This window comes from Vicugna pacos, chromosome 19 (assembly GCF_048564905.1).
Source record: "Vicugna pacos chromosome 19, VicPac4, whole genome shotgun sequence".
Taxonomy (NCBI): Eukaryota; Metazoa; Chordata; class Mammalia; order Artiodactyla; family Camelidae; genus Vicugna; species Vicugna pacos.
Window position 1 is genome coordinate 30,823,795 of NC_133005.1, and position 215,967 is coordinate 31,039,761.

Here is a 215,967-nt window from a genome sequence, read left to right on the forward strand (position 1 = left end):
GAAGCTCATTTCCCACTCTTTGTCGCCTAGAAATCTACTTTTGCTGCCCTATCATGAGAGGGGTTCTGGCTCTGATGGGTTGCTGATTGGGACGAGTCACTTCCTGAATCCTTACTCTTTCCAGCCACTGGGAACATCCTGAACTCACTAGTTCATGCAGTCTTCAAGCAACTGTTAGGGATGGGATCATTAGCCTCATTTCTTGGGTGAGTAAAGTGAGGCTCAGAGAGGTTCAGTGATTTGCCTAAGGTCACACAGCAAGTAAGACCCAAACCCAGAGCCCTCAACACCAAACTCAGTGTCATTAACCAAAGTGGTGAACTGCATTCTGAGTGGATTCGTCTGCATTCACTGAGATAAAAATGATGTGCTACTTCTTTAATCTCATCCCTACGAACCTTTCATTTCAGGAACTGTAATGTGTTTTATGGATACTTCAGGAGGATTCAACACTTGCACATAGTTCTAAAGCTCCCAGCTGAGTAGGGCTAGCTGTGCGGGACATCTTCTCTGTTGCTGGGATGACATAAAGAGCATACATCAGAGTGAAATGCTGTAAAAAAAAAAACCCTCTGTCATTAAGAAATAAATTACCCTGGCCGAACAAACTGTGGAATGTGTATACAACGGAACGCTACTCAGCAACGAAAAGGAAAACAGTACTGACTCATGCAGCAACACAGGTGAAGCCCAAAAGCCTTACGCTGGGTAAAATAAGGCAGACACAAAAGAATACAACGTGTATGAGATTCTAGAAAAGGCGAACTTGGTATATTAGTTTGCTAGGGCTGCCATGGGCTGGGGGCTTAAACAACAGAAATTTATTTTCTCACGGTTCTGGAGGCTGGAAGTCCGAGCTCAAGGTGGAGGCAGGGTTGGTTTCTGCTGAGGCCTCTCTCCATGGTTTGGAGATGGCCGTCTTCTCTCTGTGTCCTCACGAGTCTGGCCCCCATGCCTGTGCACACCTGTGTCCTGATCTCTTCCTGAAAGGACACCAGTTATACTGGATTAGGGCCCACGCATATGGGCTCACTTTACCTTCATCACCCCTTTAAAGTTCCTTTCTCCAAATACAGTCCCATTCTGAGGTTCTGGGGTTAGGACTTCAACATATGAATTTTGGGAGAGCACAGTTCAGCCCCTAACACCTAATCTATGGTGAAAATAACCTGAATAGTGGTTGTCTCTGGGAGGAGTGGTGGGTGCAGGCTAAATAGGAAGGGCCATGGTGAATGCTCTGGGGCTGATGGTGAATTGTATCTGGTAACAGGGGTTTGAGTTATACAGGTATTTGGCATTTGTCAAACTTACTAAAATCTTACACTTAAGACTTAACTCATTTCATTGTATCTCAGTTACACCTCAAAAAAAACCAGAAACAAATACTGCCCTCTTGTTCATGACATGCAAGCAAAGTGCTTGGGGGAAAAGTGGTGTTGTCTGCAGACTGCTTTTGAACTGACTGATGAGTGAATAGATGGCCAGCATGTGAACAACTGCATAATCTAGGTGGTGGGTTTACGTGGGTGTTCGTTGTACCATTCTCTCAACTTTTCTGTCTGTTCGACACTTTTCATCACAAAATGTTGGGGGAAAAAAGATTTAAAAAGAAAAATTTCCACTTGAAAATGTTAGCCAGACGTTTCTTATAAAGCTTCCTCGTTGCCAGATCAAGGTCCGCTCATAGAGGGAACCCCACGACCCCATGCCCATCAGTTGTGGGTCAGTGCCCCTCAGTGTTCCAGCCCCGGTCTGCTCGTGTCCAGGGAGAAGGACCATCCAGGGAGAGCCTGAGGGTTCTAGGAAACGGAGGTGCAGAGTGATTTAAGCATGGCTGTTTAGAACCCAGGGCAGTCTGTGATCTGTTTTCTTGAGTTACGACGGAGTAATTAGGCCCAGTAGGGGTGTTGGCGGGGGGCATGTGAATGGTATGGAGTCAGCAGTACATAGTAGGCACACAAGTGCTGAAAAAATACTAGAATGAAATTGGAAAGGGGCCACCCATGGCTGAGGCTTCTGGAGATGGTGAAGTTGCCTGTCCGGTGGAGGGGGTCTGTCCCCGCGTTTGCCCAAGCCCACCTCTGGCCTGGCCTAAGATACCTTGAGAAACAGGCCCAGGGGAGGCTGCCTGGTCTCTAGGTTCCTGGACAGCCAGGGTGAGGGCTCCTTGCCACATTCTTAGGAGAGAGCACATCCAAAACAATTTCTTTTTTTTCTAAAAACTTAGCGCTAACGGGTTCCAGATGTCCGTTTGTTATATAATGGGGTTTGTTTTAATAGCATCAACTTCCAGATGTGCAGCCTGGAATCAAGAAGCCCACTGGCCTCCTGAGGACAGTGTGAGCCAAGCCGAGAGCTGCCTGGGGGAGAGAGGCAGACTTATGTGCGGGACCAGGAGTGGGAGAGGAGCTGGCGATGCCTTCCTGCTGCCCAGTGGGCCACTCACCTGCCCAGAAGCTGTCCCCTACCTGGGGGGCGGGGGGGTGCTCCTACTTCCTACTGGTCAGCCCTAACTTGGAGGAGGGGCAGTCCCAGAAAGACAGCCCGAGGGGTGTGTGCTTGGGAATCCAAGTTGCACCATTGCGGCTGGGTGACCTTGGTTGGATCTCTCGGCCTTGCTGAGCCTCACTGTCCTTGGAGGTGAAATGGGTGAGCACCATCCCATCGCGAAGGGTCACCGTGAAGGGTGAAGTGAGGTGAGGGGCACAGAGGGGGTCCTGGGGAGCCTTGGACTTTTCCGCTTGGTCAGAGTGGAAGGGCTGGGCTCGGGTGACCCAGTGCACCCTGCTGCCCCCACCAAGCTGGGAAGCCCTTGGGCAGTGCAGGCGATGTCTTCCCCGGAACACTGGAAAAGCGCCATCGGTGGAGCTGCCCACCACGCCCGGCAGCTTGTTTCTTGTTCCGTGGCCCCGCTGCCCCAACAGACAGAACATTCTTCTCTGTGCGGAGCCAAAGGCGGCCTCTGAGTGACCCCCAGAGGTCTGAGGTCTGCTCTCTGGGGCTCTGCCGAACACGTCCACTCCCTCTTCTACCTGGTGGCCCTCAGGTGCGGGAGAACAGGGACCAAGTCCCCCAGTCCTCTTACTCTCAGGGGGCAGCAGCTAGAACACTCCATGGACTAAGATTAAGGTGCCCTGAGGAAGGATGTTCTAGATCTTGGACAAGAAAGATCAGGGAATCCCGGTGTAGTCTCAGGAGGGTCACACCCTTCCCCACACGGGAACGTTCAGTACTGCAAAGAAGATAACCAGCCCCAAATTAACCCATAAAAATAATACCATTCCAATGAATTTTCAATCAAGTTGGGGGGTGGTTACAATATAAAATTAACATGGAAAATAAGTGCAGAATAGCTCTTATGGACTGAAGAGATGAATGAGCATGATGTGTTGAGTTTTCATTTTGTATCTTTCAGGATTGTTTGACTTTCTCAACCTTGTATACATATGACTCGTCTTCTTTAATGTCAACGTAATATTATGTCAATATATGTTATGTAGAGATTTTGATCCTTTTTGGGTTTTCTCGTTTGTGCATCTCTGTATTAAAGAGATATGTAATAAATGTTATGAAACTAATTATATATATGTGCATAACTGAATCGCTTTGCTATGCACCCGAAATTAACATTGTAAATCAACTACACTTTAATAAAGAACAAAGTTTTTTAAAATTAAAAAATATTAAGGACAGCCACACACACACAGAACTAACAATAAAATGATATATAACAAATTGTTGAGCCCACGCTGGGGCCTCACCTTCTATGTCATACATTGCCCTCCATGACATTTAGATTACTCTGCCTCCTCCTCCTCTTTTTTTTTAACTTAAAAAAATTTAACACAAATTCTAGATTGCAAGTATGACTTTAAAAATCCAGAATAGGGGAAATGAATTTTGAACAAAATAAACAAACCAGTGCAGAAATGATGGATTACTCACTAAGTGGGATTAAACAACTGGCTAACAATTTGGAAAAAAAAATCAAGTTAGATTCCTACCTTACATAGAAATAAACCTCCAATGGCTTAAAGATGGAAAGGTTAGAAGTTAAACCATAAAACAATCCTAATCTGTATACAATTTTAGGATAGGCAGTAATTTTCTAAGAAAACAGCAAATGAACCGATTGATGGATTTGACAACGTAAAGTTTCTTTCCATCAAAATAGAATAAAATAAAGGTCAAACTACACACAAAAAAAGACCAGATAGCTATGTAATAAAGAATCAAGAATTTCAATATATAAAGAGCTCTTACAAAAATTCCTGGCCACATTTTTTTTTTAACCTACACCAAAAATAGAGGGAATCTGACCGCAGAGAAACCCGAGTTTCGTAGGCTGAAGGTGGGGACAGTGAGGCTGAGCCAGAGGGTTCCAAGTGGTAGTGGGGAGAGCTCAGTGGGGCAGCTCCAGGGCCAGGTTGGGTGCCCTCCATGTGGCAGGGGTTCCCCATTCTCCTGGCATCCACAGTCCGATCTGGTGCCAGCTTCTTCTCTAGCCCAGGCTGACACACACCCGCCCTGCCCGGGACATATAACATTTCCCCCCTCCTTCACACACACACACGTTTCCATGACTTTTGCAAATACTGGTCCCTCTGTCTGGCTCACCTCTCTCTCATCTGTACCGGAAAAACATCCAACTGCTCCTTAAAGGCTCAGCTCAGTGTCTCTGGCTCTGCAAAATTATCTTTGATCCACCCCAGCCTCTCAAGGATCTCCCTTCAGGCTCCTGCAGTGCCTGCACATCATTCTATCCACTGAATTGCACTTTTCTGCTTACCTGTCCTGGTCCCTGTTCTGGACAACGAGCCTCTCTAGACAGGGGTCTCCATGGGCTTCTGCTCCCCTACCCTGGGGCTGCCTGGGGCAGGGGTTCAAACTAATGTTGCAGGAACAGATGAACTGTACAGAGCAGAAAACTTGACTGGACACGTCCCACACTAGGCTAGTTGAGCTTCAGGGTCAGTCCAGTTATTTCCTAAAACAGAACATTAAAAAAAATTCTTTTAAAATTTTTATTATTAAAAAAATTGAAGTATAAAAAATAAAAATAAAAAATTGAAATATAGTCAGTTTATAATGGTGTATCAATTTCTGGTGTACAGTATAATGTCTATCATATACATATATATATTCCTTTTCATATTCTTTTTCATTATAGGTTACTACAAGATATTGAATATAGTTCCCTGTGCTGCACAGAAGAAACCTGTTGTTTGTCTATTTTATATATAGTAGTTAGTATCTGAAAATCTTGAACTCCCAATTTATCTCTTCCCATCTCCTTCTCCCCCTGGTAACCATAGGTTTGTTTTCTATGTCTGTGAGTGTGTTCCTACTTTGTAAATAAATTTATTTGTGTCTTTTTTTTTTTAGATTCCACATATAAGTGAGATCATATGGTATTTTTCTTTCTTTTTCTGGCTTATTTCAATTAGTGTGACTATCTCCAGGTCCGTCCATGTTGCAGCAAATGGCATTATTTTATTCTTTTTTATGGCTGGGTAGTATTCCATTGTGTAAATATACCACAACTTCTTTATCCAGTCGTCTGTCGATGGACATTTGGGTTATTTCCTAAAACAGAACACTTTTATTAACAATCGGGACACATGTGCTTTGACTATTACGTAATTGTACATAATTACATAATACACTAAAAATACATTGAAAAAGAGGTGCCAAGTTACATTTAGAGCAAAAAAGAAACCCACGAAGGGGCTGTGGTAGCTGAATGCACTGAACTACTGAAAACCATTGCTGAGTCAATCATGGCCTCATACCAGCTCTATTGCCCCTGCCCTTGAGCTCCCATGGTCTCCAGGTAGGGAGAAAGAGCTGTGATAGTGACATTCCCAAGCTTTGTGGTGACACAGGAAGGAATTGATGCCTCAGGATGACTGCTGCTCTCAGGGCAGAATGGGGGACCGTGGGATGCTCTAGGCCCCCAACAGTGCTACGGTAACAGTGCTACTGCACGTGTGCCCATGAGGGCAGAGGTTTTTGTCCATTTGTTCATCCCTGAAGGTCCAGCATCTGCAACAGCCTCTGGCACATAGGAGACCTTTAATAAGTATCTGTTGACCAGATGACTAGAGAGAGTCCTGGAACAGTGCCTGGTGATGAGGCTGAAGCCACCGCTGGGAGGTCTCCCAGAACCTAGGGCATCTCCCAGAACCTGGGGCTGTTTTCCCTGGAGGCTCAGCCTGCAGAGGACCCAGCTTGGAGGGAGCAGAGGGCAGGCTGGGCCTAGGGCAGGGGAACAGGGAGGAGGGAGAGGCACTTTCAGAGTGTGATGAGGAGGCTCAGAGGGGCACCAGGCAAGGACCACCAGGGTGGGAGGGCAAAGAGAGGAGGGAGCTTCAGGATAGCAGGTCCAAGGGCTGGGCCTGGGTCCCGCCATCCTCCCTGGGCCAGAGTAGCAGGGGTCGGCAGGGTGCTGGCCCAGCCCATCCAGTCTGGAGCTCTCACACACACACAGAAGGCGCTGGGCTCTGAGGGATCAGCAGAGAGGATTTGCCCCCGGGCTTTGAGTACTGTAACCAGAGCTCAAATTTAGGGCTCAAAAAAATGAGGTGCGTCTCAGAATCACCCTGCAGGTGAGTGACAGAGCCAGGACTCAACCTCACATCTTTCTAATTCAAGAGCCTGATCTCTTCGCTTAAAGAAAAGCCAGGCTGCTGGCACAGGGCAGGCTTGGAGCTCGAGGCCAGAGCCAGGCTTGTCTGGGTCAGGGTAGCCCCAGCCTGGGGGCAGAACCACGGGGTGTCCTGGGGGCGGGGCCAGACCAGGGCAGGAGGCTGGGTCAGAGTGGCTTTCTGGGCTCTGTGCAGCTAGCCAGAGACAGCGTCCCAGGGTTGGTGCAGGGCTTGCTGGAGCCCTGACTTCCGCCCCCTCACCCCCAGCCCCGCCTGACCTTCCTCCCCTGGGCAAGGAACTGGCCTGGCCCTTATCCTAGAGAAGCTGCAGCTGCTCCCACAGCCCTGATTCCAGCACACAAAGGCGCTTTCTTTCCCAGCACAAGGTCTTGATTGCACGTTGCTCTGAATCCGAAAGCTCCTATGAAGGAAGCGGTTCCCTCCCAGGGTGTGTGTATGGGTGGGTGGATGTGTGTGTGTGTGCGCGTGCACATACTGGGTGCGAGGGAGCTGGGTAGTCAGGGGGCTCAGACCCTCTCCCTGCCTCCTGGGTGTGGCCTGGTACTTCTCCATCTGCATCCTTTGTGTGTGTATGCATGTGCATACGTGTCTGCGGGTCTGTACGTGTGAACACTCTTGAGCACGTCTCTGCAGCCGTGGTGTATGTTTCTGTGCATATTTCTGTATACACAGCACACACCCGTCCATGTTTACGTATATCCATATCTGGGTAACCCAGCCTATACCCAAGCACTATAGGGTATATGTGTGTGTTTCCTGTGTGTGTCTACACAAGACACCTGGTAGCAGGCCCCTACCTCTGCTGCTTCTGGCTGTGCCTCCCCACCCCTACCCGACCCTGGCCTCTACTCTGCTGTGGGTGTGCAAGCCTCCTTCCTCCCCGTGCCCGCGTCTCCCCCACTCCTGGCCCTGCTTCTGTATTTGTCTGGGAACAACCTGGCCCCTCTCAGCGCCGGGAGGAAGACAGGTTAGGACAGCTTGGCTTAGTCCACACATACTTTCCCAAAGTTCCCTGGATCCCAGCCGGACTCTTTATACAAAGGCTCATGGGGAATAGCCTAACAGGAAGGTGGGGACCCTGCTGAGGGGGCTGAGGACCCCGGCACCCAGCTCCAAGAGGGAGTGGAAACATGCTCTAGCTGAGTTTCAGCCAGAGGGGGTGCCCGAGTTGTGAGGCTGAGTCTGAGGACCCTCCACCCCCAGGGAGGGAGACACAGCATCGCAGGGTCTCGTGCCCAGGGCAGCAGGGCTGGCAGGGACCCCAGGAACCAGGCAGCTGAACCACACTGAGCACAGGGAAGGAGAGACACAGAGGGGTGCCCCAGGCCATTTGGGAACTGGGTGCCTTCTGGACACTCTGCTGCCCCCGGCCCTGGGGGCCCTTCCGGGGAAACCCCAAGTCCCCTTCAGGAGGTGGGTGCTACTCCTTCTCTCAGCCTTGCAGGGAGGCTCCGAGGCCTGTGCCCTTGGCTCCAGGCCTGCACAGAGCCCAGAGCTGCCGGCTGCCAAGTCAGAAAGTGGGTGTTTGAGCAGCACTGATGTCACAGGGCAGGGCTTAGCACCCACCTGACTGGGGCTGTGGGGCCCTTGGGCTAGTTTCTCCCATCCCCACCAGAGTATAGGGGTGAGGGCTTTCTGCACTGCTCTCCCTCCACTGACATCAGGGCACCACCCTATAATGGCACAGGGATTTTGGGGGCATCCTGGGTGTCGGAAGGAGGGTTGTCCAATGGGGCAAGAAGATCTGACCCTGAGTGAAGCTCAGGGCGCATGTGGTGGCCGCTTTCGCTGCCTGCCCACGGACGTGCCACAGCCGCACGGGAAGGGCAGGCCCACGGGCACCCAGGGAGGAGTCCAGATGTCTGTCTGAGGGTGGACTGGGCTCCAGCAGCTCCTGGGCTGGGATCAGCCGGGTCAGCTTCTTCAGCCCAGTCCCCACCAGCCATCCCCTCCTCATCCCTTCAGGAATCTTTTTCTAAAGGGGAGCAGGAACGGTACCCCAAAGCTTTGCTCTTACCTGTCACATTGTGTCCAGGCCAGGGGCTGCTTTTGAAACTGAAAAGCCAGGCAGAGAATCTTTTCTTTCTCTTCCCTGTTGTCCTGTCTGGTCCCTGAGACATGAGCACAGACCAGCTGACTGGCTCAGCATGAAAGAGAGAGGAACCAAGGGCACAAGGAGACACCGAGAACCAAAAACACAAGGTCAGAGATGAAGAACATTGAGCCCCGACAGTCGACTCGGCAGAGATAGTACCACTTGGGATGGATGTTTAATCTCTCAGCTCCCGCTGGGTGACTGGGCTGAGGGGTCGGGTGGTGGGACGTGGCCGCTGCTCCTGGGGCCTGTTCTGGATGCTGGGTTGTGCGTTGAAAGTAGCTGGAGGAGCTCCAAACCCTCCCAGACCCCCAGGCCAGGGGAGGGGGCTGCCTCTTCTTCCTCTCCCCGAATGCGATGCTGATTATCTCCAACTTGTCTATGGAAAGGAAGGAAGTGGCCCCAGGGGCTTAGCCAGCAAGGGTACCTGCTCCTCCAAGCCCCTGCTCCATCCTCCAACTCTCTCTGCCTCCCTCTCAGATGCACGCCAAGCTGAGGAGTTCAGGGCTCCTGCCTTATGTACACACATCTTGCTTCCTGGTGGGGAGATTTGACAAGGGACTGTGGTAAGAGCAGGAGGGTCTTCCAACTGTGGGCCCCAGGGGCTGGGGTTGGGAGCCTTCCTCAGGCCCCTATAATCCACCTGACAGGCCTGCACATCCCCCTACCCCCACCCCCAGGCATTCACTGGGGCTTTGGCAGCCTCTCTGGCTCTTTGCCAGCCTGGAATGTTTGGGATCTGTGAATGGAAAAGCCTGGATCAGAGCTGGAGTGGGGATGGGGGTGAGGGGCTGGGTGGGAGCGGTGTCTAGCTCTCCTGGTCCGGCCTCCTCTTGGTCAGAGCCAGGAAAGAGGCTTAACACCTCGCAGTTTCGAGTCACTGCCGCCTCCGCCGCCTGGACCCCTCCCCCATCCTGCTCTCCTCCCCGACTCACACCTGCAGGGTGGTCATAGGTGAGATCACTCACTCTCTAAGTCCCCGAGGATTCCCAGGGAACCCACCTGTGCCAGGGACAGAGGAGGGTGAGGGCCAAGTATCAACACAGCAGGCACACACCCCAGCCAGGACCTTCGCTCAAGGGGCCTAGGGATTAGACAGATTTTGCAAAGCTACCAGGACTCCCCCACCTGATACTGGCAAGTGCCCAGCGTCGCCCCCATGTGGGACTGCAGCACCTTCTGGGACATCCCAGGGGGAGAGCTCAACCCTCTAGGAGCTGCCCCCAACCAGCATTGTACCGACCTCCACTGCCAAGCTTTTCCCGATGTCCTGGTTCTGAGAGCCAGCTGAACACCCCCGTGGGGGACAGGATAGTTACCCCCTTAAAATGCATCCTGATTCTGTTTTCTCGCATGTCACCTGCTGGTTGTATTGGAAATGTGCCAATGTCCATGGCTCTGCCATCACTCAAGTAGCCGGCTTGCTCCCTGTGCACTGGATCCAGCCTGCAGACAGGTATTTGTCCTCCCCCTGGAGTTTTCTAAAGCTTGAATTTGTTGCATACATATAAAAATCAGGAGATTTTACATAACACTCTGAATTCTCATCCTCTGTTGGGAAAAAAATCAGGGTGCTGAGCAACACGGAGCCCACATCCCTCCATGGCATCCCCTGGCTGTGGCTGGGAGCAGCTGTCCCTTTTAGTCTGGGCAAGAGGTCTCGTCTTGCCATCTGTCTTAAGTCTTTAATCTTAAATTTATTGCCTTAAATCTGGCCCTTCTCACACATGTATGTCACCTGTCCCAGCCGGTAGATATGGGAGTTTAAAAACACTGCTACATATTGAATAAAGGGCCCATGAGCCACTGAGGTCTCCCCAGAGGGACGCATACCTGTTCCTCAGTTCCCCTTTGGTTATGACCATTCAGGTCGGGACAAATGCCCACTGCTCTCTGTTTTGCCCCTCGCTGTGAAAAATACCCAGAGTTGCTCTCTTCACCCAACAGTCACCCCAAAAGAGGATGGAAGTGAGTGTGGCTTGTGTTCTATTTTTCCCTTTTTTTTCCCCAGTAAAAGTAGATTTACTCAGAGAGGTGTACACTCCGTGGACAGAGTGCGGGCCATCTCAGAAGGCGAGAGAGAGAGCGACCTGACTTGCTCTTGGTAAACTCTTGGCACAGCTTTTCTACAAGTATGCCCACTAGGGTTGAAGTCAAACTTACTAGGCTGTCGGCCGAATCGCCCATCTTTCTTCTCTGAAAACAGCGGAACTTCCTCTCTCTCGGGTCCTACACCCTTGCCGTCACCCATGGCTGCTCGGAGACCATCGGCAGCTTCACCGCAGCTGCTCCCGGCTCCCCGTGCACAATCCACGCCGGCCGGAGACCTGAACGTGCAAGAATGCTCCATTCAGTGTCTCCCGTTCCTCTGCCTGCTGCTGCGTCAGGAGAGGGCAGCGTCCGGCAGATTCAGTAGGTCTGTGGGCCCTTCTGTCCCCCAATAGCAGGATGGTGTCTGATCCGACCTGTGTGCAGAAGCCCAGCCCAGTCTGGGGCACAGCAGGTCAAGTTGGCCAGGGGTGGGGGCCTGATGAGGTGTGACCGCTGCCCTTGGTCACGGTGTGGGAGGGCCTGTGGTGGGAATTCACTCGTCCCTGCATTCACTGGTCCCAGCTGCTCTTTCCTGTTTCCTCTGAACTCTGCTTCCAGGATGTGGCTGCCAGTCAGCCTTGGCGCAGGCGCCCGCTGGGGGCTCCCAGCCACTGCTCCCTTGTACTCAGCTCCCCACATCTGGCCTTTCTGTTCCTGAGCTCCAGGTGGGACCGAGACCCATGCCGGCTCATACACCAGGCCTGCCCCGCCCACCTTGCATGTAGCCAGCCCACGGCCCCAGATGAGGGCTGTCTCATGGGCCCCCACCCAAGGCACGGGTGGTCCTTAAACCCACGCTGTGTGTTTCCCTCTGCCTGTGTCCTCCTGACTCTCCTTTTCCTGCCCTCTTGAGGGTCCTTTTCCTAAAAATTACCTCTTCTCAATCGCTGGCAGCTTCAAATCCGTCCTCTGACCCTCCCCCTCTTTGTCCCAAATAGGACGTGGGTGAAGAGGAGGGGGTGGGACAGAGTGGCTCCAACTTTTCCTCTGAAGTGAAGGGATGCCCTGGGGGTTTGGAGGCGGAAACTCCAGATGCCCAAAGTGCTTCTTTGAAATCTGTTTTATCTTAAAAGTAGATGTCAGTCTTTATGCTAGTGTATCGTTCATGTTTATACAAAACTAAGTTTGAATTAATAAAAAATATTTTCAATGACTTAGGTTTGCCTGAATCTGTGAATACAATGGATACTCTAGGACAGGGGTCTGCAAACTTTTTCAGTAAAGGACCAGATAGCAAATATTTTCAGCGTTGCTGGCCATGTGGTTCTGGAACAACCATTCAGCCCTGCTGTTGTGGGGAGGCAGCCCCAGACGATATGTAAAGAACGTGGCTGTGCTCTAATAAAACTTTGTTCATGGTCCCTGAAATTTGAATTTGGTATGATTTTCATGGGTTGTGAAATATTATTCTTTTGACTTTTCCATTATTAAAAAACGTAACAGCCCATTCCTAGCTTGTGGGCTGTACAAAACCAGGCGATGGAAGACAGTGTGTGGGGTCTGTGGTTTTGGAATCAAACACCCCCCCCCTAAATTCCTGTCCTTCCACTCACTCACAGTGCCACCAAAGGAGGTGACAACCACCTGAGCCTTGTCCTCGTCTGGAGAACACATTTGGGGTGAGATCACTGGTGTTGAGGCCCGGCTGCAGAGCAGGCACCAGGAGGCACTGATGGGGACCGTTAGTGAACACAGGGCTGGGCCGCGCTGGTGGAGGAAGGTCACCAGGGCCCGGTGGGTGAGATGGGTCGCCTCCCCTTCCTGGCAGCTGCTGCATCACCCAGCACGGCAGTGGTGGGCAATCCACGGACACCCTAGGGCGAGAGGTGAGCAGTGTTCACACTACAAAGCTGGACCAAAGCTTTCACATTTGGGTTTCTGTCCTGCTTCCAGGTCCCTATGCAGACCTGGGGTTGAAATTAAGCTCTGGCGTTTGGAGTTGATCGCTGGTTGCAAGTTGTCTCCCTCCCATCAGCCTTGGAGGACACCCCACTTCCAGGCCTTCCAGCTGAGCTATTACACAAGCCCCTGTTGTCCTTGTTTTCCATCTTCTAAGACTGGATGCTTCCCCTGGGACCCAGGCTGGGGAGCCAGAGCACTCAGATGCCAAGACCGCCGTTGGGCTCACAGCAGGATGGGAAGGAAATACCTTCTTCCTTGGGTTACCTGGCTCCTCTGGCCTCAGAGCTGGTCGCTTAGCCCACGGACAGCACTGGCCAGAAGAGCCCCTTCCCCTGGCTCATCACCCGTTTACTGCTATTTTATGAAGCTGCGCCTGAGAGGGGTGGCCTGTCCAGGCCTCAGACCAGATGCCAACCCTGACTCCACTATGGGCCAGTTTATGGCTCTGGGATCAGTCTTTCTGGGTCCCCAAATCCCATCTCTGCCATTTATCAGCTGGGTGATTGGGTGTTATTTAGCCTCCCTGGGCCTCAGTTTTCTCATCTGTAAAATGGGGATAACCTCAGAGTTACTGTAGGGATTGGGAATATGGCCATAAAGCACTTAGAACAAGTCCCACTCAAGGAATTTCCTAGTAAATGTACATTATTACATTAAGGAACCAGAGAAAACAGGATGCCTAAATTTGAAATCTAGATAAACCAAAAAATTTTTAGTATAATTATGTACCAAGTATAAACTTACACAAGAATATTAGTTTATCTGAAATTAACACTTAACTGGGTGTCTTTTTTCCCCGAAATCTGGTAACCTTGCCCTGAGGGAGGCTTCACAGATCTGGGAGCTGCCCTGTCCCCCAGCCCCACAATAGCTTTCATCCCTTTAGTTCATTCTGACCACAGGGCTCACGTGGGAAGGTATTTTCTGCTTGCAGGGTCATGGGGACGGAATAAGCCAGATAACCTGTTTCCTGCAATGGTATGAGTCCAATCCCAGATCCACTCTGGACTTGCCTTGGGGGTTGGAGCAAGCTCTTCCTCACCCTTGATTTCCTTGCTTCATCCCTGATTTGATTACCATATCTTTCCAGCACTGGCCATCCTCACCTCACCAGCTATTTAAAAGAAATAAAAAAGATACACGACTCAAATATAACAAGCAGTTTTAAGCACCTGACACTGATCATTTCAATCAACTCCGTCAACAACCCTACAGGTTCAAGTTATAATTACCCCCATTCTACAGATGAGGCAACTGAGGCTGAGAGAAGGTGGGGCTGCTCCTCCTGCCTCCCCTGCCCCTAGGGAAGCCAAAGTTCTTCCAGGGCCTCCACTCTCCTTCCTGCCCCTCATTTGAGTTCCTCACTTTGTCCTCTTGGCCTTGGGTGACGGCTGAGCCACAGCTCAGACAGCAGAATGGGCCCCACAGCACCAACTTCAGGCATTTTCAAACCCATCTCATGGACCACCTTCCCTGCAGGAGCCAGGACTTAACTCACCCCTTTCCCTTACTTCTTACCTTACCCCACAGACGCCCCAGCTGAGTGTGGATTACAAGGGTGGTCACAATGCCAGCCACTCAGCAGCAAAGCCATGTGTCCTGAAGACCTGCCCTCCTGCTCCTGTCCCTCAGGGACTGGGTTTTGAGAAGCCAGAGTCTAGAACCAAGGTGCTACTCACTGGGCTGGGTGAACCCCATTGCTAACCTAAGAGATCCTTCTGTGGTTTCCAGACCAGGCAAGTGAACAGTAATTCTTGCAAGAAACCATTTTAAGGTATAAATGAATCGAGCATAAAATTTTCCAGAGCGTGTGACACAGCTGTTCTGTTTTTCCCCACTGCCAATTTTTCTAAGTGTTATTTGGTTAGATCTGGTTTCTGAGGTTGAGGGGTCCAAAACTAGCATCACTAAGGCTGGAGTGTCCTGACCTCAGGCGGGTGGGCCGGAGGTGGGGAGGGGAGTTCTGTCCCAGCTCTGTTCTCTTTGACTGATGAGAGCTTTGCAGCCTCTCTGTTGGCTTTCATTAGGCAGACTGGACGCCAGCATCCCTCTACCAGCAACCAAGATGCTCTGAGGACAAGTGAGGTCACTTATGGCAAACACACACAAAACACTAAAACACTAGCCCAATGTATGTGACTAACTGTACTCTCCCGCCCTCATACGAGGAGGTAGAATCTACTGGGAGAGACTTTGAGGTCAAGCGTGAGACCAAGGATGTTTATTACTTATTCTGCATAAATTATTCTTCCCAGAGGGCTCCCCGAGACTAGAGATCTACAAGGCCGGTAATCCATCCTGACTTGAAAAGCTGTAGCAGAGGTTTTAAGGCCTCATAGCACCATGCCCCAACCCTCCTCCAGGCTGTTCCTGCACCATCTATTGGTACCCAGCAGGGATCCAGGAAGGGTGAGGCTGGTGGGTCTCCTGCTCTCAGTCGCAAGGATATTTCAGCACTTCCCTGCCAGCCTCATTGGTAACTTCTGACATAGCCCTTTTGGGGCCTTAGAAGTGATGCCTCCCAAAGCTAAGGACCACAGAGTTCTCAACAAGCCTTAAGAACGTCAGCTACTGAGGCATTCCTGTGTTTTGGGGCTGTTTCAACCTGCAGAGTTTCCCCCTGAAGTCCCAGGTGTGTGATCTGAGGTGGGACTTCTGAAATGGGGCTCAAGAAAGCTGAAGCGCCAGCTGTGAGCATTCAGGCCCCAAGTCTGCGAAGCAGGTACTTGCTGCGCCCCTTTCTACAGCATCTGTTTTAACCAAGTGTTCTGGTAGATCAGGAGATACGTCATGAACAAACATTTAGCAAGCCCCTAATAGGGTGCCTAGCATAAGCTGGGTACCTGGGAAAGACAGTGGATTCCTGTGTGCATACAATGTATTCATAAACTGCCCAGGCAGCAAGAGACATCCGAGTGGCACTGAATTCCTCAAATACAAATTTGACTTTTAAACTGTTTTTTTTTTTTTTTAAATCCAGGATCAAGACCACAGACAATTTATTATGTAAGACATGGGGTGAAGAATGATCAAGGAAAGTTATGGCTGTGAGTGACATGGAATTAGATGGAAAGGCTCAAGTTTGCTGAAGAGAGTTTAAATTTGGCTTTTGCTCTTGGAAACGTCAAAATAAGAAGAAGCACTTATGCCTTACAGAGCAAATAATCCACAGAGTGTCATTTTCATTTTGCAAACAGGGACACAACAGCAGTCAAATAGAAGCCTAAACACCCAGAGAGTTAACATACAGGTTCGGTAAGATATAACAAGGGATTTAGCATGCTGGTGGGTTTTTAAATCAAAGCCATATTGAACCCTGTGACCTACTGGAGGTTCTAAGTGGAACCTGGGGAAAGCAGCTTTTCTATACAAAACGACGACCACAAAGAAGACCCGGGCTCTGCTGGATGTCTATAATACTCATTTGCAGTAAGGCTTTCAAGATACATCAATTTTTATAGCATTTGTATTTTAAGGATTTAGGGCAAATACATTTTTTTCTTCTACTAGATAAAAAGAAAATTAGTACTTAAAAGGTTCAAAAATATATCAATTGAGTGATTTTTTTTACATAAATAAATTATATTGATTTTTAGGATTTAACAGCTGAAAAAACCCTTTCTGCTTCCACTGGAGGCAAAACTGAACAAAATGTTAGTTAAATAGAGAGCAGCATTTCTAAGAAATCTGTTGTCAGCATTAGAGACCACCTATGCTACAGAGATGTCATTAAATAGGACTGATTCAATTACTGGGTTCTTTCTTCTATGATCTGTTTATAGAATTTCTGATTTATATCTCTGATTCATAAAACTGGGACTCCACTTTTTGAAAATACAGCTGATTGATTTTTTTTCTGGCCATGATTTAACAGACTTCTTTGAGATGCTCATTTTAACATTTACATAATTTATAATCCCAAATGTATAAAAGACAATGACAAAAGCATCATAAATAAATAATGCAAACTGAAATAGTTATGTCAAACTTTTGGACCTTCTGATAAATTATAGCAAAACTGTAACAGAAAAAGTAAAAAATACAGTAAATTGTGACAACAAAACGTGGAACTGGTGCTAGTAACACTTGCAACATTCCCGACGGTCCTGCACAGCCCTGTGCCCCCGGAGCACTGAACCGCGAGCTTAGTTCAAGTCTCAGCGTGGGAACTGCCGACGGAGGGTAGGGCCATCAGCAGGGGTGGAACCCGAGTGGGAAGGCGGAGGAAAGCGGGGTGAGTGGGCGGGTTCCTCCCAGCCTGGGCAGCTGGGAAAGGAGGACAGACAATGTTAATTTGCAACATAGTCTCCACTAGCTTGATGATTTGGAATCTGGGTCCAACTGTAAAATATAAACTGAGGACAGAAAAAAATCTGGAGACAAGGAAAAAAACTCTTCACAGTCGCATTCTAAAAGGTGGTACACACATGGTTTGACAACCTCAACTTGGACAAAAGGCCCCTGGCGAGCGTCTAAGAGTGTTGAGTGGCTATTTTCTCACAGGCTCCAGAAAGAGCCTGATTCCTGGTGAAGGAAAACGCAGAGTAAAAACCCACCGGGCCCGGGTAGTGGCTAGAGCAGTTCTTAAGAGAACGCGGTGGGGGCAGAGTGCTAGTCGTGTGCTTGTACGCCGTGTGCAGCTCCTTGGAGGGCGAGCCCCTCGCCCAGCCCCGGCGCAGCAGCAACTCAAGGTGTGTACAGCTTTCCCAGACTGAGAATCCCCTTTCAACCTGGGAGAGGGAGGAGGCGTGCGTATGAAATAACGCCTGGTCGGTATTTCTTCTTGCTGCAGGTGTCTGAAAACCCACAAAGGGGGAAGTCGTGTTACTACCAGTAAGGTTTCTGCTTTAGAAAGAAATGAATATACGCAGTTTCAACCATTAGTTATATACGTCTGCCTATCCTACTCATTTAGTAATCATGATAAAACAGGGAAGTAGTTTTAACTAAAAAGTATGCACCAGCACTTCCTTTTCCTGTGCTTTTTGGTTCCCCCGATACAGTCTTCCCATTAACACTGTTCACGGAAAAAAAGAGCTGCTCCGTGTCTGCTTCGGCCCTTTCCTGGTAAATCCCTAGATGGCTTTCTTTTGCCATTTTTCCTCCTCAAATAAGTGGGAAACTTGGAAGAGAAGGGGTGGGCGTGTCCCCACGTCTGTACTAACTACGACGGCTGGAATGAACGGCTGGAGAACAGAGTGAGGACTCTGGCCTCCTAGACTAGGTCAACGACACTTAGCTGATGACGTGGCAAGACCCTGCGACTATTAACATCTGGTACCATAGTTCTCAGACAGGAAATCAGGTAGGTAATATTACTCATGGAAACACAGGTTCTTATGACGGTGAAGTGAGGGAAGTAACAAACCTTTATGGGATAAGAAACTTACAAGTCACAATAATTTCTCCAACGAAACAGTTCTAATTGGTGTCACCGTGAGAGTCTTGGGTGCCCCCTTCCCTGGCCTGTGCCGCGTGTTCTCTATCTAGGGGCACGGGGGCCCTGGATTCGGGGCAGTTCTGGTCACCGCCCGGCTCCCTCTCCGGCCCGGGTGCAGACTCTGGGTTGGGGTTCGGGTTGTCCCCTTTTGCTTTCTTCCTCTTCCTCTTCTGGCTCTCCAGACCTACTATTTCAGAGTGTCTGGCCTGCTGCATGGCTGGCAGGGTCATGCCCATGCCAGGGGAGAGAAACATGGATGGGTAAATGAGTCCGGGGGACATTCCTGGGATGAGAAATGGGTTAAAAGCCACAGGACTACTCGTAGTTATTGCAGGTTCAGACTGATCGGAAAACGGACTCGGGCCAGGCTTGTCTTCGGCTAAGCTGTCCGTTTTCACATCATGGCCGCCGGGCTTATCTTCTGCAGTCTTTTCGGCCACTGACGTGCCGCTCTTCGTTGTGCCTGACAGCGACGCTGGTGCAGAAGTGCAGCTGGCGGCCATGGGGGCATTGAGGAGCCCCCCGACCCCAAACATCTGGGGCACGGCGGCCATGCCCGGCAGCACCATGGGCAGCATGCTCAACGTGCTCTTGACCTCTTCGCCTGTGGGCATCGCAGCAAAGCCGGCCGGGAACCCCACCAGCCCCGTGAGGGGGATGCCTGGCACGTTTCTCATGTTCTGAAGCCCAACCAGGTCCATCCCGGCGATCAGTCCATTCATGAACAGAGGCCCCATCCCGGAGTGGGAGTCCGCCACGAGGGTGGGAGCCTTCAGGAGCTCGCTCCGGGGCCTCCTGCCCCTGCGGCGGGGGCCCGCATCTCGAAGAACGGGCTCGGGTAGGCTGTGATTGAACTTGTTTTCTGGGAGAAACCCCTATAAAAGGACAAAGAGACACAAGATGCTGGAGGTTACTGGATAGCGGGTGAGCAGCCAGGGGCTCTGCACTGGCCTCTCCTGTCCCTGCCCAGCTGCCAGGAGCTGCACAGCGCTGTGCCCCCAGGGCCTCTCCTCCCTTAGGGCTGAGAGCCTGAAACCTCCAGGCAGCTTCTATGGTGCAAAGCAGCGTCCGCCCTGCAGGGAGGCCGTCGGGGCGCTGGGAGCGGGAACCAGCCACTCAGGTCTTAGTTGAGACTTTGTTACTGAGGGATTACTGCTGTCACATATAAAACTAAAAACACACCAACCAACCCCAAAAGGACCGCTTCACAGACGCACCAGAGATGGCCTCTCACCCTCACACAGGCTGTGCTCATCTCTGCTTCATTTCAATTTTAGCGCATGTGCTGCCATAGCCAGGGGTCAAGACTCATGGTGGGGACCCCTCAGCCAGATCCCCACATTTGCCCCCTCCCTGACACAGGACAGTTTTTAACAGAAGCCACAAGCAGAGCAGGAAGGCCGGAATCTCAGTCCTGACTCTGGAGCCCCCAGCTGCGGGACTCGGGACAACTCAGTTCACCTCTTGAAGTTCTGGTGAGAAGGAACAATGATACCTCCGTCAAATCCTGAGAGGATCCCCCAGGTCTCTGCTTTAGGGGCAGTCACAGAGCCTGGGAGATGCCGGCTCGAGCTCTCCGAGAGCCAAGTACACACATATACACTGGGCTCGGAAGTGAGGACCAGCAGGAAGTGCCACCCTGGTAGTGAGGCTCTCTGCAGCGAGGGGACCTGGCTGTCAGAGGTGCTGACAAAGAGAGTGCTAATCACAGAGGAGCAGCAGGGCTGAGGACAGTGGACGGTACCATTAAATAAACACTGACCCTGCCCCGGGCACTGGGCAGTGGGTTCTATGTGCATCACCTCAACTTGTCATCACAGCAACCCTGCGGAGTCAGTACTGTCAGCACGGCCGTTGTGCGGGGTTCACAGATTCACAGATGTGAAAAATTTACACTTGAATGTTCTCAAGTCCCCAGAAATACCGCTATTTCTGAGGTCCTATACCTGTCCTTCAATTTCTCAAAGAATATTAAAAACCAGGTCATCATGGGCAAAAAGCCTTGTTTCAGAAAAGCAGAAGAAACCTCTGGCACTGTCATGTTCAGTACTCCTTCTTTCTCACAGCTGGTCAGGGACAGAGGCGATGAGAGCCCAGGCCCCGTGGCCCCCAGCCCACCTGCCTTCCTCCCACGTGTGACCAGCCCCCTGCACTCTGCTGGGCTGCTCTGTCCTGAGTGTGCCAGGCAGCGCCGCTCTGGTCTGAGGATGATCACCGGGGTAGCAATTCCCACCTGGTTCTTATTTCTAGAGAGACAGTCGGATGTGATGGATTGGTGCCAAGCTAAAAGCATCATTTCTCACCAGTCTATCTTGAGCCCATTAGTGCAGATGGCCTCATTCTGCAGAGATCCCAGCCTCAGGCCTCTGCTGGGCACCACTCTGCCCAGGGCCCAGGGCAACCACAACTCGACCGCAAGGCTCTCCAAGCCCTCTTCCCTGTAGCCCAGCCACAGCCAAGAGTCAGGGGAAGGTCCTCGGTCTGTCTTTTTCCTTTACATCCTCAAATGTTGTGTCCTAGCTCTCCCTATTACGGTGGGAGGGCATGTTCAATCTTAGAAGTCTTTCCGTTGGGCAGAAAAGAAACCCAGAGCTTGATGAAGAATGCCTCCATCTTCTTGTCACACAATCTGGTATAAAGCAGACATTCTTTAACACACTTATATTTTGAGCTCGTCAGGGCACCTGGAGCTGGAGAGCTCACTCAAGGCAGCCTGCATCCTGCAGGACCTTTGGTCCCTGTGGTTCTGCTCACCAAGTTCAAGTCATACTCCTCAGGCATTAGGATGTCCCCACCCTTGTCAGGAACCACTGATGTAGACAACGCTGGGCCCTTTCAGGACTGGGAGCTTGCCCAGAAGGCCTAGGCTGTCTGCTTTCCCCGCTTCAGAGTGGGAGAGCAGCAGCAGAAAGGCCCCGGGGGAAGAGAACAGCAGAGCAAGGGGAGAGGAAGTCCGCTCCACCGCCTCCCGTGGGAGGGAGAGGCACTCTAGTCAGGCCGCTGCTGCCCACCCCAGGCAGGTGCCCCCCACAGCAACGCGGCGACCACACACGGCGGCCAAGTCGGGCGTTGGCAGCTCTCCCTCCTGGTAATTACACCCTGGGAACAAACCTGCTTCCTCTTCCAGGGGAGGCTGGGGGGAGGGCAAGGAGATGGAGGCCAGGGAGAGGCAGACGCTAAGCAACACTGGAGGCACGTCTGCTCCTCCAGATGACTGCACGGGCACTCAACCCGAGAACACCTTTCTTCACCAACACAAGGGAGCACTTACTCCAAAGCCTGAGTACTTCAGCTCTAAAACTTAACTCCTGTGTGGAGGCGGAGGAGGGGGAGGTGACAAAACCTCCTTCCTCCTCCCAGGAAGGTGAGTAGGTTCAGCCCACAAACATTTCCTGAGTGGACAGAGACCTAACGGCCAAATGCAGTGTATGGATCCTAATTTAAAAATCCTAACAGCAAAACAAAACAAAAACTCGCTCTGAAAGACATTTTTGGGACAATCAGGGAAGTCTGAGTATGGGCTAGTTATGAGATGTTATTAATATTGACATGTGACGATGGTAGTAGTTATGCGGAAAAGCACTCTCAGGAGACACCTGCTGAAGTATTTATTTAAGTATTTACTTGTATAGGTCATCTCTGCAACTTACTGTCAGATGGCTCAGAAAGAAACAAGCAAAAATAAAAACTACAAACATGTGTAAAACAAATACAGTTTCACATATAAAATATATGAGGCATGTGCGTGTGCATACACGTTTAACAATGAGTGATTGTGACATACCGGGCATTCTCCAAGCCGAATCCCCCGTGGCCTGACTGCAGCCTGCGTGATGCTAAGTCTGTGACGCTCACCAGCGGAGCCCCAGCACACACAGCACGAGGGGCTAAAGGCAGGAGGAAGTCCCCTGTGGGATATGAATTGCTTCTAGAAGAAATGGTAGGGTCTCTAAGGGATGGACAAAGAGTGCAGCACACCCCAAAGGGTCCAGCCCCAGGAGGGGCCCTGGGAGACACGGCTGAGGGGACAGTGGAGGGCCGATGAGGCCCAAGGACCAGACTCCTGAGGCAGGGCCTGTGTTTATTTAACAAAGGAGGGAAAGCGCATCTCTCTGAGAGGCTGGCTTGCAAGAACAGCTCAGAAATGAGCTTTCTGGCAAAGGGTCAGCGTCTGCAGGGGAGTGATGAATGTTAATATCCAGAGAACATGAGGGAAATGTTAGGCGTGTACAAAGTGAGAAAGTCAAGGGGGAAACCACGTGGTTTTCCTGACAAGTTCCTAAACCAAGAGCTCAGAGACTCACCCAAGTAAGAACCGGAGGTCTCTCCTGGACAATCAGAGAGCCACTGCGCGCGACGAAAGGAGAGCGCGGGGAGGCCACGTGTGGGGCCGAGAAAGACAAAGGGTGAGAACCGCTGTGGAAATCAGCCTGGACAGTACAAACAGGTCCAAGAAATGGAGGTGGGGGTGGGGAGCTTTCTGAGAATAAAGCAAGAAGGGGGGGAAGGGCAGTGTGACAAATTTTCCATAAAGCAGCCCAGCCCACAAGGCTGCCCTAGGCCTCCCTCCGGAGTGGCATGGAGGTGGGCGAGGGCAGTCGCGTCTGTGGGGCTGCTGGAGGAGTCATCTTCCAGGCGACCACATCAGTAACAAGCTCCTTGACAACATTAAGTAACAACTTCTTTCTGCACCAGGAGGAAATGACCAGGGTGGGTGGTCTCTTGGAGCTAAAAAAAGAAATCGCATCCAGGAAATCCCGCTAAGAAGGGAGTTCATACCCAGGAAAGCCAGTTGCTGGCAGAGCACGGAAGGAAGGCATTCAGGAGAGCCTGTGAGTTTAGAGGACAACCCAGGAAGAGCAGATTCCCCATGAGGATCTTCAGAAGCGCCCTATTTGGGCAGAACCCACACTTGGAGGAGGTTAAAAGCATATTTGTGTATCATTTGCTCAAGCTCAACACGTTTCTTGGGTTGAAATGTTACTACCGCCCCCTAGAGGTTACGAGTTTTCTACTCCAAATTTGTACTCATCTGTAAACTATAATTAACTCAGATTCGTTCTACTACAAGTATCTGCAGATGTCTTTGAAGTCTCTTCCAGGCTCATGATTCTATAATAGGAAAAGGGAAGTGCTTGGAGTCAGCTGTTTTTCATTGCCAAGGAGGACAGACTAGGAGGAAATGTCTTAAATGGTAGCCAGAAAAACTTAGATTAGAAAATGAAAATTTCCAATAGTGATGTTTGTTAAACACTGGAAACAGACTCCTGATAAGAGTTAAGGTATTTTCCCTGAACTCTCTAAAATGGTTTTGTTTTTTCCCCCTGAAAATCAAGGTTTGGGAATGGTTTAAGCACAAACTTAAACCATAAGTTTTGGAAGTAAAGGCTGAAAACAAATGACCACAGAGGTCACACTGCCGGTCAGACACCCCAACACCACTTATCGCTCCTTAGCGACCTCCATGCCGCCCTGTCCTCGCAGTAAGGCCACCCAGCTACCCTCTTCCCAGCTGGATCCTTCTCTCCGAGTATGCACGGCTGGGCTCCACCAGCATGTCCCTGCTCCTTACCCTCAGTCCTGGCTCCTTGGGGACAGCAGGAACCCTCTCTTCCCCACTCAGGGAGTTGACGTCTAATTTTCCAGGTTCCTTACAGCGTGGCCGCCTCTGCTTTGGTTTGTCTGAAAAATTCTAGGAGGTAAATGGAAACCAGTATTACAGAACATTCTGCCTCTGACTCTTCCGATGAGGGTGGTGTTGGTGTTTTCTCACTCGTGGCTCTCTGCACAGGACCAGGCCGGTTAGGCTGAAGGAAACAGCCACCTGGCCCTCACCTGAGCTTTCTCCTTGAAGCTACAGCATTCCCACAGCAAGCTGCAAACAGGCTGTGTGGGCCTCCTGGCCTCCAGACTGTAATGCCTGGCTGACTCCCGTTTCTCAGGGCACCGCTTCGTCCCTCACCCTTTCCCTTGCTCATTTTCTCAGATTCTCTCTTCACTGCTGCCTACTGGGCAGGCTTCGTCTGTCTTTGGAGGGTACACATCTGAGAATGCATTCTCCTCCTTTCCTCCATATCTTGCTAATGAGAGGTACCCAGGACAGAGATGGTGGTAGGGCTGAGGAGCAAATAAGAAAAGAAAACCCAAGAGAAGATTTCAGTGCTCAGGAGCCTCCCCCATAGATTCCTAATCTGAAGAATTTAGGGCCATAGCAGTAAGAGGACTCGAGGAGAAGTCCGAAAGAGTACCTAAAACTAATACATCACCTCAAAGAGGTGATGCAGTGACTTGAAAAGAATACACAGGAACATTTTCATGAAGTGGCAGCATTTATGCAACCTAAAGAATTCTCTGTGAGCTTATGAATGTGGTGCTTTTGGGGGGAAGGGAGGGCTGAGTTTAGGCAAGCTCTGTCCTGGTAAGATGTCACACGTCTACTATCTGGCCCAGTGTTCTGACATGGGCTGGAGTTCCTGTTACTGGAAAACATAACCAGAATTTAAACTTGTTTTTCCCCTTTAAAGGGGTGTTCTCAGACTTTCTGGTCTTCCTGGTCTCCCTCAGAATGCTCCGCATCAGAGACGGCACCAACCGGCAGGAAGTAAATGGCAGTCCCAGGCAGCAGCGGACACACACTTACTGTGCCAAAGCCAGGAGCTTCGAGGGAGTAGTCAGCTTGCTGCCTCAGCCAGTCCAGCAGGCTCTTGCTGGGAAGGGCTTTCTCGGCCTGGCTGCTGGCCGTGGGGGATGGCTCCGGGGTCGACGTGGCAGGCACTGGCCCTTCAGGAGGGTGTGAGGTGCTCAGGGGGGTCTGCCCTGGGTCTTCGTGGACCTCCTGGATGAAGGGAAAATAAGTATGTGCAATTCATCACGACAGAATGAAAACTAGTTTCCCAAAGGAAACATGTACGGTGCTCTTTAACTCTTTCCACCTGAATGTTGCTCTGAATTTCCACCTGAATATTACTCAGTGCTTGAATAGGAGTCCACGCACACCACTGGCACACACATCGGCTCCTGCACATGTGGGATGTTCCCTCCACCTGTCTGTGCCTCTCCCCTTCCTGTCTACATGGCAGACTTTCACCCTGTCTGCTCAGGTTCTGCATTACTGCCCATGTCGCCATCACAGTCCTGGAAACACTGGCCACCCCACTCCTGCTCCCCACAGCACTCTGCACAGGTTTTCACACAGCAGAAAACGCCGCACTGTAGTTTACTTCCCCATCTCTCTCTATACTGTGGATGCCTGGCTCACTTATCTGTGTCCCCAGTTCCTATATCCGGCATACTGACAAAGTTCAATGTCAGCGCTATATAAATGTTTGCATAGTACATTTTAAAAAATACTCTTAGGCCCCCGCTGACCTGGAGCAACGCTGCTGCACACTCAGCCCTGCTGTCTACTTTACCTGTTCCATCATCAGTGGCTCTTCTGAGACACTGGAGGCGGGGCTGTTCTGTCTGAAATGGCGAGACCTCCTGGCTCATGTCTCCAGGCTGCGTGCAGGTTAAGGGACTAATCACTATCTATTTCTAGAAAAGATTGAGAGCAACTGACAAGAGAAAGTAAGTAGGACAACTGAAATAGGGATAAAAGATCCATAAATCAAACGTGCATTTTGAGGAAGAAGGGTTTGTTGCTCAGTGTACAGAGGTCAATGTTTGTACTTACTGGCCTCAGATACCCACCAAGATTCCTGCCTGAAGGGTCTGTTCCTTCAGAAAGATGAGGTCCACCCCTCCGTCAACATGTTTCCGTCTCCCTCTCCGCCTCCTCGTGGCAGCGTCATCTCTCCTGAGGCTTCCGTTGACGATCTGTCCGGTCACTGGATGGATCAGGCCAGCTTGCAAAATCCCAGACAAGTCCATGCCAAGGGCTCCTTGAAGTGAACCGATAGCCCCCATCTTAGGGGTGCTGGCGCTCACTGGGAAAGGGGATGTGGCTCCTGGGGACCCCTCCACCGTGCAGGAGAGGTCAATTGCTGACTCTCCATGCCAGCCATTGAGGACGATGGGGGGGTGCCCATGGGTGGCAGAGAACTGCTCCAGGCTCCGAGTCTTCACATCTCTCTCCACCTCGAACTCGTAAGGACGCCTGTGCTTCTGTTCATCCTTTGTGAATACTGGAGCCAAGAAGCTCTCCTGTGAACACACACACACACGTGGTAAGAGAACGTCTGAACACCTCTGCGGCTGAATGCCAGCTCTTTCTCAGGCCCGATTTCCTTGGGCCAAGTAATCGTTTTCTTAGAAGTTCTTCTAACTCAAGCCTTCTCAAACTTTAGTGCTAAATCACCTGGATCACTTGTTAAAATGTAGATGCTACTTCAGTGGGCCTGAGATTCTGCGCTTCCCAGCCACTGCCAAAGCTGCTAGCCCATGATCCATACTTGGAATTGCATGATTATAATTTAGGGAATCTCAGCCTCAGCTGTACAACAGAATCAATTTGGAATTAAAAAAAAAAGCCAATACTGAGTGTCCACCCTAATTAAATCAGAATCTACAGCTTTTCAAGGTCCCCAGCAGAGTCTCACGTGCAGTTGAGAGTGAGAGCTAGTGTGCTAACCACAGATCTCAAACTTGAGTTTTAGTTTGAGTTTATAAAACTCAGCCCTGCTTTGATTTCCCTAATTTCTATCAGCTGCCATCATTCTCGGCCCTCCAAGTGCTGAACATCCTGGTCCATTCATGCCTCCCTTTCCTTATACACACATCAGTCATCATGCCACGCTTACCAAATCACTGAAGCTCCCCTGTCTTTCTATCTACTCTGCCACTAAGCTGGTCTAGAACTTTCTCTCTTCCTCAGATGCCCACCTGCTTTCCAGCCCCCCGAGGCACGACCCCGTCCTGACCCTCATCTCCCACGAACATGCATACCACTCCAACTGAGCTGTAAAACCGTGCTTTCATCACATGCTTCCCCACTCCTACAGGACAAAATCCAAATTCCTCAATTAACCCCAATGGCTTCCCCTACTCCCAAATCTGATCCTTTCAGTAAGTATTTGCTGAATGAATGACTAAAGGAGTGCAAACTGTCCCTCTCCTTTGTTGCAAGGTCAATAGCATTCTCACGGCCTCACCTTCTGCATCTGGGCCACCAATGCCGCGCCATTGCTGAAGGTGTGTTCTGATGCCTCTGGCTCCGAGAGGCTGCTCCGAGACCCAGCGCTGCGGGTCAACAGGGGGGTGTGCAGCGTGCCTACGGGCTCGTACTGCTGGCTGGAGGGCCACTTCCCCTTCAACACCACGTGGCAGATGTTATCTAGGCGGCTGATTATCACACGATCCTGCGGAACAGGTACCAAGTTACACAAATTCACCAAGTCCTTTAAAATCAAGTTGCTAACCAGAAAGAGCTGATTAGAAAAGGGCACATACAAATGTACTCACTTTACAAGTCTTCAAATACATGTTATCGTCTGGGCAAGGAAGATTAAAGCCCACAGCACTGCAGATGTGAAGATAAGCTGACACTTTTGTCTTATGGTCTAATTAGGTGCATATAATCTTTCATGTTATGTAACTAATACCTTTTAAAGATACTAAACATTTCTCTGAGTCTGTTACTCAGAAGTATTCTAAAAGGTTTAAAGTAAAGAATTCAAAGCTGAGGAGGCTTCTTTGGATGGGGAATGCAAGCTCTGGCAGGTACCTTTGGCCACTCAGAGAAGGAATAGAGGGTTTTCTCCTGGAGCAGCTGAGCAATGGTGGGAGCCCGCACCTCCTGGAGGTCATCCCCAAAGTCTCCTGCGATGCCCGAAGTTGAGCTCTTGCTCTCCTCCTCAGAGTATTTCCCGGGATAATCTGGGAAGAAAGGTTAAAAAAAAATGAATTAGGCATTTGGAAGATAGCAATGATCTGAAAGATCAGGACATCTGACTTTTTTTTTAGAAAATTAGCCCATTCTGTGCTATTTTAAATTGAATATTAATTACCATGCCTCCTATTTCCAGAAGAACTCTATCAGGTAAGCCATAAAGGCAGATCCTGCTCTAGGGATACTCATGCAAGTCACCTGATAGGAGTTTGCAACCACAACCAAACAACAACAGTAAAGATGAGTGACCACAAAGAGGCTTCCCCGTTCTGGGGAGTGGACGAGAGGAAAGTGAACATTATACTCTGATACACCTGAAGGGACAGTCTATGAAACGGGACACAGCAAAAGGCTGATCTTAATGACGAAGGATGAAAAGTCCTGAAACTTACAGCAAAAGTAAAACAGACCTGATCTATGTAAAAACTGATGCAAAGAAACCTAGAACATTTACATTATTTCACTGATGGAAAGAAATAGATATGTGACTCTTCTTTCAATCTTTAATGGTGAACATTTATTATCAATGTGAAACAGATCTTCAAAGAGCCACTTAACAGTGATGACAAGGAATGCACTGAATGTAGTGTAATGTCCAGGAAAAGTTGGGAACCTCTTTCACGGTGAAATGACAAGGGATGTCCATCCTCTGAAATGTGGAGCTCACAATTTTGACTGTGTAGCAAGTCTCCCAGGGGGCAGCAGAGACCCCTTACCAGGAGCAGGGCCGAAGCCAGTGGAAAAACCAAGCCAGATGTGGCCCTAGCCCTCAAGGCTCTAACAGCTTCATGAGGGAAACGAGTCAGGAAAATGCACTAATAACAGATGAAAAACTACAATTATTAACCAGGGTGAGTGCTACAAAGGGAAAGAAACAAGGTGCCATGATAGGGCATAAGGGGGAAAAACCGACAGCAGAAGGGAAGGCTGGCAGAGAGGGCCACTTGAAGAACACCCAAGAAGATAAAGGCACCCTGGACATGTTGAGGGACTGAGACACCCTGGGAAATAGTACACAGATGAGGCTGGAGGGGTAGAATCGACTAGATCATGCTGGGCTCTGTAGGCCATGACAGAAAATTCAAATTTTATTCTAGATTCCCCACTGGGAGCACCTGAAAGGTTTTAAGCAGAGAAGGTGAATTTAAATTTTAAGAGGAAAGCAGAATGATGTATGAGAGAAAACCCTGGAAGAGGAGCTGGGAGATCTGGGGCTGGCCCTGACAGCAGCACCTGTGACTGTGCCTTCTGCTGTGGACGTCTAGCCTCAGAGGCAGGGCCAGGCCCCTCTGCCCCACCGAGCCCACCTCTCAGATACGTGGAGGATCCTTTCTGGGGTCTCTGCGGTGCTCACCAAAGCTTATCAAGTTCCCTGCTGCCTTCCACCCCGATGTGGCCAGCCCGACACTGCCACCAAAGGACATCAGTGCTGGAGCAGTTCTCCTTTAAACCAGGCTGTTCCCTGTCTCCTGTCCACATTTGACTGTCTAGATTTCCTACGATTAATTATTCGGTGATCCTCCCCACCCTCCAACAGAGTTCAAAAAGCAATGTATACGTGTAACTCCAGATGTGGCGGGGAGCCTTTGTGGCCTGGGGTGAGGAGGATGAGCAAGGTCCTAGGCAGACTCCTTCTGGGTTGGCTGGGTCTACAAGCCGCTGAGGCTCCTTTCCGTTCAGTTTCTTTGTCCTCAACCTAGCTAGCATGTGAATTTTAATTTGGGGTGGAACCCTTCCCAAGACAGTCAGCAATCACAAGACTAAAACCAAAGGTGGGAGTCCAGAAATAAAAAGGGAGGACAAACCAGGGAGCTTAGCCGAGCTCCTCTCTCCCTCCTGAGTGGAAGTCACTGTCCCAGGAGGGGGAGCCCGGCCGAGCCTGAGACCCTGAGCACCACATGGTCCCTGGCACCAGGCCAGGCCTGAATAGGGTTTTCTTCTGTATTTTGGATTTTTTTTGACAAGGATAAACAACTATTTTTTGTTCAGCCTAATATGCCCTATTGGGTCTGAAGACGTAAAAAACAAGATGAAAACATTAGAAACCATCTGTTGCTCAGGATCTCTACTCACTGAGGTCACACCCCTGCAAAGCATATACGAAATCTTAGGGCTGTCTAAAGTCTTAACATTTTAAAATTCCTTCCAACTTGAAGTCTTATCTAAGATTTTCCTATTTTAAAAGGTCAAATCTATTTGTATTTTTGTTGAGTTGCCTGTAATTTGGTCATTCTTATTTCTGTTGAGTTACTAAAAGGACCCTCAACCCAATGCACCAACATTACATCACAGGGTTTTGACAGTGACATGAATAAATGGTATACCTTTGCTCGCCTTAATAAGGATCATGTTCATTCACATTTCTGTGGAGTCCTAAAAATTAACTGCACATCCTTTAAACTGCAGGTTCTTGACGCTCCCCGGCTGTTCTACTTTACCCAGTTTGAAGCAACCTTACTAGTGGAAGAACAAATTACTTCCCCTTGACGCCATTCTAGCATCTGTCAAATAACAGCACACAGCCCCTGCCCAAACCACACAGCTGAAACAGCAAAGGTGCCATGATTGTCTACAACCACCCTCAGTATTCTGGAATGATCAGAGTTAAGCTACTCTGTCTCATTTTCAGACCAAGGCCTGTGACCTTTGGTTTTAAACACACAGCGACTCTAAGTAGGTCCATTTCAGAAGCTGTAAAACTCTGAACACCCGCTATGCACTAGCCCTCTATGCAGGGACTGTCTTGTGAGAACTGGCTGATCCAAATTCAAGGTCCCACATACTGTACCTTGACCCTGGCAGTTTCCATCTCTGTCATATTCGTCTCTACTCTCAAAATCCATGTCTTCCGACTTGAGCTCACTTCCTTCGGGACACGCAGGAAAACCCTGTTTCCCTTCTGCGCTGTCTTTCCAGGGCTCTTTTAAAAGTTCACGCTTCACCTGAAACAGCGCTGAAGGAACAGCCGCGGGCTCACCCTCCACTGCGACATTATTGGCTTTGCTTTTGTACAGGTCTGGGTTATACTGCTGGGGCTTCTCCACGTCGAACTCGTCATTCTCGAGGCCGCGTGCCCACCTCTCCATGTGTTTGCAGTGACACTGACAGGCTGTGGGGAGAAAAGCCCCCTGAGGTTCAGGATGCTGGCTTCTGGCCTCCAGGCTTCCTTTCTTGGCTTCGTCTACAAGGAAGCCAAAGCTCTTCTCCCTTGGCATGGCAGCAGTGGGCTCGGTGAGAGGCGAGACCTCTGGCCTTTCCCTCATGCCTGTGGCCAGGTCTAGGTTTTCATCCTCATTTTCTTCCTCCTCCTCCTCTTCATCACTGTAGTTCTGACCCAGAATCAATTTACTTTCTAAACTTTTGTTTTCTAATAAATCAATTAACTGCTGATCTGACGACAGGTTTCTTTTGGAGTCGCAGACACTCAGATTGCACATGTCTACAAACCCACTTTCATTTCCTTGGTCCAAGGAAGGGGAGGCTAAGCATTTGGTGTCCAGCTGCCCAATGCCTTCAGGTCTCTGTCCTGTCTCGCTGCAGCACAGTTCCCCTTCCTTTGAAACAGACATCAACAAATGTTTTTCATTTTTAATGTTCATTTGAGCTACCCCTGCTTCTAAAGTGTCCATAAGAGAGGGGCCTGAGGCTAGTTCTGCCTCATGGCCACCAGACTGGCAGTTCCCATCTCTGCTTGTGGAGACGGCCAGAGCATCAGGTCTAGATTCTGTATTGGTGCCTGGGCTCTCCTGAAAAGAGCCTGGCTCTTGGCTCAGCACCTTCTTACCATACATCATGCTCTCCAAGGAGTCAGGCAGCAGACTTTCATCATGGGTGATGGAAATGACATCCTGAACTTTAGAAATAAAGTTTTCACACGTTATGTCACATAAGCTTCCCCTGGGCGGACCAAGATGGTCATCTCTACCTTCTATTTTCACTAGATTCTCCGGTTCATGTTCAAGGGATTCGGAAGTCCTGCTCATGTGAGCGTAGGTAAGAGAGTCATAGAGTTTGGAGTTGGTCGGGTAAAGGCAACAGAGACTCTCTGGTGCCTGGGGGTCAGTTCTTTTGTGCTGGGCATAGTTTCTGTAGGCGTCCAGGAAGGACAGCTGGGGGTCGGTCATGATGTAATAGTCGGTGCGGTTCAGCCCGTGCTTGGCGGTGCCGATCAGCAGGTCTCGATCGTGCTTCCCACACTCCCACCAGACGGGGAGGTAGAGGCTGGGCCTGCACAGCTGCAGGCGCTCGTGCAGCTGTGGACATCTCAGCACTTGCTCTCGAACCTTCCGTAACAGTTCAATGCGATACAGGGTTCTTGCGGCCCGTTCTTCAGTGATGGGTTCAACGTAGATGCTGGGATCTGTGGGGCCTGGAAAGGTAAACACACAGCCTGTCACTTAAGGTGGCCCTTGGACATTTCCTGCCCACCTGAGCTCCTGCATCTCTGAGCACAGAGTTGAACTCCCTGGGGCCTCAGCAAGGCAGTCTTCGATGTGTGTGTGCACCTGCTGAAGCAAAAAGCTGAAAGACAATGGAAGGTTTTTATGAAACCAGGACAGACCCAGTGAGGGTGAAAGAAGAATGTGAGAACTCCAGTTTCGGAAATACCAGTCAATAAGCATGTACTAGGCGTTCCTCTAACCAGGTACTTTACGTATGTGATTTAATTCTCACAAAAATTCTATGATAAACCATCACCATCCCTGTTTAAGGATGAGGAAGGGGGCTCAGATAAGCTGACTTGCTCAAGGTGGCAGAACCAGTCCGTCCAAGTCTTGTCAGTGTGACTCCAAGGTCCAGATCTTTCCAATCTATGCGGCTCTCTGGTTTTAATGAAAACAGCCTAACCATGCCACATAGGGGCAAAAGGTGGGATGTATGTATATGCTGCTGCCAGCCCAGAACCTACAAAGCAGGCTCAGTGTTTGGGATTTCCTGGAATACAGTCACATAGTCCACAGTGAGTTAATCCGTTAGCATGAAACTGAAGAGGGACCAGGAGGAAGTTGCTGCAAATTCCAGCCAGGATGCAATTTCTCAGAAGGGGTCACTACTGGAGCAGGGGATGTTTAATGACAGCTACTCATTTTCCATAGCTGTAAGTCAGCACATGAGAAAACAGTTAAGATTTAATCCAAGGAAGGTGCAAAGTTCACAGTAGGATAAATCTCTATGAGATTTTTGTTTAAAACATACTTTAGAAAAGGTAAATAACAGTAGCTTTCAATATTTCTGTGACATTTTAATCTGAATTCCAGTTTTTGTTGGCATTACACCATTGTGGGAGAGATTTTGTTTTATGAGGGTGGACCCAACTAGAAGTTCATGGACTTGTGAAAACCCACTTGTCTTTACCTGGATTTTTCAGGTAGGCTCCACTTCTCTAATTATACCTAAAGTAACTCTGTACCCTGAAAATAAGCACGTTCTCTCCTTGTCCCACGTGGGATATACTGACAGAGAGTTTTCTCACCGCCATCCTTCCACGCCGGCAGACGACAGACGTTTCGGCACATGGCCACAAAACTATAAAAATAGTGCTCCAGGCTCTCGTCCGACTTCTTGTCCAAATGCGAAATGATGCGAAACTGAGTCCAGTCAAAGGTTTTCTTTTCTTGATCATAAACGACACCAAAGGAAGATACTGTTCTGTAGAAGTCGGCTTGCTCTCTCCTGGTCCACCTTGAGATTGAATCAGAAAGAGAGCGTGAGCTGTTTTCCTTTTTAAAAAAAAGCCAACAACTACTTATCGAGCATCTGCTTGGAAGACCACGAAGTCAAGAAAGCAGGCAGAGCTGGTTTATCTATTTTATTATTTTTATTTAAGTTAAGTTGGGTGGTGACTTATAATAAAAATGGCCCATTGGCCCACCAACTCTTTCAAGTCTTTCAGCTGGCTTTTACCTCTTTTGGGCTTCCTTGTTGATGAGATCCATCTCTGAGGTTCTCCGGAACATCTCCTCCTGGACCCAGTAGCCTTGGCTTCCTGGTCCCAGGATTTCAGGTCGGCAGAGCTCCTTGCGGTTACAGCGCTGGTAAACAGTGACCAGGCGTCGGAGACGGGCTGTGAGGGCGGACGAAACTGGCCAGGGTGATTTGTCTGGGTCGGAGCCATCCTGGGCTTCAAACATCAGTGAGGATATTAGTATTCACAAACAGAACTAAAACAAAGGTGAATGGTTTTGTTGGTTGTTGTTGTTTCCCTTTGTTTAAGTAAAACTAACGCTGACTCAGTAACTTAACGGACGTAGCCGCTGTCTAACAAGCAGCTCAGGAGCCAGGCGTGGCCGGGAGGGCTGCAGCTCTGCTTTAGAAGCAGCTTTAGGTGTGGTTGGCTCTATTCTCTCTCAAATACAAATGTGCCTGTCTGTGAGGGCAGAGCGGATTCAAGGGCCTTGCTCTGGGCATTGGAATAAAGCGGCCCCTCCATGGCTGTCTCCATACAAAACTATGGGCTTTTGTGTAGCTGGGCCTTCCAAACGCCAAAGCCTCCATTAAGCCTGAATTCAGAAAAACAAACAAAAGAACAAACCAAATACCCCTAACTTTTCTTGGAAAAAAAAAAAAAAGAAAAAAAAATCAATGAAACCACTATTTCTTTTTATCTCTCAGACTCTATCCTGACTTCATTTCACTGCAAAATTTCAATGCCAGGGAGAGGAAGACTGCCAGTCATGTAAAGCTCTATGTGTGACTCTGGCAGAGTTTGATGAAGATCAGCTTAACTGGCTTTTAAAAAGAACCTTCTTAAAAAACAGCATTAAAAAAAAATTACACATGAACTCCAGGATAACTACAAATGGGGACCTTGCTTTTCTTTGCCTTCAGAAGGACACAGTCTCACCTGCCCGGCTGTCATCCTTCTTTTCACCAAAAATGCCATCAGCTCCATCACTGGAATTCTCCTAGGGATAAATGAAGTCATCCCATCAGCAAAATTGCAGCTCAGAAGAAATCAACTCAGATAGCCAGCTTGTATACATCAGGGGTAGAGATGTGCAGGAGACATCTCCTGCCCAGGAACACCTCAAATGTCAAGATGGTCCCTGATAAATAAAGCTTACTTAGGCACAATCTTCTAAGAGCCAGAAAGCAGTCGATTTAAAATAAGCATTTTTCCCCTGAAATTGTGTGGAGTGAGTCTGCCTGTAGAGAATTAGCTTGAAGAATGATGAACTGGCACGCTCCCCCGGCAATTACATTTTACGCGCACTATTTTAGTTGCGAATTTAAATATTTGCTTTACCATCGTCACTTGCAATCTAATACTGTCATTTCACGGAGCATGTGCCTGCATTTTGGTTTTCTGCTGTGTAAAAGTGTCATGCTCATGTTCATTATGCTGAGTTTACTTCACAGCAATAGACGCTATTTTCCTAAAACATGACTGCTCCAGACATGAGACCTGATGGCGCAAAACTCCAGGAATTTAAAATTAAAATCACGATCTGAGGCTCCAGGATCTGGAGTAATATCACAGGCATAAAGCTTATCCAAGTTGGAGTATGTGTCAAGCTGGTTCTAATGGAGTCCTTTATGAACCCTTTCTTGGTCTCAGGAATGGAACTTTAAAAGCTCCTTATACATAAAGCAAGTGGGAGTTTGGGCGTGGGTGAAGAGACTGCTAGTCTTCAACTGAACTCCATTTTTAACACAAAAAACTTATTTTTTGTTGAAGTATAGTTGACTTACAATATTACATTAGTTTCAGGTGTGTAAGATAATGATTCAACATCTGTACACATTATAAAATGATCGCCACCATCAATGTAGTTACTACCTGTCATCATACGAAGTTACTCCAATCTCACTGACTCTGTTCCCCATGTTGTACACCACATCCCCATGACTTACTTTATAACTGGAAGTCTGTACCTCTTAATCCCCCCTTCACATGTTTCACTCATCCCCCACCTAACTTTTCGTTTTTCTGACTAGCACCTTTTGACCTGAGTGATGGGCGAGAACAGCCCCAGGATTCAGGACTTTGGCCACAGTGGAGCTCAGGGTCAGATCAAAGTAAGTGTCAGCAATCCGTAGCCTGTAGGTTGTTTTTTGTGTGGCCCTCAAGCTGAGAACGGTTTTTACATTTTTAAAGGGCAGAGGAAGAGGAGGAGGAGGAGGAGGAGGAGGAGGAAAAGGAGCAGGAGAAGGGGGAGAAGGAGGAGGAGGCAAAGGAGAAGAGGTGACGGAGACTCTGTGGCCTCCAGGACTGAGATATTTACTATCTGGCCCTTCACAGGAAACTGGGACACAGCCCAGGAGAGCAGTAACCTAGCACAGGAAGAACGGACAGACACCCACGACTGGCAATAGTTGGAATGCAAACCACTCTTGGGCCCCTAATACTGTGGAAGGACCTGAAAGAGAAAACCCTGAAAAGGCAGAGAGGCGCAGGTGTGCACTTCTTTCTTACAAGAACAGTAATGATAGCTGATGGTACCGAGAACTATGTGTTACTGAGCAAAACGCTTTCGTGGCTTATCTCCTTTAGTCACCAGAGCTGCTTCACCAGATAGAAAGTATTACTACCTTCATTTTATAGATGCAGAGAACAAGCCCTAGAAATTTCTCTAACTTGCCAGGGTCACATAGCTATCAAGGGGCAAAGCTAGGTTTCAAACACAGTGTCTGATGAGTGCCTACATGTTACCCACTAAGTTACCCAAAAAACAGCAGAGTCCTGGTTGAAAATCTGATTTAGGGAGTGAAACATACTTAGAATCGGAGAATACTAGTTTAACCTCTCTTCTTTGGCCACAATTGTTTCCTGCCACCTAGTATCAGTGAAGCGTGGAAACCTCAGGCTGATCTACTGTACCATTCTGAAGCGGTACTTAAACATGCCATCGCACCCTTCTCCACTATTCAGGTAGTTAAAAAAGCAAGCAAAAAACAACCAACTATGCCTTATATCCTTTCCTGCCATACAGAACATTTTTTGAGTATCCTCACAGTATCCATGAAGATCTTTTGAACGCTGAAAATCATAATTATTGACACTTCAAGGCTGATAAATGTTCTACAGCCTATAGAACGTGGGAGCCAGGCTCCAGAGCTACCGCGCGCCTCAGTATGACGAACAGGTGGCAGACGTGGGGCTGCCATACCCCGAATTCCCAGAGGCAGCTCCCGACTTGGTGTAAGGCACACACATGACCTTCAGGCTTCCTTTCCAGTCCCCCTAACAGTTTCTGTTGGCCTTAGCCAAACTCTCAAGGAGGAAAGATTCTGGTATTGCTAAATGCCTTTTCTGTCTCCTGCTCTCTCCTGGGGGCTCGCCCCTCTCTAGCAATGATAGGAAGGAGAAGTCCTGGCTTAGCAGCAGCCCAAGTGAAAAAGAAGTCATAATCTTATAGTCACATAACCAATTTAACGTGTGTGTGTGACGTGCTATATAGCAGTGGCAGGCTGGGATCACAGGAAGTACACAGAAAGCCCTGCCTCTGAAGCCTGCAGTTGAGCATTTAGTGTCCTAGTTTCTGCCTATGTCAATCAGCCAGAAAGAAATGGTCATCTCAGAAGAGGTACATTTCAGGGTGCAGGGTCCCAGAGAACGCTGACAGTAAGATTGTCAAAGCAAAGGCAATGGATTGGTTCTAACCCGCAATTTCTCCATCTTGAGTATGCCTATATTTTGGAGTCTGACAGTCCACTGCTCCAAATACTTGGAAACTAAGTAACATGTGTCTAACAATTCATGGGCCAAAGAGTAAGTCTCAGGGAAAGTTTTAAAAAATTCATTAAACTGAATGAATATAAAAACACAATAACAACAAATTTTACTATTTATAATAAACAGTAAAAATTATGGGACACAGCTAAAGTAATGCTGAAAGAGAAATTTGTAGCACTGTACGCACACATTAAATAAGCAGAAAAGTCTCAAATCAGGAATCTAAGTTCCCACCACAAATATCTAGAAAAAGGAGAGGAAAATAAAACAAACAGAAGGAAGGGAATAATAAGGAGCTGAATCAATGAAATTTAAAATAGAAAGTAATAGAGAAAATCAAGGAAACAAAGAGCGATTCTTTAAAAAGATAAAGTAGACAAATCCCTAGTAAGAATAGTAAGAAAAAAGAAAGATGTAAATTGCCAATATCAGGAACCAGACAGGGACTAGGAACTACAAATTCTGCAGACGTCAAAAGGATAGTAAGAAAACAGTATGAACAATTTAACACATAAATTTGACAACTTAGAGGAAATAGACCAGTGTCTTGAAAAAACTCCACAACTTATCCAAAATAGATAGATAATTGGATTCATAATGTAAAAACTCTGCCCAAAAGGAATCTCCAGGACCAGATGGTTTCACTGGAGAATTCTATGAAGCGTTTAAAGAACTTAATTTTAGATAATCTCTATCAGAAAACAGGAGAGTAGGGAACATCCAATTCATTTTGTAAAGCAAACACTTCCCCAATATCAGAAGCAGACAAACACAGTAACAAAAGACAACTGCAAACCAGTATCTCTCATGAATATAGATTTAAAAATTCTTAATAAAATATTAGCAAATAGAATTCAACAGTAAGATTCATGCACCACGACCAACCAGAGTTCATCTCAGTTTATCCAGGGATGCAAGCCAGGTTCAATATTTAAAAATCAATGTAATCTACCTTGTTAATGGGCTAAATAAGAAAAATCATATGATCATATCAAAAGGTACAAAAAAGCATGACAAAATTCCACATACATTCATGTCAGAAAACTAGGGATACAGAAGATGTTCTCATCTTCGATAAAGCCCATCTACAAAAAACCTAGTGTTAACATTATACTTAACGATAAAAAACTGCATTTCCTTTTGACTATAGATCTGATAGAAATAAAACTATCCCTATTTGCACATGACATCATTATTGATGTAAAAAATCTCAAGAAACCTAAAAAATTCCTAGAGCTGAGTTCTGCAAGGTTGCAGGATGTAAGATAAACATAAATATAACACCATTTACAATCACTCCAAAGAAAATGAGATACTTAGAGGTAAATCTACAAACACGTAGCAGATATATTTGCTGAAAAACTATAAAACAGTCATAAAAGAAATCAAAGACTGAAACAGATATATATATATCGTAAGCTTTAGTATAGTGAAAAAAATCAATATAGTAAGGATGTCAATTTTCCCCAAAGTGATATATTTAATACAATTCCTATAAAAATCCCAGCAAGAATTTCTGTAGATACAGATAAGACTACTCTAAAATGTTTACAGAAAGGCAAAGGAACAAGAAAAGCTAAAACAATTTTGAAAAAGTAAAAGCAATCAGTCTACCCAATCTTAAGATACAGCTATAGGAACTGATACTAGTATATGCTATTGGCAGAGGAATAGACAAATAGATCAATGGAACAGAACAGAGAATCCAGAAATAGATTCACACAAACATGCTCAACTGATTTTTTGACAAAGGAGCAAAACGATTCAATGGAGTAAAGATAGCTTTTTAAAAGAAATGGTTCTAGAACAACTGGACATTAACAGATTAAAAAAAAAAAAGAACCTCAACATAATTGTATTTAATGAAAGTTAACTTAAAATGGACCACAGACTTAAATGTGTAACTATAAAACTTTCAGGAAAAAAAAAACAGAAGTAAGTCTTCAAGATCTACGATGGGCGAGTTCTTAGACTTGACACCAAAAGTGTGAACCATAAAAGGAAAAACTGATAAATTGCACTTCATCAAAATCTAAAATGTTTGTTCTGTGAAAGACAATGTGAGTAGGATAAAAAGACAAACTACAGGGTGGGAAACAATATTTGCAAACCACTTATCTGACAAAAGACTAGTATCTGGAACGTATAAAGAACTCAAACAATAAAACAAAGAAACAACACAATTAGAAAATGGGCAAAGGACATGAAGAAACATTTCAGTGACAAGGTACCCATGTGGCAATTAAGCATAGAAGATGTTAAACATCATTAGCCATTAGGGAAATGGAATTTAAAACCACAATGAGTTATCACTACATACCAATCAGAATGTCTCAATTAAAACATAGTGACAACTCCAAAAGCCAGTGAAGATGAGGAGAAAGTGAATCACTCACTCATCACTGGTGGGAATGTAAAATGGTACAAGTACGAAACATGTAACTACCATATGACTCAGAAATTGTACTCCTGGAAGTTTATCCCAGAGAAATGGAAATGTATGTTCACACAAAATCTGTACGTAAATGTTTACAGAGGTGTTCACATCAGTAAAAAACTGGAAACAACCCAGATGCCTTTCAATGGATGGATAGCGGAACACTACTCAGTGATAAAGAGGAATGAATATATTGTTACAGACGACAATCTGGATCAATCCACAGGGAATTATGTTGAGTGACAAAAGCCAATCCCCAAAGGTTACATACTGTATGATTCCATTTATGTAATATTCTTAACATGACAAAATTATAGAAATGGAGAATAGATTAGTGGTTGCTAGGAATGAAAAATGAGGTGAAGGGAAGAGGGCAGCAGATGTGGCTATAAAAGGGCAACAAGATGGATCTCTGTGGTCTTGGAAACGTCCTGTGTCTTGATTCTATCACTGTCAGCATCCTGGCTGTGATACTGTACCACAGTTTTGCAAGATGTTCCCATGGTGGGAAACTTTAAGGTACACAGGCTCGCCCTGTATCGTACCTCACAGTTGCAAACAGCCACCTCAAATCAAAAGTTTCATTAGAATAAAAGTGCAAAGCAGTCTGTGTGTTGACAATCTTTATAATAAAATGTTGGGGAAAATGCAATGCAACTGCAGCAATGCAGTCGAGTTCCCCAAGACCACTACACCAAGATGGGGATTTCTCTCCTGATATTAAAAATCGTGTGGATCACCAACACAGCACTTTTCACTCACCATTTGTTTCTGGAGGCCATCTACTTTGTCTTCAGTATTGTCTTCTTTATCTGTGTTGCCTCTAAATAGAAGTTAAAATAAAATAAAATAAAATGAAAAAATAAAAAGCACTGTACACCACGTAGGAGCTATTTTGCGACCAAGATGCTTGCAAGAAAACCACCTAAATCACTGACCAAAGAGAATATTAGCAGATTCCTTACCCCATAGGCCTCAAAATCTTGGTTTTTCCAGTGTCATAACTTCTATGTACAAGGACCTCCACTCAACTGAAACTCTGGCATGAGACTAATGATCTACTCAGGCAAGTTCAGAGGCAGGCTATTCAACAAAAATATTATCTTTAAAAAGGTAATTACTGCCCATCGAGAATTATCTGAATATGTGGCTTTGATAAAAGAACAGACTCTGGAGACTGATGGCCATGCAAACCAAGAGTCCTGCTGTGCCAACCCCCAGATCACACAGTAGGATGTCTTCGCACAGAATCACATTTGGCAGCAGTCACTTCCTTGGAAGGGAGCATTGCTGTGCCTGCTAAGGAAGGACATTTTGGCCTCTTGACCATCAGCTGCTCGTCTTTAGGTTCACTGCCTAATGTCTTCTCTCTTGTGAGCTTAACTACTGCTGATGCCTATCTGTTTTTCACAATTCCTTTAAAATCAAATTCGAAGGATTCCTGTCTCAAATAGTCTTCTCTTTGCTGGTCAGGCCCTGGAGGCAGGAGGAGCCTTCTACCTTTACTGCTTACTCACCGAAAGAAAAGCTACTCCACAAAAATACAAGCACGTTCAGGTACCTCCCCCAAGTAGTGCTTTCTCCGACCCAGTGAATCCAGCACTGGGGACCAGTCCTTTGGGCATTTGTTAACATCTCTTTGAATGCATCTTTATTATCTGTGGGGCAGGAAATGTTGTGGTAGCTGAAGTCTTCATCAGGGGATAAGGACAGATGGAAGATGCATTTCATCATTTTCTCAGCCTTTGCAGGTGCTTAGGGGCTCCTGGTAGTGTGTGCCTTCATGCCGGGCTTGCCCACGGCCCTAGGAAATGCGAACTAGTATCTGCTACTTCTGGGGAGAAGATCAGGCCAAAAACTTACCGAACACAAGCTAAGAGATAGATGCTATGTTTTCCAAATACATACATATTTTGGAGAACCACAGTTCTTGGCTGTTTATTTAGCTTTCCTATGAATTTACACATTTTGGGGAACAAAAGGAAACAAAACTCAGACAAAGGGGATGCTTCCATACTTCTTTGCACATAACCCACTGACAAGACCTGAATGCCACGGTTGTCAAGCAGCGGCTCCTAAGTGCACCTTATTCATGGACCATGGAATCCTTAGATAATGCTGGAATTTCATCTGGGGCATTTCAAGGTCAGGAAGCATGTATTTGCTGTGCCTCTTCTTAACTTTCTGCCAAGTATGAGAGATTATAACAGGTCTGAATTTTTCCCTGAGAATCCTCTGACCAGATGAGCCTAATTAAGGAGTAGGGCAGGACGGTGGGTGGCTTGGGGAACCCACGAAGGATAGGAACTAGTATTTGGTTCAAAGTGCTTAGAAGTCAAAGGAAAGGCCTGAAGCATCATAGGATGTAACCAAAGAAGCAATTATGGAAGGCAGTTCAGGTCTGAGGGAGATGCCAGATTATAAGGGAGAGGCTATGAGAGTGTTGGGTGTATGTGGTGGGAGGGAGATTCATGGCGTGACCAGTCACATTGTGCTTGGTCCACGTAGCTTCACCTTTCCGGGACATCTGAGGCCCCATCTGTAACGCCCTGCTCTGCAGAAAGGGACTTCTCGTCCGGCATCCCAACCTTCTCCAGGAAACAAAGCGCTGGGTCTGCTCGCATGGCGTTGTACCTCTCGTAACCTGACCAGGAGTAATGAGAAGCAACAGAGGTCATGTCAGAACTCACAAAATCTGCCGTGCACCCATGACAGTCATTTTCTTTCCTTTATTATGCAAAAAGCAAAACAAACAAAAATATTTACTTAAGAATAACTGGATCCAATGAGATTTCCTGTCAGGGGAAGATTCTTGAGCTTAAGTGGACACCTGAGTAGAGCTTGACCAGAAATGAAAGCTGATATAAATATCCTGCGTCCACGAAGACACACAAGATACAGATATAATTTCCACTTGTTTGATTCTTTTGAACAGCAAGGAAATCAAGCAAGTTGGTTTTGCAAATTCTTGCTTGCACCACCCCTCAACTCTGGACGCCCTGTTATCTTGTCAACTCCTGAATAGGCCTACTTTTCTTAGAGTCTAATTTTATCCCAGTGCTAGAAAGGGAAGGCAGGTGATGGATCAAAGGATAAAATATAAAGAGGGCCACTGTGATTGTCAATTGGATTAAAACAGATCTGTTGTCTCTATATTCTCACACTCAGTTTGAAATCCTACTCCACTGGCCAGGGTTTTGGGATGGCCCCCGACTCAAAGCCAGAGTCAAAAACAGATGGAGGATTTTTGATCCAGAAGAGAGACCTCAAAAGGGCAAAACAATGAAAAACTAACACTTTTAATTTGGTAACACTGTGCATGAGAATTTGTTATTATTTTACTGAATCTAATGTAATCTTATGAGACAGGAGGATTTGGTCGCGTAAAAGAGCCAAACCTACTGTCGTATCAAACTATTTTGGGGGAAATTCCTTCATGATCATCAAAACCCTTTCCATGTTCCTCCTACAGGGCAAACAGAGTAATTTCCGGCTCTGCAATATGTGCAGAAAGACCCCATCATAGACGACAGAAGATGCTGTGCCTGAAGTGAGAGCTGGCTTGGCTGCTAGTAACAGACTTGATTTTACTTGCTGGGTGTCTTACTTCTACATTGATTTTTGTTTTACTACAAAAATGCTGTTCGATCCTTCATGTGCAGGCAGCACCTGGTACTTTTTCCTGAGGAGCTGCAGGTACTTTATCTTTTAACCCAAAGTGACTCTCCTGCCATCTTCACGACAGGTGCTGCCCGCACAAGGCGTACGGCAGGAGGAACTGTGGGGCCTTACGTTCTTCGTACTCTCTTACTCGTTGGGGCAATCATTTGATTACTGTTAAGTCTCATGAGATTGTGGGCTCCCTGGGAACAGAATCTGTACCTGCTATTACTCATCGTTATGTATTCAGCACCTAGCACAGGGCCTGACGCCACACACACTCAACGAACAGCTGACTGAATATCAGTTTGGCCCAGATTCTCTTCCAATAATCACTGCAGAAGAACTCTTCTCATGTTCTCAAGAACCCTCTCCCCATGTTCTGCCTCAAGTGACATCAAACACCAAAACAGAAATGTCCTCCATGCCCCTGTCTTGAAGAAGTGCCTGCTGCTGTCTCCACTGGCCCCTCCCCATGAGAAGAGGGAGGCTTTATCTGAGAGATGAGAGGGCGAAGGCTTCCTCCACTGACCCTTGACCGCTGGGGGAGGTTAACTGTCCACGACTGTCCGGCCTTCGCACGAGCTGTGCTGGCCAGGGCTTGAAGTGGGCCGGGCTCCTCCAGGTACCTACTACCTGCGTGCGTTTCTATTCTGTAGACTTCTCGTCACGTGTGGGTGTGAAGTCTAGACAGATTCTGCATCTCTATTTCTCAACCAGCTATGAAGCTGGAGGCGGGGGAGTGTGATTGATTCAGTTCCCCAGAAAACCCTAACACTTGTCCTGAACAGAAAGGAGAAGGAGCAGCAACAGCAACATAAAGACATAAATAGCAGAATGACAGGCCTTTGAGGCGGCGTAGGCTGCTTGCCTCTTTCCACTTAGTCTAAAAGTTCCTCTGTAAGTATATGAACAGAAATACTAAAATCCGTATCTTGATGAATATTTCATAAATCCAAGCTGCCCTAGAAGGGATCAAGAGCTGTCAAGAGCATCGTTCAGAACACATTTGCTGCAGGGCCCTTCCTGCTGTAAGCGGAAGCCCCAACTGAAGACTCAGCTAATTCTGGGTGGTCAGCTCAGAGATGGAACTGGGGCAGCAGTCGTCTGATCTAAGCAGGGTGGTAGCAGGCTATGTCTCGGGGGAGGGGGCTAAAAGATCCACAAAACCCCAGACAAGGAACAGCTGGGTGTTTTTTAACAAAGACAATGGCTGCAGCACGACAGCTCATACTTATGTCTCCAGGGCACAGAGTCAAGGCAGGGAAAGTGAGTGATAGCCTTGAAAAATAGACACCAGGCGGCTTGGCTCTTTGAAAATGTCACATCTCCACTGGCTGCTGGGTATCAGGAGTTTGTCACCTGGTGAGACATGCTGTGTGGGTTTGGTTATCTTGCGGAGAGGGCTAAGTTATATGGGGTGATCGGGTGTTATCCAGATGAGGACAGGTCTAAGCCTATGCTCATGGAATGTCTGATGGGCAGCACTCAGCCAGGAGCAGGATCCGATCTGGTCTCTGCAAGACACCAAGGAGGATGGGCCCACGAAGCCAACAGCAGGCACCTGTCCAGCGTAGCCTCGGTTTGACTCCACTATCACTGTCCAACTACGTGAGTCTGATCCTAATCAAGAGTGAGCCAGTCTGCATGTGTGGCTGAAAGCCAGCGCCTCAGCACTGGGTACAGAGGCTAGGTTTTCCCCATCCTTACAATGTGTCTGCTGGGCTCCTCATTCACAACCACCAGCACTTCAGGCACTGCACACGCCACCTTCCTGGCACCTGCCCTCAGCTCTGACTCTCAACTGGAGATCTGGGAGAATGTGGATGGAATGGGTGATGCATCATCTTAAGGTCTCACAGGTGTGCTCAGGAACTACTTAGGAATTATTAACTTGTACCCCTAAAACTGCTTCACTGAGCAGAAGTTTTAGATTTGGAAATAACCTTAGACATCATCTGATTGTCCCTCTCCCATTTCCAGTATGTGACTAAGAGATCAACTGATTATTCCCACTAAACCTTGATGAGGGATTATGAAACCAGTAGGTGTGGTGCCAATATTAACCTGTCTTTCCCGAGGGAGGAGGGGCGTGGGCCTCCGCAGAGTCCTGTCCCCTCGAGCACAATCTGAGGCTACACCGTTAGCCTTAGGATCGTTAGCGATCTCCTCCTGGTGAATGATACCCACCATCGTTGTGCAACGGCCCTCTTTATCCCAAATTAAGCTTTTGGTCGTAAAGACTTTGTATAATACTGTCTCTATCTGCCAGGCTGGTGTTCTGTTTTTGTTTTATTCTGGCTGCTGTGAGGACTTGCCTGGAACAACTTGGCTTCCCCTTTAGGGGTCGATTTCATCCTGTCTTCCATCTCGCTCTCTCCTTCATGCCGCTATTTCTTCCTCAATCAGGGGTCTGTCCGTCCAGCTCTGCTTCCCTGAGCCAGTCAGAGAGCCTTATCTTGCCCTCCTTTCCTGGAGGGGCTGGTTTCCCACTTCTGTGAGGGTGTTAGAAGCCCAGCCCCACTGGTCTGCTGTCACATCAGCCCCTGAGCTTTCAGCTCTGGCTTTAAGTGACCTCTCATTGGGGTTTTCTTTAATTTCTTTCGAGTTCAGCTAGGTGGTTTAACACTGCCGTCACAATTCACCAAGGCTTTCTGTGTCTGTGGGGTGTGTGTTCGGGTAGGGGAGGGAGAGGAAGTGTGTGAATTGTCAGCCATCCTGCTGGGACCTCAGGCTGCATCTTTTCACATCACACTGTCTCCAGGCAGGGATTTGGCAATGTGCCCTAAAATCACCACCGAAGTAAGACACGGGGTCAGCAGGCTTTCCCACACACACCAAGCTCAGGTGCTGTGGAACGTGGCTGTCTCCAGCAGCTTGTCTTCTTCTGGGTTCTTTCCAAAATTAGATTAAACCAAGTTTCGGCTGCACTGTGGTTCACTGTGCTTATTAACAGGGAGGCCCCATGGTTCCTCTTCCCATTTCAGAGCTGAGTTCTCACCCCATGCTGTCCAATGGAGGGGCCACACATGGCTATTTAAATTTGAACTAATTAAAATGATATAAAATAAAAAATACAGTTGCTCTGTTGTATGAGTAACATTTCAAGTGCTCCACAGCCACACGTGGCCATTGGCTTCTGTGGAGGAGAGTGTCAGGCATACCTAGCTCTTCCTACTTTAAACCCTGCTCTCTAGTTCAAAATTATGGCTAATTTACCTAGTAGGGAGGTGCGTATCAGGGGCATTACAGAGACTATAATCTGGCACTTTCATTTTTCATTTTAACAGTTGACTGAAAGCAAGGGCAGGTGCTTAGAAAAGTGCCAGAAATGAAGAAACAGGGCATTTATTTCAGTTTTTCCAAGCTACTCAAAAACCTTCTCGCTCCCCTTTAGTTTCTAGGTACCACATTTAAAACAAAGGATGTCTATGCCATCTTTTATTCTTAAATCTGCATACTAATAGGGCAAAAGATACACACTAGGAATATGCAGATTAGCTTGAATGACCTTAGAATTCTGCATACATATGAAATGCTAAACCTCACATTTTCCCCATTTATTTGTTCCTTCACTCAAGGAACCCTGGGGCCTACCAAGCGACAGTCACTAGGCCAGATGCTGGGGCTCTCGGAGTGAACAGGAGCAGGGCTGTCCCAGGCATGACAGTGAGGAGTGGCTCATGAGGAAGATACACACTGAGCAGACTGTCTGCGGCCCCCTTTCACAAAGTTCCTCACTGATATTGACACTCATTGTATGCCATGACTCACACATTCGTCTGGCCGAATTTCTAGGACAGAGGTGAGGCTCTACTTTTTAAGAGAGACGTGCAATAGGACTACAGAGTTTTTCAGGAAAGAGAACACATTCACTGAAATACACACCATGTTTGAACACGCCAATCAGAAGGGACTTATCGGCCTCAGCGTCCCACCAATCCGCTGGGATCTCCACATAGTCGATGTCGGGCAGAGGCACCTCCAGCTCCCTGTGGAAGGAAGGGCGTGGACTCAGAGTTCCGTCAACACCAACAGAAAGCAACACAAGACTGGCCTGAACCCTGGTGTTAAGCCACATCCCTAGTTCCATGACGAAAAGCTGAAGTAACAACAAATGGGAGGATTCAGGCAGCTGGGGGCCAAGGTTTCTTAACCAGGGTTTCGAACCAGGTTTATACAGGAAGCTATTTCAACATATGGACTTGATTTTCAGGCTCTACTCAGACTGACTCATGCAGAATCTGAAAGCACCTCCCGGAGAACTCATCATGAGTCTGTTATGGGGTCGGGCTGTGGGATCTACATATGTAAGGCAGTTTTTTTTTTTTTTAACATTTTTTATGATTTATAATCATTTTACAATGTTGCATCAAATTCCAGTGTAAAGCACAATTTTTCAGTTATACGTGAACATATATACATTGTCACATTTTTTTCTCTGTGATGTATCATAAGATCTTGTGTATATTTCCCTGTGCTATACAATATAATCTTGTTTATCTATTCTACAGTTTTGAAATCCCGACTATCCCTTCCCACCCTCCGCCCCCTTGTAAGGCAGTTCTAATGTGCACCTTCAACTGACAACCACAGCAAAAGCCAGCAATGTATTGGTTATCTGAAGGCAGAACACTGCTCAAGTGTTTGAATTCGTACGTGATCAAATGCTGAAAAGTGCCCAAATTATCTTGGTTCAATACGTAGAGATATCAAGCACTACTTGAGAACAAGTCAGTCTGCACTGCTACACATGGTGACATGAAAAGAGCCTTTCAGAGGACAGGTGCCAAATAGGAGAGACTTCCTGGCACTGGTCTGCTAATGGTCTGCTGGGTCAAACTGACCATAAGTGGCACTTCTGGCCAGAGGGAGCAACACAGCTCAGCCTACAGAGCAGATGTGCAGGGATTAATTAGCAGGCCGGTGCCATCAGCTGCTCTTGAGTTTCTGTCCATGTTCTGAGAGCTTTGTCTCATTGTCTGAGCATCGTTCTTACCCTTTGAAGGCTTTGGGGTCTGGGGTATTACATCTACCTGCATGGCTCCTCTCTCCCACCTCCTGGCTGCCTGGGATGGTCCCTCTGCAACATCTGAAGTTTCTTCTTCCATTAGGCTCTTCTTACTGTGACACTGGGCTGACTGCACCGGGCCAGGCCTGGCTCTTGCTGCAGGGATGGCGCTCCCTAGCCCCCACCTTCCCAGGTGGCGCTCCTTATCTGTCTACAGGGCTCACTGCTCTGCCCATAAGGTGCCACGGGCTGAACAACTTTTGGGGGATGAACCCCCAGGGGGTTCCTCAATTTCTTCACAATAAGGCATTTAACTTGAACAGGACCAGTAAGAGCTAAGATTGAGGAAAGGAGGGAAGAGGGCGGGCAATGGACTCACTCTCTCCATGTTCTACCTAACTGCCATCCATCTACATGTCTAAGAAAGCACGTGACAAGACGATGAGTAAATTCAGGTAGATTACTTCTGCCAGGTAACACTGGCAGATATAAACAATCAGGTTGAATTCTGCTGCACTTACATGTCTCACTAATTGAAACTTTTTACCAAAATACCCAACCTCCCTATCCCTACTAGAAATGCTCACCAAAACAACCAAAAGCATATCAAGCAGTAACGGTCACTGCGATGACTGCTCCTCATTACAAAAAATGCCTCACAGGCAGGACTGTCCGTGCGCTTCACCTCTCTCCTTAGTGCTCACTAAAGCCATTAGCACTGCCTAACGGACAGCAAGAGAAAGAAGAAACCACAGCCCCAGGGAATCGCAAAGCAAAGTTCAGACACTAACACCGCTGGGGTCCTCTGGGAACGAGCAGCACCGTACCGGGCAGGAGCAGACTGCAGACCTGGGGAAGGTGAAGCAGACTGTGCGGGGATCCCTCCTAAAAACTATCTGACAGCTCAACCAAGTGGCAGCTGGGGGTTTGGCAGCCTCATTTCCCCAAATCTTGGGATATTCCTACAGGATTCTACAGCTTTGGAAACACTAATTTAAAAAACTAAGGCGAAACACATCAAACAGGTGACAAGGTATCAGCAATATAATTAGCAAACAAAGGAGAACCACATAAAGGGAGAAGAGGACTAAGGCCAAGAGTGGGACTCTGAGTGAAGCTTTCAGTCCACACCTGTTGGATCCAGCATCAGAGTCATTAGTATCTAGCCTACAATGGCTGAAGTAGAGAAATGACTGCTTGAAAAGCAATTTTACCACACTATTGGGGGGAAAAACAACTAAGAACTTCATCAAGAGCTGTGCTTTTAAGCAACTGTTTTCTTCTTTATTTCACTTGTAGTTAACCTGACTGAATCATCCTTGCTCCACCTGCCTGCTCGACCAGTAACTGATCCTGGGCGGAAGGAACATGGGCCTCTCGAAACACAGGCGGGTTTGTCCATTTCCATCCACAGGCACTTTATGGCAATTCTTTAACACTGGGAATTAAGGTTGACCTGTTTTACCTGGCAGGAGTTCCTTCAAACGCTTTATCAGCTGCTTCTCCCAGTATTTCGGCTTTCAGGTAGTAAAGCATCCGGACACGCAAAAGTACCCTATGAAAGGTGAACACGGTAATGAAACACGTTATAACCCACAAGTGGCCCATGAACTGCGACCTCCAAGCTGACCCACGGGAATTCTGGGCATTCCCATGTCATCAAGGTTTTGAAGTAATACATGAGAAAGCACCTGAAAAACAAAACACTAGCTATCATTGGCAGAAGTTACTGTGATTATTCTAACAGAGACACTGTACAGTGATGCAAATATCCATGTGCAAACTTGTCATTGTTTTGTGGCTGGGTGCCCTAACTCCCTAAAATGAAACTTCACAAGAACAGTCTCGTTTTCTATCACCTCTTCCTTTGTTACTGTGTGCCCCACCCCAGCTGTTAGCCTACAAGACATAAAGAATACCATCTCAAATGCATGTCCATCAAATGCCTGGAGGTCATGAATGTCAAAGCAAATCGGAGGGGAAAGCGACTGGCATGAGAGGCTGACAGTGCGGCCACAAGGTCAGGCTCCTGCTCTTGCTAATGTGCCCTCGGGGGTGAAGGGAGGGAAAGGAAAAGGCGAACAGCAGTGAAATCACCAGTGTCCTCAGGGGGTCCTGAGAGTGACGTCAGAAAATCCTGTACAAGCTGCACTGGGAAGAGAGGCCAGGTCCCGGGGAGAAGGGAGTTAAAGGAGTTACAGAGGCTTCAATGCGAATGAATCCTGACCCAGCTTAGACCTCACAGCCTGCCTTTCCATACCTCATACGGCAGCACAGGGACACCGAGTGGTCTCCCACAGCCCCACGGGGGTCCCAGGGAGCTGCAGGGTCAGGTGGAGCTGCCACCAAGGTGGGGAGGGGCACACTCACTTGTTGCAGTGCTGTTTCAGGTGCTTCTTGTAGCCGTCATCATGCAAAACCACCTCGGGGTTGCAGGTGGCCAGCCAGTCTGCGTTCTTTAACTCTGGGAGCAGCAGCTGGTTCTTCGTTTTCTTCCCCTTCCTCCCTCTGGGGACTGGAGCAGACAACCCTGAAACAGAAAGGCAGGTAGATGGTCAAGGAGGCTTAAACCTGGGTGTCAGAAGCAGAGCTGGGCTAGAGTCGCAAAGAGGCAGCCAGGCTGCGAACCGTAGCCCTGGACAACAGGCCCCTCCTCAGTTCCCCAAGTACTGACGGCGAGGACACGTGCCTGGTCCCCACACTGAGTGGACCATTCAGTCAGGCGGTAAGAATTTACCGAGTGCCCTGCAGGATCAAGAAAGGTGTACCACCACCTGTACCCTTGGGGACCTCACAACCTAGCTGGGGAAAAAGGAACACTCGATCTGAGACTTGAAGGTGAGCTACAGCCCAGCACAGGGAAGAAGCGGCACAAAACGCACAGACAAGTGCAACTGGGACAGAAGGGTGAGATGCAAAAGACCAACCACAGAGCACACAGTGTGAGCCCCCAGTCAGAGGAGGAGCCCTGTGACACCCAGATCAGTGGGCAGGACTGGCACACGGAGGACTTCAAGAGGGCCCAACAGCACTTAAACAAAACACCACAGGTAACACTGGATGATTCTGAGGGAGAATGGAAAGCATCAGCATCCTTTCCCACAGATAACATTCTGAAATACACCTGAGAAAGAGAAGTCCCCACAGCAAGCAAATGGACCAACCCAGGAAGAGGGAAGGAAGTTCAGGGGGTTCACGCGTTGTAGGCATGGCCCTGCCACCCCTCACCTGAGTGGTTCTGGAGGGTCTGGGCCTGCCCATCTTTGGTAGGTGTGATCAATTCCCAAATGAAACTCTTGATCTTCTCATCTCCCTTGTAGTGCTTGACACAGTACACCAGCAGGGCGCGGCAAATCATCTCCATGTCCTTCTCGTTCAGATGCCACTTGAACCGCCCATGAGTCAGGATGTCCTTCCACCGGCCCCAGCTGACAGTGGAAATATTGAAGGGTGTTACAGGGAGGAAGGGCCACGCATGCCCTCAACATCACCGGACAAACAGGAGCCAGAGTGCTTTTCATGCTCAGTCAGGTTTATCAGTCGCCCTGAACATCGGCAACCGAAAAGCTTCATAGGGCCACCAGAATGTTAAAAAGGGAGGGGCGAAAGTATTTGGAGCACAGAATAAATCTGGAATTAAAACAGACTCCAGCTGCAGTATCGGAAAGCAATGCTGAGCTCCCAGAAGCTAAACCTTCTACTCTACCAGAGCCAGAGCCCTGCACGAATCATGCCTTAACTGTAACATCTGTTGCGCGGATTCCTTATATATCCTTGAGGGGAAAGGCAGGAAATCAGTACCAGGCAGCAAATTAGTAACAGAGATTTGCTGTGACAGGCATATGAGAAAACCATGGCACATCTACAATATGGGCAGCAGAGCGCAGTGACTGAGGGAGGTCATGGGCAGAAGGCACGCTTCTCTCTTACTCTAGCAGAGCCTCCACCAGCCCAGACTCCAGAGGTGATCGGAGAGACACACTGGAAAAATCTCAGGGGCTGGAAACCAGAGGGGATAACGAACACCACCACCACAACAACAGGCAGAGCCAGTACCCACCCAAAGATGAGCAGGTTCTTCTCCACCCGGAAGCACTCGGCTCGGAGGTAGCGCCTGGTTTTGTCATTGAGGCGCCTGGACCTCGTGGGCCTCTCATCAGAGTCACTGTCCAACTCCGAAAACTCCATGAGCTCATCCTCCTCAAAAGAGTTGTAGTGTTTGGTCTGCTTCCTCACGCGCGGGCGGTCGATCACTAAGCTTTCCTACAAACAGACAGGACTGTTGGGGAGAAAGCAAGCCCCTCCTCTCTCTTCCCCCATCACCCCATCACAATGCACAAAGAACCACACCCCCGCCTCATCCGGCAGCAGGAAAGGCTCTTCCCAGCACACCTGCTGTGTCCACGACTGGCAGAGGGGATTCTCTGGGACTTGCTGAAGTTGGCGTGTTCCCCAGCCCCTAGTGTTGGCCGCCACCATCTGCTGGTTTTGCAGTCTTTCTAATAGGGGCCTGGGCAGATAAGGGCCCCCAGTGCCCAGAGTGGCAGCCTGTTCTTGCCAAGAAAGACTGGAGGGGTGCACCCCAGCTGTTCCACCCAGCATGTGGAAGCAGCCTGTGCTCTGGAGACAGGAGAAGTCGCAGAATTCCATCTGCTCAGCAACTTTCTGAAGACAAACATGTATTACTGCTGCTTCATTTTCTATCTTCCACTGGCACCACTAACCTTTTGTCTTTCACGGAAAAGATAATCTCTGTCTCAGGGAACTCACCCATTCTGGGGGCTCCTCTGGTCTCCACCGTTTCCTGCTTCTCACCTCCTCCCCCGTACCTCTTCCCCAAGCTCGGCTAAGCTCCTGAATACTCCTCCATGCAGCCCAGGCGGGTAGAAAGTGACGCGTGCTCAACCCGAAGTGAGGTGAAGGGTCAGAGGGAAGGGAGCTAACACTTAGGGGCGCCTCACAATGGACTGGGCAGCTGTCTCCACAGCATTGTCTCCAGCTCTGCAGTGTGGGCATCACCACTTTCTCTGTTCTCATCTGCTTCACTCTCAGTGAGATCAGGTTCCTTGCCCAAAGGCAGGGAGCTAGTCAGTGGCACAGCCAGTATTCAAGCTCTGCTGTTATTCTAAGGCCATTCTTCTTCTCGTGTTCAGAAATAGAAAAATTCAAGACACAGACAGAATGGAGGTGATCCCAACAAACTTTTCTTCATCATGCTTTTTTCCCCCTCTAATATCTGTCAGAGGTAAAGTTCCTTTCATAGGAAGTGTTGAAACAGAGGTAAAATAGTCACATGCCAAGGGTGGGATGTTGGCTTGGGTCAGAGGGCTGACCTTGACCTGTCTGGCCAGTTCCAGTTCTAACTGTCTTTGTCGAATTTCTCAGGTACCCAGCAGACTATACGCCCCATTAGGTCATTTTAAATTATAACAGTTAACATTTCTCAAGCCCTGTCTACGTGCCAGGCGTGTTTTAAGCGAGTGACATATAGCACCTTCTTTAAGAACTAAGGCTCAGGAGTAAAGAATAATTTGAGCTGGTTCTGTAAGACACCAGAGAAATGCTCAATGAAATGAAGTACTCTCACTGCCGTACCTTTTCATTCTTTGCTTCAGTGTCCAGTTCAGCTATTTTAGCCCATTTCTGCCAAAAGTTCGGGTCATCTAAGGAAATATCCGTTCTGTTTCCTGAAGCCACAAAGCTAGCCTGTGAAGAAGAGTCAATAAACTGCATGAACACAGTAGAAATCAACAAAACACCTGTGTGATCTCAAATGCACCAGAGACTCAAGCATATTATCCATCTGCCTTCAAAACCAAAACCCTTAACAGAGCGTCCAAAATGAAAGGGAAAATCTCAAAGCTATTCCTTTAAAACTGTATTTTAAAGATTGAGTGGGGAAATTACAATTTCAACCTACAGGATCATTTTTTCTAACTTAAACTTGGGAGCAGGAGGACAACCCCTGGAAGACAATGGCAACGTACGTCTAGTTGCCCATGAGAGGTTAATCCTTAAAACTGCCCTGGATAGAATTTTTCTTTCAGTTCACCCCAAAGTGTCTGCTCTGGGAAAGGCACCGGGTTAGGCAGTAGGAGATGCAGAGACCGAGCACAAAATGCCTTACTGGAAAAGCCCTCCCTCCACAAGGCACCACACAGGTGGCTGAACCAGACAGGCCAGGAAGCTCCCAGAGCCCATGGCAAGGGCAGCCTGAGAGTGATCTGGGAAGTGGTCTGATGACTTGAATTCTAAACACAGTGATCCGATGGGCAGAGGAAAGAGGCATCTAAACTAGAAGCTGGGAATCTTTTTTTTTTTTTTTACAGTTTTTTTTAAATTGAGTTACAGTCAGTTTACAACGTTGTGTCAGAAGCTGGGAATCTTGAATAAAATCTCTTTTCTCTTGAAATGAACAAAATACTTGCTTGAGTCTGAGGAATGGAGTGTTCACTGGCATTTCAACTCTCTGACACTCATCAAGGAGTGCGCAAGGGAGTCGAGATGGCCATTCAAGGGTTCTGGAGGAGTCTCTGTGAATAGGGAAGAGTGTAAACTGCAAATCCAAGCGTCCATCCTGCCCCCTGAGGATCAGCTCTGACGATTCAGAGTGTTTTCTTTTATAGCTTCTGACCCATTATTCAGACTCCCTCTAAGAACCTGAATCTTCAGGGTGGCACACAGTACAGACATGCAGCTAGACAATCTCAACGGTTTGCACTTAGAGAAGTAGGAGCCTGGCTAACAAGCATCAGGGATTATAAGAACTTCCTTTTCACTGCCACCCAACAAGGACTCTGCAGAGAAGGGCCAATACCTTGGCAAAAGTGGATCCTTTCCCTTCAGACTGGATGGTGATGGTGTGGGTTCTCCTCTGCAGAATCTGGTCTATGTCTTCTTCACAGAACTTGGAGCCTTCATCTTCCTCATCCATTAAGGCACCATAGGCACCTTTCCGGAGCAAGTCCTCTACCTCCATCTTTGAAAGCTGCTGTACCTGGACAGGTCACCAAAGGCTACTCACAAAGTGGGAAATGCACAGGAGAAAAACAGCCTCAAATCTGACCTTCATGATTCAGCACACAGTTCCTCCACTAAGAGCATATGTCAGAAAAACAAAGACATAGACAACAAGCTTCAGAAAATGAAAACCCAGATAAAGACACTCAAGAGAACTATGAGGAGGGCAGGCAGACAATCCTTTACCAGGAGCTCTGGAATAAAACCCAGCCCATGATCCAGTGGCCCTAACATTCCTCAGGATGTTGGTTATTATCAAATGTCACAAATCGTTAAAACTATGTATCACTGAAGTGAATATATTCAATGTTTACTTTATGTTTTTAGTTGAGTCTGTATCTTTAAAAACCTCCATACGTACCAAATGAGATAAAGAATAATGACTTACTCACTATTGAATAAATACACTAGTACTGGAAATGATGTCACTTCTTAACCAAAGAAAGGATCCCGTGCCAAGTGTGATCTTCTCAATTGCTTGCTGAAAACAGGAAATGGGAGTTCAAAACACCCTTTCCTGGTTTTAATTAAGAATCTGGTTCTCTTTACATCAATCACAGGAGGGAATTCCATGACTCCCAGCACTGCTAACCTCAAGCATACTCAGCAACACGCATAGCTGAGAGGATACAGAACATCTGGACTAAAGACAACTCACGTAGAAGGTCCAGAGATTAAAGAGATAGCTTGCTTTGTGTGCCTCTACTTTAATACAATTTAAGACTCTTAGCAGCAATTTTTATTCCCTCTAGAGGGGGAAAGAAGATTTTATTAACTGCCATATTTCAAGCTGATCATTCATTCATTCATTCATTCATTCACTGACTATCATGCACTGAACATCTTTAATATGCCAAGTACTATCAGGAGCACTGGGCAAGATAAAACAGCTCACCTTCAAGGGCCTCAGAGTCTGGAGTAGGAGATAAAGTATGGTGACAATAGATAACTTAGATTTAAGAGTGTGAGATCTACTGAATTCCAGCAGGCAATGTTGGAAACTCTGTTTACTGAAATGTTACTGTTCAGTAAACTGGGCATGTTGGTCAATCCTCCCACCTAACTGCTCCTCCACATTTCCTTTATCCATCTATAAGATGCAGAGACCTGACACTGGATTATGCTCTACTGCAAGGAATGATCCAGCAAAGATGGGCAGCCCGACTCAATTTGGTGAGAAGGAATCTTAACACAGCAGCAGGAGTGAAGAGGTCAGACAGGCCCTGGGTTGTGTGGTGAACCCTTCCTAAGGCCCTAGAGCAGGTTCCAGCACACTCACTCCGTTGGTGCTGCCCTTGCGGTTGATGTCCTGAAGAACAGCCTTGTCCAGACCCAGCTTTAGGCTGGCCTTGTCAAACATTTCCCGCTCGTAGGAGTTCCGAGTGATGAGGCGATACACCTTCACGGCTTTACTCTGGCCTATCCGGTGACATCGGGCCTGAGCCTGCAAAGGAAGGAGGGTCACGTGCATCATGTCACTGGATAGAATGGCAGCAGCCCAAGCAACAAGGAAATGCCTATATTCCACATGGTGTGAGTGGCTGGCTGTCAGTTATGAGTCATGGATGATTTTGGAACTGAGTTCACTCAAATGCCAGCTGCTCATTCAAGGGCACTCATTTCACTGCCCATTATATATCGAGTGACTGCTGTGTACTGGGATAAAGTGATGAGAAGGACCTGGCTTCCTACCCTCCCCACTTGTGGTCTGAGTGCGGGCACCCATTCCCAGGGTGCCGTCCTGCTCTCTCGGGAAATGTCTCACTCAGAGCAAGCAGCACTACTTTTTAAGTTTTTTCATTTTACTATAGAAATTTTCACACATTGACAAAGAGAGAAAAGTGACCTCTTATGGTCACTCTTGTTTCATCCCTACTCTGCCCCTACCCGCCAAGATTATTATGAAGCAAACCCTAGGCATCACACTGTTTCATCCTCACATATTCTAATATATACTTCTAATACAAGGACTCTTGTAAAACACATTACCATAGCTGCACTTCAAAAAGTTAACACTAAGTACTACCTATCTAGTCAATGTTCCCATTTCCCTGCTTATCTCATATCAACATTTTTAAGCTTGCTTGTTTGGATCAGGATCCAAATAAAGCCCACGCATTATAATTGGTTGGTAAGTCTCAAGTCTCTTTTAACCAAAGATACCCTCTGCCTTTGATCTCTCCTTTTCTCAAATGCATTTTATTTGTTGAAGAGTAGGTATCTGTCCTATAGCTTCTCACAGCCTACATTCAGCCATTTTTTCAAGGAGTCCTAGAGCCTCTTCTAAAGTGGAAAACGGCACTTAGAGACAACAGTCTGGATGCTGCAGGGATGCTCACTGTCACGAGGTTGGTCAGTGTTCCTAGGCCTTTTCAGTGGCAAAAGTAGAAGTGTGTGTGTGTGTGTGTGTGGGCGCGCGCGCGTGTGTGGTGTGTGCGACCATGTGCACGTCTAAGACAAAATACACCATGAGATCATACTGATATTTTTAAGTCAAATTTGGGGCTACAGGATTTTACCTTCACCAACCACACATCTGTATCTCTTTTTAACCATGTTGAAAAGCTCAACTCTCAACCATGCCAATATCATTACTCATTTGATTTATTTCACAGTATATATAATAGTCTCAGAAAAACAGTACCTCTGTGATCTCCCCAAAACATAATTACTGAAAACAATGTGACATTTTTGAACCCCTCCCCAGGGTTATATCCCACTAAGTATGTACGGCCAAATTACAGTGTTTGAAGTACACACTTGCAGATAGGTTTCTTTTTCACGGTGGCAGGATAAGCAATTCCAAAACTACTTTCTGTGTAATCTAGGATTGAGCAAATAAGTAAATATACGGAGGGTAATAGGAATCAGGGTTTTCACCGTTGAAGAAGGAAGTCACAAATATGGAAAGAAGAAAAACTAGAATAACCCTGTGGCATTAGAATGGATTTAGACATATCAATGTTAAATCATGGTTAGGTGTGTACATGAGTGTATACAACCACACATTTACATAGACATAGAAATAGACATCAGTGTGTGTTTATGTTCACACATGTGTATACACACATACACATACGAATGCATGGTATGTACGTATGTGTGTCTGTATTCCCTGCTGTGTATGTATTCTAGCTATGTCCACTGAGAGAGCTTAGAAGCAATGGCATCCCAGTAGCAAAGAACATAACTAGCTCTCAGGCCTTGGTTTCTAAATTCCATTCCCCATAAGACAGAACCAAGGCATGTTAGAGAAACAATTAATTTCAGGGCTATGGTAGACCAAGAAAGCGTAGGATGAGCCTGAAATCTACCACTGTGCCAGAATGTAAGGAAGTACTCAAAGAACGATGCAGACATATCAAAATAACACCTGAAACTTGAAAAGGCTTCCACTGGCTAAGTCCAGGACTATTTGAACATCAAAATAAATAAAGACAGTAATGGATTATACTGTATAGCACAGAGAAATATATACAAGATCTTGTGGTAGCTCACAGTGAAAAAAATGCGACAATGAATATATGTATGCTCATGTATAACTGAAAAATTGTGCTCACATTGACACAATATTGCAAAATGACTATTACTCAATAAAAAAATGTCAAAATAAATAAATAAAGACAGTAATGGAATATAACCCATGGAATAAAAAAAGAACCCATAAGTACACACCATATGTATATTCATGGTGTATACTCATATTTGTGTCAGTGTCTACTGACATAAATAAACTAATGGGAGAAAAGGGGAAACTTTTCCTTATAGTAGAATGTAACAGACAAATGTAGAATGATAGAAAATGAACACTTTAGAACCATCACAGTGATGACTGATCCAGGTAAAAATAATCAATGGAAACTAAAACCAGCAGGTGAATCTTTGATGAGGAAAAGGGTATTTACACAGTCTCAAAGTGTCTCTCCAAAGTTACTTATTAATTTCAAAGAGGAAACTAGCAACTTCACAGTGGAGAAATCTGGCAGACACACTAACTAGGAACTTCAAAGTCCACATTATCAACAAATGGACGTCTTGTATGTCTTGATGTGGCATACTGAGGACACATCAGTCTGTGGCATAACTGAACCTGAATCCAATTCCGAGGAAATACAAACTCAAAATAAGGGACAGTCTATCAAACAACCAGCCTGCACTCTTGAAAGACATCAAGGTTGTGGGAAAAAAAAGATCAAGAACTGATCCATTACAGGAGATTAGAGTTATGAGAACTAAATGTGATGGATGATCCTGGTCTAAATCTTACACTGAGGTAAGAACAACTATAAAGGATGTTAAAAGAAATGATAAAATTTGAATATGGACTGTGGATTGGAGACACTATTCTTATCTCTTGATTCTGAGAACTGAACCGTGGTTATAGAAGAGATTATCCTTGCACTTAGGAAACACACACTAAAGCACTCAGGGGACAACTTACTTTCAAATGCTTCAGACAAGAAGTAGTGTGTGTGTGTGTGTATGTGTGTGTGTACTCAGGGAGACAGGAGAAGTTAAAGAGGGCAGAAATGATAAAGTGAGGCAAAATGTAAACAGTTGGTGAATCTGGATGAAGGATATACTGGAGTTGCAAAATGAAATTTTACCACAATGAAAATATTTAAAAATTAAATACAGACATTTGAAATAATTCTCTCTTCAGGTTACGCCGTCTGCTTCACATGTAGCTAGAGTTAACTGTTTCATTTTGCTTTGGAATCAATCAAGGGATTGACACCCCCTCCCCCAAATTAACTTAACCACAATGAAGGGGGTGGGAAAGAAAAAAACTAAACCAAGTAACTTTGGAAAATGGCATTTTGATAAGACTGACTGCCTAAAAAGTGCGTTAGTCAATAATAAACACTGGTAAATTTATTTTTCATAGACTATGGGTTAGCAATTCTGAAACTATGCATATACTAAGATTGAACAAATGAGTAAATATACTGTACCATGATAATGAGATGCAGGCTTCTCACAGCCAGAGAAAGGAGTTACAAAAAGGAAGGGTGGAGAAGACTAGAATGAATCCTGTAGTGTTAGACTGGAATCAGAAATCTCACTAGGGATGGACAGATAAGAAACGAATACAGACGTGTGGTACGAGGGCTTCTGTCAGTACACATGCATTATTTCCTAGCTTCATCTGCTCAGAGAGTCTAGAAGCAGTAACACTCCAGTAGCAATGGGGACATCTAGTAACCATGTCTTGGTTTCTGAATGCTATTTATTCTCAAATAAAAGACCCAGGGATCCTGGGAGAACTAAGTCAATTCCATGGCTATGGCAAGAAAAATGTAACATGAACCTGAATGTCTTCTGGTGTCAGAGAGTGAGGAAACGCTCACAAACTGACGGAAGCGTGTCAGGAGGAAACAGGAGCCAACCTGAAGGGCCTCCCGATGACCAACGCTGAACATCAAAATAAATAATGAGAGTAACTGATTATAACCCATAACATAAAATAAACATTCATACTGATAAAAATAAACAGACAAATGGAAGACAAAGGACAGCTGTTCCTTATAGTAGGATTCCAACTAACAGATGTAAAAATGACTGAAATAGAAAATCTCCATTAGCCAAACACCACAATAATAATAACTGAAGGCAAGAACTATTGAAGGATGATGCTAAAATTCATAGGCAAAAGTACGATAAGAATCAGAGTATTTATAGCATCTCAAAATACCTCCTCCCAAGATATTGATTATATTTAACAGTAAAAATAGTTATTTTACTGTGGAGAAACCTGGCAGACACCACCTCAACCAAGTAATCAAGGTTAACATCACAAGTAATAAGACATATTGACGTGATGTACCATGAGAAGGACGTTAACATCACTCCTGTGACATTCTTGCCAAAAATGCATAACCTCAAATCTGATTACAAGAAAAACATCAGGCAACCACAAAGTGAGAAACATTCTACAAAATGCTGGTGAGTACCCTTCAAAAGTGTCAAGGTCACGAAAGATAAGGAAAGTTGGGAGCTGTCACAGACTGGAGGAGGCTAAAGAGTTGTAACTTCTAAAGGAAATGTGTGATCCTCCATTGAATCCCAGACCAGAAAAAGAACCTTTGTAGAAAACTGAAGGGTCTGTAGATCAGAGTACTCTACCAGTTATTTCCTGGTTTAAATAATTACACTATGGTCATATAAAACGTTAAGATTAAAGGAAGCTGGACAAAGGATCCTAGAACTCTGCACTATTTTGCAATGTTTTATAAGTTTAAAATGATTTGAGGATAAAAATTTTCAAAGATTTGGCCTTATAATGCTATAAAATACTTAAGACAGTTCCAAAATCAAATACACAAAAAGACATATTCAGAAAAACCAGCTTCTGTCCTTGTCACTTCCCTGCTCCCCTACCCTCCAGCCCCTCATAGGTAATCACTTAAAATGAAGGTTCTGTTTATCTTTCCATGGGGGGAGACATGACACACAAGACATCCAGCCTTTTTAGACAAATGCTAGCATCCTATATATACTTTTTCCACCTTTTTTCACCCAACAATATATTCAGGAGATGACTCTATAGCAGTATGTAGAGATATTCCTCGTTCTTTTATCAAAGCTGAATGTACTATGTTTTAGTCAGTAAGTCTCCTACCGATGGACAACTAAGTTGCTTGGCTCTTGGCTATTACAATTAGTTGCCACATCTTCTTTTACTATGGTAAAAGTGGTAGTAAATCTCTATTACTGGGGGAAAATCTGATGGAGAGCTCTGGTAAATAAAGCAAGGGATCAAAGTAAGTACTATGGTTTGTGGACCTGTAAAGCAGGAATAATAATGTGGTCATTAGGCACTGACACTGACTTTCTTTTTCTGGCTCAACTAACTGGTGTTGAGGGCAAATTACAAGAAGGAGTTTAAGAAATGTTCTGAGCAAAGGTCTGATAGAGGAGAGCTGCAGACTCCACTAATTTACTACCTTCTTGGAACCCACATCCCCGTTTGTCCTCACTGCCAGAACCCTGCTTCTTATACAAAGGCAGCAACATATCCAACTGAAACCCCATTTCCAGCCTCCCAGGGCTGGCGAGGCAACATAGTGCTGGACAGTGAGCTGTAATGGCAGTCTACCAGTGGTATCTGGAAAAGTTCTGCTCTCCTGAAAAAGTATCCCATCTTCCTTCCTTATTTTTCCTACCTGGGGTTTGGAGTATCCATTTAGAACCAACAGTATGTAGACCATACTCACTGAGGATGGTGGAGCAGAAAGACAGAAGGAACCTGGGACTCTGATGACACCAGCAGCCACGTCACTAATCCTGGAATAGCTAACTTCTCCTTAACTGAAAAAACAAACCTCTGCTGGGGCGGGGGGTGAGTACAGGATATTGTCATAAGCAGCCAAGTGGTAGCAAGAGACACACATGCTGCCAAGATGATTTACTTAAGGATAACAGGATGAGTCCTGTCACATTTAAGAGACTTGTCGTTTTAGAGCCAAATCTCAAGTAGTTAATCATTTATTCCTGATTATCCTAATCAGAACACACGCACACACAAATGTAATACAGACGGAAACATTCAGAACAAAGGCAGCAACTGAGATGAAGTCCAAACAAGATGTATCCGCAAAGGTATAAACACAGAGCCTTTGCAGTTAGACCGCAAGTCGGAGGCAGTGGTACCACCCGCCCCCCACCTCACTGACAGGAAGTTCTAGAGCTTCAATGTTCTCCTGAACCACCTGTTCTTTACTTTTTAATACATTTGAGGTAAACAAAAGCCTATGAGAAACAAATAATAATGTTCAGAAATTAAATTAAAAATTAAATTAAAAACAACAAAAATTAAAACAAAAACAAAAACCAGGTACGAATCCCAGTGATTACAATGGGAAGAAAGGGGAGTGTCCGAACAGTGACAGATTTCCAACTGATTCCAGCCCTCAGCTCACTTTTGTCAGGCTCAAGTCCAGAACTTGACAAAAGCTTACACCGTGTCTTCACAATCACGCGAAAATTAAACAGCTGGTAAAAAGAACCAGGTATAATGTTGACTCCTTAGCTCTATTACATTTTAGAGGTACATTTTCTTTAATACTTTAAAATACTTCTTATTCCTCAATGAAAATCCACCCACCAGAGAGGTTAAAAGAAGTCCCTCCAGTTCCCCCTGAACCCAACCACTCCTAGCATGCTGGGATAGTTTCCCAGTTCATTTTCCACGCACAAGTATTTTATTTCAAGCCTAACAATTTTACATTCTCCTTGTACACTACAAGTCTGTGTCCGCAGGCCACCTACTCATGCAGAAGAGGAACCAGGGGCTCTCAATGCCCTGGTATGAATCAGGGAAGCTGCCCTCCCTCAACTATCTCCTTTGCAGGCCTACTTTGGAATCTGAAATTTCCAGCTCCAGATTTATTCCTTGGAGAAAGGTATCATTCCCTCTTACAATGCAAACATCTCTGGGAAAGAGCACAGGTCTCTGCCCACTGTGCTGGATTTCCACTGTGCGATTCAAAAGTCCAGAGCACTTTTGTTTCCCCAGGGCCTGGCCTGGTGTCCAGGGCTCAACAAATGTGTCAGTAAGTCAGTAAGAGCTGGCTGAGAACAGGAAGGAGAGGGGCGTTAACAGCATGGGGAAAGGGAGCTTTGGGGGCAGCAGATAAAAGGAGCAGGGAGTGAGAAAGAGAGGACACTGAGAAGAGGCAGGAGAGCACAGAAAAGAAAACTGAGTCACTTCCTGTGGGACTGATGCTGTACAGGAAGCACCTGTCCCACCGGCTTCAGGTGGGCCACTGATGCTCACTCCCACTTCTAAGCAGTCACACTTTTTGCTCCCTCTGGAACATTCTTCCTACTGATCTTACAACTTAAGACCCTTCCCCATCATTCAGGTCTTGGCTCAGAAGTCACCTTCTTAAAGAAGGCTTCCTAGACAACTCTACATCAGGGCGCCCAATTTCCATCCTCTTATCCTGTTTTATTTCTTCGTAGTAAGTGTCGCTAACTGTCACTATCTTACTGTTTTTCCTTGTTTGTTGCTGCCCTCCCCCACTATGATGGATGCTCCACCAGAGCACACACTATGGGGCTCACTCACTGCTGTGTCTCCAGCACTTTAAACAGTGCCCGGCACATCCCGGGGTTCAATAACATTCATGGAATACCTGGACTACACAATGGAGCAGGAAAAATTCTTTCTTCTAGTAAAGGAAAGCAAACATGACAGAGTTTAGTCCCCCCAGCTCCAGGCATACATGCCATCAGGCAAGGTGCTGATAGCAGCTTGGTGGTGGTAGAGGAAGTGCCAGAGGGAACCAGCACCTCTCCTTTCTCAGAGCAGCACGTCAGCCCCTGGCTCCTCAGGCTGGATTCCCCCCCTCGCTTCCAGAATCCCTCTGGACAGGCGTCAGCTGCATTACCCTCTGGTTGCGCTCTCTGCCAGGTCACCCGCGTCCAGGCTTTCTGAATTCTCCCGTCAGGGAGCTTATCCACAGGAAGAATGGGGAATGCCCCTTCCACTGTTACCTTGATTCCTGTTCAGTCTCAGAACTCCTGCCTCCCAGAGCAAAAAGCTCCCCATGAGATGAGAATCAGAGTCACGGAGCAATGGGAGGGCAAGATGCTGCAGCCGCTGCAAGGGGAGGCTGGTACTTGCTGTTCCCTCAGGGCCACCTGGCCCCCAGAGCTGCAGCAAGCTGGCTTCCTCCAAATGATAAGGAAAGAAACCAGTTTTCTGCTGCTCTTTTCCCTTCCCAGGCTACTGTCAGCACCCTGCACCATTTCCTGACCTCGGGGGTCACAGGTATTATAGGAAACCTGCAGAAAACCAGCTGCAGCTCACGTACCGGGACTGAATCCCAGCTGTGCCTCCTGGATGAAGACACAGCTTGATTTTTTTCACACACATTGATGCCAACACAGACATGTTCAAGGTGTGAGAGAAAATGTGGCATTTACTTGATGCCTCTTGATGAGAACTCCCTGGTAAGGAGACCTAAAAATTGGCTGACCTGTGACAGCTCAGATAAAATGACACATCACTGAGATCCCTCAGTACTGCATTTATTCTCTTGTTGCCCCTAAGTAGTGCCCTGTTCCTGTCCTGGGTCCAAATGAACCTATGCCTCCATTTTCTGGAAAAAGGGGAGGAGGATTTGGGAAGGGCTGATCTGGTAGACACCACAGCAGGAGTCCTAGTTCTCCATCCGCATATTTCCAGAAGGGAATGTCTGCTCCCACGTAGGAACACAACAGAGTCTCTCCCTCCTGTCCCACCCCTTTCCTCTCTACTCCAAAGGAGCAGCTGACCTGGCTAGTGAGACAGGAGACCCGGTCAGAGCTCCTATAGACTCGTGCCCTGCCGCCCCATCTCTTGCGAGGGCAGGACGTTCCCTTTCTGCCACTGGCACGCTAACCAGGCCAGCCTCTGCTCTGCCAGCAGTTCTCAGTGGGTAAGGCTAACCTAGGGATGAGGGGCACACGTGCAGGAGTCCTTGGAAGCCTAATTCTGGCTATTGGTCAAGCTGTATCATCTAACCCACCATCATACTTTATAAAAGCTGATGATGCTCTGACCCTTTGCACTCCTGTGTCTATTTCTTAACTGGTTCAGATTGAAGCATGGGTGAGAAATATAATTTTTTAGACTCCTCAGACTCTAACAAGAGCAATGGAAATAGCATTTGACATTCAATGTCATTTGTTTTATGAAGACCTAGATTTAAAAAATTTTTTAAAATATGCATTTAGAAACATATATATACATTTCTCTAGCAAATCCTACACCTCTAATTCTCTCCCCAAAGCACAGAAAATCCCAGCAAAATGATCAGAAGGCTGAAATAATGAACTTTAAAAATAATAACAAAAAAGCAGCAGAAAAGGTAACACTGCTGTCTAACTTCCAGCTGACTTTTCAGAGAATGGAGCTCTGTTCCGCAGCTATATGGTCTGCAGGCCTGCCTCAGGCACTCGGGCCTACTTTAGCTGAGCCCAGTGTCTCCCAACCAGGCTGGCTTCCCCGTCAAGGCTCCAAGGGGGTTTGCCCAGGGTCAGTCAAGAAACAGCGTCCTGGTACTGTCAGTGCTGCCCGCCCCATGTCGGCCCGCCTCGGGATCAGCATACGCTGCACCGGACCATCCAGGCTGGTGGAGACCACAGTGAACACTCCAATTTTCTACCATCGGAACTTGACCTCTGGAGCTATGCTAAATTCCACTAGGGTAGAGGGTAAGACCATGTTCATTATGGGACTCTCTTCTTGGCCCTGACATTTATACCAGGTAGCATGTGCTTCAATCCACTCACAGATAAATATTCTATGTCAAGCCCATCTTCCAAAGGAAATACGATCGTCTTTTATCAGAGTAGGAGTTGTGGTTTTTCAATAACCATCAAGAACTATAGCTAACTGAAAGCTTTCATTCACTGACAAAAAGTATTAGAAAGTGTGCATACGTGTGAACAACTGTGTGTAAGTTAACACGACCCAACTAACTAGCAAGGATAGTACCAGGTAATTTTACCAGGGATAGTACCGTAGGAATGCACTTCACCGACTTCCACAGCGGATTTAGCTGCAGACCTGTGAACCACATGGTGGTCTCAGGGCATTAGTCTCCAGATTCTATCTTCTCCATCATATCTAGAGCCCGTGGGTGAAGGGCAAACAGCAGGGAGAGTGTGTGCTGAGTGCACATCGTCTGGAGGGTGGGCTCCAGCCCTCGTTCTCTCCTCCCCATGCCAGGCAAGCAGAGAACCTTGCTCCATCAATTGGGCAACTCAGAACAGCCCATCAGTCCCACTCCCCAATAACCACTGACCCAATTCCCTGCTCTAAAATTACTCAACTCTTTCCAATTCTTTTATTTCTACCTAGTATGATGAGACATCTCAAAAACAGAGTTTCCTCTAAGTTACAAAGCTATACATAAAAATAACCAAAACAGTAGCCAGGCTGGAAGACCACTAATTGAGGAATTCTAACTCTGACTTGGACCTGGGGCTGCCATTACCATTGACACGATCGCTCCTCTACTTTCTGCTGCGTTCTTGGTACAAGTGCCCTGAATCACACAAGTGCTGATGGTCTTTGTTTTCCCACCAAGGGAGTGGGTAAAAAACCTCGCACTATCCAACTGCAGTTTGGACTTCACTGCTACTCCTTCATTCATCTCTTGTCAGTCCCCCAGCAGTGGACATTAAAAACAGCCATTCCAAAGCTTTTCTCTTCTCCCCAGACTGGAATTCTGGACAGCCCCACCCACCCCATACGAATCAGTCACCTCAGATGACTTCATCTTCTCCTTCAGGCCTGAACATTCTCATTCTTGCTCTTTCCATTTCTTGGCACTGCACCTATTCAATGTCTAGATTTCATTACGTGAAGCACAATGACTCCAAAATCTTTGCCTCTGGCCGTGACGTGTCTCTAAATGCCAGCCCTATGCTTTCAATTTTCCTCCTAGAAATTCCTTCAGGCATGCCCAGCTAACATGGCCTCCAAACAGCCACCCAATTTTGGTTTCTCATATCATGATTCACCCAGGTACCAAGCTTCACAGTCAGGTGAGTCCTGGCTCACCTGGACAGCTATACAGCTGCCAAGGACTTACAACTTATGAAACCATCTGTATCAGGGTTGGCAGACAACTTCTAAATATTTTAGATGGTGTGGGCTACAAAGTCTTTGTTGCAATACTCAACTCTGCCACTGTAACATGAAAGCAACCAGACATAATACGTGTATGTATTCCAATGAAACTATCTAAAAACCAGGCGGCTACACCACTGGCAGTAGCTTCCTACTCTCTGATCTATATTACTATCCTAATTAGGTTCTTCCTGGTAACCTGATCAAATGTTAGTTTCTACTAATTATTACTTTGGTGTTAATTATGTTAATTCCTTTAAAATTGGTTATTCATTATATCTAGCAATTCATCTTTGACCCAAATAGCCCGTCACCGGCAGAAAGGCCTGATGGTGAGCCAGCCACACCTACTGATTTTTCAAGTTGGATGCTGAACACGGTGCCACACAATTTATTTCACAATGATTTTTTTTCTGAGTTTTAGCCAGTTTTCGCCAATTTAATAATTCAGAGCACTGGTTTTTCAACTAGTAGACTGCTTTCTTCAAATAAAATGTTATTTGGAAACTCATTAAATGAAAAAGACAAAGCAGAATGACTCTATGTGACGTGGTGGGTAGGAAGAGGTCCGGACATCCAACACCCACCACCTTAGCTCCCTTTCCCTGCATCCCTTCCCTGGTGGTATCCTCTAGGGCACCTTCTCAGTTTTGTGAAACAGCAGCCTTCAAACTTCTTTTATCAATCACCTGTATCATGAAAAACGTTTTGAGGCTCCCGCCGCTCTCCCCACCACACACTCATCTTCCAAGCTATTAGCAGATATCCCAAGATACACTTGGGATGTTAATATTAATGGATGTCCATCTATATGCTAAAATAGTTTTTTTGATAAGTTAGATTCTTTTGGGCTGACTTGCGCAATCTGGCTGGAATGTCATTGTTTTTACTTTCAAACAGGGTTGAAGAGGAATTCTGAAGTGTTGGCTCTGTCATTTTCTTGTTTGTTTATGCTTGTTTTTAAAATGTATTAACTCCAATCTTTGCAATTATCTTCCAAAGCCACCATTATTCAGTTTGGTTTGGTTTATTCATTTGGTTAAAACTAGCAAATTTAATCCGCAAGTACACTTAACTGGGTACACATCAACTCTAATATGCTGCACTAAATGGAGAGCAGATGAACTAATGAGGATGCCTCGGTCACCCGGCCACACCAGGGAACCTCCCCGCCCTCTAGGTCATCTCATGCACTGTACGTCTAACAAATAAAGCAAGTGAGAAAGCCAGAAGCAATCTATAAATCAAGAATTAGAGAATTAGTCAAGTTTAGTATCTTTCTTTGTATCTGATAACAATAAATAGTATTTCTAATCTACATTCAGAGGCTACCACTGTGAAATACCATTTGATTTACAGTAAAAGAAAGAACCACTCTGATCAGTGGGAAGGCTCGACATTTACTTTTTATTCAGTTGTACCCCCTGACTGAGGCCCTAAGCCTGCCATCTGGCCGACACCATAGCATGGAGCATGGCAGACACTCTCTACAGCCAGGCCAGGCCCTGTCATGATGTTCTTGGATTCAGGGACAGCTAAGGCAAACAGCAATCATCCTAATGGTTACCTGCAAGTCATTTTGTGGGTTCCAGTCTGAATCAAATATGATGCAGGTATCGGCAGCTGTGAGATTGATCCCCAGGCCTCCCGCTCGGGTGCACAGAAGAAAGACAAAGCGGTCTGAGTCTGGCTTACAGAACCGGTCGATGGCTGCCTGGCGCAGGTTTCCCCGTACTCGCCCATCAATTCGCTCATAGGTGTATCTGAGGGGACCCAAACGAACGAAAGCCCAGGCGTTAATCATGACTTCAGTGGAGAACAGGAAACAACGCAGGAAGCTGTTGACCGATGGCCTTATACCCCTCACTTCTAAATGTGGACCAAGTGTCAGCAGTCTAGGAGGAATGCCCCCTCTACACGTGCAGCAGGGCAGACCCCTAAAACCGCACTGCAAAACGTCCCCCCTCTCAAAACAAACAAAAACCAAATCAAAACAAAAAGCTAGCCTCAAACGAAGGAAGACTAGGGGAATTGTAAACATAAAATATCAATCCCCACTGCCCAGGCAACTTACTCTCAAGTGTTTCCCAGTTTTCTTGCACTGAATCTAACCATGAGACCAGGAAGAGCAAATAAAAGCCTCATCCATCTACTTTCAAGTTGAGCTCACAACACAAAGTCAGAGTTCGAATCAGGCTCTAGCTGCTTTTGAATGAACTGAAAATAGGAAGAAGACTGTACAGACAGGCAGTCTTTATGTCTGGGTTGGTGAGTTCTAGCCTAACAGTTCCTCAAAGCTTTAGAGGTAGACAGCAAAACCTCCAAGTTTATGGCTGAAACCAAGGTCTTCTGGGTAATATGCTGCCAAGTAAGTAGGGAGAAATCACAAGAAGGGTTTCTGAGCTGTGTTGGGTTAGAGAGAAGACAGAAGAATCTTTAGATGAAAACAAAGTGAGGAAGCAAAGCTGAATATCGTTAAGAAGGCATATACCTCTGTGGAAAGTTAAGAAATAAGGATAGAAAGCGTGGTGGAGGAGAGGGTAAAAGGAAAGAGAATAGGAAATGAAACTGCTAAGGGAGCCTATTACTGTCTGTCCATCCAATTAGCAACACAGAAGGTACCTCAGAATGGAGATCATGTAACCAGCACAGAACTAAAACACAGTGCCAATCCAGATGGCTCCTGAGAGTCTTACTGTTTTCTTATTTGCCCTCTGACAATGAACAAATTAATAAGGGGATGTTACCCTGGGTCCAATTTTGATCAACAAGCAAGAACTGGTTGGTAAAGGAGAAGTAATAGGAACCTTGCGAGAAGGACCAAGTCAGTCTAGACCCCACGATAGCCAAGAACACAAATTCCGACAAGAATCTTCTCAGTAGCCCAGAATCTGGAAAGTCAGATCTCCAGAAATTCAGATAAACAACTTGTAAGAGAATGAGGACATATTCTCTAGGTTTAGATGACTCTGGGGGGGTGGCTCCAAATAACTAAATCTGGCAATATAATCCTGACTTCCTTGGGGAGAGTGTAGGGAATGTGCTACGTGCTTAGCATGCATGAGGTCCTGGGTTCAATCCCCAGTACCTCCTCCAAATATAAATAAATAAATAAACCCAATTACCTTCCCCTCATAAAACAAAAGAAAAACAAAACAAAACAAAACCCTGACTTCCTTGAGGAAAAGGAAAATATACATGAAGAAACCACTCAAGGAAATACAGATAGAGAAGCCAGATCATCTAAGGCTCATAAGAGACATACAAAGAACCAAGTCCGAAAAGACTGCCTTCCTTTTACAAAGTTATAGTGCACTCATACCTGAAATTACAGATGCAGACTTTTCCTTTCTTTTTTTTTTAATGCAATAAACTTAAGAATAATATATAAGACTATAGCAGCAAATAAAACCAGTGGTGGTTACAGCACTGCCATGAAGGCAGACTAAAAAGCTCTTGTGCTATAAGCTAAAAGCTAAGGGTCATATGTTGAATTCTATAAAGCTATGAAGCAATCAGATATAACTATCATTATTATTAACAACAGCCACAGCAACACTGTTAGCAGCAAGCTCTGAAGTATCAAGCCCTGTGCCAGGCACTATAATGTGTACTTTATACGCATCATCACGTTCTCTTTTCACAATAATCCTATGAGGTAGTTCTCCATTTTACACTCGAGAAAACATCAAAAACCAAAACCAAAAAAACTTTCACAAGCAAAATAAGCTGCTCAGGCACCTAGCTGGTAAGTGAACTCCATCTAACTCAAAGTCCACACTCTTATTAACCAGTTTGCCGTATGGTCTTCATATTGTACCCCACATTTCAATGCAGCAGAAAGATTTTCCTAAAAACTTGAGAGAAAAGATAAATAAAAGACAGTGGTAAACTTAAGAAACCTGTAACTCAATTAGAAGGTGAGAACAGAAACTACAGATATCAAAATGATTTTAATGAATCAATGCACCGAGGATCTGTACCGAGTTACTCACAGAAGTTTGGCCACGGATGTGATGCAGTGGAAGAAGCACAGGAGTTGGAGTCAGAAGACAGGGTTGAGATTCAATTAAACCATAGCTGCCACCACCCCACCATCACACATGTGAACAATTAATGCTGCAGGCACAGAGGACTCGGTGTTCCTTGACAAGATAACCCTAAACCCCAGAGAGGAGCCAGATGCCCATGGATCTGAGTGAGGCAGGGCACGAGCACAGTGTTAAGGAGAAGAAATCAATAAATAGTGATGATATAGCTTGGCAATCACTTAGGGGAAAAATTCCCATAAAATTAGATAGTGTTTGGCCAGCAATGATAGAGCATAGTTTCAGGAACTGTGCAGGATGATTGGAACATTAATTCTCATTTCTATCACTTACTCAGTTTTAAGGGAAGTGCTCTCAAAGAACACAAAACCAAAATAAAAATCCACTGATCTGAGAGTTCATTTAAATTGTTCCTCACTCCTCTTTCTTTGAGCCAGATCCTTGGGCTATGCCTTCACCCCTGTATGAGTATGGCATGAAATTAAACGGGAACAAAACCAAACTGACAGCTGGTGTGGCAACGAGGCTCAACAACAAAGAAAACCTCGAGGGCTAGTAAGTCTGAAAGAGGAAATCAGACATCATAAAATTTTCCACACCAAACATCAGTGCAGCAATTAACCCTCTGTGTCAACTGTATTCTGAACAAAATCCCGAGTAGTTGATGTGGTTCATCAAACTGTAATTCTGAGTCACTGTCGAATATCAACGAGAAGCAGGTGGCACTCTGGAAAACTTCTATGTGCTTTGATGGGGAGGGAGGGGTGAAATGACACATTTTTGGCACAACAGGAAATGCTGACCTCAGAAGGCCTAAAGGGAAATGAACAACCTTTTCGTCTCCCAGCAATAACCAGCTGGAAAACATAAAGACTGGGGGAAAAAAACCCAACTCACAATTGCCATAAAGATAAAAAATACTTACAAGTAAACTCAATAAGAAATATGCAGGACTTGGCAACATGACACTAGGGGCCATGGTTTGGTCACTACGTCCCTACAACCCACAGAGGTCCCAGCACAAGGCTGTACTTTATAAATATTTACCAAATCAACAGTATATATAAAAGACCTGAGTAACTGCAGTGAATATTGTGTTCTTTAATTTTGCAAAGATATCATTCTTACCCTACTACCCAATCAAAATCCTAACACATGGATATATGTATACATGAATAGATACAGTTATGTAAATGTGTGTACACACATACATATACATATAAATTTTTTCTGTATGGAGTAGTCAGGAAGAGATTAAAAAAGAATAATTCTGAAGAATTCTGAAGTTCATGTGCAACAATATATGAGCAAAGGAATAGAAATCAAAAGAACAGAAAGGTTACATACACACCCAGCATATATCTCAGTAATATTTTATGAATAGTTTTATATGAATAGGGGAAAAAATGGACTATTTAACAAACAGAAAATCAGAAATACTTGGAAATAAATTAAACTAGTAGACCCCCCCATTATATGCCATTTAGCAAAATTATACAATTGAAGACTGAAATGTAAAAAATAAATTTAAAAAATTCAGTTAAACATTATGAAGTAACATGAACATTTAATTCTTTTATCTCCTCAAATGTCTAGTTAAAATGATAGGTAAAACGATTTTTTTTAATGCATAATAAGAAGGTCCTGGGTTCAATCCTCAGTACAATTAAACAAACAAAATGCCTAATAATGCCCTCTCCAAAATAAACCTACAAACAAAAAAGGAGAAGCCATAATAAAATTCTGGGAGTTGGAAAGTAAACCAAGTGGTATATGACTTGAAGAAAGCAGAATCTCAGGTAGGAAATAACCTAATTCAACATGACAGAACAGCCAAAGGGATCAGGCATCGGTGGCACCGGGTACACTGGAAAGTGGAGATACAACGAGTAAAAAAACAAGAGCACTAGTAGGACATGTGATGAAGTATCAGTTAGCCTGTAGACCACACACCCCAGCCTTGAGAGGATAAAAAAGGTCTGTACCCATCTCTACCCTGGGAGACACCACACAGTTAGAGGCAGAGATATTATACTGAAGAAAGAGGAAAGAGGCAGAGATATTGAGACCTCCCTACCTCTCTCCACCCCTTCCCTACAGTCAGCTCCCAGTACAACCCTTCCTCTAGGCAAGAGGGAGGAAGAAAAACATCCCAAAGCACTGACACTGGAGGTTCCCCAATGAAATGGTCCAGCTAGATGGTCAGTGTTCACATATAGCCCACATGCCCAGAGCTTCTGATCTCTAGATAGTGCCCACCATCTGGCAGCCAAAACCAGACATCTTAGGAAAGTCTCTGACCTGAAACACAGAGGATTTGCTTCTGGTGTGGAGGGACAAGGCCCTAACACACCAGTCCTCCAGTAAATAACCACAAAATCTGGGCAAAATACAAAACCAAAGTAAATGAACAGAAAAACCTTATATGTATGTATATGTATGACTGAAACATTATGTTGTGCACCAGAAATTGATACAACATTGTAAACTGACTATAATTCAATAGAAAAAAATGGTTAAAATTAAAAAAAAGAAACGAAAAGAAAAACCTATCTGAGGGCACCAAGGAGTTAAGGAAAGCAGGCAGATTTTGGAGAGCAACAGAAAACTGTGGTTTGGCCAGAGGGGAAGACACAGTTATGGCAAAGACGCCGGGCAGCTACAATTCTTGATAAGGAGCCACTGTCTTTCTGACCAGAAGCATCAAGGGAAGAAGTCTGGTACAATCAGGACTGACAGAGGTAAGAGAGGATCTCCAGAAAGTAGAGACAGATAATGAACCCCAAACCAAGAAGCAAAACACCACACTAAGAAACAAACAGAAATCTTAGAACTAAAACACAATCTCTAAATTAAAGAAAGCAATGGATGGGCTTAATAATTAGCATGATTGAAATGACAGACAAAAGAGTCAGTGAACTTGAAGACAGACAAATCAAAACAAAAGAAAGAAAAAGGATTAAGAAAAAAGAACAGAACCTATGGACCTGTGGGACATTATCAAAAAGGTCAAACATACAGGTAATTGGAATCTCAGAGAGAAACAAGAGAATAGGGCAAAAGGAAAAAAAGAAATCAAAGAAATATTGACCAAAAGCTTCCCAAAATTGATGAAAGAACTACATTTACACATTTAAGAAGGTCAATGAACTCTGCACAGGATGAAGTCTACACATCACAGTCAAACTGCTACAAATCAAAAATTAAGTAAAACAACACATTATATACAGGGGAACAGCCACTTAAACAACTGAGGAATTTCTCACCAGAAACCATGGGAGTGACAACACAGCAGAATAACATTTTAAAGTGCTGAAAGGAGTGGGAAAAAAAAGCTAACCCAGAATTCTAATTTGAAAAAGACATAAACAAACAATAAGAAAAAATTTGCCTTGACAAATTTGCCTTGACACCGTAGAAAGATTAATTTAAAAAAAAATCTATCACAATTCATCTCAGAAAGACAAGAGAAGACACTGCTGAATGCTATAAAAATTGAAAAATCACAAAAGAAAACCAGGAAATTAAAAATATAATATACAATGAAAACTTAGGTGTTAAAGTTGGAAGACAGGGTAAAGGAATTCTACCAGAGGTATAGCAAAATATAATGAGATGGAAAGTAGAGCAAAGAGAAAAACAGGTGAACAGTCCAGAAGGTCTGACATATAAATACAGGAGTTCCACAAAGAGAAAACAAAACAGAAAGAAATAATAAAAGAGAAAATACAAGAAAATTCCCCAGAACTGAAGAAATATAGATTTCAGATGGTAAAGACCTACTCAGCATCCAACTCAACAGATGCCACACAAAACCCAGCTCACTGTAAAACTTCACAGTTCTGGGACAAAGAGGATATATTAAGGGTTCTAAAGAGAAAAAACATGTCATATACACAGACCAGGAATCAGAAAGGCTTTGAAATTCTAAACAATTCTGGAAGCTAGATTTAGTAAATGTTTCAGGTAGGGGAAAGCTGGGAGGGACCTGTTGGTATTAGGAAGTGCTATTTTTCATAAGTCTAATAGAATAATTTGGCTCTTTAAATTATATGTATATATAACTTTGATGAAAATAAAAAACTAAATTAGAAAGAGAAAAGTAATGATGATATTAAGGCCAGAAGACCCTGCTGGACGCAGAGTTGGGGTGAAAAAAACCATAAAAAAAAACTGAAAGAAAATACTTCAGAATATTTATATGATTGCATAGTTGAGAGGTGGGAGGAGCCTTTTTAAGGATGCCAATTTAAGCATAAATAAGCACTTATTTATTTAAAGCCATTTTAAGACTGAGAGATTTGACCACTATAAAATTTAAAATTTCTAAACATAAAATAAACATAAACCCATAGCCACAATCAAAAAGTCAAAAACAACACTGGGAAAGTATTTGCACTGTATTCTTAACTAAATAAGCAATTCTTATAAATTAATAAAGAAAAATGCAAAGAGCAACAGAAAATGGAGAAAGAACATGAATAAGCAATGCACAAAAAAGAAATATAAACAGTTAATAAATATGAAATATATTCACTCTCATTAATAATATGAAATATGAGGGGGAGGGAATAGCTCAGTGGTAGAGTTCATGCTTAGCCTGCACAAGGAGGTCCTGGGTTCAATGCCCAGTATCTCCATTAAAAAAAAAAAAAGGAAGAAGAAAAGAAAAAGAAAAGAAATACAAATTAAAATAAGAGATCATAATTTTGGCTTACTGAATTAGTCAAGACTGAAAGGTAAAAACAGTATTGATTAGAGTATGGAGAAAAAAAGCATTCTCATTAACATTAAAAGGCATAGTAAAAATGTCTTTCTAGGGGGTGTGTTGAAATAAGTATCAAATGCTTTTAAAAATGTACAACAGAATTTATACTAAGGAAATAACTGGAAACATATACAATGAATGCAAAGCAATATTCCCAGAGTTCCTTAAATTGCTGAAAAGTTGGAAACAACCTGTAAGACAGAGTGTCATGCAGATCCCCAAAACTATGTTGTAGAAAAAAAATTAAAGAAAATAAATTCATAATATGTTAAATCAAAAGGTGATTTACAAAGTATAATGTAGAATATGGTCCCAGTTCAAACAAACTAACAACAAAACTAAATATCTGTTGCACAAAGAAAAAAGACTAAAAAGATAGATGCCCAAGTACGAATGGAAGCTTTGAGCAAGTGGTGGTATTATAATGTGTTCCTCTTTTCAAGAGAAACTATAATAATACTTAGATAATTTGAAAACAAAATGAGCAGTAAATGATAAGGAAAAATAGCATATAAGAGAGCTAACTTAAGACATCTGTACTTAGCAAAAGTCTGTTCACTATACTGTTAGTCATTTGGGGGGAATCTTTAAAAAAATTGGAAACTGGTAGTTGTATATATTTCAAAGAGTGAGATGATATATTTATAAAAGAAGCAAGTGTTCTGGAAATTCATCTATAGTGCATTTATAAAATATGAAACTGCTTTCTAGCTTTGATATATCCCTCAAAATAAAAATATAAGTCTCAAGAATTCTTTACCTAAAGATCTCTAATACAGGGTTCTGAGAAATTCTTTTATTGCCTTATCCAATTTTGGAGAATTATTTATGTAATGTTAGATGTCAGCATAATGCATAGTTAAATTTGTCATTTCCTTTCACACTTTTTCTATAAACTACATGTTTTAAGGACAAACAGGATCTTCAAGGATCAGAATATCTAACACAACTGAGATTTGCTATGATGACTATCTAAAAACAAAGATTTCCTTTAAACTTAGCAATGCCTTAGCTAATAGTTTCTATGATCTTGAAAAGTCTTTTCCATTAAGAGTAAATTTTAAAAATCTATTTGCCATCTTCAGATCATTAATGTATCCCGATGACTGAAAATGCAAGGTACGGTGTAAACAAATGCAGTACCCACACAGAATCCACACAACCCCCATAGCATCACAGGCTCCGCCTGCATGAGAAATGGAACTTAGGTCCAAGGAATCACAGAAGTATGAGCAAGAAAATAAATTGGGATGCCATAGCTACTGTATCATAAAACCTTAGAGGGTTTGCTGAAAAAGGACATAAAACATCCCCAAATTCTTTCAGGGGGAGTTGTCAGCTTGTGCTCTTTTAGCAACTTGATATAGTGATGCCTTCCAGGACATATTTCCCTCATCATTAGTAAGGCCGGAAAAAAAGTAAGTATGTTATTTTCCTAGCCTTCTGTAATGTTACTTGAATTTTGTTTCTTCCAATTAAAGAGAATATAAATAAACATGTAAAGTTTATTTTTAAAGCAAAGCCAGGGTTCCATATCAAAGGCTAGGAAATCCACTCTAGACAGTTAAACTTGGGTATACCTGGTCATGAGATTCAACTCTGAATTTTAGGCAATCTTTAAGAGAAGAGTCCTTTTCTCTATTTTTTTTTAATGCTTTGTTGTTAAAACATAATTTCTGAATGAATCAAAAAGGCATCAAAGAAAAGGAACTGCCCGCAGCTCTTGATACATAGCTTTGACACAAGTCTCACCTTCTCTGGATGAGATAATCTTCCAGGATATCGAGACAGCGCACCATCTGGGAGAAGATGAGTACTTTGTGGCCACCAGCAATCAGCTTCGGGAGCAGTTTATCAATCAGCACCAGCTTCCCGGCTGCTTGAATCATGGCCTGTAGCTGAAAGTCAGGGGCATCAGGGCTGTGAGCTTTCCGGAAGTCTTCCAAAATTTTCTCCTCTGCCCCTGAAAAAGAATGAAACAAAACTATTTCATGAACAAACTGTAAGGGTAAGAGCTACTCTCTGCCTGACAGAGCCTAGGACTAAGGAAGTGAATTCTCAGGTCCCGAACCGACAGTCCAGTGAGGCAATGCTGTGTGCACCTCGGCCTGTGCCCTCAGGGGAGGACTCGACAGCCGCAGCAGGGCTGTCCTGCAGTGAACACAGGTGCTTGGCTTTCCGGGGAAGTCTGACCAAGTAGAGAGGATCTGAAATACCAAGCTGACTTACGCAAGGAAAGAAACCTTCACAGAAAGCTGACAAAAAGACATCCCTCTTGATAGGAAAACTAGCTACCAGCAAATCCAAGCCACATTTGGATTTAAAATTTAATCAAAAGTTTTATTGCCAAAAAAAAGGCCTCTGACATGTTCTTTACTTAGTACAGTTAACTGTGAATTTATCTGCAGAGAGTTTTCATCTTTTTACACCACGATCATTTACTCAATGAAGTGGAAAGTGAGGGCGAGACCACAGTAAACAAAGCACAGCGGGTTGATGAGTGGCATCTACCTTCTGATAGGCAGAGAACTGGCTGAGGTAGGTTCAAAATGGGGTTCTGTGTACTCACTGGCTACAGTGCTGAGGCAGATCCATCAACCTCTTGGAAACTCAGTTTAATTCTCTGCAAACAGGTGAGAACACACACCCTAGCACTTCATGGGAACTCAGTACGCAACACCGCCGGCTATTGTGAGGCCCACACCAGGTCTGAGCTGCTCCCACGGCCCCACTCACCGTTGATCAGGTAGGGGTGGTTACAGCATTTTCTCAGCTCCATCATGGTGTTGATGAGGTTGGGCATGTTGTGCTGATTGGCCCCCTTGGTCAGGAAGGAAAAATTCTTCTCCAGGATGGCACGGTAGTACTTTTTCTGGATATTGGTCAGCTCTACCTCAATGATCGTCTCTTGCTTGGGAGCAAGGTTCTTTTCCACGTCATCTTTCAGCCGTCGAAGCATCATTGGTTTTAGGATAGACTGCAGTTTCTTCACCTGTCCAGGAAAACGAGATCTGTTCACCCGTCCCGATTCTGATTCAATACTGGTTATTGAAGTATTCCAACATCCACTACAATCTCTTGAGCATCTCATCATAGTGCTGTGGTAGTAGATGAAATGAAAGATCATGACTGATCCCTGAGTATGACGAGATTATAATAGGACTGAAAGGAAAAAAGGGATCCGGTTTCAATTTGCAAGTACTTACTGAGAACCTATGTGGTGACCTTACAAGATACAAAGGGAGAAAGGTACGAAAGACAGTACCTATTCTCCAGGATGGAGAAAACAAACCTCTCTCTAACATGCACGTAGCATGTGCATGTGCAGCAATTACCTGAGGAATGTTTTAAGCCATGGTAAGAGGTACAAGTGATCTATTACAGAGGAAGGAGATGCTGAAAGAACAAAGTAAGAAACAGAGGGTGTGAAAAATGGATGAAAGTGGTCAAAGGTACACACTTCTGGCTATAAAACAAATTAGTCCTGGGGGTGTAATGTACAGCAAGATGACTATAGTTAACAATACTATATTGTGTATTTGAAAGTTGCTAAGAGAGTAAATCTTTAAAGCTCCATCGCTAGAAAGAAAAAATTAAAGCTACGTGTGGTGATGGATGTTAACGATACACTGTGGTGATCATTTTGTAACACTACGTATATTGAATCATTATGATATATATATGAAACTAATATAATGTTATATGTCATTTATATCAAAAAAAAAAAAAAGCAGAGGCAGACTGGAAACAGGTTCCTCCCACATCTAAATAACGACAGCAGAAAACACATTTGGGGGCAGCGATGTACAGAGTTAAGGTGGTGAGGTGACCCCTCCTGCTCCGTCATGCAAGCTGTCACTTCAGGGGCACTTGACCGTATTCTTTGCTGTGACTTGTCTGTTCTTCTCCTACTCAGGCCTGGACAGCAGATCTCTACGCGCTTGACTGCACCGGCAAGTTGACTTGCCCACTCTCCCAAGAGGGCAGAGAAGGGATCCAAAGTCAAGGCACCTGAGTTAAACTTAGCTAAAACACAATACCAGTAAGATTAATCCTGGTGGGAAAATAAGAGAAAATGCAAGTGCAAAAGGAAAAAGAAAAGAGACAAGTTTCCAGTCATAAAGAGCTGTTCAAAATTTTTAAAAGGGGCAGATTTTGCATAAATAACTTGTGGGCTGTACCAATGCATCCAGATGAAATACATAGTCATTCATAGAGCATGATTTAGAAGAGTTACTTACTGGAACTGGTTTTAAACAATGATGAATATGCTTTACTTTGTAACAAAATGCTTTCTAGAACTTTTATTTACTGTGATTTAAAATGTATAGACATTTAGGGGCGAGGGAATAGCTCAGTGGTCGGGTGCATGCCTAGCATGCCTGAGGTCCTGGGTTCAATCCCCTGTACCTCCATTAAAATGTACAGACATTAAGTGCCATTTTTATGGTTTTCTCCTAACTAACCCCAATCTTAAATCTAACCCATTTAACAAGAGCTTTATTTTACCAACCTTGGTATTTGGGATATAATCCCCCAGATGGATAAGGAATTACTATACAAGAATCCGAAGAGGAAAGACACAGCCAGCTAACTGGTAAAGATAGGGATAAATGCCAGTCTGCCATGTGCTGGGTTCAGCTTTTGCCCTTCATTTGGCTCATACCTTGAATCATTTAGAGTATACTACATGCAAGACACTGTGCTGGTCAATACAACAAACACAGCTCTGGAGAAGATGTGGGCCTTGTCCTCAAGGAGGTCACTGTCTAGGAAGAAGAAAAAATGCATGCCACCAAATAAGTGCAACGGGAAAGGAGGATGCATTTCTAATGGTCCAAAAATGGAGAGAGGGTTGGAGCTAGCTTTTGAAAGATCAACAGACGCTGCAAGCATAAAGAAGTAGAATTAAGTTTGATTATTCACTGCTCTCAAAGTCTGACTCGCCACAGAAGTAGAAACAGACTGGAACCACAGAGTGTACTCTTGACATCTGTTAGAGAAATTCCCAAACCTTCTCAGTTCCCACATTCTCTGCCCCAACCCTCTCTCACCCCACTGCTAGACTAATGTAGCAGAACTAATTATGTCATTCCAGCAAGCAAAGCCTTGCATTCTTCTCGAATACCTACCACATTTGCCAACCTGCCTTTCAAGATCTTCCCACAATTTAATGCTAAACTCCTCTGGCTTCATACTCCACAATTCATCCGTCCTGTTTCCAGCTCAACCCGACGATTCCCTACTACTGAATAAATTCCGTGGCTGATTATGCTGAGATTGTTTTCTCTTATGCAAAGTCATAACCATCTCTTCCCTCTCCCCCTAATGAGAACTTACCCACCCTGAAGTCCATCCCAAGCTGTACTCTCTCTATGAAGCCTCTCCTAATTCCCAAAGAGATGTGACCGCCCTCTCTTTAAAGTCCTCCATTCTATTATTTGTTTCTCTTATGGCATTTAAACTTGCCTGCCTTATTCCTGTAATGTCTAGTTGAGATTTCTACTCATGGTAGATATATATTTATTAGTGTCGGTTTGTTTTGAATCAGCTTTGAGTCCAAGAAGCTAGACTCAGGACTAGATCTTTGAAAATTCAGTCAATTTGGACAAAATTGGTCTTACCAACTACTCTAGTAAACGTTTGTCTTCTTTTCCTTACTACCTGTGTATTTTGCTGTCCTCAAGAAAACGAGCCTGGAAACATGCTGCAGATGATTTATGAGGAGAGACAAAGGCTGAGGGAAGCAGAGGAGGACAGAAGCATGCCTAAGGCCAGAGCGATGAACAAAATACTGAACTTATGTATGAGATCAGTGAAGGCAAGAGTCCGGATATAAGGTATTTTGGATGTTGATTCATTTATCCTTTGGAGTAATAAGAACTGCTAATAATCAGTTTACCCTCTTCAACATAGACAAATAAATTAAGGGCAATGCACATTTTCCCAGGGACATGAGGACTTGCTAACTTCTGTCCCCACAGTGACTATATTCCCTTGATGATGAAGGTAATCCTCAAATCCTTCAGGCCCCTAGTTACCTGCTCCTCTGTTTTCAGATCTCCAAACTCCTCCAAGAAAGCAGTCTCTGAAGGAAACTGTGATGGCTCCAGGAAGTTGAGCAGACTGAAGAGCTCCTCCACCGAGTTCTGCAAGGGGGTCCCCGTGAGCAGCACCTTGTGTTCCTGCACAGATTCACAGCACGTGATCAACAGGGTCTGAGCCGCCAAAAACAGCGGTTTGGGTGGGAAAATGAAGCTCAGTTTGGAGCAATTCTATTTTGCTTTTATGACAAAATAGGGTGACAACACGTCATGGGTATTCAGTTAATAAACACTTCAACCTTCCCTTCATATCCCTGAGCTCTGCAGCAATTTCATGTTAGTTAAAGCAACCATTCATTCTTTCAGTATTACTGAGCGCCTGCCTGCCACATACTAGGCACTATGCCAAGGCAGTAATGTTAAAGGCCATCATCTTTGTACCAGATCATTCAGGGACCTGGAAACAAGCCAAAACATCTTACATTTGTAGGTCACAAATCTCATGGTATTTAAGATTCCCCTGGGTCTCTCTGGGAATCAATCTGTGGCAAAGGTCCAATTGTTGACCCAGTTCTTAACAAAAAAACGTTTGATTCCTGCACTATCATGGCAATAGAGGGCAAAAAGAAAATGTCGGGGAAACAGACTGTGCACAAGTAAGCCGCGTGCAGATGGCTAAAGAATGCTTCCTCTGCCGTGAACAGAAGGAGCCTGTGTTTACGCAGACAGCTTGCCAGTTCTCACCAGGGCCATGAGCTTTAGACCCTCCAGAAGTTTGCAGTTCCTATTCTTCAGTCTGTGGGCTTCATCAATGATCACACAGCTCCAGTGAATCTTCTTCAGCTCGGGGCAGTCTGCCAGGATCATCTCAAATGTTGTAATGACGACATGGAACTTGAAGACTCCTGACAGGGGGTTTCCCTGAGAATGACACAACCAAAGGCAGAGCTTTACACATGGCTAGAGAATCCAGCTAATGGGTTACCAGCTGCATTAGAAGAGGCAGCACTTTAATAAGCACTGTCTTTGTCATTTGAGAAGAGAGAGAATACAAGAATGAGCCAGCTATGCAGATGAGAGAGACCCCACTATAACAGTGGAACAGAAGCAAGAGGGCACGTACCCTCACAAAAGTGAGACAGATGAGCAGTACGGAAGGCCAAGCAAGGAAGCTTTTTGTTTATTACTTGTCCTGATGAGGGAAGCAGGTGGGTGTTGATTCACACATTTCCAGCCAGGAGTTGGTCTAAACCATACACAGCTTGAATGCCCAAGGAAACCCTCTTTGCTACTTTCAGGTATGATTAGTTTCACCTTGTAGCTTGGGTTCTAGCACAGATTCAAAGTCATGATCCTGATTCACCTGGGACAAATGCCATGAGGCAGGACACACTGCTGTCTTTCAGCCTGTCTTAGTGTTGCTGTCACACTGTAAGAGCAGAGCTGTATCACGCTGGAGCACACCTTCCAAGTGTCTTCTCTGTCTCTGAAACCTCTGGGGAGAGCACAGCCTTTCCTCTGCTGGAATTCATTTAATTTTCACCTTACTTAATTATAAAAGCCACTGCTCAGGACAAGCATACGAGCATACTCAGCAAAGTGATTATACTTAACAAAAACTTTTAAAAAATTCTGTTGTGCTAGAACAATAGAATTAACAATCTGAATCCTGTTTTCTCCTTATCTTTCCCTGTCATATCTGTTAACCTCCTCTCTCTTCAGACTCCCTGTCTGAGAACCCTTCCTTCATACATGAATTCTTCTGCTCACTTTCTTCACTGAGCACACAAAAATTCCCCCAAAATCTCCTCCATGTAAAAGCAACTTCATAAGCCAATACAAGAAGCCAAAATTTCAACGTCTTAAAAAGAGTCTCTGGTAAATGGCAAAGAATGGAAAGCATGCCCTCCAATTCTGTTTTATTGTAAGTTAAACTACCAGGGAGGAGTAAGAAGTCTGCCTCGATAAACATGTGACTCTATAGAGTAAGTCAACAGTAACCCAGGACGTGAAACTTTGGAAGACGAGGGACAGAAAGACTGTTCTGAACTATGACATCGGGCTCTCCCTGGGGCACTATGAGATGCAGAAGGCTCACCTGTGCATCTCTGTACACCATCTCATACTGCTGGATCATCTGCCTGCTGATCTGGCTGCCGTGGTACACAATGGCATTCATCTCGGTCCACGTCCGGAACTCCCGCTCCCAGTTAGTGATGGTGGAGAGCGGGGCGATGATGAGGAAGGGGCCGTGGATTCCCCTGAGGAATATTTCTGAAAGGAATGTGATGGACTGGATGGTTTTCCCTAGGCCCATCTCATCAGCCAAAATGCAGTTTTTTCTGCAGACAGTAAGAAATACAGATAATTCATCATCAATACAGGAAAGAGGTAGAGATTGGCTGTAACTAAAAAACATACTTCAGAAGCACACCTTGACCTGTAAGGTCATTGGTGAAGGCTTTATCAGCATTTTCCAGAGATGCAACTGAGGCAAGTTTTTATTATCATTATTCACACCCTGTCTACTTTCAAAAAGGAATTACAGCAACTTGTGAGAAAACACACCAAACAGGCCCACTTAAATATAAACAGAAAGTACTAAAAATTAAAACAACAGTGAGACAAGGAGAAAGAAAAATGCCGCAAACCTAAGCCAGTTTCTGTACCTGACAAACTTCATGGAAGCCAAGGCAAAAATAAAAACAAAAGTTACATGGTTCTCATTGTCTATCACTTGTGTTATCAAAGGACAGACTTTTAACCCTCACACTAAATTCCATATAAGAGTAAAATTGGTCTCTGCAGTGACCCAGAATCACAGACTGCACAGCGCTGTGACCCTTGAAGTGTGTGGCCCCTGTCAGTCTCACTCCTCACTGTTCAGGTGGGCAACCTCAGACCTGGAACGCTTCAGTGAGCTGTGTCCTGAGTCACACTGTGACGAAGCGGCAGGGACAATGCTAGAACACAGGTCTCCACAGTCCCAGCTTGGAGTGTGTTCGCCTACGTGTTGTCTTTAAAATCAGTATTAGGTGGTACCACTCTAGAATGTTAAGAAAATCTTAACCTATCTTTCTTAAATTTCATGTTTCATTCCAGCTTCTCACAGGAACTAAAGCACAAAGAGCTGAAAACAGAGTATGACATTACAAGTCTAGACCACCATGGCTCACCAACAGCAGAGCTGGGGCTACAATCCAGAGCCATTCCCCTTCAGAGACAATTTCTGCTACAGACTTGGAGATTAAAAAAAAACCAAACAAACAAAAAAACCAGCTTTAAAGGATCTTTCAGGTTTTGTTTCATCTAGGTTGAGCCTAACGTTTTGGCTAGACTGGCGAAGGAATAAAAGGGCAAAGTCAGTAATGTCTAAAGACCATTCCTTTTGGCTGAAGAAACACGTGACATAAAGTCCTAGTAACGCCTGATGCACAAAGATCCCCACACTGACCCGACAGCCACGCGGCACTCTCTCACCACTCTGCTGCCGCCACCCTAAGTGGGCTAAGCCACAGTCCCCCTGGAGGCATACACATGTGGGAGAAGAACCATCCGCGAAGACAAGACTGGTTCTGGCTCCGCACCTGTTGTACCAGTTAAAAAGAAGCCAGTTCATCCCCTCCAGCTGGTACTCCCGGAGCTGGTTGCTGTTCTTATACTCTCGAGACTTCTCCAGCTTCTGCCACGAGTCTGAAGCAGGCCGCTCCTTGGGGGAAAGCAGAGAGCACAAGACACAGAGCATGACATTTCAGGAGCGCAGCACGGAGAGGGACTCAGGGTGATGATGGGGAAAGCGGGAAATCTCAAAAAAAAAAACACTGTCCTAAAGCTGGCTATGGACTGCATCACTATCTCTGACTAATGTGTAGGCCCTGTATTTTCTAGATTTTGCCAGATTAAACTAAGAACACCTCTAAGAAATTTCAAGCAATTAATGAAGAAGAGAAACAGGCCCATACTTTTGCAGCTTGGTAGTAATAATCCAGAGTCAGAAAAACAAACCAACTCAACAAACATATACTGAAAACCTATGGCTTCTCTGTGAAGTCCCAGGGATCCATAGATAAAGGATAGCTCTTCCCTTTAAGAACATTCCAATTGAGTAAAAGCAAAGGATAAAACCAAAGAAAAGAGATCACCGATAGAGCAAGAGATAAGAAGTAGGAAACAAGAAAGATGTTTAACAACTTACTAAGCTTCTTTCCCAAGCCAGGCATTTCTTACTCCTTCTATCTTACTGACTCCATCTAACAGCCATATACCAAGAAATCAAAGCTCATGTTCAAGCTTCTTAAATGTCACATATGTTAAAGTAGAGTCCAGACCTAAGCTGACCTGAGTGCTAATAAAGTGTAATTTGGGGAGAAACACACTCTGAACCACAGGTAGTAAGAGACAGAGAAACCACCTGGGAGCTCAGCCGACAGACATCCAGGATTGCCAAGGCCCTAAAATTATACGTTATAAGAGGTGCCAAGAGTGACACGGATACATTACCACGTGCTTAATTTCAGGGAGAACTTGCAGAGATTCAAATTCTTTAACTTTTGCAGGGTCCACGTCTTCCTCCAGCTCCCACGTGCTTTCCTCGTAAGGCAGCGAGCACCACTTCACCAGGTAATGTGTCACTTCCTGGTGGGAAACAGGAGAGAAACTGATGTTCTTTCTACTGGATCCAAGGAGTCCGTCCTACACTGACTGCCCTATGAAAACCTCCTTACAATACAGCACACAAAAGCCATGAAAACAAAGACCACATGTTAACAAAACAAGCAAAACATGAAGCAAGAAGGGAAGACATATTAAGGGAGTCAGAATGGCAAAATACCCACCTCTCCTGTTTCTGCATCCTTGGTGTGGGCCACCTCCAAGATGCGATCAACCTCCACGTAGTCTGGGTTGAACAAGTCTTCGTCAGGCTAAGGCAAACAGAAAAGAAAAGTTAAAACGTGTCCTCTTCTCTCCAATCCAACATCTAGTGTTTTATCTTCAAGTGACCTCCTACTCTGGGCCCTATCAGAAAACACAGAATGAAAATGTTCCCTTGATAATAAACGTCACCTCATCGACATTTCTTCAATGCCCCCAGATCCTGCTCTTCAGGACTAAATTTAAAGAACCACACCTTACAGGTTGCACCATGGCCAGGGTAAGCCATGACTGTTCATACCTGTTGGTCATTACAGCAGTGCACAAAAATCAGCACAAGGAAGGTTTCCAGAGATAACCTTCAAAACCCAGAATTAGGTTCTTTTACTTCTTAATACCAACAACAGTTAACATTGGAAGGAGACACAAGGGGAGCTTTTGGGGTACTGATAATGCTCTATTTCCTGATCTAGGTGGTGGTTACACAGGCGTGTTTATTTTGTAAAAATTCATTGAATGATACCTTTAGGATTTGTTTACTGTTCAGTACACTATGCTTCAAAAAAAAGTGTACTTACAAAAAGAAAAAAGATTCAGAAATATTTAAAGTGTGTCCAGAGTTATTCTAGGTGCTTTCATTTAAGCTTCTAGATGAATTTGTGGAGCAGCAGGCGCTGTAATTACTTTACAGATGAGAAAACTACTCAGAGAGTTAAAATAAGTAGTGACCGTGGTTGCAAAGCTATGTGAATTGGAATGTTTACCGAGGTCTTTCTTGCCCAGAAGCCCTCTTCCTGAACTGCAGGAAGTGTTCTTCTCACCCCTTAGGGCTGGAGGGCTCTTCAGGAGCTGTCTAGTTTCATCTTCCAATCAATGCACGAATACTTTTTTATAGCATCCCTGGCAAGTCCATCCTCAGATTCCTTTATTCCCATGTTCAGGAGTTTACTGCCCTCTAAGACCTGACCCAGAGCCAAGACAGCTCTGCTTCAGCCTGTTCAGTTGGAACACCATGACCTTTATCATTACTACTATTAAATTACGGCCTGATTTTCTCCCTGGAACCATGACTCATTGGTGGGAACTGCTTCCTCTACAGCAGCAGTAACCAAGTTGATTCTCTCCCCTGCATCTGAACACCTCCCTAAACCCAGGTGCTCAGTGGCCCTCGGACGTCGCGTTCCAGATCTCCTGGTGATGTGGAGAGCTGATCTCCAGAGAGCAGTGACCATGGGCCAGGCAGTGTTGAGCACTTCCATCAACACTGTGTCATTTAACCCACCCGGGTATTCTGTGAGGCTGATACTATTAGAGGTTCTGCTTTGCAAAAATGGAGCCTACTGAGTCTGAAGGAGCTACTGCCCAAGGACCCCAGCTGTGTGTGTGTGTGTGAGTGCATGTTGTGGGGGTGGGCTGGGGGGAGGTTGGTGCCAGAGCCCAGGCGCCTAGCACTGTGCATCCACTTTCTGCCCTTGCTCTCAATCACTCAGACGTGCTCCTGACCCTGGACCAGCGGTACAGTCCTCCTGCAGCTGCTCTCGGGTTTTATAAAGCCCCTCACCGAATCCTGGTCCCCAGATCAACACAACACTTAGGAATGAAAAGAGCAGGCACGGCAGGGCTAGTCCACTGGTGCTGTGAGGACTCGTGTTGCTTTTTAAGCAGCCCCACCCGACTCCTGGCTCACAGTAAACTTGAAATTAAGCTGGCAATATCTTTTCTTCCTTAGAACGGCTAGCCAGTCATCTTCCCCACACCAAAGTTGTAAAAATTTAAAAATACCAATGTGTGACATTAATTTATTGCCACCGTCATTCTTTCATTCATGTCATCTTGTCCAGGTAAGCCTGAACTTTGACTTTGTCATTTATTCTCCCAGCGCTGGGTCTGGCGTTTAGGAGGCAGGGTCTGACAGATGGCCTCCACCTGCGGCGCCTGGGAAGTCAGGGCCTTCCGAGTCTGCTTCACCTTCCCATGTGCCCCTGCCTTCGTCATAAAGCAGCTGGAAATAATGGGTATGAAGCTCTATTCAAAACTAAGTTACTTTTGGGAGGGAGGTTATAGTTCAAGCAGTAGAGCGCATGCTCAGCATGCATGAGGTCCTGCGATGAACCCCTAGTACTTCCTCTAAGAATAAACAAACAAATAAACCTAATTATCCCCTGCCCCGCCAACACACAAAAAAACGAAGTTTTAAAAAATTTCCTAAGAATATCATTTCTGCAAGTTATCAATAAAAGTGTTGAATAGGTCAAAACTGAAGATGGTATTATAGGAACTACTCCCCACTCTTACTCCTCCTTCCTTTCATGATTTCCTCTATCTTCTCTAAAGCCGTTCCTTCCCACAGGAGTGTGAACTCCGTTACATTATTTCTACACACCCTAACACAATTTTCTCTCTATTCTCAACCCGAGGAAAAATCGCAATCTTGGAAATGAATCAGAAACTAGGAGTCTGGACTTTATTCCAAAAAAGCAGGAAGTGCTGATGGGTCTGGAGCAGAGGTGGCACAAGGCAACCCTCCTCTCTTGCCCGGGCACAGCCAAGTGATGACTGAGCACTGACCCTGTGCCTAGTACCGCGGATAGAAACATGAGGAAGACATGGCCCTGTCTGTCTCGTAGGGCTCAAAATGGAAGACACAGACATGTAAACAAGTCACTACACTGCAAATGCTTGCTAAAATAGAGGTGTGAAGAAAAGGTTCCAAGAACCGAGGAAGAGTATCCAACAGGGCTTCAAGATGGGTTTCCCAAGTCCAGTCCTTCCTTTCCCTGAGTCTCTATCAGAGAAACAATGCCAGGAAACCGAATTCTCACAGGCTTTCCAACAATCCTGGAAATCATGGAGAGGCCCAGGGCCAAACGTTAATGCTAAAGAGACAGGACCCCACACTGGGACAGGAAGAAGACTTATTCACATTACTCTTTGTCATCTGCAGAAGAGGAGTACAACATGAACAATGAATTGGTTAGCATGGGCATCAACTTGATGGCATCTGAATGCACCCTTAAGGTCTTGTATTTGTGACTACACATAAAAAATAATTTTTATTGCTTTTTTCCTCGTAAGTTATCTGTATAAAATTGAAAAGTTACATGTTAAAGAAAATAGAAATCACCACGATCCCATCTAGTGGAGAAAATTATGTCAACATTTTCATGTATATTCAAACATTTTCTATGCATTATTATGGTGATTCTTTTTCTCCTATACCCCCTAAAATGGAACCATCTCATACACTGTAAGAGCCTGACATTTTCAACTAACAACAGTTTATAACATCAAGCTCTTTTTATCTCATTAGTAGTTGTCCTCCAGTGTCATTTTTACTAGATGCATAGTATTGCATTCTGTGGGATGTAGCATCATTTAACAGGTATCTATTATCTAACATTTTGTTTGTTTTCAGTTTTTCATCAATACAAACAACTGTTCATCATTCCTAAGTCTTTGCACAAAGACTGGATAACTTCCTTAAAATAAATGACGAAATTAGAACTGCTGGGACAAAAGATATGTAAACACTGAGACATCTGATGTCTGCTGTCATACTGCTCTTCTGACAGGTCATCCTAACTTATACTCCCAACCAGTGACAGACAAGAGTGTCTCTTCCCTGTACCTTCACCAGCAACAGATACTTACTTTTAAACCCTTCAAGTATGTGATAAGTAAAAACTAGAAGATTCCCATTTTAATTTGCATTTCTCTGCTAGTGAAATTGACTACATTTTTGTATGGTTAATGACCAATTTTCCCCTTTTCTGAATTCCCCATTAATTTGTTCACTTTTTCTATTTGGGATTTTGTATTTTTCTTTTTGAATTATAAGACCATTTCTTATCATTAAAGCTATTTGTGCTATGTATATATGTGTGTGTAACGTGTGTGTATAAATATAAGATGGTTTCCATATAGGATAAGAATGTATGCTTTGCATGTATGTGTGCATGTATGTAATTGGGAAATATGTACACATACATAATAAATATATACATATTTTCTAATTAAAGATTTGGGGCCATTTTCTAATTTATAGACACTACAGATGTTTTGATATCCAAATCCATCAATCCTTCCTCTTGCTGTAGGTACCTTACTCAGAAATTCCCAAGTTTATATATTGTTTTACTTCTGTTATAATATTTTAACTTTGTTTTCATTTTTAACACTCAAACTTTCTTTTTGGAACTGCCCTTTTGGGGATCAGGGGATGAGGAAATGAAAGAACTATGTGCACATTCCTTTTGCCTAAGCTATTTATAGGTATTCTGACCAAGATGCACATGCTTATGAGTTATCAGTTTATAAGGCTTGATCCTTATTCCTTGGTGGATAATTTGTGTTCTTTGGCTTAAATCTGGACAACTTTTGTCATAAATCAGTGCACACCTAGCAATTTGACTTCAGCAATAGGTCTGTACAAGACTTCAAGAAACTTAAACTCGGAATTTAATACTGCAAGAAAAGCAGTGGTCAAATTAGCTAGTAAATATTTCTTCACCTCAGTAAAAATGTGCTTCATCTGGGCTTGTTTATTCCTAAATCGCTTGATCTTCTGTGCGATGCGAGGATCCTTTTCAAGCTCTTCCATTGTGGCCCATTTACAGTGTAAGTAGGAACTATCCAAAGACACATAAATTGTGAGACAAGTGCAAATCATCAAGCTTTAAAGTGTTTCAATAACCGGGGTGACTATCCAACACAGCAGCAGGGAGTGGCTTGTTGGGAAATTGCTGGAGACTGGGCTTAGAAGGGCCTTGCCCTTTCAAAAACAGAAAACAAAACAATGCAGCAATTACAAGCAACTGGTCACTCTGTGGCTTCTACAGAAACTGGCTCAGAGCAGAGGGAGGGCAGGTGTAAGCAGGCTATCGTTAATACACCTTAGTGAAAGTAGGCACATAGCAGAAAAAGAGAGAAAAATGCAAGAGGGCATAAAAGTATAGGCCTGTCATTCTCCACTCTGCGGGCAAGTGGGAACTTAGAGGGAGTTTTTAAAATACACCAATCCTTGGGAACTACTCCCAGAGTATGAGCCAACTGGTCTTGAGTGGAGCAAGGGCTTCAGCAGTTTTAAAAAGCTCTCCAGGTGACTCTATGTGCAGCCAAAGTTGAGCACGGTCGCCTAAGGTGAACTTGAGTCAATCAAGATCTGTGGGTCATGCCTTAGGGGCCATTCTTGGAAAATATAGAAGATAATGATGTGATGAAAGAAAGAAGTTTTATTCATATAAAGTACAAATAATACATTAAACAGACATACAAATTTCTGTACTTGACATAGAACAGCTCCAAGTCGAACGGGGGTTCTCCTGGGTGAACCTGTAACCAAAAGCAAGCAGTTATCAGCCCAGATCCCCACAGATCACCCTTCTGTGCCAAAAGAAAACAGGGAGATCACACTTCTTCCTGGTTCTAGTACAGATTTCTTGAGGATATTTTCATTTCCTCATGTCTTTTTCTGACAGCTTTTGAGCAAGTTTTCTAAAGGTTGAACACACAGATAGCTATAAGGTAAAAAAAAAAAAGATCCTCCTGGTGTCCTTCCAAGGTCAGGCTGGGACAGCATTCAGCTGATAAAGCCAAACCGGCCCCGGGCTCTTAAAGCTGCTCTGAGAGCTGCGTGCATAAGTGAGAACATGCACCCCTGGTGCCCACCTCCCCCAGCTGTCACCCAAACACCAGCGATGTTCACTCTCAAAGTAAGGAAGTTTACTTTTATAAATACTTGAAGTAAAGACGGAACCACGCTCCCACTGGCACCAACATACTCTTTCACACCAGGAATTTTCTCTAGAGGATTCCTGAGATGTCTAAAGGAAAAGACTGGGAGCCTTTTTCCATCTCTTTTTCTTGGCCCTCTGATGGCTTTGCACGGGCTACAGCAACTAAGGGTTAAGTACCTTTTGCTCGGATTGTAATGAAGAAAAGAAATCGGTTTGGGCCATACGCAAATATTTAAGAACTTTATGTCCTAAAATCTTTCATGGGGGTAAAAGGAAGTGTCGACGAGCCCAGCGGTGTTCCTGCCCAGCTCTCACTCCGGCCAATAACGACCATGCCAGGCTATCCCGCCAGGGATCTCTTCACAGAGGGTGTAATCTGTGCTAGTGATATAAAAGCCAGGAACATCAGCCACCAACCTCCTGGACAGTCTTAGACGCCAGGATCTTCTCAATGATGTTTGCATCATCTTCTGGAGGCTCCTAGAGATGGAGGTTACAGAGAAACAGAATTACTGGCACCACAGAAGCCATGAATTTAGTCTAGAAGAAATACTACACTAGGTATTACTTCATCCAAAAGTTCACCTTTGAGTACTGAGGACTCCCTCCTATCAGCCCACGGAGTGATCAGAAGATCACCACGTTCTCACCTCTGGGCACAATATCACCTTCGCCCTCACAGAAGCAGGGCAGTTATTCTGCTTTTTCAGATTCCTGATTTCAGATGTGCCTTTAGCATCACTAAAATTGGTTTCAGGACTTCCTTTCTCTGCCAAAGCGGCCTATATGTTGCTGCGTAAAATTTTCAGAAAGGCATAACATAAAAGAATTTGAGGGGTTTAGAATCAGAGGGTCCCAATTCTGACACCTACCAGCAACTGATTTTGGGCAAGTCAATTAATACCTCTTAGTTCTAAATCTATTAAAATAGGAGTTAAAAATACACATCTCACTGGGTTACTGAGAGGATAAAACGGCACGGGAAAACATTTTTTGGACAGTAAGCACTATGCAAATACAAGGTGTAATTATTCTCTACTAAATTGTACCATCTTTCTCCTCTGCATCTGGAAATGGTTTTCTGTTTCACTGATCATTTTTCGACAACAAATCTCAATTGGAAATAAATTAATTCCTTACTTTCTACGCTAGATACACATCAAAATTGCTAGGCTCCTTATCTCCATGAAATCTCTTTCTACAGAGTATTTGATTTAACAAAATTCTGCACATTAAAAAACAACAAATTTTAAACAGGAAGCTTTGAATGAGAACACTCATGCTTTAACATTCTTTCTAGGACTTTACTTGAACAGTTTTATTTCGGTGGTCTCAGATGTACTACATGACCTTTCCAGATCTAATCTTTACCACAGTATGAGACTTAGAACAGTATATGAAAAGAACACGCATCACAACAACCCTAACTCTTAAAATAACTATTTGGGTTCCTGATCAGAACTTTCCAAAAGGATGATTGATGCTGCATATCACAGCCTTCGGTCTACCCATTCTAGGGCTCAGCTGTCCCAAAGCCATACCATTACAGAAAACATATTTTCTAAGATCTTAAAGCAAGCTTTTCCCAGAAAAGTGACAGTTAAAAAAAAAAAAAAAGGTAAGTAGGACAGATGGTAGAAAAAAGTATGAAAATCAGCAGGCATTGACAGATGCTCCCCAAGGCTACAAATATTTATTACATCCCCCTAGACACATGGCATTGTGAAGTTAATCCAAAGTGACAAGTCTTTTCCCACTGCTTAACAAGAAGACAAGTGAACTGAGCCTACCAAAAAGGAAGGGGGGAATACAGGCTAAGCTCTTGTTTCCCTGTAAGTGTGTATTTGTTCTGCTTGAATCCTACCCACAAGTAAGAAAAGGAGGCAGTTTACTGTGGCCTGGCCATCTCCCATCACAATATCAGCCTTGTGAGGGAAGGGATCCTTATCTGTTTTACTCACTGATGGAGCCAGATACCTTGAAAAGGCCAGGCAACAGTGGGTGATCAGTGAGTATTTGTCAAATGCTAAATAACAGGGAAGAAAAGAGAGATAGGTGGAAATACACGAGGGTATAAAGCACTGAACTCACCAGGGTCACAGACTGGAGAGTTATTCTTAATCTACACTATGTAATTAAAAAGTCTCCCCCTTCTCCGTACACCCAGACTTGTTTCCTACTGTCCAGATGGCTAACAGCAAAGGGCCTATGCTAGGTGTACTTTCCTGAGCAGTAAAATCACTATTCCAACTTTGCAGCCAACAGAGTTCAGACTATGACAAGCGAGCAGTGAGCAAAGGAACTGGGGCTGGGTTAAAAGAAACTAGACTAGTGAACCAATGAACTAACTTCCTACTTCATTTCATTCCTAAATTCCTTCCACTTTATTTATTGAGTGCTTTTGTGTTTATGCACTGGTCTTACAGCAATAAATGAGCTACAGTCTTCATCATCAAGGAACTGCCAGACATGCTAACGTAACACTTTGGAAGTGACTGAGGTATGGCATACACACAGCACGGAGGGATCTCAGGTGTATGCCTGATGAAGCTTCACATATACACACACAGTTGTTTAAGTACCACTGAGATCAAGTTACATAACATTTCCAACATTCTGGAAGACCCTCAAGCCCCTACTGGAACTTCAGACTCCTACCACCACTGGTTAATTTTGCCTACTATTAAGCTTCACGTAAATGGAATCATATAATGTGTGGTTCATTCCTCTGTATTACTGTGTAGTATTTTACGGTAAAAATACACCATGCTTTATGGATCCATCCTACTGCTGAGGAATATTTGGGTTACTTCCAATGTTCATGTAAACCGTATGTCTTTTAGATGAATGCACTCATTTACCTTGGAGTTACATATATAGGAGGAAGATTACTAGGTTATGAGATTGGTTATATGTTTAGTTTTAATGGAGATTGTTAAAATTTTTTCCAAGGTGGTTGTAACAATTTTTACACCTAGCAGCAATGTATGGGAGCTCCAACTGACTTGAAAATTTTAGCCACTCCAGTGGACGTGTACTGTTATGTCTCTAGTTCACATTCCCCTGATAACTAAAGATGCTCAGCACCTTTTCATATGCTTGCTGGCCATGTGGATATCCTCACAGTGAAGCCCCTATTCAAGTCATTTGCCTATTTTAAAAATTGCCTCTTTTTTCTGACTTGCAAGAGTTCTTTATATTTGCAAGTTTAACATACATTCTTATGTATTTCTGAGTAAGAGTCCTCTGCCATGATGCACACAAACATTTTCCACCAATCTATGGGCTTGGCAGGCCAACACTCACTGCAAGGTGGAAAAAAAAAAAGATAAACTGCAAAGAACATATATTTGAAGACATGAGATAGCTGTGGAAGCAACAAGAATTAGATGAACTACAATTCTGGACAGTGAAGAGCTGTTCCCAGATGAGAGGACAGTTGCTGACCATTTCTTCTCTGGAGGCCTTCTGCAGTTCTAGCTGAGGGCTGAGGATCAGGCTGGGCCAAACGGAGACTATTCTGGGTTGAAGAGAAACCATCTGACCCTGTTGGTTACTGATTATACAGGGCTGGTGAAGTGACTAGAAACTAAAGGAATCCCCAAAGCAAGGCGCTTTCCCTAGGAGAAGTTTGCTGAATTCTGGAATGGCCAAGAAGTTAGTGGCTCTATCAGAAGGCATATTGAAATCTCACAGTCTCACATTGCTTAGGAGGTAAAAGTTCACTAAAAGGATGGGTCTATTGCAAAAAAAAAAAAAAAAAAAAAAACACCTGACAGTCAGAAATCTTGCTGGCTTTACCTTCAAAGTATGCCCAGAACGCAGCCATTTCTCACCACCTCCACTGCTCCTATCCTGGTCTAAGCCAGCTTCCTTTATCACCCAGATTAATCCCAATTGGCTCCAACTAGTCTCCCTGTTTCCACCCCTGTCCTATTAGTCTATTCTCAACACAACATTCAGAGTGGCTGTTTTAACTAAGTCAGTCTTTCGTTTAAACTACTTAAAACTTCTCTCTTTCAACTCAGAGTAAAACTAAAGAAGGTCTAAAGAGCTTGGGGATGTGCTCCCCGCCTCTCATCTCCTCTGTCACCGTTCAAGTTTCCTTGTTTGTTCTTCACATATTATCAGGCATGTTTCTGCTTTGTGGATTTTGCTATGACTTTGACTGAAATGCTCTTCTCCCTACATGACCCCTCACTCCTTTACTTCCTTTAATTCTTTCATCAAGTATTGCCTTTGTGAGGCCAATACTGACTACCCTATTTAAAACTGCAATCCTCATTCCTGAATTCTGTATCTCTCCTATTCTGATTTTTTTTCCGTAGCAGTTACCACCACTGACATGTTACACAATTTTATTATTTTTAGGTTGATTACCAGCCTCTCCCTAATTATTGCTACCCTCTGGAAGTTCTGGGATTGGCCCTTTGGCCTTGCATCCCAAGTAGGTTCAAAATCTGGCAAATATCTGGAGGGAGAGCATGGTTGTGTGTCAGCTGCAGGTCTCCTCTCCATTTGTTGTAGGTTCCCTCCATGAGGGCAGGGACTTCCGTCTCTTTTGTTCCTTGATGTTATCTCCAGCACTCAGAACAGTTGCCGGCAGGTACTAGAAGAGATTTTGCAATGCAACATGGGAACAGCAAGTGCTATGGGAACACAGAAGCCAGAGTACCTGGGCAAATTAGCAGAGGCTTTGGAAATGTAGAGACACCTGAGTTAGGTATCTAGTAGCAATAAACTTTCATAATTGCTGAATGCCTTTCCTACCCACTCCCGAGTCTGTGTAAGCCAGACTGGCAAGCAAGTATTCGTACATGTACACCCATGCTGAAGGAACAACTGTTTCTCCTCACCAGCAGCTTGCTTCAAATAGTCTCTATTCTTACCTACCACAAAGAGCAAAAAGAGATGGTTTCTAATGACAGGATTTTGATTGCTCTGCAGAGTTTTTAGCTAGGACCCAAATCCAAGGAAACGTTAACACATGGATGAAGAAAGCACAGGACTTCAAACACAGGACTTAAAGCGTTCTTCATTATAAAATTTTTTCAAGTAAAAATTAAGCAATTTAAAATGAAATTTCAATTTAGTTTTTGCCACTAATTAAGGAATAAAGGATAACACTAGTATTTAAAAAAAAATCAATGATCATCATCAAAATATTGACAACAGGTTTTTACTCTACCCTAATAAAAGGGGGAAAAAAAGGTAGCGTTTCCAAAATATACATCAACGTAGGAAGAAAACTGGAAAATCAGGATTTTTTTTACATAGAGATTGTGCATAAGCATGATCATGTGTGTATAAACACTCAGTGTATACAGATACACACAGATATAAACTAAATCTGCTTGCCAAACACACTTCCATAACAGCCATCTGTTCTCAACTGCTTGGAATTTTCTCAAATTATCCTTCAAAGAAGACCAGTTTAATTCATTCACTTTCATGTCAGAAACTCATAAAATTAAAATTTTTTTTTCTTGGGGAAAATTTCAAAAATTTTCAACTCATGTCACCCGCAACCTCAACCACCCACCTGATTCACTGCTGTTCAGCTAGCCACAAGGAGAGGCTCTAGCAAGAAGCAACTCACTGTCCAAAACACCATGTATCTACCAAGGGCCATAGAGGGTACAAAAGTAGCATCAAACAAGCATCTCAAGGGCCTGCACTCTGAGAGCAAAATAAAACATTTTTTTCTTAGAAATGTCCCAGTGTAAATTCTAATCAGTGTGACAAAGTCCGACAAAAGTGCAGAAACCAAGAATAGCTTGAATTTCACGGAACAGTGAGGTTTCAGTTGGGCCCGAAAGAATGGTGGCTCAGAAGAGGACAGCAAGCAGGAAATAAAGCCAAAAGTGCTCCCCGAGGGTGACAGGATGGCTACATTGGAAGTAGGGTGCATACTTGGGATACTAAGGAGCCAGTCTTAGTAGAGAAAAGCATTATGCCAAATGTGGAATGGTGATAAATGAGGGTAGGTAGGTACTATGAAGTCACATTCCTTTAAAAATCAGGCAAGAGTTTTGATCTAAAACAGGCATTAAGAGGTAACCACTTTAAATTCTTGAGCAGGACACTGAGAAGAACCAGAATTTTCCCTGGTATCCTGGGAAAGTTAGTCTAGTAATGGATTTGGGAGGACAGAGACCTTGGCAGGGAAGCATGCAAGCGCAAACGGCAGCAATCTGAACGCTGGCCTTAGCACAAAGGGTGGCAGCAGAAAGCAAAGGGGAACAGGCACAGGAGACGTGAGGAAAGACGCAGGGCGGCGAAGGATGGTGAGGCCAACACAGACACAGAAAGAATGAAAACCATCCTCCCAGGCCGAGTGGACAGGAGCCTAAGCACTGAATCACACAGGCTGGTACGGAACTAGAGCAACGCCGGCCAGCAGCAGCTCTGCCAAAGGGCCTGGCTGCGGGCGGCAGCGCTGGGGTGAGAGGCGGATGAACGCCAGGGGGAGAACATGCCAGTGTGAAGAAACGGAGAGAATAAGAGCCCGAGAAAAAAAGAAAAATACCTCATTGTTGTCTTTTGAATCCAGGAGTTAAAAATCCTACCTTTTACATAGTAAGTTTTAAGCATATTTATTCATTATTTACATATTAAATAAATACATGAGTACAACTAAATGTAAGTCTTTATGTTAGTTACTACCTGACATAAAGTATTACCTATAATGAAGTGGAAATTACGATAAATTAAAAAGTGACACTTGTTTTACGAAAGTTTACAGTCTGTGGAGGGACAATCAGGAGTGATACTGAGAACAGTTTCACGGAGGCACTGACAAGTCAGAACAGTCACAGGTGTGTGGTTCGGGGTGACTCCTGACTTTAGGAGTAACAAATATACCACAAAACAGAGGAGGGAAGGTGCCACAAAGGACTTTTCATCTGAATAGTTCCGGGGGTTAATATAAGTTTACTTTATTGAAACTCTTTCACGCCTGAGAGATGCGCACACACACAAACCATTACAAGCCCTGCCCTAACACAGCTCATGGCCTGGAAGAGGGAAACAAAAAACTGGCAGCTGTTTAAAGGACAGTGAGAGGTAAACACATTAGAATGCTTGGGAGACAGAGGAGGGGGACTCGTCCCCAGCTCAGGGGGAGCAGGGAACTTGCTGGGGTATTGGAGGTTACGACTGAGCTCAGTCCTCTAGGCACAGGAAAAGACCAGACCAAGCAGAGGGTACAGTCTGCAAAGACACAGGAGGAGGCACAGGAGAGCACCATGAATGATGCCTCATTCAAATTCAAGTCCTTCTGCCTCAAAGGCAAAATTATACAAACCATACAAATTACATGAGGCAAAAACCGAGACAGCCTTGTAAAAATCTGTACATATAAATGTACCATAACTGTGAAAGTCTGTCTCTGTTCCAGGTACCAACATCAGTTTGACAAAGAATAAGAAAGCAAAGAGTCAGGATGGAAACATATTTCCAACCCCATTCCCACATACCAGGCAGGGGACTGTCCTCTAGACCCCAAAGCAGGGCTGTGCTAATCTGCCAGTCCTGATCTAGAATGAATCATGCGTAAAGATGTTTTTAGCAACTCACCACTAGTTAACCACTGCTGATGTTGCAATCTGGGGCTGGGACGGGGCCAGCAGCCACACAAGTGGGCTGAGCATGCTGATAAGACACTGCACAGAAATGTAGGGAGGTAGCAGCGGGGCCGTTTTGGTGCTGACTGCACATCCTTCTCTGCCTCAAGCTAATGCCAGTAAGCAGGTAGACACCCCTCCAAAGGGCCTTGCGAGAGAAGGATGTAAGAAAAAGCCTCATCTTCTTTCACTGATTCTGTGTCACTGGACACTGTGAGGATTGCCTGTAATCCTAGATGAGACCCATGACTTTCAGGCTTTGAATTAGTGTGGGAAATCTTTGTTCAGACCCCCCAGGAAGCCCACTAAGTAAAACAGATGCAAGTGGAGGGCTCCAGGGAGCCCTGATCATGACATCTGCTCAGCCCCTCGCAGGCTGTCCAGTCTGCCCTGTGGTGTGCAGGCCAGATCCACACAGTTGCCTTTCTGAACATCAATGCCAAAAACCACATAACATTTTTTGCTTAAATTTTTGCCTCTTTCTTGCTTAAATTTAGTAAAAATTTTTGAGGCATAATTAATGCAAATTCAGATTCTACCTTATATTTCACCATATATAAACTCTCTCTTTGCTGTACCCTGAAGAGTATAAAAAGAGCACTGTTAAGATACATAAAAATTTCCCAAATTATTTGTCTGATCAGCTAATGCTGCCCCTCAGGTACCAGGGGAGAAGTCATAACAACAATGGAAATATGGTTAATGACTTGGGCTAAGTGGCTACTAGGAGAAAATAAAGTCCCTTATAGTGTCTTAACTACCAAACCAACCATAAAATCTCCAAGGGAGGAAAATTCACCGTAAAGCAATGTAATTTTCCTCTCGCCTCACAGCAGTCTTGGAAGGGCTATTTCTTAACTGTCTGCTTGAAAAGTATGCTTCTATTAGGTGTTATATTCATTAGCTGAATAACCCTTGGCAGAGAGATGTGACATCAACACTTCATGCTAGTCACTGAGCAGCTGCTGCTATATACCTCTACGACCCGGATCATTCTGTGCTTGTTTCTTGATTGTCAAAATAGGGACAAATGGCCCCTGCTCCTAGCTACTTCCCACGCAGAGTGAAAGGATATGTGAAATTACGTGGAAATGCTTTAGGCTGGAGGCAAGGTGCTTTACACAGATAAAGCATTATCAGCGCCGGTGAGCCATGCCGGTGTCCAGGAGGAAGAACAGGTATTTGCGCTTTTGCTGCACATGCAGAACGTGGATTCTGCCAAGTCAGCGACAGTGATTCCGTAACAACAGGCAGCCTGTGTCCCAGAAGGCGCTGTTGGCAATGAGGCCTCTCCTACACGTACAGCCTGCTTCTTCTTTTGCTTCTAATTTCTCCTCCGTAAGCGGCTTGGCACAGACCTCCTTCTTTTCACACTGACTCCTCTCCCTTTCTAGCATCTGGGGTATCAGGTCCTAGTGTTATCCTTTCCCTCCCTGATACTGCTGCCAATGGAAGTTCCTAAATTGCACAGGCGGGCATCCTGCTTCTCTGCTTGAACCCATCAGTGCTCCTGCCACTTGCTCAGTCTACAGCATGAAAGCCAAATACTTCAGCTGATATCCCAGGCCCTGCATAATGCGACTCCTCCTACCACTCCTGACTCACCTCCTACCACTCCTCAAACAGACTCCAACATCTACTGAGCCCATCAATTTGTCATTGGTACCATTCATGCTGTGGGGCTTTAGTTCATGTCGGAAATGCCTCTCCTAAAACCTTGACCTCCCTTTCCTGTCCACTCCTCCTTCTGTGTAGTCACTGTAGACTGCACTTATCACAGTATCAGCACAGATAAAACTCCTGGGAGGCAGGGACCATGCCTTGATACTCATCCTTGGATCCTAGGACCTGGCCTTGCAGTAGACTCTCAGTACACATTTGTCAACTCCAAGTTCCAACTGTAATTACTAGTTCATGGGATTCCATTCACTGAAAAATACTTTACTACGTATCAGACTTTTACATTCTAATGGGAGAGACCAAGAAATAAAATGAAACCAGAACACAATTATAAGCTGTAATAAGTGCGATGAAAGAAATAAAGTGTGAAATACAGAATCATTAGGATGATGGGCAGGAGTCCATTTAAAGCACGTGGATAAAGAGCATTTCAGGCAAAAGGGACCATACAGGCAAAGGCCAGCAGGTGGGGAAGAACCGCTAATTCAAGGCATTAAAAGAGGCAAGTCTTGTGGCCGGAGAGTAATGAGAGAGATGGTGAAAGGTAGTTTATCTGAAAAATTAATGTGGAGAATTAGGGAGAGGGTATGACGACAGAGGGTCCTGCTGGGCACAGTGAGGAATTTAAGCTTTATTTCAAGTGCAATAGCCACTTAAAGGATTTAACCAGCAGTTAAAGTGATCTAACTTATGCTTTAAACAAGAGCCACAGTACAACTCCATCAAGTAGTCAAGATGACTGTCCAGCCGAGGCCAGCAGCCCACCACGAAGGCCGTACCTCTGCCTGCCAAGCCAGTGTAGAAGCTGAGAGGGCAGACGTCCGGCCGGCTCCCAGAACGGCGATCGTCTCCCCGTCATCATCCACCACTTTGAAGTCCAGGTCTTCGTTGTATTTTCTGCGCTTCACTTGCCGTCCTGAGCGTCGTTTCTGCAGGACAAACACACCCACCAGAGAGACGCTCTATGAGTCAGAGGCAAGAGCTTGTACAGGGATACCCTCACCTGCACGTACTCACATTCAAAGGGGACCCCTGTAACTTCACAAGAAGAATCTTCCTTTAACACAACTCTCTTAAGAACTAAATTCACTCATAATGGGATCCAGCTGAGGGAGGGGCTCCAAATCACCAGGATCCACTGAGAAGAGGCTGCAGTCTTAGAACCCAGTGAGATGTGTTTTATTCTCCAATGGCAGTGCTTTTCCCCCACCTCCTTTCTGGAATCGGTTTCTATTCCAGTAAAACAGGGATGGGGAGTAACTTCATCATCTTTGAGGTCCCTTTCAGCAGAGCTGGAAGCTGAGTTTATGATAATGACATAATAGTTCTTTTGGTTTTGATTTTTTTTTTGACAAATTCACCATACTTACCATGTACTCCTAAACAACTAAATAATATGAATTAGGACTTACTTTGAGAATCTCCTAACACCCCTTGAAATGCAAGTAGACATCTTAAGTGTGACAAAATAAGATTCATGAGTCACAATCTAAGGACTCATCTATAATTAAGTAGCTTGTGACCTTTTAGGGAGGCAACATTCTACAACAAAGCAACCCAGTGGCTTTCCTCAAACAGAAAAACACACGGTTCATCTCTATGTACACATCATGTCCAAGCAGTAGAAACACTTCTGGGAACCATTCCCCTGCTAGCTCACTCTTAAATACTTAAACCTTAAAAAACAAAACCAAAAGCCAAACCTCACCCCCCTTATCGTCTAACAGATACCTCCTCGACCCTCTCTGTGTTCCCATCACTTCTTCACTCAGGATTCCACATAAAGAGGTCTCCCCCGATCCCACGAACAGATCACCATTCTAGAAACACTTAACCCCCTGCTGACTCCCACCAACCTGATGCACCTGCTCCTCTGCCAATCGAATGCTTAAAAGCCACCATCCTAAGTTTATAGGCAGCGAAAAGGTCTCTGCTCTGACACCCCCGACACTACTACTTATTACCACTATGATGTCAGGCGCTGACAGCTTCCTACAATGAAGATCACCTAGAAATCTGAGGGTCTAGATGATTCTTAAGCTGCAGTTAGTTGGTCTCATTCTAAACGGTCCCCTCCTGGCAGTAGCACAGCCTAGTAAACTGCTGTGGATGTCAGAGCTCAAATATTAGAACTCAAGTCCGAGAGTCTGCCTCAACTCAGGGAGAAAATTCCTACCAATGTCCTAGGCACACTATGGCGTGTTTTTAGAAATCTCATTTAGGTGGGCCACATTATTTCTAGGTTTAGCCAAACTTTCCTTCCTATTTTGGCAAAATAAATACATTCCTGACTTTTCCAGCATCTGGAATTGTGAAAATGTTCTTGTGAAGGCTGACCCAGCACTTTGAGCCCTAAATGCATTCCCTAGATGGCAAAAGAGGCCCTCCAAGTCTTAACTAGCTTGGTTCATAATGCCACTTTTCACATTCGCTCCCTCTGTGGCCTAGTATCATGCTGCATTCCAAGAAGGAAGCAAACACCACTAAAAAACTCGGAGACTGAAAGGATCAGGATGCTAGCGAAAATGCCTGTGGTCTTTTGGTGCTCACCCACTGAAACAGTGCAAGCCCAGCCCAGGTCTGTGTGCAAGGGATACAGGCTAGAGATAGGGAGAGAGGAGCAACAGGATCAGTGTCAGCAAGATCCCGCCCGGCAGCCGGAACACCCACCAGGGATCCCGGCACAGCTGTACCTGGCTGTCTGCAGACTCGGTGGATTCCTCAGGACTACGCAGGGATGAGTTCGGCAGGCCCTGATCCAGCTCTAAACTCTCCACTGTGGTTTCACTTTTCCTTTTTCCTTTCTTCTTTTTCTCCACTGGGGTTGGTCCTTGCTCCTTGCTACAAGGAGAAATTCAGGATTAAAACTGTTGGGCAGTTTTTAAAACTAAGATTTCTCGTGATTAAAGTTATGATATAGCACATCCTGGAATTCTTGGACCAAGATAGGCTTTAAAGAAATATCTACGAGAGCTTCTTCCCAAAAATATGCAGAAATATGGGAAGAAATATCTACAAGGACTGAAGCAGAATTCATTTTTTTTAAAACCCCTATCATGACTACTATAGATATGATTGTGATAAGAAATAAAATAGTATGAACATCTTCAAAGAACCTCACTTTCAGTTTCATATAAATGTCTTCTCTAGGAAGCTTAATTGCTTCGCAGATTCTGAGAATCATTCAATTTCAATCTCCCTTTAAGTTATGTGGGAAGAGACATCTCCCTAATCCATCGTTGTCCTCTATTGAGAATGGTCTATGTATAAGACTTGGAGTGAGTACTAGGAACTCAAAAATGAAGACACCACCACCCCAGCCCTTGAGAAAGTTACAATTATGAAATTCTTACAGACCACCTAGAGCCATAGCCCACAGCAGTAGATGGATGCCTCCTGAGAGAGGTGGAAAATGGGCAAAGTCCATCTGTCCTGCAAGGCCCTGCTAAGGTGGCAGCAACTCCTCTAATAAGCCTTTTCTGGCCCTCCCTGCTGATAAAATTTCTCTCCTATACTCCCAAACACCTTAACTGCACTTTGTTTAAGGTACTCAAACTCTGATCTTTCAAAGTTAGCCATCAGATGCAACACCAGGCTCAGGACCATACAGTACCTGGATCCTCTGCAGCTGCTCGATAAACATGTGACAAACAGATGAATATTTTATACTTCTCTGATCTCTCCTATCAGATTCTACATTCCCAGAGAACAGTGTGGGCTTGATTAAGTTTTGTATTCCTCACAGTGGGTAGTCTTATGCCTAAAACATATTAAGTATTCAGTAACTATTTATTGAATAGATAGATGGATGCATCATTGGATGGGTAAGATTACTTGTCATTGGGGAGATTGGGGACAATGCATTTGAGCAGAGATATACGCAGAATTTTCACAGAGGACAGGAGCTAATTCTCATACAACACTTACTACATGCAGGCACAGTTCTCTAATCCTTTACATGGATTATCTCCTTCACTCTTCACAACAACCTTATAAGGCAGATAGCATTATTATCCTAATTTTATCAAGAGGCACAGTGAAGTTAAGATTTCCAGGGTAACATGGCTAGTAAACAATGGAGAAAGTATTTAAACTCAGGTGTGCTCGTAACCACCATGGCATTCTTGGGGAATGGAAGAACATTAAAGACAGTCTGCATGGCCGCATGACAGGGCAAGTGAACAAAGCAATAAGTGACAGAGCTGGCAAGAAATCAGGGGTACACCTGGCTAGAGAGCTTAGATTTCATTCTCATGAAAAGGGCCATGATGGCAAGCCTGGGCAAGAGGGAATGAAGACCAAGGCGAGGAGGGGAGGGTATAGCTCAATGGTAGAGTGCATGCTTAGCATGCACAAGGTCCTGGGTTCAATCTCCAGTACCTCCATTAAAAATAAATAAGTAGATAAACAAACAAACCTAATTACCTCCCCCTTAAAAAAAAAAGACTGAGGCAAGATATAACCAATGCAAACTCAAAGGTGAAAATGATTTGAACGATTCAGCAGAAGTAGAAACAGTAAGTCTTGGCAGAATGTGAAGGATGAGGAGAGTCAAAGTTACTGGCACTTCCCATCAGGCAAGTTACCGGAAGGTGTAGGGGAAGGCAGGGACACCACCAGCCTGACTTAGAGAAGGGAGACCCAGCGTCAAGAGCCCGTGGCAGCATACGGACCAGCGCCGACAGCCAAATCTGCCTGCCTCCGTCTTCACCCTTCACCACTCATGGATCCCCCATCAGGTCAGCACAAATCGAGCCCACCCTCGACTCCCCAGGCTGATGACTGGCTTTCCTACCTACCAGCAAAGTTCTTTACGGAAATTATTTTGGTCCAAGCTAAGGAAATGGAACTCAAGGGATCCTGATCATTTTAGAGGATTATACATTTTAACAAGAGTTCGTACTCTAAAGCTGGGGGTGGGGAGGAGCAGAAATTCTTTCACTTCTGATCAGTTTCAGGATAGGAGACTCAGGTGAAACAGCTTAAAAAGATGCCAAATTTTCACAGGAATATTTATCTCATGTTATATGGCTCCTCACTAAGAAAGTTACATAGCAATTTATACTCTACAAAGTAAGCAGTAGAGCTGAGGCCCGCACTCAGCTCATCTGAACCATGTTTCCTGGTCCCTTGTTTTTAATTTCCAAACCCAGCCTCCCTTTTAATAAAAGCAGAAACTTCAAATCTCTTTCAAATCTAACATTATTTGAAAATAATGACCAAAAGAATTGGTGATGAAACATTTCAGGGACCCAAACATACAAAAAAAATTCACAAATCCATAGTTCTCTTAATACAAGAAGGTTTGTGCTTAATTTTTTGGACCCAAATTTAAAGATAGCTGACTAGTACACCAAAAGCCATCATAAAAATCACATGCTCAGAACCCCATTTAATCTTCTATAAAATCTTAAAGCCTTCCTCCCAACATCTGAAATCAATTTAATCTATCCACTAAATATAGCTTCATATTAGAAAACTTTGTCTATGTATGTTTAATCTTCATTTAAAAATTCACAAATAGATGCACTAGAAATACATGCTTTGTTGTGAAACATCATACTCAAAACTAAACTAAGCTCAAGTCATGATTAAGGAATAGAACCTCCTCAAGATATGAAACTACACAAGACTTGTATCTGAAACTTTACTATAAGAATACATTTGCCTTCCATGTTTTCAGAAACACAATAAACAAGGAAGTACGAAGGAGCTGCAGTGAGGCACTTCCAAAGTCAAGCCTGGGGCACTATTAGATTTCCTAAAGAGAAGCTGAGGGTGGAGTGGGGTAGAGTGAACACTTTGTCAAACACATGTCAGTCAAACAGGAAAATGACACCTGCTTACCTATTTGGGGATAGATAAGAAGATACTCTACCTGGGAAATCTTCAAAGTGATTTTTCTGGAGGTTACCTTTGACAATAGAATCAATTTTGAGTTCCAAAAATTCTTCCTGGAGCTCTTCTGATAAAGACAGATATCAGGAAGAAAAGATTCCTTGTAAGTTTATAAATGGGATTTTCAAATAGGACATCAAGAAAATATCATCTGAATTTATCCTCCAGGAAGACTAGATGAAATGTGTTTTTCCTCTTTTTGAAATAAATTTTGAAAACCTTACGCTTGAGAGTTTTATCAAATGTAAGACATTTTAATCTCCAGATTGCTATCCTTATAGATGGATTTGGTCCATGAATGCTTTGTTTGCTCCTTGAAGTTCCAGGTTCTTCAAAAATAGTGGTCAAATAATATGCAACTAAACTATGTATGTATGTATGTATCCTCTGATCCAACAATTCACTATATAGGAAAATACTCTGGATACACCTCCAACAATATGAAAACACACACGCATGTGGTTAATCCCCGCAGCATTATTCGGTAATTACAAAATAATGAAAATGACCTAAATGTCCAAACATAAGGGACTGAATAAATACGATATGTACAAAGTAGTACTATGCAGATGTAAAACCGATTGAGAAAGAATTCTATAAACTAATATGGAATGATTTCTAAGATATACTGTTAAGTGAAAGTGCAAAGGAGTACAATAATATGCTATTTTTTTCTGAAAAAATAAAGAGAAAATAAGAAAACTTGCATGTATCTATTTATATTACAAAAAGAAACACAAAAAGGGATAAACCAAAAAACAATGATTATCCACATGGGATAAGTGGAGGGAACGGGGTGGAAGGGAAACAAGAAGGCAGTAACACTCCTTTGACTACCTTTTTACATAGATCTGACTTTTGGAAGCATATTAAAGTTCTACATATTAAAAAATTAAAAAATGAAAGATGAAAACAAGCTGAAATAAATGAATCTAAGTGTACATTCATACAAACAAATAACAGAACTACAAAGAACAGACAGAAAAATCTCATTAATTTATAAACATAGTATCTGACTATATACTTCCAGCTTTCGGGGAGAACAGCCAACAAATTCTGAACTTTTTGGTAGGCGTACAGGTGAAGCAGTTCTGAAAACATGTTAGATGTGGTATAGCGTTAAGCAAGCGAGTCAGTGTGTTGCTCTTAGGAGCTATGTTCTCACCAAGGAAGAGGGAAGATGTAAATATGACAATGGTTATATAAGAAAACGGCCATACTCTTAGGAAAGATGCATTGGAGCATTTAGAGGTAAAAAGGTATGATACTTGCAACTAATTCTCAAATAGATGAGGAAAAAACATATAAATATATATAAATATTATTCTGATATGCACCTATTCCACGGCTAAAGTGAACACTGTGTTTCTGTTCAGCATCTTTTTGCTGATAACCAATACTGATTCCCCAAACCACAAGAGTGAGCAGGTGAGGCTAGGCTATGCTATCCTAGTCCTTTTACCACAGCGACTGGTCCAGGGGTGGACACATGACCCAACCAAGGCAACTTAGAACTCCATCCTTAAAAAAAAGAATTAATAATAATAATTTTTGGCCAGAGTGGGTAGGAAAATAAATCTGTTATATAAGCCCACGGTTGCAGGCAGGCACAATTCAACTTTGGGAAGGAAAGCTGCCAAGGATGGAGCTGACACCCGAAGAGGTGGTGGAAGGGTGAGAGACAAAGAACGCTGTGGAATCCTCAACTACAGCTCCTGGTTCTGATTCCTTAAACCAGTGAACCCACTTTTCTTTTTTCTTTTTAAATTTAATTCAAGTTGGGTTTATGTCACTTGTAACCAAGAGTTCTAAGTATACAAAGGCCTAATACTCTCACCATTTAATGGCACTTGAGGCTGGATCAAAGTAATCTTATTTTTATAATCCTTGCTTTTTACAGCTTTCAAAGTTAGAACAAACTAATTTATAAGACAGAAACAAAAATATGGCAGAGAAGATCTTAGAGGCTCAAAGTACTTATTTTTAGTAACAAAACCAGACTTGATTTTATAATAAAACTCATACCCACATGTCCATTTTAAATAAACCATCTATCATTGTATTTATGACGTGGAAGAAACTTCCAACATATAAACCATACCATCCATGCAGGACTGTAAGACACGACTACCAACAGCGTATCAGCAGGCCTCCGCCCCAAGCACTCGCACCCTGCCTTCTACATAACTTCATCAGCCAAGAAGATTTCATACATCTTTATTTTCTGCAGTTTGTATGAGGAAAATAAGTAAACTTTTTGCCTTCCACATAGGAAATTATACTATTAAGGAACTAAATAGACTAACTTCCTCAAACTTTTCTCCCAGCTCTATCTCCAGTTCCCAACCTCCAGTTTTTCTTTGCTAGAACTGAGAGTTAGAAACTGAGTGCTGGATCTAAGTATGAGGGAAAAAGTCTGGGTTTGTGCCTCAACACTGCACTATTGTGAGTCTTCTATTACTTTCCCCCATGGATTCCAGGTATTGAAAAATTTTATCTACCAAACAAACTGCAATATTTCAAAATGACTCATCTTTCCATTTTAAAATTAAACCTTATAAAACGTCCATCAGAGTCTGAGCAGGAAAGAATGAGTTACTGCCACAGTGAGTTGCCATAATCCCCAAATGGAGAATAGCTGAAAACAGCTCACGATGCCAGTAACTGCCTTCACAGACATGTATGCATCTGGGGAGCCTAGCCTGAGAATACCCTATCCTAGAAACAGCTCTTCAGAGAAGCTTCCAATCTACAGGCTTTGATACTCTTCCTGGAGGTACCATACTGAAAATATGGACATTACCCCAAAGAGCTCATCTGCACACTAAATCCAACTCTTACCTTATACCCCTATTAGTTCAGCCTATACACAGAGAACTGAGTTGGGGACAGATTTTTAAAGAAACTGGCTAAAAGCAAAAAAAGAAACACACCCAAAACTAATGGTTTTAGTGCAGATGTAGTCAGCTGTAGACAAAATGTGAACCATATCTCCCTGTCCTCAGTCCCTTTAATCATATCATGAGCACCATACAAAACAAAGATTATACAAATTTGTGACATATATTATCCTAGTAAAAAAAAAAAAAGCAACAAAAACATTATATACTTGTAAGACGAAAAAGCAGTTTTAACAGATGATAGTGATAAAAGTGATAGAAACAAATGAAAAATGATTTTTTTAATGTAGAATGGCTTCAAATGAAACAAACAAGCCATCCCTGCTTGCAAATCCCATTTTCTAGAGACACCTAACAACAAATACGTTCGTGCCTCTAGTTCTTTACTTATCAACATGAAGCAATAGCTATTCAGATCCTGATATGAAAGTTGTTGAATTTAGATCTTATATATCTCTCCTACTCCTTCCTCTGCTCAGTTTTTTAAAATGAATTCTTTTAGTTTAGGCAACTATGTTTTAAATTTTCATTAGTTCTTTCTTGTTTTCTGACTGCTTCTTTTTTGTGATAACCCATTCTTGTTTTGCAGACACGGTATCTATCATTTTGAATCCGAGGAAACTACCTTAAAATCTTTACAAGTCTTTTTTCCTTGAATGGTTTCTTCTGAGGCCAGTTGTCTTGCTCATTCCTCTTTTTCCTGCTTCTTTGCTGCTTTTCACTTAGATTTCATTTAGATCTCTTCCCTACTTAACATAAAGTCCAGTGGGTGCCAGGCAGAGCGTCTCTACTCAGAACTCATTCATGTTCTTATATTTATTTGCCTTCTTTCTTCTAATAAATGATCAGAACATAAAAACAAGTTTCCAACAGAATAATCTTGTCAATGGACACTCCTGAGCTTAAGTCTAGCCTCAGTAAAGATCTGCACTCTAAACAAAGACAGGTGACTGACCTTCAAACAGTGAAGCAGAGCTGAGTTGGTTGAATTTTATTACCATTCCTGCATCACAGTTATCAGCTGACTCACAGTTCAAACAGTTACATAATCAGAAGGTCTAGGGCTTACCTTTCTAGAAGAAACCATCAAAGAAAAAAATCAGAAAAGGTAAAATCCTTCTCTCAGGATGTTATAATACTTATTGGATTTGGGAGAAAAGTCTGGTCCAGGTTGACAAACTCAAGCAAGTGGGGACAAGAAGCTGAGGCACAGAAACTGGGGCTAAACACATCATTCATTTCTTTCTTCTTTTGGGTTTTTTCACTCCTAACAGATGTGAAATATAAAAATGAAAGTATGCTCTATTTTCCCAGTGATCTTTTACCTTTCTCAAAGGATGGTCTAGGAACCAGCTTCACTCTAACTATCTGGTCAACTTCTGGACTGCAGTTTCCTGGGCTCCACCCCAGACCTAATAAATCCTTCTCTCTCTGGGCAGGTGGTCAGGGACTCCGCTTCTCTAACACACTGTCCAGGTAGTTCCTTAGCACAGCCAAGTCTGAGAACCAGAGATCCAGACAGACAGCCCTCCACTTGGGCCAGCATACTGATTAATTTCTTGACTTCTGAGAGAGAACGTAAACCATTCTGACATGTGTAGAAATTCCAAAACTCATGCTCTGCCCTCAACCAACAACATGAACATCAACACTCAAGATCCTGGCTCACAAAAGCTCAGTCAAAATGCGTAGCTCCCGGTTTGAGAGAGGGCAACCTTAAAGGGCGATTAACCTACCCCTCACGTACTCCTTGGATACCGAGTTAGAGCACCTGACGGGCTCATACCCGCTGGCATGGCCTGTCTTTCCTGTCACCAAACCGTGCTTTAATGCCGGGAAGCTGACTTTTACTGAAGGCTATGTCAAGAAAGAAATATGAAATTCACAGGCACATTAGAAGCATTCGATGCAAAAGAATTTGTCAAGGACAGTATCCATTATGTCATGTAATGTTCCCCAGTGAGAAATTTCTTTCTCAACTGGTAAAAATCTGGCACCCCTGAGGAACTGGCACAGTGCTCTTCTAGTGTCAAAGCATTTTCCCAAAGTCTTCATCAACATTACATGACCCCACAAACCTGACACCTGCCTACCTCTCTGAGCCCCTCACTGCAGCTACGCAGGTCTGCGCGTCTGTCTGTATGTGTACATGTACCTCTGTATGTCTTCCTATGCCAGTGGCCCCATCCCCTTCAGGAAAGAGGCAGTATAATTAGAAAACAGTAAAAGCAAATAAACTGCACTAAGCGGATTTAAATTTCAGAGTCAGGGAAATGACAGAAGGCCTAACTTGGCTTCTTGGAGGAGCCTTCTTGCTTGAGTTTGAAACAATGAAGGAGTGAACTAAGCTCACATTGCAAGATAGTTTGGAGGGAAAGGAAGAGAGGATAGTTTTTGTTTTTTTTTAAAGGCTTCTCCTACTTGAATGTTTTGAACTTTTATCCCCTAAGCAGTAAGTCACTATTCATCACTATAAACATCATCCTGGAAAGGGAAGATTTGCTAGCCTCTACCACTTGTTTAGAGCTGTGCTCAGTTATCTACTGCTGACTCAAATGCAAAGAGAAACAGCATAGGAAAAAGTTGGGGCCATCTTAGTCCTTGAGAGGATCTAATGGAGTGTGTAAACTGAACTTCTGTAGAAGACGGGCTGTTTCCTACCAGTGAGAGACCAATTTCTCCAAATCTGGAATCTCCCCACCATTTTCCATTCCTGACCTTCCCTGCAAGGCATAAAGAGGTACGAAGCCATGGAAGAAATAAGGGGGTTTTACAGTCAGGTGAGCCTGGAGTCAAATTCTGACAGTGTTGCTCATTAGCTTGGTGCCTCAGACAAGTTACCTTGATGTTTTCATTTCTAAAGTTATAAAATTTGTAAGAATAAAGTATTTAATTATAACCATCTACTGTTATTTAACAATAGGAGTTACTGTGTGATGTCTTATATGGATCTTGTTTTCAGAGAGAAGAGCTCTATTCACTTGTTCTAGGAAATCTATCTATCTATCTAAAAATATATAAATTACACACACATACCCCTTCTATGTGTCCAACAACCTGACAAACCTCTCTGGTAACTGACCCCAGGACATAAAAGATACAAAGCACACTGGTCCTGACCTCAGGCACTTATTTGTGCTGAGGAGACAGGTCATACATAGATGAAAATACTGGTTTATGATTGAGAAGCAGCCTACTGCAGAGGTTAACGTACAAGACCGGGAGTCAGGAGGTCTGAGTTTATGGCACACCCTTGTAAACAAGTTATTCCCCTGTGGGGCTCTGTTTCCCTTGCTGCAATGTGGCAGGGTTGGACTAGATCTTGCTTACTCTTCAAGGTCTAAAAGTCTTTTGATTTATGATGCGAGTGAGGCGTCAGGTGCTAGGGAAGTTCAGAGGAAACATACTGGCACCTTGAAGGGGAAGCTCTGTGGAGGAACTGAGACTTGCACTCAGAGCTGAAGAATGGGAAGGACGTGGGCTACAGAGAGAAGGACAAGTGGCATAGTGCTGGAGAAACAGCAGGAGCAATCCAAAGGAGGAACGAACGCGGCAGGTACCTTACTTAAGGCCTCATGAGATCAACCTAGCTGGCAAGACCAGGAGGCAGAGAGATGTCAGACCACCAACGGTTTGAACAACAGGCAAAAAAAAAAGGAGCCTAGATTTTGTCCTGGAGGCAGGAGCAACAATCAGACGTTTCTACGCAGGTATAAATTGTTAGAGAGAACCCCATTTCCCTGTCCCCATGTTTTCAAGAGAAAAACCAGGTTTTACTCCCAAGGAGGGAACAATATTGGAAACATATTTTCAGCCCTTCTTCTAATTCCTCTCACTTCTCTGACTGAGGACCTGCGGGACTGGTGAGACTGGGAAAAGGAATGGAGCATACATGGCCCAGAGTCCACTCTTTGCTTCAGGGACATGCTTGCAGTTCTGGGGGATAAACTCAACTGAGGGACTAACTGAAGCTGGATTCGGGGTGCAAGCCAGTGGAAGTTCTTCAATCTAGTTTATCAATAATAAAGCTGATAATTGCATCTCCATCTCTGTTGACTATTTTTTCCCAGCTGGTTTGGAATGGAGAGAGTAGAAGAGGGGGTTTGACTGACCACCAACAACAATCACAAACATAAATAAGATAACAGCAGGGCTTCAAAAAGATTAGCCAGGTGGCAGCTGGCAAGAGGGACTGAAGCAGGAAAAGACGGGAAGCCCCTAAATCAGCTGTGAGGCTCCTCCAACAATCCAAGCATCCAGTGAATCATCTGTAACCACGAGTGTTATCCAGGGGCTAATCGATAAAGGCTCAAATCAAAACATGTACTTGAGCTAATCTGCAAGAGAGTAAATCAGAGAGCACAAAAACAAGACTTAATTACCAACATATTTTTTACCAATTAATGTCCTTTCAGAACTGGAACTGCTTCTGCTGACCAGTGAGATCATAAATTAAAGGAGCCAAAGCAGTATTATAAATATATAAAATACTAGAAACGAAAGGCTCACCAGTCCAGAACCCTATCTGGGCTACACAGAAGAATTCCATTATGTTAACAGGTCAATCCTACACAGCCCTCAAATTGAGGGAGGCTGAAAGCATTTTCAGACAGATAACCAGCCCCATCTGCCAGCATGCTCTCAGAGGGTGTCTCCTGATTTCTAAATCTCAAGAGGGTCTGCTGTCTTCTAAGTTAGCAGACTTAGTTTTTGTTTTCTTTTTTTTGCTGGGTTTATTTATTTATTGTCATTATTTTTTATTTAATGGAGGTACTGAGGATTGAACCCATGACCTCATGCATGCTAAGCATGCCCTCTACCACTGAGCTATAGCCTCCCCTAAGTTAGCAGACTTAGAAGCACTTCTTCAACTCACTTATATTTTGTACAGCCTAATTAGGTCAAAATCAGCTCCCTTATTATTGCTACATATATATCTGACACACAACCTTGTTTTGTGAAATGCCTCCTCACTGCCCTAAAATGGAATCAATGGCAATGTCTGTATACCGATCACCTTATTTCATATTCCACACAAGGTAAAAACAAATTCCTTTAAGAAGCTGATAAAATTGTAAGCACCACAGACCAATGGCTAAAGTGAGCTCAGATACCTATGACTTTCTACTGCCTTCTACACACAGACCAAACTCCTTATCAGAGCTGTCCGACTCTCTACTTATTGCCCTAATTCTAAAACACCTTTCTTGAGGATCTTTGTTTCTTGTAATAACCAAAGTAAGTCACTCCACCAGCTCACGTCTGATTCTCCCTCAAGAACCATTTCAGCTTCTCCAAAGTAATCTGGAGATGAAAGTTATTGGCAGAAGACAGAAACTCAAGTCTGTCACTCCACACATATCAGAGATCAGAGCGTATGCACTGGGTTCACTGAGAAACAGAGCCCACAAGTTGCTCACTGGTCAGACTCCTGAGTTTACCCACTTCTCGGCCTGGTGAAGTATTTTATGGCCATTCTCTGTGAACTATACTTCTGGGATCCCACCCAAGCCTCTATGATAAACAAAGGTAAAATCCCCTGCCAGAAAGAAGGGAGTGAATATTACAAAGCAGTTTTAACTTGGATTAGAAACGTATCCATCTGGTCCCAGCAAACTGTCCTTCTGAAAATGAACTGACCCATCTAGTAAACTCTGAGTAGCGGCACACGCCACCTCAAACACTTTCTCTCTTTAAAACTTACTTCCTCTCTGCCTGACCCCATACAGGTCTGAAGGCCCCGTTACTTTCTATTCTGTTAGCATTCACATCAACCTCTACCTCTTTATGGGTGCTTCTGGTCTACACTCTGCCTCTGTACTTAGATTTCAGAAACTTAAATTCCCCTTAAATGTATTTTTTGTTTTGCATGTCCTCAAATAGCTTAAACATCATGTTCTGCATCAAGAATTTAGAAAGAGACAAAACAAAAAGCATTACAGTTGTGTACAGTTGACAAACACTGAACTCCCTGAATAAGCAGTGTGTTTTGATCTTGATGGGATCTATTGCCAGGACGCCCCACATCACCCCTGCAGCAAACCCATCCCTGTGCCCTGTGCTCTCTGGTCAAGTCACTTCAGTCTATCTCCTCTGGTCTCCTTTACTTACCAATTCCTGAGCACCTGCTGATGCATCAGGCACTATGTTGGACATCAAATGAGAGAAACAGACCAGAAAAGGGCCTGCACTAGAGAGCTCGTAGCCTAGGGAAGCCAGGCAATTCTTTTACGTCTGGAACTCTGCACAGTCATGGCTCGCCCAGACCCCCAGCACTGATCCCCAGGGCTGTGCACCCTCCTGACAGCTGCTCCTCTGCCACTCTACACTGCTGCTGTTCCCCAAATCACTGCCCCCCAATATCACACCTGTGACGGCCCTGCCCTTATACCCTGTGCGTGCTAGCATATTTTAATTATTTTTAATCCAAAGGGAATGTCAAGAAACTACAGGGACAGTATTAACTAAGCCTATCTTTCTCTCATCAGGAGGCGAGAAATGGTTTATTTTGGCTGAAAGTGGGGCAGTCATATGCAGGGGCTGGGGTAAGGCCAAAGACCAAGTGCTCCATGGAGGCAGGGCCCAGGGCACGGGCGGGAAGAAAGGGACACACCTGGCCTTCCTGGACTTGGCCCTGGCTGCAGGGTCGGTGCTGCTCCGTTTCTCTTTGGCCTCCCTGGCGCCCGAGGCCTCCCGGGGCTTCCGTGCCTTCCTGGCCCCGTCCTTCGGCTTGGGCTCCTTGGGCTCCTTGGGCTCCTTGGCCCTCTTGGGCTCCTTGGCCTTCCTGGGCTCCTTTGGCTCTCTAGGTTCTCGCTTCCTCTTTGGCTTGGGCTCCCTGTCCTTGCTTCCCTTTGCTGCCCCCTCTTGCTCTCCTGGATCCTTTTTCTTCCGTTTCTTCTTCACGCCAGTGCCTCCTCCTCCACTGTCCTCCGTCCCATTATGGGATGTTGTTTTCCTGGGCAAAGGGGTCTCGGCGTCCTCTTCAGCAGCGTACAGGTCCTTCTGGGGCAGACAGTGACTGGCAGCATCTTCAATTTTCTCTTCCTGGTCAGTGCTGTGGTCAAATGGGGAGGGGGATTTGTAGTCAAAATTGACAGAAGCATCAGACATTGGGGAGTGATTCAGAACTTTTAAATGTGACAACTGTAAAAGAGAGAGAAAAACAAGCATATTACTCCTCCACCACATGATTCACATACATAGTGATATTAACTCTGAACGCACGGATCTGTCCCACATCTCCTGAGCGCCTACAGTGTGGCAGTTCCTCCTGTGCCAGGCCATGGGCACAGAGTGCCAAACAGGACACACATTATTTGTGTTTGCCTTTGCCCTTGTGGAGCCAGGCCTTTGTGGACCAAGCTGCTATCAGCATATTATCTAAGAAGTTCATATATAAAAACCTGAAGGGTTTCCATGTTAACGTGCAGAAATCTGAAACATCTTTATTTCCCCAAGTCTTCACTCTTGTATATCACCAAGCTGCATCAACGTTCAGCTGTTCTGATTTTCAACAAGAACATCTGGATCATTCAAAACGATGCCTTTTAGGGAACCCTCCTACACTGCAAATGCAGTTTGGTGCAGTCACTGTGGAAAACAGTATGGAGATTCCTCAAAAGACTAGGAACAGACTTACCATATGAGCCAGGAATCCCGCTCCTGGGCATATATCCAGAAGGAACCCTACTTCAAAATGACACCTGCACCCCAGTGTTCACAGCAGCACTATTTACAATAGCCAAGACATGGAAACAGCCTAAATGTCCACCAACAGATGACTGGATAAAGAAGATGTGGTATATTTATACAATGGAATACTACTCAGCCATAAAAACTGACAACATAACACCATTTGCAGCAACATGGATGTTCCTGGAGAATGTCATTTTAAATGAAGTAAGCCAGAAACAGAAAGAAAAATACCATGTGAGATCGCTCATACGCGGAATCTAAAACAAACAAACAAACAAACAAACAAACAAAAAACAGAAACAGACTCATAGACATAGAATACAAACTTGTGGTTGCCAGGGGGACAGGGGGTGGGAAGGGACAGACTGGGATTTCAAAATGTAGAACAGATAAACAAGATTGTACTGTGTAGCACAGGGAAATATATACAGGATCTTGTGGTGGCTCACAGCGAAAGAGACTGTGACAATGAATATATGCATGTTCATGTATAACTGAAAAATTGTGCTCTACACTGGAATTTGACACAACATAGTAAAATGACTATAACTCAATTAAAAAATGTTAAAAATAAATAAATGAATAAATAAAAATAAAATAACACTAAAAAAATGATGCCTTTTATTTTTAACTAAAAATGGTGCTCTTCTGTATGATCATCTAATGCTATCACCGACTCAGCACCAAGTAACCTCTGGCTACTTGCAAAAACCAACCATCATAAGGGAGGACACTTTACTGTGATAGATGTCTTTGGAGAGGAAGTGTCACAGGTGTTCAAGGCAACCCTAAAAAGGATGTTTCAAAGCTGGTTTTGAGTACCATCAAATAAAAGTGCAGCCTCCTAACATGAACACCTTTAAGGAAACATCCCTTTGGAAGCAGAAGTTATATCTCATCCTTTCAGGTCTGGTGTTACAAAGTACATTTGTCATCTCATAACCAAGCTAAGGTTGCCAATAATCTGGTAATAATGTGGTTGCTAGTTACAGGGAACAAAGAAATAACTTAAGGAGAGCCTGGGAGGGACAAGTAGGCTTTCCAGGAAGATGGTTCCAATCATCTTTGGATGATGCCTTGGGATCAGCTCTATTTGTGAGCCTGCTCTCTTAACAAGAGGCCCGGTATGTGCTAAAGGGCACAGACACTTGCCAGGTGGCGTGGTTTCCCTCTGGTGTTCTGGTTTCCAATCTCTGCTCAGAACCCTTGGCCCACCCTGGGAGTAACAGAGAGTGCAAAATTCAGCTGCATATTTCCTTTCTGTTTTTTCCAGTTCCCTTTCCTACTCTGATACTCCCAAACATAACACTGAAAATCCCAGGAGAAAAAGATGAAAGAAAAGGAGGATTCTTTTGGATATTTATCATAAATAAAGTCGTCTTATAAACAAGCCTAAATCCAGAGGGAACTGGTCATTCTGGCAGGATTCACTACTTAAAAAAAAAAAGGAAGACAACTGAGTTTGAATACCTCATTGCTGATTCAGTACTTAAGATGGCTTAGGAAAAGGAGGTACTAAATAAACTTACAAGAAATTTAAATTAATCAAATATAAGAAAATGGTTAAGATGGTAAATTTTATAGTATACATTTTCTACCACAATAAAAAGACAAGAAAAGAAAATACAAGGCAATAAAAAACCCAACGATACAGTAACAGGTACCCAGTTAAAGCCTAAATCCTGTGAGCACATTACCATCCCTGGGATGTCACTTAATTTTGTGCCAGGAACACTTGGCCCTCAGGGGACAAGTTTTTGCTTAGCATGCAATGGTGGACACACTGAAAAGCCAAGAGACACAGGTTTGTTTATTAAAAAGGCTCAAAGATAACACACTGAAGAGCTAATTCCACCAAGGCAGCTCCCAGTGGGTCAATGAGGGACCCTCTCCTCAACTCACATCTCATGTCCAGGCCTCTCTTCTGAGGCTCTTCACCAGCTGAACAGGGAGCCCAGGCAGGTGCTGGTAACTAGATACTCATTCGTTAGGCAGTAACAGCAGCAGCAGCTAACAGTCAATGAATACGTGTCATATCTTTCCAACAATCCTGCAAGCTTAGTAAGATGACACCTATTTTGTACACGGAATAATGGAAGATTATTGATGTTAAGTGATGTGTCCAAGGCCATGCAATCAGGGAGCAGAGGAGCCTGGATCTGACACCTGTGGCCAAAAAGCTAACCCTCATCTCGCTGAGCATTTTATGACATCCCAGGGAGCCGATGACGAATGCTGGGCCACAAGACCAGCATGATTATACTTGGTTAGAAACATTAATGTGATGGCGTATACAACCACTTTGGGAAAAAGTCAGGTAGTTCTTTATAAAAGTAAATACAAACCTACCAGATGTCCCAGCAACTCTACTCTCAGGAACCCTAGAGAGTTGTCTAGTCTACCCCTCATTTTACAGACAAGATAATCGGTGCAGAGATAAAGCAATTTGTCAAATTAATATTCCTAGGGAGTGGCAGAGCTGGGATATCCCAGAGGGAGAAGGGAAACCCAAGAAATGCAGCACAACTGGCCAATGTTGAAAAGGGGGGAAGTACCCCAAAAGGCAGACATTAATAACAAAAATTATAAAGTTATAATCTCGAAAGTCAATAATCCACTAGGAACGTTTTTATTTTTAAGGTACCTTTGTTGAGAGCTTGGAAGAGGCATCTGCTGAGGATTAAAAATGTAAGACAAAAAATATTTCTTCCATGTGTCTCAAGGTCAGTGGGGGAAAAGGTAAAGAGCCTAAATAATGTCTTTGTTTCAGCTTCTACCAAGGAGGACATTAAATTACCACTTTGAAACTGGCCCTAAAAGGAACAGACTGCAGATGATGGACCACGGTTAACGAAAACATTTTACATCACACTGACCATTTAAATAGAGACGAGCATCTAGGAACACAAGGATGAAATTGAGGGAGGCTGACAGATGAAACAGGCAAAAATGCTAACTCATAAACCATACTGTTAATAGTAAAACACAATTCTTTGATTCAAAATTATCAATCTACAATATTCCTGGAAAAGACACAAAGATTTGAATCTAGATAAACAGGCTCCAGGTCAGCTGTAAAGGATTTAAGAACCAACAGACCGGGCCAGGTATAGGTCAGTGGTAGAGTGTGTGTGCACTTAGCATGCACAAGGTCCTGGGTTCAATCCCCAGTACCTCCATTAAAAAAAAAATTTAAAAGAACTAATGGGAAGATTACAGCCTAGGTCAATGGTTCCCAAACAGAGCTCCAAGGACAAACCTGAATTATCCCCCTAAGAGTCACTTAGGTACTTCAAAGTCAAAATAGACTCTAAGAAAATCATCCATGCTACAAAATGCACAGACCTTGAAAAAATTATGCTAGGTGAAAGAAGCCAGGCACAAATGACCACATATTGAATAATTCCATTTATATAAAATGCCCAAAATAGGCAAATCCATAGAGACAAAAAGTAGGGTAGTGGTTGCCAGTGGCTGAGGAAGAAAAAAACAGAGTGTCTGCTGAGGGGCATAAGGTTCTTTTGGGGGTGATGAGAATGGTCTGGAACCAGACAGTGGTGATCTTTACAAAAACTTGTGAATATACTAAAACCACTGAATTGCACACTTTAAGAGTATGGATATTAAGGTATGTGAATTATAGCTCAACTTTAAAAAATTCAATATATGAAAATACTGAAAAGGACCCTCTCATATGTTGCTGGCTGGAGTGTCAACTATTGAGCCTTTTTGCAGGGCAGTATAGCAATAATACCAAAATTTTAATTGTGGATATGCTTTTAAAGTGAGCAATTTCTCTTTTAGAACATAAATGAAAGAGACATTTAGATACTCCAAAGGTTTATGTAGAAGAATATCTGAAACAGAATTGTTTTTTAATACAGAAAAAAACTATAAATATCCGATTTGTCAATCTTTAGGAAATGCTTAAATTAATAGTATATCCATCATATAGAATAATACTACACAGTCATTATTACACAAAGTTTTAGTTGTCATTTTAAAGTGTCCACAACGTGTTGGAAAGTAAAAAAAGAAAACCTATGATCTAATCTCATTTTTGTTTTTTTTAAAAAGTGTTACATTAACATTAGCTTTTTAAAATAAATTTAGGAGACATACCAGATATTAACTATAATTATGCCTAGGAGATAAAACTGTGGGTAACTTTCACTTCTTTTTTTCAAAACTTTCTCAAAGTTATTATTTGTTTTTACCTGTTTCCCATGATTAGAAGGTAAGCTTCATGAGGCAGTGACTCTGTGGTATTCTCCAATAACTCTGTAGTTTATAGTAAAACTCAATAACTCTTATGGTTATTGCATGAAATGAATATTTTCAATTTGAAAAGTCTACAGAACTATACATGTGAATAAAAATGAGAACAAAGACCTGTGTGCGGAAAAAGGAATGGAAGAAAGTAAAAGGTTAATGATCATTTGAGGCTGCGCAAATTTTTTTTTATTAAATAGACATCTAAATTTTCAATAATGGGAATATTACTTTCATGATACTTGTAATAAAAAAATTTTCACATAGATGTAATAGAAAAAATTTTAAAGACTTTAATAATGAACAGGAAAAATTATTTTTTAGACAATTCATGCTCCTTCAAATCATCGGGATTCGGGAATCAAAGGCAGCATATGAGAGGCCATGATCACACCTGACTGAGTGCAGGGCAGAGAGTACACTTCGCACTCGGGCTGGGAGGGCCCCTGCACACCCTTCACCCAGTGCTTCCTCCAACTTCAGCCCAGCGGTGAGTAGCCCAGAGAGCCCCTGCGGCTGGTCTGCCTCAGAGCCTTCCACCTCCTTCAGCAGGGAGAGGAAGGGAGTCTATGTTTAGACTTGCTTAGTATCAAGAAATTAGCTAAACATAAAAGTGAGTCAAAAAGCTCATCTAAGTCTGAGACCTATCTTTTTTTAAAAGTTCAAATAATGATATTGAAAATACAAAGTAAGAAGTAATTGCTACTATGAGTTGGTCTGTGGACGTTTCAGGTGGCAAAGTTATTTTCCAATTAAAATTAGGATTGCTTTATTTTTTCACCTTCTCTTTCTTCTGAAAGAGTATTTCTTACAGTTAGCTGACTGCGGAATATACTGAAGACAGAAAACCCCACATACCCTTGCCCTTATTACACTGCAGCTGCACTGGGACTCTTTCATTTGGCAAACAGATTTGTGCTGAGTGAGCAAGACCCATCTGAGGAGGCACAGGAACAATGTCAGTGTGTGTGTGTCCTTTCTGTGTTCCTTGGGTTTCTCCTGCATTCAGCATATTCAATCCCTCTTCACCCAGGAGTCTTGTGCTTTTGGTGATAAAGCAGGTACTTTGATCCACCTGGTCACAGCTGGTAAGCAGCAGGAGAAGAGGAGTTCAGTTTCAGGTTACCTAACGTCAGGTAGGTACGTTAAGTATCTATGGTAGATTCAAGTACAGGTGTCCAAGAGGCTCTTGGATATACTTTCCAAGGGAAGTATCTACAAGAATAAATTAGACTGCCCAGAAAAAAATAGACAGAGAAGAGGAAACAGGGCCTAACCTGAGGAACACTAATACTTAAGGTCCCCAGAGGGGGGAAGAACCTACAGAGAGGGTGAGAAGGAGCCATCAGGTCAGTGATGCAGGTGGGAAAAGAAAGTGTGGCATCACAAAAGCCTGAGGATGAGAGCATTCTAAGACAGAATGATCACGGGTGTCAAATGCTACTGAGAAGTTAAGGACTACAGAGTGTGATCAACAGACTTGGCAATGTAACATGTAACTTCTGCAAAACGCCTCTTCCCAAAGTCCTTGAATCTTCCATTCCTAGTCCTCACCCTATTTTCATATTTTAGCATTTAAAACAGAGGGTTGGGGTGGTGGTGGGTTTTTCTCTTGTGATTTTTTAAGTCTTAGGAATGTGACTTCTCTAAATCTTTAGGCAAAGTCAACCTAAACCTAAAGTAACGAAACTGGGGCAAGTAGTTTATTAAATTTAGATACTGACAGGAAAGAGTTAAGAGGAGAGAAGGACAGTAATACTTATTAAGTGCTTATTTGTTAACAAGTGCTGCTTCTAGAAACTACAAGTTTTATTTCCAAATAACTATGGCTTTGGGCAAACCAAAAGCTCAAATAGATTCATTTTTCTAATCGGCTAAAGTGGAATGATGTCTGTTCCATCCAACCAACGCTAGGAGACCTAGAGTTTTTTTGTGATATCTTCTAGGCCAAGTAGATCAACAAATACTAACAGAGAGAGTAAGATTATTTTCCTACCTCCTCCTTCCTGGCCCACCTGTAACTTCACTGCAGTCTTGGGTTACCAGAACCCCGAGCTCAGAACTTAACCAAACACAGGCTAATACCACTGCCACACACAAAGGCCCAGCAAGACAGTGGCCTGGAGTCGGGAACACTGTATTCGTGGGTAGGGAATGGTGCTTTTCATATATCTCAACCTTACAGTCACTGCTGCTCTGAGGACTTAGAATTGTTTTGATATTTGAAAACATAAAATAGATTTCTAGCCCATCTGTCTGTCCCCTTCAGTTTGTGTCACAGCACTCTGACTGCAAGGAAGGCCAGTCTAGTTAGAAGGTAGCTACAAGGACAGTGAATGACGGTGGCTTTCACCAAACGGCAGGGGTGGGGGGAGGGTGGATTTGCGGGGGGTGAGTAGAAAGGGAATCAGAGATTTTAAAGATACACAGGAAATGTACACTTCCACTCCTGCTTAAATGTCACCTCTCAATGAAGTCTTTCCTGACCATGTGGTCTAAAATATCCCACCTCTACCCATTACTGCCTAGCTCTTTGCCTCAGCTTCCCTTTATAATAAGTATACCTCTTTTAGGACAGTGGTAAGGATTAAATGTATCATACAGGTCACTGTTTAAAACAGGGGGTGGCACACAGTAAGTATTTAATGTACATTAACTTTTACCAATATTATTATGTATTACTTTTTAATCTAATCACTATTTCATTCTAGCATGTTTAATATTCCAGAAAGCATTATTTTGGTTATCTACTTATTTACAAAGTTGTCATCTGACTTCTTAATCTCTACAAGAAAGGGCCTAGGTTATCTTCCCACTAGAAAAAAATAAATAAAATAGATGTCAGCAATGATAATACTGGATTTTATTAAGGGCTAAGTATTAGGCAACGTACTAGTTTCTTAAATGGATTATGTCTTAAAACATAAAACAAAAACAAGACAAAGTGTATTATGGTTCCAATTATGACTCCATTTTAGAGTAGAAGCTCAGAAAGGTTAAATAATTCACCCAAAGTCTCACAGCTAGTGAGTTATTAGAGTTTAGATGTGAACCCAGGTGTGACTCCTGGTTTCGAGAGCCACTGGTCTAGACCACTTCAAGATACTGCCTCATGTTCTGGATACACCATACTTAGAGCTAAAAATTACCAAGAATCTCTAACGACCTCTACTTTATTTCCATAATCTGTTCCCCAATGCCACTGTATCTCCCTAATCTTTCCCAAGAAAACCTTTAACTCATTAATTTTTCTTCTGTTTCTTTATAAATCCATTTGTTCCCCAGATCAGAGTAAGAGAATACACGGAGAATCAAACAATCTAGAAGAACAAATAAGATTAAATGAGTGATCTCAATGACTTTTCAGTTTTACCCAGAAGGATCCCAAGATGAGGATTAATGAACATCAAATGTAGACGTGGCAGCTACCAGAAGACCTACAACCAACAACCTAAGAACACATTTTAATAGCAGTGGGCACTATATTTCCTTTTTCCTCACAAAGTGAGAACTTTTGATACTTGGTCACTGAGTATTATGTAATTTCCCCAAACTTGCAAAATTTATCCAAAACCAGATCAGTAGTAAAGGGATGGGCTGAGGAACCAGTGAGTTAATAAGACAACTATAAACCATGTCAAAAGTGAAAAGAAGCTCACTGATGTTACTTCTGCTTTTTTCCATAATACTCAGAACACTAGCTTTGGGCTAGTTTTCCCAAGAGTGAATCAAAGTTAGACAGAGGAAGGCAATTTTCCATAGTCACTTGGACACTTGTCAAATGCCACAGATCCCAGACCTTTCATTGCCACTTTAATGTTGCCCCAAAGGCCTTGTCATCAGAGCTTCCCCAAATCCTTTGGTCAGGACAGCAGATGAGGCAATTCTATTTACTGTTCGAAAGTACTCATCTTGTGAATATAACAAAACAGAAACAGACTCACAGATATAGAGAACAAATTAGTGGTTACTGGGGGGAGAGGGAAGCAAGGAGGGGCAATATAGGGTAGGGGCTTCCGAGATACAAACTACTATGTATAAAATTAATCTATTACAAGGATATATTGAACATCACAGGGTATACTGCCAATAATTTATAATAATTATAAATGGAGTATAATCTATAAAATTTTGAATCACTGTTATACACCCAAAACTAATATAATACTGTAAATTAACTGTATCTCAATAAAAAAATTTTTTTAAGGTTAAAAAAGAGTAGTAGGGTAGGGAGGGCTATAGCACAGTGGTAGAGCGGTATGCTTGGCATGCACAAGGTTTTGGGTTCAATTCCTAGTACCTCCATTAAAAAAAAAATCCTCATCTTTATTTCAATGTTTTCTACATATAAACAGACTCAAAGCCACTTCATTCATAGAATTTAAAATTTAGCAGCTTACTTATTTTTTTAAAATATCATTTTGTGTCTCAATCAGCTAGTGATATATTGGATGGTATCAATAACATGAGCTGAAAGAACTACCATGTAATATATAACTACTATGTAATATTTTAGTTAAAAGTTCTATTTACTTATAATATTATTTATTTTAATATTGACTTATAAATCTTACAGATTTTGGCAGGATGGGCCACACAGGCCAAATGTTTTTATCAGTTCCCCCTCCCCTTCAGGAAACCAAATGCCATTTAGTTGATGTTCACATCCTTCCAATTAGTTCACTATCTTCTGCAAATGAAAACTTTTACAGATCATGATAAATAAGAATTCTATAAGAGAATGTTTCTAGTTTAATCAAATATCCAAAATGATAACTATGAAAACTATAAAGAAGTGATCACTTCTCTATAAAAAGTTGGAAGGCTGCTCTGGGGAGGAAACATTTCTCTTCCATATAGCCAATTCTGAGTAATATTCTGATTTAGTCTTCATTATTTATTCCTATATGAAGCTGACCTGTGCATAGTAAAAATCCATGTATTAAGTCATTCAGAACAGAGCTCTCAGTTATCACGTGGAGAATGGGAAATCACCAGAGGCTAAGAGCTAAGTCAAAACTGCCAGCATCTCTTCTTGTTAAAAAAGCACCAGCGTACACTACTATATATAAAATAAACAATAAAGACCTACTGTATAGCACAGGGAACTACATTCAATATCTTGTAATAATCTACAATGGAAAAGAATCTGAGAAAGAATATATATATATGTATATATTTATAACTCAATCACTTTGCCGTACACCTAAAACTAACACAACATTGTAAGTCAATTATATTTCAATTAAAAAAATTTTTAAGACCAAAAAAAAAAGCACCAGTGTATGCTGGATGTATTCACGTAAAAGATATGTGATCACTTACCTGCTTCTCTTTCTTCTGTATTTTCATTATCATCTATTGAAGGCAATTATTTTACTTCTGTAAAATATAAAAACGGCAAAGATTATGGTAAAATCCAAAATACAACATTTTAGCTTATCTCAGGGTTAGCCGTGATACGTGAGGAAAACACGGACTAGAGGACTCCTCTACAGCACGTTCATAATCAGTAGTCTTCAAGCCCAACAACTGCCAGAGCCCTAAGCTCTAGCCCTACCTAGTCCTATCCCAGACCCTGACTTATTGCCCCAGAGAGGGTGAAGTCAGAAAGATACTGTCTTTGTAGATAAAACAAGTTATAAAAGATGCTGGCATATTAAATTACAAGGGAAACAAAAAGAAGAAGCAAAAATAATGACATGACTCTGTTGAGAGGAGTGGAGAAGGGATGGAAATCAGTGAAGCCCTCATTTCTTTTGGAAGAAAATCAATAAATAATGCCTACAATTGATAAATCAAGAAATAGAAATACACACAATAAAAAAAGAGAGAGCTAAAAGACTTCTCTTGAAGGAGAGAGGAGTTGGTATGAGACAGGACAGGGCAGTCTTGCATTTCATCATATACTCTCCTACATTACTTGAATGTTTTAAACCATGTGTATTCCAACTATACAAAATAAATCCCAATCCAATCTCTCATGATTTTTAAAATGATTTTATTGTAACCACAACTTAAGCACCATCCCTACCCCAACCAAAACGCCCGTGACGACATTGAATTCTTTCTTGTAAGTGACTTTTCAGCACCTTAGCAACAAGAGCCCAGCAAGTGGCTTTAGAGGTCTAGAAGTGCACTGGGGCATCCCAGGGAGCAATAAGAACCCTGTTCCAGGAAACCCGAAATTTGGGGCTGCCTGAATCGTTACTCTCACCTTCCTCATATACAAAGAATGGAAGAATCACAGAATCTCAGCTTCCAGCTCTAACCTGAATGTTGATACCACCTCATTTTTATTGTTTACTTTGATTTCCTGGACATCCCACAGAGCTACAGAACACCACCCCTCGGGAAACCATCCTGGAAGGGCACAATTATCCTTAGGCTCATAATTATTTCTCATATCCAAATGAAAGTGATGTGTAGGCATTAAGCAGAACTCCAAGATTAAAGTGAGATGGATCTAAGTGGGATCATGGTGTGTCTGATGCAACTGAGAAAAATGAAGGACTTGTGATTCCAATCATCCCTGGGGACACAATTACAGTGTCCATTTGTCAGTTTAAAGTTTGTCAATTTAGGGTTTTTTATTTTCCCCCTCCAAGAGTCATAAGCATCTTCTATTAAAAGGACCATAAAATGCTACTAGGATATTTCTGCTTGCAAAGAGCATAGCATCCAAGGAAGTAAGAAGCTGCAAAGTGGGCTAAGGCAGGGCCTGGACCAAGGGGGAAGGAGAGGAGGGCAGAGAAGTGGCCAAATCAGGAAAACAGAAAGTCAAGTCAGTAAATGGTGCCTCTGAGGATCACTGTGAGGATTAGCATTTGATGGAACCATTATTCACCTCAAGCAAACCATAAACTTCTGAGAAAACACAAGGTACGGGCTTGGATCAGGGCAGTTCAAAGAATTATACCCTCTAATCTTCATTATAGTGACGTCAGTTCCCAGTGAACTATATCAGCATAAGGTTATCGCCTTTATCTCTCAGCTTCAAATTATTAAACCCCAGAAAACCAACATTCTCAACCATCACAAACTGTCACAAATTTTCAATTGAAGAAAGAAGTTTGGAAAATAAATTCCAGCTAATAAAAAGGGATATTGTCAATAACCAGACATGGGTACTCAAAATTCTACCCAAAAAAGTGAAATAAATCATTTACAAAATACCAAGAAAGTCCAATGCCAATAAAATTATTTTAATATAGAAAAAAATAAGTACAGTGCAGTAAAGACATCAAACACCACAATTTCCAATTAAGTACCACAAACTAGCATGCAAATAAGCAGGGCCCTGCCCTGCTTAGGAATGCGGGGGTAGGTCAAACTGATTCTTGCTGGTGGCACTTTTCTTTGTTTCAAGCTTCCCAGAAGCACCCAGGCAACGGGCCACTAGATCTATAAGCTGCTGCAGTCCTTTAGTCTGCAAGTCGTGCATCCCAAGGAAATAAGCCGGTAGGAAACAAAGCTGAGAGGAAGCACAGGGATAAGGGGGGCTACATGTGAAAATGCCTGCCACAGCAGCGTGTCAGCTCTGGAGCCGGCCACGGAGATCACACAGGTCCACTGTTCCTTGGGCCTGTGTCTTCACAGGACATGGTAAGACCAGAGAAGGCAGATGAGCACAAGCTGGGAAGACTGGAAAGAGATGGGGCTGACCCAGTGCGGCTTGAATTTGATTACTCAGTAAAGAGAAGGCTTGGAGGAAAAGAGCTGGGTGAAGGATTCTAAACCAAATCTCACGCTCCCCCACAACTTGTTCACATGCAAGATATTGCCACTGGCACCTTCAGCAATATTCATGCTGCACAGATAACCCCACCCCATCCTCTGAGAGGAGACAATGTGTGTGTGAAATCCAAGTGAGTTTGCGGGATGTTACAGTAGGAATCACTGCTCCAGTTCACTGAAACAGTCTTTGGCCAACCTCATGTTGTTATTGTGAAATCATTTCCAGCACCCCAGTGGTGCCACACACCATCACGCTGCCACCCCACAAGATGAAAGATGTCACAAACAACATCATTGGGTGTTCAATAAGCATTTGTTGACTTTTAATTCTCCAAACAGTACCTAATAGTTAACAAAGCACTCTCTCTTAAGTTACCTGTACTTTTTTACCTGTTTGATGGTACATGTTTAAAAAATACAAAACTACCTACCCTTTTTGTAAGGCTAAATTTTATGTAGCAAGAATGGTTGAAGAAACACACCCTAAAGCAGGCTCTTCTGCCCAAGACTGGAAAAGGCTTTTCACCCTCTGCTGTTGTGTTACTGTCACTCAAGAGTTGTGATTAGATAGATCTTTTTGGTCAATAAAGTACAAATTAAAACAGACCCCCACAATTTAATCAGAAGCATAATACGTATTCTGAAACTCCTAACTGTGGACAAACCAGGAGATTTGTCAACAGAGGAAAAAAGTGTATGAAAAACAGGAAAAGTGTACAGCTTCTGAACTGCATGAAAACTGGGAGGCCTCCGCTCGCCTCACTGCATTTCAGTGCTTACGTCTGAAAGTAGCATTTAATTTACAAGGTTAGCTGCTAATAATATAAAAATCAAACAATGTAAAAATTTCCATTCCTTCTTACACTCACCCACCTAATGATGCTTCTATTAAGAAAAATGGGTGCCAGGTTTCTGTAAGAGCATTTTGAAATGTGTTATTTCTCCCCAGTTCATAAAGTCGGCCCTGGTGCCTGTGCCTCATTCAAGCTCCTCAGTCTTGCGTTATGGATTCTTAAAAATAATAAAACATTGGGTATACACTATTTCACCATTCATTTACAGAAATTATTTAGATTTACTCTACCTGGAGAATTCTGCTACCTGGGGTCTATTTCATTACAAGAGTGTGTGTTTATGAAAACACGGACAAGTGCACACACAGCAGACTGCTACCACGGTCCTTTATACTCACAGGGACAGCAGAGACACAACTGACAGCAGGAAGGATGGGGACCTCTGCTCTCTTAACAGACTCCCGTCCCTTCCACTCTATCAGGCACCCTGGGACAGAGAGTAAGTGGGAAGCAACTTTAAAAATCAAATATACCTCAAAATTTCCACAATGAATATGTTATTTATATCATCTATTTGTGCCCACCCTCAACTCTGAAGCTGGTTCCTAAGAACCACTCTCACAACAGCAGGCACAAATAAGGCAGTCCCACACTGTCGCAGGTGGGACTTGAGACGGGGAATAGGAAGGGGACACGGGGAATAACAGTTCATCTGAGAAAAATGAATCAAGAAGGGAATGAGGAGGTCTGAGGGAATGCCACCTCCCTCAGACCCTCATCCAACCACTTCTTACCAAGACTCTTTACAGACATTCTTGACCACAAAGAGGGTCTGATGGGCAAGATAGCCCTCAAGCTTTTCATCTCCCTACCTTCCCACCCACCCTCCACAAACTAGACAGATTTATCCATGTCTTCTGCTGGGCCGGAAGCAGTCCATAGGAGGGCAACTGCAAGGGTCTGAAGGGCCAAAACGCAGAGAGAAAATCCAGGCTCAAAATGATAAGCCAGCTAAAACCTCTTCCAGACTTTGTTTCCTCAACTATAAAACAGAGTTTTACCTTTTTTTTTTTTAACCTACCACATGAAGAGCTGAGAATCCAGGGTCTGTCACACAGTGACCATGAGCAGCCATTAGTGGTGCCTGTCCTGTGGGACTCCCGCCAGCGGCAGAGAAGGAAGGTGGCCCCTCTCCTAAGGACAATGAACCCCTCCATCAGTAGTTGGGGTCCATCTTCTGCCACATCAGCCTTCGGATCACTTTGCAGTTAGTCTTTCCTTGTTTCATTCAGGTCCCTCCTCAAGGTCACCCTATCAGTATCAGGCTCAGTGCCCGACACTGGGACTCATAAACCATTATCTGTGTACAGAGTGAGTGAATAAATGGGAAAGCTATGTTTACAGAAAAGCCTTTGAGCTCCCGCTTCCTTCATCATAATTGATGGCCTCTACCTTTTTATCCTTTCCTGTTAATTCTGTTCATTTGTCCAATCAAATTTCTCAGCATTCTTTATTCACACTTTTTCAAATACATGTACTTGGCTTAAGAATTCAATGATATAAAGCTTAAAACAAAAAATATTCCCCTCACTCTATCCTCCCCATTCCTGATTCACTCTTCCAAAAGGTAATCCTTTGATCTCTAGCTATTCCTTCTGCTACTTTCCAAAGTATTTCTAAACATCAGTGATACACCACATTAACAAAACGAAGGATAAAAATCTTATGGTGATCTCAACACATGAAAGAAAGCTTTTGGCAAAATTCAACATCCATTCATGATAAAAACTCTTAAAGTAGGCATAGAGGGAACATACCTCAACATAATAAAGGCTAGCTATGACAAACCCACAGCTAACATCACACTCAATAGTGAAAACCTGAAAGCATTTCCTCTAAAATCAGGAACAAGACAAGGGTGTCCACTCTCGCCACTTTTATTCAATATAGTACTCAAGTCCTAGCCACAGCAATCAGACAAGAAAAAGAAATAAAAAGCATCCAAACTGGAAAGAAGTAAAACTGTCACTATTTGCAGATGACATGATACTATATATAGAAAACCCTATAGCCGCTAACAAAAACCCATTAGAACTAGTAAGTAACTTCAGTGAAATTGAAGGATATAAAATTAATATACAGAAATTTGTAGTGTTTCTAAACACTAATAATCTATCAGTAAGAGAAATTAAGAAAACATTTAGAACTGCCAACAAAAAGAGCAAAATACCCAGGAAAAACTTTAATGAAGTAACTGAAACACCTGTACTCTGAAACTATAAGACATTCATGAAAGAAACTGAAAATGACATAAATAAATGGAAAGATATACTGTGCTCACGGGATGGAAGAATTAGTATTGTTGAAATGACTATCCAAAGCAATTTATAGATTCAGTGAAATCCCTATCAAAATACCAATGGTATTTTTCACAGAACTTGAATAAATAATCCTAAAATATGTAGGAAACCACAGAAGACCCTGAATATCCAAAGGTATCTTGAGAAAGAAGAAAGCTGAAGGTATTATGCTCACTAATTTCAAAGCATACACCTGAAACCAACATAATATTGTATGTCAACTATACTTAAATAAATAAATAAGTAAATAAGATTTCTTAAAAAAATGCTAATACTATTAGATTTCCCCTCCCAATTTTAAACAGTATTCTATCAGCTTCTTCCTATAAGAGTTGGCAAATATTTTTATAAAAGGCCAGATAATAAATATTTTAGGCTTTGCAGGCCACATGGTCTCTGTTGCAACTATTCAATTTTGCCACTGCAGCATGAAAAAGCCATGGACAATATGCAAATGAATGGGTCTGACTGTGTTCCAATGAAACTATTTACAAAAGCAGGTAGCCCCCTGGCTATGGAAAATAAAGCGTTATCTTCCCAATATAGTTATTATTACAATTATTTTAAAATCTATATTCAATTCACAGCTAAGCCATGAACTATACTGTGCTAAAATTGCCCTTTTTGTGTAATTTTCCCCTTAAAGATAGTAAGTACCTTTAAATTTAAAATTTTGCTTTGTTTTTTTTATGAATCACTAACGTTATCTAAAAATGCTCCCCTTAAGCCTTAAAATTAAAACTCCTCTCAATCTAAGTTCATTTTTCCCCCTTGTACCACTGTATCTGGAAGCTTACAATTCTGTCAACCTGCTTCAAAGCCACCTTTCTAGGACTTCTCATTCATCACTCTCCTGGGGATTCACTCTCTTTGTCCCTCTCAAAAGTGGTCTCCCATGTTTCTTTCTTCTCTCTGAGGGTTTACTCTCTCACTTTGGTGAATCACAATGTCCACTAACTCTGGAAAATATATGAATGAGAGGTACATTTCTGAGAACTTCATGTCTGAATATGTTTCTATTCTGCCTTGATGGCTTGGTGGGTAGACGGATTTCTCCTCAGAATTTTGAGAGCACTACACCACTGTCCTATTCCTTCTACTACCTGATAAGGCATCTGAACCACGGTGATCCCTAGTCACTTCTCTGTAACCTCTTCCTTCTCAGAAAGCTGTTCGTCCCAAGCCACATCACTGTGAAAAGATGTGCCTTGGGGTTATTTTCATCCATAAGGTTGGGCACCTGGTGAATTCTTTCACAATCTAGAAACTCTTGTCTCAGTTCTGAGAAATCCTCTTATATTATTTCCTCATAATTTCCTCCCTATTGTTTTCTTTTAATGGAACTCTTATTATTGTATTTGAATGATAGACCTCTGGGCTCTAATTTTCTCATTAAAAATTTCTTTCTCTTTCTTCATGTTCTGCTTTCTGGGAGGTTTCCTTAATTTTATCTTTCAACCCTTCTTTTTTTAAATGGCTAACATGTTTACCATTCGATAATTCTCTCTTTTTTGTACTCTGATGTTTTATTTTTATAATCTCCTAAGCTCGTGCCAAGTAATCAACAATGGAAGGGCATTCAAAAGACAAATGGTGACTCTTCCCTTTCAAAGAAGACACTATGATCTAGTGGAAACATTTCTACACAACCAGAATATTCAAACTGGCATGAGAAAATGCCTCTGTAACAATTTTAAGAATTTCTTTTATTTTCAAGGCTTGAATGAGAAGTTTTACTTTCCATCAAAGATGGCACAGCACCAAAAGTGAGGGTTTTGATTCATATATATGAATTTTTTTTGATGCCTGAAAGGTTTTTTTGGAACACAGAGAATTCGTAAATTATATCTACTTCTGTGACATACCTTCTATGTATAGTTTAGGCTAGAGCAAACCTGTATCAGATGATCTTTGATGCTCTCTCTGCAACAGGCTAGAGATAACTTAATCTCATGTCTACATGTCAAAAGCATTCATATTATTCAAGATTAAAAGAGGGCCATGAGGACACGGATCATATCTATTTTGACTACTACTGTATATCTAATTCCTAGCACAGTATTTGGTGACTGAATAAATATATTAATATTACATATGGATTTATTAATGGTGGGTCAAAAGAGAAAGATCATACTGGTATAAAGGAAATATACCACACAGACTAAAACCCCTTTTCTCCAAAAATGTAGATGCTTAACTTGAAATATCTGTCAAACATTACTAGGAAGAAGGCACTAGTACCTTTACAAGCTACCAAACTGTGACAGCTGTTTGTTTTGCTGGCTTGAAAGTACAATCACCACCTCTCACGTAAACTTAAGATGCTTTGCTCCTCAAAAGAAGTGTTTTAAACATTCGATGTACTATAATAAAGGCTTTGTTACCCTGTTCATGTATAATGCAAGCCAAAAAGTAAATCAAGACTAGTGACATTAATCCTTGTATGTGAGAGAAGGCATAATCAGCAGTAAGAGCAATAATAACCTTCTAGAAAACTCTTGCTACTAGACTGAGAGTAACAGAAATGTCCATTTTCAGAGGCTTCCTATTGGTCAACTGCAAAATAATAAGGCTTTTACTAACTGAATGAATCTCCTCTGGCTACTTAAACTCATTACTATTGACTTCAACCAATGTCTAGCATTGCCATAATTACTTACTATACTCTGTTGCACTTGGATGGTATAAACTAAGGAAGCCCACTAGAAACATTACAACAGTGCTGCAGTCACAGAATCAGAACTGAAAGGGACCTTCGAATCACACAGCCAAGCACTTTGATCTTAATGATGAATGAAACACATCTGCATAATACATGAGAAAATCAACTCCCAATCCCAGTTCATCTCTTCAATCAGAGAAAATCATTTCAACTCCTCATCCGACGATAAAAATCAACTTCCTTGATAAGAATCATTATTAAGGGTAGGAATAGAAGCAAGTGCTCAGGCATTACCAGACCTATCAAATAACACATCATAAAGTAAAACCTGATTGTACTTTTTTTCTGTCACTAGACCCTACACTGTAATGTCAACTAACCCAGATCAGGAATGATCGCATCTGTGAACACAGGACTGAAGAAACCAATCTCCTGACAGCCAAGCCCACTTAAAGTTCAGAGCCCTGAAAATTCAGGCTATAACTTTATGTGGGAAGACGGAAGGTTTTACAAATGACATTCCATATTCAATCTCAAGAGACCTCACCAGTAACACAAGACCTTTTTGATTTGTTACACTTTAATGCCTTTTGTGTGGGAAGAGTAATACCTGTAGACCTGAGTGAAGATACCCAGGTTCTGAACACAAGGGTAATATGATCTGTACAATTTATTCAATCTCCCTGGGCCTCAGTTTCTCATTTGTAGAATAGGGACCAAAACTATCTTTTGGGAGAGGAGACGGATGAGTTCTATTTTGGACAGGCTAAGTTTGAAGGAACAGTAAAAAAGAAGCTTAGTGAAGGATGGAATATAAAGCTCAGGCAATGCAATCCTTTTATCTTAAGATAATGAGACTAAGGGACGAAGGCTCACAATTATGCGCAAGTACAAGAATTAGATTTCTTGGGTTCCAGTTTATCCCTCTCAGCACTACATCAAGCTGACTTATAAGCAAATGAAAATAGGGTGAGAGGTCAGGATAGGAGATGTTCTATTTGGGGCACTCAGAGAGTGGGTAGAGATTACAAAGATATTCTATAGATAAATTACTACATTCTAGAAAAAAAGAAAGAAAGAAAGCTGTAGCAGAGGATGGTTTTGATCCATCCTTAGGGTGAACAGGAAGCAATTAAAACAGCCTGATAAACTATCATTCAAGAGGACCTTTTAGGCACATTTAAGACAAAAAGGATGAACCCTTAAGATAACGTTACACACAAGGGAACAAAATTTTTCACACAAATAATTCATATGATAAACATAGATAAAATCTTTAGGGCTATAACTGCCAAGTAATTCTGTTTAAATTCTTTATCTACTTTCATAAAGCCTTCCATTTGAATTCTAAATTGTTAAACAAAATTGTTTTGAAGCAATTTACAGTAAGGAAATAAAATATATCTGATGGCTATCCAAGACAGCAGGAAACAAAGTAAACACATTAACAAAATCATAACACAGACAATACTCAGCAGAGTTTTTACTCTAGGATAAATAATAAAAGATCAAACATTTACTCAGCACTTTTTATTCTACAGGAAACAGAAGAACCAGCCCAAGTGTAAACCAATCTACAGTCTGAAAACATCTTATCAAATACATGTGTGGAATTCCTAGTATAAAAAGATGGGCTTTCCCCCTACTTCTACAAGTCTACTGTGTTAAAGTAAAATAAAACCCCAAGATTTTTCCAAAGTGTTTTTTTCCTATTGTTTAAAAACAATACAAATAATGGATTTTGAATCTGACATAAATTTCATTCTATTCAAGTTTTAAGGTGAAATCCTGATACTTAACGTTCACATCTTACATTAAATCGCCTGCCACAAACCCAGGAGGATGCTGCACCCTGATGAATTCCACCGTCATTTCATGTTTCCAAAGCCATTCAACTCTGGGGCCTCCTGCACTTTCCTTAGGGTCTTAAGAATTTTTGTTTAACAGAATCTGAGAAGGATTTTTTAAGCTCTGGATTTTTAACAGATTAAACAGTTCTTAATCCTTCCCCACCCTCGAGTCCCCCCGTTCCCTGAAATGAAGAGAGTGCTGTAATAAACATGGAACCAGTCTGTAGGGGAATCCCTAGAACAAGACACTGCATGATGTGACTGATACAGGTAAAAAGCTCTTGCAAAAGCAAGCACAGACAAGCACTGGCTGAATGGTGAGGCGGGTGGCTGGCAACAGGAGACTCCTGCCAATAAAATGCCCTGGTTCTCCAAATCCTGTTGTGCTACACTGAGAGCAGAAACTGCAAGTAATAAGCAGAATACTCAAGAGGCCATCTTAAACAAATTTAAGCCAACTGACTAAAATCTGTTAACACCATCTATATTACATGTGGTCCATCTAATTTGCCAAAATCTGTTTTAAAGTAATATATTAGCAAACAACACATACTGACTTCTAACACCTAAATAACCCCATAACTAGAAGTAAAACTGAGAAAGTTTTCAGATTGCCATGTGGTGCTATTTAAGGAGGACTGGTCTGGGAGATGGTGGAATTCATGTCCAGAACGAGCAAGAGAACCACAGAGAAGGGCTTGCTAGTTTATTTGGTAAATAGTATCAATTCCCTGATCAAAATACAACCATTTTGAAATATAAACTGAACTTCTTAATACCCATAATCTCCCGCTCATACTACATTATTTTCATAGTACCCATTCCGATGCTCCCTTCCATCAGGTGCATAAGCACTGAGAACCAGACGTAGTGATGGGATTTAAGATTGTTCTAGATACAGGTGAACAGTTTTGGAGGACAGCAAATTTCCAAACTGCTGCTCTGGAGTACACGTGTGGAATGAGATGCATACTTTTAATCACAGGCACCCTTTTCTTATGATGCCAAATTTGCAAATAAAGCCCTTTACGGGTGGCATAGTATAAGCTCAGGCTAGAAATAAAGAGAAATAAATAAAAAGCAGGGAACTCTCTCATTAGCCTGGATATGAAATACGAATGTCAGTTCTTAAAGGCTCAACAGAATTCTAAAGGAGTCAGTGACAAAGCTTCGTGTCACAGACAAGAATAAAGGCAGCCCTCTAACAGAGGAATAAAATAACAACTCTCTAGAGGTCCAAGGGACTGCATCAGATTCACCTCCAGGTCCCCGATGCCTAGGACAGGGCCTGCAATACAGTCAAAACCCACACATTGGTTGCATGAATCCACGGACTGAATTCATAAATGAAAGGCTCACAGGCCAGTTAAAAACCCACACATTGGTTGCATGAATCCACGGATTGAATTCATAAATGAAAGGCTCACAGGCCAGTTTCACCACTCACACGATTTTCTTCCTTCTACCCTCTGACTTAAGGGTCAAAAAATATAAGGGCAAAACTTTTGCAAGGGAATCACTCTAGGTTTTCAGCCTCTGTGTTATACGTTTCTGGTAACTCTCAGTCAAAGTCTCAAGATGTAAGAGGGCAACCAGCGATTCAAAGCACAAAAACAACAATATCCTATTTATGTGGAGATACCAAGCTCTGTACACAGAAGTAGGTAATTCCAAATCTATTACTTTATTCACTTTAATTCGATTTAGCAAAGACTGGGCTTTAAACAGCTGACTCTACTTTAAAACTCACCCTAAATTCTATCCACAGTGTAATGCCAGAGTTTCTTAGCAATCTTTGTTTTCTGGGAATTTGACTCCTATCTAGATTTCATATCCATCTCCTGTACCCAGGTTCAGCTCTCAACGTGGTGAATTCTTTAAGATTTTGCACCCAGAGTTACCTACTCCTGAACAAACCACAGGACTATAACCTATCACCACCAATTCCTGAACCAAACATCTGTGGTTCCCACTGCCATTAACCCTTAGATGGGAGATACCATTGTGAGCTCCGAAATTTCTCAGGCAAGCAAAAGAGGATCTGGTGGTTTGTCTGTTTCAAGAAGAAGGGTATACGATGACAAAGATAAAAGTAACAATAATGATTACAGAGGAGCGCAGTGATATTTTATTTAGACTAAGAACAAAGAAGTAGCCGAAAAGCCATACAAAAACTGAGAAGCTGCTGTTCAAAGAGCTGGTAAGAAGAACATCACCAACATAAGTGTACGCTGCTCTACACAAGGCCTCAGTATCAACAGTTTGATCCCAAATGGACAAAAAAAGATAGTCTGGCAATTAATATTTTCTGCTGAATGAATTAGATACCTGTTTTTTGACATTAAGTTGAACAGCCCTCAAACAGTTCTTAAAAATAAAAAAAACGTTGAGATATCCTGGATTATTTTGTATTTCCCCTATTCTGGACTGGATCTTGTTTTTTAAGTTTTTACTTTTGGAATCAGACCGTACCACACTTTAACTTTTACTGAAGTATAAAATGCATTGTTAAAAGTATGGCTTTCCACATACTGAACACACCCACATTAACAGCACCCACATCCAGAAACAGAACTCTGTCAGCACTAGGAAAGCCCTATCAATGCTCCTTTCTGGTCACTACTACTTTCCTCCAAGGGTAACCACTAGCCTAACTTCTAACGGTATAAATTAGTTTTCTTTCTTTCTGTATCTTATAAAAGTGGAATTCTGTAAGTATGTACTCTTGTGTCTGGCTTCAGTGCCAGTTATTAATTTATTGCCTCGGCTCCAAATTCACCCCTCAGTACCTGCTCTGTGATAACGCACTGGAGCATTTCTCCTTTACAGAGAGTATGATGTTAAGCTTGGTCAGGAGAGGGCACCGGAGGGGCATCGCAGGAGGAAGGGAGCTTGTCTTGCAGGTTCAAGAATGCAGTGCTTTTGCCCAGTGACAGTATGCAGGGACATCTGGTGGTGCTCGGCCCCAGTCGCATCCCCAGAGTAGATTAGACTGCTTTCTCAAACTCAAAGATGATCTGGAAGCTTTAATTTGCCAGCATAAGTCCTACCTATACTTGAGGATAATGAAATCATCCCATAGTTTTTTCCTTCTCTAGGATAAATATTCCCATCTATTTAATATTATTATTATTTAATTCCCCACATATTTTCAGCTCTCTCCTGAACCTTCTATGTTGTCTCCTCCTTAATTTGAAAAGTTAAAAGCTGAACTAAGATACTTAATCTAGTTAAAGTAGTATTGACTTTTATAAATATCCATTTGAAATCATATCAAATCTATGGTGAAATGCTGAAGGCACTCTTATTAAGAAGTCTGGAAAAAGACAAGGACATCATCCATCAAGCATTGCTCTGGACAGTCTAGAGAATATAAGGACAAAGTATGAGATGTATAAACTAGAAAGAGGTACAAAATTATTATTTATATACAACGTGACTGCTCCTCTTGTAAACCCATAAGCAACAACCTGAAAACTATGAGAACCAAGAAAGAATTTATAATATGGTCAGTAAAAATAGGTATTTGTACAAACATCACTAACTTTGTAGAAAGAAACCTCAAGTTTTCCTCCTCATGCAGTTGCTGCTGTTCACGACATGCATACCAAGCAAAGTAATTCCACTGCTCCAGCTGTGGCACCAAGGAACTGGTGTCAAGACAGAGGCCCCCTTACATAGGCCAGACATGAGAGGCAAACCTCCCCTAGCAGAGTTTGGCACCATACTGGAACCGACTCAATCAGTCAAAAGCCCACCCAGTAGCAACTACATGTAGCTCGTCTTTATTCATTCAGTTCTAGCCAGAATTGTGTTAGTATGTGCCCAACTTTAATACTCATATCGAATTTCTATTACACCAAATCCAACCATTTCTCCTATTCCTCTCGTTTTCTGGTTTAGCATAGCTCTAAAGAGCTGGCCACCTTACTCCAGCAACCAGCAAGAGTATATACGCAGGACAGTCACCAATAAAACTAAAGAACCAGCTCTGTTTCTTCAACTATAATATGAGGGTATTTGACCTCAGACATAAAAAACCCTTTCCTATGGATTCTGTGCCGTAAAATCCTGTCATTCTATGAATAACAACTACCAACCAAGAGAAGAAAAAACTGTAGGAAATCAGTTTTTCCTACACTGATCAATGAATCAATGAATCCTACATAAACACTAATGTATTCCCTATTTTACTGAGTTCTCCATTCTCCAGGTAAATAAGAAAGCTGTTTGTTTTTTCTTTAAATATAGAAGGGTAGTAAGTTCTTTTTTCCTTCAAGAAAAACTTACTAAAAATAGTAAGAATGCACAGAAGTCAGGAGGATGATTCAGGAAATCTGTTTGTTAGAAGGCATGAACATCTTTACCAAAACGTGTTAAGTACGTCAAGAAATTCTATAAATTTGGAAAAATCTAACCATGCAATGATAATTACAGAAATTACCTAAAGTGTCAGTATTTGAATATGTAAGTAGAATAAATAAAATTAAGAAATATGTTGTCTTTAAATCCACCCTCACTCATACCTAGAGAATCAATCCCTTGCGGCCTTTCCTGTTAAACTTTACCGCTGGCACATGACTACTGGATGCTTCAAACACAGATTAAAAGGCACTAGATAAATCCATCTCATTCAGCTCCTGGCCTGAAGAAGCTTCCCCACTGCTTTTGTATAGCTCTTATTCCTATCAGTGATACCCAACTGTTTAAAACATCAGATTGTTACCACAATGTTCAGATTCTCGAGGATCTAGTCATTTTCTTATCCACACAGATTAACTTCTCAACAGAGTAATACAAAATGAGCACAACTCAAATATAAAAACAGAGAAAGGCAGAGACTTTTTTTGTGAAAGACATGACTACTCAAATTATTCATTTGTTCCCATCTAAACTGACATTTTTTTTTTTTAAGAGAGCAGTTTCTCTTTATTGTGGAAAAGGACAAGGCGAGGGGGCCAGAGGGACAGGGAACGGCCACAACTTCTCTCCACTGAGGACGGGTGCCAGAGGTTGGCGAACAAGGGATTCAGTCTTCCGCCAGGGAAATCCAATCCTCAGAAGGCGCCAGAATGGATGGCGGGGGGGGGGGGGGGGGGGAACGACGACCAGGTGGGGAGAGTCTTTAAACAGAAGTGGGGACAGGAGAGGGGAAACGCGACGGTGCTCTAGCGCACCATGTATTCCTTGCGCTGATTGAGCCGAACCTGGCAGAAAAAGAAGCCTCCGAGAAGGAAGTAAAGGCCCGCGGCGATGAAACAGTTGTAACTGACTTGCTCGTAAAGGTTGTATGTTCTGGGGGCCATTCTCAAAATCTTTTTCCGTGAAGGGAACATCCTCAATAAGCACAGCGGAGTGGACATTGAAAAAGATTCCGAGCATTATATGATCACTCCCCAGGCGCTGAGGACGATGCCGCAGGCGGCCAGCTTGGGCCCACAGCACAGAAGCGACGCCATGAAGAAGGGAGTCGGGGATCGCCTTGATGTAGGCCCGGTAGGAAGGCGGTGAGTGGAAGCCCCGACCAGCTGTGGGGAAGCGGGCTGGACTCTATACTGACATTTGATAGAAATAATAAATTCACTTGCTAAAGTAAAAACAGAATGGGGGATGGCAAAAGAGAGGAAGAAAATTATTTAAATTGTTAAAATAAAGAGACACATTGCTTCAACTTAAAAAAAAATCACTTAGCGAAACAGCAGAGATATACTTGGGACAAACGGTCCATAGCGCCTACTGACTCTTGGTTCTATAATTGAGACCCAGGGTTGTTAGTTATTATGATTTGGAGAATTTGAAAAGCTGTTTTTTTATGGTATGGGATACTAGCTATATGTCCTTCTGCTCCAAAAATAACCCTAAATTGTGCAGCTAAGATGGCAGGTGGCTATTCAAAGAGCAAGGAGGTTGAACTTCAAGGCAAAAAAGGTCCAAAGACCAGAGTGGTACCTTGTGTGAATCAGACTGCGACCACAAGCTGCCTGCCAGGTTTCCCTTGTGTGCTGACTCCTTAAGTCCCTCTACCCAGATGAAGGTATCAGGTCTTAGGCTGTTTCCACCACTATCTAAGGTCAACTAAAAGAGATTCACAAAAGGTTTTAGAGTAGGAAGGACCTTCCTAAAGAGAAAACCCTACACACTTGCTCTTCCAAGTGGACATGTTATGTGTGTATGTGTGATGTCTCCCTCTCTCTCTATATATATACACCTACACAAGCAAACAAGATATATATATATAAGTAGATTATCCTCCAGGGATAACAGGACAGTACACTTGAGCTATTTTTTCTAGTAATAGAGACATTACATAATCTACTCTGTCCTTCTACTAAGAACATAAATTCTGCAACCAAACTGTCTAAGTCCATATCCTAGGCTCTGCCATTTGTTAGTTGCATGACCTAGGCAAATCACTGAAATCTCTCTGCCTCAGTTTCCTCATATGTAAAACAAGGATGATAATCATGTGAGGATTAAATAAATTAGTATATGGAAATAACAAAGTACAGCATCTGGTAAACAAAAAGTATTTTATAAGGTCAAATATTACTACTGACATTTATACAACAGCCATGTAGGATTACAGGAAAAATGTGACCACAGCAGTGAGAATAAATGACCTATATGAATTCAAGTGACCTATATGGATTTATGATCCATAATCCCCAACCAAAGTAATCTTAGAACTTTCTTATACTTGGAGCAAAGAAAAAAAAAAGGAGTATTTCACAAATGCATGATAACCCAAAAGCAGGAGTCTAGCTCAAAATCTGTTCCCACAAAACCTTTTAAAGACAACTCATTCGAAAACAAATAGAGGGGCATTTAATTTAGCTAAACATGCAACTTTTTAAAAAAAACTGAAGTATGGTCAGTTACAATGTGTCAATTTCTGGTATACAGCATAAGGTCTCAGTCATGCATATACGTACATATATTTGTTCTCATACTCTTTTTCATTAAAGGTTATTATAAGATATTGAATACAGTTCCCTGTGCTATACAGAAGAAATTTGTTTTTATCTGTTTTTATATATAGTGGTTAACATTTGCAAATCTCAAACTCCCATATTTATCCCTTCCCACCCCCTTTCCCCTAGTAACCGTAAGATTGTTTACTATGTCTGTGAGTCTGTTCATGTTTTATAGATGAGTTCATTAGTGTCCTCTTTTTCTTTTGTTTATCTTTTAGATTCCACACGAGTGATATCATATGGTACTTTTCTTTCTCTTTCTGGCTTACTTCACTTAGAATGATGATCTCCAGGTCCACCCATGTTGCTGCAAATGGCATTACTCTATACTTTTCTATTGCCGAGTAGTATTTCATTGTATAAATATACCACAACTTCTTTATCTGTCCAACTGCCGATGGACATTTAGGTGGCTTCCATGTTTTGGCTATTGTATATAGTGCTGCTAAGAACACTGGGGTGCATGTATCTTTTCGAATTAAAGTTCCCTCCAGATAAATGCCCAGGAGTGGGATTGCTGGATCATATGGTGAGTCTATTTTTAGTTTTTTGAGGTATTTCCATACTGTTTTCCATAATGGCTGCATCAAACTACATTCCCACCAGCAGTGTAGGAGGGTTCCCTTTTCTCCACACCCTCTCCAGCATTTATCGTTTGTGGACTTTTGAATGATGGCCATTCTGACTGGTGTAGTTTTGGTTTAAATTTCTCTGATAATTAGCAACACTGAGCATTTTTTCATGTGCCTATTGGCCATTTGTATGTCTTCATTGCTTGTTTAGGTCTCCTGCCCATTTTTGGATTGGGTTGTTTGTTTTTTTGTTACTAAGCTGTACGAGCTGTTTATATATTCTGGAAATCAAACCTTTGTCAGCCGCATCATTTGCAAATATTTTCTCCCATTTTGTAGGTTGTTGTTTTGTTTTGCTTATGGTTTTCTTTGCTGGGCAAAAGCTTGTAAGTTTAATTAGGTTCCATTTGTTTATTTTTGCTTTTATTTCTATTATCTGGGTAGACTGCCCTAGGAGAACATTGCTAAGATTTATGTACAGAATGTTTTGTCTATGTTTTCTTCTAGGAGGTTTACAGTGTTCTGTCTTATATTTAAGTTTTTAAGCTATTTTGATAAACATGTAACTTTTAAACATTCCTTTCTACATGACACTTTTACTAAACACAGAGAAAAAAGTACTTTGCACAAATGAGTTTTTTACTCACAGTTTTCTTAAAGTTTTTAACCAAAAATTTTTCATTTCATTTTCTTCAAGTTTCTCAGTCTTCTAAAAGTGTAACAATAGTGAAATAATGATTCAGGCAACAATCAGTGAAGGTTAAATTAGGACTATTAGATTAAAGGTGGACAGACCTGGAAATCTGCAGGTTGTCAGAAAGTCACTCTACGGATTTTGCTGGCCAAATGGGGTAACACAACTCGACAACAAAGGGCTATGTCAACATGAGCCCACGACTTAATCTTAGTATACAAAGTAGGACAATCAAATATTATAGCTTTCTAATGTGAACAGAAGTACAATATACCTCCTATGAATAATAAAAAATACGAATGATTATAAAAATAGTTGAGCCTCCAAATCTAACTGCCTGTTTACAGGTAATATGAAAAAAGAGTGACATATTATCTGACACAAGGACACAATCAGCAAAATCTATTGTATGGGGAAGGGGAATAACCCAGTTTCCTCAGCAAATAAATGGCATTAAAAAGATGTGATTTATTATAGATTAAAACAGATTAAAGAGATGTATCAAACAAATGCATTAGGTGGAACTTATTCGGACCTGATTCAAAGATTTAACTGTAAAAAGCCATTTTTTGAGAAAAATCAAGGGAAGGGATTCAGTATGAGATAATATTAAGGAATTAGGTTATAGGGAATTTACTGGGTATAATAAAGTGCTTTTCTACCCAACAGATAAACACACTAAAATGTTTATAGGTGAAAGGAAAGGTTGTTTGTGATTTTCTTTAAAACACTCTAGGTCAAAAAGAAAATGAGAAGATACATAAAGCAAGAATGACATGAGGACTCATATTATTCTCCCTATTTAAGTGTATGTTTGAAATTTTCCATAATAAAAACATTTTAAGGGTAAAGGAGAGATGGGAATTCATAACTGAATCTAAGTTTGGCCACCATCCATGAGGCGTGAAAAACTGCAGAAAGCCTTTATGTAAAACAAACACAAAAAAAGCTGACAGTAGTGGCCTCTGAAGACTGTATGTGAGATACTTTGGGCAGATTTCTTTTGTCAGCAGAAATTCTCTCTACAACATTCCCATGGAGGTGTGCTTTCCATTAGGCAATGTTCTAGCACCAAGGCGTAAACAAGATGTCTTGATACTAAACTGAACTTTTCCAGCCTCCTTACCCTGAGAAAAGTTATTCAAGGAAACTGACTACCAAAATATACATATATGTATTTTTAATGGGGTATGTACAATTCTAAGTCTTTAGCAGTTTGTTCGTACTTTTCAGTTTTTCCAATAGTCATATAAATATTTTTATACAAGCTGAAGAAATACTCTTTAGTATTAAAAAAGAAAAACCAAACACTGGCGCTAAAAAAAGGTTTATTTAAACTTCCCTTCTTCCAGTCCCTTCTCCATTCCCACTGTTCCTAACGTAGTTTATTATATGCTATTATCACCTTATACTTGGTATCAGAGTAGTTAAAATTAACTGATTATACTACAGATTTGCAGGTCAAATTTATCACTTGTTTGCTTCCAAAACTTAAAAGTGTATCTTAATAGTTATCCTTATCCCACATAGAATAGTGTTGTACTGCATTTAGAGAAGACAGTACTGTTCAAAAGTCATAACCACTAATCTAATAAAGGGGTTCAGTAATTATAGGCACCAAGGCCATGCAAAGGATAATTCTCTTTCATCTGGAGCCATGTTTTGTACCGATTTTTGTTAGGTAAAGGAAAACAGTGAATCCAGAAAACTGCACCTGACCAGCTTTAACAGTATTTTCCCAACAGTAGTCTGCCAAATAGTTTGAACAACTCTCATATCAGGCTATCATCATCTTTCTATGATTCCTTTTGGGCCTTATTTATCTATTGAACATGGTTTGGTCCATAACAGTGGTGAAAAGAGACTATAAAAACAAATAACAATAAATGATGCCTAAAAGGTAAGGATGAATATAGCTTTAAAATAACAGTTGACCCTTGAACCATGTGGGGGTGAGGGGTACCAACGCCGCAGATGCAATCAAAACTCCACATGTAACTTTACAGTCAACCCTGCATATTTGAGGTTCTGCACCCATGGATCACACAGTACTTTAGCACGTACTTAGTGGGGGAAAAAAAATCCGTGGGCCCATGCAGTTCAAACCCGTGTTGTTCAAGGGTCAAATGTAACTGAAAATAAGCTATAAGATAAAGTACCTTTGGTCCTAGGGACAGCTGATGTGGGAAATCTATTTCTGCATTGATTTCTATTCCCCTGAGAATAGAAATAAGGGACAACATTACATTATTGCTAGCAAGGTAGAAATTAATTAGCTCTGCTCCCTTTCTGTTAATATTCTGAGCAAAGGTTACTTCCTTATTTAATACAGAAGTAGTTATATTTATCCACTCTGAGATAGATGGTTTTCAGATATTAGAGTCCTCCTACTGCCTAAACATTTAGTGTCTAAACATTTAGTTAGGCTTACCTAACATGCACTGTTAATAATAACTGAGAAACTAGAAATGCAGCAACATTTATTACACTATTTTTCTTAATCATCATAATAATTTTACGAGATAGGTGCTTCTGTAATTTCCACTGTATAAATGAAGAAACCAAAGCACAGGTTGTTACGTAACTTGTCAAAGAAAACAGAGCCAGTAAGTAATGGAACAATATCATCCTCATCATTCCTCCAAGTTTTTTAGGGATAAACAGAAAAAAAAAGTTATTGGTAACTTATTCCAAAATCCATTAATGTCATTAAATCTTGTGAAGTTTTAATTTAATTATTTGTTGAGCTTCGACTATGTGCTAGACATTATGCTACTTACGAAAAGACACCAAGAGAAGTAGAAAACAGCTATTCCCTCTCAAAACCTTATTATCAAAGTTGGAGACAAAATATGCATAAAAAACTAGAAGAGAAAAATGTGTCTTTCCCAATGAAAGAGCTACTTCATAAATTCATCCATGGCCAGGCCTCACTCTTCATCCCAGTGCATTTTTTAGATTCATCCCAGTTGACTATGAAAAACCAGAGACAATATTCCCATAAGCTGGGGGTGGGGGGAGGGGGGTGTGTGTGCAGCAAGCAGTGTGGATTTCTAGGGAATAAAAATCACTCAATAATCTCAATTCAATTCTAACCACAAAAAAAAAAAAAAAGCCCGTATCTAAACATAGTTAAAAGACCATGGTGGCAAGGGGTGGGGGTATAGTTCAGCGGTAGAGCACGTGCTTGGCAAACACAAGGTCCTGGGTTCAATACCCAGTACCTCCATTTAAAAAAAAAAATCATTGAGATCCAAATATGAATAAAAGACTCTACCTACTTTTAAGAAATCATAGACAAGCCTGCTAACAAATGGCATTTGGTGTGGGTGCCTACAGAACTAAAGAAGAGTTTCAGGTACAGTGGGAGCAGAAATAAAGGAGACAGCAACTACAAGGGGAAGCCCTGATAAGATGACTCCTAGGTAATTACCTCTCCTCCCCACAAAAATAAAATAATTAAATAATACAGTAAAAAAAAATTAAGATGACTCCTAGGGATGCTATAAGAAGAAAAGTAAGATCTGGAAACCTGAAATTTTATAACTGAGAATAGTAAAATTAAGTTCCTAGTCTATGATAGGTCCTGAATATTCTATATGCACAAATATGATGACTTGCCTCTCCAAAAAACCTACCCCTAATGTAATAGTAATCTCAATGTCAATATTTAATGTCCACCTCAGCTTCTACTGATCTACAATAATGTCCAGCAGTAACTCAAAAATTACAAGGTACACAAAAAAGCAAAGAAGTTATGACAGGAAGACAAAGCAATCAAAAGATCCAGACTGAGAGATGACCCAGATGTTGAAACTATCAAATAAGGAATTTAAAATAACAATGCTTAAGATGTTCAGGAATTCAGTAGACAATATGCATGAACAGATAGTACATTTCAACAGAAAGCTACAATATGCAAGAAAGAGTCAAACAGAAATGTTATCTTTTTTTCTACAGGTAACAGAGATGAAAAGTTCCTTTGATAGGCTCACCAGAACACTCAATATAATCAAGGAAGGAATCTTTGAACTTGAAGACAGATCACCAGAAATCACCCAAACTGAATCACCCCTCACAAAGAGAGAGGGGGGAAAAGCGGAGTGAAAAGGACACAAGAGAAAGAACATTCAAGAACTTTGGGATATGATCAAATGGTATCATAGACATGGAACTGGAGATGGAAAACAAAGCAGAAATAATATTTGAAGGAAAAATGACCTGGTATTTTCTGAAAATGAAGTCATCAAACCACAAATCCAAGAAGCTCAGAGAATCCTACAGAATAAATATAAACAAGTAAGCAAACACATAAACACAATAAAGAACACATACCTGGACACTTCATACTTAAACTGCCAAAAATCAAAGTTAAAGAGAAAATCTTAAATACAGCAGGAAGCAACAGACATTACCTTCTGAGGGAAAAAAAAAAATTCAGCAGACTACTTGCAATCCAGAAGATAATGAAGTGACATCTTTTAAATACTGAAAGCAGGGTTAAAAAAAGACTTCATGACCCAGAATTCTACAGTCAGCAAAAACATCTTTCAAAAATGAAGGCAAAATAATGGCTCTTCAGACAAACAAAAGGTGAGATAACTCAATGTCAGCACACCTGCCCTACAAGAAATACTAAAGGAAGTTCTTCAAGTAAAAGGCGTATGATGCCAGACAAAAATGAGGATCCACACAAAAAAGTTAACAACTCCAGGAATGGTCAAAATGGAAGTAAATATTAAGACCTTCTCCCATATTTTTAATTGTTTCAAAATACAAGTGTATGGTGGAGTTTATAAAGTATATAAAAGTAAAATACATGACAGCAATATTACACAGGATAGAAGGGAAAAACTAGAAGTATACTGTGTTGTTAGCAACTTATACTGCATGTAAAATGTGAAATAGTATAATATTATGTGAAGGTAGACTGTGATGTATATTGTAAACCCTAGGACTATCACTAAAAATTTTTAAAGAGGTATAACTAATACATCCATAATGGAGATAAAATAAGGGCTTAAAAATCCTCAATCTAGAAGAAGCAATAAAGAGGAAAGGGGGAACAGATTAGATGCGACAAATAGAAATCAACTAGTAAGATGACAGATTTAAATCGAACCGTATCAGTAATTATGTTAAACGTAAATCTAAACATTCCAATGAAAAGGCAGAGACTACCACAAGTTATATAACAAGTTATATATGTTCTATAAGAAATCCACTTTCAAGACAGGTTAAAAATGATAGAAAATAAAATCTCCAATGAAATGATGGAAGAAGATACACCATGCAAATATTAACCAAAAGCAAGCCAGAGGCAACATTAATATCAGATAATGTAGACTTTACTAGAAACAATATTAAAAGAGTCACTCAGATAATGATAAAGGAGCTAATTCATCAATAAGATATAATAATCCTTAATATGTATGCACCTGACAACAGAGCATCAAAGCACATGAAGCAAAAACAGAACTCAAAAGAGAAATATATAAAACATATGTGCTATAATTAATATATAGTATATAATTATATATATTATAGTTACAGACAAAACATTCTTTCAGTAATCCATAAAATAAGTAGACAAAGAACTCTAAGGATACAGAAGATATGAATACCACTACCAACCAACTTGACCTAGTAACATCTACAGAACACTCCACCCTACAAAGGCAGAATGTATATACTTTTCAAGTGCACAGGGACATTCACCAATAAAGCCTATACTCTTGGCCATAAAACAAATCCCAACAAATTTTTTAAAAACTGAAATTATACCAAGGTATATTGTCTGCCATAAAGTAACTAAATTGAAATCAAGAAGGTATCTGAAAACTCATAAATCTTGGAAATAAAACATGCTTCTAAACAACCCTGGGTCAAAAAGAAAGCAACAAGGGAAATCCGAAAATATTTTTAATTGAATGAACATCAAAATACAACATACGAAAATTTATGGAGAACAGCTTATGCAGTGTTTAAAGAAAAGTTTACAGCATTAAAAGTTTATTAAAAAAGAAAAAAAGGGTTCACTTGAATTAACTTCCACCATAAGAAATTAAAAGGGAGATTAAATTAAATCCAAAAAAAGTAGAATGAAACAAATCATAACAATACGAACAAAAATCAATGAAGTTGGGAACAGAAAAATGAGAGAAAAATTAATGAAACTAAAAGCCAATTCTTTGAAAAAGATCAATAAAACTGATAAACCTTTAGCCAAAATGATTAAGAAAAAAAGAGAAAAGACATAAATTACCAACAGAAGGACTCAAAAAGGCATCTCTAGGAATCCTACACACATAAAAGGATAATAATATGAACTTCATGCCTGTAAATTTGGACAACTTAGATGAACTAGATGAGTTCCTGAAAAGATATAAATTAGCCAAGCTCACTTAAGAAGAAATAAAAAACCTGAACAGCCCTTCATCTATTAAAGATGGTTGAATTTGTAGTTAAAAACCTTCCAACAAAGAAAACTCCATGCCCATCTTCAATAGCGAATTTTACCAAACATTTAAGGAAAAAATTACAGGCATACCTCATTTTATTGTACTTCGCTTTATTGTGCTTTACAGATACTGCAGTTTTTACAAATTTAAGGTTTGTGGTAACCCTGTGTTGTCAAATGTCAGTATTAAAAAAAATTTTTTTTAAAAACCATAGGTCAAAGATAAAGATCAAAACAAAGACAATAAAATCCTTAAAAGAGTACTAGCAAACTGAATATAGCAATATATAAAAAAGATAATACATCAAGACCAAGTGGGATTTATCTTGGGTATGCAAGAGGGACTCAACATTCAAAAATCAATTCATGTAATTCACTGTATCAACAGATTAAAGAAAAAACCCATATGATCATCTCAATAGATACATAAAAAGTACCTAACAAAATCCAATGTCCATTTATAATGAAAATTCTCAGGAAACTAGGAATAAAAGGGAACTTCTCCAACCTGATAAAAAAGCATTGGTGAAAAACTTACCTTAATAGGACTGTATAATTTCCCCCTAAATTCAGAACAAGGCAAGGATGTCTAATCTCATCACCTCACTTCAACATCATACCAGTGTACTTACCAGTGCAGTAAGACAAGAAATAGAAGACATATAGATTAAACAGGAAGAAAAAAAAATTGTCTTTATTTGAACTCAACATAACTGTCAATATAGAAAATCTCAAAGAATCTACAATAAAGCTTCTCAGTAAAATAGTTTAATAAGACTATAGGATATAAAATCAATATACAAAAGCCAACTATTTTTTAATATACTAGCAAGGAACAACAGTAAATTAACATTTTTAAAGTATCATTTACAATATTATTCCACAACATAAACACTTAGAGATAAATTTTCAAACCCTGTAACTGATATAAACCAGCTTTAACCTGACCAGTCTCTTCCTCTATACAGAAAAGCTATGGGAAAGCCTAAAATAGCCTAAAGCTTCAGAATAAGCCAACTTATTTTCTTCTCAACCAATTCTCTGGAAGGTTTTGCCATGAGTCAGCTTTCCTTCCAGTAGATGGTCCCTTCTCTCATATTTTCCCTTGAAAGTGGTTCATCCTGAGAATTCATGCTGTAAGGATGGTTATCTTGGAACTAGCAAAGTGAAAAATGGAATGCAGTCCCAGAAAATATTAAACTTGCAAAAGCCAAGTTAAAAGTTTTCCCTCTGGTGAACTGATTAGCCCAGAAACTGACAAGCTTTAATAGTCACTAAAATCCCCAGATGACATACAAAACTGTGTAAAAACTTGTCTTATCACTAAGCCTTCCACATGTTCACCGCCTCTATTAGTAAGGCAATAATAGGCACTTGTGTATTTCAAGACATGAGCCTACTCCTAACACATCCCAGACATATTTAATTCAACCATAGGTGAGCCTCTAACCTAAGGGTAGCCAATGCCTAAACAGGCCAACAATTGAGGATATGCCATTTCTGGGGTGGAAAAAAATCCTGCTGGACAAAGTCGATTTTCCCTCAGAAATCTGAAATAGAAGGTACCAAAAGAGTAAGGCAGAAGCAACAGGAGTAGAAGCTGAGAGGTCATGAGTTTGAGAGAAACTGGAGAAGCCAGAAAGGGCCTTGGACATGAAAAAGTTAAGAGAGAACATAATTATGTGAGTAAGTAGAAGCTAAAAAGCAGAGGAGAGCAGTAAGGTAGGATGGAGAAAGGAGTGGGTGGGAAAAAAAAAGGGTGGAGTGGACCAACTGAGAATTCTGTAAATGGCCAAGACGGAGTAAAGACCATCCAAGAATGTCTGCTGCGAAAAGGCCCTGGAGCAACCCTGGATTCAGCAGGGTGACTGTACTAGTCGTCCCCTGCCAGGATAGTGCTGCACAACAACAAACCACAGAATTTCACTGGCATCTGAGTTGTGCAGCCTGTGCTTTAAGCTGCAGGTCTGCTGGGGTGGCCCAGCTCTAAGGTTCCCTTCTAAGGCCCACAGTAACAAGGTTGCAGCTACTCAGGGTGCTTCTCATGGTGATGGCAGAGGCACCAGAGGACAAGCTCATCAGTACAGGCACACTGCAGCCCTCTGCTTTCATCATGTCCACTCATATCCCATTGGCCCAAACCCTACATCAAGGGGTAAGGACATAATTCCATCCACCATGAGGTTACGGCAAGGGTATGAACGTAAAATACTACTACAGAAGAGTGAAGAACTGGGGCCAAGGATTCAAAGACACACTGCACTGGGAGCATCCGCTCCCCAATGCAGTGTTACCTTTGGATCCTATTTCTTCCTTCTCCTCTTAAGAAGGTATCATCTGAATTATTTTGTAGAAATATTTCTAATTTAAAGGGGGGGGGCTCTTAAGAAAGCCAGGAGACATGTCTAGAAAACATGGTAGCAAATGCTCAAGGATTTTCACAGATGGAAGGTGCCAATAAAACATACTACTCTATCAAATTACACTGAATTTCAAATCAGCCTGTTGTGGATCCAACTGTCATAGGTTCCCTTTATCCAAAGCAGTTCAGCACTATCAGCACCCTTGTAGTTAAAAAATACTTTTCAATAATAGTATTATCTACCTAGTTTGAAAAAAAGGAAAAAAATCCTGGATCACCCCCTCCCAAAAGGTGTACAGAGCCAAATCTAAGAGTAGAATGAAATGGCAGAAAACAAATAGAAAAATGTGGAAAGTTAAAACATTTAATTTGTTGAAAGTATAAGAAATACTGTTTACTAAACAGAGAGCTTTGTTAAGAAAGCTACAAAAGGACCAAAATGGAGTCACTTGGGCTAAGGCCAGGTCACCAAACAGAGACTTAATACTTAATTTATAGTTTCAACCTCTCCCAGGAATAGAATCTTAAACCAGTCAATCTGGAACTACCTGGTCAGCACTAGTGAGGTAATCAGCTTGATGGACCCCTGCACTCCCCCAAAAGAAGGTGATCTTGCCACAAACAATATACTCTTTGCCAGTAACTTCCTTGTCCCACCCTCTTTTGCATGTAAGTCTTTCATTTTGTACAGCTCTTTAGAGCTAATTTCTGTCTGCTGGATGGGATGCTGCACAATTCATGAATCATCAAATAAAGCCAGTAAGATCTTTAAAATTCACTCAGTTTTTTTTTTTTAAGCAGATTTGAAAGAGGTTTCTTCAAAAGTAAGTAAAATTTTAGGTACACTTTTAAACTATGACCCATTTCAAACAATGAACTTACTCCTTGTTAAAAGAATTAACAATGACTTAGTAATATCTGTTAAAGGAAACTCATTCCTCAGTAAACAGCCAAGCAAGTCAAAGACAACATAAGTATTACATTAATATAAACAGAAATTAGAGCCACAATGCATTCTACCTTTGAATGCTGTTCAAAGATTTTTAAATGCTTACTTCTGACACAGACCACCATGCCAAAATCAAACTCATGGTCAACCAGCCTACAGCTAAGCGAAGGAACAGAAGGGCAATGGAACTACACTGGCGTTAACAGGGATGCAACGTGAAAACACTTGGGCATGCCATGACTTCCCAAAGTCCCCTGCTTCACATTAAGCTGGGTCTAATATGATGTGAGCTAACAAATCTCATTCAACTCTGCATTGAGTTCTCTCAATAGTTTAGAAGTTTAAAGTCCTAATTCTGAAAAGAAGTCTTACTTATAGCAACTCTGGAACACACACCATTACAAGTAAACACTATTACACTGAAAACCAGATTTCCAGTTCCTAGGTACCTATGACAAGCCTCTTCTGCCACCACAGAATCCCAATGCTGATTAAAACAGAAGCAGACCTACAAAATTCATCCTAAAAAGATTCCAACAAAACTAAGAGGTGACTGTCTAAAAGCACGTCTTTAAGAGAAAAACCCCCACCTCTCCATCCTCTCTGTGGCCATCACAACAGAAAATTCAAAATAAAATCCTTCTACAGAAAACAACTTTCTGCCCCTAAAGAGGAAGAAGGTTAAGGTGATCTGATTTAGAAACAGCTCTCTGGTATTCAAATGTTTTGATAAGGAGAATGCCAAGGCTGTTTAACTCTGGCTAATCAAAGAAAAGGGTTAAATGGCAGGACAGGGATATGGTTTGCTCAGCACTGGAACAGATTATTACGAGTTATAAAAGTTATCAAATCACCTTCCTGGCCCTGACATAGTTTAGATTCTTTCCTTCTTAGTCCCTGTTTTCAATCTCTATCAACTAATGAGATACCACAGTCTTTACAGTTTTAGACACACCACCAAAGGCTCGGGGTTCGAGTGTGCAGACAGACACCGGAAAATCAAAGATGGTACTCCAAGAGCAAGCCCGGCCCCCATGGGGGTCACAGCAGACTCGGTCTACAGAGTCTGCCCCCCGCTGTTCTGACCCCTGCATTTCTCGGGTGACAACTCTCACACAGCCAACAATGTTAAAGCAGGTTCTGAAACACGGGTGTTATAAACTGAACTGTGTCCTCTCTTGCCCCAAAATTCATTATGTTGAAGCCCTCACCCCTAGAACCTCAGAATGTGACGGTGTTTAGAGATAAGGCCTCTACAGGGGCAATTAAGTTAAAATGGGGTCTCTGGAGTGGGCCCTAATCCAATATGGCCGGTGTCCTTTTAAGAAGAGATCAGGACACAGACAACACAGAGAAAAGACTACATGAGGACATGGTGAGAAAGACTGTGAGCCAAAGAAAGAGGCTTCAGAAGAAATCAAACCTGCCACCTTGATCTTGGACTTCTAGCCTCCACAACTGTGATAATATAAATTTCTGTGTAAGTCACCCAGTCGGTGGTATTTTGTTATGGGGGCCCCAGCAAACAGATACACCAGGGAATACATTTTACTACAAAATCCCACGATTAAGGAGTGATGCTGCATCAAAATCCATCCTTAGGGAATTTTTGATGGCTTAATGGGACACTGAAAGTCATCTCAATTATTGAAAAAAATACCACATTCATAATAAGCACCTCTGAGTTTTACCTAAACCTCATAAGTCTTCCAACACATCAGCAGTAAAGCACTGCAGGGGGTTTTTTCATTGGCTACAGCAATCTCCAAATTTCACTTCCATTCTCTGCCCTCTTCATGATGATGCATTTACAACGGTTCACTAGAGTGGTCATCTCTGATGGCTGAGGTCTTAGGCGAACTTGCACACCAAGGTTTTCCTCAAAATTCCTTCCCAAGGTGGTATTTGTGGCATTCTTACATGTCTTAATCAATCTAAAATGAAAGTTATCACCAATGCAGATCTCTGAAGACACCATGCTGCTTCAGATCTCTACACTTTGACACATGCTATCACCTTTTGACCATCTGGAAAAATTATAATCCTTTGATAATCAGAAGACATTTCATCTTCTCTAGAAAGTCTTTCAAAAACCATTTCGCCCCTAAAAGTTGACCAATTCTTCATTTTAATGATGTGTATTATGTGTAATTACATGTATGTCCATCTCCTTCATTAGACCGAAAGATGGTAGGAACTTATTCATCCTTGAGTCCCAGGCCCTGGCAAAGCACCTGTATAGGTACTTGTAAATGGGTATTGAATAAACAAATGCCACCAATAAACTCCTGCCAACTCTCAGTGGCATAAATCACATGTGACTATTTTGGGTATCTTCCTAACAATGTGACCAGTAACCAGTGCTCCCTAGTAATCTGTGTGTATCTCACAAATATGAAGTTGAGTAAAAGAAGCCAGATATAAAACAGTATATTCTGTATTATTCCTTTTAAATAACATTCATCAACAGGTAAAGCTTATCTTTGGTGACAAAGGCCAGAACAGTGCTACGGAGGGCTTGGGGAGGAATAATGGATATAACCAGAGAAGAGGCACAAGAGAACCTTCTGGGGTGCTGGAAATGTTCTCTCTTGATCTAAAGATATACACAGGTATATACACATGCAAAAACCCATTAGGCAGTATACTTGATATGTGCACACATTATCGAATGCATATTATACTTCAAAAACCCAATTTCTATGTATGGTCCTCACCTACCCTCCATTCAAAAAAAGTCAGTGCTCAATAAACTTTTGTGGCTGAATGCTTAAATACCTTCTCAGTAACAGCAATCAACTATTTTCATATAACAGAAGAAAAACCTCACCAACTGCAGTCAAAGTCGTGCGTTGGAGCTAGGCTATAGGGAACACCATCGTCCCCTCACACAGGTATGAAACTCTGCCCAGAGTTGCAGTGTGCCTGCAGGTGCTACATGGGTAGCAATTTTTCCCTCCTATTACTGGCCTAAAGTTTAATCCCTAGGTGTCCAGCCCTACTGTTGAGGCACAGGATCCCAGTGGCACTTCAGGACACTAGGGAAAAAGGGGATTTTACAACTGGAAGCTCTTTCTACTACATAATTAAGAATCTAAACACATTGGCAATAATATCAGTAGGAAGCCTCTGTCCATCTCTCTAGCAATTTTCACTTAATTATTGTGCAACTGTTTACCTACCAGACAAACTCCTACTCATCCTTCTAAACCCAACTCAAATGTTAACTCTTCTGGGAAGTTCTTTCTAACCTCCCATACTCCTTTATGTTCCTTTTACTGTTCTACTTACTTTGTTTCACTACAGTTTAAATATTGGTCATGTCTATTTCCCCTACTAGACTGTGATAACATTTGTCACCCTGGTACCGACTGCATGACAGGGCAATTAGGAAGCATGCAAATGTCTGCTGAACTAACTTGAAATATGACTACCACTTAACAAGACTTACCATTTAAATGTCCAACTGTGGAGTTCTAAAATTAGTGGTATTTCCCAGATAAGGCACAGTCTGTACTAAAGAAGAGGGAGTGAAAAAACTATAAATATTCTCTAGGACAATGTTATTTTTAGTATTGTGGTCACCAGCCTCTCAGAGTAGCAACCTGGAAACTAAGCTTAAATGAAGATCATGGGATGTGCCAGGTAGGCTATACTCAAGAGAAGTACGGTGCAGCAGACATGGTCCCAGAAGCAGTGGGTTCACTACTTCAAGGCAGGGTCTCTAAGGCCCTGCATTTATATCATATGTAAGAACAAGTAACTGTGTGACTCTGAACAAGTTTTTTTAACCTCCCTGTGCCTCAGTTTCCCCATCAGTAAAATAGAGTGGGAGGTACAAACATAACCTACAACCTCACAACTTTAAAGAATTAAATGTGAGAATATAAAATGTTTAGTACCTAGCATATAGCAAGCACTCCACAAATTTCTGCTCTAATTATCCTGCTGCTCTGAGATGGGATGTCCTCAGTTTTATTTGGTCCTATCATATTCCTGCCCTGCCTGGCACTGGGGTCAAAAGTAAGTAGGTGCAGTCTATTCTCTGGGCCTTCCCACCACTCACGTCCACGTTGCACAGCTGATTCCCCCTAGCTATGGTCAGGGCCTCCCTTTGACCATCCACACACCCCAGGAAAGCACAGCCACACCTCATTCTTCAGACCCTCTCCTCTTCCGTTCTCCTAATGAAAACTTAGCAGTTTCCTATTTCATTTCCTCATTGCCCTTTTAACAGACTAATGACAGCAAATTAATTAAAAACGCAGATCCCTACAGTCATTCCCTCCAGTATTCTTGCGGATAAACCCAGTTAAATAACGAGGATTTCAAAAATTTCAGGCTGTACTATCTAATGTTAGATCAGTCTTCCCTCTCTCCACCTCCCCTCCTCCTTTCTTTCTTCCTTCCTTCCTTTCTTCCTCTTTCTTTCTTTCTTCCTTCCTTTCTTCCTTTCTTTCTTTCTGTAGGGGCAGGGGTGTGTGTGTTGGTACTACAATCACAGAATGAAGATGCCCATTTCACCTTCCTTGGGAGGCAAGCCCTTCGGCTGCCACCACAGCAGTTTTACCTGTGGGCTTCAAAAGCTCACTGCAGCCCTCCCCTGCCATCAGCTCTCCAGCCTTCATCCTGTATCAAGAAGTAAAACAACCAGCTTGTGTAAGTTCAAGGGCACTTATTAAAACAAAGTTGAATGACAGTGAGTGCAGGGGTTCCCGGTTAGGACTCTGCTGCCTCTTTCTTCTCAGATTCCTGGCGGGAATTGGGTGGTCTGAGACCAGCTATGCCCTCGGCACTGCTCTTCTGGCTGGCTGGCATGCTTCTGACAGTCAGTGGGTCACAACCAGCATTTCATTTTAAAATTTAAAAAAAATGGAATAAAAACAACAGAATTTTATATTATGTGAATTATCTCAATAAAATTATTTTTTTAAAGAATACAGAATAAAAAAAGAGTGCATCACAAGCAGTAAGAATAAGTATTGAATACTAAAACCTTTAAAATATATATGTATGTATACTGGGTACAATACAGTGTCATTACTGTGAGTCACGGTCACAACAAGCTATGAAACCCTGGTTTCAGCAGGCGGACGCGAGCCCCAGGTGCCTGCGCTGTGGGGAGGAGAGAGAGCGCAAGCACCCACAGGCCTGCTCTGTGTCTAGACGTTAGACTTCCCCCAGCTTAGGTTAAAACGTGGGTTCTCAATGTGGCAATATCACCCCAAGGGGGCAAAAACTGGTTCTTGGGGGTTAAAATATCTTACTCGTTTACACATTAAGCAGACAAACACACAGTACATAAACAGATACACTATATATTTGTGGTATTAAGTTTTCATGGGTAGGAGTGTGATAACACACACAAAAAAATAAAACAAACGAAAAACAGCTGCGGGTGTGGGAAGGGTATAGCTCAATGGTAGAGTGTGTGCTTAGCATGCACAAGGTCCTGGCTTTGATCCCCAGTACCTCCGTCAAAAAAAAATTTTTAAAGTAAATAAATAAAAATAAACCCTAACTACCTAACCCTAACCCCCCTCAAAAGACAATGTAAAATAAATTTTTTTTTAAACTGCCCAAAAGCTCCTTAGGGGAACAATAATGAAAAAACAAAAGTTGAGCAACATTTCATGAAGCCTAACTTCCAAGACTCCACGTTCAGCCACAAATGGTGCTGTCAGCACCATTTGGTTCACCTATTTCCCAGAAAGTGGGTATGTGTAGGGGCAGGGGAAAAGGGGGAGGGGGTGTTAGGGAGGGAGGGGCTGGTAAGGGATACGAGTCTAGTGCTTCTAATCCCCTGGTCAAATACTATCTCATTCTCAACCCCCATCCACTGTTCAAACCAGTGTGCAGGTTTATATGAAAAGATACTGAATTCGGTTTTTCATGTTTGACATGCAAGTAAATATGCAGAGTAGGTGGTTGGAAATGAGGGTTTGGAGCACAGAAGAGAATGCGGATGGATACAAAGATTTCAGAGTCATCAAGAGCTGCAACAAGAAAGAAGTCTGCCCAGGAAGGAGCAAAGGAGCGAAAGGGCATGACAATTAGAATATTTAAAGGGCAGGTAGGGGTAGGGAGGTCCTTGATAGTTTTTTAAAAAATTAAAGCCCCGGGAACTATTTAAAGACAAGATCATAATAATCAGTGATCCTCAAGAAACATCAGAAAACAACTCCTAATTTTTAATGTTTCAGATGATTTAGAGATAACTGTGAAAAATCTTTTCTTGAAGTCTCAGTAACACTACCACATTTTCTTAATTAAGCATCTGGACAACCTGAATGGCTTTAATCCCAAAATGGACAGTAACTGTTTGTTCAGTACAAAGCCTCTCTGAGCCTCAGGAAGATGTGCACAAGCATGTCTGCACTGAGTGCCAGGTTCCACTTTAGAACTTTGCCATCAGTCTAAGAAGGCCACCTCCCAGCCAGTGCTGGGGGCATGAGAGGAGGTGAACAGAAAGGATGGGAAGCTGGCCACGTCCCTTATAGGGGGTTTCCTTTCCATTCCTGAAACCCTGTGACCACCAGATCACATTAATCCATACTGAAAGGTAAGGACACGTGACAACTAATACAACACATGATCCCTGACTAGATACTAGATCAAGAAAAATTAAAAAGCTAGAGAACAAGCGAACAGTAAGATTTAAACATGGACTATGTATTGGTTTTATGTTAACTATCCTGAGTGATATAACTGTATTATAGTTATGTACCCTTTCTTTTAGGATAAAGATGCAAAAGTATTTAGGGGTGAAGTGTTACAATGTCTGCAAGGAACTCTCAAAAGATATAGCTTTCAAAAGAAGTATATATAGACAGGGAGAGAGATATATAGCAAACTTGGCAAAATACTAATAACTGGTGAATCTAGGTAAAGGAGAGATGAGAGTTACAGTACAATTCACATAACTCTCTATAGGTTTTACATTTTTCAAGATACAAAATGGCCAGAGGGGGTATAAATACCACCAAATATTTTTAAAGTTTTTGATTTCTATATGTTCCAACTCTCCTCCATTAGAACAGAGAATGCAAAATTGACACAAAAATACTCCAAAGCATTTTTAAATACTATGCTCGCACAACTAAATTTATTTGGCAAAGAGAAATTATTTCAAGTGCACAAATCAAGTCAGTTTCTATACCACATTGATAAATTCCTAAGTTAGTTACTACATAGAGAAACAGAATCTGGGTGTTATTTTTGTTCTACACATTCCAATAACATATGGAAGGCAAACCTTAAAAATACTTTAAGAATCTAGGTAGTTCATCTAGATTCTTTATCTTAAAAGAGTATATTAACACTAATGGGTTTTACACAAATGCCAAGAGTTCAAGGCAAACTTAATTATTTGGGCTAATGAGAGACCGTATGGATAAACCAAGTCCATATGCAGACACTGCTTTAGCTTCCTAAACCTTTAATCAAAATTACGAGGAAGTAAAACTGACCAAAAAGTTTCATCTCCATCCACTCTCATCTCTATTTAAGGAATTTATATTTAATAACAAAAAGGAAAGAAGCAAATGAAATAAAAATGCCCTAAGTGCTCAAATATGAGTTCTTGAACAAAAGAAAACCGACTTTAATCAAGGCTAATATTTATTGAGAATTTACTACACACAAATCTCTATGAGAAATTCAAAGTACAAAGACTGGACCTTGTGCCCACAGGGCCACAACTTTGTTGGAGAAGACAAACATACAGAAAACCGGAGAAAAGTAATAATGGTTGGCTCAGTCTTCCTTTGTCCCTGCTCCCAATGCCTCAATTCAATGACTTATCTCCTAGCCAGGCCACTGCGGGAGACTCCTAACTCATTAACCTGTTGTAAAGCCTCTTCAAACCAATAGTATTCAAACTTGGATGCACGATGGAATCACCTGAAAAGTTATCAAAAATCCAATACCTGGGTCTCTCTTCCAGAGAATCTAATTTTGCTGTGCAGCCTGGGCAATGGCATTTTTTAAAGTTTCCAGGTGATTATAACACACAAAGTTTGAGCACCACCGTTCTAAACCAACCTCTGCTACCAAACACAGACTACAACCTACTCTCCAGCATTAAAACCTCTGACGATTCCTCACTGCCAACACATATCTAAACTCCTTACCATGATCTCCAAAGCCTTTCAACATCTCCAAGCTCTTCCTCCAGCCCTGTCATCCACTCAACTCCACAGCTGTCCACTATACTCCAGCCACAATGAACTAACCATCTGCCTCCGCTCCCTCGCAGGATACTCCCTATGCTTAAAGTGTTTCCAAATTAGACACCAATCCCACTTTATTTATTAAACTCCAAATAAATTTTCAAGAACCAGTTCAAAAGTTCCTTCCTTTCAAAAGCCATCGCCAACTCCCCTGGGTAGATGGCTGCTCCCTCTTCTTGCATTCTAACAAAACTTTGGACATAGCTCCAATCTGACATTCATCATAATGTCTGTAGCAGCAGTTTACATTTCTGTCTCTTCTAACAGAATGTGCATTCCTCAAGGGCAGAGACCAAGTACATTTATCTTAAAGTTCCCAGAGTCCAGTAGCGGCTGAAACAAAATGAAAGTTCAACATTATTTACTAAATAAATGGGCATCACATACATGTGGAATAAATGAGTAACGATATGAAAAAAGACAAAGGCAGTTCAATGTGAAATGTTAAATTAGTTATATAAGCAAAATCTGGCTCCAGAAGTGTAGAGGGGAAAGAGAGTGCTTCTGGCAGATACAAAGGGGGAAGGCCCCATGAAGACAGTGGGACTTATTCTCAAATCTCAAAGGAAAGAAAATATCCAGATAGGCCAAGAGCAAGGGGCAGGGAACTGGGTGAGTGGAAAACAGCTAAGCTATGGCACATCGCACAGGAAAAGCCATTTAGCTCTGCTTTGGGTTTCCTCAAAACATACCCTAAAAACAACTTTAGAAATTAATCATGCTTTTTTTAGTTACATAAATCTATTCTCTGTCTCCTTATCCTTCTTTATGTTTCTTCTCAGTCCTTATCACCACCTGATACATTACGGTTCTGCATATTCAAATAACCACTAGAACATAATAAGCTCCATGAGAGTAGGCACTTGCTTTGTGGACTGCTGCACCCCCAGGGCTTGTACCAGTGCTGAGCACATAGTAACGTTCAACATACCTTAGCTGAATGAATGAACATATTTATTACAGCCTCTGATCTGATCTTCCCTTTCACCTAGAGATTGGCTCCCTACCTCCCTAGCCTCCACATACCCTAATCCTGCCTAACCTTCCAATGCAGAAAAATGCCCAGTCTGACTCAAAGCCTTCTCTGACTCCGCATCCCTATCTTTTCTGAACTTCCAAAGCCCTTTATCTTTCTTGTCTTAGGGCACTTTTTATGGGCTACCTTGGAGTAGCATAATTATCTGTGTACAGGTGTTTATGAATATCTTATCTCCCCTTTACATTGTAAATTCTTTGAGGGCAAGCTCTAGGTCATTTTTCCCCCAGAGGAGCGTGTCTTACAGAATTGCTCAGTAATCTCTTTCGAGTAAAAGGAAAAATTAAAGGTTGTATTAAACCTCTGATATCTTAATATTAACCTCAGAAAGATTAAAATCAGTAATGACTTATCTCCATTCACCTTGTCCCCGATATACTGGATTCTTTAAAATTATAACATCTAACACATATTATGCTTACAATGTGCCAGGTATTGTTCCAAGGCGTTACATAAATTAACTCATGTAATCCTCAAAACAACCACGAGACAGATTATTATGTCCACTTCACAGATGAGGAAACTGAGACAGAGGTTCACACAGCCAGTGAATGGCAGAGCTAGGATTCAAACCTGGTGGTCTGGCTGCAGAATCCATGCACTTAACATGCTGTAGTGTCTTTACAAGTGTTGGGCAGCCTCCTATATTTGTAAAGCTAAATGTGGCCTTCCGAGAATTTACTTCAAAGATATTAGAGACACAAAGATATTTAAGGCAAAGAACTATCCTCATCACATGAAAGATGGAATTCCAGAAGGCAGTAAAAGTAGAGAACAGATAACAGAAAAGGCATGAAGGGTTCTGCAGCACAACTTTGGGAAGGATAAATCCTGGTAAGAGACAGGTACCCTTGGACCTAAGACTTTAGGAGCAACTGTGAGAAGTGATGGAGCAGAGAGGTAAACATAAGCACTGGCATGAGGTTATCATGGACAGTGCTCATATTCTACAAAGTAGGTACTGAGGGAGTACAGCACAGAGAATGGCAGCCAACTACTGCTGAAGAATGCAGGGCTCAAACTGCCTAGCTCTGCAGTTACAGATGAGTAATGCAATTCCTTTGCCTCTGCTATGACAACTGTAAAATGGGTTAATATCAGCACTTAGCCATAAGGATCAAGGATAATAATCCATGTATATTCATCAGGATGGGCTTGGTTATGCTGCAGTTAAATCTCCTTCTTTAAAAAACTCAGTGGTTTAAAGCATGGGCTTACTTGCTTACACTATGCAGATTTCTATCAGGAAAAAAAAAAGTATCTGCCTAGAAGTGTCTCATATCACTTCCAGTCAAATTTCAGTATCCAAAGCAAGTCCCACAGTCGTGCTCAACTTCAAGGTGTTGGAGAAGTGCAATCTACCACGTACCCAAAAGAAAGAGAACCAAAATATCGACGAACAGCCCTAACAACCACCACACCATGAAAGAACCTCGCACCATACCTGGCACACAGGCAGCACTCAATGACTGGTCGGTGCTATTATTATTATTATCATAATTACTGAGCGGTCTGGGAAAAACTTACTCTAATAACCCTAAGTCATAGAGCTGAATGAGCATGCAGATGTGAAAACAACCTCCCATGAACCTTATCTGCAATAAAGCAAAGGTGAATTTACAAGCATCTCACCATGATATAACAGGGGAACGTGCCAAAAACCTTCTAGTAAGCAAAAGGTAGTAAACTAGAGTTACCAAAATAGTACCACAAGCCTTTTACCATGGTATCAGGGAAAGACATGCCAAAATGTTTCTAGCAAACAAGACATAGTAAACAAGGGTTACCAAAATAGTACGACTCATCCTTACTTAAGACATGTAAAATTTCATTGATAATACCTTTATTTCATTTTGGAGAACAGGAAAAAAGTTATGCAGCCTTTCACAAATTCACTTCTAATCTTAGAGCACTCCTTCCCCATATTTTCCCCACAAGTTCTTAAGGGAAATTCTCCTATGTGGGTTTTTAGGACCCGAACCCTCAGAGTTAGGGAAAGAGTCTTACTTAGTGAAATAAGAATTGAATTTTAATCCTAAGTCGACCACTGAGCAGCCCTATGGCTGACTAGGACACGACGAGGACTCTGCTCCATCATCCAGAAAATGACAGTATTAGCCTAAACAGCCTCTCAAGTCCCTTCTGACTATACTCTTCCACAATCCTGAGAAGCAGAACAGGGGCGCTGGTTTAGAAGAATCTAGTTAAGATGCTGGATTGTGTAAGACCTGATAAGACTTAAATCTCAAACTAGAAATAATTGCCACAACCACGGCTACGATGGTAGCAACAAAGCTTAATTCAAGAATGAACATGACAGAAAGTTAGGAGCAGCCAGGAGAGCCCTGCCAGCATGAAATGTCACAGGTAAGCAGATAAGGGTGGACAGAGTACGACTATTATGTCTGGTATTCAGGCACGGCTTATGAAATCTGTCTTTCGGTAACATCTCATACTGCAGACCAGCCGCAGCTCTGCGAATCAGTGATGGTGATGGGAACAAACTTGAAGCAAGGAACCTACAAACCTGCGAGGCTTGAGATCCATCGACTATCAGATCTCAATTCCAACAGACTGAGTTTTCCAATTCCTTGAAATCCTTTGGAGAAAGTCAAACAAAAGAGCCCAAAGCAGCACGTTGTAAAACGTTAAGCTCCACGCATCAGTGATACTTGTGTCTCAGCTAAACAGAAGCCCCTGCCTAGAAAACCTACCATATCTTCACTCCGAGTGTAAGACAGTCCCCTACAACAGAATTAAAGGGAAAACAGTGCTACTTTTTAATTGAACACCAATGGAAACACACAGCATTAATTCATGTCACAAACAAAGCAAGAGACACTGCTGCATCAATAATTTTGCTTTTCCTGCATCTTTATGAAGGCTTCCGCTTCTAACGTCTACAAGTGTATAAAGCACACAGGACACTCCTTATTATCTTTCAAGCTTCAGGAATCATTGCTAAATGACTAACAATCTCCTGCTTGAAAACATAAAACCTGGAAATAAATTTAGTAAAATCACAACATGATTAGAAAGATCCATTTCATTACATCTAGACAGCATTCTAAAAAGCTATGATTCTACATGTGGATCTTCATTTACTTCTATAGCCATGTTTCCTTCCACTTGTCAATCACAAAATAATTTCCAACTCTGCAATGTATATTAATCAATGTATCAGAATCAATGCTATCCTCGATTTTAAGGAGTTTAAAATCTGAAGTACAAGTAGATGGGGCTGGAGACAGGGAAGCATATACAATCCTGAATAAGAAAAAGAAATCCTTTCTTTTAACAAATTCATTTTTAAATATACTGGAAGGGGACAGAGGATAAGGCTCAACCCCTCAAGGGAACCTTGGTGAATATCATTAAAAATAAAGATTACCTTTATAAACTGAAAAATCATCCTTGAAGTAAGCTGATAAACCTGAAATACTTCACATAGGAAAAAATCTCCATTAACTAAAGTAATTGAGAATCTTCAATAACCAGCATTTTATATTAGGAATGAAGTATCATACTCAAAAGCTGTCTGTATTAAATCTTTATATGAAAGAAAAAAGCTTCAGCAGTCATGCTGAAAGACATATAAGTTAGTCACAGCCATGAAGGGTCCTAAGGCCTCACTGGAACAGCTACCTTGCTGTTTGCAAAACCTTACAAGACACATATCTAAGTTTATTTTCTGATCCTACTATTTCTTAACATCAAATCAACTTTTAGATAAAAATAAATAGGTAAATATAAATGAAAAAATAGTGCCAAACTTTATACGATGTATTTAGTCTCATACTAGGCTAAAGAACAGTCTTGCCCCATATTGTATTTCCCTTTCTAAATGGAAAAAAAAAAAAACAAAAACCACTATTTCTCCCAAAAAGCAGGGCAGATGGGGGAGGCTCCTGGTAAAAGGGTCTAGAACTGTGCTGTCAAATGCCAGTGCCATTAGCCATATGTGGTTATTTACACTTAAATTAGTATTAAATAAAATTTTAAATTCTGTTCCTTAGTCATACTAGCCACCTCTTCAGAGCTTCAAAAGCCACATGTAACTAGTAGGTCCTACACAGATATAGGACATTTTCCATCATAGCACAAAGTTCTACTGGACAGTCCAGCTCTAAAACAATGTTCCTCAAATTTAAAGGTACACAAAGTCATCAGGATAGCTTGCTGTAACACAGATTACTAGGTCCCCATCCCAGGTAGTTTATCCCAGTTGGTCTGGAGCGGGGCCAAATACCTGCATTTCTAACACGCTCCAAGACAGAGGTGACACTGTCTGTCATCCTGAGTAGCATGCTCTACGGTAAAGGACTAGTTTTTGTTTTCTCCCAATCCACTGTTGATCAAAACTGTTATAAAATACTAGAAAAGTTAATTACTAGGGAAAAATTTTAGACAAGGACGACATCATAAACTTACATTTTTTATTATTAGATTCAACAATCATTTTTCTGAAAAATGCTGTAAAAGCTGCTACTTTCTTTCAAGTTCTGAACTTACCTCATCGCAGACATGCAATAACAGTCCACAGACCTGCACAGATCCACAGATTTTTGAGTAGCCCTCATCTCGGAGAGCTTATTTTACATTTTTACAATTTTTGGAGCTGGTCATTAATGATCTCTTTCATACCCTGTACCATATCCTCAATGTATTTTTACAACTCAAGGCAAAAATGTTATCTCCATTAAGCAGAAAACCCAGAGTCCCTTAAAAATGATACTATACAGGGTTTGCTTAAAGAAACAACCTGATGGGTTATCATTTATAATGTGATCCAAACTTGTCACATGGTCTACAAGGATGAGGGCTTGACTTTTTCATGTTAACCCGTGGCTGAATTAAGACTGCTAACACTGTAAAGCCAAAATACACAATGAACATTAATAAAGTCTCTGAGTTAAATTACATAAAAGTTCTTTCAGTAAATAAAATATATGATCTAGACCTACCTTACCAGACACAGTCCTTCAAAGGATTTCTTAAGAATGCTGATGGTTTCCTTGAACCCAAAGTGAATACAGCTCAGTGCATTTCTTTACTCTTGTACACTAGGGAAGGAACACATCAAACAGAATCCCCTTACAGGAGCCAGTGCCCTTCACCAAACTACCTAAAGCTTAGGTGTTTTCCTCAATCCATATATCAAACCAAACAGGCTGATACTTCTACTGAACTTCTGGTCTGGTCCAATAAATAGACTTCTATGAGAATACCTTCAGGATAACTTCAAGTTTGACCACTTCCCAGAGACTACTTTCAGAATTTTCTTATTATGCTACAGTTTTGTTTTACCAATTTGTTTGACTATTACCTAAATAAATTATAAAATAAGGTCCTGAGAACTTCAATATGTGATCCTTTCTCCTATAGTAACATCTGGTTTAATAGAACTTGACATATATGCATGTTCTATATAAAATAAGATTACATGCTCAACTAGACGTTATTTTAAGAAAAATTCCACTTAAAGTTAACAACATTAACAGAAAAGTTGCAAGGTATATTTCATATAAAGTCTGGGGAATATAAAGACGGAAGGAGATTATTTTTAATTATTCTTCCTACAATGTCAGAAAGAAAACCCTTTTCCTCTTAACATATTGAACGAAGCACTAACAGAATAAATAAGAAGTACAATTCAAAGCAAGAAAATGCTAGGAGATTTGCTATGGCCACCCCCTCCAGTCCCATCTGCAGAGGCAGATGGCTGAGACCAAGACGCTCAGGACCATCTAAGACTGTCTTACAACTGCCCTCTTGTCACCTGCTCCATGGGCAAAGGAATGGAACAGCTTCCCAAGTGTAACAATAAGGCAGGGAAGAATTCTGGGGGTAATCCTTGCCGGATGCTGCCCTGAGGGATGCAGAAGTTCTTGCCCAGGCCCTGGCCAACTGATTTAGACTAAGATGGCAGGAGCCGCTAAAGGGGAAAAAAAAAAAAGCCCAAAGAAGTCAGGCTCTAGGCAAAAGATTTTGCTCAAACAAAACAACTGTTTTGTAATGACCTAAATCAATAATCCTGAATATTATTTTTGCATGTGGGTGGGAAGAGATGAAGGGAGGGAACTGGAGATGGGCAGTCACAGATTCCCTTAAGAATCATAAAATGCAATGGATTTGCTTCCCATAAAAAGGCACAAAATTTTGCTTACTATTTTGGGGAGTTTACAAACGAACTAAAGACTCCCTTGGTGTCCATCAATCCCAAGATAAAAAGCGTCAACCTAAACAGGCAGGAACCAAAGGTCAGTGTTACAATAGCTAGACCTTCATTTAACCTGAAGCCTGACCTTTTACGTAAAAGACAATCTCAGAATTTTTTTAAAAAAGTAGATATTCCAAAAATAAAATGCCTTGGCTACACAGTGAACAAGAAAATACAAAATACATTAAAACTTTACTGATAATATATTTGATCCATCAAATTTAGATCAGTGAAAACTTACTACAAAAATCTTTAATAAAGGAGCAGAAAGGTAGAAAAAGAGAAATCTCGCTTTACTCTTTTAAAAATTCAAACATGCATCCATCACTTTGTAAATGTTTGGATTCGTGTCCTGAAGTTATCTTAAAATTCTACTTTTCAGTTTTCCTGAAATTTTCAAACACTTAGTATGTTAAGAAATAGCTATTGGATAAAAGCACCATGGAAGTCTATGGAAAAATCAGATTTTTCTTTGCTAAAAATTTTAAGCCCTTCATTATGACTATAAAGAAAAACGGTTCATCAGTTTTTAAAAATTCCTCAAAATAAAGAGCTATTTATGTCATATACCTCATCAAAGACTCTAGAAGTCTCAATAATGACAAATGACATAAAGAATAAAAGTGGGAGGATGTAAAAAAATCACTGTTACAGACTAGAAAATCCAACTAATACAGGTACCACAAACAAAAATAAACATTTTTATCTAGATTTTATGAAAATAACTTGGTTCAGAAGTGGGAAAGGGGATGGATATTTTAAAATAACTCCAGTTTACAACCTTCAGGACATTTATGGAAGTAACAGAATTTCTCATGAGGGTATCAAAGCCTCCACAAAATGAACTAAAGAGAACATTCTGGCAATGAAAAACTGACCGCATTCTCCCTCTGCACTTCATGGTTCTTACTGTACTGGGCTAACCCTGAACTCCTAAGTGCCCTAGTGAGACCTCTTCTACACTATGGAGACAAGCGGGGAAAGGATGCCCTCACTGTATTCCATCTGCCTCTTCAGGGACGAATTCTTGAAACAGAAAAATAAAAATCAACTGGTGTATAGAACTTAGGCAAAGCATGCTAGTTTACCTAGCACCATACCACAAAAATATGACAGCACACTCCAGCTTTTTAAGAAATCTTTAGAGAGTGTTGTTAATGAAAAGAGTATGTGCTTTGGATCCAGATGATGTGGGCTCAAATTCTGACTCTAACATGTACTAGCTTTATGGCCTTGAACAGGTTATTTCATTTCTTTGAGTCCATGAAGTTCATGGAGTGGCTAAGAAAACAGGGGTATTTTTTCTCATCTCTGTAGTCGTAGGGCCTGGCTAAGTGCTGGATACATGCCAGGTATTCATTCATTCATTCAATGCTAGTTCTTTTTTCTTCCCTCATAAGTTTGTCATATTCTATTGCAAACAAAAATAATCTCTGGGGAACAGGTATCTAAGCCCCAGCTATTATTTTATGTATTTCAAGGAGTTTTCAATATAATAATAACCTGGTACAGGAGAATGCAGGCAGTCCCATGAAATCCACTGTAGCTTTTCACCTGAATTAAACTAAAGCTTTGAATGAGGGATGGAAATATAAAGAGAACTACTAAATGTTTATTAAAAATAAAACAACTTCAAACCTTGCTATACTGGGGGGACACAGGAAGAGGGTGAGAACATAATCTCCTCACCTGATTTAGTTACTGTCATTGTCCTAGACAATGTCACTGTCATATACCAAAGGTTTTATTTAGGTAGAATCCTTGAATTCTAAAACTTGTTCAAAAGGGTTGTGAACATGAACCCATGTGCGACAGCATATGGTCATTACCAATAAAAAGTCTTCCTGTGAAAGCTGAAAAACAGAGGCACCCGCAGCGAGAATCATGCCCAAGGTTGTGGAACCCTCTTTCCTCATGATTTAACGCAGGAAGACATAACCACAAACTGTGTTTGCAGCAAAGCTATATACCCAAGAAAACTGAAAAACTTCTTTGAAACTTCTCTAAATCACAGATTTCCAAGACACAGTAGCCCAACTGCCTGTTGTTTCTGATAGGTTTTTTTTTGTGACACAATGGTAAAAATCAAAAATGAGATGTGGTTTCTAAAGAGGTAAGATTCCATTTCAGATTTTCTTTGGTATTTGAAATAGTTATGAGAAAAGCAAATCAATAAATACAAAAGACTAACTAACTGTCAAAGGATCTTCCAGAAATGCAGCTGTTACTTGTGGCTTCCCACTCCACTTTCAACTGGCCATTCAACTTCTCCTTTGATCTGCATGAAGTAATATGTTGATGAGTTCAGAGAACTTCCAACTATACTAATAATAAATTATAAAAATAATTAGAAAGCTATAGAATATTAAAAGCTGTGGTAAAAGTTATCATAGTCAAAGACTTTGCAGTGCTATAACAGACGGGCTAAATGTAAAAAACAAACAAACAAAAATAATTGCAGTATAAAAGATGTGACTCCAGGCAGACTGTGATACCGCAATGAGACACAGCTAATTTCACAAGAGATCTAGATTTACCTTCCCCATGGCCAGACTACATCAAGAACAGTATCATAGTCTGGCTACTACAGGGGAGATTCCAAAGTTAGCAAAAAAGGAAAAAAAAAATTGCAAGGGTTAGCTTTTAAAAGTCCATTAATCAAGAAAAAAGTTTAAATAATTCATCTAGGAAATCTGCCCTGGGACAGAAGGAAGTCCAAAATTTATCATTTTACCACTCCACGTTTTCCCAGGCCTTTCGTTACAGTCATGCATTGCTTATGTATGAAACCACCTGTTCTGGTTGGCATAAGCCATTGCACTTGACGATTCATGCCTAATCATTTTATCATACATGGATCTCAAACCTTCTCCCCATCCCCAGAGAACCACAAAGTCTACAAAAACTATCTCCCTGAGGTTCCAGCCTGATCTTCCAACGTGGAATACCAACAAACTCTCCTGTGCCATGCACAATAGATGGGTACACATCTCTAGTAAGAAAGACAGCTCATAATTAGCCTTGGGAACACGGCGGAGTGGTCCCTGTCTGGACTATATTCTAAGGATCACAAGCATACTTCCTTAAAGTACGTCGAAATCTAGAGCCTACTGGGATGGTGTCCCTATATGACATTTGAGAAACAGTAACCAAATCTCAGGCAGTACTGCAGACAGTCTGAAAATTATAAAAATTTTTAAATGGGTATTTTCTCTGTTCATGGATCTGTTACACCAGAAATGAGCAGTGTTGAGGGGGTGGGGAATAAGTCGCACACACAGCCCCAAAGATGCCTGGAGATGCCAAGGATTCACTAGAAACCTTGGCCAGATTACTAATGATCCATAAACCCTAATTTGGAGAACACCGGCCTACAGGTTCAAAATCGAATTATACTGCCTTATTAGATCACACACTACCGAAACCACAGTCAGATCAGTCGTAACTGGAACTAGGAACACTTTATGTACACAAATATAAGTGTCTGCTTATGCATTTTTAATTGGATCAAATAAAACTGAAGCTGCAAACAAACTCAAATTTCAATTATCTCACTAGTGAGGGGATTTCCTAATAGCGTCTTTTTAAAAGCCAAGTAGCTGCCAACCCTCTGCACATCTGACAGGCATGTCCCTGGAAATTTGGAAGCAACAGACTCCGTTACTTCTCAACAGCGAAGGAAATAAATACCCTGAAGGGGACAGATTCCTTTTATTTTTTTAAAGCTCAAACATGCAATCTAATAATGCACAAAACTTGGCTGCGGGGTTGCTGGACACCTCCAGGGTTCCAATTTTCGGGGCGAGTGCGCGCTAGTGCGTAAGAAGGGGGCGGAGGTGGTGCGCGCTCCGAGGACGCGCAGGGGCCCCCGCCCCCTCCCGGAGCAGCAGCCTGGCACCAGCCCACCCTCCTCCACCCCTGCAAACAGACGCAGGACGCCAATAGAGCAACTTCTCCGCGGGGGCGGCGGCGGGAATAGCGGTCACCCCCGCCCCGCCGCGGCCCGGCCGGGCCGGGGGTCGCTCCTCGGCCGAGCCTGGAGGGTGGGGGGTATAGGGGAGCCCTCCGCACGCCCCGCCCCCGCCCGCCTGGCCCAGGGCCGGGGGCTGCCCGGACCCCCGCCCCTCCGCGCGGGCCGCAGCGGCGCACTCCCAAGGACGGCCGCCCGGCTCGAGCGCGACCTGAGCGCGAGCCGGAGCGCAGCGCGGCTGAGGCCGGCCCTTCGCCTCAGGCCTCAGGCCGCCGCCTGCCCTCCGCCAGGCCGCCCGCCCCGCTCGGACCCCGGCCCGGCCGAGCCTCGGCGCCGCCGCAGCCCCTCATCCTGGCTTCATTCATAGGGGCACCCCAGCCCGGCCGGCGGGGCGGGGCCGGGGACCCGCGAACAAGGCCAGCCCGCCGAGGCCGGGGAGGAAAATAAAAAGTTAAGAGAAGAACTTACCTAAAATGGCTCCTGCAGCAGCCAAAATACAAACAGCTATTATTTGGTGAAGTTTAGCTCAGACACCCTGCAAGGACACCCTAACCCGGCTTGGGCCCGCCTTCCCTGCCACGCTATTGGGCCTCGCCGGCCCAAAACACAGATTCATTGGTCAGCCTGGCTGCTGCTCAGGCAGAAACCCATTTCAAGCTTGCTTGCAGGGGCGAGTGATGGGCTCGCTCCATTGTGCTCGTATTTGCATGGATGTGATCGCGGCGCTGATTGGCCTGCGCCAGGGCCGCCCCGCCCCCTGCCTCGCGCCCCCCGCCTTGGAGACGCCACTGCGCGCGGCCCCGCCCCCCGGGACTGAGCGGCGGGGCCACGGGGGCGAGGCGGGGCTGGGGTCCTGCGGGCCGAGGGGGCGGGGCGGGGTCCTGCCGGCCTTGGACAGAAGGCAGGGGGCGGGGACTTGGAGCGCGCGGGGACTTGGAGCGCGCGCGGACCCGGCGGGGGTACAGCTCTCAGGTAGCGGTCTAGCCATCTGGAACACCCGAGGCTGGCGTCTCTGGGGCTGGGAGAGTATGTGACTGGGATCCCGCGACAGAGAGATTCCGCTGGGGACGAGGTGCCGTAGGTCAGGAAAAGAAGATGCGGAGAAGCCAGGTGAAGAGCCGAGAAGCCCGGCAAAGAGCCAAGGAGCCCCGAGCTCTGTCTCCAGCTGCATCCCCGCCGCTCCTCCTGGCTCCCTGGCACTCCTGGCACTCCTGGCACACGAGCTTCTTCGCAAGGCCCCTACGCACACCCTAGGAGTTTTCAGCCTCGGGGGTCTTCCGGCGCCTTGGATATACCTGTGTAAAATCAGGTGTCAAGCTATGGTGTGTTTATCTTGAGGCCTCCTGTCTCCCTCACCATCCTTGTTGCATCCTCAAGGACAGGGCCCAGCGTCTGGCAGAGATTCAACTAATTGTTGAATATTGTTGAATTCGTTCGTTAGTAGCTAACTTTTGAATGCCCACTAAATGCCAGGCATTGATCTAAGGCAGGAGATACAGTTGTCAATAAGACAAAGGCCTTGCTCTCCTGGAGTGAGCATGCTAAGGGGAAAGAAAGACAATAAATAAATACAAGGGGGGAGGTAGTGATCAATGCAATAAAGAAAATAAATGAAGGCAGAGACGGATAGGGAGTTGGCCCTGTCTGGCAGAATACTCTATATGGCATCCCATTACTGCCCCCTTCCCAGATGTGGCAGTTACCTCAGCCCCTTACTCCCTACCTGCCCCCATCATGGGTGTCTCCTTAGCACCCACCAAAAAATGGTTGGATTGTGAATGTAGAAGCTCATTTTACCTCAATGAAAGTACAGATGATCTGAGTTCTGATGATTCCAAGAGCAGTGTGTCTGATGCATTTAAGATGAACATGGTTTGACTTTGTCAGAGGTAGCTGTAATGATTTAGCAGAGCCTTACTGCACCCCAGAGAGAGGATATTTTTAGTGTCTTTGAAACCCCAGCGTTCCTGTGGTTTTCAGCCTGTGGCCCTAACTCTCTTCTGAGGACCATTTCTTCACTTCTTGGTGGGCACCAGAAAGATTTCTCCAGTTTGAAAATACAAAGAGAGCAGCCCCCACCACCTGTCTACCTCACCTGTGCACATTTCTCTCATTTGACTCAAGACTGGCCAACATGTGTCATGGTCCTTCCCTCTTTCTTCCTTCCCTTAACAAAAGACACAGCATTAAACAAGGCAGACAACATCTCTATCCTCAGAGAGCACACAGTCTGGTTGATGACAAGGTGGAGGTTTATACATGGATCCTGAAGAGTTTCAATTCTGCCAAGCTGCTGGGGAGTGATTATGCAGAGAGCTACTTGTCCCCCCTACTCACAGGGATGACAGCGGACTTACTCTCCTGAACCAGCTGCTGCAGGGGCTGAAGCCAGACCAGGCAGCTGGTAGCCACAGCCTCTTCAGTCTGACACCAGGATCAACGGTCTAAAACACTCAAGACTGCTCACTCGACATGGATGTCAAGTGATCCTCCTTTCACACAATCAAATCCCTTGCCCTCAAAAGATGACATAACATAAATCAGGTGAGGGAGGAGTGGGACTTCAGACAGACGGAGGAGTGTATATGCCAAAGCATAGAAGCAAGGACAGTATTGGGAAGTGTGAGATCAGGAGGGAGGGGGACGGTAGATTTGTCAGTAATCCCTGTTCTTAAACTTGAGAAAAGTCAGTAGCATGTAAGAAGTTAAACACACACACAAATATACAAATGTTCTATCACTAAACAAGAAATCAGTGACAGTGCATGACTGACTCACAAATGAATGGTACAGGTACAAGCAGAGGAGAGATCTGGCAGCTGTACTCAGGAGAGGCAGCAGGCTTGACCTTCAAAGAGTCAGGTCTGTAGAACTGAGCAAGGTTAGTGGAATGTGACCTCCCAAACACTTCCGCTGTATTCAGGGACTGAAGGGGAAACACAGACAGCTAAGTGTCTTTTAGCTGTATACATCCATGGGGATGTCTTAGCCAGGGTTCTCCAGAATGCAGAGCCTGAGTCCATAGGGCAGGAGTGAGAGGCAAAAGGAGGAAAGTAGGGAAGAGGGAAGAGCTAAAACCAGGATGATTCTTCATCTGGCCTCCACTGAGTGTGGCTGATTGCTCCCACTCAAGGGCACTTCCTTTGAGAAGCCACATGAAATGAGACTCAGTACAGCCTGCGGGAGAGGGAAAAGCTAAGGAAATTTCTCCACCAGCTCACCTTGAGTGAATTCTTAGTCACTCCAGTTGTTCATGCATATGTGCCGGTGCGGGGGAGGGGGGTTCTGTGGTGTCCCAAAACTCAGTGTCAAGAAGCATGCAGCGGGGCCATGAGGCAAAACATTGTCAGGGCGCAGCTGTGTGGAGTCAGATGGAGCCCACGCAGAGCTGGGTGCCATGGCAGCTTCTGGGACAGACATGGTTGACACTAAGAGGCTCTGAAGTTTTGATGTGGGAGTGACTTTCTGTACCATATTGTATATCCATGTTTACCAAGGGCCACAGAAGAGCAATCCTTAGGAGCTCTGAAAGGGAGCCACAGAAGAGCTTCCAATAGTTCTAGAACTTTGTGACAGTAACTCCATAAACACAAGTTGCATCCTGTCCAACCATGTTCTTTCTTGCCTTCCTGCCTCTGTTCACCTGTCTGTTTCCTCCATTAAACTGTGAGCTTCTTTATTGTTCTTGTTTATATATCTGTGGTAGAGAAAAGGCTACTTGCCCCAGCCCCAGCCCATTTCATTTTCCTCCTAGGTTCCTAGTAAACTACATTTCTCAGTAATCACACAGGTCCTTTTGACTGAGCTCTAATGGAATCTGGACAGAAGTGGTACAAATATATCCCATGTCTAAGCATCCCCTAAAACTTCCTGTGTGATCCTCCAAATTGTTCTCCTATCCTCATCTGCTGGCCAGATGCAAAACTAGCCAGAGGAGGACTTAGAGACCCCCCCCCCCAAACGGCAATGGTATGAGTCTGGGTTACCAACTGACTGCATGGAGCAGAATCCCTGTGCTTACCTGCACTGGACTGTGCTGTGAGGGAGAAATAAACTGTCCAAGTGTCATCACTGAAATGTGATTGTTGTTTGTTACAGCTGTTAGCACACTCTAATACAGTACTTATCTACCTTTGTTTGCTTCTGTCTTCCGCTAGGGGAAGGATAGTGTTTATTTGGCTTTGTAACTCAAGTACTAGTAGGGTGCCTAATATGTAGTAGGAGTTGCTCAAAGCATGAATGGATGTGAATGAGCTGATACCTGAGCCTGGTCCTAAAGCATCAGAGGTAGAATGCCAGGTAAAGTGGCAGGTGGAAAGTGTTCCACTTAAGAGACATAGCATGTGCTACAGAAACAGAGAGACTGGGGTGAACGTATGCAGTTCTCAGCAGTACAAATGTTTCATGATTTGAGAGGAAGATGTCTAGGGTGAGGCAGAGAGAAGACAAGGGCCAGATCACAAAAGGTCTTATTCATTACATGAAGGAGTTTGAACTTTATCCTACAAGAATCATTCAAGAATTTTAAACAGGATGTGATACCATCAAGTTTATGTTTTTAGAAAGATCTCTCTGGCAGCATAGAAGAAAGATGGATTAGAAAGGGACAGAAAAATGTGGATTTTGTTGGGGAGGGTATAGCACAGTGGAAGAGTACATGCTTAGCATGCACAAGGTCCTGGGTTCAATCCTCAGTACCTCCATTAAAAAAATTTTTTTAAACCAGCTTTCTAAAAATAATATGGATTTTTAAAAAGCTACATTTCCCTTCGCTCCAAATCATTCTTCTGATGAGATTCTCTACTTAAAAGGGCTTTAGGGAAGTTGGTTTGGGAAGTTGTGCATACTCAAGCCCCTCTTGGAAGTTCCTATTGCTCATTAAAAACTCTGAGAAGTCCTACATTAATGAAATCTGTTAAACTTTAACATAATAGTTCTCAAAATTATTTGACCACAGAACCCCCTTTTCATTTAATACCTATTTAAGCCAATATTAGGATTAGATTTGCCCATATGTAATAGAAAAAAAGAACAAAGGACTGAAGTTTATTTTTGTCTTGCATAAAATAAATCTGGGAGCAGGCAGTCCAAGTGGGGCATGGGGCTCTGTGGTACCGTTAGCAAGCCAAGCTTCAGTACTTTTGCTCTGCCGGACTTTTAGCTTTCATTCCCAAGGTCACTTTGTGATCCAAAATGGCTGCTGAAGCACCAGCCCATGTTTTTTGGAAGGAAAAAAGGAAAGACAAATTGAAAAAAGTGGAGCTCAGTCATGTTCCTTAAGCTGCCTTCCTGGAAATATGTCACATCACTTCTGCTTACATCTCATTGGCTAAAACTTGGTCACATGGCCACACCAAATGGCAAAGGAGGCTGGGAAATATGGTATTTTATTTTTATTTTGCTTGGTTATGTGCCAAGTTAAAAACAGATGAATGGATAAAGAAGATATATATATATATATATATATACATATATACACACACACACACACAATGGAATATTGTTCAGCCATAAAAAAGAAGGAAATGTTGCCATTTGCAGCAACATGGATGGACCTAGAGATTATCAGACTAAGTGCAGTAAGTCAGACAAAGACAAATATCATACAATATCACTTACATGTGGAATCTAAAAAATAATACAAATGAACTATTTATAAAACAGAAACAGACTCACAGACACAGAAAACAAACTTACAGTTACCAGAAAGGAAGTGGGGGAGGGATAAATTAGGCATATAGGATTAACAGCTACCTACAACTATATACAAAATAGATAAACAACAAGGATTTACTGAATAGCACAGGGAACTATATTCAATAGCTTGTAATATCCTATAGTGGAAAAGAATCTGAAAAAGAATACTTATATGTATCTGTATAACTGAATCACTTTGCTGTACACCTGAAACTAACAGAATATTATAAATCAACTATAGTTCAATAAAAAAAAATTGAGGTTCTGTTACTAAAGAGTTGAGAGACTCAATCAGCAGTCTCTGGCATGATGTCCTGAAATAATGTTCCACAGAATGTAAGTTGAAATAAAATGACTAAGTGAGGAGACTGATTTTTTGAACACTTTTTAAACAGCTTTATTGTGGTGTAATTCACATGTCATTCAAGTCACCAGCTGCAAGTGTACAACTGAATGATTTTTAGTAAATTTATACAGTTGTGCAAGCTTTTACCACAATCCAGCTTTAGAACATTTCCACCAACACCAAAAGTTCCCTTCTTCCTGTTTGTAGTCACTCGCCACTCCCACTTCCAGTCCTAGGCAACCATTTACTTGCTTACTTCTCTCTAGTTCTGCCTTTTCTAGAAATTTCATATTTATGGACTAGAACAATATGCAGTCATTTGTGCCTGGCTTATTTCACTTAACACAGTTTATCTTTGCGGTTCATCCATGTTATAGAATGTTTTGTTAATTCATTTTTTTTTATTGTTGCATGGTCTTCCATCATATGGATATAACTGTCTTCATTTATCTATTCACCAACTGATGGACATTTGGATTGCTTCCACTTTGGGGCTATTATGAATAATGCTGCTATGAATATTTACGTGTAAGTCTTTGTGTGGGCATAGGTTTTCATTTATCTTGGGGAGATACCTAAGGAGATCGATGCTTAAAATTGAATGCATACATTAAAAGGACATTTATTGATTGCCTGCAACTGACAGGCACTGTACTAGGTGCCAGGAATACAGTGGTGAATAAAATTCAGCACAAAGTCAGCCCTCATGGAGCTTGCAGTCTGTGGAAGAGACAGATATTGGTCAAATAGTGGTGTAAACAAATGTCCAATATTGTAGCAGTGGTCAGTGCCATAAAGGAGGGGCACACGGTGCCACAAGAGCCTATGCTGGAAGGATCTGCCTCGATCAAGGAGGTCAGGAAAGCTACCCATTAGCTGAGATCTGAAGGATCCCAGGATTATCACCCCAATGAATTTTATCCTTCAAGGTATTATCTTATGAGGCTATACACTTATTTCCAAATATGCTGCCCTTGCCAACAATTCTGAGCCAATTTATAAGTTGGTCCCCGGCCCCTTTGTCATCAGATCAAGTCCTTGTGTTTTGATCTCTCAGAGATTTTTGTTTTGTTTTGTTTTGTTTTGTTTTTTTCTGATTAGGCCATGACGAATACAACAAGCCACATAAGAAAACCAGCTGCATCCCTTGAGCATCACATCTCACCTATTGCCAAAATGGAATTCCCCTGCTGGATCAGGGACCTTATTCCCCAGAGCTGATGGAGAGGGGTCCACAGCATTTTGCAAAAATAAACTCACAGATACTACCTGTAAAAAGGGGAGAGTGGACAGTACCAGCTCTTTTCTCCTTTACAGTTCAAAATCATGGGTCTGTGATTTGACCCTGAGAAGATGCCAAACAGTGATCCATGGTGTGTGGAGATAACTCCCAAAGAAGAAATAAAAGAATGTGTGTAGCCAGGGGGCAGTGCCCTGGCCTGCCGGAAGCACATTCCCCAGGACAGAACTGGATAAAAAGAATTAAGCCCTCTTGCTTTGGAGCCCTAGAGATCTGGTTCCAATTCCAGCTCACCACTAGTGACCTTAGGAAAATCACTTGACTTAGAGACTTTTTTATTTTGATGACAGGGTTGTTGTATGGATTAAATGATTCATACAAACAACTTAGCACATCATAACTGCTCAACAAGTCATTAATTACATCCTTTTCTCTGGCCTCCATTTTCCCACAGAGACCTTCCCCCTTCTGTTGACTGGCTTTTTTGGAAACACATTAATTCCATTGATTGGACTGAAGTCAACTTCCGTCCTTCTTGCCTTTAGCCTGAGAGGCCTTCTGTCTTTTCGGGTGCCTTCTGCTGACATATAACCTCCAGCCCTTGTGTATTAATCAGACTGATTTAACTCTAAAAGTGCTAAAAAGCTCTCTCACCCATGTATGGCACTACTACTATTTTGATTTTGTTAAAAAAAATCGGAGTTTATACATATAAATGACTGTGCTCACTTTCAGTAACTAAGATTTACGGAAAATCACACCTCAAATGTTCTTGGGCAGGATTTTTTGAAAACACTGGTCACCCTCCCCTGAAATAGTTTCATAAATCTTTCATTCTCGCTCAGCAGTGTACTTTCTTGCAGCGACAGACAATTTTAGCCATAAAAACGTGCTTAAGCTGAGGCATATTTTACCAAGCCTCAAGTTGCTGTGGAATCCTTCCCTTCATGTACACAATTCTACCATCAGCATTACTGACCAATTTAGAGAGACGACCATCTGTAAGTTGACAATGAAAAAAAGCTGTTTTACACTCTAGGAATAAAGCAGTACAGTTTTATAAATTAATTAGTTAGTTTCCATGTTTTTGCTGAAGAAAAGCATGTGAGCCATCCTCCAAGATAACCCTCAATGTTCTCCACATGCTGGGATTCAAACCCTTATCTTGTCCCCACCTGTATGGGGTAGGGCCAACGAGGAGGGGCTTGCAGTATGAAACCTATTTGCTATCTCCAGGCACTGACTTTGACAATGATTATAATGATGTAGTCATTTCATCTGTAAAATGGGGCTCATGCCTTGTCTAGGCAATTTCTCAGTGCAAATGAGACACAGCATGTGAAAGAGCTTTGGCATAAACCCATGAGTTATTGTTGAGGATTTCAGGTGTAGCATTTCATACCTGGGACATCAAAGTATAAACCCATTATATATACTTCACACATGTCTTGGTGATGACCAGAGTCCACATTCATACCTACTCATAAGCCAGTGGCCTCACATTATTGAAATGTCAGTGCCTCCAAAATCTTTTGACTCAGGGCCCCTAGAATCTTCCAAGTGTTAAGGTGTGACATCTTCCCAAATCAGACAGCCAATTGGCCATAGTGAATTGCCAGGGCATTGTCCCTCTTCTTTCATTTCTGAAATATTCTTTTGGATAGCTGCACACGTTTCATTAACTCTTTCTTTGGTTTTGATGAAGTGTAAATGGGGCCCTCACAGGGCCAGTTTTGAGCTCCATGATGAAGTATCAGCATGTCTGCCTTCTGCTTACTCAACAAGTGAGTGTTGTCTGCAGGAGAGGAGCTGGGCTACCACGACCTGCTCAAACAATTTCATTCCAGTTTCAACGTGTGCCCATAATGGTTTTCCCTCTTCCTGGAGGCACTGGGGATTGAACCCAGGACTTCACACATGCCAAGCATGCACTCTACCACTGAGCTGTAACCCCACACTGCTCTCCTCCCCCCGATGGATTATTGACCTTATTAAAACTATACAGAAATCTAGCAGTCATTTAGCCATGGTTCTCAGTGTCATGGCTTGACATGGCCGGTCACGGGGTATACGGCAAGCAATTTGTCACTGATCATATATAAGGGAGCACAGTCTAAATGACTTACCTTTAAAAAATAAATAAATGGGAGCAGATATTCTTATACTTATGTTGCTTCTATTCATCTGTATTCTGATGTGCTCTCTGGAGCAACAAGCAGGGAGTGGCATTTTAGCTGAGTGCTGGGAATGTCACACAGCCCACAGTGGACCTTATCTACATCTCAGCCTGTGGTGAGAGACCATTACCAGTTCTGACAACTGTAAGTTATGATGGTGTTGGTGAGTGAGTGGTGATTTTATAGTTACTGCCACTATTAATACTCCTGCTTTGGCAGTATGTGCTTTCTCAAGTTATTAATAGTATTTGTGGGGGGAAAGTCTGGGAGAAAAACCAGACTTGTTGTTGAAAATAAAGTTAGCAATATTTATTTAGTTTTTCCTTATATAATAGCAATTTTTAAGATCTTTAAATGGCTTTTTTTGGTATGTTCAAAATGCTTTAATGACCGTCACACTGCAAATATTTTCAGCACTATTTGTCTTACTTCCCTGGTGAAGAAAATCAACCTAGATTGTGAGGAGTATGGGTTTCATCCATACCTCCTCCTTGGGGTCACAGGGGGTGTAGCAGAAAAAACATCTAACCCAATACCTCCCCTGCACACTCACATATTGCAAGGTTGCTTATTTTCCTTACTCCTTCAGGGCACATCAAGGACAAGGGCAGATCAGGGTCAACACAGGCAGGGCTCTGTAAACAAAGTAAAATTCCTGGAAGACGCATTGGTATCGAGCAGGTACAAAGTCCCTCAGGCAAAACTGAGTCAGGGTTAGGAGCCAGGAGATCCAAGTCATATGAAGTTAAGATCAGAAAAATAGGTGGTTAAGAACAAATGGCAAAGGTCTGTTTTGGCCTTTTTGTAGGTGGGTGGGGTGTGTTTGTGTGTGTGTGTGTCTGTGTGTTTGTGCATGTGTGTGTGTGTCTGAGGTCCTGGAAGGGTACTCTTTGGTTAATTAAAAGGTAAAAGACAAGATAGATAAGTGTAGCTCATGAACGATTAGATGGATGGTTGGATAGATAGATATATTGATGCATGAATGGATGAATGAATGATTGAATGGACAAATGGAAATAATGAAATTAGGATGGATGGCTGATATGACAGATGAATGAGTTTGGGCGAGTGAATGATTAGTTGGATGAATGGATAAATAAATGGACAATGGGTGGATGAGTAGATAGATACATAGATACATAAATACATAGATACTAGATGAGTGAGCGCATTCATAGAAACTGATGGATTGATGGAGGAACACAAAGATGGACTAATGAACAGATGGATGAATGAATGCATAATTGGATGGATGGTGTGGTATGCAGAATAATGGCTCCCAAAGACGTCTTAATCTCTGAAATCTGTGAATATGTTAGATTACATGGCAAAGGGGAATTAAACTTGCTAATCAACTGACCTTGAGATGGGGAAATTATCCTGGATTGCCTGGGTGGGCCTAGTGAAATCAGAAGTACCCTTATATGAGGAGGGCAGAAGGGACAGTCAGAGGTTGGACGAGGCTAAGCTGCTGATCTTAAAGTTTGAGGAAGGAGACAGGAAATCAAGAATGCAAGTGGGCTCTAGAAGCTGGGAAAGGCAAGGAAACAGATTCTTCCCTAGGGTCTGCAGAAGTACTGCTATTCTATCAACATTTTACTTTTAACCCCTTAAGATCCATTTTGAACTGCTGAACTCAAGAACTGTAAGATTGTAAATCTTTGTTGTTTTAAGCCACTAAGTATGTGGTAATTTGTCACAGCCACCATAGAAATGGATGAATTTATCACTGGGTCAATAAGTGGATGGAAAATGGGTGAATAGTTGGATGGCTAAATGGATGAATGATAAATGGATGAATACACAGATAGATGGGAGGATGATTGGATGGACGCAGGATGGGTGAATGCATACATGCGTACATGGTCGGTTGGTCGGAGGGATAAGTAAAAGAAAACTTGTTTCTCCATTCTTAACTGTTCTAACACCAAACGTGTGGGTTTTCCCCTCACGTTAAATAATTCTGAGAGCAACTACCTGGAGTTAGCACAGATCCCCACAGAGTAAGGGCTCATCCCCACAAGACTGTTCCCAACTTCAAACACAAGTAGTGGGTTACCCACACTTCTGTCCAACTTGGCTACAAATCAGGGCTGACCATGACTCTCTCTTCAGGTTTGATACTTGGCTATAATGGCTCACAGAACTCAGGGAAATGCTTTACTTATGTTTACCAGTTTAATGTAAAGGGTATTGTAGATGATACAAATGAACAGCCAGATGAGGTACATAGGGCGAGGTCTGAAAGTATCCTAAGCACAGGATTTTCTGTCCAGGTGGAATCTAGGGTGTGCCATTCTCCCAGTATACGGATACATTCACCAAACTGGAAACTCTCTGAACCCCACAGTTTCGGGATTTTTTTGGAAATTTCATCACTGTAGGCACGACTGATTAACTCAATCTCCAGTCCCTATCCCCTCCCCCAGAGGATGGAGGAGTGGGGCTGAAAGTTCCAAGCTTCTAATCATGGCTCGCTCTCTCTTGTTTCCAGCCCCAATCTGAAGCTATTCAGGAGCTCACCAAGAGTTGCCTTATTAGAACAAAAGATTTCTCTACCATCCAGGAAACTCCAAGGGATTTAGGAGCTCTGTGTCAGAAACCGGTGGTAGAGACCAAACATATTTATTATGTCACAGAGGGATAAATGAATATATAGATACATGAATGGATAAATGAGTTGACGGACAAATGGGTAAATGAATGGGTGAACAGATGGATGGGTAGACAGATAATGGATATATAAATACATGACAAGATAGAATGTGGGTAGATGTAGAGATGCATGGATGGATGGATGGATGGATGGATGGTTGTCTGGTGAATGGGTCAATGACACACAGATTGATGATTAGTATGATGGACGATTAAATGGATGTATGGATGGGTAATGATTGAACAGATAAATGTATGTCTGGTTGGAGATCTGATTGGATGTATGACTACTTGCATGTATATATACATGCATGAATAAATTAAAAGCATCTTACGCTTAAAGACAGAAGCACTATCTTTGACCTGAAATGTGGATTTTTGGGCCATTAAGCTAGTAAAGGAGAAATTCAGATAGACTGTAAAATGTGTACAAAGTCCTAATCCTGTGCTAGGCCTCCATCCTCCAGAATGGACCATTGAAAACAAGGGACTTTTGCACTTAATGGCTTTTCCATTTGGAATGTAATATCCTCCCTTCAAGTAATTAACTTCTACTCGTTCCCTGATCACAGCAGAAGCATTGCTTTCTAAAGGAAGCCTTACTTATTATGCTTTTATAGTATTGTGTACCTTTCATTTGGAGCACTTTTTAAATTCCAATTTTACATTTACTTGTATGATCATGTGATTAGTATCTGTCTCCTCTGCTAAACTGTAGTTCCAAAGGACAGGATCAAAGTATTTTGGCATACTATTTTATCCCCATCTCTTAAGACATGCCTGGCACATAGAAAATGTGCTTTTTTTTTCGGTAGTACCTTTTTGAATGGATTGACACCTTCCTGGGACATTCCTACTCATATCACCATGAAAGATCTGGAAATGGGTTGCCAGAGTATTACTGAAAACATGGTGACTAAATCTGACTTTCCTGATGGAAGATTTTGACAAAGAATCCTCCTTCAAGAGGGAGAAGCCTCGCACTGAGTTCGCGTCTCCCTCCACCTTAGGGAGGACCAGGGCCCCTGTCTCTGCACCAGGCCTACCATATCTTGGCCTTAATTCAGATCCTTCTCACTCAGCTGTCCTGGAAACAGAAGCCTCTCTGACTTGCTGAGGCCCCTCTTTTCATCTTCCCTCCTGATCTTTGTTAGTGCCAGCTCTGGTCACCTGCCCCTGCCCTGCTCCAGGCTGGCAGATTCAGAGGCCACACCTTTTACTAATGACTAGCACAACCTCTTTTGTTGATCTGATCATCCTTCTTTTCTTCATCTCCAGTCAGTGTCACTTTGAGATTTTCAGTTATCTGCTAGGCTGCAGTTTGACTTTTATGATCTGTTCTTTTCTGTGCCCAGAGTCGAGTGTCTAAGAGAATTGCACTCAAATCCCAGTTCTGTATGAACTAGCTGTGTGCCCTTGAGCAAGTTACTTAACCTTTCTGAGCCTGTTTCCTAATCCATGAAATGGATGCAATAAATCTATGTCCCAGCGTGGTTGTGGAGGTTAAACAAGATGATATAAATGAAGCATTCAGCACAGTGACTGGCAACAGTAAGTGATAATCAATTATTAATTTCCCTTCTTTTTTCCCCAGGTTTTTCTCTCTTGTTTCTTTCTATGGCACAATGTACTTTTCCTTTTCTATTTTCCACTTTTCTGTCTACAGAACATTTTCTAGCCCTCATAAAAATAGCACAACATAAAACAAAATTGCAGAGTATTTTTATATCCTCCAAATAACTCAATTCAATTATATACTAGTCAATTTTAGTTATTTGAGCATTACTAAAACCATCTGAAACTGGTAAATAGAAATTCTGTATTCATATTCAGAAAATAAAGAGCTAAAGCAATACTTTGGCAAACAGTAAGGGAAAGACATTTTCCTTGAGGCCTAAGACCTCATATTGAACATGTGGGTCTATTGCTGCTTCTTCTGGCTAGGAGACAATGCACAAGAAACTCTTTATATTTTAAATTTGACACAGCAGCCACGAAGCTAGTGGAAGAATGGAGACCCACGCTTTCTGGGAAGAAGGATTTGGTAGGCGGTCCCTGTGTGTTACCCACAAGGTGCCCATGTGCATGATTTAGTGCTGGTGACTTGAAAAGGAAATTAAACTAGTGGGAAAGGAGTTATCACCTTAGTTTTGGAATAGTGGAATAATTAGATAATAGTGAAGATCTCTAAGTTAAAGGGAGAATTCAGGACAGGGTCATAGTCAACTATTACACTTTTCCTCTGCGCAGAGAAAAACAGATGGTCCAGCGTTCCAATACTGACAGCACCACTTTCTGCCTTCATTAAATTTGGTCAAGTTACTCCATTTCTCCGGGCCCCATTTTCTTTACCTGTAAATTAGAAACTAATATTGTTGACATCATAGAAATGTTGTGGCCATTAATTAGTCCGTTAAATGTGCCAAGAACAGTGCCAGGCACCAAAAAAGTGTTTAATTAGGGGGTCAGTGTGATTATTAATTATTATTAGTCATGGGGCTTTTGCACATTCCCCTTCACCACTTATTATCGAGAATGGTAGTTGCATAGTACTGGAGATGTTGGGGAATAGCTTCAAGAAAAGATGGTAAGACTGACATTTCTGCAATAGATCTAAATGAATTAACTCAACCCAGAATTCAATTCTCAGACTTACAGCTCAGGAACCTGATTTTGTCAGTATTGAGAACAGCTTCACCTCTAGGGTAGACTCACACTAACCAAACTCTTTAGACCAGTGTATAAACCAGATCTTAGTCAATTAATTTTTAATGAAAAAACGCAGCTTTTGAGAGGACTAGCAAACTCAGGTCTGTGTGATCAGTGCATTTTTCTCCATAGGCTCATACCCATGTGGGAAGCCAGGTCTTCATAGGAAGACTGCATCGTAAGAAACTTAGAGTCAGAAACGTGAGACTTGGAAGATCTATATAAGTAGTCTCAGTCCATTCTACCCCAGCCAGCAATCTCATGGCAGGGACAGCCTTTCCTCTGCTGTGTATTGTGAAACTTTACCCTCTTTGCCAAGCCAAAAATGAAAATATTTGCTGGCGATTTGGACTGCATAAAAAAATTTAAACTTCTGTACAACCAAAATACCAGAAAAGAAGTCAAAAGACAAATGATAAACTGGAAAAATATTTATAACCCATATAGCCAGCAAAGGTTAAAATCTAATATATAAAGAGCTCTTATGAACCAGTAAGAAAAAGAGCAACCACTCCCTCAGAAAAATGGGCAAAAGATATGAATAGGTAGTTCACAGAGAAAGAACATAAATGTTTTATAAACTATGAAAGGAAACACACTGTGTCTGAGTAAATGCTTTATAAACTTTTCAAGCTGATATTTTATTATTGTTATAATTTGCCTTTTTTGTTAATGAAGTATATATATATATGGCTGTATCTTCATAAGTATATGGTATTATGTTTGTATATGATTAATAGCCATTAAAATGTATTCTTCTATTAATTGCGTCTATCTTTTGCCTGTCTTTCTTTTGAAGTATTCTTTTTCTTATTGATTTTAGAAAGCTCTTTATATATTCAGGTATTAACCCTTTATACACATTAAATAAAGTCATGAGGGAGAAGCAGAAGAGAATTCCCTTTAACTAAACATCAACTATGGCCAGATTCTTTCACATACATTACCTCATTTATCCTCAAAATAATCCTAGGAAACAGGTGCTGTAATCCCCATTTCACAGCTGAGGACCCACTGGCTCAGAGAACCTCGGTAACTTGCTCAAGGACACACAGCTAGCAAGGACTACCTGAATTCTGAACTGAAAGCTGTGCTCTTCCCGCTCAGTCATGCAAGTGCCTTCCCAGAAGGCTCCCAACTTTTGTGACCATCACCTAATAGTTACTCTGCTACAACATCTGGGGACCCAGGGGCAGGGTCAGCCCCAGCTCATTCCTGAACCAACACCAACCAGGCAGAAATAATGGGTAGGCTACCATTAACCATACCACCCTTGTTCCAGCACCTTGTGAGTTTGCGGTTGAGTCCTGGACGCCTGAGTGCCCACTGAGTTGCAATTACCCATCTCTTCTTGCCTCAGTTTCCCTCTTGCCCTGAGGCCAGACCAAGTCAGATTCCTACACTTAAAAGAAGGAAAGAACTCACACTAAACCATAGCAAGCTAGCATTCATCTCTTCTTCTTAAGAGGAAAGGTTGTAATTTGATTGGGTCAGATGCTAGGGCTGTGGGGGTGAGAATCCATATTTATTAGTAGGTAGGATCACCAAAATCATAACCAGGAGTACAGCCCTTCCCCCTGCCTCCCATTCACATCTGCAACATTTACTGCTATGCTTCATATGCACCCAATGCATCAGTCCTATCTAATTATCTATAGTGCACAAGCAGGCTTTGCTGTAACTTACCTCCATGCCGGTACACAGGCTTCTCTTCTTCGCCTAGAAAATGCTTTTACATCCTTCAGTTACCAACTCACCTCTACTGTGAAGGACCTTCAGACCTTCCCCTCCACTAAAAAGGAACCCCAGACCCACCCCACCCACCACTAGGAAGGACCTCTAGACCCTCTTTCCAAAAAGGCAGTCATCCTCTATGCTCCACAGCTTCTGTGCTGACCTCTGCCATAGCCTTGACCGGGCTTTACCGTGTCTGGGTTCACCATCAAACGCAAACAGGGATTTCCTCCAGGGCATCCGTCATCTCTGCGTCTCCAGTGCCCAGCACAGGATGATGAATATAGATGATGGTTCTTCCGAGCCTGAGAGCTTTCCTCCCCATCCACCCTGTGCCCAGACTCACAGGGCTGGTTTCTGTTTTAGATCTCACTCTGATTTGTTTTTCTGAGTAATTTGCTTCCTTCCCCAACTTTCTATGAAGACTGGTTCCTGTCTTAACCTTACTGTGAGGGCCTGATGTACCTCTTGCTTTGTATCACCTGCCAGCTGGACTCCCACCACTAACTCTGGCTGCTTGCTGGGGGAGTGTTAGAGCCTGGGCTTTAGTGTGAACCCTGCAACCTTTTAATCCTTCCCGAGCTGGCAGAGTTCCCCTAACCCCTGCCATACCCCTGGGGAAAGTTCAGGACCAGGCCCTCCCTTCTGGCCCTCTCCTTGGTCTTATGGGCATGAGGCCAAGCCTCCTCATGACCTTAAGACTCAAACTTTGGTTGCAACTTGATCCCCTACTATTCTATCCCCCTCCTACACCACTTCAAGCATGTCCGAAGGCAAATCAGCTGAGTCACTCCTGGGCCAGGAGTCCTGCAACATCACAAGTGAAATGAACAGAATGAGAAGAAATTAGCTCATTCCAACCAGGCAACCCCAAAGCCCCAGGCAGGCCAAGCCAAGGACCACCTGGATCATAACTGTGAACTCTCAGCTGCTGCCACTCTGTGGAGAGAAGTGCTCTCAGGACTGAGCCTGAAGACCTAATCACACCTTAGCAGTCTCCGGCACAGGAGAAGGACCGTGGAGCCCCACTAAGCTGTTTCCAGGACCCTCATTTTCACACACTTCCTTAAGCTGATGGACCAGGGAATGGGAGGGAGGGGTCAGGGGGAGGGGCACGGGCTGTGTGTCCTGAACTCTAGGAGAAGGATTTTTGAGGGTCACTGTTGAGTTGGTCTTTAGATACTCACTGACATCCACTCTGCGCCAGCCCCAAAGATGACTAAATCATCATTCCTGCCCTGGAGGGTTCATGGTTCAGCCGATGAAGATGTTAAAGCATTCCAGACTGGGCTCTTGTAAAGAAAAGAAATCACAAGTAGTGGCAGAGAAGTCCAAACAAAGCCCCCTTGTGTCGGGGGAGGGCATGGGCTAGAGGGCTGGGAGAGCTGATTTAACTTTAAGAATTACATATTGGGAAGTTCAGATGGTTGTGGTACAGAAGGAGCGAAGAGAGATGAAGCTGGGAAGGTAAGTTATAGGAGAGGGCTTCATTTTGAAGACCAGATCTCCACAGCAGAATGTTCGCTGAGTTCAGGAGCACAGGTTTGTACATGTTGAGTCTGAAATGCTGGCTTAGAGCGGAATCCATCAGCACTGTGCGTTTGACACTTCTCTAGGCTTTCTGAGCCAAGTGACCATAACCCACAGGCCTTGGGTGGAACTCTCTGAATGAGTAGTGATCACAGACCTAATCGTACTATCTTCGGGGAAGTTTGGACCTAAGGGATAAACTTAAGTAGCAGAGTGGCCTGCAGAAGCAGTGATGCAGCAAAGTCACCAGGAGGAAGAGGCTGTGGGGTTGACAGAAGGAGCCTGGCAAAAATTATGACACAGTGAGAGTAAATAGGTGGTAAGGGTAAGAGAAATCCATACACTCACCAGAGGAAGAAGCCACGAGATAGATGTGGAGCTAGGAAGGCGATAAATCATGAGCATGGTGAAGCAACAAAGGCAGGCAGCAATGGTGTCCACGTATCAGGGAACCACGGAATGCCTGGAAAGACAACAAACATTTTCTGTTCATCCACAACTGCTGGACTCCAGGGAGAGGTCCAGCTCCTCTCTCCCTGGCTTTGCCTTCAAGCGGGAGGTATGCCAATATGCATGGGCCAAGGGCCAGGTACTAACTGGGCCACAGGGCAAAGGGTGAATCTCCCTCATTTACAATGAGTTCTTTCTTGAAATTCTAGCTCTCATCCTCCCATGTGGCCGAGAAGATAAATGGCCTGGATCTGTTCCCACTTAAGATCTGTGTTTTCAACCCATCAAGGAAAGCCTAGGGTGAGTGGGTAAGTCAAGACCTTTAGTAAGAGTATCCTGCTCAGTATTTTCATCCTTGGCCTTGCCATTTTGTACCATTGGAGTGGGGGATGAGGATGGGCCCCACGGTGGGGATAAGAGCGAGAAAGGGTATTGTACCGTTCAGGGTTTCTGGTTTCCAACAATAGAAGCCACATCCAGTTGATGGAAGAAATTTTCACTTATTTCTTTCAAAGATTTGGGGAGAAGAAATGAACAGTAGTGGTTGGGGCAGAAGGGGTTTCAGGTCTCGAGGAATCCTGGGCACCCTCCAAATTCCATTATTCCCACAGGACTTAACACAGTTGGCAATCCAGGCCAAGAGAGCCAGTTCTAAGCTGAGACCTGAAGGGTGAGTAGCTGTTAGCAAGGCAAAGAGATGGGGGAAGAGATCTTCCAGGATACGTAAAGACTTGGTGCATTTAAGCCACTGAAACTGATTCCATATGGCTGGGAAGGTGGGGATAGTGGAGTGAGATGAGCTAGTGAGGAAGAGCATAGTAGAGTTTGGATTGTATGCTGATGGCAGTGGGATGCCATTGGTATATTTTAAGCTGGGGACAGATATGTTATTTATGCTTTACAAAAGACAACTGTCTTCTATAAGGATGTTAGGTCCATGAGGACAAGAACTTTGTTCTTCGTACTGCAGTATTGTCAGCACCTAACACACAGCAGGTGCTCCATAAATAACTGAGAAATGAATGAATGAATGAATGACCACTCTATGGAAAATGTAGCCAGGTCATCAGTTCAAAGGTGACATGTAGTCCAAATATTAAATAACAGGTGGTTTGAACTACAGTGGTGCCTTTGGGGATGGAGGGAAGTGGCCAGATTCATGCAGTGTTTGGAAGATAAAATAAAGTAGATGCTGGTAGGGGTATAATGATGCTAGTAGGGGAAGCAAGGTATCCAGAATGATATCCTCGTCTCTAACATAGAGAAATGAGTGGCCGGGGTACCATTTCTGAAGCCATGAAAGACTTGGGTAGAGATGAACCAATCTGTGTGTCGGCACATTGTTGTCGGTGTCTATAGGACATCCAGGTGGAGACTTCCCCCGGGAAGTCCATTACAAGAGAGGTCCCTGGGAAAGTACACCTACACCCAGACGGACTACAGGTGGAGATTTAGCAACTCGTCTGGAGAGCAGTGCTAGGGTTTGTGCCAGCTGGGACTCTTGTGCCCAAGGGTGCGGAGACCCTGGAAAGTCCCACAGCCCAGACTTGGGTGCTGTCTCTGCCCTTGACTCTGCCATCAAACATTTATGTAATAAATGTTTAAATAAACATTGAGGGCTTACTCTGTGCCCGGTCCTGATGTCTGCTCTTCCCTCCCCCGTTCCCAAGCTCACCACTTTGTTACAACTGCAGAGAGGACGGCCAGCACTGCTTTTTGGGGGAGACTGAGCCTGAACACTGCACCAGAATCTCTTTCTCAGAATTATGTAAGCTAGGACAGAATGCTGGAGTCTCCATTTAATACAACACAGACTGACAAAACTGAGTCCTCAAATCACATACTTGCATTGCTTTTAGAGTTAAAATTGTAGAAAGAAATTAAAAAAAAAAGCCCGACAAAATGTTTATCTATACACATTTTAACAACTCCTCATGTAAGTAAGAAAAAGACTCCTGTTTTGTCATTGTGCTTTTTGTCACGTCACTCCCATTTCTCTGGGCTCTGATGTGAGGCCAGCCTGTCTTATAGTTGGCAGCCAGGAAATAAACCAGACGAAGGCAGGAGGGCGGGGGAGGAATTGAGTAATTTGTGTTACTGAGTCGCCAAATAGTAATTGGCTTGTTCTTTGGCTTCTCCAGGGTCTGGAGGTGTGGGGATGCTGAGGCACTGCTTCTGCCCCTAAAACGCTCTTGCTGGGGGGTGGTGGGTTCTGCATCCTTTCACCCTACAAATTTATGACTCAAAGAGAACAGTAAAGAAAGGAACAGGTTTGCCAATTATGTTGAGAACGTGGTCAAGATACAGAGCTTTTTCTAGTAGAGAACATGTTTCTATTTTGCTTTGTGTGATAATATCTGTACTTAAGAAGGAATGAACATAATGCATGCATTCTGAACCTTGATATATATTTATTAAGTGCTATTGAAATGCTAAATTGACTTAGTTTGAAAATTAAATCGTACTCTAACAAATGTAATTGAAATAAGGAAGCGTGTGCTGTCCAAGGTCTGTTTGCTCTCAGATCCCTTCCTTGTCCTCCCCTTGCTTTGCTCTGTCACAGCGGGGCTGACCCTGCAGGTTCCTTTCCCAGGCTCCTCTGTCAGCTGGGTGACAGCTAGGTTGAGCACGGGAGGCACTGGAAGATTGGAGAGTAGGAGGAAAGGAGAACTCAGGGTTGTACTCCCCTCGCTGGGTCTTCTTTGTCACTCCAGTTCTCATCAGTCTTGCCTGGTCCCAGATTCCCCCCAGTGACACTAAACCCTGGGCTCCAGTACCACCAACTCCTTCTTTTGTCCCTCCAGCCTAGGCGTGGCAGTGGATTCTTGTCTTTGTTAAGCTCTGAGTCATTCCACCATCCTCTGTTTGGCTTATCAGTTCTTCCATCACTTATGTAATCAATTCTCTGTCTTGAATTCCCTCTCCTTTAAATACTTAGAGTGGTTCTGTTTTCTTGGTTGAGCCCTGCCTGATAGGCGTAATATCAATGGAGAGGGATCATGGATGGAAGCTTTTTGGTTTTTAAACTGAGGATGACCACTTTTTGAAAGAAGGAAACAAAGAATCAGAAGCTGTAGTTTGCCTGGGAATTGTGGGCATGTGGCAGGGGCATAAGTCTGAACTTTCCGGCTCTGAAGTGAACCCAGGCGACAGAAGGTGGTAGAGAAAGGGCCGTCCCTGTGGAATCAGGTAGGGCTCTTAGTGGCAAGCAAGAGATACAGACTTAGGCTAACTTAAGGATAAAAGGGGTTTTTGGAATTCTATAGGAAAAGTCACAGAATTGTAAAGAAAGCTGAACAGTCAGATTTTTGGAAAGATCGGGAAGAAGTGTAGCTCTGGGATCTGGGGAGCAGCAATGAGCAGTCTCTCTAGGAAGTTTGGTTGGAGTAGCTCGACTCCATAGTACTCTGGTTTGCCCTTGGGTCACTCTGCTCCAGATTCAAAATCCAGGGAGGAGGGGAGAGGGTCCAATTAGCATGAGTTAAGTGGTCCAGGGAGAGTAGGACCCCAAAACCAAGTGCAATGTAGGCAGGGAGTTTTTCCCCCAAAGAGAGCAAGTGGAGAGCTATATTGTTTGCATCACGGGCCCACAGTAAAAGTAAAGAGTAAGGCAGGAAGAAGTGGCCTCAAAAAGAAACAGGAGAGTCCCCTTCTTCAGCCAAGAAACTGACCAAGCACCAAAATGAAAGCCAATCTGAGGATGATGTGGCTGAAGCTGGAGACACTGGCTGGGGATCAGATGATCCAAATGGACCTGCTTCCATGTAACTTGGGGCCTGTCAGGGGAATCCTTAAACCAGTCAATTCTGGAGGTAGATGAGATTGGGGGTGGGGGTGGGGGCAGGGGACGGATTCCCAGAGAGGAGGCCAGAGCGTAGAGCAGGAATAGGGCCTACTTCGTTAGAGCAGCTTTTGTTTGTACTCAGAGCTCATTCGCACAGTTATTTAGCATGTGGTATCGCTGTGCCTGGAAGCCAAGCTCTGAAAAAGCAACCCAAAGGCTCAGGTTAATAGGAGACTCTTCACTCTATAAGGTGGAATCAGTGGGTGAAGGCAGAGGCTCATGAAAGAGACTGGAAAAGATTTACAGGGATCAAGAGGGCAGCAACTTTGCCAGCTTGGTCTAAGCTGTGTCCATGTACGGGGTGTGGGAGTATCTGGTTATGTCACTGTAACTCTGATGGGCTTGCCAACCAGACGCCTATTGGCATGAGGCTGTAAGGGGCTTCACCCTAAACAAAGAGGGAACCAGAGCAAGATGGCCTCATAAGCAAGGCACTCATCCGGGGCAATTCTGAGTTCAGAGAGGTGACTTCCACTTAGATTTGTACCCAGTGGGCATCATACCTGAATCTTAGGTAGGGCAGGAAGAGACTGAACTCTGAGAGCTGAAAGCATACTGGGAAACAAATGGGAAAACTAAAAGAGGTTCTACCCCCAGAGACTTTGAATTGCTCTGCCCCCAAGCACAACACCACTGCTAGTCTTCCGTCAGTCCCCAGGGCACAACACCTTGCTCCCCCAGTGCATCTCAGCATCTGCGACAAGGCTGGGAGGAAGAGAGCGTTGCCCAGTGATGTGGCTGCACCCACTGGAGGGTGACTGGAACCAAAGAAGAATATACCTGCAGATGTCTCAGGATAACCTCCCAGGCTTATAAATGCATGTGAGACACCCCTGGGCCCCTGAATGATCTGGTTCCAGAGTCTCGCCCAGAAGTGGAAGTTTTGTCTTTGAAGCTGCGGGCAAGAGCCATCAAAATACAGGTTATTGGTTGAAGAACATTCCAAACATTCCAAACAGGGCATGGAGACAATAATAACATGAGCAGCTGCATCTTCCTAGCCCAGTTGCTATCTTTCAAAAAAATGTCTAGTCACCTTCAGCTTGGAAGTGACTCTGCAGAGGAAAAACCTTGCCTGGAATTCATGTTACAGAAGCCTTGTTTCTTAAATGCTGAGTACTGGGTTCAGCCTGGGGCTGAGGAGATTGCCTCCCCGCCCCAACTTCTCTCCCTCCTTCTCTCCATCCTTCTCTCCCTCTCTCCATGTTCATTTCCTTCCCTCTATGTCTGTCTTTCTCTTTCTTCCCCTCTTCAATCTTCTCCTCTTCCATTTCAAGACCTTGGAGCAGTTACTTTCACAAAACCTGATGGCTTATGCCTTCCAGGAGGGGAAGTTCACAAGCTGAAACAGAGTGTGTTGTTGTTGTTGTTGTTGCAGTGTTTTGTTTTAAAGCTGAGCAGCAGGATCACAGAACCTGCCAGTTTGCTGCCTGCTCAGCATGACAAAGAGAGCAGAGCTTGGAAGATAAAAGCCAAGCCGACCAGAAGAAAGGAAACGTCAAAGAAGCTTATGGAAAAGGGGTAGAAATTTTGCTTAAGCCACTGGGGTGGGAGGAGGGACACTACCCCAAGTATGTGCTGTTTCCCTTGTCCAGATGGTGTCATTTGCTCTGCCAAACAAGTAACAGACAACATGATTTGGATGCTCAGAAATAAGTGCGTGAGTAAGTCATTTGGGAAGTGATGCCTGGGGGCACTGTACTTAAGCAGAAGAGAATCAACCATATTTGAAAACAACTGCCCTGCATTTATAGCCTCCAGTTCATTTGAATACTCTATTTACATTGTTACCAGCCATATTTGCACAACTCGAAGGGCCACCTGCTTGCAGTTTACTTAGGGCACATATTGTATTTACATGGTATAGACCAGAGTGGGAAAACCAGTCATACCAGTTTGGGACTGGAAAGAGTGGGAAGCTCACATGGAATGTTCATCATGGTTTTCCCAGGCTCACTGCCCTTGCCACAGGTGCTAGCACATGGCAAACTTTATATCATCATCATCATCATCATCATCATCATCATCATCATCATCATCATCATCATCATCATCACCTCTGATAGAATGGTTCCCTATGTGCTGGGCACTATTCCCAGAGCTTCACATTCAAGTGAAGTATGTACCATTAGTAGCCCCATTTTACTGAGACAGAGTTTCTGAAACTTGCCCACAATTAAGCAGCTAGTACATGCTAGAGCCAGGCTGCTAAACCCCGGCAGTCTCGATGCACATTTCAGTGCTAGCTGTTATTCAAACATAAAGACTTCCAGTTCAAGATGGCAGACTGAACTAGCGCAATTGATTACTAACCTTCTTCCCCCAAATCCTAATGAAATAATAGTGCAGGAATTTTAAAAAGGTTTAATTCTACAAACTCAAAGAGGGCGGGAGAGGAGACAATATCCCCAAGCAGGAATAAAATTTCAGAAGCTGGATAGCAGAAGAATGAATGGAGTCTGACTTTGGAGACCCAGAAAGCTGATCCTAAACTGGCCATGGGAAAAGTCAAGAATCAGAAACCTGTATTCATAGGAGAAACCCCACCACCCAACTTGGCCAGAGCTCAGGATTGGTAGCACTGCTAGATGAGGCTAAGATAGGAAGATTGGTTTAAAGTCTAAAATGTGGACCCCCAGCTCTCCCCCACAACATCAGCAGATTATTTTCCAGAGGAGGTAGAATTGGACTTCTAGATTTGGGGATGCCAGGTACAAATGAGGCCAGGAGAGTTCTGGGCTTAAAACAGGGGAATTAGGTGTGTTTGCAGACTGAATTTGAAACTCCCACCCTTTTCTTCTCTGCAAGCTGCTAGAATGACAGGATCATACCCTCTAGACAGGAACGTGGCCAACCCTTCTCTCTGGGGAATCTGACCAGCCTAAAAAGGATCTAACAAATGGATCCTGGAGGATCACCTTCCAGTGAATTTCTCAAACCACATGCTCAAGCCAAGTGCAAAGAGCTTCTCATCAGTTTTTTTTTTTTTTTGATGCTTTCCCCTCAAGTATGATCAGGCAGCCTAAACTCCTAAATCTAAACCTAATCTAATCATTCAACCATTGAAAAACCCCAAACATTTGAGGAAAGCCTCCAAGGTGAAAGATAGAGACTCAAACAGGTGCAATTTGAAGGAACTCAAGACAATATATAGAGTAAAGAAGATTAGATACTGCACCCATGAAAAAAAAAGATGGGTTGTTATAAAAGGGGGATCAATCACATCAAAAAAGAAGCCTTGGAAATGAAAGCAGCTATAATAGAAAGGATAAGATTTTTCCCGGGATATTTAGAAGATGTTGCTATATGGTCTTCCGTGTTCTACTCGAGAAGTCTGATATCATTATGATTTTGATATTTTCTATGAAAACTGTTTTTTACTTTCTAGAAGCTTTTAGGATCTTTTGTCACCAGTGATCTGACACTTACTTCTCAGAGATGTGACTTGGGGTAGAAAGATTTTTAGTGCTGGTTTTGGCCACTCTTTAGAATCTGTGAATCTGGAAACTCATACCTATATTTTCTGGGATATTTCAATTATTTTAAATATTTTTCTATTATTTATTAGGTCATTTCCTCCCCTCTAGTCCCTCTGTTCTTTATTTTTGGAATTTCTATTCGGTGTTTGCACCTCCTCATTGGTGCCCAAATTCTCCCATATTTCCTCTCTTATTGCCCATCTCGTTATCATTTTGTCCTTCAGAGAGATTTCCTCATTTCCACTTCATTTCTGGGTCAGTCCTGGCTAGGAACTCCAGGAAGTCTAAACTGGGGTATCAAGAGAGACTGTGATATGCTCTGATGTGGCATCCATCCTCTTGGAGTGGTTAAGCTATGGCCGTAGAGGGGTGATACAGGGTGCACCCCTTGTCTGGCTCTTTTGCTGCTGTAGTACTGAGACTCTGCTATGACCCTCTTGTCCTCCTCAGCTTCTCCAGCCTCCAATCCAAATCATTTCCATTCTGCCTCCACTGTGGAATCTATCAGTAGAAGTCAGGGACTTGGGGGTGTAAGATTGTCTTCTGAACCCTGGCATTTTAATACATCCCTTTAAAGCCACTCTTGCTACTCACCACCCCAAAGAACTGGATTCTATGAGTGCCCAGTGAGTGACCAAGACTCCAGTTTAGGTACTCCCTTCGAAGAGCCAATGCGTGGGTGAAATATTGAGATGAATCTAACAGTCCCTTATAGCAGTTTAGGGACTCACAACTTGTCAGGAACATGGGACAGAAAGATTTTTGTCAGACCTCAGGTAACACCGCTGCCTAGGCCTTGCTGCGTCCTGGGATGCCAGAGGACTTGTTTCCTTAGCAACGATAATCATGTGACAGGAACACACAGAGATCCAGAGATGTTGCTTAGCAACTAGGCTGCACCTGCTGGGGCTCTGGGCCGGCAGCTTGGGCTGGGGAGCCTGGCTTTGAACTTGGAAACTCCCACTAGGGCTGGCAAAAGGAGAAAAACCTAGTTTGGGCAGATCCAGTTTTGGCCCTGGGCTTTTGCAGGAATGGCAAAGGTATAAATGGGGAAGCTGAGGCAGAGGAGGGTGGCTTTCCTATAGTGATAGGATGTGGGAAGTAGTGGCAGATGTGAGCAGAGCAGGGATGGACAGGAGAAATGACTGTTGGGCTGATGTGGGGAGCAGTCCTCTGCCTGGCCCACCCTGGAGAAAACCCTGACATCTCAGAGGATGGGTCTCCAGAACCCTAAGGAGGGATGTACCTGGCTCAGGACCCAACTCCACAGTGCTTCTCAGGAAGTTGAATCAAGCCAGAGCATCTTGGCCCTTGGAGTCAGTCCAAGGAGAATTCTCCTCTGTAAGAAAGCAGAGCTCTTCACAATGGGTGGACATTGGCTGTGGTCAGAAGGCAAAAGGAACCAGCCTCAGGAACCTGGCTATTGAAGCACAGGGCCACAGGGAGCTGTCCATGGTTTGAGTTGCCTCCCAACCAGCTCTCCCTCTGACCCTCGGCCAGAGCCCAGGTAACTGGAGGGAGGCTGTGGAGTCAAACTGCTCAGATTTTGAATTCAGTTTCCTCACCCAAGGACACAGGACTGTATTTTGTACAACAGTTTCTCTATCTGAATAATGGGAATGATAAGAATGACCACCTCATGAATCACTGTAAGAATTAAATGAGTTCAACCATGAAAAAGTGATGATCACACTTCTTGGCATATAGTAAGTGCTCAGTAAAACTACCATCATCATACTCCCACGCCAACCCTCACCTCCAGCAACTGGCCCAGGGGACCAGGTTTTCTTTGATCTCTCCTGATGCTCCCAAAGCACATGGGAAGAGAGTGGCAAGAATTCTAGACCCTCTGCTCTTGCAGGTGGAACATGCCCTCTTCCCCCGTGGAGCTTGCTGAAGGTTTGAACATCTGTGATCAGTTGACATTCTTTAGTGAGCTGAGTGCTCCCCCAACACTTGCTGCCTCAAACGCCCCCATCCTTTACCCTGGTGCTGCTCAGAAAATTGCATGTGTAGCATGCCACTTTAAGAGACAATGAGAGCATGGATTCAGGAGTTAAGTTCAAATCCCAGCTTCAGCCGTATCTGAATCATAAGATCTTGGTCAAGTTACATCACTTCCTGAGCCTCGGTGTTCTCATCTGTAGTACAGGGAATGACAGCACCTAACCTCCTTGGTAAGAGGTATGACCAGCTTTTGACAAATGCTAGCAACATGGACATGTGTTGATAGTCAGAGACAGGACCTAAGATTTCTCTCTTTCTGTGGCTTAACACCTTTATGATCTGGCTTATCCCTGGGACCCCAAGGGGTCCCTCAAAGGGAGAGAGAAGACAGTTACAGCAGCTAGTTGTTGAAGGGCCCCTGAGGGGGTGCTGGCAGCTGCAATGGCAGCTTTGCCTTCCTGGGCCCAAGACCCTGACTGCGCAGCTCTCTGGTGCCGAGGGAATCCCAGCCAGCCTGCCTCAGGCCTGCTTCTACCCGCCCACCACTCCAGCCAGCCCAGGGGCCCTCGGCTGGCTCTCCCCTTCTCCTTCCCAGCGGTGGCGGTGGAGGCTGGTGCCTGCTCTTCCTTCTTTCTCAGCTGGGCTTCTTCCCCAGATGACCCTACAGCTGCATCTTTCTAAATTTAGCCGGATCCTGTATTTGACTCTGATAATTAATTACCCAAATGGAGAAAATTGAATAGTTAACTGGTTCACAGGAAGATAATTAGCTTTGCTGAGCCCCTGTTTCAGGCAAATAGAGAGGAGGATTGTTTCTCAATTGCCTCCATTAAAGGGAGTCCCTCTTACCCAGGGGCCCCGCCCCAGAGGTGCTTGGGGCCCTAGGGTTACTTATTGCTCTTGGTGCTTCATCCCCAAATAGAGAGGCAGCTGGTACAGTATAGCCAGTGCAGTCTTCAGATTCTAGCAGGCTGGGGCTGAAGCCCCAGCTCCACCACTTACTAGCTGTGTGATCTTGGATATGTAATACAACCTCTCTGAGCCTCATTTCCCTCATCTGAAAATAGGAGTAGTGGTGTGTACCTAACAGGGGTAGTATAAGCATTGAATGATGCAATGTAAGTAAAATGCTTAGTACTTCACTTTTTGCTTAATTTTTCATTGATAAAGTTCTTCAAGAAGTTCATTGTTTGTTGATGAAGCGTTCATTGGTTGGGAGCTGTTTTACCATATCACCATCACTATTGCTGCCATCATAGCACCATGCCCTCCAGTCATGGAAACAGAATAGATTCAGTCAGCAAGAGAAACACAGGTGGAAACCAGTGGGTTTGTTAAAGCAACATTAAATCAAGCATTATATGCTGATTGATGCAAAGCCTACACAGCATGGGGAAGACAAGAGGATTTCTTCTAGTCTACTCAGCTTGCCCCAGTCCTCCTGATAACTGTCTCTGCCTTTTGGTAGTAGGCTCTCTGGGTCACCATGTGGCCACCCCTCTCTCAGCAGAAAGTCCCCACCGACCCCTTCTAAGCATGGCGTCTCATCCCCACCTAATAGCCACACGCCCTGGATCTTTTAAAATTTCACGTACTCCTCCCAAGCCCAGCCCCCTTTAGTGTTTATCACCCTCTGACACTTCTAGCATGTGTAGATGGGTAAGTAGATGTACAGAGTAGGGATCCTAGAGCCAGACTGCTTGAGTTTGAATTCAGTTTGGGCATCTATTGTATTACTTACTTCGTGCCCTAATAAAATGGGGTTGATAATAGTGGTACCTACTTCATAGAGTTATTATGACTAAACACTTGAGCAGTGGTTGGAACTTGTAAGTGCTCAAAAAGTGCTATTTAATATTATCATCCAGTTCTGACACTGGACTAGGACAAGGAGAGGACCACAGATAGGGTGGAGAAAGGCAGGGCCAGAGGCCTTCACCTGGGTGTGGACTCAGAGTGGAACATCTCAGAGACACCTGGACCATCTCCACTGGGCAGATTAACTTCCGGGTATCATTTCTCACATTCTTTTAGGTAACATTACCTTGTACAGTCTCACTCCTGCTCAAATCCCCAACAATTCATCCTCTAGACTCACTCTCAGCTGATGATTTTGTTTCTTGTTTCACTGTGAACATCCAAGTGATTAGAAAAGAACTTCAACAAGCATTTATTGACTCTGTCCATATATTTACTCTGTCCACAGGTAACTGCCTGTGCTCTTTCCAGGGCCAGCCTCCACCTTATCACTAGATCCCATTCTTTCTTGCTTACTCCCCATCACTCCAGCAATTCTCCCACTTTCCAGCATCATCATTTTTTTTCTCTCCTGGAACATTCCTATCAGCATAAAAATATGCTTTATTTTTTCATTGTAAAAAACAAGGCAAAACTCTCCTGATCTCACAACCCTTCCAGCTATTACCTTATTGCTTTGCTTCCCCTTACAACAAAACTTGTTGAAAGAAGTTGTTGTGTTAATAATTTCTGTTCCCAATTCTTCTCCTCCTATTATCTCTTGAATCTACTCAGTTAGACTCTCACACTCACCACTCTGCCAAGACTGGATTATCACAACCACCAATTGCCTCCGTGTTGCTAAATCCAGTGGTCAAATCCAGTGGTCATCTTGCCTGACCATGAGTTGGAGAGGGGTTATCTCTTCACCAAATCTCTCTCTTTACCTCTGGGGCACCAGCTGGAGCATATTCCCCAAATTTATTTGTAGTTACATGTGGCCATGTGACTGGGTTCTGGCCAATGGAATGTGGGTGGAAGGGAGTTATGCAACTTCCAAGCCTGACTCATAAAAACATCTTGTACTGAATATTTGCTCCTCCAGATCCACTCCTCACCCTACTCCATGCTGTTATGTGCTTCTGGAGCCCAAACACTAGGGACTTTATCAATAAGCCTTCTGGTTTCTAGTTGGGTTGAGTCAAGGGGAGGTACCTGCAGGAGACCAGAGGGTGGGAGGAGGGTAAGGTCAGGGTATTTGTTCCCCTGGCTCCCTCCTGTGGGTTCCTTAAGTTGGCTGTTTTCCTCTACCAGAGCTTTAGTCTGGCACCTCTCCCCACATAGTTCTTTCTCTCTCCCGCTCCCACTAGCCATTACTTCCTTTTGTCTCTTCAGACTTGGAATGGTAACACCTCCTTCTATCAACTGTCTCAGAAGGATAGGACTTGGTAGTTGGTAGTTTTCTTGTCCCTGCTCACAGCTTTATAGGTAGTCTTTTCGTTAAAGCTTTCTCAAATTACCCAACTTGAATGTGCCCTGTGTTTCTTGCCAGACTCTTACCAATATAGTTCCCGTGCACCATCCTCACTTCCCATCCCCATTTACTGGCTGACGTCGATACCCCTAGTGACCTTGAAAGCTACAAGCTGAAGATGACTCAGCCTCTATCAGCATGGGACCCTGCTTATCATCATGGAACAGAGAACTCCTTCTCCTTTCCTTTTATCCTTCTCCTCTGCTGCTAAAAATACTTTACATGGGTGAGAAATAAGCATATTGCCTCTGCCACTGAAATACGGGGATGCCTCTGTTACAGCAGCTGGTTCTGCTGGGACTAATACCCCTATCTGCAGTATTAGGCACAGTATGCTCCTGGAAACACTTCCAGTGCTTATCTGCCACGACATTGCATTCCCCTCGGTTTCCTTCTACTTCAGTGACTGCTCTTTCTTCGTCTTCTCTGTTGCTTCTTCTGCCCCGTCTAAACGTTGGATTTCCCCAGACTTCAGTCCCTGATGCTCTTCTTTATCTCCATTTGCTTCCTGGTGACCTCATCCAGTCCCAAGGCTCTAAACATCCCCAAATTTATATCTCCAACCCAGGCTTCTTCCAAGAACTGTTGGCTTGCATATCCAACTGCCTGCTTGTTACCCTCCTTTACGTGTCTAACAGAAATATAACACGTTCAAATCTAAATTTCATACCTCTTCAAGATTTGCTCATCCTATAGCTTCTGCCAGGTCAGTAAACAGCAACTCCACGATTCCAGTTGCTCAGGCTAAAAATCTTGGAGTCATCCTTGATCCCTCCCTTTTTCTCTCACCCTACATTCAGTTCGTCCGCAAATCCTATCAGCTCTACCTTCAAAATATATTCAGAATCTAACCAAGATTCGCCACCTATGCTATCTTGGTCTCAGGAGGTGCCAGGCTTTGAGGAAGTCAAAAAATATGAATTAGAGCTATACTAACTGACATGGATAAAATCTCACAGGGTTATACTGACCAAGAAAACAAGATGAAGAAAGTATTTCCCCCCTCTCTGAAAATAATGACAAAACGCTATATAACACTTGTGTGCAAGTGTTAAGTGACTCTGAATATAAGCATGGGGGGAAATGTGAAAGGTTATTATAGTAGGATTAGATTCACTCATGAATGAAAACCCAAAGTAACAATGGCTTCAGTAAGATAGTCCCATTCTCTCTCATTTAAGGTCCAGATGCAGGCACTGTCTGGAGATGATGTGATTTTTCTCTTGCATAAAAACCTCTGGAACCCAGGCTCCTTCCAGCTTTCTCCTCTGCTGTTACTATAGAAAGTGACCTTCATCCTCAAAGTCCAGTCTACCTAGCCTCATCCTCAGACTTCACGTTCCAAGCAGTAGGACAGACAAAGGGGTTAGAGAAGGGGAAAGGATGCAGGTAAGCCATCTCTTAAGAAATGTTTCTGGATGCAACAACAAAACATGTTCATTGGTCAACCTCAAAACTTAGTCACATGAACACATGTAGCTGCAAGGGAGAATGGGAAACACTCTTTATTCTATGTCGCTATGGCACCTTCAAAATTTCTTGGCTTCATGCATACTTTCTTTCAGACAACTTCAGAACCAATCTTTCAATTTCCAAATATAATCCCATAGTGATTTTCATTGAAACTATATTAAATTCATAAAATAATTCAGTGAAAACTGATCTTTGTACTATGAAATGTGTTATCTAATTTTTAAAGTTTCTTTTTTTAAAAACATTTTTTATTGAGTTATAGTTATTTTACAATGTTGTGTCAAATTCCAGTGTACAGCACAATTTTTCATAAAGCTTCTTTAGGAATATTTTATCATTTTCCTCATGTAAGTCATATATTTTGGTCATGGTCACATATACAGATATTCTATAGTTGTTACAATTATGAATGGAATTTCATTACATATACTCACTGGCTATTGGTAATATAGAATAAAGTCATAGATTTGTCTATGTGTTTCTTATATTAAACCACTTTATTGACTTCTCTTATTAGTTCCAATAATGTTTTCATGGATTTTCTAGAAAGAAAAGAATACAATGGACACAAAGATAATTTGCTATTTATTTTAATATTGATCCCTTTTATTTCTTTTTCTTAACTATGATGTTGGTCTGAGACTTCAGAAACATTTTGATTAGTAGCAATAATAGTGAGCATTTCATTTAATGGAAACAATGTTTAATGTTTTACCATTAAGTTTGCTATTTGTGGCTTCTGATTTAAAAAAAAAGTATCCTTAACCCTTCTGTTCTTTGCTTACTAAGGAATTTACCATCATCGTTGTCATTATCTGAAATAGATGTCACATTTTAGTTAATGTATTTGTGGCATATATTGAGATGATCACATGCTTTTTTCCTTTCATCATCTGATGTTACAGAATGCTTGATTCAACCCTGATTATTTAATATTGAACCAATTATTCTTCCTGGAATAAACACTACATAATCATGGTGCATAATTCTTTTATTTTGGTTTTTTTTTTTTGCATAATTCTTTTAATATATTGCTGGGTATAACTTACTAATATTTTATTTAAGACTTTCATGTTTGTAAATGTCTAGTCAGGCTTTTATATTATTAAATGCACTGCATTTTTGTATTATAAATTACATCTTTTCCTATGCTGGTTTACATATCTAGTTAAAATAACATAGAAATGATATTTTAAAATAAGATTTCCTGGAACTCATTCATAAAACCATCTGGGGCCCTGTTGCTTGTGGGCTTAGATTATTAACATTTTCCATTTTATTGATGGATTTTGGAATATCCTGGTATATAGGTTCTTTAGAATCAATTTTAGGAACTTATATTTTCAAGGAAAGCAGTTTTAGATAAATCTTTAGGTATATTAACATAAATTTTAACATAAAATTATCTAATAATTTTTAGTTCTTTATATATGGAGGTAAAGACCCTATTCCTTATACTCAGCATTGTGTTTTTGTTTTACTTTAGTTTTTCGCTCATGTTTGATAATATTTTAAAATTTTCTTCTGTTTTATCCCTTCTTTTTCAAAAAACCAGCTCTTAGTTTTACTTATTGTCTATATTTTTTGCTTTCTGATTTATTAATTTCTGTTTCTATCTTTAATAACTCCTCTCTCCTAAAATATCTGTGTTCTGCCCTCACACTTACTGATGGCTCTGCTGGGAGAATTCCAATTCATAAAATATTTTTTTCACAAAGGCATACAAAAATTTTCCATTTTAATAACGAGATAAAGTTGTTCATATTAGCAATGTGTATAAAACCCAGTGACATCAAGCGTGTGAGGAAAAGCCACTTTCAGACATCAATGATAGGAATGCATATTGATACAACCATTCTGGGAGGCAGTCTGGCAACATGTATGAAAGATTTAAGTGGGTATGAACTTGAACAAACTATTCTACTTCCAGCAATTTATGCTTAGACAAATAACTAGACCAGTAGGTAGATATATATTTAAAAGGATATTCTTCAGAGTATTATTTCTAGTGGTGAAAATTAAGAGATTGAATAAATGTCCAGGGTTATTACTAGCATTTGGCATGTGCTTGATATAGGTGAACAAATCAACAAACTAGTGAATATTTAAGTGTGCAGAAAGCGGATTAGGCATGTTTTCTACAAACCAACCAATCCACAGAGATATTTCAGAACATGAGTGTCTTTAAGGACCCTGAAAAAACATATGTAACCCCATTGTAAATCAGGGGTTGGTATGAGCTTAAAGAATTCCATCTACATTTGCAATATTGCTGGAAAAAAAATTTTCTTATTATATCACAAGCCTTAAAAATACCTGTATACTTTTACCTAAAAAGACTACCTAGGGAGCTGTCTAGAAGGAATTAATCAGAGATGTAGATAAAAATAAAAACTCACATTTGTTACATGGTTATTCCAAATAGCAAAAAAAAAAAAAAAAAAGGACTTGTTAGCACAGACTGCTTTGTGACATGTCAGTTATTGTGGGCACTGTCAAATTTGCTGTGTCATCTGTCTTTAGAGACACAGGCCAATTTAATTCAAAGACACCAAGACTGGGAGAAGGGATAGAGAGAGGGAGAGGGAGAAAGGTGGAGAGAGAAAGAGGGGAAAGGAGGGAAAAAAGAGGCAAGAATGGAGTCAGGGAGAGAGAGAAAAAGAAACAGGAACAGGGATGGAGACAGAACAAAGATAGCAATTCCTGGGGAGTTGCATGTGGTGAATAAATGTTTGTGGAATAAAGACTTGGAAGGGGAAAGAGCTGGAGATAGGAGTGGATTCAGAGGCGGGTCTCCAGCCCCCTGACCAGGATAGACCTCATTCATTCTGGAACACCCACCATTAAGACCCTGGCAGCAGAGCAGGGAGGGAGGCAGGGAAGGGGCAGGGCTCTTGGGCAGGCTGCTGAGCCCCTGGGTGAGCAGGACAGAGGGAGGAAGTCCCAGGGCTGCCTGGCTCTGTCGTGGGCTGGGGGAGCAGGGAAAACTCTCAGGTCTTAAGGGCTAAGTTACAAGACCCTCATTGTGAGTTTGGATGATATGCCTCCTCCATCTCCCATGAACTCCTGTTTGCTGTGGGAGTCACCTTACCGATTTTCGTTGGGAAGTGCTGTGCCAATGTTGTAGATGCCTTTGGATATTCTTGGGATGATTTTAGAATTTATCTTTCGATCATTTCAAGTTTGTCCTTTAATGCATGATTCAGGTCTAAGAGAGGAGGTATTTTTATCCCTTTCCATCTCTTGGTGGATTGGGGTGTGTGTGTGTGTGTGTGTGTGGTGGATTATGTCTTCCCTAGTCTTCTCTGACTCAGAATTCCTGCTTCCCCTGAACGAGCTCAGTTTCAGGATCGTCTTGCCTTCTCATCCTGCCCTTCTCGTCTGCACTGCAGCACTGCATCCCAAGCAGCCTTTTCATTTGATTCCCCTCACCCCAAACTGCACGCCCACAGTGTTCATGTGAGCAGCAGTCCTTACTGAAGGCTTGGTGCAACAGAGACATTCCTGCCGCCCTGCGGCTCAGCCCCTTCTCCACCGCAAACTCCCAGCCTCTTCTTACCCCTCCAGCTTCCCTGCAGAAGCCCAATTCTCTCCCTTTGATGTGAAGAAACCATTGAAGTCTCCACCCTGTGCTCATCTCAGGGTCTAACTTTCACACCTGCGGCATCCTCACTGTGCTCTATAAACAAAGGGCCGCACGCTCTTCCCATTTTTTTGGCAGCAAAGAACTAGCCAGCACTCTGAAATATGAGGCTGTCTTAGACTGAGTTTCCAGAAGCACACTGGAAGAAGAGGATTCACAGAAAAAATATTTATTTAAAAAACGTTCTCAGAAAAAGACTGGTTGGGTGGGGGCGTGAAGTGGGACCTGGGAAGAAAGGAGGCTAAGGAAACTTGACAGCAGCAGAGTCCCTAGGAGGGCAGCCCTGGCTCAATCCCTCGCGGGAACTCTGGAGACACTTTAGAATTACCCCCACCAGGGAACAAGAGAGCTGGAGGACTGCACCCCCACGTATCCAGTCCTTTGTTAAGGGCTGGTCCTGGGGGACATATACTCCCAGGCTCTCTACCAAGAGATGCAGGTGCAGGCTGCTGGGAGTGAATTCTCTAGGAGAGCCAGTGTGCACAGGAACAGTCCAGGGATCTTCGGGCTCTGAGCACAGCACCAACAGTGTCTGCTTCGCAGCCTTTCCTTCCCCCTCCCTCACCCGTCTCTGTGAGGGAAAGGAAGTTGCATGGAGAACGATCTCCTCACTGATGGGAGTAATACCCGCCCCCGCGCCCCCCCCCCTTAGAAAGCAGAAGCAGCTGTCACTGAGGATGCGGTGCCGGCCTGTGTGGTACAATGGGAAGTAAATTTGGTTTCCATCTCTGGTGCCTGGCACAGAGCTACTAAAACCCTCGTACTTTCCTAAGTGATGGGTGTATCTTTCGTTATTCACAGCAAGTCCTTCCTTTGGCACCTGAGTTTATGTGAAGAGGTGACTCAGAGTGGGGCCCCTGCACAGCCTCAGGACGGGGCTGGTCACTGGAAAGACCGAGGGGTTTACAGGATTGGAACTTTCAGCCCCACCCACCCACCTGAGGGAAGGGGTTGCGGGCTGCAGAACAAGTTCTATAAAACTCTGAAACAGGGAGATCTGATGAGCTTCCGGGTGGGTGAACACATCCACTTGCAGGAAGGAAGGGCGGTGCACCCTAGATCCACGGGGACAGGAGCGCCTGAGTGCCAGACCCTGTCTGACTTCACCCTGGGTACCTCTTTGGCTGGCTGTTCATCTGTGATGATATCCTTTTTAATGAACTGATAAATGTCAGTAAATGTTTCCCTGAGCTTTGTGAGGTGTTCTAACAAATGATGGAATCTAAGGAGGAAGTTGTGGGAACCTCAGATTTACAGCCAGTCAGTCAGAGGAGAAGTGACAACCTGGACTCACATCTGAAGTCGAGACAGTCCTGTGGGACTGAGCCCCTTACCCGGGGGACCTGGTGCTAGCCCTAGGTAGACAGTGTCAGCACTGAGCTCAACGGCAGGACACCCCATCAGTATCTGCTGAGAGCTGGAGAGCTGCTCGGTGGTGCTGCAAACACTCCAGAATACACCTCTTCTTCCTCCCATTTTCCAGCCCCTCTCGTGATAGCTTCTCAGGATGACGGCAAGGCGCTCACGATCAGAAGGAAACGATGAACACTTAACACCAAGTCCTGGGATCTGCCCTTCAGAACCCGCACGTGGAACGACTCAGCTCCCCTACCAGACGGGGCTTCTCAGGCCAGCTCTGAGTACCGCCCCCACCCCAGGTCGCAGAGCCCTGGCTGCACAGGAGGAGACTGCTCTGTGCTCTTTCAGAAGCTGCCCCATCCAGCTTTGGTTTGCTAGATGCCAAGGGCAAGTGAGCATCCTGTTAGAGACACAGCTCTCCTGATGGTAGCTCCCTCACTGACACAGGAAACAAGGGAGCCGGGGTGGTTATTATCCAAGTCCTGGCTTTTTGGGACGGCCCTCTGACGGACGGTGAGAAATCTGCCGTTTCCCCCTACTTCGTGAGGTCAACCTCAGGGGTCAGAGTCATATCCACACTGACCCCTCAAGTCTGAGCAGGGCTGCTGGTGAACTCTGCGACCCTGGGCTGTCCCTCAAGAGCACCCAGTGTTGCCTCCCCTGGGACTGACTCTCTTAACAGGGAGAATGAGGTGGGTGAGATGCATCTGGACCTTGGCCATCAATACTTCTCCAGTGGACCTCTGCTTGCTCCAGCCAAGCCCGATTCCCTTTCCTCATTGCAACAGCACCTTCCTATGCTGCTCTTTGCACAAACATCACTGGTCTGAACACACACACAGAATTCCTCTCTATTCGCCACGGAACGGAATACTGTGTCAGGTGGCTGGCCAGCCACAGGGAAGCTATGAAACCAGAGGCTGCTGCAGACACCCGAGCGAGGCCCTGCAGGCTTCCTGCAGCTTCCTCTGCTCCTCCCCCCCAGGTACTTTCCACACTCCAACATCTCTGCATTGTGGGGGCGGTGACATTGAAAACACGTGCATTTATTTCCACCTCCTCCCTAAAGCCTCCACATGATAGCAGAGAAATTACACCAGAAAAAGCCTACATCCTCAAGGACAAACAAAACTGGAGGGGATGGAGGAGCAGAGGGCAGAAGTCAAGAAAATTTTAGAAGCTGGAAAGAGTCCGTGGTTAGGGATTTAGAAGAGTAGAGAAGGCTGGAATTTAAACCTGAGAAGGGAGGTCGTGCAGAATATGCAGCAGCAAGTGGATTCCTTGCTGCAGGACTCCAACTGGAAGAGCCCTGAAGATGGGGATGGGGAGTGGGACTGAAAATAGGAGGTGCATCTTGGCTTGGTCTGTTTGAGGAGCAGTGAGACTCCCAGATTTCCACCCCGGCCCCCCACAACCAGATGGCTGTCCTCTCCCACAGGAGAAGATGATGGGAAGATCAGATGAAGAGGTTCTGGATTCGGAGACACCAGGCACAGTTGAGAACACGGAACATTATGGGCAGTCAGTGAAAGTACCTGGAAGTGGCA

At 43.0% G+C, this 215,967-nt stretch overlaps 1 protein-coding gene, 2 long non-coding RNA genes and 1 pseudogene across 7 annotated transcripts; 1 reads left to right on the plus strand and 3 right to left on the minus strand.

Moving 5' to 3' along the window:
* Positions 1 to 18,107: 18,107 nt before the first annotated feature.
* CHD6 (chromodomain helicase DNA binding protein 6) lies at positions 18,108 to 177,488 on the minus strand. 5 transcript variants are annotated; one of them, XM_072944228.1, is made up of 38 exons: positions 125,320 to 125,355; positions 124,854 to 125,080; positions 123,941 to 124,115; positions 118,642 to 119,171; positions 105,924 to 106,071; positions 104,010 to 104,159; positions 94,343 to 94,405; positions 93,463 to 93,521; positions 92,701 to 92,818; positions 88,154 to 88,240; positions 87,819 to 87,953; positions 86,906 to 87,027; positions 85,417 to 85,660; positions 84,063 to 84,239; positions 83,316 to 83,459; positions 80,011 to 80,266; positions 79,027 to 79,237; positions 70,025 to 70,220; positions 57,109 to 57,273; positions 55,627 to 55,806; positions 54,405 to 54,515; positions 52,870 to 53,072; positions 52,038 to 52,237; positions 51,180 to 51,339; positions 50,275 to 50,364; positions 47,687 to 47,790; positions 42,653 to 42,782; positions 40,901 to 40,961; positions 34,870 to 34,930; positions 33,930 to 34,146; positions 33,499 to 33,707; positions 30,814 to 32,394; positions 27,861 to 28,012; positions 27,289 to 27,495; positions 25,889 to 26,341; positions 24,837 to 25,031; positions 23,769 to 23,888; positions 18,108 to 19,071 (listed from the first exon to the last, which is right to left on the minus strand). In XM_072944228.1, the coding sequence occupies exons 4-38, from the start codon at positions 119,136 to 119,138 to the stop codon at positions 18,178 to 18,180; spliced, it is 8,100 nt and encodes a 2,699-aa protein (XP_072800329.1). In that variant the 5' UTR covers positions 119,139 to 119,171; positions 123,941 to 124,115; positions 124,854 to 125,080; positions 125,320 to 125,355; the 3' UTR covers positions 18,108 to 18,177. The 5 variants fall into 5 exon arrangements, with proteins under 5 accessions (XP_072800329.1, XP_015093297.2, XP_072800328.1 ...); XM_015237811.3 differs by lacking the exons at positions 123,941 to 124,115; positions 124,854 to 125,080; positions 125,320 to 125,355 and adding exons at positions 129,321 to 129,377; positions 177,335 to 177,488; XM_072944227.1 differs by lacking the exons at positions 123,941 to 124,115; positions 124,854 to 125,080; positions 125,320 to 125,355 and adding exons at positions 129,321 to 129,377; positions 175,092 to 175,143.
* On the plus strand, positions 19,089 to 25,099 carry LOC140687432 (uncharacterized). Its single transcript, XR_012061740.1, has 2 exons — positions 19,089 to 22,136; positions 24,761 to 25,099. It is a non-coding gene; the product is annotated as an uncharacterized lncRNA (long non-coding RNA).
* Positions 144,483 to 144,942, minus strand: LOC102541701 (ribonuclease kappa pseudogene; annotated as a pseudogene).
* A 13,311-nt stretch (positions 177,489 to 190,799) lies between the features above and the next one.
* Positions 190,800 to 203,547, minus strand: LOC140687295 (uncharacterized). Its single transcript, XR_012061494.1, has 4 exons — positions 203,499 to 203,547; positions 195,303 to 195,417; positions 194,612 to 194,716; positions 190,800 to 191,333 (listed from the first exon to the last, which is right to left on the minus strand). It is a non-coding gene; the product is annotated as an uncharacterized lncRNA (long non-coding RNA).
* Between the last annotated feature and the right edge of the window lie 12,420 nt (positions 203,548 to 215,967).

Bases quoted from the DNA above. Each gene is read 5' to 3' on its own strand.
- CHD6 (XM_015237811.3), bottom strand. From the start codon at position 129,353: ATGATAATGAAAATACAGAAGAAAGAGAAGCAG. The intron at 94,406-104,009 runs GTACGGCCTTCG...CTCCATCTCTAG, and splicing joins CACTGGCTTGGCAGGCAGAG to GAGCCTCCAGAAGATGATGC. The intron at 25,032-25,888 runs GTGGGTATCTGA...CCCTTCATCCAG, and splicing joins CCCTTCAGGCAGGAATCTTG to GAGGTCCACGAAGACCCAGG.